This window comes from Marmota monax, unplaced genomic scaffold (assembly GCF_021218885.2).
Source record: "Marmota monax isolate L192 unplaced genomic scaffold, Marmota_monax_Labrador192_F-V1.1 WCK01_AAM20220418_F8-fsc00126, whole genome shotgun sequence".
Lineage (NCBI taxonomy): Eukaryota > Metazoa > Chordata > Mammalia > Rodentia > Sciuridae > Marmota > Marmota monax.
The window spans coordinates 3,619,600-3,894,774 of NW_026695245.1; the positions used below are offsets into that span (position 1 = coordinate 3,619,600).

Genomic DNA, 275,175 nt, shown 5'->3' on the forward strand with positions numbered 1-275,175 from the left:
CACGTATGAGACCCTGGGTTCGATCCTCAGCACCACATAAAAATAAATAAATAAAGTAAAGGTATTGTGTCCAACTATAACTAATAAAATATTTTTTAAAAAGGACTACGGATGTAGCTCAGTGGTAAAGAGCACTGGGTTCAAGCCCCAGTACCATGAGAAAAGAAGAGGAAGTGGAAGAAGGAGAAGGGGGAGGAGGAGGAGGAGGAGGAGGAGAAGGAGGAGGAGAAAAGGAGAAAAAGAAACTTTTGTAGTAGAAGCTATCAGTGTCCTGCTCATATAACTTCACCCTGTGACCTTCAAGCCTTGCCACCCCAGCTTCCAAGGGCCATGTGATCACATCTATCAAATATTTTCCGTATATTTTTTTTAAAAATTTGGTGCTATGTTTCCTAAACCTAAGAGTATGTTAACAATTCTTGGGCTGGGCTTGTGGCTCAGCGGTAGAGCACTCCCCTAGCACGGGCGGGACCCGGGTTCGATCCTCAGCACCACATACAAATAAAGGTGTCCATCTACACCTAAAAAATAAATGTTAAAAAATAATAATTCTCCTAACATTTTCTTCTAGCACTTCTGTGGTTTCATTGACCCCACTTGAATCACTAATCCATCTGGAATTAATTTTGATATAGTATGTAAAATAATGATCTATCTTTATCTAATTTTTCAAGCAGTTAGTCAATTACCCAATGTGTTGGTCCGTTTTTCATCTCTGCCACCAACATACCTGACAAGAACAACTTAGGGGAAGAAAAGTTTATTCTGGGCTCACGGTCTCAGCAGTTCAGTTCATGGTTTACTGACTCCATTGCTCCAGGCCCAAGTTGAGATAGATTACCATAGAGAATGGCTGTTGGGAGATCCTGATCTACTCATGGTAGCCAAGAAAGAAGCAGGGAGTTGGGGGACAAGGAGCTAGGGATAATAGGTCATCCTCAAAGAAACACACCCAGTGACCTCTTCCAAACATGCCCCACCTGCCCAGTTATCAACCAGTAGTCCATTCAAATCAAATGGATTAATCCACCCATGGGGTTAGAGCTTTCATAATCTAATCATTTCACCTTTAAACATCTCTGCACTACCTAACATGGGTTTTTTAGGGGACACCTTATATCCAAATCATCAGATCAAAAATGGTAGAATGTGATCATTTCAGCCTGCTTCTTCCTAGATTAAAAAAAAAAAAAAGAAAAAGCAAAAAGTGCTCTTCTTGGGCTGGAAGAGCCAGAAAAGTGTCATCTAACTCTAAACCATGGAAGCTAAAGTTGCTAAAAGTGATCCACCTCTTGTTTCCAGAAGCCATCAGACTCTATTTTTCCTCATGAAGTTGGAAAGATAAGTGGTTGCCTTTGCTTGTTGCTCTGGAAGATTTATCAGGCAGTAAAGATACAGGAAATAGGAGACTGAGTTCCAGAATTTACTTGGACACTTAGGTAGCATGACACTATCCTAGAATTTGGAAAAGCAATCCTCCTCTCTTTGCCTGTGATGGACTAAGTAGAAATATATGTTAAATTTATTTCTAAACTGTAAAGTGATGTTCAAATATAAGGTGTCATTAGTACCAATGAACATTATTATTCAGAAGATAGTCTCCTTTGGTAAGCAAGTCAAAATTCCCACCACAATCTGATGATTAATAAATCAAAGTGAATCCTCATGGATCAAAGAATTTCTTGATGCTGGTTGACGCAATGAGCTTACATGACAGTTTTCATTGTTTTGGTGAAAACAAGAATTCATTGTAACACAAATATCATATTGCCCCAATCTACCACAAGATTGTCTATGCTTTGGAGGGTGCCTAAGTTGGGTTTCCCTGGGGCAGATCCTGAGCAAGAATTTGAGTAAAGGTATTTTATCTGCGAGAAGAAGGATATGCCAATAATAGGGGAAGGGAAATGAGGGAGGGAGACAAAGGAGGGAAGGCAGACAATGAAAGAATATTCCCAAACCACTTCCCAGTGTGGGTGACTAGATTGTAATTCTTCTGGGGAACCTCCAAGAATCAGTGTAGAATTTCTGTTCCTAGATGTAATAGTTAATTTGAATTATCAACTTGATTGGAGTAAGAAAAGTTGATGATTAAGTGGCTTCTGGGTGTGTCAGTGAGGATGTGTCTAGGAATGATTGGCATGTGGGATATTGAACTGAAGTGGAGACCCTCCCCATGTGTGGGCAGCACCATCCAATGGGTTGGATGGTGGCTTGGATGGAATAAAAGTTGGAAGAACAAGGAAGCAGCAGCAGATGCAAGCTCCATTCTTGAACATGTTCTTGATTGCTGCTGTATCACCTGAGGATATCAGACTCTTGCTCCTTCACTATTCTAAAGTGGACTCTGACAGTGATTCTCCAGGGAGTTTCCAGAAGCCTTCAGTCTTAGTCTGGGGTACATTGCTGATTCCTCTTGTTCTGAGGCTTCAGCCTCTTGAACTGCGCAGCTACTGGTTCCTCCAGCTCTCCAGCCTGCAGATGGCCAATGTAGACTATCCAGCTTCTGGTTACCTAAGCCAATCTAATAAACCCCCTTTTTATAATCATACCACCTATTGGTTCAGTTCTTCCTGATTAATACACTAGGAGTGTGGGAGCTAGACGCCAACTCCCATGAGTCACTGTTGGAGAATGCACCTGGAATTTAATGCTCTCTGCAGCTCACCTGCCACACAGGTGGGCAGAGCTGACTTTGCCAGCCAAGAAAAGTCTCAAACAAATGCTTTTACTGCAGAGGTTCCTTCTTAATTGGAAATATACTTTACTTATGTACATAGCCATGCTACACAACAGCTACATAACACAGAGGGAAATTTTCTTCCTTTTCTGTTTCCTTACAAGGACAAATCAGAAAAAGTGACAAACATCAGTCCAAATCAGAATAGGAAAGATCCTTATTAGGTCTTTGGCTTTTATTCTTTTGAATAGTTGAATTTCCAAATACTTCCTAGAAATAACTAATGCTGAAGGAAGCATTTAACTTTTGACACTTCTATTCCATGAAGTAGAATGTGATATTCTCATCACATTTTCACATCTATCATCTCATTTAACTCCGAGAGATGACTTGCAAAGTAAGAGAGTTAATATCTGTTCTTCTAACTTCTAGAATATTCTAAGCCTCACAACAAAGAGCCTGCATACTTAAACCTCAGCTGAAACTGTAGGCTCAAGACAGCAGGAGTAGCTTTGGAGCAAGAGACTTCTAAGAGCCATAGTTCTTCTCTGAAGTGTGTGTGTGTGTTTGTGTGTGTGCTTTTCTCTTATTGTAGGAAAGTAGGATTAAATGGATTATGTGGAACTAAGGAATAGAAGACAAACCCTACTGGGAGTTGGACTTGTCAGGAACTGTCACAGCAGCAGCTAATCTTTGGCCCAGGAAGTGACCCAGAATGCACTTCAGCCTGCCACAGGTTCCCCTCACCAAGACATTGCCCTTCTTAGGAAAACATGGATATTAATATTATTTTCTGTTGACAGCACTGCAGTTGAATGCTAGATAAATTGGTCACTTATTTTCCAGAATATAGATTTAATTTCTGAGGACTCCGAGTCCCTGCAGGAACAGCAACTACCTCCTGAAATTTGCCTTTTGCCAAGACACCACACTGACATTTATCACTGCATACAAAGCTCCATTGTGACTGTCCAGGAATGCATGCCCCTTGAGTATGATGCAATCAGAATTACTGATAAATTACAAAAGCCTTTTGAGCAAGGGATGGATTAATCATTAGGTATGTGCTGTGCTATCAGTGTGCATTCATGAAGTCTCAAGTGCGGTGAAAAGTTCCGGTCCTTTATTCTCTGAAACTCCCAATTCTCTTTTTATTGAAGACAGTGTAGAGTGAAATGAACGCACATTCAAAATTCATGGGGAATCGAAACTTCTGGCAGTGAAAAGGTACTCTTTACATTCTGGGGTCACGGGAACCTTTATGAGCAAAGAACAGAAAAAGCATTTCCAGTAAGTGGTATTCATCATCTCAGAAGTTTGCCCTCTACTTTGGGAGAATAATTGTTCCTCATCCTGAAAATAATGAACAAGAATACTCCAATTTTGTTTCTGATTTTCATTCTCAAATATGAAGATGTGGTTCCAGAATTTCTATGCCTGTGGATTAAGTTATATTGTTGGGCAAATGGGGAAACTAGAAAAATAAGACATCTGTCACTTTCCACCATTCTCTTACCAGTATCATCCATGTTAAAAGAAAGAAAAATAGAGAGACAGAAGCACAAATAATCAAAGTAATTATAGGCAAAAAGAATAAAGCCGAGGACATCACAATACCTGACCTCAAACCATACCACAGAGCTACAGTAACAAAAAGAGTATGGTACTGATATAAAAGCCAACACACAGACCCATGGAACAGAACGGAGAACTCAGAAATAGATCCATGCCTCTATAGTACTTTTGACAAAGGAACTTTTGACAAAGAACACTCCTTTTAATAAATGGTGCTGAGAAAACTGAATGTCCAAAGGCAGAATAATGAAATTAGACTCTTATCTCTCACCATATAAAAAAAAAATGAACTCAAAATGGGTCAAAGATCTAGATGTAAAAAACCTGAAATTATAAAACTGCTAGAAGAAAACACTGAGGAAACACTCAATACATCAATATAGGGCTTTTTTTTTTTTTGAGATAAGACCCTAAAAGCAATGGCAACAAAAGCAAAAGTAGACAGATGGTATTTTATCAGACTAAGTGACTTTTGCAAACAAAACAATAAACAGAGTGAAGAGAAAACCTGCGGAACAGGAGAAAATATGTTCAAACTATTCATCAGACAAAGGATTAATATGGAGATTAAAAATGAAGAGGAGGGGTGGGGGAGGGGGGATAAATGTGGACTCCCACAACCCCTTTCAAGGGTCTATCCCAATGATCTAAGGACCTCCCACAAGGAACTTACCTCAGAAAGGTCTGTAGCACCTCCCAAGACCCTCACCTGAGCCTTTAAAATAATGGACCTTTGCGTAATAAACAATTAGACAATATCCAAACTATAGCAGGAAACAATAGTGACTGTGGGAAAGAGTTGTTGATCCATGATACCACTGTCCCTACTTAGCCTCTCACCCCTAGGTCAGCCCAATCTGTACAAGCGTATAAACCAAAAAGAAGATGACAGTGATAACATTTGGAACTTTACCAAAAAAAAAAAAAAATCTTCAAAATGGTTCTTCTCTTTAAGAGAAGAACACATTTACAAGTGGAGAAGAGCTGCCCGGGGGATTCGCATTTCCTCAACCGTAATTCATCAGGGACTCTGTGCTTTCTGGTGGCTGGCATTCTAGTCAGCAAAGGCAGATGGGTGGTGGTTCTTGTTATTATAGAATGGAGGGGAAGTCATGGGGTGAGTCAGTGGAGAACTAACTGCCCCTTTATGATGAATCTAGGAGGTTCTAACAAATAATCAGTATGATTGAATAACCCCTTACATCCAGTGAGACTAAAACCAGGAACTCAGAAGAGAGAAGTTTAGGTTCAGCAAAGACCTGTCAAAGATATGTAATATGAACAATCTTCCTGCTGACTTGGTTCCTGGGTGGTTAATTGCCTGGGGAATTTTTCATTTGAAAATCAGTGTTTTCAGAAAGCATGTGACTTAGTCATGTAATTCAGCCTCTCACTCAACAGAGAGTCTCTAAGGTCAACCACTCAACCTCCCTACAGTGGGTCTTGGCTACCTCTCCAGGAGAACATTCCAGTTTTGTACATATTCAGTTTTTAGAAAGCATACCCATAAGACCACAGTGCAATAGTTATAAAAGAATGTGACTCAATTTCACAGGTGGAGGGCACATATCTATAAGGACATCCTACAGGATTATCCTACCCAATTTTTACAATCATTGTTTTCCTCCTAATGAACAGAGATACAATGTTAAAGACACAGAAATGTTTTCATAGTCTTCTTTGTTAGGCGAAGTGGTGCTTTCCTTAACAAATATTGGTCTAGTACATCATCTAGTAATTTTCAATAAAACTAGAAGTGATTTCTCCTTCCCATGTATTTCTATTAACCTGACATACCAAGTGGCAGTTTTGGTACATATATACATCTCAGCTCTCCTACTAGATGGTTTGTGCCATCAAGGAATTGATAACCATAATCTACCTTGGTTGGTAGTGAACCAGGGAAGGAAAGGATTGGGTGACCCATGGGCTTCACTAATTAGTGAGCTCAGTTGTTCTATTTGTGACTTATTATTTTATGAAGATTTTATTTCCCCAATTGAACTGCATATTCCTGAAGGGCAGGAATTACTTCTAATACCTCACTGTAGTTCACACACTGAGCACACAGAATCTCCCAGAATGTGCTTGATAACTGAAGAAAACCATGTTGTAGGTAGAACATTGTATATGTGTTAAGGAATTAACACAGTTAGCAATGACCATCAAGCCCCTGGTTCTACATTAATAAAGCATCATAATGTGAAGAGTACACTGCATTTATTTAACCTCATAAATTATAATCCTTTAACATATGTAAAAGTTTCATATTTTTAAAGTGCTCTAAAGAGATTTATGTTTTAAACAAGTGTGTTGTTTGTGTGTGTGTGGGGGGGTGTTCTTTAAAAGACATTTAATTTGTAGTAGAAAATAATATTGCCAAAACATCATGTATATGCTTGAATAACAATTTATCTTCTTCAAGACTTTTTTTTTTTGGTATAAAATACATAGTTAGCAGTACATGCCCAAATAATGGGTCTATGTGGTTGGAATTCAAAACCAATTTTGAATCTGCTGTCAAACTTGTCTTAATGGTGTCTTGAGTCACCTTGAATGACCTTGAATGGGCAGAGAAGCACATCAGGTCCTCCCGCAGTGCTTTTGAAGGTGAGTTTCCTTGCTGGGTGGTAGCCTGAGGTTAGTGGTCAGGGCAGCCATTCAGACTGACAGACCCTTGGACTTCTGTGGCTTCAGAAACAGGAACAGGGATGTGGTTGACTTGTATATTCTTCAGACAGCCAAAAAATGATTTCCACACTGGGAGTTTCAGTGTCTGCAAATTGGCTGAAAGAGAAAAGCAAGAGGGAGTCAGTGGATAGTTCAGAGTGTCAGACAAATGCACCCTGAGTTTTGCAAAAGAATCTTATTAGAAAGAGCTAAAGGGACCCCTGGTCTCATCCCACCCAGACATTTCCCCCTCTTTAAGCTGACGTCTGACTCTGCACCTGCTGCGATACATTGGCAGCGAGGCTACTCAGGTTCTTCAGAGGAGATTCCACAGCCCCAATCAATAGATAATAACTCTGAACTCTGTTGCTTTTTATGGGTCATGAAAGGCCTATAAAATTAACAACCAGACTATGTGGAAGGCCATAAAACTATAAAGAATGAAAAGGCTCTTTCCAGGCAAAATTCCAGCCTTGAACTCGATTCCCTCCCTGCCCACCTGATCCTCCCATTCTGTCCCCAGAAAGCCTCATAATTTAGCAGTAAAACTAAATGCTCAGGGAAGAGAGACACATTTTTCAGCCCCTTTCCTAGTTCTTTGCTTATATCAGGTTTCTGGGTTAATATAACCTCATAAGAGAGGCTTATAAATTATAGGCTTGGGTCAAGGGGATGCAGCAGTAATGTCACCTGGACTGCCCTGAAATGTGCCCCCATTGTTAGTACATGCTAGAGCGCAGGGCCTCACCATCTCCACCATCCAGCCAAAGGCTGTCCTGTTAATTACCCATCTGCTGGACGTGGTATATATTGAGTTAAAAAGAAAATGTTGAGAGCTGACATGGGGTAACGTGGATGTAGAAGAAATCAGAGCCAGAGTTACCTGGGACACCTCCAATGTGGAGTGTCTCTTGGGAGTTGTCAGGCAGTAAGGTAAGCTGTCCAGCTGTGTAGCTGTTGTCTGTGTCCAGTTCTAGGTGCAAGATGTGTTGTTTGATGGTGACTGGAAAGGAAAAAAAAATGGTTGGGTCTGTCACATGAGAGCCCTTCCCACTGCTTAACACCTACATGATTGTGTCACCATGGGCTTGATTTTAAACTCATCCCCATAGGACCCCTGGGGCCACTGTGTGTAGGCATTCTGACAGGTTTGGGATAAATTCAACTAACTTCTTAACACCAGGCAGTGTTAGTTCTTAAAATGAATCTACATGGAAGACATTATCATTCCCAGATATGAGACTGTGACTCTCTATGACCTGAGTAGAAGGCCTGGTTTAGAGATCTGGGATTCAAACCCTGGTCTCCTGTCTCCAGAAGTCAGGTTTACTTCATTGATCTCAGCTATTTTTTAACGAAGACACTGATTTCTGAAAACTGACATCAAAGATAGCTCTTGATACCAAATTCCTCCCATGTTGACAATCTGAGCGAATTGCAATGTAGTTAGCTTTCTGTGTAGTCAGGAAAAGATCACCTTTCACAAAAGGCATTCTAGCCAATTCAGGTTTACATATCTCTAAACGCATATCCACAGGTTATTAATAAAATAACAGATTCTATTTGAGAGGATCGGGCTGCTCTTTACCTTTGGTTTGTCTAAGTAGTTTGCATTGACATTAAATGATTGTTAAAAAAATAATACTTCAAGGAGCTTTAATAATATAATAGTAAAAGCAGCACACTCTGCATTAGACACTAGACCAAGTACTTTACACACATTTTCCCATTTCATGTTCACAACCCAGGAGGCATGCACCATTTTTATCTCAATTTTACAGTGAGGAAACTGAATATAAAGAGCTCTTAAGTAGCTTATCTTCCTCAAGGTCATCTAGGGTAGATGGATAGGCCTGAAATTGAACTGACTTCAGAGTCCCAGTCTGAATCACAATGTTAGATTACCTTGAAAAAAAAAATTAAGACTGTTATGGAGAGCTGGGGGCAGCAGCCTTGAACTATTTGAACACAGCTGGGGTTGAGAATGGACATTTTAACCTGGTGGGTTGACCCTGGTCACGTACTATGGATGAATGGACTGAAGCTACCTTTGGGCTATTCAATTCAGAAGTAAAGAGAGTGTTTTAATACATGAACAATAGGCTTTTGGATGACATACCTGCCACTGAGTGCCACTGTCCATCACAAAGAGACTGCTTTGGTGTGACTGATGTCAAGGTCCCACCTGCTTTGCTGTCTATAGAGGCAGTGACCTGGAACACACATGCATGTTGCTATTTCCTTCCAAAAGGTAGATGAGTCAACTTTCCCCTGCCCTCTTTCCCTTCCCTTCCCTTCCCTAAGCCTGGCCATGCAGACAGCCCTACAAGTGTGTTGAATAGTGGTTCCCAATTCCTGAACCTGATGATGGGGTCTAAGGCTCCTGAAAATCCCTCTGCTGCATCCCTCCCAGGCAAGCAAGCTGCAAATCTTACCCAGTTTGACCTTGCTGGCAATGGTGATGAGCTGTTTGTTCTCTCCCAATCCAAACCCTATCCCCATCAACCCTACTCAAAGGTTACTGATGAACACTCCATCCTCCTTAACAGTTAACATGTGACAGTGAATCTGTTGAGCAGATCATGGGAAATTGGAAGGCAAAAATGCTGGTGGAGTCCTATCCTCTGCTGCAAGGGCCAGATAATAATAATAACAACCCCATGAACACATTACAGCTAGAGCGTCATAAAACAAGAGACATAAAACATAAAACAAACCAACAGTTTGCTTTTGTACGGGGCATATATATGTTTGGCATCAGGCACTCAAAATGTCTTGTGCAGAATCCCACCTTCCCAGTCAGGGGTCCTTCAAGATCTTTCAAGGGTTGAATTAAAGTGAATAAAATGAGAGGACTAGAGTAAGTGTCACTGTAAATAATTTACATTTAATCTGCCTTTAGTTAAATGCACCCATCTATTCACAGGCAGCTCTTGAGGTCAACAATGTCACTGATGGCATGAAGGTCATTGGGTCTTGATTTTGTTTTCTTGAGATTATTTCCTATCCACAAACTCCCACTGGACACCTTATCCAACCCCTCCTCTGAAAATCCAGCCTTGTCTCATCTACCCAAAGATGGGTAGTTGCTTGCTCCTCTGGGCAACTGGAGATCTATTCAGACTCCAGTTAAGATGTTCCAGGGGCTGGGGATGTGGCTCAGTGGTAAAGTACTTGCTTAGCATGTAAAAAACTTGCTTAATGGTTCAATCTGCAGCACTAAACACAAACACCACACACACACACACACACACACACACACATACACACACACACTGATCTAGGAGTTTGGTCCATTTTATTCTCTTCTGGCACTTTTCCCACAAAGCTGTGGAAGAACAGAGATGAAAGAAAATGGCATAGTAGCAATCTTTGACTTGAAGACTATGAAAGGCTTCCTGGAAGAATATTTTCAAGAGACTTCTCTGAGAAGGAAGGAGACATGCTGGGTGGTTGAGAGATAAATGCCTTTCTCTAAAGAGCCTCCCAAGCCTCCCCAAAGCTTGCAGAAGGGGAATCCAAGGGCGTCACATCCAACTGGGATTGATGAGAGGGGAGAGACAGCAAAAGCATAAACTGAGGAAGGAATCCATGAAAAACCAAAGGATAGTCAGAGTGGGACCCAGAGACCAGCTTGGTTGTGGGGAGCAGAGGGCTGGAATTGTGTAGAAAATGAAGTTGGATGCAGAACGGATTCCATGGGTAGAGGACCATGGGCACAGGTGTGCCATGGTGTAGACAGCCGGTAGGAGGACATACCCTGTTGATTCTGGGCCTACACTTCTGAATAAAAGTAGAGATGAGGGTGGAGAGAAGAAGGGAAAATGAACATTTATGGGGTACATGGAAACCCCAGGAAATAAGAATTATTGTCCACATTTTATAGATGCTGCAAGTGAGCTGAAGAGTTTAAGCAACTTCCCCAGGGCCCTACAACTAAGTGGTGTATCTGGAATTCAGCCCAACTTGTTAGAGTTTTCCCAGTTTTGAAAAGAAAGAGGAGATAATATGATGACAAATTCCTTGCTAATGGAAAATAGTAAGGCAGCCTCAAAGCCAGGTCTTTTAAATATAAGATCAAGATCTCTTAAATACAAGCTCCACCTTCTCCCGTAACTTCACCTACCATGATCTCCAGAAATGAAATCTGGTTGCCGTCTACCCTTCCCACATTATCAAACTGCCACCTACCTTTCCTGCCTCCATATAAACACTTAAGTGCTGTCCTGGCTGACTTCCGATGTGGATTAGGATTCCAGTAAGACTTCTGGGGCGGATGCTGAAAACAAGCTTAAATTCTGGCCCCAACAACACAGAATTAGCTTTAAAAAAAAACAAAACAAAACAAATAACAGTTAAAACATCATAATTAAAGAATAAAAATGGTTCTCAAGACTTAGAGACATGAACTCTACTAAACTGCTTCTTACCTAGGATGATGTGACCTCCTCCTTGGGAGAAATAAATGCCTTTCTCTAAAGAGCCTCCCAAGCAAGGAGATACCCCAAAGCTCGCGGAAGGGGAATCCAAGGGCTTTAAATCCAACTGAAAGTTCCTCAGGCATCCCACAAAGCTGTTTTGGGGGAGGCTCTGTAACCAAGCAGAAAAGAAAGAATTCATTATTACAACTCTCAGAAATGCAGGGGTGGCCAACATGAAGGGCACTTCAGTCTGAAAAAGTCAGGAGGGCCTTCCTGTGCCATTTGGCTTCCTGCCCACAGTGTTCAAGAAAAACCTGCACACCACATGTGTGGTGTGTGGTCCAAGTTTGAAGGTGTCACCAAACCAAGCAGGGTGTGTAGGAGGGAGAGGCGGTGAAGGCTTCCAACTTGGGCTGGAAGAAGAAGGAGGAGGAGGATCCACCTGACCCTGGTCCATCTAGACTGAGCCACAACAGGGGGAAATTTCCACCCCACTGTTCAACAGAGCTCCTTGACTCTTTGTAGGAATAAAACCACTTCTTTGGGTTTTATGAGCCAATGTGCTAGCTTAATGCAGGGCAGCTGATTGAAAAACGAGGCCAGAATGTTCCAAAAATAATAAAGTGCAAAACAGCTCCCTACACCGTTAGGCTCAGTGTCCTTCCGACAAATCACGAATGCTGTAGTTAAAATAAGATGCTGTGTGCATCATCAGTGGGCTGGTGGGGAACTCCTTGCCTGCCTGAAGCTGGCCTGGAACTGGGGCTCCTCACCTGGGCCCACAGATGGGCTTTTTAGGATTTGTAACCTCTGGTACCAGATGTTCTCATTTTTCTGGGAAGAAGGACCATAAGGATTAGGAAAATTCTCAAAATATTTATAAAATTCTAAAAACAAAGTTTAAGAATCATTGAACAAAATCCCTTACCTCCCTTCTACAATAAATGCTTTTAGAACCCTGGACTCTAGACATAAGAGAGGTGATATTAGAGATGCATGTGGTACCAGGGTCAACCATAAGCTGCTGATTGGCCTCCTCGTGAAGTTTTTAGTTTCTTTTTTTTTTTTTTTTAATAAAGTTGTTAGTTTCTTAAGATTTGTTATGTTGTCATGTGACAATGAAACACCTGTGTCTGAGACCAAGTGCAGACTCCCCAGGATGGGCTGTAACCTGCTACTGAATCCCTAAGGACTGAGTACAGTTCTGGTGTTCAGAAGCACCGCTCTTGGAAAGATACCGAAGAGGACTAAAACAAAGGTTTATACCCTCAGGTTGTAGGAGGGTCACAAAATAAACCTTCCCTGTAAAAATATTTTCAATGGGTGCCACATTTGTCCAAATGTTGGGAAGCCAGGTGTGATTAAGAGAAGGTGACTTTAAGAGAATCTCCTCCTCTGAGAAGTGTCTGTTCAGGTCCTTGGCCCATTTGTTGATTGGGTTGTTTGTTCTCTTATTGTCTAATTTTTTGAGTTCTTTGTATACTCTGGATATTAGGGCTCTATCTGAAGTGTGAGGAGTAAAGATTTGTTCCCAGGATGTAGGCTCTCTATTTACCTCTCTTATTGTTTCTCTTGCTGAGAAAAAACTTTTTAGTTTAAGTAAGTCCCATTTTTGTTATACAAAATTACATATAAGAGGTTGTGAGGGGAATGGGAAAAAAAACAAGGAGAGAAATGAATTTCAGTAGATGGGGTAGAGAGAGAAGATGGGAGGGGAGGGGAGGGGGGATAGTAGAGGATAGGAAAGGTAGCAGAATACAACAGTTACTAATATGGCATTATGTAAAAATGTGGATGTGTAACCGATGTGATTCTGCAATCTGTATTTGGGGTAAAAATGGGAGTTCATAACCCACTTGAATCTAATGTATGAAATATGATATGTCAAGAGCTTTGTAATGTTTTGAATAACCAATAAAAAATGAAAAAAATTAAAAAAAAAAAAAAGAGAATCTATTCAGGTCAAAAGAATGCCCAAATTTTGGCCTTGAATAACTACTCATTTCTGTGATTTCTCTGAGAGACAAATATATACAAAGGTTAGAAAACAGTAAACATTAGTATTGAGGATCCTCTTTAGCACTGAATATGTTACATATTACAGATTATATTGTATACATATATTGCATTGCAATATACATATGTTTTATATTGTGATATACATGTAAAAGTTACTGAATGTAATAAATTAAGATAATGCTTTCTTGGTTGTTGGGGTTCTGGCCTGGACCTAAGCCCTGGCCAAAATGCAAGTGGGCAGGCTGTACCCTGTGGAGACACCTTGGCTTTGGCTAGGTCAGCCTGAGCTCTGGCGTCTAAGTGATAAAGACCTAATAGGATATTAGATATTATGTCCCTTTCCAAGTTCACGTTTGAACTTGGCCCCTCCCTGTCTCACCAAAAGCAAACACACCACAAGGTGCCACAGGCTCTTGAGGAAAGGAGTAAAAGTTACATTTAGGTGGAAGGCAGTTCCTAGGCCTGAGTTATTGACCATTTTGCTTACCTCTGTAGGAGAAAAAGGAACTCGGAGAAGAGACCGATGCACCAGGCCTTCCCAGGTATCACAGGTGCAATTTGGCCTCTGGATAAGAGGGAGGAGAGAGGCATGGGGAGGGCATGCCCACAGCTGGCCCTGGACTGAGGCCCCTGAGAGCCTTAGAATCCGAGAAACCCAGAGGAGAGCCTCTCTTCCCTGCAGACACAGGGAGTCCTGACTGTCCTTAGTCAGCATTCCCAAGTTGGGTTTTTGAGATAGTCTGTTATTTCAAACACTGAACAGCATTCGAGTAAATGTTGAGTCAGTTAAATTTTTCTGGAATTTCCCTTTTTGTGTGTACAAGCAGACTCTCTACCATGAGCTACACCTCTGCCCTCTTCCTTTGGCAATGCTCCTTTTAGCCCACTGGTGAGGACAAGGGACACATTTCAGCTTTGTGCTAATATATCTTAAACAGCCCTTGATCACTTGGCAAGCTCCTTTTTCTCCCAATGAAGAGGGTATAGACCATTATATCCAGTTAGACTTTTCTAATTCTGTTTTATTTTGCATATCTGTTTTTATGGCTACCTACTCTTTATGGCAAAAGATACTGGGTTTCCATTTCTGAGAGAGAGAAAAGGACCCAATTAAAAACACATTAAAATTCAATAACAAAGTATGAGAGAGCAAACCATGAAGTAAATCCTTTGCCTAAGTTCAGCAAGGACAGTGAAGGTGGCACAAATTAGCCTGGAATACATTATCTTAATTCAAAATCTCTTTAGGTCCACGACCTTAAACCTGTTTTCCTAGAAGCTGAGACTCATGTGTATAAAGCCACACCAAAGTTCCATATTCAATTTCTTGGGGTCTGTGTCTCAACCTGCACCTTAAAAAGCAAAGCTTCAGTATGGGGAGTGGGCACCTTCCCTTTGGTTGTGAATATTAGATATAAAAAGTCATTTAAAGTATTTTGAAATTCTTAAATATCTCATGTAATCATAATGGTTCTGATACACAGTGAATTATTTTAAATTTACAGTTACCTTTGGCTTCCCTGATGGAGATGATCCCAGGTAAATCTGTTCTCTGGTGCCAACAGTGAAATTTCCAGGCAAATTCCCCTCTTGGGCCCTCAGCCCATCTACAACCAAGCGCCCCTTTCCACCATCTTGCCCAAATGCCACCTTTGGAGGAAAGAGAATAAATGAATCAAATCTTTACCTCTGACAATTGATGCTGTATTTTATTACTGGTTACAGGAAATTTAAAAAAAAAGTTTTTCTAACTTTCAGCTAGCTTTTAAAAATCAGATGTTTTCTTCCTGTTTATGATCATCACCATGGTTTTGTGAGAATATATTAGAAGTTGAATACACTGAGCTAAAAAGGTGAGCTAAATAATACTCAAAAATGAGATTTGGAAACTTAAACAAAAGATGAACAACCAAAGGCATAAAAACCAACAAATATCTTTGCAACCAAGAGAAGGAGCAGTTTGATAGATCTGAGGAGTGGAAGTCACCACACCCTTAGGCAAGGCTCCAGGGCAAGTGAAAACCACTTCTCTTCTGCTAAGAGGGGCAAGTGTTTTCAACTCTTTGCTACACGTCATGGATTCTGCATCTTATGGCTCTGGGACTTTCATTAACACCCCTCTACTCTCTGTAGACACACCTGGTACAGTGTGTGATTGGACACTGCCCCCAAGGCACTTACAATGGAGCTCCTAGTCTTCTCTGGCCCTAAACAGCTACCTCTCTGGCCATATCCACCTCCTCTCTAGCTTCTCCATCTCAGGAAATGACTTGCTGTTGACCCAACTGCTGGCCCAGATCCTCCCCTCATGCAATCCCCCAACCAGCCCTCTTGCTCTGCCTTGAGAACATATGCAGACCCCCACCTCTTTCCACACCTCCACCTCAGCCTCTCTAGGCAAAGGCAATCACATCCATCTGGCCCCCACTTCTACTCTTACCCTCCTGTAGTTTCTTCAACTAAACAGAGTTTTTTTTAAAAAAAACATAAATCTATTCATGTAATTCTGCTTCTTCATTAGCTTAAGTCTCTTCAAAAACTTCAGAGACCCTTGGAATAAAATCCAAAGTCCTTAACTTGGTTTTCAAGACTTAAATGATCAGGCCTTGCCTCCTTCTCCAACCTTACTGCTTTGTGATTTGCTCACTGAGCTAACTTCCAATTCAAGGCCTTCCTATTTGCTGTTCCCTCTGCTGTTTCCCATAATTCCATATGAAGACCACTCCCTGCTGGAGGCCTTTCCTGACTACCTGACCTGAGATATAAGATAGCCGCCCCACCCTGCCTTGTCATTTCCCGCCCTTGCTCTGGTATTTTCTCAAGACACCAGTTTCTGACATGAAGTTGAGGATATTTTTGTTTACATGCTCCAAGAGAGCAGCTCATGAAACATTTGTGGAATCACCAAGTAAGAGTCATTCACTTGACTCAGGTCAGGTCACTTGAGTTTTCTGAGAACCAGTTTCCTCATTAGGAAAAAAAATTAAAAGTTCCCTTTTGCACTTCTGCTTTATCTTTTTGACATCTGGAATGCCTTTGGGCCAAAGCTGGGATTCTAGGGTGTGGATCTTCTTAAAAAATCTTCTTCTTTGGAAGGAAGGTGGGAGATGTAGATCTGCATATTGTGCTATGGGGAAGGCAGTTCCAGGACCAGAAAGAGGTCTAGCAGCCTGGAAGTTGGCCCTGGAGGACAGCAATGGCCCAAGAAGAAGGGGTGGATGCAGGCTAGGGGAGTGATGCAGCCCAGGATGGTGTGGTGGGGACTGAAGAACAGTGGGTCAAGTGCACCCTGGCACATGGGGTGTCACACACACAAGGCACGTGCAGCAGTCTCCAGTCTGATGCAGATGCTCAGGGCCTCCAACCACACTAGCTCTCCCTATGCCCATGCTTTAGTGCCTGAGAAGAGTGCTGGGACTTGTGTCTTTGGCTACTTGCATGATGAATTGCACAACAGTGGAATGTCCCTTATCTAAAATGCTTGTTACAGATTTCAGATTTTTTTTCAGATTTTGGAATAGGCACATAACAAAATGAGATATCTTGGGAATGGGACCCAACTCTAAACACAAAATTCGTTTATGTTCCATATGTACCTTATACCTATACCCTGAAATTTGGTACAATTACTTTTAGTGTGGCTGTGTTTTGACTGTGATCCATCACAAGAGATCAGGTGTGGAGTTTTCCATTTGCCAAATCGGTGTTTTAAAAATCTAGGATTCTGACACATTCTGGATTTTGGGGCATGCTCGACCTGCAATAGTGCAGCCCCAGCTCTTACCGTGTGCCACTTCCCATCATTGTATTTCTCTTTGCTCTTGAGCCTCAGTTTTTTCCCTTCTGCTCCCAATGCAAAGATCAGGCGTCCTTTTGACAGGTAAAGAGCCATGAAGGAGTTCCTGGTGCCCGTGTAAAACACCAGCCCTTTGGCGGACGTTGTCTGCATGTCCACAGCAAACTGAGATCTATGGGAAAAGAGCAACAGACAATGAAGAAAAACAGAGGTTTTTAATATTTCTCAGCTTCTCTGGTCTGGGAAAGTGGGTGGGAAGCAAACACTGAAACTCTCTTTTGTCACATGCATAAGTGAGGCGCCATGCATGATACCCTGGGATTGATTCCCAGGGCGGCAACAATAAAAACAACAAAAAAAGTGAGACACACATTAACTGACCTGTCTCTCTGGGAACTTTCAGAAGACATTCTAATCCAACTATGGATAATTTTTTTGGTACAAGTTCTTTACCACTTTGGGGGAATAATGAGGCACTCCTACGGCAAATTTAGCTGATGGTATAAATCCTAGCATGTGGCAAGAAAGAACATGCCTGAACTTCAAAGAATATATATATTAAGAAAATTAGGGTAAAATTTACATAATATAAAATGTACAATCTTAACCACTTTAAGCATATTGTTCAGTAGTGTTAAGAATATTCATAATGATATACAGTCAATTTCCAGAATGCTTTCGTCTTCTAAAACTGAAAATGTCTACCCATTCAACAATTGTCCCCTGTTTGCCTCTCTACCTAGCCCTTGGCAAGCACCGTTCTACTTCCTGTATCAGTGTATTTGATTGTTCTAGGTCCCCCATTTAAATTCAATCACACAGTACTTCTCTTTCTGTGACTAAGGAACCTAAACTCTTTAAATCCAATGAACATGCATCCTATTTTGTGTATATTCATGGGAAGTGTAGGAGGAGCAGGGGACAGCTTGATGACAAGGATGTGATTCAAACATTAGATAAGCATTTGTTTCTGTAAGACATTTTGAACAAAAAGGCACAGAGGTACAAAGTCACCTTCTCTACCCACCCCACACTTTTCTGACCCTTATAGTTCACCTATGATGGAAATGGAATCAGGCAAATACCATGGAGTCAAAGCAGAGTTGAAAGTTAATGCTTATTTGCATGAGGGTTCCTTATTATTGCCGATCTGGCTAAGCAAGTTTTATTTTCTATGAAAACTCACAACTGTCTCTCTATCCAACAATATTTAATGAGCATGTATAAGGATTATGCTGGGCTTTAGGAATGCAGCCATGGATGTTCCATTCCTTGAGTTGTTTATAGTACATGTGTGTACTGAGAGGGGTTCATGAAAGTGCAGCATGATAAATGTGATGAAGACATCGGTATCATCACTCGTTGTTATGGTTTAGATGTGGGTGACCCCAAAAAACTCATGTGTGAGACAGTGCAAGAATGTTCAGAGGTGAAATGTATAGATTACGAGAGCTGTAACCTCATCAGTGGATTAATCCAGTGGTATGGATTAACCAGGTGGTAAACGTAGAGAGACAGGGTGTGACTGGAAAAAGTAGGTCACTGAGGGTGTGACTTTGGGGTTTATATTTTCTCCCTGGTGAGTACAGCATTTTCTGCTTCCCCACTATCATGTCCTGAACTGCCTTTCTTGGCCAAGCCCTTCCTCCATGATGCTCTGCCTCACCCTGGGCCCAGAGCTATGGAATCAGCCATCCATCAACTGAACCTCATAAGCCAAAATAAACTTTTCCTTCTCTAAGTAGTTCTTGTCAGTTATTTTGGTCACAGCGATGAAAAGCAAACTGTCACTGTGGTTAACATCTAGGTACACAGGGCAGAAACGAGGTTCGTTCTGCTCACAGCTGTTTCCCCAGAGCCTAGTAAACAGTAGGCACTTAATAAAAACTAAATTGGGTTAAATAGTAAATGGAAAATCTGGAGGTAGATCTTGAAAGTGGAAGGAAAAAGTGCACTATTAATTCTCTTTGCTTTTTAATACTGCGAGGCTGAGATGCACATTTATTCTTCAGATTATCAAGTTTCCTAGAGGGCAACATTCTTCAAAATGAAAAAGCAACCCATATTTGTTAAATTCAACCACCCAGATGGTAACACCGCTCAGTGTTTCTCCTGGTGTCTGTGTGCCAGTGTGTAGGGTTGGGGAATGAGGCTTGGCCAATTTGCCAATTTTAAGGAGGATGCTGGAACTTGCTCCAGAATGTAAAGTACTTTGCATATGTGGGCTTGGTAATCAGACTTGACATTTGTTTCCTAGCACTGTTTTTTTAAAGCAATTTTCTTTCAGAAAAGACTAACTAACACTCCAAAAAGGCAGCAGTAGATCCAAATCCCAATCTATGATATTGTAGCTATGAATCCTCATGGCTGAAGGAAGGGAGGAGAATCTAAACAACATTTGATAATAATGGGACCGGTTTTAAAGGAGAATCAAAACACTGCCTGCCAGGATGAAAATCAGAATGAGAACAGCAGAATGTTATAAATCTTGTGACTCCCTGAAAATACAATCTGACTGCTATAATATTTGAGACTAAAATAACTTAAAAATTCTATTTGCTAAAGATTCTTCACTTTGCCTTTTAAAATGTTTCCGTTTCCACTTAGGATGGGTAACTGAGTATTGGATGCAAAGGTACTGGGCTTGAATCGGAAGAAGCGGCTGGTGACTCATCCCACTAAATGTGCTAAAGGAGAAGATGCAGGGGACGGGACCTGGGGAGGGCAGAGCTGGTGGAGAGGCCACAATGGAGAGCTGGGAAAGGACATTCCGGGCAGTATGTGCAGCTACTGTTCCTTTAAGAGAGATGGTTGTCACTGAGGTCATCTTGACCAAGAGGGCAGGGCAGTGGGGCATCCCAACTGAGAAGTCAGGGATAGGTAAACTGAGGGATAAACCCTACTCCCTCTATTTTAGTCTTCCACTTGCACAGATTTGGTAAATGAAGGATCCTTAGACTTTTCCTGAAGCTACTGAAGATCTGGAGCCACCTGCATAGGCTCTCCCCTTTAGAACACCGGCACTGCAAGGCCTGTCGGGCCTTCACACCCAGCTGCCTGTGAGTCACGCCCATGAATGGGGTTCATGGTTCACTGAATGGGGTTCCCAGGGCCTGCTTCATTCCAGGCCATTACCGCTCCTTGCTGCAAGGAAAACAGCATCAGCCCCATTTAACTGATGAGAAAACTGAGGTCCAGAGATACACAGCAGTTTGCTAAAACATATGAGCCAGACATGGAAAGAAAGCTTACACTTAGAAAAGTTACACTTTATGATGGCCACAAAGATGTGGTCCCTTCGTAAGAATTGCTGTGGGGCAGCTGCTGTGGGGCTACCTGCAGTGTCCTGGTAGCCCCCAGCTGTCACACCCTAGGATCTGCAGCAGCACTGCAGGCTGTTTTCAGCCAAGGACTGAGTGAGGTCATATACTAGAGCAGGCCACGTATGCATGACACTGAGCCCTTCTCACGGGTGGTCTGTGCTTGGGGGGCCCATGGCTGACTTCTCAGAACTGCACTATTGTATGAGGTCCTTGTACTCAACCCTCCTCCCTGTACCTCTTCCTTCGCAAATGTCTTTAGGACCCTCCAGCTACAGGTTGTCCCCTCACCTGCCTACATCTGTCCCTTCCTGGTCATCTTTCACAAGCTTTCCCACAATAAAACTCTTGCCCACCTAACCCCATCTTGGCATCTTGTCTCAGAGGAGTGGAGCTGGCCAATGTGTGGCCAAGCAGGGATTGCAAGCCACAAGTTCAAGTCCAGGTCTTTTTGACTCCTGGGCAATGCTCCCTCTGTAGAATACTCTTGAAGAAATGGTTGACACTCTTTTCTTTATGTCTCCTTCAAATCACCTGAAAATGACAAACCTTTTTTTTCTACTTTGTACCGATATGATTCATATCTCTCCTCCTCCTCCTCCAAAGGATGCAACTTGTTAGCATAGAAAGTCTAGATGCATTCTCTAAAAATGATCTACCTGGCACCAAGGCTACCTAAAAGAATGATTTTCCTTTCACTACAGAATGCAAGAGAAGAAAGGTGATTTGTCATTGAAATAAATAGCAGCTTTAGAAAAAAAAAAAATATCAGCCTTATTTTTAGAACACTGTCAATTCTAAACCGGAGCTGAGCTGATTGTTTCAGGCCCTGAGCAGCACACCGTCACATTTGCAATCCAGCTGTGAGGAAGAGCACATGGCAGGCAATCACGCTGCCTGTCCTGTGCAGGCTAGCACCTCTCTTTACAAAACTGGTCGGGCCACCTTCATTAGTGACAGGTTGCATGGTGTCATACGGCTAGACTTCCCTGGGGTAGAATTGCAGTTGGGTTCTGAGTTGGCACTGGAGCAGGAAAATTCAAAAATACCTGGGTTTCAGCAACTCCTGGGGAAGCTTGAATAGCAAGTGACTGGAAGGACTGTCCCCAAACTGGAGGGCTCCTTGATTGGTCTCGGCCTTGAGAGGTAGTGGGCAAGACTTCACATCTTTCCACACCTCCATGCTCCTCGGGGAGGCCACTGGTGTGTCTTGCAACAGCTGCATGGGAGAGGAGCAAAAAATTAGGGCAGCTAGTTATCAGGTGAAAGAGGGAAGAGTCTAATCTTGCCAAGTGCCTTGTTCAGTTTTCACTCTATTCTAAGAAATGGATTCAGTGGAAAAGTCGAAGAGACAGCAAATAATCCCATGGGATGGAAGTTCCCACTGAGAAACCTTCTGTGAACCTCTGAGTGACAGGAGGAGACAGAATGGAGAGTCAGCATGCATTCTCAGCTCCTTAACCCCACCACAGCCAGATCCACCCATGGGTGTCCCAGGGAGGCTTTGTTTTGGGGGTCTTTTGCCTCCAAGAAGGAGGAAGAGCTCATTCTTTGGGGAGACAAAGTTTTAGAGAATCTAAACACCCTCCCCCCTTTTTTTTAAAGAGAGAGAGAGAGAGAGAGAGAGAGAGAGAGAGAGAGAGAAAATTTTTTAATATTTATTTTTTAGTTTTCGGTGGACACAACATCTTTATTTTATTTTGATGTGGTGCTGAGGAGTGCGCTTCTGCTTGAGCCACATCCCCAGCCCCAAACACCCCCCTTTTTAAAAAAACACTCCCCCCCCTCTTTTTTGGCTCTGTCTTTGGGGAGGATGCACATTATTCCCATCCTGTACAGTTCCGGCCACTTTGCAGAAAGCTGATGGACCTGGGAACCCCAGGTATCCAGGGCCCCTCCCCATCATGGACTATCAGAAGAACCATGGTGTCCCCTGAGACAGCAGCACAAGGCCTCCATGGAGCCATAAGCCTGCCAACCCCTTCCTCACCATTCACGTGGGCTTTTGCAGCAGGACAGGTGAAAGGACTGAGAGAAGACACAGAAGGGCAGGGGGACCACATCCCGGCCTTATTTCCATCAGAGGTGACCCATGTGTGAGTCTGTCCTGTTTCTTCAGCAGTCACACAATCATCAAGATCAGTTTTGATAAATCCCCTTTGTCCTTCAGGGAACCCAGGCTCAAAATCTTGGTCATCATGAACACCTGCCTCCTTTGCCTCTTTGGTACACTGTCTTCACATCTTACTCTGTCTCTCTGTGACACATTTTTGTCTCCACTTTTCCTTTTCATTTCTAGTGCCTCTGCCCTTAAAGTCAGCCCTGACTCTCTTGCCAGGACTATTGCAGTAGCCTGCCAATTTGACCCCTTGTCTTTAGAATTTTCCTACATCAAATCATCCCCAAACCTGCTGCCAGTTTAACAATCTTTACTTTTTAAAGTAGCTTAAAACACTTCTTTCAATGGCTTTGCATTGACTGTTGAAGAACATTCAAGGGACATACTAAGCTTGCCTGATCAGATGCTAGTGTGTGATTCCAGTTATCTCTCTCCAGTTTCCTTTCTCCACTAAATTTCCCACTGTTCACCAAGCCTTTCCAGCCTGTAGAGGCCTGAAAAGCATATTATTGGAGATTTTGACTCTACTATTTACTGACTGTGTATGCTGGGGCAAGATTTTTTTTTAAAGCATTTTTGAACTCAATTTCCTGGCCCATGAAGTTGGTGTTTTATTTTGCCCTCAGAGGGCTGTGGTGCAAGCTGAAAGAGACAACATGAAGCCTTGAGAGCATCACAGAGGATGCTTGCAAAGTGTCTGGTACAAGTGAGTGCCGCCCACATCCTGCCTCCCAACTTTGGGCTTCAGCTCATGCTGCACAAATATTCATGAATCTAAACACAACTCATACTCCACATATCTCCAGCTCCTGGGTCATCCTCCAGAAAGATCCCCCCTGATTCCCATGACAGGAAAATTCCTGTTGTACCCCTTCTATAGCATGTCACATCCCTCTCATTTAGGTTCCTCTTATCATACACAGTGATAATAACTAATGTGTATTGCATGCTACAGGGAAGGCACTTTTCTAAGGGTTTTGTATTTATTTTCTCATTTAATTGTCATGCCAATCTCATGAGATATTATCACTATTTGTCTTCATTTACACTGGGGCAAAGAGACCCACAGAGAGGTTAAACAATTCAAGGGCACACACCTAGTCAGTGGAAAGGCTCCATGCAAACTCAGGAAGTCTGACTCCAAGGTCTATGACCTAACTATTAATTTATGTTGCATTTTCTCTGCTATTGGAAGCAGAATGATCTTCTTCTATCTACCCTGGAGCTTGCCTGGAGCAGAGAGAAAATTAAATAATGTATTCACTGGTATCTCCCATGGCAATAGCCCCAGTTCCACCCAGAGACACTGATGGTCCCTCCCCATCTATCTCCACCTGAAGACACCTGTCATTCAATATAACACAAACTATTCCTCCTTCCCTCCAAATACTTGTTCTCCTGTCTCTGTGGCTCTCTCAATGGCATCTCTGTCTACCCAACAATCCAGATTGGCTGACAAGGAATTCTCCTGCCTTTCCCTGGTCTCTCAAATCCAATTATTGTCTTATTTCAATATATTATATCTTCTAACTAGCTTTGAATCCATCTCCTTCTTTCCAGTCCTACCATCACTATGCTAATTTTGTATCTCAGTAGCTATCAGCCTTACAATAAAAAAAAATGAATACATGACTTAATTTCTAAGAAGGCAATTCTAAAACTATTCTTCTCACAGCAGTAAAATGACAACCCTTTGGAATTTAAGAAATGCATTTCTTCTTAATAGCAGGAAACACTTCTTCTTATGTATTATCTGTTCTCATGTCCCCGAATTATTGTAGAGCAAGGAAATATTGGTAGATGAGCAGTATGTGGTTGACATCAAGAGAAAAGTGTGTTGAACAAGGGCAGATTGCTCTCAAGACAGCATGGGCTCCTGGGTTGGAATTGTATCTCCACATTCTGCCTGGGGGAATATGGGCCAACAATTGCTTATCTGTCTAAAACACAGCATCCTTTTCTGTAAGATGTGCCTATTAATAGTACTTACCACAAAAGGTTAAGGATTTAGTATGAAAGTGTACTTGGAGCGCTACTGTAATACCTGATAGATCAGAGGTATTTGGGGTTAACTGTGACCTTAGGCCTGGGGAGGTCACACTGCTGACCTCAGGCAGGGCGAGGAATTCCCTAAATCCTGACCTGTGTTCAATTCATGACCACATTTTCATTCCTCTACACCAAGAATGGCATTTCCTTTCAATCTTTCTCAGCACTGCACATTAGAATCACCTGAGGAGTTTATAAACTTATGATTTGCTGGCCTAGTCCAAGGGCCTCTGACCTAATTGGGTCAGATGTAGCCTGAACACTGGGGTTTTAAAGTTCCTTGGGTGTTTCTAACATGCAGTTGATAATGCATATTATTGGCTTCAGCGAGGCCTGGGTGCATGTGTATACCTTACCTCAGGAATTGCACTAGGGCAGAGGTAATATCTGAGGGCAAGAGAAGTGGTGTGGACCTTATGTTCTAAAGAAAATCATTGGACTGCTATAGTCTCAGCACAAGTGTCAAAAGAGTATGACATCAGCTACAGAAAAAAAAATTCTCAAGTTCAAGTTCTGTTAGCAGCTATGCAGTTAGTTTTAGGGGCAATCATCTATATTGGACAGGGGAGCTGCTGCCCCTTTAGATGACTATTAGTATTCCTCTCAAGCTTTTTGTTTGTTTGTTATGTTTCCGTTGAAGCCCTCCAGAGAAAACCACAAGGAACTGGTTTAAACCAGCCAAGGCCTCACAGGCCCTCTTCCAGGTAACTTAGAGTAAAGATTGTTCATTATAATCTCAATATAACGTTAAAACCTCCACCCAGGGGATGAGTGTTCCTATCAGTCATTTTTGAACATGTGACATATGAAGATGCATGACTTCCAACTGAGCATGCTCAGAAGTGCACCTGCCTCTGCATGGGATTAGAGTCTTTCCAGTACAAGCCCTTTGTTTTCTTTGTTGGTGCAGAGGCACTGCTTTAAGAATGAACCCCAGTGTGCTCTCTGTACTTGTGACAGGCTGGCTGTCCTTATCAGTTTCACACTGAGAAAAGATCACCCACCTCTGGATAAAAACACTGCTGATAACAACCCTCAGGTGTAAGTAATCAACCTCTCTGCCTTCTTCTATCTCCAGGCTTTGCACTTACCCATTGCCTTTGGTTATATTTCTATTTGTTCTCTGACTGCAAACAATGCCAAATTTTTATCAAGATACAAAATAAAGGCTAAAAAGAAAACTCGCTTTGTCATTTGGTGCAATTCAGCCATCAATGGCTACCAGTGCTGCTTCATGGAGCCGCTGCCCAACATGGACCCAGTGACTGCTCATCCCCTGGCCCACCCTCTCCCACCAGGCAGGCTGAGGAGCATGCTCTGGGGAGAAGTCAAACTCAGGGTGAGGCTTTGACACTTACCTGGTTGATATTAAAAGTCTTGGCCTTGTTAAACCTCGTGGAACCTTTGAGCAACATTAGAAAAGGTGGTTTGTTTAAACTGCAGCCTCCCAGGGACACGTCTCTCTTGGTAGATTTACTGGCCAAATCCAGGACTTCAGGACTCTCGGATAACCTGGAAGGAAGGCAGAAGTGAAAGCTGCTGTCAAACTGTCACTCATGGAGGAAGACCCACTGGTCCAGAGAGTGCCTCATAAAAATAGCATTCTCGTTGCCTAGGTCAACTTCCATCACCTGCCTGTATGTCACATCTACAGGCCAGCAGAAGGGCTCAAGAAACTTTTATTACTTGGACTGTGGCAGGGCTAGAATACTAGTTCTTTCTTGGGAATGGGTGTCATAGAGAGAAATGTGAAAATCAAATATGCAGAGAGGGAAAAGATGGGCACCGGCTGATACAAAATGAGGGCAAACACCAGCAAACCTCTGAGTTTATGGAAGGATGCATCTGACTATGTTTGAGTAGAAAAGTGTCACAGCAGATCTGCTTTATCCCATGTTTGCTGCCTGAGACTTATGTCAGCCGAAAGACTAACCCCCTTCCTGTCTTCTCCATCACTCCCACCTCCTGCTCAAGGAAGATGTTACATCAAACAGATGGAGATTGAGAACTCTGAGCCTGATCCTGGCCAAGGAGGTTGGTGCCTCATGGGTGGTGGGAAGGGAGGGAGCACCATCAAGGCAGCCTACAAGTTCCAAGTACAAGATGCATGGCCAACACCAGGAGGACTTCTCTCTGCCTTGGGGAGGATTTTGCCTTTTATCTAAATCCAATTATTAAAAATTTCAGGAAATAGTTAAATGCTAGCATGCATAGAAACACCAAGCTCTATTCTTTCTACTAAAAGTCATGTTCAATGCTGTGGTGGTTTGATTTCCTATTATTACACTGGTCCATGCAATTCCTTGGCTTGAAAACTATGGTGAACTGATTATATCTAATTACCCCCATCTTGATTAAAATGAAATAAAACTTCAGGGTGAATATTTTTTCAGGACCATAATCTGAAAGTTAATTTTAGTTAGACCTTTTCCAAGGTTATATGCCAAAGCTGCCCTTCTACAGGGAGGCTGAAGTCAGGAGCTTTTTTGTTGGTTGGTTTGTTAATGGACGTCTCTTGCCAAAGAGGGTATTTTGGGAGTCTGCGGTGTGAGAGGCTTGTACAGCATGTTGATCGATCTGACTTTGCTAACTGGATCAATGAGATACCCTTCACACAGGCAGGCTGTCCTCAGAAGTTACACACGGAGAAAAGATCACCCACCTTTGGATAAAAACATTATTGATACAACCCTCGAAATAACTCCCACCCAGGAGGAGAGATTGCTGAGAAGCTGAAAAGCCTGATAGCCTTTGGTTCCTTCTCAGAGGCTGGTCATCAACGAGAAGTCGGAGGCTAGAAGAGGAGGAAAACAAAACAAATATAAGAACAACTAGGGAAAAAAAATACCACTCTGCCATCTTGGTCAAGTTGCTGTTTTAACCTAGACTCAATCACTATTACCTAAAAGAACTAGTTAGACTTTTTAAAGAACATTAAATTTTTTTCATATATATATTTTTCACATTACCTTTTTTATTAGACATTGTACAGATAGAGAAAGTACACATAACATAAATGTTTAACTCAACAGATTTCTGAGACATGAATACACCAACATAATGGCACCCCAAAAAAGAAACAAAATAGATTTTGTGTTCCTTTTTTTTCTCTCCAGCTTCCCTCCTTCTCCAAGAATAATCAGTATCCTGAATTTTGACTTGATAAATTAACTTGGCCTATTTTTTGAACTTCATGTAAATAAAATCACAGGGGATGAACTCTTTGATGTGTGACTTCTTTTGCTCAACATTAGGTTCATTCATGTCATTATATATAGTTCTAGATCTTTCTTTTTATTGCTGCATAGTATTTAATTTTAAATGCACCACAGTTAATTTATCTATCCAACTATTGATCTATTTTGTGAATGAGGAAATTAATATGGAACAAGGAAAAAGGCCAAGACTTATTAGTCAAATCACATTTGTATTAAGAATAAATATTTTGCAAAAAGGTACCAGAAAATTTAATTAAACTAGTAAAGTAGAACTCTCAGCACTTTTAGCAGAAATATCATCCCACTCACCCTGCGCGGTCACTTATTACAGATACATAATGCAGTAAGCCATCCATATATGTCTCTGGAGATTTAAAAATTGGGCCGTTGCTGTCCCTGGTGCTCAATTCAATGTGACCATCTTCCAGAGTGACCTGAAGGCTACTTGTCTGAAATCATTATAGAAGAAAGCAATTAATTTGTATTCAAGGAATATGAATGAATAAATACTGAATTTATGACTCAAGCCATGTGCAAAACAGTTAGGATGTTTTGACCCAGATGTTTTGACACAGTCATTTTAATCTAAAGATTACTTTTTGAATATTTTGACTCCATGTTTATGAATATAAAGATCTTAAGCAAATTAATTCAACTCTGATGAATTCGTCAAAATCATTTTGTTTTGGACTTTCTACATTCACTAAGCCAATTGTATTTCTCAGTTATACAAAATAGTTACATCATTTCTACATTTTTCTATTTTTACTTTTATTTGCTGAAGTTATTTCCATCAATTTTTTTCTGAATGTTTTTTATAGCAAAGAGTTGATTTGTCAATTTTTAAAACAGCAAATATGCTAATTATTGACCATTAAGTTCAATAATATTTCTTTCTCAAGCTTGATCCATTCTACTCTGACTCTTTGGAGATATACAATGAGCCATTTTAATAGTAATAGTGAAACTTCTGTAAGCAATGGTAAGTGATACAGGAATTTCCAACAATGATTTTTCCTCCATAAACATTATAACTATGTTTTCTTTTCTTTGATTATTATGAATTTTTTTTTTACTATCTGGTCATTATTTCTAGGAAGCAAAAATTCCCATGTCAAATTCTGCAGATCAAAATTTTTGGCAAGATGATTTCTCTCTTTTGGTCAGTTATTAAATAAAAATGTGCAATTTCAGCAGCTGTCATTCCAATTTTATTCATATTATATTCTACCAAGTATAAATTTTCATGGTACTCAGCAAGATGTGATTCTTCAGTGAGCTTTCAGTCTGTTTCCCCCCTCCCTTGGGGCAGGGGGACCAGGGATTGAATCCAGAGTGCTTAACCACTGAGCCACATCCCCAGCTCTTTTCATGTTTTGTTTTGAGACAGAGTCTCATTAAGTTGCTTAGGGCTTTGCAAAGTTGCTGAGGCTGGCTTTGAACTTGTGATCCTCTTGCCTCAGTTTCCCAAACTGCTGGGATTACAGGCATGTTCTACTGCACCCTGCTGTGCTGCCTTTTTTTTTCAGTTGGCAGTACTTATTTTGAATTGGTTCAAAAAATGCTACTTTCTATGTATTTTTTAGTTAATCCATTACAGAATTGAAGGCAATGTCCCTAAGATATTTCTAAGATTCCTCTATTATCCAGGATTAATGTAATCATTCACTAACTCTATTCTTCCATCTGCTTTTGACCATTTTCTGTGTTGTGTACTAAGTGCTCCTACACATGGCAGAGGAAGCAAGTATTAGTTGTCAAAAGAGCTCGGCCAAGACCCCCTGCTTTGATGGAAGTCACCTCCACTGTCAAATGTTGGAACATGCTTTTTTTTTTGATATCTTTATTTTGTTTACTTTATTTTTATGTGGTGCTGAGGATTGAACCCAGGGCCTTGCACGTGCTAGGTGAGTGCTCTACTGCTGAGCCACAACCCCAGCGCCTGACACATGCTTTTTTAGGACTAGTTTTAAAATTGTATATATATATATACATAGAGAGAGAGAGAGAGAGAGAGAGAGAGAGCAAGTTACCAAGAGAGGAGAGGTATTCCTAATACTAGGTAGCCTCAGAGTCAGTCCACTACCTCCCATCTTCTCAACGATGCTAGATATATATTACACTGGATAATCCTAAAGACACAAATCAAGAATGACAGTTTTCTATTTAAAAATTCCACTCATTCTGCAAGTGAATTTTGTGGAGTCTGTGAGAGTTGACTCGCTGACTCCTACATCCACATGGCCACCCCTGCAAAATCCTCTTGAGCTGAAGAGGGCACCCCCTAGCTGAAGAGAATTTCTAAGGCTCTGTTGTACATGGGGAGGGAGCAAAGGACCCTCTTTTCTGCCATCTCTGGATATAAATAGGGTTCAACCAGTTGCTGCCAAGAAAAGTCCCTAAAGAGCTAGCTTTTGTGTAATAAAAAAAGTAATGAGATAAATCTGGATTTTTTTTTAAACTTAGATTTAAAATTTAGCCACATTGTTATTTATAATAGTTATAATTCATTTTAAATCACAAAATATACCTGTAAAGAATGAAAATGAAGGGGTGATGGAAAGAAGATGTACTGGGGATTGAAATGGAGAAAACTATGTTATATGCATTTATGAATATGTCAAAGCCAACCCCACTATTCTGTATAGCTTTATAATGCACTACTAAAGAAAAGTTTTAAGATAATAAAAGTGAATTCATGGATACCCACAAATTCAGTTCTGCAAATTATTAGGTATGTCCTAAGCCTGATTTCTTTTAGGACCTACCCCATGATTGAACTATACAATAGCATTTGCCATGATGAGAGATAAAATGCCTTATAATTCTACGTTCAAAACATCTCTGAAGCTGGGCACGGTGGCACACGCCTGTTATCCCAGAGGCTGAGACAGGAGATCATGAGTTCAAAGTCAGCCTCAGCAACAGTGAGGCACTAAGCAACTCAGTGAGATCCTGACTCTAAATAAAATACAAAATCGGACTGGGGATGTGGCTCAGTGGTCAAGTGCTCCTGAGTTCAATTTCTGGTACCAAAACAAAACAAAACTCTGTTGTTTTTGACACCAAACCTTGAGTCAGGTTTAAACCTTGTTCAATATTAGGGACTATTTCTTACCCGGGTCTGATGATTTAACAATACACCACTGGGTTGAAAGGTCTGAAATCCAAATGAGGCCTGGAAGTGGTCCGGCAAGGGGAAGTCCAAATTGGTAAAACTCATTTGCCCTCCTCTGGAGAATGAGGCAGATCGCACAAGCTGAAATACAAATGTATTTCATAATGGCATAAATTATTGGTGCTATCAACATTTCATGGCTGAAATACAGTACCTTGCCCTCTATCACTTTACTGGAACTGATGAAGGTGATTTATGTAACTCAGAAAGAAACTGAGTTTTCTCTTCTGCCTAATAAGTTACCAATCATCTGTAAGGATTTGCACCTATTGCTGATATTCTTACTTTGCTACAAATTTAATATGCAAGTTGGAAAAGGATCTGTATCTTGCGAATACATGGGCAGTGTAGGGGGACCAGTTCGCGGGTATTGGTGAAAGTATAGGACAGAAAAAAGTCCAAAGTTCAGGAGATGGGTCAGCTGGGATGCACTCCGCACTCTGTTGCAAGGTTCTGAACCTCCACTTACCTTCCAGTCCTCGGAGCACTTTTTGGTGACTCCCACAGTATCATTCAACCGAACGACACCACTGGTTTTCTTCAGATTTTTCATGCAGCCTCGGAAAGCAGGTGTAGAAATGTTAAACCTGATGGAGGATACAGAATAGGATCATGTCAGGCTCACCTGAGAGTCAAAGCTGAAACACTTGCTGTCCAGCATTTCTCATCCACAAACAAGTTCCATACATTTTATGGCTCTCTGTGCTCATATCCTAACATGCTCTCTCAGAATTCCTATAATGTTGCTTATTTTATGATACTGGAATCATCTACCTCCTTCATTCATTGAGTGAGTCTTCATTCTTCACTTTAAAAATACAATAATGTTGACAGAAGAATGTCCACTGTCCCCAAAATGGACAGAGACAAAATATACCCAATATCTAGACCTTTCCACCCTCCACTCCCCAGAGTCATGGCATTGCATGGTAGATGGAAAGTATATTAATAAGTTAATATATACTTATTATGTTAACTTATATAAATGTGTTAAGAAATTTGTAAATAACATATAAGAACCCACAAACGCTCTAGAAAAACTTTTGTTCTTTTTTTTTCCTGTCCACTCTTAAGTGAGCCACTGTGAACTTGGAAGAAGTAAGGGGTTACTTTTTGGTTCGATTCAATTATGGAAAATGTGATGTGGTTTAACCATTGCTAGGCTGAACCAATGGTGTCATCTGGGTTCCAGGCTGTATCCACCTCTTAACTATCCTTACCATGTGTGACAGTAGGCCAGGGGTCACTCTGAGAATTAAGACAGCTAGTGTAGGGGAAAAGCTTCAGACAGTGGTGGCACATGGCTATGGACCCTCAGGTGTTCCAAAGGCACAATAGTGCTCTCTAGAGATGAGGGCTATCCCTGCTGTTTGAGCAGGCAATTTGACTTCTCTTTGCCTCTGTTTCCATATCTGTGTAATAGGATCATGTTAATGCTTCGTAGAGTTGTCCTGAGTTTATATAAGTTAATATGTGTAACACATTCCAACAATGGTTGGTGCACAGTGAGGATTCATCTTGAGATGGTGGGGGCTAGTGACCATCCCCATATTACCATACTATCATTATTATTATGAAAGCCATTTCTACAACACCTTCCTGTGATTTGACTTCTGGGTGTGTTTGGAGCTGAATTTACATGAAGCATTAACACATGTGAACTAACTGAAGCCCAGACAAATGTTTATATTTCTAAAACAAATGGTATACTAAGAAAAGCCGAAGATTTCATTATAAGTCCCTAGGGCTGCTCACTTTTCTAAATGGAAAGGTGTCTGCATTCATTTTAATCCAATTCATTATGAACAGTGGAGCTGCATGGAACACACATAAAATTAAATTTCATTAAAAGGAAAAAGCAGAAACAAATTCTCACTGGTATGGCAGCATGAGCTTAATTATTTTGTAAAGATGACTTTTTGGCCCAGAAGAGGAGGAAATTCTTGGAGCTGGTCTCTTTATATATATCTTTATGTGTTATGAAATTCTCTCCTGAGCTATCTGAAGGCCTAAACTTTTAATTTTTGGAGCTGGTCTCTTTATACATATTTTGATGTATTATGAAATTCTCTCCTGGGCTATCTGAAGGCCTAAACTTCTGTGTTTCTCCACAGTGCAGGGTCTGAACATACTTGCTAGAGGAACGTGAATGCAGGGTACATGTTGGTGTGTTAAGTATTCCCACACTGGGGCACATGTGTATGCATACTCTGGGCCAATCTGTCCACAAAGCTTATCTAGGTCCATGGCTGCTGTAGGCAGATTTCAGAGAGTGACAAGAAAAAAATATAATCCTAAACTCAGAGTGGGGTACTTAGTAAATCTTCAACTGATCCCTGATCAGTTTTTCACTTTTCAAGTTATTTTCAATTTTATAATCACATTCTGTAATGCAGTGATATAAGTTCCCAGAAAAAAGTTCCTTTTTGGTGTCAGACCTACTGGTATTATCAGGGATGTTCTACTCTTCTCCTGGGAAGCAGATGGGAGTTACAGGCTGTGATTTCTGATTAGAATCTTAAACATTCCAAGATATGGGTTCCCATTTCCAGAAGATACATCACAGGAAGAGAGGGAGACGCAAAACACCCACAAAATCCCTGGAGCAAACCTGCCATACTGCTAGTGTGTTTTGCCCCATGACAAGTTTGGATACTCAGATGTCCACAGGGGCCTTCCATGTATGCCAGGCATCAGACACCTCCCTCCTTGGGAAGAGCTGCCTGGTTGCCTCTACACAGCTTGGCTGTGGGTTATGGGTAGAATTCCTCTGTGTCCACCTACCTCCAGAAACCCACGTCAGAGGGCAGTTTCAGGATTCACTAGACCACCAATGGCCTCACTTAGGGATGAGGCAACCCAGAAACAGCTGAATATTGCTTAGTATTTTCTTTCTTTCTTTCGTGTGTGTGTGTGTGTGTGTGTGTGTGTGTGTGTGTGTGAGTGTTTTTCTGGGGATTAAACCCAGGGCCTGGTGCATGCGAAGCAAGCACTCTACCAACTGAGCTATGTCCCCAGTCCAGTATTTTCTTTCAAAAGTGTAAAAGTCCAGAGAAATCTTTTTACTTGCCTCTATTTCCTGCATTTCCCATTTTCTTTTGATTTTCATTGGAAACTGGAATATACTAGCCAGAAAAAGGAAGTAGCCTTTTTGTTTGTTTGCAACATTCTAAGACCAATTACTAGGAGAATCCTATATGTCTGTCTACATGTATAGGCATTTAATATCTGCGTATATATTTTCTTAGTGGAGAGAGATAAAAAGGCAAAGAAAGATTGAGTGTTGACTTAACCCAAGGCCACACCACTCTTCGGTGACAAATCCTAAACTAGAACTGCTCTCGCGGTCCTGCCCTCCACCCTAGTGGTCCTGGATTGGCTGGTGCCAATGTCACTGACCAGGGACCTTCTGCTAGTAACACACAAATGCAAACCTCCTACCAATGGTTTTCTTATTGTCTTCCCTGGAGAATTCCTCCTGTCTCTGGCTCTGGGCAGCGCACCTGTCTCCATAATCTCAATGCCCACCTGTCCCTGAACATCAGTCACCCAGGCTCCAGCCTGTTTTCTCTCTGGAGTTCCAGGCCATTCTTGCCACCTGCTTCTGTGCCTTTCCACCTGGCTGTGTCTCTGGCTTCTGAGCTCAGGCTGTTTCAGACTGAATATGTCACCTGTTCTTCCTCTGGTGCCTTTATTCACCCACATGTTCAGCCAAAAACCAGGTATCAGTCTTGACCACTTTCGTCCTTTACTAGCTCTGCCTAGGCAACTGTTAATGGCTACTTCTGGGACCTGCTCCCTCTTCCTCACCTGAACTGCTATTACCCCTTCTCCTACATCAGGCCACCCTCATCTCTCACCTCTGCTAATACTCTATCTAGTCTTCCAACTTCTCTGCCTGCTTCTGTTCTTCCTCTTCCCTAATCTGATCTCTGCCTTGCGCTAGAGTGAGATACTGAAAACCTCAAAGAGATCATGCCCTTTTGCTGCTGAAGTCTTTCCAATGACTCCTACCATGATTGGCAAGATCCCCTGTGGTGTGGCCTTGAGGCCCGTGTGCACTCTCATAGCATGTGCCATACTTGACTATCATGACCATCTCACTTCCTCTCTTCTTGAGATCTCTCCAACACCTGTCACATCCCTGATGCACACTAGGCCTCAAAAACACTTGTGTAGTGAACAAATAAACAATAACTCTCAAATGTACTCTGAAGTGCTGACTACCTAAAGTAGTCTCTTATTACACTTAGTTGAATAATATCAAGGGCACTGGCAATTCATAACTAGCTGTTCATGATCACATTACTATTTAATATTACTATTCAATATTAATATCATCTCTTTGACTCAATTTCTTCATTTGCAAAATTCAGGTATTATAGACCATGATCTGCAAGGGCCACCGAGTTTAAAGACATTCACTCCCAAACTACTAAGGTTGAGCTTTCCAATCTGAAGAATCACATGTAGGGCTGGGCACAATAGTGCATGCCTGTAATTCCAGCAGGTCAGGAGGCTGAGACAGGAAGATCACAAGTTCAAAGCCAGGCTCAGCAACTTAGCAAGGCCTTAAGCTAAATTGCTCACTAAATTGTGAGGTTGTCTCAAAATGAAAAATAAAAAGGGTTGGGGATGTGGCTCAGTGGTTAAGCACCCAGGGTTCAATCCCTGGTACAAAAAAGAAGAATCACATATATAAATGATCACAATCAAACATTCTAGGAGTATTTTAGCTTGATCATGAGGCTTTACAAAACCTTCTAGGATATTTTCATCTAACACGTTAATGTCAGTGATCTAAAAGCCTTTGGTACATTACAAACAAATTAAAAGAATATAAAAATGATTTCTGAGTGCATCCTCAAACTGGTAGATTTCAGACTAAGTTTTACAGCCTGTATGGAATGCATTTAATTCATCCATGGGTTCATTCATCCAAGGATGAGTCGTGTACCTATTCCATGCTTGTAGCATGCAGGGGGCTGGAAATACAGATGGGAAAAAGACACTGTGTCTAGATTCTTCAAGAGACTTCCTAAAGGCGGCAACCTCAGCTTTCAGGGCTTGATAGTACTCATCAGGCCAGGGGACACCTACCCTCTCCTTGCTACCTTTACTGGCCAGGGCCACAGCCTCATTCTACTTGTAGGCAGCGTGTTCTTTGTAGTTTCTCGCCTCCCAGGGATGACAATAGGGACAACACAAAGTTTCCCCTATTTGAACAGCCATTTTCATTATTCAGTATCTGCAATCTGTGAACTATACTGTTAGAACTGAAAAGTTAACTGTGGCCAGAATTAAACAAAGTAGACCAGGGTTTTTTGACGGCATTCATTACCAATATAAAAGGTGATCCTTTTTTTTTTTTAAACATAACAAATCAAAACATATGATCTTACCTTTCCCTGATTGCAATTGGAATTCCTCCAAGATAATATGTGCTGAAATCAAATATTTCCCCCTCGATTTTAATGTTTTGATTATCCACATTTATCCGCATAACTTTTTGGACTCTTCCAATTTTGATCAGAATCTGAAATAAATGAGGTAAATCAGAAAGCAATGGGAAAGAAAAGAATCCTATTCACATGAATGGCCCAGAGCCATTCAATCTTTACTTTTCTTCAGATTCATTTATACACATGGTACAAAGATTGCAGTAGCAGTTTGGGGTAAAAAAAAATCTGATATGAAAATATTTTAATAGAAATATTTTTATGTAAAATTAATGGTTTATATATGTCATATATATTATCTATTCTGTGCCTAAATGTTCAAATTTTATAAAGAATGTGTCCCTCGGTTAATAAAATAAGTCATTCTGGTAATAAAAGGGTTTGTTTTTGTCTTTGTTGGCATTGAATCAATTTTAAAGGTCTATAGACATTTAAAAATTCATGTAAACAGACTCGAAGGTCATACCAGATGATCTTTTCCATTGTTGATGGTATCCCTGATTCCTTTCTCTTTGGGTGGCTCTGAATTCAGCTTGTATCTCACCATGAGGTTGCCGTCTTCTATATTTAGGGATATGAAGCGATCCTAGAGAATGGAAATGATACAGATTATCTGGTGACCTGGGTGAAGAAGGGCCAAGGCCCTGAGAATCAAGTTATTCTTGATCAAAACCTGTTCTCAGCTCCAACTGTCTCCTGAGTTAAGAGGGGTAGCAGTGCTATAAGAGCCATCACCGGATGGGTGTGATGGTTCACTGCTGTAGGTGGTGATGAGAGCATCATGCCTGGCACTCAGGATGGACACAAAACATGGTAGTGTTTATCATGATTTTGTTTCATGCCCATCCATAGCCCATCCACAACAAACATGGAAACTGAAAGGATAGAGAACATTATAGTAATTTGAAAACATGAGCACTACCTTTCAGAGAGAGAAAAATCCCCAGATATTTTCCACCACCTGTTTTCTGATTTACTCCTACGTCTTGGTCACTTTGCTGCCTCCTCCCCTCTATTCCCTATTTCAGTGTCCAGGTCCTGCGAGGCTCCCGCATGGGACTCCTTCTTTCCCTCACACCACTCCCTTTGCCTTGATGCTCATGATTGCTCCTATGGTTCCAGCTCAGCTGTGCTCATGAAACCCAGATGCTTCTCTCCAGCCTAGACATGTCCCTTTGGGGCCAGGTCTGTATGTCTGATCCCCTAGTTAGTGCTTGCATGACTAATGATACCTCAAATTCAAAATATCCTCAGAAGAATTTATGATCTGCATGCCTCCCATATGCTGTCGAGCCGAACCTGTCTTTCTTTTCTTCATCCTTTGCACATCTCCCCCGCTCTCTCTCACTCATCATCATCATCATCATCATCATCATCACCTTCGTAAGCAAGCCATACCCTTCAGAGTCATTCCTGGTCTTTCTCTCCCATCCAATCAAATCTTCTAAATTCTTTCATTAAGTCTCTCACATCATCCCCCTGGTCCCAGCCACAATTTCTTTAGCTCAACTGCATAGCAATAGCCTGCTAGTTTCCCTGTGTCCCTTCAAATCACTTTCACTCGGCAGCAAGAGCAGCCTTCTGAAAATTCCAGTGCAAGAAACTTACTTTCCTTTGTTTTCAGACACATTCCTGATGCCCCAGCAGATAACTGCAGGGCTGAGCATCTCTTCCCTTCATTCCTTAGCACTCCCTCTTGCTCTCCAAGTCACAACCACACAGGTCACCCTTCCATCCCTGGGCGCTCCTGGCTTTCTCACCCCTAGGCCTTCTTTGTGTCCCTACCTCTGCCAGATCCTGCATTGCCCTGTCCCCCAAATACCAGTTTCTACTTGTTGTTCTCGGTCTCTGTCAAAGCATCCTCTGCTCAAGAAAGTCTTTAATGCCATCAGCCTCATTTTCCCTCTATACAGCTCCTTGCAATTGGAACAGACTAAGGACCTATTAATAACATGCTTTGTGTGACACTGGACATCCCCTCTAGAGGACAGGAACCGTGTCTGTCTTGACATTACTGCCTGGCTGTCATGGAGCAAGGCATGCACTGAAGGCAGCTATTTCCTCTGTGGTCAGATAAGCAGAGGAATTTCTGACTCAGAGCTTCAGGCTTTGCTCTTACCCAGTCCCCTAACAATAAAAAGCTGTTCCTTTGAAGCCCAAGGCCAGAGTCTTCATCTGAAAAGAAAATTGGTCAAAGGACCAATTTTTCTAGATCCTAAGCCTTTATTGTTGAGAGTCAGGTTAGAGTTTATCAATCCACTAAAAAGAGTAACAGCAGCACCCAGAGAGGAAGGAACCATCCTGCTTAATAGCAGCTCTGCATCATTTCTTACACAATGACATTATGTAAGTTTTCTTCTAACATATATACTATTTCTGGTTCTTAGTCTTTAAGAAGTTCAAAATGTAGTACAGTTTGAGCATCCAAACATGAAATTCTTCAAAACCTAAAAAAAAAATATTTTTTGAGCACCAATGTGATGCCACTAAGCTGATGGTTTAATGTATACAAATTTTGTTTCATGCACAAAATTTTTAAAAGTATTGTATAAAGTTGTCTTCAGGCTATGCATATAACATACATGAATTTCTTGTTTAAACTTGGGTCCCATCCTCAAGATATTTCGTTCTGTATATGCAAATATTCTGTAGTCTGAAAAAAAAAATCCCAAATCTGAAACACTTCTGGTCCCAAGCATTTTGAGAAAGAAATATTCAACCTCAAGAAAGAAGACCTTGTTTCAGAAAACACTGAAGGCATTGGGCAACTTCTCACCTCGTAGCATCCTTCAGGCTGGTTGGGACCCATCAGAACTAGCTCAGCCTCAGAATCTCCTGAAGGGTCCAGACCAACCCCAGAGAGGAGAGCTAGGCCAGGTCTGTGTCCCTACCCTGCAGGTAGAAGGGGCTAGTAAAATCTCAAACTCCATATTCTCAGACTAGAGAGCCCATGGTTTGATCCACATTTCTTCCAAAATATTACCTGTGAGAGCAGCTACAGGAACTCCTATTCCCAGGAGCAATTCACTGAAAGACCCAGGGTGGCTACATGGGAGCCAGAGCAAACCCACCTACTTTCCCTAGACCAGCAGGTGGCACTGACGATCATTTGTTGAGTGTGCCTTTGGATTTCTCTGACATAATGAACTTAAGTATTTCATGCTTGTATAATTATACCAAAATGGATTCTTTTTTTCATGTGTAACTAAAAAGAATCAATGAAAAAGAAGGAATGGTCCTCAGGAATCTCAGCTGCTTGAATGTTCCATGTCTTGAGAAGTCAAGAATTAGGCTGGTAAAGAGACACCCCGGGGCAGCCTGGCAAGAGGCAAAGCAAGATGGAATAGCAGGAGGTCACATCAGTCATCTGGATCTCAGAGACCCCAGGAGGTCTGCACTTGTTCTATGGCACGATAAGTAGATTATTAGGCAAGCAGTATTTTTCAAAGAACAAAACCAACACCAAAGCCGGGCTCGGAGGTACATGCCTGTAGTCTCAGCTACTTAGGAAACTGAGGCAGGAGGATCCCAAGTTCAAGGCCAGCCTCAGCAACTTAGGAAGATCCTGTCTCAAAAAATAAAAAAGGTCTGGGGTTATAGCTCAGTAGTTAAGTGTTCACCTAATATGTGCAAGGCTCTGGGTTCAATCCCCAGCACTGTAAAATATAAATTTAAAAATAATTTTGAACATACTCTATATGCAAAGATATGAAAAATTGTACTCTATATGTGTAATAAGAATGGTAATGCATTCCACTGTCATGTATTTAAAAAAATAAAATCAATAAAACTAAAAACAAATAAATAAAAAATAAAAAGACCAATGTTGAAGGGAAAAAAAGAATAATAAAAAGACTAAATTGTATTAAGCAAAATAATAATAATAATAATAATAATACTGACAAAGACAATTGAATGGGAGATATTTTGTCCCCATTTTGCATTATGGTCTCAAATTTCTGATTACTCTTCCTCATCAACACTCACCATTCCACCCTGCCCCCAACCAATAGAAAGAAGCAATTGGCCAAGAGAGAGGAGGCAGGCCACCTTTGCACATTGTTTTTCAGATCTACTTGGTTGTTTATAAATAACCCAGTCATCTGCAAATTGCTACACGGAATGGATATTTTGTTAGGTTCCGAATGTTTATATATTACCTGGTTTTCTGCAAAGAACAGCAAACCTCTATCCACGGTGGTCTGAATAGTCTGTCCAAAGGTTGGGATGGGAGCGTTTGGTTGAGTTGGAACTCGAGCATAGCCTGTACCTTCAAAATAGTTTTTGTCTGATTCTTCCTTTCTCCTGTCAACAGCAATCATTAAAAGTTAGAACACTGCAGCAAGGGATCACTGTGCTAGTGTGCTACTGATATGCTGCCATCTGAAAAGTAGGACAAAGAATATGCAATCTAGGTGTCATGATTTTATTAAAGAAGAGGGAATACATTTAAAATGTTAAAAGAGCCAAAATTTTCTCCTGGACATGCTCTTATCCCCTATATCAAAAAAGGTAATATTCAAGAATCCTTTTTGGAAATGGCTGATCACAAGGAAGTGGCCTACAAGCTGAAGCTCTTAAAATGTTGAAAAGTACTCATTTGAAATATAACCTTATTCTGAGCAATAAATGCTTGACCTAGGTCTTTTGACTCTTCCAAGACTTTTTCTTGGGGGGGAGGGGGGCTACCAAGGATTGAACTCAGGGGCACTCAACAACTGAACCACATCCCTAGCCCTTTTTTGAATTTTATTTAGAGGAAGGGCCTCAGTGAGTTACTTAGCACCTCACTAATTGCTGAGGCTGGCTTTGAACTTTGGATCCTCAGGCTTTAGCATCCCTAGCTGCTGGGCTTACGGGCGTATGCCACCACCCTTGGCTGTTCTAAGTCCTTTTAATTGTAAGGATGGTTAGAAGCTCAAAGCAGCAATTCTCAAAAAACACCACTGTACCTACAAAGTCATTCACTTTGCATATCACTGTTTTTAAAATTTAAAGTAAATATGAAATTTTGTGTCTAAAACAGGTAGCATCTTGTGGTACGAGACATCAAAAATTTAAGAAATATTTAGTTTTTTAAAAAAAATTGAGAAAACTCTATCAATCTAATGTTTTATACAATTTGGAGAAGACTGACATTATGAGATTTTCAGGATGGACTAGCAGTGTTGCATGCATAATTTAAGAACTACTGACCCAAAGCAGCAAACAACATCAACAGCTTCCCTAACCACCCTTTCTTACAGGTAAATGTACTGCAGGTTACCCACCCAGTTACAGAGACACTGACTTCTAGATTTCATTTACCTTCTACAAGGCTCCACCTCAGTTGTGTTGAGATTGAAAGTTTTTTTGAAGTTGTACAAACTCAGAACATTTTCATTGAGGTCATCTAATTCAATACAACCTTTGTATGGAGGGAATCTCAGTCTACTGGGAAGCTGAAAATGAAACAAACAAAACAAAATCTTCCACTAATTGAGCAAAGGAAAGTAATAAGGCTAACAAAAAAAAAAAAAAAAGTATAAGCCTATCACTTTGAACAGTCAACAGTACGTAAGGGTTAAGAATGTGAGCCCTGGAGCTTGATGACCTGGCTTTGCCTTTGAATAGTTGTATAATCATGGACAAGTTACTAAACCTCTTTGCTTCAGTTTCCTCATCTGTCAAATGCTAATGAAAATGATGTTTACTTAAATTAATAAACTTAAGGTTTGAAGAGTATACAGAGGAAGTACTCAATTAGTGTTAGTTATTATCACTAGACGTGTTTAAGAACATGGTCAAATCCATTATAAGATAATTAATTAAAATAGAGATGAATCCTTATGTTATTTTAAATTTATGTTTTCATTCAGGGAAATAACATTTATACTTACTTTAAAACCAGGTGGGTAACCTCCAACATAAAACACAACATTTTCAGGATCCAAATTAAGGAGTGTGTTGCTACTTCCACTATCCATGTCATGGAATTGGGACGCTTTGGGTTTATTGGAGGTGGCCTCTTTGGTGTAATTAAGCCTTGCAAACTGATAAATTCTGTTTAAAATTAGATAATAGAGTTATAAGAAAAATTAAGGAATTCAAAGCCAACATACGAAAAATAGCGTTTGTCAACAGATAAATGAAGAGTTTGAGGAGTGTAGGTCAGGTTCACAAAGAGCAATATCAAATCCAATTTGTACCTCTGAAATTTCACCCGGTCCATTACAGCCTCCTGGGACTCACTCTCAGTCAAGGTCTGATCCACCTGGAGCTCTGCCTCTCGTTCTCCCAGGTTGTACACACACGTGAGCTGGCCATCCACAACTGCCATGCCAATGTAGTCCTTGGAAGCCTGGGACATAAAGGCCACCTCAGAACCCTTCAAACACTTATGTTTTCTCAACTTTCCATCCCAAGAAGATCTCCAGAGTTTTACTTCATAAATTAATGGGTTTTACGCATTGAGCCTTGGGCAGACAGAATAAATGAGGTGCATCCTCTTATAAACCAATTAATTTAATTGATAATGTCTGGGCCATCTTTGCTCATGTTATAGTGCCTTTATTTCCATAATTCCTCCATTTTCTCAATCTCCAAGTATTTCATAGCACCTGTCATACAGATAGACCAGATATGGACTCAGCCATCCATTAGATTTCAATCTGGTAAAAGAGAGAGAGGCCATTTTTGTTCTGTTAGTGCATGCCATACCCTCTTAACCTTTGTAACTGTTTCTTCTGCGATACCTCTATTTTGCCATGTCAGCTATGTACATATCTTTCCTCCTTCTTAGAACGTGAGCATGTTGAGGAAAAAGTAAATCTTTAAAAATTGTAGTGAAGTATACATAATATAAAATGTTATTAAGCCATTGTAACCATTTAAAATGTACACTGTCATTTAGTACATTCAAGAAATAAATTTTTGATTATCATAAACACAAGGTGTGGTAGATAATAAGTGCAGTCTCCCTCTGTTTTTAGGGAGGATTGGTTCTAGGACCCCCAAAGATACCCAAATCTGCAAGTTCTCAAGTCTCATATATCAAATGGCATAGTATTTGCATATAACTTATGCACATCTTCCCAAAGACATTAAATTGTCTCTACATTACTTATAATACTTTATTTAATGTAAACATTATACAAATAGTTCTTAAATTGTATCATAGAGGGAACAACAAGAAAAATATCTATACATGTTAGTCCAGATCTTTCTTTCTTTCTATCTATCTATCTATCTATCTATCTATCTATCTATCTATCTATCTATCTATCTATCTGTTTTGGGGTACCAGGGATTGAACTCAGGGGCACTCAGCCACTGAGCCACATTCCCAGCCCTATTTTGTATTTTCTTCAGAGACAGGGTTTCATCGAGTTGCTTAGCACCTTGCTTTTGCTGAGACTGGCTTTGAACTCGTAATCCTCCTGCCTCAGCCTCCCAAGCCACTGGGATTACAGGCATGCACCATCATGCCCAGCAGATGCAATTTATTCTTCTCTGGACATTTTTGATCCATGGTTGGTTGAATCCATAGACGTGGAACCCATGGAGATGAAGGTCTGACTGCATATGGTGTAAATTTGTTGAAGGCATAAAGTAATGTGCATTTTTTGATAATACAAAGCAAAAAGTCATGTCATAAGGTGACTACAAATAAAGTGCCAACATTTTGAAGCATGAAAGTGTAATTAATAGTACTGTTGATTTTAAGAATCTAACACCAACCATTCAAAATTCCTACAATGGTAAGGTTAATGAATTTGGATGATAAAAAGGTGGGGCACCTGCATTTCTTATTAGGCAAGAAAGGCTTTGTTTCACGTCCATTCTCATCCATGGATGATTCCCACCCTGCAGAATTGAGGAAGGGTCTGTGGCTGGGCCTTCTGAGGAATATAATAGAGTCATGCTTCTGTGAGAAGGAGCTAAAGTTGATTTCCATGAAGTCTTGATATTGATGCCCTGGCAGTGTGGAGAGAGGATGCCGATCCTCCTCACTCACATGTGCATGTGCTCACAGGTACACACACACATGTGTCCACATCCTGAGTCAACCAAGTAAGGCCACTGGATCCATCAGCAGCTAATAATCCATGATGGATGGACATCTCAAGTGGCTGTCCCCACAGCAGGGAGGTGTGGTGAGGGGTAGCCGTGGTGGGATTTCCCATGATACACTAATGGCAGGGATGTAGTCTCAAAAATACACACCTCCCAAAACATTCTGCTATAAAAACAAAAGAAACATACAAGCAATACTTACATCTTTATTTCCGAGGTACATCACAAACATATTCTCAGTCCCCCCATTTTCTCTTGAGTCAGGTCTTTGAAGAAACAAAGAGAGAGATGTGTATCCTTTCAAATCTTCGAGGTCATTTGGAAGTCGGACTTCAACGCCAGATTTACCATTGAATCTCATGGGGACTGCGACCTATGAGGAATGATCAGGTGTCAAATGTTCTGCTGCAAAGACAGTGGTGTTCTCACTGTCTTTGTTGTTGGCCCTATCTATCATCATCCATCAGCCCTTCCTGAACAGCTCTGATAAAAAACAGGGAGTATGGACATCTCCTGGACCCAAGTTACAAACTCAGGATGCTGTTTGAGGAGCCAGATAATAGGGTATTCATGCTCTCCCTGATATTAATATTAATAAGTAGTCATAGTGGTAGTATTCCAACTCTGGATGAATTTTATACAGAAGTTAATGTATGATTATTGTTAGTGCATGAAAGCACTTGGCATGATGTCTGCATATGGTAGAAAGATCTATAATACAGCAAAAATATTTTTAAATGCATTTTTAAGGAATGAATTCCCATGAACATATTACATGTTATTGTTGCATTTATTACAGGCATTCAGTCTTTAAAAGCGCATGAATGCATGCATTAAGTCTCTAAAATAGTGCCTTTTAGAATCTCTGTGGTGAAGGGCCTTTTTTCCCCCCTCCAATCGGACATGGACCAATACTTTTGTAAGTTGGGAATATATTTTATGTGTTAAAAAAGATGTGGGGATGGGGTGGGGTACAGAGAATATGCCTGTATTTTTATCACCACCTTAAGAAATAAAACATAAGGGATATAACTGTCCCTGTTCCAATCTCTCCCTTCTCAGAGGTCACCACTACTCTGAATTTAGTTACATACAAATTTTTATGTATTTTAAATATTTTTTACATATACATTTATCTACTCACTCTAACTAGTCTTATTTTTCATGTGTTAAATATTTTACACAAACGGTATCTGCCTGTACACATCCTTTTCAACTTGCTTTCTTTTCTGGGCACTATGTTTGTAGATTTATCTGTGCTAATAATGCATTGCTCCAGCTTCTTCACATTTACTATTGCAAACTTTCAGCTTTTCTCAAAAAAACAATTATCACGAAAAACTGCTGCAATGAACATTCTAATACATGTCTGTTAGTGCTATCCATTAGTACCACTCTGAGCCCTTTGAGGTAAATTGGGACTTGCTAAGACATAACTCTATTCTTATCAAAGTCTAAGAAACCATTTACAGTGGTTGGTGGGCAGCCTGAGTTCAGGACAATGGGTTAGTTATTTCTGTGTCCTCATACCCAAGGCAGTACCAGTGCATATCAGGTACTCAAAAGCACTGCCTTAATTTTTTAAATATTATTTTCCACTAAGGCTACTTACTATCTGCCAGGAACTGTTCTACATTAGGTCATTTGACTCTAACAGTCTCTTGAGGTTGGTATTATTATTGACCCTACTCCACAGATGAAGAAACTGAGGCACAGAGAGGTGAAGTGACTTGCTCAAGGCCTCACAGTTAAAAGTGACTGAACATAATTAAACCAAGACAATCTGGCTTCATTCACCAGTTTTTAACCACTGTGCTATAATACACTGCTAGTCTTGTTAAATAAACTAGTGAATCAACTCATAAGGACAAAAGCTACAGATACATTCTTTTTCTTTTGGTTTTTGCAAGGCATGCACAGGAATTAAAAGGGGTAGTTTCTTCAAAACTTTCTCTTTTGCTAAAGGTTCTCTGTTGGGATTATTTCACTTTCCTAAAAGAAAGAGCAGTTGCTGAGGCTGAAAATAAAAAAGTAATATTATGTCTAGAAATCAACCATGGTGCTCCAGGACAGTGGTATTCTGCATTGACCTTCTTTCCCAAATATCTCACAAAAAGCTGACTAGGATTGCATTGCAAAATACAAGGACTTGTTTTGAAATACAAAGACTTTCTTTACAATAATTCCCTCTCACACAAGGCCTTAATTTCCAAGGTTTCAGTTACTCATAGTCAAAATCTTATTTTTGTGGTCCAAAATTATTAAATGGAAAATTCCAGAAATAACTAATTCATAAGTTTCACAGTGGACACCACTCTGAGTAAAGTGGTAAAATCTTATGTTATCACACTTCATTCTGCCCAGAATGTGAATTATATTTTTTGTCCAGAGTATCCACACTCTATATTCTACCTGCCCGATACCCACTTAGTAGTTGTCTTGGTTACTGGATGGACTGTTATGCAATCTGAGTAACCCTTACGTAGAACCCTAATGCTATATCATGATGCCTACACTATTAACCTCACTTCATCTCATTGTGTAAGCATTGTATTATCTCATATCAACACAAGAAAAAAGGTGAGTACAGTATAATGTTATTTTGAGAGAAAAAAAATTTACATACCTTTTATTATGTTGTTATAATGGCTCGATTTTATAATTAGTTATTGCTATTAATCTCTTACCATGTCTAGTCTATAAATAAAACTTTATCATAGGTATCAATAAGTAGAAAAAAACAGTCTCAGGCATCCTTGGCCAGGGGGTGGGCAGTGCTCTTGAAATGTATCTTCCATGTTAAGGGAGGATTACTGTACATTGTTTGGGGACAATATAAATCATAAGAGGAATGTCAGGCAAATAATGTCAGGTGAAAATAAGAAAGGCTGATCGATCAGTTCTCCAGTGATAGAAAACTGCTATAATCCTGTCTTCCATCCTCAACAAAGATAGATTCTCCACTTTTCAAGTTACAAGAGAGTAGGTTCTGTGCAGTATTATATTGCCACATTCTGATAATTGAACCCTCACCTGAACTTGCAATAATAGTTTAACAAGTTAGGTTTGGAAGAATATCCTTCCTGCCTGCATCAACTCAGTGGGAGGAAACTGCTTCAAGTCCCTGATAGACCAGAAAATGTAGAGGATGAAGGTCCTATGCACTTCTGAAGGTAAGAGAAGGAAACCAACCTTTATATTTCAATCTACCAAATAATTAGGGCGAGAAAGACAATCAATTCTCGAATAAATTAGTGCCTTTCCTTTCTTGATGAATGTGATAACTAACATATCAAAGAATTAGCCTTCGCTATGACAAAGTGAGGACACCGCACCTTATTTGCAGCATCTCTGGCCTGCTGAATTAGTTCTCGAATTCTGTCCATATTGTCAGAGATGTTTCCCAAGGGTAACAGTTGTTGGTTGATACTTTCAATCTTGCTCAAAAGATCTGGAAGTTTCTTAGTTAATTTCTTTACTGTTGGTGAGATGAGAAAACAGAAATTTTAAATTGTGCATTGAGAAAAGGTTAAATACAGATGTTCTTAACGGACAACATTTGGTAAGTGGCAAGCTTAGGCCCCAAATGTTGAACAGGATGGATCATAGTCAGATGATCCCTTTCCAAATGCATCATAGATTTTATTCTTCAATATAGGTATCATATCCTTTTCCTTGCTCACTACAAGAAAAAAAATTTGTTTTCTAATCCTTAATATCAATCATAATTAAATACCTCATGATTTAGGAACTAATCACTCTATTAAAAAAAAGAAAATTAATAGCACTGTTAATGGATTAAAAAAGGAAAAACAGCGTGCCTGGTCTTTCTAATAGAATATCTATACTATTTGAATGTACGATGTTAAACTATTTTCAAATATTTTCATTTATGATCAGACTTTACCAGGGAAGAACTGAGATGTACCAAGACCCATAACAATGCAGAAAATGGCTAATACACCTGACCCAAGAAAGACTGGTACCTGAGTTATGTGCATCACTCAGAGCCTGGTTGAAGTCTGCACTCTGCGTGCTCCCATAAGTATCCTTAATTCTTTCCAAGTCTGTCTGAATGGGGTTAAGCCCATCCAGAACCTCACTTGTGATGTCGTCAGCCTTTCTGACCAGGCCCTTTGCACCGCTGATCATGCCATCGATGTCACCTAATGCACACACAGATAGGGAGGTGTAAGAATTTAAAACATTCAATGAAAGAAACCGAGTACAGTAGTCCAGGGAGATGATGACCTCTCTGAATCCCACGAAGGTCGTCACGGACAGTAGTGAGGTTGGTGTCTATCAGTTTTTTCTGAACAGTCACAACATTCAGGGTTTGCTGTAGGTTGTTGAGAGCTGGATTGATTTCTAGAAGAAAATAAACAGCAAGAGGCAATCATTCTATGAGCTCTGATCCTTTATTGATATTTGTGACCTCTGAGATAGCTGGCATCAGGGAGATATTGGGCAGACTTGTGCTTTGGGGTTCATTCCAAAGATGCCTGCTGCTCATGGCCTAGACTGACAGCTCTGGGGCCCTCTGGTTACAGACGCCACAAGTGCATCAGAGCCTTGTGGTGACAGACTCCTTAGAAATGCATGAAGAAAGAGAGAAGCTGAATAACTCAGGAGAGGGTTGAACTACTCCACTGGGACCAGAAGACTCTGCTTCGTGAAGGGAGTGTCTGTCTTATTTGATGCTAAGTACCAGCACAGGGCACAGTGCCTGGCGCTAGCTGCAGATTCATATTAGCACATATTTGTTGAATGAGTGAATGTATGAATGAACAAATGAATAATACAGAAAGAATGCTCTTCAGTTGGAGGACAAGAAGGGCTTTTTTTTTGAGAGAGAGCGTGCGTCATCTAAAGAACACAAAGTAGACATTGTTTGTTCCTGTTCATTTCCAACCTGACCAATTTCAAATATTGCTGTCTTTGGGTCCAACACATGCTTTAAAATCATACTGATGATATGTGACTCACATTATGATTCTGGGACTGTTTTTTTTTTAAAGCAGTGTAGTTATTAGCATTCAAACCTATTTAAAACATTGATCTTGGACTGGGAATGTAGCCCAGTGTTGAAGTGTGTGCTTAGTATGTGAAAGGTCCTGGGTTTGATCTCCAGCACTGCAAAAAACAAACCTCACTAATCCTACCTCTAAGCTCAAATGTCATAAAGAGAGCAGATGTCATGCCATGAAATTTTAATTCTTAAAAATGGCTAGGCAAATGTGTGTTTATTAGTACATAATTTTTTCTGTATTTTATTTTTCATATATTTAATTTTTAAAAAAATTCTTAATAAATAAATTTACAATTGTCTAATCCATCTTAAAGAACAAAGAAGCTAAGTGAGGACTATGGGCTCAGATTTCTACTTAGCCTTGAATGCCCACAAGAGACCAGAGAAATTCAAAGGATAGCATTGTTAGAACATAGGAGTTTGGTGAGTTTAAAACAGTTTAATTCTTTTTAAACAAAATTAAATTAAATTAAGTGAAAAAATTCCAAAGATAAAATTTACGCTTAAAAACTTCTCATGTTTCAGAGTTTGGGTACTTTTGACCTTTTGATTGCTAAGATTTTAAGAGTTCAGAAATTATGAAGCAGTGGCCAGGTATGAGACTCTGCCTCAAAATAAAGCAAAATTTAAGAAAGTAAAAAAAAAAAAAAGAAATTAAAGGGCTGCAATTATAGCTCAGCAGTAGAGCACCTCTGTATTCAACTTCCAGTACCACAAAAAAAAAAAAAAGAAAAAGAAAGAAAGAAATTTGAAAACAATTGCATCAATGACCTGGAATGAATGATCTGGATATGTGGGTTCCCAATGCCATGGTCACAAAATTGATTAAATTAAGAGTGTCCCCTCAGGGACAGGCTAAAAGAAGTCTATGACCACAAGACTTTTTTATGATTATGAGACTGCAGTCAATTTCATAGATGATGGATGGGGGATATTTAGAGTTTTGGGGTTGATACATGATATTGAAAAATAAATCACAAATTCAGTATCTTCTGTATTGACACTGAAATTCCGAAAGAACATTTGTTTCCAGGGCTGCCTCTCCTGGTCCCAAAGGTCATCTTAAACCCTTGACTATCCCTGCCACCCCCAGGCCCCCAATACCTTGCTGTAGCTCCTTCTGTGTTAACTTGGCTTTGTGCAGCAATTTATCACTGTCAGAACTCAGGGTCTTAGCTTTTCCGGGAAGATTTTCCTTTATCACTGTCTGCAAGCAAAGCATTTATCACTCTTAACCATATGCTATACCTTAGGAAATATGAAGGAAGAGTTTCACAATAGTCTTCAAGTTCTTTAATCTTTAAAAGGTAAAGTCTGAAGGGGAGAAGGGGCCTAGAAGTATACTGTTCCCTAAAAAGAGATGGTCTGGATCCTAAGTAGACATCCAGGGCTCAGGGAGGTGGACCCATCTTCAGTGACGTACTGGAAGATGGTGAGACAGTTGCCTGCTGTCACTTGTACCCCTTCTAATAATCAAAGGGAGAATTTAGTTCAGGCTTTCACATTTTGAAACCTAAATCTTTAACTTACCATGAAGGCCTGTTCTTCTGACTCTGATATTTAATATTTTTGTCCTTTTTTTCTGATATAGGAATATTATATGATACAGGTTAGATCTCACAAAACTCCACAGACATACCCAGATGTAAAACCAAATCACTGGTAGAAAACAGTGGTCAAATTGTTTACAAAAGTTTCTTTTTGGCAAATGCTAATATTTAATCACAGGATAAAAGTATACCTGGCAAGCAGAATATACTATTTGTTTACATTCACAGTCAATAATGGATGTAATTTCTATCTGGATTTACAAATAGTTTTAAACTGCCCTACAGACATCAAATTGTCAAATAAATAGAGAAATGGCCCATGAATAGAGTGAGTTTAAGTGTATTCTGTAAAAAAGTTCTGATTTGCAATAATGCTTTTCAATATCCCTCCGCACACAGAGAATGAGAATAAGAAAACGTATTGCCTCCAGATCAAATCTACATAAGCTACTGGCACAGATGCCCACCTGGAGGGCTGACTCAGATGCACTGGTGGCCTTGTTGGCAGCGTCCTCTGCTGCATTGATGGCGTTGAGGATGTTCTCGTAGGCGGTGGCAGCGTCCACAGCACGGCGTACCAGCTCATCCCCACTGGCATTTCTTTTGATCCTGCAAAAAGGTCGAGCAGGTTAGGTTCTCTAACAGGTTTGATGTTAGGGCTGCCATCCCCTCCAGTCTTCCCATTTCTTTAGGCAAGTGGACACCAGATGTGGGGGCCTCTGCAGCTCCACCCCCAGGTCATGGTTGGGAATCCACGCTTCATTGTAGATCTGGTTTTGTCCTGGGCTGTGGGTCCTGAATGGGGCCTCAGCCAGGATCCCACTCTCTGTCATATTCTGGGCCCCTCACTAGCTCATGAAGGGCCTCACTTGGCACTTAACCAGCCCCTGGGGTTTGGATCTCTCCATCCACTTACTCTTCCAGCTGCTTGGCCAGTTCTTGTAAAGACTGTGCATGCTTTTCTGCCTCCACTACCAGGGATGTCTTGCTCGCTGATCTGGAGAGTTCTCTCACTTTGTCACTTAGTTCCTGTCTTCTTGCATTTAAAGTAGAAACTAATTTTTCATATTCCTATTTTCCAAGTAAATAAAGACAGTATAAATTCAAGCAAAGGCCACATATACCATTTTATCAAACTCTGTCACAAATGATGTTTCCCATATGAAATTATATTTTCTAAGCCCATTTAGCATACCAATTAATCCTTGGTTACTTCAGATAGGAGTATTGACAATATCCCTCCATGTCTTACCATCATCTTGAGCATTTTATTTCTAGTGGGCACCCTATTTAGTAAGTTTATAGAAGTACAATGTCATCATCAAGGTAAAGTTCTATGAAACCAAAGGATTTTATGACATGGAAATAGTTGTTATAAATGACACTTTCAAAATGCCCATTAGGCTGCTAAGAAATTTTGTCAATCTTTTATCAAGTCTTAAATGCATTCTATTAATAAAGATATGCTTGATATTTAAGAAACAGCATTTCAAAGTGTTGTTGTTATTGTTTTTATCATAAAATTGACTTGCTCCTTGCAGACAAATTAAGTAAAATAGATGGACTTTGATAAGACACATCATTTGTACCCCTGGCCCAAAGGAGAAACACTGATAACTTTTTGGGATATTTGCTTCCACCTAAAAGACACACATTCAAGGAAAAAAAAATAGATCAGCCCTTCTCATAGTCCCCCAATAATATAACTTAAATGTTTCTAGATTTTTCTAGAGAATTAGCAGTCTCCTCTACCTTCTGTTTTTTGTCCATCTGCTGTAGTACAGTGTTGGTCTGAAGCAAGGAAGAGTCTGCAGTAGTCAGGAACTTTGTGAAGTCACTCTTCAGCAAATCAATTTCTTTCACTTGATTCTGGAGAGGATAAAAAGAACATCTGCTTGAGCTCCAAGACACATCATCAGAAAGCACAGATGGATTTATTGGACAACAGCATATAAACAATTCAGAGTTGGGATGTTTTCTTGAACCTGAGGTTGGTCTATGCAACTGCAAAATGATGGGACATGGGTTCTCTCCTCAGTGTCATCTTGTTGCCATAGTATCCTCCCACTATCTGCTAAGGAAACAAGCGCTAACACTGTCAAAGATTTCTACCCTGGGTCAACTTGACCAGTGAGGTGAAAATATTACTAAGTTCTAAATTTGGGGAATAGAATGAGAGATTTTTAACTCAATAAATCAAGGACTAACCAGCACACTGTCTGCCAGTCCCAGCAAAAATGCAACAGGTGCTTGAATGAGAGATGACACAGGACCTGAGCAGGCCAGGCCAGAAGGTGGCCCAAGGTCAAACAGCCATGCAGCTGGAGTCTGCTCCCTGCCAGGCGCCGTCAGGGATTCAGACAGAGGAGGGGAGGCAGTGGGAACTGAGCATGTGGCCACGCACAAGACATCACTTTGGGGGTCAGTCTGATGTAATTTGACTCTGATCCTACATTTTGGTTGTTGTTTGATGTATAAGGCTCACTATCAAAAATGCAAGGTATGAATTCTTGAGCTCTAAATTCTGTCACTGTAGCTTCTGTTTGCAGCCTGTTCTTAACTTGTATCCTATGAAGCTTGGAATAACTTAAATGCCTTTGCTGGAGATTATGATGCTTACCTATCTGACAAATCATGTCATTGGAAACAAAGTATACTTCATTAACTCTAACATGATTAATTTATCATCTTCTTGGCATCATTATTCCTCCAACACTCTTTCAGCCAGGGGAAGGGTTAAGGCAGTTTGAAAGGCTTAGCCTGCGACTGAAGTCCAGAATCTTTTCTGGTAGCTGAGGAGTGGAATTGACTGGTTTTGTATTTATTTATTTGTTTATTTATTTTTAGTTTTATTGATTTTATTGTTTTTGATACACGACAGTAGAATACATTTCAATTCTTATTACACATATAGAGTACAATTTTTCATATCTTTGCATATAGAGTATGTTCAAGCCAATTCATGCCTTTATACATGTACTTTGTTTTTTTAATTTTGCATTACAATTCTTATTACACATATATACCACAATTTTTCATATCTCTGTTTATATATAAAGTATATTGACATCCAATTCGAGTCTTCATACATGTACTTTGGGTAATGATATCCATCACATTACACTGCTCTTGCGAATCTCCTGCCCCCTCCTTTGCCCTCCCACCCCTCTTCCCTATCTAGAATTCAATGCCTAGTTCCCACTTGACCAGGCAGGATCTGAGGTGATATAAGCAGCCAGGGCCCTGGCCATGCCACTTGTTGAATACAAAGATCCTGCTCCCTTGTCTCGACCATGATGAAAGCCTGCACTTTCCCACTGTGAGCTCACCTTGAAGGTTCCCAAAGCTCGCTCATTGTCTTGGTTGAGATCAGTGGCCTGCTTCGTCTGGGCAGCTGCCTCCTGTAGCACAGCACGTAGGTCATGGAGTTTGGCTTCATAATCACTTAAAGAATTCCGTATATTCTTTACAAGTCCATCGTTCTCCAGCTTCAGGGCTTGCCGCCTTTTCTGGTCCAACACTGTAATACATCACTTTATGTTTCCCACTTGAGAGAAGAGCATACTGAAGCTAGGTTATAAAGACTGCAGAAGGAGAACTGAACTCCTGTTCATTTTGTGAGTCTCCTTGAACTTTGGAGGGAAGGGGAAAGGAAACTGACATTTATGAGGCCTCCTGCATACATTGCATGCATTGCATCTTTTAGCTTCTATGATAATACATGAAAATAATAATTATTGTTCTCATGTTATTGATAAGGAAATGGAGCCTCTAGAAGTTAGGGGGTCAACCCAAGGTTACAAAACCAGTCAGACTTAGGACTTGAACCAAAGTGGCAGAGTATAAAGTGCACACTTCTTCCACTGTTAAAACTGCCACCTTAACAGTTAAAAGCCAAGACTAAGATTGCATTTGAACAATATCCCTGCTACAAGAAAACTGCTACTGTCTGCATATTAACCACAGATGCCTCACTTTACTAAAGAATAAATATCCTTACTTGAAAAAAAATATATGTGCCAAGTTAACAGCTTAGTTTTGAGGCATTTTCTCTAGGCAAAACTGTTAGATAATATTCAGTTAATTTCAAGGCTGTCCTTTTCTATTGCTTTCGATATAACAGTAATTGCTTTTGATATAACAGCTAATATGAATTTGTGACTCAACAATTCAATATCAAAAATGATACAATGAGAAAACTGGAAAGAGGTACAGAAACATTAAAAGAATGAATATGCAGTTAAAAGGAAAAAGGAGGTCTGAATATCTAACTTCTAGAAGCACTTTTTTTTCTATACCATGGTAAGATGTATAGATTCATAGTCACTTGAAGAAAAGTCTCTTGGTCTCTGTTATGGTTTAGATATGAGGTGTTCCCCAAAAGCTCATTATGAACAACGCAAGAAAACTTAGATGTGAAAGGACTCGGTTATGAGAGCCTTAACCTAATCAGTGCATTAATCTTCCATTAGGGATTAGTAAGTGGTGATTGAAGACAGGTAGGGTGTGACTGGAGGATGTGGGTCTTTGTGGGTATGCGTTTGGGGTATATATTTTGTCCATCATGAGGGGAGTCTCCCTTTGCTTCTTGGTGACATGTCCTGACCTGCCTTCCTCTATCATCTGCCATGATGTCTTACCTCACTTGGGCCCAGAGAAACGGAGCGGGCCCTCTATGGACTGAGATCTCTGAAATAATGAGCCCCTTTCATCCTCTAAAGTTGTTCTTGTCAGGTCTTTTGGTCACAGTGTCATAAAAGCTGACTAAAACACTCTCCCAGGTTGGGGGGGTGTGCCCCTATTTCCATCATGTGATACTCTTACAGTCACACTCACTGAAATGAGACCTTCCACCTATAACCAGTAGCTCTATCTAATCTGTATTTTGCACTTTGTATTTCAAGCCAGTTAGAATGGACAGGATGCAAGAATTTGGGCAGGTCCTTACAGAGCTGGGCGGCTCTTTTTTCAGCTTCTGCCTCTCTCAGGTGCTTTGCAAAGTTTCGGTTCCGCAGTTCCCTCATCATGCGATGGGCTTCTGCCAACTCTCTGGAGAAGTCGCCCAAAGGCAAGTGGTTTCCATCTCCACTTGTCCCAGGGATCTGCTTGAGGAGAACTGGAAAATATCGAGTAGTTTATTAAACTGGGAATTCTGGGCTCCAGTAAACTACTTCTTTTTTAAAAAGGCAGAAGCTTTCATAGAGGTTTCATATTAGTTTTTTTTTCATGCCACCATAGGACTTTTTCATATTGTTGAACTCGCCAAAGGAAATTCTTTCAGTGAATAGCAAAGATTATGTAACAAAACAAACAAACAAAAATTGAGTCAAGTGATTTTTCTTACTGTGCACATTCCGGATGACATTTTTAATCTTTGTGTTCAGGTCTTCTGCACTTTGGATCGTCCGATCAACATTGTTATATAATGTTTGTGCTTTCCTGGAATTTATTCGAGCCTATATGAAAAATAAATTGGTTAGCCACAAATTAAATTGATAGGGAAAGAAAAAAAATGAAGATATCTAGGAAGGGGAAAAAAGGATTAGGGTAATTGATCTACTGCATACATTACCTTTTCTTGCAAAGTTTCGAATTCAGGATTCAAGTTACTCAGCTCTTTTTCCAGGGCATCCATTTTTGATCCATGATTTGAAATAGTAGAACGATAGTTGAGCAACTGATTCTGAAAGCAACACACCAAGCTAATCTCACTTTGGAGTTGAAATTGAGGCTACATCCTATCAACCTGGTGAATGAAGACACTCATTGAATAAGAACAGCAGCAGTTCTAAAGAAAAATAATGTGGTTCTTTGAAACAGATTCCATGAAAAAAAAAAATCCATCTTCTGATGTCAATTGTGACATGGCTCTGAAATAAAGTAGCTTTCCCAGTTATCTCTCCATCAGTCTAACAAATACCTGAGATAATCAACTTACAAAGAGTAAAGTGTTCATCTCGCCTCAAAATTTTAGAGGTTTCCAGCCCCTTTGCTTTAGGCCTATGATGACTCAGCGCATCACAGTGGAAGCACTGGGTGACACAAAACTTCTCACCTCCTGGCTACCAGGAAGTGAGAGAGGAAGAGAATGGAGCTGAGGGTCCCACTGTCCCCTTCCAGGGCAAGCCCCTAGGGTCAAGAAGACCTCTCACTAGACCATCTCTCAAAGTTTCTATTGCCTCCCAAGAACACTATTCCAGGGAACAAGTCTTCAACATAGAGGCCTTTGGGGGACATTTAAGATCCAAGCAGGAGCAAATGTAAAAACATGGAGACAACAGCCACTTTAGTTGAATGAATGACCTGACCTTATAGAAATCAGAGTAATACTGTTTATCTGATGTATTGATTTTCAGATTTATATGCATTGTTAAAAAAAAATCTATGCTTAACCTTATAGTACTAAAGGTAATGCATATGGCTACTTTATTGAAAGACTCATTAGATTCAAAGACTCCAATATAACAGAGCTGTAGGGGAATTCTTGAGCTCACGCAGTTGAATATCTTAAAATGATAAATGAGAAAATTAAAGCTTAAGGAAGTTGGGTGACTTGTCCATGGCTGTATAGCTGACCATGATTGCTTCAGGCTACAAAGGCCGGTCTCTCATCCTTGACATAGTACAAAATTGCCTCATTACTTTTAAAGGTAACATTTCTGCACAGAAAAGAGTAGTGATTATTTTCAGTTTGGGAGGGGGAAGTAATATCTTGAAAAAACTGACAAGAAAACAATGATCGTATTGCCTCCATTTGTATTTGGAGCCAGTGTTGGGTAAAAGAACACATTCTTAAGCATAATCCATCCAAACCCTCAGTCTACCCGCTTAGTAGATGAGCCCCATCAAGCTTAATCCCTTTCATCAGCAAATTGTGAAATGTGATATGAAACTTCAGGGTGGGTTATGGTGACAAGTGAGTTAATATATTCTAAAATGTAATGTACATATGAGCATTCAAAAATGTTAGTTCATACTCTTACTGAATTGTCACAGAGCTTATGTGATGTGGCAAGAAGATAGTTCTATTTTCATTTTATAGTGGGAAAAGTGACATGACTGCATAAATGTTGGTAGAATACCCGGATAAGAGGTCAGTGGGTAAAGAGTGGTCATTAGAATTTGGTCTCCATCTGGTTTCTTCTAGAACCTCTGTGTTCTAGATATGTGGTTTTAGGCAAGTTATTTAGCTTCTCTGTGTCTGTTAAATGAAACTAGTACTATTCCCCAATAGGGATATTGTAAGACTTGAGCAAAGCACCTAGCATAGAACCCGGCACATAGTTGGCATACAGAAAGTTGAAGCAGTGCAGGGCTGTATCAAGGAAATCAAAGCAATTCGTGTAGCTTCCTCTGTTTTTCTCATAACATAAAGGCTATTTTTTTCTTTCTCCACTATATTAAGCCTATAAACCATGGACTAAAATTACCCTGAAGGGATGAAAAGAGCCATTTTTCTAGAATTACTTCTTGCTATATATATTCTGCTATAGCCACTACAATCAGCCCTTACTCTAAAAGCATTTACTAAACTTTCCCCAAAGCCTATTTCAGTGTGTCTAGTCTTGGGTTTATTTCATCTACTGCATTATTTTACTTCAATGAGTATTTTTTTTTTCATTTCCATGAATTTCAATGGGATGTATTTATCTCTACCTCTCCTTGTTTCATTTCTGGTGGTTACCCACCCCCTTAAATTTCCTAATTTCTTGTTCCTTGCATTGGATTTTATTCCTCAAAGTAATTTGCTGGTTATCCTATTATTTTCATTGGTACATACTTCATTCAACTCTTGACTATTGCTTCAGTTGCACATTTTTCTGTTGTTAATAGGGTTGTTTGAAATGGTCACAGGTTCATTGGGAGTTGCCCCTCTCTCTGCATTCCCCACACCCTGTCTAGTGATCTTATAGTTATCACCATCCCCATGTTGGATCCCCCCGTCCAGGACCAGGTCTTATGTTGGAATTCAGGACTTGAGCACTATGGTGACACTGAGGATGTCATTCCAGCATAGACCCAACTTTGTGGATTTGTCTGGTCTGACCAAAATGCTGTGATTCCTATAACTTTCCTTCATTCTTATAGTCATTGCCCAACAACAAGCTCTGGGCTGTTTTATGGTGGTGTTTTCTCAGTCTTCATTCATAGACAGAGTAGGCTACAGGTTCCCTCAGAGAACCTGACTCTGACCCTGTGGAGCACTTTAGGCCCCATTATTTCTAAGGATACTCTGCCAGCCCCCTTCTTTCCAAGTGCACAAAGAACATTCACCCAGGAAGATCATATTCAGAGCTAAGAATCAAACCTCAGCATATTTAAAATAATTGGAATCATATGTAGTTTGCTCTCTGACCACAACAGAGTTAAATTAGAAATTAATAATAGAAAGTTCTCTAGAGAATTTTCCAATTTGCAAGTTAAACAACACACTCCTGGGTTACAGCTATGTCACAAGGGAAATTAGAAAATCTTTTGAATTGAACAAGAAAGAAAACACAACATTTCAAAATCTGTGAAACACAGCAAAAGCAACACTGAGGGCAAGAGTTTATAGTCTCAAATATTTGTGTTTTCAGTAAAAAAAGTTATGATATAGCTCAGTAGTAGAGCACTTGCCTAGCATGCATGAGGCACCGGATTTGATCCTCAGCACTGCATAAAAATAAACAAATAAAATAAAGGCATTCTGTCCATCTACAACTACCAAAAAAATTTTTTTAAAAAAGTTTTGAATCAGTAAAATAAGCTTTCAACTAGGAAACTAGAAAACGAATAGCAAAATACGCCAAAGCCAGCAAGAAAAAGGGAAATAATATGGATAAGAACAGAAAATAATGAAATTGAAAACAGAAAAACAGTGGAGAAAACCAATAAAATAGAAAAATCAATAAAGCTGATAAACCTCCCAAAGTAATTAAAAGAAAGAGATAAGACACAAATTATCAAATATGAGGAAAAATGAAAGGTCAGTGCTAGAGATTTTGCACCATTAAAAGGATAGTAAAAGAATATAATGAACAATTTTATGTAACTACATTTCTTCATTTAGATAAAAAAGGCACATTATTTGAAAGACTTAGATTACCAAATATCGTTTAAGAAGAAATAGATAAACTCAATAGTCTTGTATCTATTTTTAAAAATTAAAATTATGTTTTTTTTTAAACTTCCAACAAAGCAAACCTTAGACTCACATGGCTTTTCTTGAAAACTATATAAAACATTTAAAACAGAATTATGCTTATTTTACAGCCCTGTGTCTAAGACTTTTGAATGAAACACACTTGAGTTAAAAGGCTCTGTGAGAAAAAAATCACCATGAAAATTCAGTTAAGAGCGTACACTTAGAAGTGTTAGGCTTGTGTGTTCACAAGCACTTTCCACAGGTGAAAATCTTATCCTCATTGAATCAGAGGAAGACAGGAGCCCCTTGATTCTTAAACCGGAGTCAATCCCTCCCCCTTTCCTGCCCGAGGATATTCATCCAGGCCTCCTCTGTAGTCAGCTCTCCATGTCTGCAGGTTCTCACCTGCAGATTCAATCAAGTATCAAAAATATGTTTTTAAAAAACTGTGTGTGCTGAACAAGTACAGACATTTTTCCTGCCATTTTTCCTTACACAATATAGTATAGCAGCAATTTACATGGCTTTTACAGGGTATTAGGTATTATAAGTAATCTAGAGATGATTTAAAATATACAGGGAGCTGTGTGTAGGTTATAAGCAAATATTATGCCACTTTACATCAAAGATTTGAGCATCTGCAAATTTTAAGTTCCAATTCCTGTGGCTACTAGAGACCCAGATATATTCACAGAGTATGTACTCTAGGTCCCCTAGGGGATTTACCCTCAGGTCCTTGGCTTGGGTCTCCACGAGCCGAATCTGCTCCAGGGTGCTGGCACTGGCACTCAGGCCTTGTAGCTGAGACTTAGCCAGACGGAGCTCCTCACCCATGGTGGCCAGGTCATTCAGGAGCGTCATAACACAGCTGTCACAATCTGCAGGGACCATAATCAAAGGTAAAAGTGCTGGGGCTGGAGCCAAGGGAAGGCAAAGAGAATGTAAGGGCTGGACCCATAAGCACATAGGTCATCACGGTCATCACAGGCAGAAGTCACAATCCTGGCCTTCTCAGGGAGGGATATAGATCCCAAAATCAGGTGAGCCCTATACACCTGAGCATTTTAAAATAAAAATGGTGAGTCTATGCAACATGCTGATTCTTCGGAATGTGGAAAAAATAATAACATATAGTTTTCATTTATGGAGTTTCATTTATATGTAATAACGTATAGTTTTCATTTAATTTTTAAAAATAGATACGAGACTATTGAGGTTATTTATTTCTTAAGGTTATCTATTTCTACTCTTTTCCCCCATGCCATAAATATTGTGATAAGGGATTTATAAGCATTTCCCCAATAGCTATATGAAGTAGGTATAGTCATGTCCATTCTACAAGTAATGAAACCAAGGCCAGGAGAAGTAAGGTGGCTTCCTGAAGGTCATCAGTGAGTGGTTGACAAAAGCTGGATTTGACCTTCTATTGTCTTTCTCCATCTCCTCCCAGGGTCTGATTTCCCCATTTTGAAACCCTGTGTCCCAGCATGGGGCTCATATCTTAAACCCCACAACCTGGGAAGGGAAGGGCTTTCTTTTCTCACCATCACATTCTTCTGCAGGGCCACTATCTTTGGGTTCTTGGTTGATGCAGTCTGAAATCAGGAAAAGAGAAAAAGAAATCATTACCATTAAACTTACTCTTCCACCTACTTTTTAACTTGGTTTTCAGAAAAGTTAGTTCGAGAAGATTTTAGCCATCCAACCACACAACATCATTGGCTCTTCCTTTTCCCACCCTCACCCACACCATTGCTCATGGAGCAATTTCATCTTCCATCAGGGCTGAGCAAGAACTTCTTTGGTCGCCCCTTGATTATACTATAATTCCATTTCTTGTCTACAAAGGGCCACCTATATAGAGGACCATGCCTTTCTTATTGGATTAAAATTCCTAATTGTTAGTGTTAAGGCTTTCTCCAGTGGATAGCTCCCTACATGTTGACACTTCTTCTAAAATCATTCAAGCATATTGTACATTCACTGAGCATCTTTGAACATTTGCTGTGTGCTGTGGTACAGGAAATATAGAGCCATCAGGACAAACTCCCCGCTGTCCTGTGGCCTAATGGTCCTCTGGGATTGGCAAATGACAAAACAGTTTGACAGAGATAAGCACACAATGTTGTTGGGTCACACTGCCGATGACTGCACCCATGAGCTGAGCTTTGTTTGAGGTTCTTAACTACATTTGAGGAAAGCCCTGTGATCATCCTTGGACCTTCTTCACCTTTCACTTCTACTCTTTTCCCCATGCCATGAATTCATATATGAAATGCTCTCTCACTTCCCTCTGAAAAATAATCTAATTTCACTACAGCAAAAATTAAAGCTAGAAATTTTCCAAAACATGGCCCTTTTGTATTCTAAAAATATCACAGAGGCATTTGCTATCCTTACCACTTCCTGTCATCTGGTAACTGGGAGACATGCCTGCTATATATCCATACAAGTAAAAAATGTTCAGCAAGATGGAGTAAAAAATGAAGTACTGAGACCATGGCAATAAATACCCTATTCTAGACTGGCATTAATCCATTTCCTCTGCATTCCTTTGGTTATGGTTACTTGATTAGACCTAACCCACACATCCAGGGCTTAGTTCTTCAAATTACCCACAACTAAAAGATGAGAGATTTTGTATAAGTGGTATTACACTACACCAATGGTATTTCCCTAATAAATCATATTAATATTTTTAAAAGAAGGAAGTGAATAACTCTTCCTTTTTGTTCTGTGCTGCTCCTAATGAATTCATACTAACTCCCATTAACTCTTTTCCTTGGTGTGTAGAATCCACCCCAGTTACCTGTACACCTCCCAGAATATGTGTAGCTATAAGAGAAAGAGTATTTTGATGGCTTCAGATCCACACAAAGAAGCCTAATGTTTAAGACAACCCTACAGTGTCAAAGAGAAAGCTCAGCAAATTGCCAAAGAGTCCAAAGTGATTTTTATCTATAATTGCTTGGGTTTTAAAGATAATTTACTCTTAAAAACCCTAATAGAAGTAAGTTATTCAACAAACCTATAAATGATACCTAATCATTCCCAGGTATAATTGCCAGGTTATCGAAACAAGGGGACAATTTGTTAGCTGGAATTGTGTATTATACGTCCTAAAAATTTGTGCTTGGTCCTTATATTTTTATTTTATACCAATTTTACAAATGCAGATTAGCAGAGGTGTGCACTAATCTTACCTCCAGTGAGGGGGTCACAAGAATGTAACTGGCCATTGCTGTTACAATTGCATGGTTGGCAGCTACCTCCAAACTTCTGGGGATTCCCAAAATATCCTGGTGCACATCTACAGAAAATAGAGAAAGAATGAGAAACACTCCAACAACTCATCATTTATCCCACCTAATTTTATTGTATCTAACTCTCTGTTTGGGATACTGTAGCCCTACAGAAGGAATGGTGACATAGAGTTGCAAGAATAAATGAATGTTTCTCAGTATAGGGATATTTACCCCTTGAATGAGGCTGCTGAGGGATTGCTCCTTCCCTCCTTTCTTGCTCCCAGAACTACCAAATCCCCAAATATCCAGATAGCCTAATGGCAGATGAGCAAAATGTACACTGAAGCAAATGGTTTGATCAATATGGAAATCAGGGATGACTGAATTTTATGGAAGAGTTATATTCCTAAATATAACACAGAATTAAATATTGCTTAACTTAAAACTAATTTCTTCATAGTAACAATTTTAAAGTAAGACTCATAAAATTTCAAACTTCTGCAAAGGAAGACTTTCTTCTTATTTTCTAATGTATTATTTCAAGGCTGCATAATTCATACTTGCAGTGGGGTATATAAAGAGCTCAAGCCACTGAGAGCAATTATTGCTGCTGCTTCTGACCTTGAACCATTATTATTCTAGATAATTTAGTGATAAGTACAAGTTTAAAGATCATATGTCCTTCATTCTTAGAGTCTATTTTTTAAAAAAGTAAAACAAATACATGTTAATGTTTCTGGCACTGAGATGTCAATTAAAATATTTCCATTTAGCAAAATTCCACTTCCCACCCTGTCCTACCCAAATTGATATATAGTGTCTTATCGTCAATGGAATCATTAGAATCAAAGAAATATGGTAACTCTTTCCACAAAATTTAAGCTTTGCATTAAAAATTGTTAGGCAATTTCAATGTCCTTTACCAATGAATACACCTACAATTTAATGCAAAGCACATGGGTTTTGGGTGAGGAAGATCTGGCTGGACTCTGCCCCCACCACTTACTACTGTGATCTTATGTTGTTGGCATAATTCTTTGAGCTTCAGTTTCTTCATCAATTATCCCCAGGAAAACATAAACTCCATGAAAACATGGTGTATGTTTTGTTGATTTGTTTGTTTGTTTTAGGCTGTTTTGCCCATTCATAAATTCCTAGTACTTGGGGTAGTACCTGGCAGATATTAGAAGTCAAATAAATATTTATTGAACAAATGATTAGACTTATAATACCTACTTCGGTAATTGGATGTAAGAAAAAATGTAGTAAAGAAGCTAGTATAATGCACATAACAAACACAATAAAAGGTAGCTAAGATTATAAGACATGATGTAATATTCATTTTATAATTGGTACACATCTGGGATTATTTGGTGTAAGAAAGTAGAGAGGAATCAGAAAACTCACATATTCCCTAATTATCAAGAAGACAGGTAGGCTGAGGTGGCTTGTCTGAGTCTACTAAGCAGGATGGTAAAATACTAATAATAGGGCTTTATTTTTTTTTTTACATATTTTGCCTAACAAACCATGTTATGTGGGACATCTATGTTCTAAAATAATTTGTCCTACTTATATCTAAACTTTCCATGTAATAGACACAAAAGCATAAAGCACCTCATATTAAAATCATATAAATATTCAGGAAGTTTGATTCCACTTCTTCCTTATTTCTACAGAGCATTAGCAACTGATTGTGAGAAATATAGCTGGTTCTCTTTTTTATGGCTAAACATAATGGATTAAAGTAAAAGTTCCTGATTTCACTGATGACTTGGGTACAGTAAATAAAGTGCAGAGGACATGTTTATAATCCAAGGCTCTATGTAGCCAAGGGAAGAGAGGCAGATGAGCACGGGGGGGGGGGGGGCGGGGGGGCTAGAAAACCTTTTCCACAGTGGCCCCGGGCAGGCTGCTCCTCCTCCACCCACTGAGACTCCTGTCTGTGGTATATTCTCCCTCTATTGTCCTCTTGTTTGTCATTTCATACTTAATGACTAGTGCCAGTCACGATGCCAGAAAACCCAATCAATGTTTAACAATCGAAAAATGTTGACATCAACCTGGCATTTACCTGTGAAAAAGTTCTTAAAAATTTTAAGAAACAACAGCTTGCTTTCTTGAGACATTCAATGTAACAAACATAAGCCGAGAGGAGAACTGTTAATTAAAAATTTCTCTTCACATCAGCTGCCTGCCAAATAAATAGATGCCTCATCAAGAAAGTTGCTGTTTTCTGTTTCACTGTTTGTGGAGAACCATAAGGAGGATTAAATTAGAAAGCCTCTCCTAGGTGTGAGCTTATAGCTTTTAAATCATGAAGCCCAGAATACCTGCCCAGACCCCAACCCATCCATCCTTCCGGTATCCTTATAGCTGCCCTCTTCCTTCCTCACCCATCAAGGTTGGTTGGATGCCCCTTCAATTGCAACCCAACTTAGCCCAGTGACCTTGTGCTTATTTTCATGTCTGTCTACCCGTGGCCTTAGAGCCCTGGGGGGTCCACGCTCTGTTTGCTAATGTGTCTCTAGGGTTTAACATGGTGCTGAGCAGATTCTAGGAACTCCATGCATGTTGACATTGAAAGAATGAATGAATTTAAGGCCAATGTGAGAAAGGTTCCTTTGGCTGAAATGGAATATAGAAAATGAAAGACACTTAAATAGCTACAGACACTCGAATTACTACAGAATGGTATCCTGAGCTGTTACTCAGTGACTCCATGATCAGGCAGGCCCACCTTCCACATGAAGCAGAGATCTTCCTCTTCTTGGGCTTTCTTGCACTTCTCCAATTTCCTACCTCTATTTTGTTCTCCAATCATCCCTTAGGTTTACCCAAGTCCCACCCTGTTCACAAAACATTTCCAACAACCCCAGTCTACAGTGGCTATGCCCTACTATGAAATCTGGGTGAATTAATTTTCTTGCATTTTATTTTTTAATTTGGTTCAACTCTTCCCAACCTTAGCTAGAAAACTAATAAGCCAGAATGACCAAGGAATAAAATTTAGATGAAAGTTACAGGGGAACCTTACTCAACCAAATATCCAAAGGCATTTTATACTTTCAGGAACAATACATCAATGATAGGGTACGAGAACCAGAGTACAGAAATAAATCCATGTGCCTATGGAAATTTTCCACATACGCATTAGGTTTCTTGAATTCAACTGAAAGAACTCGGTAAAATAGAGTAGGAGGATTGGACAGCGTGAGCATGAGAGAAGGAAAAGTGGTGGGAAGGTCTGGTGCCTATTTCAGGCAATGAACACATTTCTGGAGAGAGCACCACAGGCAGGATGGGCACCTGCCACGCCCCCAGCTGGTCTAGTTCCTTGTGCCTGTCCTAGCATGAACATCTCACACTGAATATAGTTCTGGAGAGTAACTAAACCCTACCTATATTTGATGCAACAGGGCCCTTGGCTTGTTGAGAGACAGGATATTAGGATATTCAAGGTTATTTGAACCCTGGGAAATTTTTGCCTTAGATGTTGACCCATACAGTGCCTGATGTATAGAAGCTAATCATGAACATCAGTTAATGAATCAGTGTAGCTCTACTGCCCTTCACAATTCAATTTACACTCTTCCCTTCCTGGCCTTTATTCTCTTGTTTCATAGGCATTATTTGAACACCTAGTATGTGACCAGTACCATGTTAGGAACCAGAGATTCAAAACTGAACAAGTGACACACTGTTCTCAGAGTGTTCAAAATATAGTGTGGGGATAGGGAGTGTGTGTATGTGTGTGTGTGTGTGTGTGTGTGTGTCTAGGGATATTTGGGTTGTGGAGATATGTGTGTATGCATTAATATATAAAGTTATATCTGTATACAGGTAAGTAAGGATATGAAGATGGGGGTGGGTAGAGATGTGCACACGTGAGGGGGTAGGAATATGCAGGAATGGGGTTAGGAGTATGTAAGGTTTGGAGGGAAATATGTACGGGAGAGGAGCAAGTAGGGATGTGGAGTGGGGTAGAATATGTCGGGTCATGTCCAGAAGCAGGAGGACCCTGGGGGTTAGGAGAGGGAGGGTATGTAGAGATATTTGTGGGAGAGGTAGCTGTATGTAGAGGTACATGTGTGGGGAGTATTAGAGGTGGGGAGGGGCATGAGAGATGAGTGTGGGAATTGGGGTACACAGGCCATGCCTTGGGGCCTCATAGGGCTACTTGTGAGTCTGTGAATCTGTTGTGCCTCATTCTCAGATTTCTGAACCATGTACAAAGCAAGAAGGGAGGCGCATCAATGACTCATTACAGGAACAGTCTCGTGTTTTCCCCAAGAGAACTTGTTTCCAGCCCTTGGAAAAGGAACAGCCACACTGTTGCCCCAAGCCCAGCCCGCATCCCTGTTCTGTGCCAGCAGCACACACTGGCCAGCTGCCAGGTCCCCATCTGCAGGTGGCTGGGAAAGGAGGGGCAAGGAGAGGGACACCCACCTCTCGCACTGTGCTCCTGCGTAGCCGGGTTTGCAGGCGCACCTCACGTTGGCCCCGCTCACGACACAGCCAGTGGCAAAACTTAAGAGGAAGAAAGAGACAGGACACAGTGAAAACATGATCCCTCGGGCTTCGTGCTTAATTCTCTTTTACCACAAAGGGCAGACTGTATCAAGTGAACACTGAAACCCACTGCATGAACAAAAATTTGCTTTGCAACCAAAAAGAAGAAAGCTTTGCCCCTCTAGACTGGTGGCGCTCAGGATGAATTATGTCAGCTAATACTGGACAAACTGCAGGAGATAAGACCTGAAAGGCACCCCCTTTTTTTCTGATTGGAGAGGTGCATTCCTTCTCTTGGGACAAAGCAGAGTAACTCACTCTGGAAGAGAGGATTACAACAATGTTTTTTCCAGGAATAACAAGGAAGCAATACAACAAGTCTAGGCAGGGGGATAAAAAAAAAGAAGAAGAGTTCTATTCTTTTTTGAAAAATGTCTCCTTGCTTATTCTAGTTTATTTTATATTCAGCACATGGCCAAGGCAAAGGTGGCAGGGGGGAGGTCAGGCTCGGTGTGTGTGGCGGGGAGCTGCCCAGAGAGGAGCCCAGAGCAGTTCATCCTACTTGGTATTTTTGTGGGTTTAGTTATTGGCAATTTTCAAATTGAGCCATAAAATTTGGATTCTTCTTATTTTAGCTCTAAACTGATGTATATTTGAAAAGAAGCCCCCTGTCCCAAAAGAGATCATGTAAAATTGTGATCGTCAGCTGGGTGCAGTGTCCGTATACCTGTGATCCCAGTGGTTCGTGAGGCTGAGGCAGGAAGATCACAAGTTCAAAGCCAGCCTCAGCAATTTGGTGGGCCCTAAGCAATTTAGCGGGCCCTAAGCAATTAAGGAAGTTCCTATTTCAAAATTTAAAAAAATATAAAAAGGATTGGGGATGTGGCTCAGTGGTTATGTAGCCCCTGGGTTCAATCCTCAGTACCAAAAAATTAAAAAAAATTTTTAAATTAAAAATTGCAAAATATCTATGCTGTTCATTGAACATTACATTGATATAAATCTGAGGGGAAATTGTTCTGCTTATCACTTGCTGATAAGAGAATTCATAGTTGGGAAGCCTCTGTTGTCTTATTAGATGGACTCAGACTCCTCTACAGGGGCAGTTCAGAGTTTTTAACAGTATTGCTGTTGCCAGAAGGAGAATTCCATGAAAACATAGCTTTACTGATAAACCCAAGGAACTACATGTTACTCCAACTCCGACAGAGCAAGAAGCTGACCTTTATGGGAAAAACATGCTTTGCAACCAAAAATGAAAAGGTTTCCCCAAACAGCTGGTGCAAGCTTGCCACTTTATACTCCTGCCAGCTTCTGTTCAAGCAAGTCTGGGCAAGCGTAGTGATAGATCCCTGTACAAATAAACCTGCAGGACTGGGCAGGCTGAAAAGGTATCAAATACATAGATAGCAAAGCGGAGTGAACATTGCAAAGACAGATCTCCAGAAATGCACACTTGGCCACGTGACTTCTAGAGATGTGAAGTCTTGGCCAATTTGTCTGATATCAATCCACTTTATGGCCCCTTCTTATTTCTGAGCCTGTGGACTCTGGGTTACTTTACCAGTTTCTTGATTTTCAAACTGACTCGTGCTTTGCTTCCTTGTCTGTTATGTTCTTCTTTGCTTGGACCCCAGGGTGAACACAGGAGGAGCAAGAAGATGACCAGGTGCCAAACCCAAGCAGAACATGGATAACCATAAAAAGAAAATGGTGTCTCTACCTACATAGATTGTTGGCCTCCTGAAGCCTGAATGACACTCAGATCCTCACTCAGGGGGTCAGAACTGTCCCAAGTCTTCTATCACACTAATGATAAAACCTAGATGTTGGCTGGAGCCTGCCAGGTTCAACAGGACCTGAGCCCCAGCTGACCCTCCAGCCTCATCTCCAGCCCTCTTGGAACTGAGAAAAAACCTAATTAAACCCTCCAGCTCCACTTACTTTTAGTTAATTCCTTTCAGCTCCCTTTTAAAATCACTCATCTGGAGGTCACGCAGCTGAGCAATATATTATTAGTCTCCCACTAGCTCTGCTATAGATAACGCCTCTGATGGGTGGATCTTGATGATAATGGTTGCCTAGGTTACTTGCCAGGGACTGGAAGGCTGCTTTTGTTGAAACCGCCAACTCTTCACTGGGACCCGTGCAAGTGTCCTCTTTGAATGACTTCTCTGACGTCAAGGGACCAAAATACTCTACCCTCAGATCAGGCTAACTCTGCCATTTTCTGAACATGTGTCCTCTGAAGAACTTCGGAGATTGATTATGCACATACAGACAACTGATTACTTTGCTTTCCCTCACCTCAATCACCTTTCCTCCTGCGGTAAATCACCCTTTTTCTTTATCCCATAAATATTCCTAAATTCTTCTCTTAGGAAGATGAATTTAAGGCTTGCTCTTCTGTCTCTGCACTTGACCGCCTCATGAATAAATTATTTCTTTTGCAAAACTTGTCAGTTCAGTGATGGGCATATAGTGTGATGGGCCAACGGGCCTGATTGGATACATTCTTCTTGCACTGCATTTCTGCTCCTCCTGACTGTCTGTGAGCATAGCTTCCTGGGGGCTTCCCCTGGGGACCTCATGGCTAAGATACTACTTTGCTTACTTCACCCCATCATTCCAGTACCTGCTCAATAACTCAAGGCTTCCTTAGTGATTCCCTCCCTTGGTTTTTATTTCACTTGCTTGTTGAATGTGTTCATTTTTTAAATATAATAGCTTTATTGAGAAAAAGGTCAGGCCGAAGGGCTATCAAATGCATAGAGAACAAAGCAGAGTGAACATTTACATACCATAAAATTCGCCCATGTGAGTTGCACAATTCAGTGGCCTGGGACAGTTATAGAATTGTAGAACCATCACCATAGTCAAGCTGAGGATATTTCATCACCCCCAAAAGAAACCACAGCAGTCTCTTTCCTTTCCTCCTATCTCTCCTTCTCACCCCCAATTCCAGGCAACCACTAGACCACTTCCTGTCACTAAGGTTAATTCCAAGCTTCTACAGTACCTGTTGGTATGAGGACACGGGCAGACCCTACAGGATCCATGGACAGCATTTCCATAGTGACCCTCCTTGCAGCGTTCACAGTGATCTCCAGCCGTATTATGCTGACAGTTCTTGGGACAGATGAACAGGACAATGAAGAGCATCCTATTACATTTATTAGTTTTGAGGTCATTGTAATCTTACACAATTATAACTTAAGTCCTCTGACTCTACAGTGATATCAGTTCTGCTAACAGTGTGTTCTTTCTATCTAATCACTGTCGGTGCCACACACACACAAAGGTACATGTGACTTATATATAAGTTATTTGGAGGCATGATGTAGTGGAGAGAGACCAGCTAGATTCAAATCCTGCTCCGGTAATTTCCTTCATTTCTCTACACTTTACTGTTATTTTTTTAAAATCAATTCCCTGATGTGTCACTAAATACAATTTTAATTCGATTAAAATGTATAGTTAGAATAATGCAAATTTCCAAAGCTGTTGGGAGAATTTAAAAAAAAAGTATTTGACCCTGGGGAAATGTAGATTTTCTTCCCTTTTTCCCTTTAGATTGCTCCTGTGAAGCTAGGTATGCAGCTTAGTGTAGGGTGTTTGCCTAGTATGCATGAGGCCCTAGGTCCAATCCCAAGCACCACAAAAGGAAGAAAGAAAATTTTTAAAAAATTTGCTTCTATGAAGATTAACTTCATTTTATTTCAAATTCACTTAACATTGATACATTGAAGAGCAATAAAATTTAAATGTTTTTAACACATGGAATTTGTGAAAATAATAAAAAAAAGTTGCATAGGATTTGGAGGAAGCACTCAAGTCCCAAAGAAGCAAGAAATTATTTCTAAGCATTTTACTTACATAATGCAAATTCAATTAGCCTCATGTCAAGGTTAATGTGTAATAAGTTGATCTTCAGTACAGTGTTGTGATAGAATTTTGCAAGTGAACTATTGACATAAACCCTAACGGATTGTGTGGAATTTGTTCTGTGGAATTTTTAATCCAGTATAACCTTTGTTGGCTTTGCCCTAGTAAAAAAGATTTAAATGCACAAAAACATACAGGAAAATTCCCCTTGCCCTGGAAATTAGGCAATTCAGACTTTTTTGTATTAATTAAATGATCTGGAATGAGTATAATTTAAAATTTTTGCTATATGTCTACATGCAGAGGTAGCACTTGAGCAGGAAACTGTAATAGGTATGAGTTTTTAAATAATATCTGAAGCTCAGCTGGGAAAACCAAAGTACATACATATCATGAGAGGACTGAACTTGTTTGCAATGGGAAAGAAAGACTGCACTGTGATCCTGAATGTCATCGTTTTGTCCAGATTAAGCAAATCCACCCTTTGTGAACATTTGAGTAAATGAGAATTATACAAAACTATTAAATAGGAGGAACGAGTTCTAGTGCTTTCTACAAGCCTGAAGGATGACCCACTCAACGATCCTTTATGGTATATTTCAAAACAGCTAGGAGAGGGGATTTTGAATATTCCTAACACAAGAAAATGATAAATGTTTGAGGTGTTTGGTATGCTAATTACCTGATTTGGGCTTTCCATGTTGAATGCATGTATCAAAATATCACATTGCCCCCCATAAGAATGTACAATTATTATGTCTTTTGAAATGAACAAAACACTATGATGTTAAATAGTTTTTGTTGTTGTTTTAGATATAGAACTGTGCTATAAACACAGGAGATTAATGTTTTAGAAAATAGGATGCTATTCACATGTTCCCATGTGATCATCACCGGAAAGCTCACCCTATCTGGAATCCTTCCTTCCCCCAAATCCCACTGCAGTGTGGATTTCTTCTTTCCAACCAGACATTGGAAGCAAATCCACCCTACTCCACAGAGAAGCACTGTCCCAGTGTCAAATGAGGACATGAGTGATTGCCTTCGCCTTTTTTTTTTTTTTTTTTGCTCAGCTGTCCTGACCCACTCATGAGACATCCTCATTTTGAGCTAATTGTTTACATTTCAACTCTAGTTTTTCTTTCTTTTTAATGCACATCACAATGTTAAAGAACATGCCTGGATAGATGTAGTTTAGTCCTATGCCTACTTATCTCCAAGACAGAAAACACTGGAGAAACAAGAATTGCACTTGAGGGCATCTATCTCCTGCTCAAAACACTCTGACTGCTGATCCTCCCCAGGGGTGAGGAAAAGAGGTTCCTGGAAGGGGGTCAGAGCCATGATGCTTAATGAATTCCCATAAGAATGTTTCAAATCTCCATGCTAAGAGTTGACGTTGGATTCCCTGGAAGCTGTCTTGATCAGTCCTGCAAACTTATATGTGAATTATCCCTGATTTTAGAGATTTACTTTGAACCTTGAGAGACCAAAGTCAATTTGCAGCAGAATCGGCCTAAAAGACATTTTAATATTGAAAGGTACTTGGTCTCTGCATCACTGTGCCTTGAGAATGCAAGATGCTTTCTTGGCTTTCCATGTAAAGGCATATTTTGGAGTAGAATCAGTACTTAGTACTTGCCATTGAGCAGTTTGTTGAATGCAGACAATAGCTCCATGTGTGCATGTGTGTGTGTGTGTTCACATATGCATTTATGTGCATAGCATATGTACTACATGCACACTACACAGCAAGCCTCTTGAGAGTAGAGATTGTCTCTGATGGTTTTTAACTCTGGCACTTGGCTCAGTATCTAGCACATTATCAAATACTCAGTAAGGATTTCCTGAATGAATAGTCTTTAGGGGCCATGTGGTTATTGGAGACAAGTGAAAACAGGGTGGAAAAGATAGGAAATGGGAAACAAAAATCTTATTTGATTAAAATATGAATTATGATTCTTATAGGTTCTCCTTTCACGGGGCAAATCGACTGTAGAGAAAATTCTTTGTTCTTTGGCAGCTTTTATAATGTGGACTTGACATCTTGCAATGGTTCGGTGATAAGATAAATATTTATTTTTAATTAAGGCATTCACTTGTGTTACACACAACCTATAGTATCCAACATAAACTGTTATAAAGGAAGGCCTAGGAGCTGGAAAACAACCTTTCTCAGTGTCTTTTCTTCTTTTTGAACTTATAAGGTTACAATCCAACACAATATTCTATCAGGCAGCCCTTCACAACCCTTTCCTGTTCTGGCCTGTCCCATCTTGCAGAGGAAGCAGCTCCCTGGGACGTGCTGAGCTGGCTCAATACAGTCTAGGAACTCTGAGCAATGGAAACACACAGTAGTTGAATTAAAGGAAGTCCATGGCAGCAGAGGGGAGCCCTCCAAGAACACAGCACTACTGGGGCCCTCTGTATTCCTGGAGTGAGGATGTTCTCTCCTTCCCTTGATGGGGAAGGTCCTGGCTACTGGGTAGAACTCTGATCAAAGGGAGGAAGGAATATAGAATATAGAAGATTATAATACAGAATATAGAAGATTCAGCTTTAGGATGAAAAAGAAAAAAAAATTCCTAAGAAACTCATTTTATGTAGAAGGATTTTATAAAACATCCCGAAAGAAGTTCATTTTCAGTGGATAATCAATAGAATCTGGAGCGTTGAGAAAAGAAGTCAAATGCAGGCCCTGAGGAGGCTGAGGGGAAAGGGAAGTGAGATGGTACTTTCCTTTCCCACACACAGTGCACTTACCCACCATTCCCATAAGCCCACTTTGTCTTGGCAATGGTGGAGGGTTTCTTTGACTGATTGAGCATGAGCCATAAGCGTTCCTCAGCATTTCCTTCTCCCCTGAGTGCTTTCTTGAGTTACTGTCCACCTGACACTAGCCAGTCCTCCTCTTGCAACCTCCTCCCTCCCCAACAGAACTGGGGCTCAAGGTAATCAGCTCTGACATTATATGCTGGCAAGAGCTAAGTCCCCAGGTCCACCTTCTAATATAATTTAATAAGGCAGAGATGTAGAAACCAAGGTGTAATGGAACCATTCAGACAGCTGTTCTCTTCTGATACTGCATGTTAAGATGAAGGAAAAAGTAAAATGAAATATACATAACTCAGCCTGATGGCGCTGGAGCCTCCTGCATGGTCATAGCAACCTCTACTTAGGGTGTGGTAAGAGATGACGCTGATGTCTCAGGGCACAGTAGGAGGGAAAGAGGAGAAACAGATTGCCTGCAGATAGCATCAGACTATCAATTTACTCACAGTACATATGCCGGAGCCATCCTGGCATCGATTTGAATGTCCGTTGCAATTGCAGGGAACACACCTTCCGGTAAGGGAGCCTTTGTTATCCCGATAATATCCAGGGCTACAACCCTATTTTTCAAAAAAAGTGTTTAATCAATACAAAGAAAGAGAACAATTAATATCCAAAGCACTGACAATTCTAACTGAGAAGATTTCATTTCCCTTTTCTTTCCTTTAGTCAGTGTGTACATCTCTAATTTCAACCACTAGCTTGATCCACCTGCTTTTTTTTGTCAGGTTATGTTCTTTTTCCATGCCACAGTGGGTGTGTGAGATGCATGGCAGGGAACTCAGAGAGAGGAAAGGGGTAGAAGTGGGGTCCCTCTTCTCCTGCTTCCTGTTTGGTTTTTGGGGTACTGGGATTGACTCAGGAGCACTCAAACGCTGAGCTACATCCCCAGCCCTATTTTGTATCTTTTTTAGAGACTGGTCTCACTGATTTGCTGAGTGCCTTGCTTTTGCTGACGCTGGCTTTGAACTTGTGATCCTCCTGCCTCAGCCTCCCAAGCCACTTCCTGTTTGTTTTGAGGATGGGTGGAGGCATGGATGGGTAAAGGGGATCAGGACTGTGAATCTTCTGGGTTCTTCTGGGAACAAAAGCTAAGAGTAGCTGAGCCCTCTCAAATCATGGGTTTGGGTTGGGAAGGAGCAACAGAGAAGGAGGAAGATTGAGGTGTGGTAGAGTCTTTAATAGGGTTTGCACAATAATGGCCAAATTGTTGGAATCACCTCACTGCCTCTTATTCATCTGTGGGCAACAGGGAACCCGAGGAGAGGTGAGGTGCTTGAATTCTTATACAGGACTATTCACCAATATTTGGTCCATGGTGAACACACTAAGACCCAGCCTGAGAGAGTCTCCTTGGGTTTGTTCAATATTGCTTTAATTATTTCTATCTCCAGTATATGGTCTCCTTCCTGAGTAATAATACTAGTTGTTATTTTTCATCTAAATAAAAATAATTATAGTTTTTCATGAACTGATTCTAGTTAAGAAAGCCTCCAATAAATTAAAAAAAAAAGCCATGATCCTGGTTGCAATTGCAGGGAATACACCATCTGGTAAGTGAGCCTTTGTTATCCTGATAGTATCCAGGGCTACAACCCTGTTTTTCAAACAAAGTGTTTAATCAATATGAAGAAAGAGGACAGTTGCTATCCAGGGCACATGACAGTTCTAACTGGGAAGACTTCATTTTCCTTTTCATCCCTTCAGTCAGAAATCACTTAAATTTCTGTCTTTAAAGAGGACTACAGACATTCTTTTAATTTTAGCAGAGCTAATCACAAAGTCAGACATTGCCCCTAGTTTGTTACGCTGGTCTCCTATATGCCCTATCTTTAAAGCATCAGTGAAAAAAAAATAATATTTTAAAATAAAGGGGAGTCTTTCATCTAATTTTCTTTAAACAGCACTTATGTCCATCAAATTCTGAAGTCATGATCAACACAAATCTTGAAATGAATGTTTCATCTGTAACCATAAAAGTCTCTGCCTGGATAAATGGAGGAGAAGAAGAAGCCACCCCATGGACACTCCCCAGGGTGGAACCCCATGTTGCTGCCCAGAGCACCTTCCCACATTACCAATGACCACTGATCGATCATACACAACAACAGGTCAGAATTTCCAATATGATATTCCTTTAAACCATTAGGAACTATGTTTAGGCAAAAGAACACATTGGAAAAAGTTAGATTTCTTTGTATGCTATATGAACAGACTTGTCTAAAGGAGAATCAAAGTATGAAAGGAATGTTCTTTTGCTGAGAGCACAACGGATAAATACATCTGAACAAAATTCAGCCATCGATGGTGTGATCCTATCTACAACAAGCACCTACGGTTATCACCATACATCACATTGCCTACCTAAAAAATAATTGTATTTGGTAAAGAACAAATTATTTAAATCAACAGATAGATCTGGTTAGTTTGTATCAATGTACTTGAGTAAAAGCCTTAATTAAACATGCTTTGAGAAAGGCTAATCTCTCTTGATTAAAATTAAATCACTCATCTTAATTTGCTTTTGATTAGAAGCAGAAAAACAGTCTGCAAGAGTTACATGTCATATGACTGTTGGAGCATTACTGAAATGTCATCACATCCCCCCTCTAGAAAACAAGCAAACTCAGATTCTACATAAAATTTAATTCAAGCATTCAGATTGTATTGGGCACTTAGCTCTAAATAAAAATAAAGGGGTTGTTAACTAGTTAACCTTTACAAAGTGATCATTTTTCAAGATAGGTTTTCCAGTAAACTTTTATGTTGTAAATGATAAGATCGCGCCCCTACCCAGTTTCCAAAGGCTGTTTTAGCAGCCATAGGATCTATTTCTGTAGGTGTACATAATATCCAGGAAGTTTAAATAAAGAGCAGAGTTTATGTATGCCTCACGCCTGGCAAATCGAAGCATGCCTGTTAGATATTATGCAAACTTTGATTACTCTTCTTAGGCATGGATTTCACTTTTTGTCGCATTTTACTTTGTGGGTAAATTTTCCTGAAGGTAGAATTTGGAAAGCTATAGGTAATGGATTCTTTTTGCCCCGAGGCTTGAGTTTCTCCAGGGCACCAAGTTTCACAGTCTATTAACAGCCACAAGCATTCAAGCCCTTAACTATCTCAGGCATTTCCAGGTGGGCTGATGTTTATGGAGTTTGTGGTTAATAGCTCAGGAGAGCAATCTGTCAGGTACTGTAATAAACACTGCCTGTCAATGCAGGGGAGGCCACCAGCCCCTCCCCCAACCCACCCATTTACTTCTTAATCACCCTAACTTAAAATGTCATAAAGCTGGGAACCCCTCCCCATCCCAAATCAAAACTTAAAAGGGACATTACCTGGCTGGGTCTAAACTCCACATAACTTGTTTGCAGATGACTTTGACCTGGAGGCTGAAGAAATGCTACCCTTTGTTGCTGTGAACTGTATCCCAGACACTGCCCGAGGGCTGCCCCAAAGATCCACAGCCATCCGGTGCTCCAGGCTGGCCGCCTCACTGCGGGGGGCATCCTGGTCCCGGGAGTCCTGCTGGCTGCACTGCACACAAATCTCTACCTCTTCCTCTTATACCTGCCCTTCCTGCTCAGTGCCCAGGCCTGCCTGACTCAGGTAAGGAAGGCTGTCTGCGGCAGGGGCCCCACCTTTAAACTTCACACATGAGTCAGCCTGTGCCAGAACGCACATAACAGTCCCGCAGGGAAGCGCACCGCTCTGTAATTCCTGTGAGGTGGGGCAGGCATCACCTTCTACCCACCTCACCCCGCAGACAGCACTAGACGATTAGAACAGCCATAAATCACAGGCTGAGTCACCGCAAAGAACACACCCTGAGCAGGAGGGTGGTAATCCAGGTTCCCCTCTTTACCTAGGGCTATCTATTTTAATGGGGCTAGAAAAGAGATGGAGCAGAGGGCGATGAATGGAGGCGATCTATGGGCTAAAAGTCACAAGACAGGACAGAAAACCACAGCAGGAAGATATTTCCAAGTTTAAAAAGCAGAACTCTTATGTGCAGATCACCTTTGGGTTTTCTGCTCTCAAAGGGCCAGGAAAGAAAGTGAAGAATTTTGCCACTCACATTCTGAATATAGACTACAGAGAATGGTGAAGTTCGCCTTCTCCTGCTCATTGTACTAACATGGAGCTTTCCCTTTGGGGAAAGAGCACATTTATAGTGTAAGGTATTAAATAATCCCATTTTGGGGGGTACATTTTAGTTTCTGGAGGACAATTCGGGTTGACAGGACCTTAAAGAATGAAGACCTGCGGAGAACTAGAAAATTGGAGCAAGATTTCTTCTCAAAGAATCTGGGAAATTCTCTGGAATTTTACTCTTTCTGCAGACCAGGAGGTGGTGGGAGGGAGGAACTGAGTTAGAAAAAGGCGAAAGCACTCTGGGTCAGCTCATGGGAAGCAGAGATTCAAGTATGGGGATGCTGACCAGTGGGCTCCTTTCTGCTTCTGATCTCTTCATCCACTGGATGCCTGTGGTGTCCCATGCATATCTTTTTCATATTTATTTCCTGGAGGTAGTCTAGGTAAGACATAAGCTCTAGCCCAGCAGAAGCTTGGAGATTGGACAAAGTGTCTCAAACCATCCCGTGGTGTAGGACAGGAGCCAAAAATTAGCCAGCCACAGTTGCTGCCCCAGGGGAATGCTGTGGGTGGGAAATTTTCCTACCTGACATGAGTCACCCATATAGTCAGGGGGACAGGTACACATCTCCACTTCATGTGCTCTGCGTCCACTTCCTGTGTCGGAGGCCTCCTCCAGCCCCACCTCACCCAGGGTGAGCCTCTGTGTCTCGGTGAAGTGGAGGCCCCGGATGTGCAGCCCCTGGAGTCTAGACAGGACCGTCATCAGCTCTTCCCTGGACACTGGGGCTCTGCTGCTGGCATGTCTGAAGTTTCCCTGTAAGGGAAAATGGAGAGGCAGGGGCTTCCTTAGGCAGTCTCACTGCCAGGGAGTTCAGAGGCAGACCCCAGAACAAATGCAAAGGAAGATATCCAGGAGGCAGATGGAAAATCCAATCAACTAAGATGGGGAAGTCCCTCCTGGGACATTTACATTCAGAAACAGATGTCTTGGGTTACTCCCAGGAAGGGAGAGAAACACAAGATGTGGGGAAAGAAGCGTGGGGAACCGAGAGCACTAAAATGATATGCCATGTCCCCGTGATATGCTTTCTTTTAAAATGCACATTTGTCTGGGCAAATAAAAAGTGACTGACAAAGATATAGGAAAGGCAGTCATTAAATGACATAATGGTGACAGTACAATCTAGCACATACTCATTTTATTTTTATTGTTGTAAAAACACATCACATGAAATTTATTAGCTTATCATTTCTAAGTGCACGGTGCAGTAATGTGAGCTATAAGACAACGCCGCATGATGGACCGCTAGCACTTGCTCTTCTCGCAAAATGGAAACTCTAGACCCACTAAACGAGCCCCCTCTGCCCCTCCTCCAGCCCCTGGCAACCACCATTCCAAGAGTTAGAATACTTTTGTAACTCCATCAGTGGAATCACATAGTAGTTGTCATTTTGTGACTGGTTTATTTCACTTAGGGCACTGTCCTCAAGGCTCACCCATGTGGGTTTGTCCTCCTGTTTAAAGTGTATACTACATTTTATTTATCTCTTCATCTATTGATAGGCATCTAGGTCATTTCCATTGCTTGTGGATAATGCTGCAAGGAATGTAGGTCCCCAAATATATCTGCAAGATCCTGTTAGCAATTCTTTTAGATATACACTCAGAAGCAACATTGATAGTTCTATATAAACATTTTTAGGAACCTCCACGTTGTTTTCCACAGCAGATGCACAATTTTACATTCCTACATACAGTGCAAAAGGGTCTCAATTTCTCCATATCCTTGCCAACACTTGTTATTTATTTATTTTTACTGTTGTTATTGTTTTAATAATAATCATAGTAATGAGGGTGAGGTGGCGTCTCACTATGGTTTTGATTTGAATTTCTCTAATGATTAATGATGCTGAGCATCTTTTCACGCAAAAGCTTTCACTTTTGATCTTTATATTCTGTTGTCTCCTTTGAACTCAGTTTCTACATCTCTTAAATGAGCACAGTAATACCTAATATCTCAAAGCTGTCATGAACATTAAATTAAATATAATGTGTATAAAATGTTCCGCACAGTGCCTAGCATTCAATCAATGGTAGCTATTATTATTAACATAAATATAATACTTAAATAATTTTAATGGATGGTTTTAACAGCTTGGGGTATAATCTGTAGACAATAATATTCTCTTATTTTAGGTGTAAAATTTTTAGTAAGTTCACAGATTTGTAAAACCATCACCATAATGCAATTTTAGGATATGTTATTATCCCCCAAAGAATCCATATGCCCATTTTTAGTTATTACCCATTCTCACCCCCTCCCAAACACTAATCTCTACCCTGTCTCTATAGATCTACCCATGCTGGAGAATTTATATAAATACCAACTTAATGTCAATAGTCCACCAAAACTTTCCTTCTATTGCCTTCATTTCCTCTCTGCTCCTTTGGGTTATTATTGTCATATAAATGACATATTTATACATTATATGCCCATCAACAAACATTTATAATTATTGCTATATGCAGTTGTCTTTTAAATCGGACAGGAGAGAAAAAAATGTCAAACAAGAGTTAGAAGGTCCTTTATATTTACCTCTGTGGTTGACTTTTAACAATGATCTAGTTCTTCATGTGGATTTTTGAGTTTCTATTTAGTGTCCATTCATTTCAATCCAAAGGAATTCCTTTGGCATCTCTTATCAGCAAAGTTGGTTAGCAATACATATATACACACACATATATGAATGAATATTTATATATATATATATATATATATATACACACATATATATGAACACACACACATACTTGAATGTCTTCATTTTTCCTTCTTTTTTGAAGGACATTTTGCTGGATACATAATTCTTTATTGATGATGTGTTTCTTTCAGCACTTTGAACATGTTTGCCACTGCCTTCAGATGAGTTAGCTATTTATCTTATTGAGGACCACTTGGATGTGATGAATCACTACTCTCAAGGTTTTCTGTCTCTGTCTTTCAGCATCTTCACCGTGGTATGTCTCTGTGTGGATCTCTGGCATTAGTCCTATGCGGAGATTTATTGAGCTTTTTGGATGTATGTATTAATGATTTCAACAAACTGGGGGAAGTTTTCAACAATTAATCCTTCAAATATTTTTTCTTTCCCTTTTGCTCTCCCCTCTCTTTCTCGTATCCCCATTTTGCACGTGTTCATACACTGGACGGTATCCATCGTTGTTTAAAGTCTGTTTATTTTTCCTCATTCTTTTTCTGTTTCTCAGATTGAATAATCTTACTTGACCCTCTTTAATTTTGCTGATTTTTTCCTTCTGCATGATTACATTTGTTTCTGAGCCTTTGTCTTCGTCAACCTGGGCTGACATACAAAGTCACATATACGGGGTGACTTAAACACAAGGAATTGATTTCCTCTCAGTTCGGGAGGCTGGAAGCTGTGGATCAAGGTGCTGGCTGAGCTGCTTTGGCACCTGGTGAGGCTCTCTTCTTGACTTGCAGGTGATTATCTTCTCACTGGGTCCCATGGGGGAAAGAGTGAGCTTGCTGGTGTCTCTTCTTAGGAGGACACTAATCCTACTAGAGCGTCACCTTTTTATGTCATTTAACCTTAATTACTGCCTTACTCCAAACACAGCCACACTGGAGGTTAGGGCCTCAACCCTCAACCGAAGGCACAAGGACATGATTCAGTCCACAGCAACCCTTTCTAGTGAATTCTTCATTTTGATACTAAATTCTTCAACTCTAGAAATTCTTTCTTATAATTTCTATTTCTTACGTTATATTCTCTATTTTGGGAGATATTGTTTTCAGATTTTCTTTTACTTCTTTAGACATGGTGTCTTTTAGTTCTTTGAGCATGTTTAAATGCTGATTTAAAGTCTTTCTCCATGAGTCGAATGTCTTTGTCTTCCTCAGTAAAAGTGTTATTTATCGATTTTCCATTAACTCCCCTTTTTATGGACTATATTTTCTTGTTTCTTCACATATCCCCAATTTTTTGCTGAAAGCTGAACATTTAAAATAATATAAAGTGGCATCTCTGGAAATCATATTTGCTCCACTCCCTAGAATTTATTATTATTGTTTGTTTGTTTTATGAACTAAACCTGTAAAGTCTGTATTTCTTGTAAATAACCACTAAAGTCTCTGCTTTGTTACCCTGATGATCAGCTAATAATCCGCAGAGATTTCCTTAAATGGCTGGAGTCAAAAAGTCTCCTAATCTTTGCAAAGTGGTTCTGTGCACATATTGGAGAACCCCTTTGACTCTCAACCAGACCGATGATAATTATTGCTATATGCAGTTGTCTTTTAAATCAGACAGGAGAGAAAAAAATGACAAGAGCTTGAAGGTCCTGTTTAGCCTTCACTTCCTGCTTTCATAGTCCCTCAAGGTCAGCCAGAAGTGAGAACTGTAGGGCCTTCTTAGGTTTTTCCTCTGCATGTTCACATACCTGAATGTGTACACAGCTCTGAGCAAGTGTAGCCTCCCACATCCCCAGTTTATGTTGGAGCTTTTCAAAGCCCCTATGGACATCTCATTCCTAGGCATTTTTATTTTAAGCTTTGTGATTACTTTACTGATTGCCCCAATCACTTCAGGTAGTAATAAAGTAAGAATAAAACTGCCTCTGAATGTTTTCAATATCATTTCTAGGGGAAAAGCTCTAATCATGTCAAATAAAGACAATGTTCTACAAATGTACCTGTACAGAAATGTTGAAATATGCCTGAGTTCAAGGAACTCAAAAAAATGTCATCTTGAGGTATTGAACATATACTTAATAATATAAATGGAACAATATTTTTAAGGAATAGTTATGATCAAGTAGGTGTAATAAAATATTTTATGATCTGATGAGGCTTTATTTGACTATATTTTTATTTCTCTTGATGTAAGACATTTTCAGGGCTTTTCTACCCATCCACACCAAGAATTTGTTGGGCACTGATCAGCTCCCAAGCACTAAGGGAGACTTAGGAATGAGACTTACAGATGAGGGAGCTATGTTGGTAGCCTTTACAAGCTCACAGGGTTTATAAAACAAGATTAATTAACTGTGAAATGAGAGAGAGTGTGTGTTAAAGGGCCATAAAGGTGGTATACACAAAGCAATGTGAACATCAAATAAATTATATTTTAAAGTATATGAATTATATTTTATATAATTTTGTGTCTTGAGTATATAAACTTATATCTACACAAACAAAAATTTATGAACATAGATATACATAAACATATATAATAAATAAATAACAAAATCTATAAATTATATTTTATGTGATTTGTATTTTGAATATATATAAACTGTATCTACACAAACATAACATATGTGAAAATTCTTAAATAAAAAATTGTGATTGGCTGAAATAAATAGAACACAAACCAAAAAGGATCATTAAGAACCATTAAATAGGCGCCGGGCTCAATGGTGCACATCTGTAATTCCGGAGGCTCAAAAGCCTGAGGCAGGAGGATTTCGAGTTCAAAGCCAGCCCCAGCAAAAAGTGAGGTGCTAAGCAACTCAGTGAGACCCTGTCTCTAAATAAAATACAAAATAGGCCTGGGATGTGGCTCAGTGGTTGAGTACCCCTGAGTTCAATCCCTGATACCCTCCGCCTCACCAAAAGGGAGCCATTGAATAGGTGCTTTTCCTTTACCTCAACTATCTGCACTCTCCCATGATACAGTCGATCTGGCCGGGGGTCACTTGACTCCTCATGGATGATGGACATGTGCTGACCCTGTTGAAAGAAATACATGAAAGTACCAGTCCTTGGTTAGGATGTTTCAAGATTTACAATTTATGTAAAAACAAATATCTATGGATCTACATTATTTGAAAAGCTCAACTCTAAAATGAAGTTCAGGTAAAAGGATTAACAACATGGAAACAGAATAACAACTAATACAGTGATTTTCACATGTAGAAAATTAAGAAAATTGGCTTAACTGAAAAATGACTTAAAAAGATGGAAACAATTTTTTAAAAAATATCCTGCTTTGCAGTAAATGCATGTGGTGCTGTTTTCATCATTGCTTATAGTGCCAGATTGTAGTAGCAGGAAAGTGCTTTGGTGAGTGGGTGACTGGAGGGGGAGGGAGAAAGCAAGGGTTGGCAGAGCCCAGCTGTGAAGCTTGCCTAGGCCTGGAACCACACAGCTGGTGTGTGGAGGGAGGAATTAGCTTGTAGCCTTTGTCCTGTGGGATCCAGCCTTGCTCACTCTCAGCCTTCACCGCTGAGCCATTACACTGGCTCTTAGGGGGCTTTTAATAGAGAAGAATGGGATGATGGGCACCTCCCATCAGCAACCCTACCTCAAGTACACACAGAATAGCCAGCTACAGAATAGCCAGCTATTCTGTGGGACCTCCAAATCTGAAGGCGTTCCATTCATGAGGACTGGGGTTTCAGAAAGAAGAGAATTATCTAGAATCACAAATCATTTAAAGCCTTAATCTAAGAAACATGCCCGAAAGGCTCTTAATTATAGTGGTTTAGAACAAAGCAGGGGAGTAAATGTTTCATGAGCCTAAACCATTTTCCAACTTTAAGGGTAAAATTAAGGAGAAATTTTGGTTATTACCTCTCAGTGAGTTCCAACCGTTTGCATAATCAACTCCGGCACTAAAAATAAGTACACTGATAGCCTGAGCTGAGATGCCCTACTAAACCATGAAACTGAAATACAGCATGCTGCAATAATATTTTTATTGGGTAGCTATTTCTCCTTAGGCTATAACTTGAAAATCTTTCCTACTTTATTTTCAAGATGACCTGCAAAGGTTCCTTGGGGTTTTTGAAACATGTCAATATATTTGCTTATGACTAAAAATAAAACATAGGTTGACCATGCCCCAATGTAAATATCTACTCAGCATGGGAAGCCCTCAGCTGAGCTGTGTGAAACTGTGAAACAACCCTGTTGATAGTAACTGACATGAGAAAACCCTTCAGGAAGTTGCAGTTGCATTGAATTTAATCAGGAGCATATAAACCAGAAATGAGGCCACCTTCAGACTATGGAACCCCGATATCTGCATTTGAGGTAGCATCCTACAATGTAGAGGATGCAAAGTAGGATATGACATCACCCTGCCTCAAGGAATTTTCCAGATTGCCGGTCTCAATTGTGTACCAGGCATATAGAGTGTGGATGCTACTTCCCCAAAAGCCAAAGTAGCCCCCCACTATCTATATCAAGTTAACTTCATAGCATATCAGTAAGCACCCTCCCTACCCTTCCTGGTTTGTTTTCAATAATTCACACACACTGACAAGACAGCCAAGTTGGACTGGTCTCCCTTGAGCACCGCCTCCCGCCCTGCTCTGCCCTATACACCTGGGTTTCCCTGAGTTCTTTCTCCTGGAGAGGCATTTCTCCTCTTGTATCCATTCTTAAGGACTTGGCTCAAAAGGAATCTGTTCCATGAAGCCCTCTGCAGGCCTCTCAGCCTAGATAACTTCCACCTGGACTCAGCCTCCAGCTCCAATACAGCTTTGTTTATTCTTAAATACTTACTGCTCCGTGGATTAAATCATTTGCCTATCTATCCAATTTCCCCCTTTTTAGAGGACAGGGTTACTTATCCTTTACAGAGCCCAGCAGTGCATGTGACAAGAGCTCAAAAACCATTAATGAAACTAAATCAAAAGACAGAAGCACAAAAACATACAACATGAAACAGTTACTTGTGAGAAACAAGGTTGAAACACAGTTAAATGCTTTGGAGGTAGGGGGGACCATTTGGTCAGAGGATACAGGATCCTTTTCAGTTTGGGACACATTGGAAACAACTGTATCCAAACTTTTTATAGGCCACACATCAAGATGTCCTCAATTTAGTTCAGCACAAACTGCAACCACTGTTTCTGCTACTTGAGTTGTGTTCTGATACCTACAGTGAGCTGCACATCTGGCTTTTTTTCCAGAAGAACCATGTCACCAGGTAAGCCAAATGACTTGACTTGATAAGTGAGGAAGCCACCATATGAAGAAACCTAGAATGAAGTAACAGCATAGTGTTAAAAGAGATGATGCCAATATTAACCCACATATAAGGCCCTTGACATCAGGAAAAATACAAAACCAAGGATGACATCTAGAGAGTGGGATTAGGGATAATATTTTATACATATACATATATGTATGCATATGTATATATATGTGTGTGTGTGTGTGTGTGTATATCTATATATATATCTATATCTATCTATCTATCTATCTATCTATATATATATATATATATATATATATATATATTCAATTGTAGTTGGATACAATAGTTATTCATTTTTATGTGGTGCTGAGGATAGAACCAGCACATCACACATGCTAGGCGAGTGTTGTACCACTGAGCCACAACCCCAGCCCTGGGGATGATATTTTAACCTTCTAGTGAACACCATTTTTTATATCATTTAAACTGTATAGCATGAACATGATTGAGTTTTATAAGTGAGAAGAGACTCTTTTTTTCCTAGATGACTATGAAATCAAAATATTTATTTAATCTACAGCAATTCTAGGAAATCTAGGCCACTGGTTTCTTATTTAACCAAGAGACTTGGATAATATCTATCAGTCACAATGTGAACCTCTAAAAATAAATTTTAAAAAAGTCCCCTGAAAACAGATGGTGAATACTTCCCAAGTTATTATGAAGTATACTGGTTACAGACGACATGATCAACAACTGTGTTAGGGACATGAACTGTCTTGGTGCTGGGTAAGCAGTTATGTACATGGTGGCAATGTAACAGTGAATGGTTGTAGTTCTCTGACAATCACTTCACTTTTGTGCTGATGCTTCTGACCTTGAAGTAAACACCAATCAAGAAGGAAGGATGGGAATCAGAGGCACCGTCACTTCAGCTTAACAGAACAAAACACACAGGAAAATGCAAACAACAGAAAGCAGGGGAGAAATAGGGCTTTTTGGAGATCTCAATCCACAGGAGTTTTCCCTAAGATCTATGGTTTGACAAAGCCTCACAAAGTTGTGTTCTGAGAGTTGGGAGGTATTCCAGTGACATCTTGAATCACCTTACTGAGATTGCCTTTCTGATGGGCTAAGGTGGTTTTAAAATTATGTGCACAAATTCTTTGAGACTCCTCTCTCTAGGAAGCCAAACTTAATTCCCTTCCCCTTGAGTGTGGCCTGGACTTAGTGACTCAATTCTAAGGAGTTAATGATCAGAATAAGGCAGAAGTGGGACTATGTCCTTTCTAAGATTAGGTTATAAAGAATTGAGGCTTCAGTCTTGAGTTCTATCATATATTTTCTTTGTCTGTCTCATCAACTGCTCTAGGGAAAGCCAGCTGCCATGTAATGAAGACTCTCAAGTAACCTATAGAGGGTCTCATGTCATGAGGAACTGAGGCCTCCGGCCAACAGCCAGCAAGGAACAGAAGCTGTGCTAACAACTATGTGAATAAATTTGGAAATGAATCCTTCAGTCCCAGATGACTGCAGCCCTGGCTAACACCTGGACCACAACCTCAGAAGAGACCCTGGGCCATCACTTCCTAGGTCCTTAATCCACAGAAACCATGCAATATAATTGTTGCTTTTAAGCTGCCAAGTATTGGTGTAGTGTGTAACACGGTAAGGGATAACCAACACATAGGCTAACCACAGAGAAGTGAAGAGCAATACTGAATGAAGGAGAAGTGGGTCCCATCAGAGAAGCAACATTTCACACTCGAGACATGAAATGCTTAGTCCTTTAACTGGAAGACAGAATTAGAAACCCTAGATCAACAAAATCCTAATATTCAGTTATTCTTAATGTGAGATGATCACCTCACCTGGGGTGGGCCCTGTGAAATCCACCCCTTCTCAAAGTTTCTACCCTTGCAAAACTTGAAGCAATATCACCAGGTGATATATCCACATGGGGCCTGCATTTCTGTCCTCATAAAATAAGCAGAGTTGGCCAGGCTGTGGAATAATAATTTATGCAGCAAAGGAATAACAGCTCATTTATAAGCTCCCCAAGGATCATGTAACTAAATGCACGTGATTCTGCTTATGAAGTTGAGCTGCCACGGATTCTGCACTTCTTTAAATAAGCTTCTGAGTCACTTCTCAGCTTTTGTTTTTCTGACAAGGAGCCTTTCTTCTGCTCTAAAACAAAGAATCTTCAGCATTGGCATTTAAAGATGTACCTGTCCTATGTGCAACAGATATTATTTAAATGGTTATATCTTTCCCTGGAGGAAAAATCCTTTGACGGTAAGTAAAAAATAGAGAAAAAAATGTGCATTATGATTTCCTTTGCTTGGGAGTTTGTGCATGCAGGTCACAAGAGGCACTTTGCCCCTTACATAGGGTCTTCTTCATGATTGATTAACCTTATTTCTAAAGTTTATATATTTATCAGGTTATTTCTTAACCTGAACTTCTTCCTGATGCTTCCTTCCAGACCCCCAGTAGATGATGGTCATGCAGTGATAGAGGAGGCCCATAGAGGGCTCAGAAGAACATCAGGCCATTGTTACCTTGTCCCCCAGGTAAGATGGAGGCGCGATCCAAGATGCACTGTGCACTGTTGAGGGCAGCTCCTGGAGATCTGCCACGACACTGTTGCTACCTGGATTGAATGAAACAGGGACATCCACTCGATCTGCTGTCTCCAGGTGCCATCCCATCATATCCACAAACTGGAACACAAAAGCAGGGCATGGAAATGTGAGTCTGTGACCTCTTGGGGGATGGCTGCATTATGTGTCATAGAAGGAGCCACAGGATAGCCACCTAGCTCCAGAGGCTTCCTTTATGTGTCCCCTCTTTTTAATTTTTATTTTTTGAGACCCAGGCCTCAAGCATGCAAAGCATACACTGAGCTATACCCGCACCCAAGCATCTGACCATGAGCTTGCCCTCCCTAGGACTCTGATGATGGAGCCCTCACCCACCACTGCTCCCATCAGACCCATTGTGACTAGGAGTTCTTGGAGGGCAGTGACCATGCATATGCAGGACTTATCCTTGTATCCCAGCACACATCCTAAGTTCTTGACATTTAGCATTTGGTCAACAAATGTTTGAATCATAAATAATAAGTATATGAATAATAATTAGAACTATGGGCATATTTAATAGGCTAGTTCTATGGAGAAAAATGTGTTGCTGTCATTATTTCTTTGCCAATGGGTCATCAAAATGAAATATTCTCCTGGTCACAAAAGAAGCTGGTTCCATTTTGGGAGAAGCAAATAGAAAGAATTGACAAGGCATAGATTAGGAAAAATGCCTTCTGCTTCCCTGAGGGGTAAGGAGAGAAGACCAGGGCAGATTTACAAACTAATTTTTTTTCCAATTATAAGTCTGCACTCCTTTGTAGGAGGCAAGCAGTAAAATATATAGAATAATCTTCCTTTAAATCTTTGTTGGATATAAGACATTACTCACACAAAAGCAAGCAAGCATGAGGCTATTGGTTCATGGAAAAATGGAAAACAACAGAAGTTGTTTTATGAAGTTAATTTAGACAGTGGCCAAAGAAAAGATGTGATAAAATAGGTGAGAAGGAAAGTAAAACAGGAAGAAGAAGAAAAGAGAAAGAAAAATAAGAAGAAAAGAGAAAGGAAGGATGTGATGTTGTACTGTCATGAAATATATCTATTTGGTCTTTGTTCCTGGTTCCTGGCACGGTGCTCCTAAAAGTCATAATTTTTCAAGTGGTAGGGAGTGATTGTATCATCTTTTTGTCTGATATTTGGTATTAGTCCTCATTTCCTAACACTGGAGCTTCTAAGATCACCAGCTCTCATGAGTGACAAGAGAGTCATGCTAATGAGATAACTGATGATGGGACCACTAGATAGCTTCAAGATGGCGGCTGGTGGCCAGAAGCACCATAGTATGATTAGAGGTTGAAACTGTCAGCCCTACCCAACTGACCTCTTGGGAGGGACTGAGTTGATTAACAATGGCTAATGATTTAATCAATTAAGCCAACATAATAGAATCTTCGTAAAACCCCTAAATGACATTTTTAGAGAGTTCTTGGGTGCTGAGAGGGTATCACACCTCAACTCCATGGTAACAGAAACTCCTGTGCTTGGGACTCTTCTAGACAACTCCTTATATACCTCTTCATCTGGCTGTTCATCTGTATACCTTATCATATCCTTTACAATAAACTAGTAATAATAAGTAAAGTGCTTCCCTAAATTCTGTTAGGCATTATAGCAAGTTATCAAAATTGAGGAGGGAATTGTGGGAACCCCTGATTTGTAGCCATGTCAGTCAAAAATACCTGAGGCCTAGAATTTGCAATTGGCATTTGAAGCAGGGATAGACTTGAGGGACTAAACCTTTAACCTGTGGAGTCTGACACTACCCAGGTAGATAATGTTAGAATGAAATTTAGATTGTAAGACATCCAGTTGGTATTTGGAAAGAAAATTGGAGAACTGTTTGATGTGGGAAAAATTCCACACATTTGATGTTAGAATTGTTGTGAGTATAGAACAGGATTTTCTTTAAGGGGAAAAATAATGGCTATGGTTTGCATCTTTTTTTTATTGTGCATATTGATTATACAGAATGGTGGGTTTCATAGTAGCATATACATAAAAACATAATTTGAGTATGTATTAAAGGTTTGATCCCCAGCAGAGTGCTAGTGAATGGCAAAACCTATAAGATGTGGGGTTCAGTGGAAGGAAGTTAGGTCATTGGGGGTGTCCTTGAAGGACATATTGAGACCCCGGCCCCTTCCTCTTCCATTCTTTTGATTCCCACTACCCTGAGGTGAGCAGCTTTGCTCCACTATTCATTCCCACCATGTTGAACTGCTTCACCAATAGAATGAACCAACTATGAACTGACACTTCCAAAGGTATTCTTTGCATACCTTAGCTCTTTGCTTATGTGCACTGTGACAATGACTGGTCACTCCAAAGGTATGAAACAAAATTAAACTTTTCCCTTCTTAAGTTGATTATCTTGGGTATTTTGTTACAGTGTTAGAAAGCTAATTAATACAACAAACTCCTTCCATTTTATAAGTATTTACAATGCATCTATTATATCCTAGATCCTGCTGTAGCCTCTGAGGATGTATCAAGGAATTCACATTCTAATGGTGGAGGAAGCCAGATAACAAATTTTTCAAATGAAATGCATGATATATCAGCGACTGATAAAAGCTATGGAGAAAACAAGGGTAAGAACATAGAGAGTGACAGGGAATGGTGAGCATGTGACATTTGATCAGAGACCTGATACTTTGGGAAATGATCCTAGGAACATGATCAGTGCAGGCCAAGAAACAGAAAGTACAGCATTCTCACCAATCAATAAGCAAAACGTTCCACAACACCTCACACCAATTTATTTCTTTTTTCATTCAGAAGTATTAAATAAAAACCCAAAAACTCTAATTCTTTGCATACCTTAGCTCTTTGCTTATGTGTACTGTGACAACGACTGGTCACTCCAAAACAGAAGCAGCTGGTGCAACCCTTGGGATTGGCTGGATCCAGATAGAAGGATCCTTCTCGACACGTGTTACATTCCGTACCTTCCACATTTGCCTGTTGACAGGAAACAAGAGGAACATCATTCCTTATAAAGGTTCCCTGATTGCAATCAGCTGCTTGCACAAATTAAATACCAACACGAGATGTTAGAATGTGGATGTTAACAAAATACTCAGAGATATGTCATCACTAAGCTGTTACAGAACTTTGGTTAAGCTTCTATAATATGTGCAAATGGAAGAGAGAATTCATAAGATGCCCCTTCATATCCTGAAGGTAGAGAAATGGCACTACAAGGACCCACAGCATGGTGACACCAATTCACCCCCCTCACCACCACATGGAAACATCTGCCCATTGGGAACATTCATGGATGCAGAGAAGATGTCTTAGGAGGCAGGAGATAGGGACAGGCTTTGGGAACCTATGAACCTCTTGACATTGCAGACAGAAATTTGCAATGATTTTTCTGGAGAGCATATACCCATCATCAGATGCTCAAAAGTGTCTGTGGCCTCTCCAAAGGATGAGGGAGGTCTCCTTTCTATTTCCATGAAGTGAGACCACAAAAAGCTACACAAACTATGGAACTCTATTATGGGTCAGTCTCATTTCTCCCATTTTTATATGCTGAGTCAACATGAAGAACTTTTCCTGGCTCTGGGCATCCCTGGCATTGTGCCGATTGTCTTACCTTGCAGAGGCAAGCCCCAGTCCCCGGGTCACACACTCCTGGCTCAGTCCCATCTCTGTTGCAATTGCAGGGAACACACTCAGGAAAATGGTAGAACCCAGAAGTACACAGGTCACACTGCCGCTCGGTGATCCTGGGCTTGCACCTGTACCCAAAGTGAACGAAAATGAAATTCCTCACCATCTTTCTACGCACCATCCTAAAGGGTCCACCTGCCCTGTGCAGAGCCGTTGCTGAATGAAGTTAGTAACATAGACAAAATCACTGCCCACGGAGTGCTTATCTACAAAGCAGAGCAGAGAGGAGCAGACAAAAGGCACCATTGATTTTGCAAAGCGCATTGTGGAAATTTGGCTGGACAGGTTTTCCGTCAGAGTGGATATACCATTGTACTAAAAACAACATTGAAAAGCTGCCAATTTCTTTGGTGAGTGGTTGGTTGATCTGAAATCCCTCCAGGATGCCGATGCTCAAGCTGTTGACATACTCATGTTCTACTTTCACAACTGTCAGAAAAACATGATGGGGTGAGGAGGTGCTTTTTAAAAAATCGTTCATAGACTTCTGTAAGAGGCAAGATAAAGTTATCATAACAGTGATTCTTTCAATTTGGTGTGTCCTTCGAGTTTTCTTTTTATATATAAAAAAAGTGCTTGGTGAATTCAACAAAAACAAAACAACAAAATAGTTGGTGGCTGGGCTCTGAAGCGCTCTCTGCATCTTTGTCCTGAGAAACGGGATTCTGGCAGGTGCTTCAGCTGGGGAACCATTTTCCTTCTCAGCTTTTCTCGAGATACATGGCTAATGTTCACGTGGTGTCTCATGAGAGGGTGGTTGGAGCATGAGATCTGGGACAAGTAGCTGCTTATTTCCAATGTCCAGGGAATGACTGTAAAATTCCAATTCTCTCCCTTACGTGAGAGGTTCTCCTCCAGCTTTACCATATAAGGGAAACACCAAGTGCTGGGCACCCTCCCTTAGAATTTTCTTCCTTCTTGGCCTATCATTGTCTCTTGTGACTGGCACATTAATATTAGCTGGGCATCTGTGTTGGCAAGGAAGGAGTGTGGTATGCTCAGTAGAGAGAACTCCTCTGAGTCCAAATGGGGATGCTAGAGGAAGCTCCTACCCTCCATCCCCCACTTAGTGTTCTGAGTCTGAAAAAGGCCGACCACAAAAGCTTTTCTATTTTCTGTACTATAGGAACATTTGAATGTGACCAGGAGAAACCAAGAGGTGCTGCTGCTTGTATGGTGTTTCTGGTACCTCCAGTTCTGCCTCCTGAGGACTTAATTGGAAGGGTTTCTCCAGTGACACAGGGAGAAGGCTGTCTCGTGGGTCTCTGCTGTGATCTGCCTTGTCCCAACCTGCTAAGGAAAAGGCACACACAGTGCTGGTTTTCTTGTTGTCAGGCTGTTCATACTGAGGGGCCTCGGAGCAGTTGTTTGGCCCTGAGTGTCTTGACCATGTTGTTTTTAATCCCTGTGACCCTTAATTTTAAAGCAAAGGCCAAGTGTTGGCAAAGCACGTTGGCTGGTTAGTGGTAGAGGGAGTCTTCCCTCAACCAAGAAAGGTCCTGAGGGGACCTCCTGCTGGGTAAGCTGTCATCACTGCCATGATGAACCCAACTATTGTTTATGACCCTGTTTTCCCTTCTTTGTACCTAGACACACACAATCCCTGATGTTGGAAGGATATTACTATAAGAATAAAGCAAGGATCCGTGCCTCTTGTTTAAAAAAAGAAAAGCAGAGCAGAGCAGAGAGGAGCAGGCAAAAGGCACTTACAGAAGGCAGGCAGGTGAAGATGATCACAGGATGGTGCCCCCTGGGTCAGGCTTGGGGCTGGAGGTTCAAGGACAGACACGAGCCCCAAGCCTGGAGGGCCCCCACAGACAGCCTGTGAGTGGAAATGAGAACAATACACACACAGAGAATCCAAACAAAGTTCAGAGGAGTCGCAGAGGTTCCAACCCAGGAGCATAACAAGTCTCCCTGGGGAAGATCACTCCTGGGCTGAACCTTAATGGTCAGTGTCGCAGGGTAGCGGGGTGAGGCAGGTGCTCCAGACCAATGGGAACAGGGGAGAGGGCCTGGGGGAGACCACACAGTGTATGCAGGGAGCACAGGTGTGGTGCTGCTGGGCCAGAAGCTGGAGCAGGCAATGCTAGACCGTGAGTCTGCAGAGGTGGGCGGGAGCTCAGTCATGCCAAGGAGGGGCATAGCACAGTACTGAGGCTTCCACCCCGAAGGCAGACGGGTTCTAATCCAGATCTGACATATGATATATATTGTCTTTGCAAGTTATTGAACAACTGCTGTGAAGAAGAAATTCATGCAAAATATGAAGAGGACTAAGGAAGAAAGGGTGTGGTTGGACTTTCCTAAAGGATGGAATTGGAGAGACGGATTCCAGCAGAAGGCTGTTGGGTCAGAAGAGAAGTAAGGGGGCTGACTCAGGCAGAGGCACTGAGGATAGAGGAGGGATGGAATCCTAAGCTATTTGGGGGTGAGATTGTTGGGACTTGTAATGTTATGAATGAGAGAAAAAGAAAAAGGCAAAGGCAAAGAGAATTCCCACATTTCCAGCTTGGTATTGGAATGGATCCTGGGGCCCTGGTTGGGTGGGGGAGAAGGATCAAGGGCACAAGCTGAGCAGGGAGGAAGACGGTCAGGACAGGCATTGGGGGAAGATCGGAAGGCAGGGGACTGTAAGCACCAGAGTTCATCAGAAAGTTCTCCAGGGAGCTCCAAGTCATCTATCATCCATTGGCAGCACATGCAAATGATATACAGGGTAGACAAGAAAGGGGGAAGCAGGGGAGAAGACCATAAATAGAGCCCGAGGAGCCCACCATGTGGGGCAGCGAGAGGAAGCAGTGCTTCATATGAGTCTCCCTTAGCTCAGGAGCTCCCTGTGTTCGGCAGCTGAGCTCCACTGCCTCTGGCAATATCTGCTTATAACTAGATAAAGTATGTTGTACTCAATTAAGAATATAAACTTGGAACCAGGCAACCTAGGTTTGAATTCCAACTCTACTGCTTCCTGGATGTGGGACTTCGAATAGATTCATCTGCACACAATTCATGTTTTCTCATCTATAAAAATGGAGATATTAATGCCTACTTCACGGGACTATTGTGAGCATTACACAAGATGACATATGCAAAACCCTTAAAACAGTACCCTGCATACACACAGTTTCCCTATGATTATTCTTGTGATGACATTGGCAATGGAGACCAGATATGTGCCCTTTATCCACCTGGTGCACCTGCAAAGACTAAATCAGCTTTACCTGCAAGACCTGTTGACAGGTCAAATGTCAGGTCAGTTCTTCCAGCTCCATCATTCCTCTAATCCCCTTTCCTACCTGATCCTGCAGAAACTGTCTCGTAAGGAAGACAGTAACCTCAAAACTACACCCAGAGCAATCTAGGTATAAAGTGGGAACCACACCGAGGGCCATGAAGGAAAGTGTGTAAATGTTCTTCTCCAAGGGACCATGCAGTTCAGTGGATTGTGGGAGGGGATCAGGGGTCCTTCTGGGAAGCTGGATAAGCTATTGGCCATCTTGTCAGAGAAGTCCTCATAACACACACACACACACACACACACACACAAATACACTTTGCATTCACTACCAGAGGGTTCCTGGGTCCCAGGTTGATCAGACCTATTCTCTTATGAATCTCAGACTAAATGCAATCAGATGGTTCAACAGAAAAATTACAGATGATGTCCTGTTTCTAGAGAGACACTGCATGTTGAACACAAGAACTCTGGCAGCCTAAAGACAGAAAAAGAAGACAAATGACCCTCCCAAGTAAACAGCAACAGAACAAGGAACCATATAATAGAAGAGGGACTTTGGAGGTGACCTGACAGAAGCTAAGTGAACCCTACTTCTTTTGGTCTGGCAGTGAAGAAAAAGACACCATGCACCAAGGAATAGTATTGCCATGAAGTGTCATGAACTGGACATCTTGTCCCAAGGTTTGGTACATTTCTTTAGCAAACATGCTGGGCTTCTAGCCCAAGGGTACACTAACTAAATCCTGGTACCAATTAAACAACTCAAACACTAACTGCCTTTCGTCATATACTGGATGTGATTGAGTGTCCCTAAGTGAGTGACCTGTGCCTGGACCTTGAAGATAAGGACATACAGAGGGAAATCTGTTTTTTATGTGTTTACTCTTCTGGAAAAGAAAGGAACAGGAGTATGATATAGTGGCTATGGAAGCTGTCTGTGCAGGCGAGGCAGAAGTGACACAAAATCATTCTCTGTCTGCCTATTTATTTCAGCATGAAATAAATGATGAGCTGATGTGATAAATTGGAGAGTGGGATGTGAGGGTTTGTGACAGTCGGTCATATAGGACCCAGCTCTGAGCCTCACTCAGTATCTAAGTGGCAGCTGAGATTATAAGACAGGGGGAGGAAATGCAAAATGAGGAGCAGTGATGCGAGTAGTGGCCTTGGAACCAGTTGGTGCTGAGAGGCCAGGGACAGGAAGACTATAATATCTACGTTCCTGAATAATGCAACGTTTAGATCACTGACTTAGGAATCCTATACAAAAATAAGCAACCCAAGGAATTTCTGGTGGTGCCATGACAACAGGGAAGAAAAAGGAAACTTCCTGTTTAAAGTCTGGCTGAACACCTTTTTAAATGTCCTAATGTCAGTCTGACCTCACACATTTCTCCAGGGAGACTCTTTGCTACCCAAGGAGCTGCCTGAACTGCAAAAGCCAGAAGATTCCATTAGTTGCTGCTGCCTGAAGGTGCAGAACTGCGGCTCTGGGGATGAAGATCAACGGAGTCATCTCCAAGGCGATGGGCTCCTGGCCAAACATTATGTAACATCTGCGTATGCGTGGGTGTTTGCAGCATTTCATAGAAAACCAGGCCCAGATGTGTCGGGGTGAACTCCATCCTTCTGTTATTAAGTACTGCAGATTCCTTTTTATATTATCTAATACCCAACTCCAGTTTAAATCTACAGCCCAAAGTCCACCTTATTCATTTATTCATTCAAGGATTACAGAAGTTTTCTGTATACACATCTCTGTGTCAGGGGACATGGGAAGGAGGGGACAGAGTTGAATAAGTTAGCCCTGACTTTGGCACATTTTCACCAAGGATGGAGAACCTAGAGCCATGGAGAGTTCAGTAACTCTGTGAGATTGGATGACTAAGCATTAAACTTACTGAAGGCATAATGACGAGGTTATCTTCACAGACCTGTAGAAGGCTTCCCACCTTCTTTGAGTTTGTTATTTTAACACGAAATGCTTGAAGGACAAGTATAATTTGAGGGTAGCAGAAGAGGAAGACAGAAGCATTTTATAACTGGAGAACTGAATATATGCAAAAAGTATTTGGAGGAAGTGAGAAATGGGGAAGAAGGGAGGCTGAAGTTAGTTTAGGCAAGGCCCAGATTACCATGGAAAGGTGACCTTTAGGCTATTAGACAATGGCCAGTAGAGCCAACAGTGATGTCATCGAAGGATGCCATGCAGAGCCCTGGGACTCCACAGCATCTTGCACACGATATGGCACTGACCATACCACACTGCCATTTTTTATTAGTGCAGGTTCCCCCAGCACACCATAGACAGGTATGCCTTCCACATGAAGCACAGGGCCCAAAATGGAGTATGAGATACACTTTGGCTAATAAAACATGTTCATGTTGGACAAAATAGAATTTAATGTGAGAATAAAACCAAACATACACAATTGGAATAGCCATTATGGAAAACAGTTTAGAGGTTTGCCAAAAAATTAATGGAACTATGTGATCTAGCAATCCCAGTGCTGGATGTATAATAAAAAGAAATGAAATTAGTATGTCAAAGAGACTTTTTCTGCACCCCAATGTTCATGTCAGCACTATTCACAACAGCCTAGATATGGAATCAACCCAAGGATCCATCAGTGGGTGAATGGATAAAGAAAATGTGGTGCATATATACAAAGGGATACTGTTCAGATATTTAAAAAGATGTGATTCTGTCATATGCAACAACACAGATAGATGATAAATGATAAAGAAACGATAAAAATTTTTAGATAATTTTTAGGGTAATTACCCTGATGTGATCGTTATACAATATATGCATGAATTGAAAGATCAAATTGTGCCCATAAGTATGTACAGTTATTATATGTCAATAAAAAAATTTAAAAATAGACACTGGAAGCAAAAAAAATTTCACACATCAAGAAGATAAATTATAAATATAGGTATTTATCAACATTGTCTCAAGTTTTATAGACTGATGGTACCTTGGATTAGTGACAAAATTAAGGGGCCAGAATTAACTAGGATTAAAATACTAGTAAAATTGTATATTTAGCATATTCCTCTTATATTTAAGAGGAGCCAGAAAAGAGTAGCAGGAACAGGGGCAGCCATGGAAAGAAGGGGGATAATGTATTCCTTGCCAGATGTTGACATTTGACTAGCTGTGGGGAAAGTGGGTTATTCTAAGACAATACTCGGATTTCAGGCTTTGAGGACTAGGAAAAAGCTATTGCCATTAAGTAGAATTTCCTTTTTTTTTTTAAATCCAAAAGGTAAAATGGCTTTAAAGCCATGACAATGACACAGGTGTCAAATGTAGGGTCAGAGTTAAAGAATCTGAGAGTTCAAGTTCTTCCAACTAAACCTTCATTATACATGTGAAAAGAGAGGAACCCAAGGAGTTTAGGAGACTTGTCCAAGGCTACCTAATAAAGCCAGTAAGTGAACCCAGGCTGGACGGATTTGTCATGAAGATGGGATTTAAAAAAACAGCCATCAAGATCAGAACTGCAGTGGGGATTGGGAGCTCATGAAGGAGTGGGGGTGCCTGAAGACAGGGGGATGGATGGGATCTCAGGGGAACAAAGCACAGGGGAAGAAAGGCAGATAACCGTGTCCTTGGCCAATAATAACAACAGCTAATACTGGGTGTTCAGCCTGGGTCAGGCACTGTTCTACAAATAGAAGGGTGGCATAGGACACTTAATGCTCTAAATACCTTTAGGGTAGGTAACTCTAGTATCCCTATCTCACAGAAGAAGAACTAAAGCAGAGAGCAGAGACGTGGTTTGACGGAGATCACCCAGAAGCCGGATGCAGCCTCCTGCAACTGCACCCCACCCAACGCCTTGATCTGAGGGCACAGGGAGAAACCAGACTGGGTGAAACAGTCATAAATGGATGATTCAAGAGAAAAGAGGAGATGCCAGTGTTGTAGAAGATGAAGGACGACAGCGGGAGTGTAGTGAGAACTTTGAGCCCCATCTTTGAGCCCCACCAGGGCCCAGTACTGATCCTTCTTCCTTTTATTCTATGAGGTTCACCTGAGGACCCGCCTCTCCACGCTGTCAGGCCTAGCCAGAAGCACGTCTCCTCAAGAATTCCAGGTCTGTGGCCCTTCCTAGGATTCTACTCATCTCATAGCAATGTTTGGTAAATCTGTGAGGACTGGCTAGGGTGTATGAAAAGGCACGTGGGATACGTGGCTTAAGTGGAAGCCTGGAAGTACTGTCTCCTTGAGTCCATCTTTTCTTTCTTTTTTCCCCATGGTCCTGGGTATTGAACCTCAGGAGGCAACCACTCTACCTACTGAGCTATATCCCTAGCCCTTTAATCTATCTTAAAGTAACTTGAAAGGGGTCATCATCAGGAAGATTTGCTACAGCATCAATTCCCAACTTCTTGTATCTGTCACCAGTTGGCAAAATCTTCTGAGGATATCCTAGCCCTCTCGTGTGTACAAAGATTTGATGGCATACATCTTCCACTATTAAAAGGAGGTGCAAAATTACTTTTTATTGTTGTTATAGTTGATTAAATATATATGTATGTATATGCATTTGTGTTACTATAAAAATGGAATTTTGATCAGTCTAAGCATCTTTTTTTAAATGTATTTTTTTAGTTGTACACGGACACAATACTTTTATTTATTTGTTTATTTTTATGTGATATTGTGGATCGAACCCAGTGCCTCACTCACGCTAGCCAAGTGCTCTACCACTGAGCCACAACCCCAGCCCAAATCAAAGCATCCTTATGATCTTGTTTAACAGGGTGGGCCAAAATAAGTCATTTTGGTATTTATACAATGCAATTCTTGCAATATTGTCTTGATACAACTAGAGATTGAAGAAGAAACAGGATCAGAATTTAAATAATTTTATCAAACTTCATTTCACATGTTAGGAAACTGAGGCCCAGGAAGGCAAAGTGACTTGCCTGAAGTCCTCCTAGGACATCGGTGACAAAGGCAGGTTGAGAACTCAGTTTTATGGTTCCAGCTGAATTTATTCCCAGTTATCTCTAAAAATTACAATATCACTTTTAATAAAGACTGCATTATGGATTGCTAGAATTATTTTTGTATTTAATTTTAAAGTAGATTCATATCTCTAACAGTTTAATTTTCTTTTAGTGAATATGATAAGCTTTAAAATCTTCAAGTTGGTAAATACAATTTAAAAATTCAATTTTTGAGCTTTGTAATTTGTGAAAATCTGTGCTACTGCAAGAGCATTGGGAATATTTGGGAAATGATGTGTTTTTTCTTTTTGTTGCAAATGCCAGATATCTCTGATCATTCTTTTACGTGAGCTTTAGGTCTCTCTAAACATATTCTTCATTTACATCAGGAAATTTTCAGGAGGGCAGGCAATTTTTCCTCCACTATTTTATAAATAAATAATCTTTTAGGCAATCAAAAGCTTTTTCAGCATTAACACTGGAACTATTATGGGAAATGTATGTAATTTGCACTAGTGCAATACACTGAATTTTTTTGTTTGTTTGTTTGTTTTTTAAGATTATCTTCCCAGGACCCATTAGGACAAATCCACTTTGATCATGGTAGATATGTAATCCCATTATGTGACTTCAGTCTCTTTGGCAATGTCAAAGTAAACAATTTCACAGTTGGTTTGAGTGTGACATGAGTTAATAAGGTCCCATTTCTGTTGATGTTCCTGAGTGTGGGCAGAACAACATGAGGTAGCAATCTTCTAGTCTATTAAACTATCATTGGCTGGGGAGGGTTTATTAAAAGTTTTTCAAATATTTTTTCTATAGTAGTATGGCAAATCCACTCATCATCTCCTGCTGCCTTAACTGATTTTTTTTTAAAATTTAAAGCACTGTCCTCCTCACCCCCAATCCCAGTGCAGCAGCATTGAGAACTGGGTGAGGTTTCTGTTTGCAGCAACTGTTCCCTTTGAAAACCCTCTCCCCACTAGTTCTCCTGTTTTACTTCTTCCTGAAAACTGCTGCTCCATCCCTTTCTTGGTTCCTTTGCTTCCTGTGATTAAGCAAAGGTATCCTCCCTGGGGCCATCCCGTGGTTGTGGAGTGACTGGGTTGACGCAGGGAGGACTCACACCTGGATCATGGAATGATCCATGACTCAGGTTTCCTCTCAGCTTCCTTACAGGCCCGAGCAGCCTAAAGAAGTTGGCAGCCTGCGGCAACAGTTAAACAAGTGATGGAGATTCTTTCTTTAGGAAAAGTGAACATCGCTGCAATAGAAAGTTGAATTGTGTCCCCTCCAAAGATGCGACCAAGGTCTACTCCTGGTACCTGAGATAGTGATTTTATTTGGAAATAAGGTCTTTGAAGATGCAATCAAGATGTGGTTATTCTGAAGGAAGGTGGGTCCTAAGCCAATACAACTGAAGTTCTTATAGGGAAGCAAAAGACAGACATGTACACAGAGTAGAGCTCTATTTGAGACAGAGGCACAGAGAGAACAGCATGTGATGACAGGGAAGACTGAAGTGATGCAGCAACAAGAAAAGGAAATTCTGATTGCTAGAAATACCAGGAGCTAGGACAAAGGCCTGGAACAGATCCTCCCTCAGAGGCTCAGAAGGAACCAACTCTGCTAACATTCTTTTTTTTTTTTTTTTAAAGAGAGAGAGAGAATTTTTTTTTAATATTTATTTTTTAGTTTTCGGCAGACACAACATCTTTGTTTGTATGTGGTGCTGAGGATCGAACCGGGCTGCACGCATGCCAGGCGAGCGCACTACCGCTTGAGCCACATCGCCAGTCCCTGCTAACATTCTTGATTACAAACTTCTACTCTTCAAAACTGTGAAAGTAAATTGGTATCGTTTTAAGCCATCCAGTCTGTGTTCTGTTGTTACAGCAGCCACAGGAAACTAATACAGCCACCCCCAAGCTGTCATTGAGCACCAATAGCTACAAACCCTCCTGGTTCTCATACCCAAATCCACATGTTTGGGGTTACTGGATGGATGGTGAATCTTATGTCTTCTCCTACTTAGCCATGCTGGCATGGACCCTGGAAGCTCTGGCATTATTTTCTTTCCATACAACCCCTGACCTAATTCTTACCAGCCTCTTCAAGCAGACTGGATCCTTTTCTTCATCCTGTAGCCACTGTCCAGCACTGTAGAGATAAGGTTCGTCACCTGGGATTATGTGACACCCATCTCTACCTTCTAATGCAGAGCCTGGCCCACTGAGCATTAAGTCTCTTAGCTTCTGCATGAACAGAAGTTTGCCACCATTTCTTAGCTATTGTGTATGGGGCTGTATGGGTGTCCCCAAAGGTAGCCACCTCCCAGCTTTTCTCCTTCCCACTCCCAACCAAGCCCTGCTGAAGAGGCCTCAGCTTCTAAACGCAGACAGTCATCCAAGGAGTTCAGACTTTGTGTCTTGCATTGTTCATGATAATGCTGCCAGCTAATGCTAGAATGAGGGTTGGAACATAAACCAAAATACAAATAGAGAGGTGCTCATCACACAGAATCACAACACAAGACACTTATAACTCCATGACATATACATAGTGCTCCTCCACCTTTTATACCATGGTCCCCACAGAGCACAACCCTGTGATGACAGCATGCTGGAGTAAATGGGCAAGGCTGCTTCTGGGTGATCCAGCACCCAGGCTCTGCCTGGTTACCCCAAGCCTGCAGAGACCTATTAATCTGCCTGCTGCAACCCTATCCGGCTGGGATGCTCCATCCTGAGGTCAACATAGATCACTCCTTGGACAGGTAGGGAAATGGGAAATAATAATGACCAGTATGTGGACAGATGGTGGCTTACCTTCTGTGACAGCACTGATACAGTAGTATATAGCTCACCTGCATTGTCCACTGTCCTTATCGCAATCTGGGGCAGCAGCCCCAATGATGCCCCTCCTAGAGCAGTTGCAGCCTTCGCAGCCAGCTAGGGGGTGGAAGCTGAAGGAATGCAGCTCGCAGGCCTCACACTGGGGTCTGACAGTGCGGGGAGGGCAGAGGCACTGTCCCGTCGCCTCTTCACAAAGCCGCCTGCCACAGTTGCACTCTGGCCAGGGGATAGAGAGATGTGATATTAGGATTAGGCACTGCCTGACCTCCAGCTGGACTGCACCATCTGCCAGGATTTCCAGAAGCTTCTAAGGGATTCAGAATTGTTTTGCCTTCCATTCATTAAGAAATCGTTGACCTTAGTAGATCTGAAAGGCCCATTTCTTGGGGCCAAAACCAACATACCAAATATTCTTGGCAGATACCGTGTGTGGACCCTGAATGAGGCACAGCTGGACCAACTGGTTCCAAGCTAGATCCTCCAAGGAGCCCACCAAACTGCTGTCATGTGCTGTTCTAATATGGAACTGCTTTTTCATCAGAAAGTTCTAGAAGTAAGCAAGTAGGGGCTGCTCCCAGGCTCCCCAATGCAGCTCCATGGCCTCCCAGTGCACTACAGGCCCAGAGGCCAAGGTCAGGGCCAATGGATGCAGCTATATCATTTCTTGCTTAGTTAGGGAAAGGCTGGTCTCTGTAGGGTGCATTTGCCACCACATGACATGGGTGACCTATGCCTCAGATCACAGGTAGTTGGTTCTTAGACAAAAGCTCAAGGGTTTCTCATCCTGCAAGTAGCATCTAGTCATGGGTATGACCCTGGTTCTCCTATCTCAAGTGAGTTTCAGTTAGGCCACAAAAACTGAAGGGGCTTCTACAAGGAAGGGATTTAGCTGCCCAAGATTCTGACATATAAGTCTGTAGTCACCTGCTTGCCAAGTGCATAGGTCACATGGCATGGGGATCACCAATATTTGTCTTCTAGAACTTGCTACTCACTGTGGCCCAGGGAAATGGAAATCAGATGGGTGCCTACTGCAAGTACAGAGTCTCAGGCCCAGGTTTGCATTTCATAAACCCTCGAGGTGAGTCTCCGGCACAGTGGGATTTGAGACGCTCTTCCCTGGATGAGCATCCCCTGGGAACCAGAGAAGGCCTTGGAGGTCTGGAATCGCTCACTTACTCTTGCAGTGTGGGAATCCATAGTGGCCAGTTGCACAGCGGGTACACTGCCGCCCGATGATGTTGGGCCTGCACGGGCACTGCCCGCCCTCAGGGTTGCAGTGGTGGCTGATGGCCCCAGCAGGGTCACATTCACAAGGCAGAGCGCCATTATGGTAAAAGGCCACCAAGGACCTGGCAGAATTCTTACAGAACCTGGAGGCTGTCTGGGGACTGAGAAAACAGAAACAACTTATTGCTGACATCCTGGGACATGTGCCTGGAAATATCCCAGACTTCCCTTTCCCATCTGCTCCTCCCAACAGTATCCTTGGGGGTGGGGGTGGGGTGGGGGTGCGGTGCTCTGGGCTCTGAGACTGAGAAATGTCAGCTGCTAAAAACTACTCTTTTCTCCAACCATCCAGTCCAAGAGAGGATGCTATCGGAATGGTCAGTGGGAACTCTGGGTAGCTGGAGTCACAGGGTGAAAATATACCTATAGGATGAACACTGTGGCCTGTGAGTTATATCTCAATAAAGCCGGTATTTTTAAAAATACAATAATAAAACCGATAGATAATAAGGAGGAAGGCAATCACCATGTATTGAATGTTGCTTCTAGAAGCTTTAGCTATGTCTCATTGAACCTCACAACCACCCAACCAATTAGGCCTCAACCCCATTTCACAGATAAGATGACTGAATCTCCTAGAAGTTAAGGGACATTCCTAAGGCCGAAAGATGTGGAGCAGCCAAGCAGTCATTCAAGACCACAGCTGTTTGGCTTTTTTCGGGGGATACCAGGAATTGAACTCAGGGGCACCTGACCACAGAACCACATCCCCAGTCCTATTTTGTATTTTATTTAGAGAAAGGGGCTCACTGAGTTGCTTAGGGCCTTGCTAATTTGCTGAGGCTGGCTTTGAACTTGCAATCATCCTGCCTCAGCTTCCTGAGCCATTAGGATTACAGGCATGCACCACTGTGCTTGGCCAAAGCCTTTGCTTTTTTTTTTTTTTAATATTTATTTATTTTTTTAAGTTGTAGTTGGACACAATACCTTTGTTTTATTTATTTTAATGTGGTGCTAAGGATCGATTCCAGGGCCTTGCATGCTCTAGACAAGCACTCTACCACTAGGCCCCAGCCCCAGCCCCAGCCCCTAGCCTTCACTTTTAATATTGCTGTCTAGGAGACATGCCTCTCCAGGGCCTCTGGAGCTCATGGGTCCTTCAGGAAAGCTACAGGTGGGCACTGGGGCCCATGGAAGAGCTCATACTTGGCTGTCCTTGTTCTCAGTATTCAGGGATATAAGAGGACTGGGAAGGGAGGCTACATGTCTGTATGCTCCCCATTTGGGCAGATAGCAGGGGATCAGGGCTGACGTCTGCTTAGTGGAGGGCAATGTGAGATTATCTTTTAGGACTCTGCAGTGGTAGACAGGAAGCTGCAAAAGAGGAAGAGATACTCCTAAGCTGCCCCAGATCCCAGCTGGGAGGGTGGACCTCTGCTGAGTTCCATCTGGCCGCGCTGCCCAGATGATACATGGAGAGGTCTGTCCCAGGACTGTGGGTGCAGAGGAAAAGCATCACCCTGCTAGGTCCTGAGACTTACTTGGGTGGTGGAGGAAGATCCAGGACCAGCCTCTCCTTGGATCTCATTTGGTTCTGGGTTGTGGGCATACCCCATGCATTCCCAAGCCTGGCCACGGTGACACTTACTCAATATAAAAACTGTTTCCTCCACAATTGGTGATAAACTCAAAGGACTTGTCCACCGATTTTTTGTTAAGTATTTGATAGTCGTAATTCTCTGCAGGCACCACTAGAACGCGGACCTAAAAGAAACCCATCAACGCGTGTTTGGATTTGCAACAACGTGACACAACTATAGCTCGTCACTAAGATTATATCCCTGACTGTTAAACCCAAGTCCTAATGATGCAGGATTTATGAAAAAAAGAATCAAAAGATCAAACCCAAATCAGGGTTAATGGCTCAATCCACATTGCTACATAGGAAACACTGAGCACCAGGCAGACTTGGTATCTCTACTCAGGGGAGCACCAGCCGAGTGCCAGTTGGATCAGGGGAACTTGGGGGGAGTCCGACCTGTTAACATGGCCAGGGCTTCATGTGATCCATGCCTGGGATTCCCCTGGATCTCCAGGGATTGTTGTTTTCCAAATTTTAAAGGTAAGCAAACTGAAGTGGCAGAACCCATGTGGAGCCTATCAATGTAGAACCTTCTGGGCTTGCCCCAGAAGTTTACTTAGTACTGCAGAGTGAAAAATCATAGCCCCAGTCTTTAAAAGTATGACTCAGACTATTCTTTAACAAATGCTGTGAGAAACTGCAAGCATCTTTAATCAACAACTCACCAGCTTATAGCTTTCAGACTGCCTACTGTTCTGGTATTTACCAACTCAATACATACTTGCAAATAGTATGTGCCAAGCAATGTTCTAGGCACAGGGATATGAAATGGATACAGCAATAGCCAAACACACATTTTCTTGGTATTCCCCACAGGAACAAAAGAATGAAATTTTTAGATGAACACTCAATCTACTCCCTCTCACCTTTTTTTAAGGTCAATTTTTAAATTTCTCTGTGAATTTTAATAATGGATTCTCAAAATAAGCAATCTAAGTCTACACAGGACCAACACATCTAAATCAACAAGTTGAAAAAAATAAATAGAACAAAATGAATATAGTTAGTCTCCTCTATGCCCTGGGACAATAGCATCCTCAGAGAGAGGTCAGGAGGCCTGAGCATAGAGCGCCACACAGAGCAGAGCCTGGGAAATGAAGCACTTCCTGCTTCTCTGGAAGGATGGCAGAGAAAACGAACTACATCTGAGCCAGGCTAATAGGTCAACGAGATTTTTCCAGGCACAGAAGCAAGTAGAAAATTCTAGAAAAGGGGACAGTGTGAGAGAGCCTAGTGGCGTGAGAGTAAATGACATGTCTGGGAGCTTGTGAATGGAGAGGTTGGCCAGAGAATGAGGTGGGGGGAATGGAGGGGGAAGTATAGAAGAGGGGAATAGCGGGAGAGATGGAGGAAAGATGAGTTAGGAGGAGGTTGGGAGGGCCCTGGTCACCGGAGTGAAGCACGTGCACTGTAGGCTATCGGAGGTGAGAACTCCTGAAAAAGTGGCTGAGTCTCAGCATGATCAGATCCACTTCAGCCAGGAGAGGGCAGGAGGGACTGGAGGGAGGGGAACCCAGACAGGGAGACCATGGCAGGAAGTTCTGGCCAGTCTGAGTGAGAGAATAGATTGTCAACCTGGGACTAGAATAGAAGGGATAGGACCAAGAGACATGGCAGAGTGCCAACTTATGGCTCAGAGCAGATGCAGAAGGGGGAGTCATCACATCTGAGCATTGGGGGGACCATGGGGACCATCATTAGAGGTAATGAACAGGGTAGGAGAAGCCGGAGCTGTGCAGGTAGCAGGCCAAGTGCGACAGGCCCCTGAGATCTCTGGCAGATGATCATACATTGGGTGTGGAGTTCAGGGTAGACTGTGGGTGCATTGAGAGATGTGGGTATTATAGCTAAGTCTAGAATTAACAGGCTCTAATGATGTCATCCAAAGAGTCAAGATAGAAGGAGGCTTAGTGTTGAACCCGAGGGAACTCCAACATATAGAAATGAGAAGGACAGAGAACTATCAAGGGATTATGAGGGAAAGAGACATAAAATGGGGAGAAAGCAGCGACCGAGGTCAAAAGAAGCAAGAAGTGTAAAATGCTTTGGTGAGAGACTGGTCAGATGAGAAGAGGGCAGTGGTGGTAAATATGAGCACTTTGCTTTTGGTCATCCCCATTTTCCTTGATTTTAATTGTCACGTGTTTTTCTTTTTCTTTTGGGTCAAAGCTGTAAAATGATAATTCCATAAACATGGCTTTAACTCCTTGGAACAACCGTTGCCGTGAACCAGTCGGCCAGAGAAGCCACAGGACGAGGAAGTCAAGGGACAAGCAGAACGCACCAGTGTTAAGGACTTTCCTTCCGGAACCTTCACAGTCACAGCCACCTCAGGCTCTGAGATGTCAAACTCAACCTGGCCTCCACTGATCACCTGATCCCGGCAGCCCAGCACATGGGGACAAAAGGAGGCACGGAAGGAACCTGGGCAAGGAGAGAGGAGCTCCCGTCATGTGACCGCAGGGACAATGCCAGGCACACCGCTCATGGACCTGATCATGGTGCTCACCTGACCACGGCCGCCCTCCATCCACAAACACCTGGACGGGAAACGTTGGGTGCGCTGCTTGATAAAAATGGATGACAAAAACATACCGGCCCAGGTGTGGTACGAGTCCTCTCAGGGTCACTTGGCTCTAAAAGGGAGAAAAATGAGGGTGATAAAAACTCCCAGTGAGAACCCCTTAAGCTGAAGAGCTACAAAATGATTAGAATATTTAGAAGTTGTTATCACATGAGTATGGTTTGTCCCCACCAAAACTCAGGGGGAGATTTAATTCTTTTTTTTTTTTTTTACTTTGAGATTTAATTCTTTTACGTGGCTGTGTTGGGGGGTAGAGCCTAAGAGGAGGTACTTAGATTATAGGGACAGAGTCCCCATAAACACATAAATGCCCTCTCCCAGAAGTGAGCTCTTGCCCTCCCAGGATGGGCTGAGTAACTACAAGAATGGGTTCACATAGAGTACCTGCCCCTTTTGTCCCCTCCTCTCTTCTACAGGTGCTCACTTGTCACTGTCACACATGTACCCACCATGTGGTATCTTCTGCCATGTGATGCTGTAGGACAAGGCCCTTGCCAGATGTGGGCACCTGACCTTGAACTTCCCAGCCTCCAGAACCAAGAGCTAAAGCAACCTCTTCTCTTTATAAATTACCCAAACTCAGGTACTTTATGGTAGCCACAGAAAACGGACTAGAACAGTTTAAAAACCAGAAATGACCTAGGTATTTACCCAAGTGAAATGACAAGGTGTATTCCCAAAGAAACCTTCACTGTGAATGTTTGTAGCAGCTTTATTTGCAAATAATCAAAACTGGACACAAAACAAGCATCTCTCACCTACAGAATGGACAAACAACTGTGATATAACCATACATTTTGTTGGAGGGGGTGTAATTTGGTAAATTACATTGAAAAACTGTTTGTCAGTATTTGCCAATGTCAAAAACATAACCCAGAAGTTGCATTCTCAGCTAGTACCTATAATATGTTTGCTAAAAGGCTGCAGGAGTATGTTCAAAGCAGCACCTCTCAGAATACCTGGGTAATAAGGAGTCTGACTCCATCTTTGATGTTTGACTACTGACAGCTTTCAACTGCTTTTCCCGCATACCTGGACAAGTTGATAAGAAAACCTAAGGGCCCCTCCCTTGGCATGGGTGAAAAGTCCAAACCACACAAATTCCAGCTCTTGGGACCTGAACTGTGTTCCCCACTCCCATCAACCACAACAAAATCCAGAACCACACTCCTCCTTTTACTTAATCATATGAGTGTGAGCCCTGCTCTCTCCAGAATACTGCACTCGATGCATAATAAATCTTTTAACTCTCAAAAAACTGCAGCAACAACAACACAATAGCAATAAAAGATTATCCTCGTTTTTCAAGACAAGAGCTATAACTAAGAGAGAGTAACTAACTTGTAGGAAGTCGCTAATTTAATGATTCACTAATTTAATGAACAAACCAGGACTAGAACTAGGTCAATTTGATTTTAACCCATTTCTCTTAGCTATTATTTGGCTACCTTTCCCATCTGGAATCTTATTCAATTTTATCTCTGAGGTCCTGTTAATTTCCAAACCTGCTGCTATTTGAACAGACACGATCACCCTTTGGATGATAAGAACATACTAATATCAGAATGTTACGTGTATTCTATACTCCAGAACTTTTAAAGTTTATGTTAAAAAAAAATCCACCTGGACAATATGTTAAAATGCAGATTGCTGAGCCCCGCCCCCAGGGCTTCTGATTCAGGAAGTCTGGGGTGAGGCCAGTGAATGTGCTTTTCCAACCATCTCCCAGGTTTCATGGATGCTGCTGATCAGGGGCCACACTTTAAGAACCACGGGTCTAGACACAGCACACTAGATGTCAGTCTTACCTGTGGGGCCTGTAAGGTAATTTCAGGAATGACGTTTGCAGAAGGGGAATTCTCCTGGGGCAGGAGAGAAAATGTTCTCCCACTGGGGACATTCAAAATTAAGGCAGTGGGAGGAGTCTCATGGGCCAGAGAGACACAGGTGGCACTGAAAATACAATGTTCAAAATGTTATTTCACAGTTTGGGGGTTTGGGCTCAGTGGTAGAGCACTTGCCTAGCATGTGTAAGGCACTGGGTTCAATCCTCAGCACCACAAAAAATAAATAAATAAAATAAAAATCTTACTTCACAATTATCGAAAACCTGCAGAGCTGTCCATGGAGCAAAGAGACAAGACTTTGAGTACAGGACTGAGTAAACTATTGAAGGGTTCCCGTGTCAGGGGAACCATAGCATCCTACACATCATTTTTTTAAATTTCTATTTAATTTTTATTTTTACAGCGCTGGGGATTCCTGGGCTTCACACATGCTAGAGAGGTGCTCTACCACTGACCTACAGCCCAGCCCACTGGAAATCTTTATATAGTGATAATCAGTGAAGTCTATTGGCCTAGAATATTCCAGCTGCCTGCTTAATACAACTAGTGTAAACAGAAAGCAGACCTCTATTTTGAAGTAAGATAAGTGAAATAGAAACTTACTGAAACATCCTTTTCCTTCAAAATTAAAATGCAACCAATACAATATTATTCATCTCTTTTTATAAATGTCCACCTAACAAAAAGAGAAGCAAATACATATTTCTTTTAGGCACAGCCAGATCTGCACTGGGTTGGCCATTTTTATAGTCCTAACCACACACACAAGGAAAATGACTGTGTCTATAAATTAATTATTTTTGAGTCTACAGCAAAGCAAGCCTATGAAAACCCCAATAAGCATGAGCTAATTCTGATAACATAGCTGTGAGATAGCTCATTATTTTTGTGGTTTTGTGAATACAGAGCCTCAGACACAGAGATTAAAGGATTGAAGCAAAATGAGGGCTCAGAATAGAACACAGGGACCTGCCCTCCAGGGCCAGGCTTAACTATTTCCCCTGGTACCGCTGTGTCAGCCTCCTGGCGTTATGGAATTCTGGAAAAAAAATGAAGGCTGAGAAAAATAATTTTGCTGGCTTTTCTCTTTTTAACATCCATCACCAGACTTCTACACCTGAGCTTACGATCACTTCTGAAGGACAGGTTGAGCATCCCTAATCCAAAATTTCAAAGGTTGCAAATCCAACACTTTTTGAACACTGACCTGATGCCACAAGTGGAAAATTCCATACCTGTCATCATGAGACAGGTCACAGTCCAAACTCAGGTAAAATAAGAATGTTATAAGACATTACCCTCAGGCTATGTGTATACCCTATGCATGATATATAAATGAATTTTGTGTTTATACTTGGGTTCCATCCCTGGTGTATCTCATATATATGAAAATATTCCAATTTTTTTTTAAAAAAAGCTGGAATTTGAAACACTTCTGGTTCCAAGCATTTTGGATAAGGGATATTCAATGTGTATAGAGTTTCAGCCTTACAAGCATCACAATATCCTTTAGATATCAGTAAGAAACAAAGGAAGAAAACACATTACCTTTGATTAACCAATGGCCCGTAGCTGGCAATACAGTGGACTTGAGGCCTCACGTATTCAGCTGAGAATTCTTCAATGGGTATGAGACAAATCTGATGCTGTCGAGCAAATACAATGTGAAAAGGTAGCCACGGTTACCAGCAAAACAGTGGTATGGCCAAATCATAACATTCATTCAGAAAAATTATAGTCATTAAAGTAGTAAATACTATGCAGTCATACAATGGAAAATTCAAAATGGCGACACCATTGGTAACACATCCTTTTTTAGTGTTATACCCTACTGACTAAATTGCTGTTGGAAAAATAAATAAAACTGAAAAAAATCATATAAAAGTTACAAAAAAGAAAAACTCTTTCAGTGACCTTTGATGCCTGTTTTGGAAGTTTTGTCTTGTTTCTTTTTTTTCTCTCCTCTCTAGATGTACCATTACAAGATTGGACAAACTTGTGCTGGCTCTTGAGACTCACTAACAGGAAGCGGGCAATGTGGTGCGTGGCCAGAGAGCTGTATTGCTATTCAGAGAGCTGTTCTTGGTAGAAATAACCCTTCTTGATAAAAAAATGACCTGAATCTCGGGTATACTTGGACTTTGTTGAAGGATCTATCTGCAGAGGTATTTTTTGAGTGACACAAGAAACTCAATCATTAATGTACCAGTATATTTTTAAAAACAAAATTGTATTATCAGCTGGATTGCAAACCTATTCAGTAACAACAAACGTTTTTACTGAACATCGTTAAGACAGGGTGTCCTACAAGACCAAGATAGACTGCCTCTGTCCTCATGCACCTGCTATTCTAGTCAGCCTTGAACCTGAATGACAGCAGGCTATTTCAAAAGAGGTACACAGGACGCGGGACATGGCTCAGTGGTAGAGTGCTTGCTTAGTGAGACATTTACATCCCTAGCACAGAAAACAAAGAAAGATCAAAAAGGGCAAAACCTATGATTAAAAGATGAAGAGTCAGCCTCATGGTCATTTCTAAAGATAAAGAGGTTAGATTTGCTTGGATTGTTATGATTTTTTTTAAAAAAGAGGGTTGCAATTTATAATAATAATTTTTAAAAATCAAATTTCAGCTATTCTTAAGTTCAAAGTTTATAATACTGTCTGACATAGATATTTAAAGTGCATTTGTACAGTCTGACCTAGCATTTCCCAGGGTTTGATACATGCTTCATATCAGCAGTAACAGGAAGTTGCTTCATGCTTAAAATATCTTAAATTCCCTGAGACACCTATTGTGAATCTGGCCATCCCTGCCTACACAGACCCCAGGGTCTCTCAGTATTGAAGGTGTACCATTACAAGATTGGACAGGAAGGTTATTTCCTCGGCTCAATTTCATATTTTAACTCTTAAGCTTATATATCCAATTAACTAAATAATACTTTTTCTTAAATAGAAGTTTTTAAAAAAAACTAGCTGATAATAACTTTGACTTTTTGATAGACTTTGCCAAAAACTATAAATAAGAGGTAATAGGATAGTAAAATGGGAAAATAAATAAACAATAACCAATGGCATTCCTATACTCTGGCAATAAAAATAAAGTAGGAAATATAATGACAAAGAATATTTCATTCTTGATAACAAAGAATAAAAATTAATGAAATGGGATTTTGTGAGATGTGTTCGAATTTGATGACTAAACTTTATTGGGCGATATAAAAAATGGCTCAAATAAATAAAGAAGCAAGTCAGGCTCTAGATGGGAAGAATAAATATTAAGCTGGCAATTCTTCACAGGTTAATTTTATAATGAAACTGTAGCCAAAATTTTAATAAGCTTTAAAACATATCGATAGCAACAAAATGCTTCTAAAAGTTCAATGGGCAAAACAGAAGCATACCAGAAGGAATCGGGCCATGTGCACCTTGAGCTGAAGGTCTGCATCTGCCAATAGCTCATACACAGCAATGCGGCTCATGCTATCAATCACAATGCTCCGGCAGAGAACACTGCAAAAGGAAACAAGAGTTTTCTTAGCCTAGCCCCCCTCTCTAATTTGCAGCCCCTGGAGTCTCCCTCACTGTGCACATCCCCATAGAAATTGCTCTTCAGTTTCCCCCTTTATAACTAGATGAACAGTAGTAAATTTTTACTGCATAACAAGTTGCAGAACAATGCAATCTGCATTTGAAAGTTGAATGTCCCTTGGGCTGGGGATGTGGCTCAAGCGATAGTGCGCTCCCCTGGCATGCCTGCGGCCCGGGTTCGATCCTCAGCACCACATACAAACAAAGATGTTGTGTCTGCCGAAAACTAAAAAATAAATATTAAAAAAAAATTCTCTCTCTCTCTTTAAAGAAAAAAAAAAGAAAGTTGAATGTCCCCTCTAAAATTCATGTTGAAATTTAATTGCCATTGTGACCTTTAAGAGAGTAGGCTCTGCCCTCATGAGTATATGAACGGTGTTATCAGAGGAGTGGTTTCATTATAAAGTGGACTCTTGCAAGCGCATGTGTACTCTTGCTCTTCTACCTTCCACCATAGGATGACATAGCACAAAGGTTCTCATTGGATTCAGGCACCATGATCTTGGACTTCCCAGACTTCAGAACTGTGAGAAATAAACTTCTTTATAAATTATCCAGTCTGTGATATTCTGTTATAATAGCACTAATGGACTAAGATACAGCCCAAAATCTCTATGGAAAAAGAATCTTTCCACTATAGCCACTGCTGTACCTGTCAGAGCTAAGGGCCCTGCTTACCTTTCCCACATGGCTTGATGAATGCTTGGTTTAATCATAGGGAAAAAGAACTCCTGGGCAGTGATAGCAGATCTCTAACACATAGCCTTCTTGGAATTTTACCAATATTCTTGGGAGCATTTGAAGTTCAAGTTACCCACTCATGACCATGCCACTCGCAGTCAGTAAGTGTGGTGGACCTTCCTCAACATTGGAGAAACCCAGACTTTGCTTTTGAGACTCAATCTGTTCCTTCTCTTTCTTTCTTCCTCATTTCTATCCCTGATGCCCCTTCCCTCTATCTCATCTGGTGAGCTGCAGAGTTTGGAAATATTTAAAAGGCCACATAATTCCAATGGTTAAACCCAGACAGGAAGTCTTTTTTGAGTAATGTTTCAGATTTCATACTCTGCTGCAACTTCTCTGCTTGTAAATAAAATATAAAACTAGTAACCAATTAAGACAGAATGACTACCTCTGATTAATATTTGAAATAATTTAGGCAATGACTTTTTAGGTCAGGATTAAAATGAGATAAAACATACCAAAAAAAAAAAAAAGCAGAGTTTGTACATATATTAGAACTTAATAGTTGTGTGTGTGTGTGTGTGTGTGTGTGTGTGTGAATTAAAATATTTCTTTTGGATTCAAGCATAATACTGGGAGTTAAATATGTGAAGTGATTCATTGAAATTTAGCTTTATCCTTTATTAAATTATTATTTAATGATTTAGACAGTTATTCCTCAATAACCCATTCAGACAAGGCTCATGGAATGCTGGGAGGGTGTTCTTTCTTTGGTTTTAAACCCCTCTTATCCTGAAATGATTCAGAGTCACCAGCATCATATGAATAATTCCTCCTGTTCCTGAGCCATCTCCACTTCGGATCCTACAAAACTGGAATCAAGCCCTGTGACATGGGAGGTGGAAGGAGTGGAGAGAGCTAAACTGGAGGGTGGACTTGGATGAACAAGATGTGGAGAAGCTCTGCCCCAGTTCTATGGCCAGCGGTCCCCAGGACTCAGGTGACTTGGTGACCCACCCCTCTAGGGGTGCATACTCTGCTGGTATTGATGTCACCTAAAGATGCAACTCATATTTCCAAATAATGTCAGAACATTCTGGGGAACTCTTTTTAAGGCCCATCTCATGGTCCTGTTAAAAATCCAAATATAGAGTTAGAAGTGCAGCCCAGTGGTGGAACACCTAGCATGCATGAAAGAGGCCCTCTTCCGTCCCCAACTACAACAACAACAACAACAACAACAATAATGATAATAATAATAATAATAATACAATTACATTTTTTGGTTTCTTTTTGCAGCAGCATTTTTAATGTTGCTGAGAATAGCCATTTCACTGAATTGTGTAAAAGTTTCCCTTCTAAATTTCCAGAAGTTACTCTTTGCATAAGTTCTTCCCTTTCCACATCAGGGAAAATGTCCAACTACTTCAGGTCATCTTGGGCTTGGCAAAAAGCAACATTAAAGTAAAGATAACCAAATGTTCAGGGCCTTGAGCAAGAAGTGGGTGGGTTTTCTGCAGTTCTCCACCTGCTGTTTCAAGAAACTCCAGCTGACTTCTAGTACCATTTATTAAACAATTAATCTCATGTGGAAAGCCTCTTGTGCTGATTCTTTCATCAAAGCATGTTCTTGGAATATTATGCAAAGAAAACCATTTTTAATAAGCTCGTGTCAATTAGTGTTCTTGGACAAGAAGACCTTCACCAAGGCAAATTTTAAATGTCCTTTGTCAAATTTTTTTTCATCTGTTAATCATGAAACATTAATTATCCCCAGTTCTGAGGTGCATTGTGAACGCAGGTGTGTACTTCCTAATAGTATAGAGAATGAGTCTCTTTCCTCATGCCATGTACACATGCACTTGGTGGCCATTGAGGTGAGAACACTGAATTCATTGTACCACACTAAGAGTGACATGGACTCACGAAAAAAGGCCGTGCAGCTTCATGTGATTCTGAACCGAATTGCTAAGGAGAGCATGCGGCTTTTTAAGAAAATGAAAAATTTTCAATTCACTGCCTTCAGAGAGGACTCTCACTGGGCATGCTACAGATGATGCTGGATCATCTAACTAGTCCCTGGCTTGTTTTCAAGATTCGCTTAAGAAAGAAAACAAGGTTCCAACGCAAATGCAAATCAAAGTTCCTCAGGCACACACCATATTTATTCCCTGGGAACAAGGGGGAATTCCTAGGGTGGGGGTGGGGGCTGATTACCTGTACTTGCAGCTATATATGGTCACCTGGCCTGCCAAAAGAGGCCCCCCGGGGCTCTTCATGTTCATGTCAACCGTAAACAGCTGGTCTGCTTCTGTGACATATTCAACCATGACCACGTACTGGCCGACCTGTGGGACACGCAGCTGCAGATGCAGTTCCACCTGCCAAAGAGGCCAAACAGACCATCATCCAGTGTGGAACACACACATGAACATATTTACATACATGATGGTGAAAACAGAGAAAACACCAAGGAGACACTTCTACATGTCAGCATAGTACGGATCTGGCTCTAAGGGTGGACATGGGAAAAAAAATACTTGATGCCCCATTAAATTTGAAGTCCAGATAAGCAATGAATAATTGTTTACATGAATTTCAAATCTAAAGCAGCATTATATATTTTTATCCTCCAAATCTTGCAATTTTATTTATAGGGGTGTCTACTTCTACCCTGTAATGGTTTAGCTCCCATTTCTCACAGTCAAAGGCACTCCCAAACTTGAAGTAAAACAGATTACCAATGAAGGGTATGAGGAATGGGTATATGCCTTGAAGCTCTTTAACTAACTTATTTTACAAAGAATTTAAATTATCTCAGTGAAAATAACATAAAAGTGACACACCTCTCCCACCCCTGTTGATAGTTTGCTACATCATGACAATGACAACTGATAGCTTAGTTCTCATACTTTCAAATAATTTTCTATGCCTAGAGGTGCACACACACTTAAAAAAAAAAACTGTGGTCATGGTAGGCAATCAAGGATGTTCTTGAACTATAATAATATAACTATGGTAACATAAACCATGTGGCCTGCAAAGTCGAGAATAAATACTATCTGGCTCTTTACAGAAAAATTATGCTCCCCCAATCTCACCTATTGGTTAGGAGCATGGAGTCTGAAATCAGATTGCTCCCAGCTGTGTGATCTAGGGTTTTTTTATTTGATATCTTACGTGTCAGTACCCTCCTGTGCAAAATGAGGGTAATAATAGTACCTACCTCTTAAGATGGTTTTGAGGATTAAATGAATTAATATATGCAGAGCTCTTAGAACTATATGTCGCATGTCCTAAGCAACACATAAAAACATTGATGATTATAGCTGTGATTATTGCTTTTTGCTATGACTTGTTTCGCTATGACATGTTACTCAACAATACTTCATATTTCTTTTTCAGCATATAGAAATATACTTCATTTTTCTAACAGTTACCTACCACTCTAGTGTATAACTATAAAAATATTTGATCTCCTACGGATGAACATTTAAGTTGTCTTTAATTTTCATATACATGGATATATACACATATACACACATATACACACACATATGGGAAATATATATGTATATGTGTGTGTATATATGGAATTTATATATATATATTTGTTAATTTATATATGGAATATATATTTATTATTTTATATATAAATTAATAAGTATATATTTATATAAGTACATTATATAAATATATATATAAATTAATAAATATACATATAAATTCCATGCTGGTATTTTATAAAATTCCTAGAAAAAGAATTGCTTGTGTGAAGTATGTGGTCATATTTCATGCCTAACCCAGTATTAGAATTGTATTCCTTAGCAGCGTAACCCACCTTAGTTCATACGCTCAAGCCCAGTTGAGTTATACCACACTTAATTGAAATGGTCCTCCTTCTCCTTGCCTTCAGGAAATTCACATTGACTGCTCTTTCTGAAAAGTTCTGAACTACATAAATGCTATATTCTGTGGTGATTTTTCCACCACTTAAATAACAGAAAGATTCCCTCAGGGAACTACGTGGATTATCCACACCACTCTTGGCTCTATTACACAGTGATGTACGGCACTGCCAATGGTGCAGGTGGACAGGTCATTACTGGCTTCTCTCCCCTGGGCATCTCCAGATGAAAGCTTTTCTGTCTTCTCTCCACCATAAAACACACATGGGTCAATGACTCTTCAGGTTTTCTCCCAGAGGTTATCATTGGCTGCAAGTTTTATCATAGTAGTCTACTGTAAATTTCTAATATGCTTCCCATTCTGAGTTCTATGGATTGATTTTTGAAAGATCTGTTGGAAGAGTTTAAAATACATTTGATGGCAAAAGCAGGTTTTGCGGAACTCAGATAAAAGACATTACAATGACAAACAAAATCTTTAAGCTTACTGTTGTTATCAGTTACTTATTTTTAAAAAGGGAAATTTGAATGGAACCAGTATCAAAATGGTAAGGTGGCACAACTGCCCTCTCCTAGTTACAATGTTTTAGGATAAAGACATAGAAGGTGGGTTTATCAAATCTGTTGTTTATGCAGAAACCTAACAACTCTGATGTCAAAATGGGGATTCAAATAATGAGGTCAACAAGTATTAAATGTATATTCTAGGCCAGGTTTACTGACCAGATGGTGGACATACCATGGGAAACAAAGCAGACATGGTCTCTACCCTCACACAGACTTTAATGAAATAATTCAATAACTATACAATTATGATGTAAAATTAAAAAGCCATTTTTAATTATATTTAAGCTTATTAATTTGAGTGTATATAGTCACATGGAATTAGAAGGTATTGCAGGTCTGGAGGCATTCAGAAAAAACCGTAAACAGAAATTTTCAATAAAACTGGACAGCTCTGGACTTCGTTTTATGCATCAACCCAAAGTGATTCTGCTGAACAGCTCAGTGCTGTGGCTCTGGGCTCTATCACAGGTAAGAACACCTTCTGATGAGTCTTCAGCATCCCTTGCTGGAGGCTGGCCCTTCTCAGCTACACCACCCTGTTGTCTGGGGAACACATACACAAATAGACATGCAAGCACATACACCTATGTGAATCTGTATTTTTGTGTCTATGCATTTTCATGAATGTGTATGTCAATGGACAGCTGTGTGTGTGTGTGTGTGTGTATAGACACACAGTACAGAAAGAAGGGATGCAGTAAAATAAATTTTAGAATAGAAAAGAGGAAAGATCATTTAGTTTTTCTTTATACTTACTTATATTGTTTACTTGATACAACATACATAAATATTATTTTGTAAAATAAAAATTCTAAAAAATAAAACAAAAACTATATTTAAGAAATACACTTAATACCTTTAGCTGTTACTAACAACATGTTAGTATTATTGTTGATTTAAAAAATGTACCCATCTAAATTCTCAGGGAGAACTAAGGCCACAGATATTTTTATTCTATATATTGAATCCACCAAACGAACATTTTCTTCACAGGCACAAAACAGAGAATGTTCTAGAAAATAATAAAAATGTAGCAGAGAAGGCTGTTTTCAGTGTCTTCAATTTGAGGTGTTGTATTTTCTTATTATTGCTGATGTACTGTACTTTTAACTCGCATACTAAATCAATATATTCTTATATTTGGCTACAAGGCTCAAAGAACTCCTGGAAGAAAACTAACGCTGAGACCTGTAGTAACATGTCCCCCGAGCTATGAGTAGCTGTCTTGGGGTGCAGCAGTTCCGGATTCTGAGATTCAGGAATTCAGCTGTTCCAAATTGCTTAGCCTACGGGGTTGGATGGTGAGTGGGTGTTGTGTCCTTTTAGGGTAAGCTATGAAGCTAATGGAGAGCTTTTAGGTTGAGCCTCGTCTTTCTTTGACATCAGAGATATCACCCTGAGTCAGGCAGAATAAGATGCCTCCTCTAGGGAACCAAAAAGAAAGGATTCTATAGTTACTCATGTCCCCTGCCTTGTCTAGAAAGTGTTCAAAGAACAATCTTAACAGAGCTCAGTGTAAGGTCCCATCCAGACCCAACCAAAATCAGAGAACTCAGCAGATGCTGATTAACATCCCTGAGAAATTCTTCCAGTTTCTCTAGAACTTGAGAAGTCAACAGACACAGATAGGGATACAGTATTAGCATTGACAATAAATAAGAGGCTTCTCCCACCTCTCTCCCGCTGAGGTCCACCATGACTGGATGTCTTGCAGTGGGCTGTCTCACTGCCAAGGGTCTCGATTGGCCATCAAGCAGGAAGTGCCTGGCCTCGCAAGCCAGGGTGCAGGGGAACCTGATCACTGGCAAATGCTGGTAAAGCAAGCAACTTCAACAACAGCAAAACACATTAGTTATAACCGAGAACATGAAACCAAATATCAGTGTACATCCCTGAGGACTCTGAGTCATTCAATCCACCTCACTCATTCATGTATCATCCCTTTAACAGACTCTTAGTAAGTGTCTACTACCAGAACTGAGGACTTTTCATCTGCACCAGGAAGGGAAGAAACAAAAGTCCATTTGGATTCTATTTTTAAGCTCTTACCCTTACCCAATGCATGACCTTGAGGTTAAAATTTAGGCATGCAGCAACACTTCTACCTGCTACAGGGTGGTAGCCACTCATAAAAAAAAAAAAAAAAAAAGCTTCAGTGTGCAAAAAGTGCTTTGTGATTCTTACTTGAAGGACACAAATAAGACCGAGAAGAAACAGCACAATTAACTCATTATCCAGAACATTCAGCTGCACTTGTGATCTTGAGGACTATCATGAACCCTTGTGTTAAAGGCTCCTAATTTAGAAGATCCATTCATGCTGCAGTTGCACCTTCTGCCCCATACTAACTTTTCCTGGGGAGATCCTGTGTGGGCACATGGTTCTGTGACAGGCAGCTGCAACGCCGAAGCTTCATAGTAGTCTCTGGGGAGCAGCACCAGGTAATCCTAGCAAAGACCCAAAAGACAGTTACTCATTTTTCTGGGAGCCTTACCTTGATGATAAAATAACTGAACATACTAGCTAAATTAACAACCAGATGAAGCTCTTGGTTAACCTCTCTATACCAACTTCCTGTTCCTTACCCTGACTCACCAAGACCCATAAATAACTCTCGGGGGTTCTTTACACAGGGGTGTTTCAGTGTGAACATTGGTATTTTTCAAATTGCAGAAGAAATTTTACTGTCTCTTCTAAGTCATTTATAAATCCAAAAATTAGCAACGATTATAAGCTGCCAATTGATAAGATGCTCCCTTGAGAGGCTGGCTGCCTTCAGCAGAGAACACCCAACGCAGATCATGTCAGATGGCTTTCTGCTCCTTGCAGAAAAAAAGGTTCAGAAAAAAAGTTTCACAATTCTTGGTGACTCAAGAGAATGGACTGACCTACAGCTTGTCCTACCAAATGGGAAGAAGAGCGTGTTCTAATAAGTGTGCCAAATGAAGCCCACTCAGAATAAATTCTGCTAACCAGCTCTTCTCATATATGTGTCCTCACCATAGATCTGCAAGGGAAGGAGGAAGGGACATCTGCTCAACAGCAAAGAGAATCATATGTGGTCTGTCTGGCATTTCTCTCCTCAGGGAGAAATGGCTAGGAGGGGGAAAGTAGGAGATTGTGGCTTGGGTAACTCGGTGGTCTTACTACCTGTTATGGTTTAAATATGAGGTGTCCCCCCAAAACTCATGTGTGAGACAGTGCAAGAATTTCCAAAAGTCAAATGATAAGGTGATAAGAGATGTGATGTAATCAGTGAATTCATCCGCTGATATGGATTAAGTGGGCAGGTGGGGTGTGACTAGAGGAGGTGGGGTGTGGCACTGGGGGTGTGACTTTGCAGTTCCTATTTTGTCCCTAGTGAGCAGAGCTCGCACTCTCTACTTCCTGGTGGCCAGGTTCTGAACTGTTTCCTTCTACCACACCCTCTGCCATGGTCATGTTCTGCATCACCTCAGGCCCTGAGCTATGGAATTGGCTGATAATAGACTGAACCTAATAACTGTGAGTCAAAATAACTTTTCCTCCTCTATATTGCTCTTGTCATGTCTTTTGATCACAGTGACAAAAAACTGACTGAAACACTGAGTTTAACTTTCAAAATGGTTATCATTCTACTTGCAATATTACTGAGGTTGGAACTGTATCACCTCATTCCTTGATATCCCATAGATCCTAGAACAATAAAGGTTGATAATAGGTGCCCAATATTTTTAGGAGAAATGGAATCATTATGGGGAAAACTATTTGCTCTACTATACAGTGGCACTGACTATACACCATTAAACATATTCCATGCCTCCTAGTAACTTATAATGAATCCTCCTTTCCATTAGTCTAAGTTTGTGCCCACTATGGGCATCATTGGAATTTTCCTCATCCTCATTTCTGACATCTGTGCAGCCATCTTAAACTTTTTTTTTTTTTTAAAGCAGCACAGTTTTCTGCCAAGAAAGTACAAAAAACCAGGAACAAATGGACAGGAAAAAGCTACATGTTATCTTTATAAGGTTCCAGATTTGGAAAGGACCTATAAGGATAAATACTATCCTTATTGTCTGGAATCAGCAAGAAAGGCAGGCTTCCAGTTGAGGTCATCAATGGGGTTGTGCCAGAAGGAAAACTTCATATTTTCCACTCAAAGAGCATAATACCAAGATTTTGCCAATGATTTTGTCTTGAGAAGACCCTGCTATAAGTAGAAGCAGACTTCAAAACAGATATCAAAGAAGGGTGTCCCAGAGAACAAGTTTTATCTCTCTGCTTCTCTGGTTACTTTATTAGTGTTGGTGGACACAGCCTTTCCTTTGATGAACAGTTCTTTGTCAAAAGCAACCAGTTTGGTGAAATTCTTGCCTAGGTTTAAGGTAGGAGAGAGCAGGAACAGCATTATGGCTCCTGTGGCCTCTTCTCTTTCCAACACTGAAAATCTCACTGATATTAGGATTTTCTTGTCCTCTGTTTTTCTGACTTCATTATGCACAGTCCCCAGAAAGGCTTATTTTTTTTAGGTACCCTCTGATTTATGATGGGAAATACCAAATGAGCATTTGGAAGGCAGGGACATATGCATATGAAAGCTTTGCATTTGTTCTGTTAACTTTGAGTCACTGTGAGTTACAGTTTAGGTTATTTGGTTTTTGTGTTTTGTTTGCCCAAGAGAAGCTGGCTAGAAGGAAATAATCTTACATCATTATGTCATTTTAGGGGAAAGGTCACCTTAGGTTCCTGTATGATAAAAGGGAAATCTGTGGCAGGGGCTATAGCTCAGTTGGTAGAGTGCTTGCCTCACATGCACAAGGCCCTGGGTTCAATCTCCAGCACCACCAAAAAAAAGGGGGGGGGGGATCTGTGATTTTGATGTTTCATGGTCACTGTTGGGTCATAGTGTTGGATGAGACCATCTCAAGTGGGAGAACAACCCTCAGAGATCCTCATTCATTCAGAACTCTGTCTTACCAAGAGGACTCCTTCTGCCTTGATACAAGCAATCCATGTCCCCGGTGTCAGTGAGAACGGGTCTGCAATGCCTTTTCCAGGGATGGTGACGAAAGCTGGCTCCTTGCTCGGCAGGAAGGTGATCTCTTTGCTTTGAGCAGCACCTACCAGAAATATGAAGAACTGTTGCAGACATCTTTCTAGCAGCTAGTGTTAAGACTTTAGATAGTTCAGTTTCAAGTACTCAGTTTATATCTGAAAAAGTTTAAGATGGTTTACTGATCATGAATACTGATCAGATTTACTGCTCTTACTTTTTTTTTATTTGTATATATGCATATGTACAAAAATAGACCAGAAAGATATTGATAAGATGTTAGCAGTGGTTGCCTATGCTGGAAATGTAATTTTGTATATTTATAAAATAAGAATATTAGCTTCTGTAAGCTGTTGATGAATGTTCCTTATTTATAATATATGCTTATTATATTATAATGACAAGTTATTTTTCTTTTTTATATGAGATTTTTATTTTTATTAATGAGCATACATTCATTTTGTTATGAAAATTTGGGGCCTTCTATTTATTTTCAGGATGCAACATTTTTCCTCTGCATTAAACAAACAGAGGACCTTCTGCAGATGGCTCAGAAACAAACAAGACTTGCATGTGAGTCCAAATGAGACTTTTTCTTGAGAAGAAATGTTTGCTCCAAATCCTTGCATTCACTCTCATTCTACAGACATCTATGTGCCTGGAACTGAGTTCTGGGGACAAGGCAGTGAACACAGTCACATGGTCTTTACCCTCTAATGGTGAGGATGGGGAATTTGAGGGATAGAGATGATAAAACAAGAGAATACGGTACAGGGTGAACAGTGCTGTTTTTTGGGAAAGGAACATGTTACCCTGGGAATACATCGCTGAGCTCCTGACTCAGACTTGGGGAGAATCGCCCCAGAGGATGAGAAAGCAAACCAAAAAGTATTCTGACTATATGAGTTAACAGAGGGCAGACTGCTGATGGCATTGTCACCCAAGGGTTCTATTAGCAAGAGTTTGGAATCTGAAGACTTTGTTTACAAAGTCCAGCTGTGCACTCAGGCAATTTACTCAACCTCTCAGCTTTGTTGCCTTCTCAGTCCACAAAATTCTTATCACCCGAGGGAAGGGATGCTGGACCACTCTGTAAAACACCAGTTCTGCCTACTGGGTATTAGTTAACCAACCTCCATCCCTACAATCTTGACTGACATGACTGGGGCATGACATCATTTCTTCCCCCGCATTCCAATTCTGCTATGGATGCTGAACCCGGATGCTCACATCTTGATCCTAAATTAGATTTCATTGGGTGCCATTTTGTGTCTTTATGAGACTTCAAATGCTCCCTGGAATCTGTTTCCAAGAACAATAAAAGCCCTGGTTCTTTATAGGACACACTCCCAGGCCTTGTCCCTAGCTGTGGGTAAGGCTGTATTCTCCTCTCCTGTCCCTCTGAAGGAGAATTTGCAGATTCTTCCTGGAGTTCTGTTGGGATCTGTGCTTTACAGCCTTCATCTTAAAAATTCCTATCCTCACCCACTTCTCCTTGAACTACGTGGTTTGCTTGAAACAATGAGAGAATTAAGAGCAAGAGGCCAAGCTCCCCTAAATAACACCAAAAAGTTGATATCTGCTGTACCATGAATGAGCTATAAAATCAGCTTTGCTCAGTGAAGGTATCATGACGCATTGGATCAGCCATGGTACAAAGGTTGCTATATCATTTTTAAAGTCACAGTTAATGATAATTTAACAGAAGAAGTTAAATAATCAGGAACTTTAGAGAATGGGAAGGTAACAAAGAGCATCCAGAGAACTGTCCAACCCAACCACTTACTAGGTGTAATGTTTTCTAAGAAGGATTACCTTTGGGAAAATTGGAGAAAATAATTTTTTGATCATTTTTCTTTATTATTGAAAAGAGACTTAGAATTTTACCCACCTGACTTCACCCAAGATGGATAAATGGTTATATGGCCAGAAACAGCTTCAGTTCCAGGGTTTACGTATCTCAGAATAATGTGAAACAAGGAGAGATTTGACTTCCCCACATCCAACATCACCCTTACTTCATTCTGAAAAAGACCAAAAAGCCATGAAGCACAGAAAACAGGTTAAAAGAAATGCTAGCCAACCAATGACTTCATTCTATTTGAGTTTCACTATTGAACTTATATACAACACACACACACACACACACATTCACGCTCACTCAACAAGGACCAAGGAATTATATGGAAACAATCAAGCCTAACAATGAATTAAAATCACTTACAGTGACAGTATGCTCTCTCAGCCACTGAGATCCTCTTTTGACCTTTTTGTGATCAGGCAGACAGAGCGAAGGATTAGATGGACTAATTTAAGAAAGCCACAGTGATGAAGACAACCACCACTGGCTGGGAAAAATAAAAGGGCAGAAGAGAAGGAAAGGAAAGTGTATTATTTCATACACACCCCCATAAGAGACTACTCTAGGACCCATTTCACATCAAGAAAATATAAATGGTCACAGAAGCCAATGGTGGCTGGGGAAAGGTTAAAGACCCCAAACACATTAGTGATAAAATCTGGATGTCACTAAACTATGACTATTATGTCTTATGAAGTTTTTTTTTTTTTAATTTTTTATTGTTGGCTGTTCAAAACATTACATAGTTCTTGATATATCATATTTCACAATTTGATTCAAGTGGGTTATGAGCTCCCATTTTTACCCCATATACAGATTGCAGAATCACATCAGTTACACATCCATTGATTTACATATTGCCATACTAGTGTCTGTTGTATTCTGCTGCCTTTCCTATCCTCTACTATCCCCCCTCCCCTCCCCTCCCCTCTTCTCTCTCTACTCCCTCTACTGACATTCGTTTGTCCCCCTTATATTATTTTTCCCCTTCCCCTCACTTCCTCTCATAGAATTTACAGGGAAATGGATGGCATTAGAGCAGATTATGCTAAGTGAAGCTAGCCAATCCCTAAAAAACAAATGCCAAATGTCTTCTTTGATATAAGGAGAGTAACTAAGAACAGAGTAGGGTCGAAGAGCATGAGAAGAAGATTAACATTAAATAGGGATGAGAGGTGGGAGGGAAAGGGAGAGAGAAGGGAAAATGCATGGAAATGGAAGGAGACCCTCAGAGTTATACAAATGTCTTATGAAGTTTTATCTCAAGCCCTTATCCAAGGAGAAATGTTGGATTTTCCACCTGAAGGAGGAGCCAGTGGGTTCCCAAGCCCTAGGGCTTGCACAATACTCTGAGCATTGCAGAACTCATGCAATTTTAATTTGGAAACATAGACATGTTCAGATCCACTGTGGTCTAAGGAAAGTTCATGAAGTGTAGAAAATCTCAAATCCGGTTCTTTTGGTCTCTTTCCCAGCATCTTTGGTTCCAATGCAGGGAAAATATGTTAAGTGAGAATCTGGTGACAACAGACTGACTTAGGGTAGGATCACCAGGATACTCCAGTATCCTAGATACTGGAGCTATGGAGCTACATGTGACCCACAGTCAGGAATACCTGATGGTCCTCAGAATTTGACTGTGTGCATCTTTCAGTGTTAGTTTCAAGTTGGGAGATAAATAGTCAAAGAGGTCACTCAAGGACACTACCAATGTCCTCTGACCAAAAAGACTCAGAAAAATCTATCCTTAGAAATTCATTTATTTGGGTCAACCAAACTTTTTTTCACCTGTGAGAGGGTCTACACCTTGATTGGGCTCTTGGTCAGTCATTGACATGCTACTCTGACTTTATAGAATCCAACATTTTTTGATAATGAAATAAGATCAGAGCATTAAGGAAACTGAATTTCTGTATTTGGGGAGAATGGGAAGAAAGTGAGATGTTCTAAGGTTCTAGGTGTTATTTGGGAAAGGCAGATTGGCTGGGGGGAATTTGACCAGGCAAAAAGCAGCATTAGAATCAGGAAAACTATGAGCCTATCTCAGTTTCTCTATGGAGTATTCTAGGCCTGAATCTTCTCAGGATAAGTGTTGAGCTACCATGGTCATCAGACTTCCTCTTATTGTGAATTTCTCCACCAAGACACAGCTCAAAGGGATCAACCTCCAAGAGAAATTCTGAGGTCAAAACTACTCAATGACTCTACAGGATTTTTTGTTGTAAATATTGCATATGGGTATAAAGGTAAACAACATATAATCATCCTTACTCTAATGTAAAGAAGGATGGATAAAATAGAAAAGAATGAAGCAAAGGAGAAGTAAGGGAAAGAATAATTAAATAGCACTAACTAAAACTCATCATTTATTTTTAGTTTCGATTCCCAGGGTAATTTGTAGTTTAAAAACAATCAATAAAAAATTAGTGACACTAACTGTGTTAGAATTATTTAAACTCACTTATTTTATTTTCACACAATGGCTCTAAAGAAAATGTCCCTTGTGTGATAATACAGCTAATGTCATTTTAGAAACTTCCTTCTTCTTGTGAAAAGTGTCCAGAGATGATCACCATTTTTCTTTCATTTCTTCATTTTCTGATTGGTGACCAAATGAAAGTAGCAATGACCTATGGAATCAGCTAAAACCTCACCTTACCCCAAACCCTAAGCCTAACCTTAATTGAGACTCCAACCCAGCCTCTGGAGAAAAAGAATCCTGGAATCCACAGCACTTTCAATGGCCCCTGGAGAGTATTGCCACCCTGCCATGAAGCTGTGGCCTACTGGCTGCCTACCTGGACTGAGGTCATCTGGGCATATCCTCTCCAGCTAAACCCAGGAAATGCCAGGGGATCAAATCCAAACCGGAGGTCTCTTCCATTAGGTGCAGTGCCATCCTCAATCTCATACTTCATATGATGCAAATTTGGAAAATAGTAGTTATTTTCAGGCCTTTTAAAGGAATAAAATGTAGATACAGCAAGTTAGGTTCATTGACCATCTGAATATCCTTCACTCCAATAATTACTGCTAAATGAACTCCGCCAAGTTGACAAAGTGCATTAAATAAAGGCAAATGAGAGTGGACCCTCACTCTTTTATCTAAAATACTATTTTATTAATGAAAATATTCACATAAATATCTATGTGCCAGGCCTTGTTGCTGTGCACCATACATAGACACAGTGGTGAACAGGATATAAAATGTTTCACATGCTAGTTTACAAGTCAAAGAAGTTTCTCTATGTACACTTTTGATCATTAGAATGAATTTTCTGATTGTTTTTTCTGAAACTATATTACAAGTAATGAGAATCTTGCATGACATCATCATATGGGTGGTGCTGATTAATTAAGGGTTTCCTTTAAAGAGTCCTGTTGTGACAGACACAGAGGAGGATCAAAAATATCCCAAGGCTGGCTTGGGGCTCAGCGGTAGCACACTTGCCTTGCATGTGTGAGGCACTGGGTTCGATTCTCAGCACCACATATAAATAAATAAAGGTCTATCAACAACTAAAAAATATTTTTTAAAAAATATCAATGCTGTGTGGCACTTCATAGCCAAACTACTTGAAGTTCTTTCAAATGATAAATTTTGCCAATCCAGTCACAAGCTAATAGCAGCTAGTGGTTTTAAAGCCATAAAAACCAATTATAATTAGTCAATTAGTCAAAGGAAAAAAATAAAAAGCTCTGATCCTCTATTTTAAGTAGAATTAGAAGCACTTGCTGGGCATGGTGGTGCATGCCTGTAATCTCAGCAACTAGGAAGGCTGAGGCAGGAGGATCACAAGTTCAAGGACAATCTCAGCAATTTAGCAAAGCCCTAAGCAATTTTAGCAAGACCCTGTCTCAAAATAAAAAATAACAAAGGCTGCAGATGCAGCTCAGTGGAAGAGTAACCCCAGGCTCAATCTCCTGTTCAAAAAAAAAAAAAAGCGAGAAAGAAAGGGGGAAAAAAAAGGAATGCTTATATTTCTGAGGTGAATTTACAGAGATCCTTAAAAGTTTTCATATCCATTGACCCAATAATCTTATTTCAAGGTATCTATTCTAAAGAATGACTTTATATATACACTGTCAAAGGATTAATATTAAAATGTTTAAAACAGTGAAAACTTAGAAATGTGAATGTACAAAAAATTATGAAATAAGGATTTTATGAAATATATAACCATTAATATTTTGAGGACTATTTAATGCTAGAAGAAATATTTGTGATATTATGTGAAATTAACAGATTGATATACATATATATATAACATGAAAAAATATAGCACTAAATTTCATTCATAAACAAAATCTAGAAAACATATACTAAAAGTACTAAAAGGGATTATCTCTGGGTGGTAGAATGAAAATTTTTCTTTGCCTTTTTACTATCATAAACATTAACTGTCTACAATCAAAATTTATTATAAAAATTATTTAGAAACAAATATAATATAATGTTAATACTTTTCAAACTTACATACAAGCATAAAAATGATCAGAAAAAAATCACAAACTAACATTTGGGAGAACATAATACAAAAGGTCACAAGATTTGCCAGGCAGGAGAAAAATCGATATGCCATATACGTGGGGTTGACCACCCTTCATTTCAGTTGTCATTTACCACTATATCAAAGGACGTATTCTAAATTTCGAGGTGTGTACATATACATATGTGCATATGTGTATATGTACAAATGCAAAATGTGAAAAATATATGCTAAAATGCAAAAGGTTGATTTTTTTCCCTGTGGGTGGGTAATTCAATTTTTATTTGGTTTCATTATATTATCCTGAAAATTAGCCAATCACCTACATAGATGGAAGAAGAAAAAAACATTTGCTAGAGTAGGGAAAAACTCATTTTGTAAACATAAGGGTAAAAAGGAGCAAAACAGAACACATTTAAATTACAAAACTTCACAAATCGCTTCTGGTCCTTCACATGCCCCACTGGCTTCAGGAAAACAAATTTACAGATGTATTCTTTCTCCTGGACCTTCTACAAGGCCCAGGGGAGAGAGCCAACTAGGAAGACTGAAAAAGCACAGCGTGGTGACCCTGACCTTTAGAATCCAAGGGTTGAAAACAATGAGATACAAATACTAGATACAAATCACTGTAACTACATACAAGATTTTTAAAATTAATCTGTCCATGGTGCAATTAGTGAAGAAGGTGTCTGGTTTTCTGTGCAATTCCCAAAGTTTCCAGCACATGATTAAAAGTCAGAATGTTTACACTTAAATTTTCCCTCCCTCCACTGAGAAATGATTACAAATGGATCATGTTATATATATATATATATATATATATATATATATATATATATATATATATATAAAAAACATTTTATATTTGTGTGTGTGTGCATGCATGTGTGTGTGTGTGTATCATCTATAAACAGCAGATGGGGTGACAATAAGCTGCTACTTGTAGGCCCCCACTGGGTCTCAATCTCCATGTTGCTTTGCTGCTCTTAGTTCATTTTAATTTACTTCTGCATGAGATGAAGCCCTCTTCCCCACTCTGGAATTTTTCTTACCCTCTGGTTGTGACATACCTGATCTCGCCACTCACTCCCTAATGACTCTGAGGGAGCAGCAGAAACTAAATGCCAGTGGTCCAGGAACCCGGGCATGTGCCATCTGCCCCTTATTCCCTCTCTCTCTCAAGAACTGGAGCTGGCTCTCTGCTTGGCTCCTCCATGCTATGACTTGTCCATAGGGGTTCACCCAGGTGAACGTACCCCATGCTTCCAGCTTCCTCATGCCCCCCTGTCCTTCTGCACCTGTCCACTTCGAATCTGGAAACTCTGTCATGCAGGTGCTCCCTGGCTTACAAAATGGAACAGGTTTTATGGGCATCATTGTCTCCTATTTTACTTAACTCATAGACAAATATCCAGATTTTGAATTATATTGTACAGCTTCTTCATCTGCTGTTGATTTCTAGGACTCCTTCGCTCTTCGCTGGAGTGGCAGTACAGATGGAGAGGTCTTAGCTTCCCATCACATGAACACAGGAGGAAACCTCTGGAAGACTCACCTCTGGCACGCCTTCCCTACCACATGCTCTCGGCATTGGCATGCTCCAGAGTGCCCACTGCACACAGATGTGAGTGCCCCGCCAATGTCACACTGACACCCTGGAAGTCAGGAAACAGCTGTGGTTACCCACCATACCATCCCCATACTGAACACTTCCCTCCCTCTACAAGAAAGGAACACTAAAAATCTCAGGGTTACAGCACCACCTCTCTTCCAATCACACCTTGTATCTGGCAGGGGTTTGAAATAGGCAGGAGTCTTCCTAGTGGCAATGGCCTGTCCCTCCAAAAGTCCCGCTTCTAAGTTGGAGATGCATGACCCCAGGCCAGTTGGAACACAGATGCCCAATGTGAAGCTAGCGATAGACCAAGAGCTGAACTAGATTTGGAAACAGTACTGTTGTAAATAAGGTATAAACTAAGAAGGGGCCACGTGTTGCTGTGATTTCGTTATTTAATACAACCCTATCTCCAAAAGTCTGGCTTTTCTGATAATACAAAGTACAGTTTTAAAGTCACTAAGTCTTGATGTTTTTTATAACATTAACAGATATCTTCCCATTCCAGGTATATTTCTTTTAATAGTGTACGATAGAAGAGAAGTGGAAACAGCCCCATTTGCAATTTATGACTAGTATCAACCAAATATTTGGCCCAATGCCCCAGAGTATTTAAGCACATCCCAGAAAATCAGCCTGAAGACAGCGAACACAGGAGAAAGGTTATTCTGACAATCTGTGTCCTTCGACGCTTTGCTCTGCTCAGGACACCCTGGATGTAGGTACTACCTTGACATCCAAAGTAATTTCTCTTTTCCAAAGCGAAATATCCGTCTTCACAAGTATCACAGGCATCGCCGCTCACAAGGACCTTGCAGTGACAGTCACCGTCTCCCTGTAGAACAATGAGCCAGATGATAAAATTTGATACCGTTAACAGAATTCATCTTCAAGATTGAAAACTGGCTAGTTGTATAATAGGCACGCCTGGAGAAGTACTAACACGCTCCCCAGGAACTCCTCAATCAATTGCTCCACATCCCATTGGTCTATGAAAACTGGCCCGCATTACCTGCCCACATTACCTGCCCACACTCTCCAACTCCACTCACTGTTCCTGCCTCATGGCACTGGCACTCTGTGGAGATAAGAAAGTGTCCTGAAACCAAGGGTCACTCAAAAGACAGCTCCCTGGCTCTGGGCACATTTCACTTCTGCAATACAACACTTTCAGGTAGACTTTCCTGCACCCTTCAGCATCGATACCAATTGCACTGTGAGGCCTAAAATTGGATGGCTTTCTGAGGCTAGCAGAACAGACCAACAAACATGATCCATCTAGGAAGATGGTTAGTTTATGGCTATTCCAAGACAAAACTGCAACATCATGGAATTTGAATGTCAAGGTCATTGTTGATGTACTTGCATGAAAATGTACTCTATTTAAAGACACTTCAGCTGGTGCAGTGGTGCACACCTGTAATTCCCAGTTACTGTGGAGGCTGGAGCAGGAGGATCATAAATTCAAAGCCAGCCAGGGTAACATAGGGAGACCCCATCTCAAAAAAAGATATACAGCCCGGTGTGGTGGCACACGCCCGTAACCCCAGTAGCTTGGGACGCTGAGACAGGATCGCAAGTTCAAAGCCAGCCTCAGCAATTTAGTGAAGCCCTAAGCAACTTAGTGAGACCCTGTGACCCTGTCTCAGAATAAAAAATGTGTTAAAGGGCTGGGGATGTAGCTCAGCGATGAAGTGCCCCAGGTTCACTCCCCAGCACCAAAAAAAAAAAAAAAAAAAAAACAGAGAGAAAGATTCAGGGCTGAGGACGTAGCTTGTGGTAATGCACTTGCCTAACAGATGTGAGGCCCTAGGTTAGATCCCTAACACTATAAAAAATAAAAAGAGAGAAATTTGCCTAATTTAGTACATTTAACCTGCTATGTTCAACTTGTTATCCTGGTTTCAATACATGTATAAAATTATAATAAAATTAAGCCAGAAAGAGTGAATCATAGAAACAAAGAGGTAAAAAAATATTTATCAAGAAATTGCTGTTACAGACAATAAAACACATATGGAAACAGGATGAAAATCCCTCGCTGAGATTTTTGAAAATGACAGAAATTCTGCCAAAAGTGTCAGGGGAAGACATCAAACACTGCACAGTAGGGGTGCATAGGTGAATAATAAATCTATAAATCAGAACAAGGCACCGAATAACACACACACAAAATTACACAGGATTTTGGACAAATCAAATTGCTTCAATAAATGGCTTTTTGTGAGTTTATTTATTGAAACAGAGAAAATTAAGAGGAAGTTACAAAATAGGAAGTGATGGTGTATAAATACTTTACCTGAACATCCACTGGGATTTTCTCTGGCCAGATTCCAATATAATGGTTTGCAGATACTACAAGTAGGACTTTCCACATGAAGCTTGCATTGGCAATACCCCTTAAAATGCAAATCAAACTAACATTTGACATCTTGGAATTAAGACCTGTTTTTAAAACAGTGTTCTGGGTAAAGGCTTGTCACAGAAATACAATATGGCCATGAAAAGTAAATTGAGTGTTTCCAGGGGGAACAACAGCACTGGACTAATTTCAACAGTCTAATTGCTTTTTGTAAAGTTCATTTACTTGTTACACATATAATCCACATTTGCTATTAAAAAGAAATAGGGAAAGTACAGAGAGAAAAAAAATAAATGTCTTTCTTATAATATTCCCAGTGTCTGTTGATGCTGTTACCGTGTGGAATACAAGTTTACATGGAAACAAATCTGAATACGCATGATGCTTGGAATCAGTAAAGAATGGTATTTTACTAAGAACGTTTTTATAATATGTAAGATTCACTGCCTGGGGCTGGAGTTGTGGCTCAGTGGCAGAGCACTTGCCTCACACGTGTGAGGCACTGAGTTCAATCCTCAGCACCACATAAATAAATAAACAAAGTAAAGATATTGTGTCCAAGTATAATTATATATAACTATTATAACTATAACTATAACCATATATATATATATATATATATATATATATATATATATATATATATATATATATATATATAAAGATTCACTACCTGGCTTTAATACTGTCAAGCCTCATAATAAGAACGGCAAAGCATCTGTCCCTCTGTCCATCTAGTGCCTGAAATCACATCTCTAGGCCATGAGACCAAGAAGAGAGGTCATTTCTAAAGACCCTAGAAAACTTCAGAACACCACACTATGTGCTTAGAATAATAAAAAAAGAAATGGGGATTGCTTTGTGTACAGCCCATTTTATTTAATTTGTCCTTGGCTACTGAAGGAGCCTTGGCAGGACTCCATAGTGGCAACACCATCGGAGTATCTTACAGTAAAGGTTAAGCCCGAAGACTCCAGAATAAAAAATTTAATTAAACCATATTTGTTATTGGAGGAAAAAAAAACACAAAATCATAGGCATTTTGAAAGAAAAAAAAAAAACACAGACCTCTTTAAGCAACGTGTGCCTTATTTCAATTTACTTTTAATTTCAGGAAGCTCCCACACGGTTAGTCTTGAGTAAGATTCAGAACAATAAGAGCTGCCAACTTTATACACATCCCCTACTTACCAAGCTGGAGTCGATGGTACCAGCTGGGTCACAAGCACCACTGGAACCTGTATATGATTTAGAGATGTTTTAAAAGTCTGACAGTTAATGGTTTCCATGTTTCAAGTTTTAAAAGTTCTGCTTCTTTTTAAAAATGGCACACCTGTATGTATGTTTTGATAAGTGCAAGGCAAAGGGAGTCTTCCTGAATAATCCTTCATGATCCTTAATCCCAAAGTGCCCTCTTTGTCACGGAACAACTCTATTCCTTGTCCACTAACAAAATTTCATTGCTACTTGATGAAACAAATTGAGGGGAATAAAATTTTAAGCACGTTTACAATCGTCCAGAAGAGGGCAATATTATACCAAGAGATGGTCACTTGTTACAGGATTTATTTATAAGTCTGTCCTTGAGTTAACCAAGCGTTAATTCTTCAATTATCAAGCCCCCTTGTTTCCCACCTGCATTAAAGTTCTTTTAAAAATTTGTTCTACTTAGTTATTTATGACAGTAGAATGTATTTTGACACATCATACATAAATGAAGTAAAACTTCTCACTCTTCTGGTTGTACATGAGGAGGAATTACACGGGTCATGTAGTCACATGTACATGTAGGGTAATAATGTCCGATTCATTCTACGATCCTTCCTACCCCCACGCCCCCTCCCCTAAAGTTCTTTATAAAATCAGTTAGTGTTCCTGCCCCCATCATCAGAGCATTAGGGGCCTGATAAAATCTTTCTTCAATCAAGCGCTTGGCATGTCTCGGAGAGCTGTAAACAGGTTGGGTTCAGCCTATTCCGAGCCTGGTTTTTAAATCATTTAAACAAATCCATGATGAAAACATGTTTCCTTATAAATTGTCCCTTAGCTTTCTGTTTTCGTTTCCTCTTTGCCTCTGCCTCAGCTTCTCCTTGATCTCTCCCTCCTTCTCTCTCTCTCCTTCTCTCTCTGTTCTGCTCTTCTCTGTTTCTCTAACAGCATGACTTTCTCCTCTTGCTGTTCACCCTGGCCCCTCCTGGCCTTGAGTGCCTCGCTAGGACCGGGGCTGCTGCCTAGTACCGGGATGGCTGGGGCTGCTCCGCTTCTCTGCTGCAATTTCTCCCACTCCTGATGTCCACGCAGGCACATCCTACTCTAGGATTCCCTTACCTTCCAGGGACCCTCGGGCCTTCCCAGGCGAGAGCAGCCCCTCTGGCTGGTACCTGAAATTTCCACTGTCAGGAAAACCTGGTCTTGAGGATTCTGGTGAGGAAGGTTCTGGGCAATGAAGTCTGTGCTACAGCCTGCACCAGTAGGCTCTAGGCACCACGGCTCCAAGTGGTTATGAAGAGCACAAAGGGATCCGAGGAAACCACGTTCTTCTGGTGGGAAATCTGGGTCTCCTGGGTCAGCCTCACAAGTCTCTCTCTCTCTCTCTCTTTTTCCCAGTACTAAGGATTTAACCCAAGGGTGCTTTGCTGCTGAGCTACATTCCTAGCCCATTTTTGTTTGTTTTGTTTTAAATTTTGAAACAGGGTCTCACAAAGCTGCTGAGGGCTTCACTTAGTTGCTGAGGCTGGCCTTGAACTTGCCATCCTCCTGCCTCAGCCTCCTGAGTCATTGGGATTATTGGCGTGTGCCAGTATACCTGGCACAAGTCCCTCTTTTAACAGAGCAAGAGACCTTTGAAATCACCAGGAGCTCCTGGCCCACACTGGAGGCTCCCTGCACCAGGGAGCTTGGGAAGGACACAGGCAACTCATTTCTGCCCCCCTGCCACATATCACTCCCAACTCACTTTCATTCTCAGGTTTCCATCTGCTCCTTGGCTCACTCTTTCCTGACTGCATGGGCTTCAGTGCACCCCAGGTCCCTCCCCTCGTGCCAGTGCTGAAGTGTGATGACAGTCCCTCAGGGGATCAGAGGCAGGAAAGGAGCAAGGGCAGAAGCACAGCCCAGGCCTCACCCAGCCCTCAGCAAGGGGCCTGGTGGAAAGACCCCAGTGCCTCCCATCAGTGCTGAGAGCCAGTAAGGACAGCAGGCCTTACTCTGCCTGGGCACAGGGGCCAAGATCGCTAGGTTAAGCTCAAAGAAGTTGCTTTTGCCACACTGTTATACACAGAGAACTGACATGTAATTTAAAAACCCAGATATATATTACATGAGAATTAATTTTTTTTTAGTTAGAAACAAACAATCCTTTGTGAATAATGATGCTTATGTGAATATGTGAGATATGTGTTTTCAATGGACTTGAACTGGGGCAGATAGAGTCAAATGTGTCGGGGTGACCCTGGATGGTTGCAGCTTCTCTGGGAGGGTGGCTTCACACACAGAGAGGAACCGACTCTCCAGCATTCTGCTGGCTTCTCTACCTTGGCAGTAGGGGAAGTCATAGGCTCCTGAGAGACATCTGTCACACCGCTGTCCCGTTATCCCTGGCAAGCATTCACACTGTCCAGTCACCGGGTGGCAAGGCGTTGGGTAGGATCCAAGGGCTGAGCACTGGCAGGCTGGGGGAAAAGAAATCAGTCAGACTCAGAGCCTGGGCTGTGGAAGGGGCTGTCTCTCCTCTGACCTTCTCCTCTGAACTTTTTTAGTCAGAGGATTTCACAGCATCCCGGATCAGACCCCTGGAGTGGGGCCACAAAGACCCAAATGCAAGTTCCAGCTCCATCTCTTATTAGACCTAGAACCTGGAACTATCTGCTCAACTGATATAAACCTCAGTTTCCCTTCCCATAAATACGACTGACACTAGCATCTACTTGATAAGATTGTTGTAAGTATTAATGAATACTAGAAAGAGCTGGGATACCTACTATTACAGTAGCCACTCAGGAAACACTAGATTCTATTGTTATAACTTTGTATTCAGCCAGATTGGCTGGTGACTGGTGAGGGTTTGGGGGATGCTTCTCACACACAGCAATGGTGTTCATAAGAGAAGAATGACAGGGACAGCTGATGGAAGATGTGACTCATTGAAGGATCCACTCCAACTCTATACTCTACTGGGAATTGAGTGCAAACCACTCCAACCCAGATCAGCCTGTAACTGAACCCCTGTTTTCCTTTGTCCTCCTCTCTTCATATCTATTTTCTCAAGGTCTAGTGGAGTTAAATAATCAAGGAAAAATGTTACCCAGCAGGAGTTGGAATGGATGGAAAAGGCATTCCAGTATCCTTTGCCCAGCCTCAATCTGTTACCATCATCTTTGGCAAAGGGGGTGAATACACACTTGTAGGTGGAGAGAAGAGATTCTGGCCACTCTCCTCTTGGCTCCTTTCCCACTGAACCCTGCAGGGCTGGAGTTGTTGAGTGTTACTCCCATTAGAACTGTGAGCACCCTGCTCCTGGATTGGTATGCACAGAGGATACAACCCAGCTAACTTCTTCAGCCAGAGGGTCTCACATCTTAAGAATAAAAGGAACTGGAAAGATCATCACATTGTATTTCACCACAACATGGTGAATATCAGAAGTTAAGTGGCACTCTCAGAGTCACCAAAGTATTCTGTAGCAAAGGGCTTCTACCTCTGGGGTGAGACACATCTGGATCCAAATACCAGCTGTGCCACTTGTTATGCTTTAGATGTGGTGTCCCCAAAAAACTCACATGTGAGACAATGCAAGAAGATGTGGAGGATAAATGATTATTTGTAGGTGGAGAGAAGAGATGTTATATTCATTATGATTGGGTTATAGCTTTAACCTAATCAATGAATTAATCCCTGATGGGATTAACTGGATGGTGGCTAGAGGCAGGTGGGGTGTGGCTAGAGGAAGTGGTTCATTGGGGGCATGGCTATGGGGTATATATTTTGTATCTGGAGGGTGGAGTCTCTTTCTCTGTCTGCTTTCTGATCACCATGTGAGCTGCTTCCCTCTGCCACACTCTCCTGCCATGATGTCCTGCCTCACTTCGAGCCCCAAGGAATGGAGCCAGCCTTGTATGGACTGAGACCTCTGAAACCATGAGCCCTCAAATAAGCTTTTCTTCCTTTAAAGTTATTCTGGTCAGATCTTATAGTCACAACAGCAAAAAAGGTGACTTAAGCACCACTTAATAGCTGTACAGTCATTAGCAAGTTATTTAGTCTTTTAAAGCCTCAGTTTCCTCTCCTGTAAACTGATATAGAACCTACCTGATGAGGTCATTAAAGAATCATCAGAAATGAGGCACAAGAAGCCCTGAGCATGATGTTTGGCAAAGAAGAAGTACCCAGTGTTTGTTCTTACTGATGTTGCTCTAAATAACAAACTCCCCCAGTGCGTGGGGGGATGTTCCTTACACTATTCCACATTGAATTAATGGCAGTCAATGAATAAGTATTCCTGACATCCAAATGTATGAACAGAACATGCAGTTTAAAAACAACAACAACCACCTTTTTGCCAGTTCTCAAGAATTCCATACTAATTGAGACTTTGGGAAAGAAAAGAACTATACAGTAAAGTCTCACTTCTGATGTTTTATTTATAGGTACCCTTGGGATGTGAAAAGTCCCACATGACTAAGCCTTGGAGCACTGCGCCCTTTGTGGGGACAAGACCATGCTGTTTTCATTGTTTGACAGGACTGTATGTGGTGATTTACCCTGAAAGTGCTTTTTAGTAATAATAATAATAATGAAAAACAGAGTTTGCCCTTATTTTCATTGGAATCATAAAATAAAATCTCACTAATGGAGGGGAACGGAGCTAGTTTTATCCTCTACAAATTACCTGAGAACTCTACAGGCTGTATGATTTGTTCAGAGCTACATGATTAGTGGCAGATTCAGGGAATTCACCACCATCCCACCCTATTTCATACCCATCAAGCCAGCAGGTATTGATTGGCAACCTACTACATTTGATGACATCATGGCAGGTGCTATGGTGGAGGTAAATACAAATATTTCCCTGATCTCAAAGAGCTGGAGAATTACTGACATAGTATGAAGTGCCCGACCCCACGAGAAACTAAATGTGAGAAACATGCCGAATGCTACTCTAGCAGATGTTGAAAGACAGCAGGACAAGGACTGTTATTTCCTGCTGCCATCCCTGTAAGTGTCCTCTCATAACACTGTGGCCCCACCAAGCCTGTCTGCAGATATTAAGCCCCTACCTAGTGGCAGGTTTCTGAGCAAATGCTCTTGGACTCTGTGCTGGTTAAATTCTATGAGTCACCTTGACTAGGTAGGCTGTGGTTGGTACCTAGATGTTTGATCAAACACTAGTCTAGAGGTGCCACGAAGATATTTTTTAAATGAATTAATTAACATTTAAATCAGTAGGTTCTTGAGTAAAGCAAACTATATTCCATAATGCAGGTGGGCCTTATACAATCAATTGAAGGCCTTAAGAAAAAAAAGATTGATGAACCTCAAAAAGCAATTCTGCCTTACATACAGCCTTCAGACTTGAGTTGCAAAATGAACTCTTCCCTGCGCGCCTCCCCTGCAGATTTTGAACTTATGAAGCCCCACAGTTGTGTGAGCCAAGTCTTGAAATCGATCAACTCTCCACCCCACACACATACCCCAATTGGTTCTGTCTCTTTAGAAAACAGATTTTTGGCATTAAGAAGAATGTTTCTAGAGGAACAGAATCTTAAGAATGAGTTCTCTGAGTTGGTTTGGGGGTTTCTAGAATTAGTTTTCTAATATGATTAGATTTAGAGGCACTGATGGCTTTCTTTTGGGCAGTGGCAAGAGGACTGGAAGTCCGTGACTTGATGTGGCAATAGAGATACATACAAATATCATTATCACATACTCCTAATCAAAGCTTATAGGAGGCAAGTTTATAGGAGGCAAGTTTCTGAGTGACTATGTATTTGCTTACTTGGAACATTTTTGTCAAACTAATGAGTATAATGAAGTTGGCTAGTTGTTCCTAATTTTACTGCACAAAGTTCAGAAAGAAAAGGGAAGGAGTTCTAGAATTGGAATGTTTGGATAGGGCAGAGTATAAATGACTTGAAATTTTCTGTGTCTTTCCCAGAAGAAGCCCTTACTTATCTCTTCTAGCCTCAGGGCTGAGACTGCTGAAAACCAAACCCAGAGTTTTCACCTTGTGAGTGGCTGAATCACAAGGCCAATCAAATTGCCAATGTTGCAGAAATGTGCCATTAAAAATGGCACAATTGAAAAGGAATGGGATTCTGAAAAATTGGTTTGGAGACATATGGGAAGATCATGATGAAGAGAGGACCCCAAACCCCCAAATTCTATGAGTGTTGTTTGCCAGTAGAAGCAGTCACTCCATTAGTGTCTGAGTGCATCTGCTTTCCCTATAAAAAGTAATCTGTACACGTGGGAAAAATAAGAATTCATACCCCATTTGAATCAAATGTATGATATATGATATGTCAAGATCATTGTAATGTTTTGAGCAACCAATTAAAAAAATTATTAAGGAATATGGCAAACTATGAAATTTGTGTTGAATTTTATTAAGTGCCTTTTCACTATCCATCGTTGTTATTTCTCTGGGCTTATTGTTTTGATTTATGATGTTAATAAAAGTCCCAATAATAAATCATTGCTGCATTGTTAAAAAAAAAAAGTATAGTTTTCTTGAGATCATTGACTTGCAAGACACTGAGGGCTTTCCTCTTGACCTGCCCTGCCACCTCTCTTTCCTTCTAGACTGATAACAAGATTCAATCCCAGCAAGTGCTGCATGGGAGGTACAAAGTGTGACCCATAATGAGGCGTGCTATACTCCAAAACGATTTGTGATTTTTCAAGTTTAAACAGACATATGGCCGGGCATGGTGGCACACGCTAATAATCCAGAGGCTCTGGACGCTGAGGCAGGAGGATCACAAATTCAAAGCCAGCTTTAGCAACGGCAAAGCGCTAAGCAACTCACTGAGATCCTGTCTCTACATAAAAATACAAACTAGGGCTGGGGGTGCGGCTCAGTGGTTGAGTGCCCCTGAGTTCAATCCCTGGTACACCCCTTGCCCACCAAAAACCAGACATATGAGGAATATGTGTGAAATAGGTACTAAGGGTGTAGGAGCTGTTACTATTGAATTGGAAAACTTAAATACAATGGGGACCCTGGAGTAGCAGGGCCAAATGGTAGCACCTAACCACCAAAAGCAAGATGGGCATAACTAGTGGACAACACAGTCAAAACAGCAAATCAGTATCGCCTGACCCACAGTGTTGGAGGGTGCTGGCTAGTTAATCATGGTGTTCCTAGACGTGAAATTGATAGGAAGTCATTTAGAGTCTTAATCTGTGTAAATGGAATAGTTCTAGGTCAAGTAGAAGTCTAACTTGTAACATAAAAACAGAGAGTCATGCCTCCTCAATCAGTTCCTAGATTTGACCCAGTTTCCAGATTCAGACTCCTTGAATAAAGGAGAGGCTGAGGCCCTTTGAGGAAGGACTTTTCTACATTATCAAAAATTTAATTTGTTAACCTATCTCCCAGTCTTCCTCAATGGGACTATGACCTTTTGCCAGGGTGAGTGTGCATTGAGGAAAAGGAAATATTCATAACTTTCAGGGACACTGGCTATGAACTGACACTAATTCTATGAGACCCCCAAATATAATTGTAGCCTTCTACTTAGGGACTACAGAGGTTGAGTGATCAACAGAGTTTTAGATCAGGTCTTCCTCATAGTGGGTTCAGGCTCCCTGCACCTGTCCTGTGGTTATTTCCCCCATTTTGGAATTCACAACTAGCATAAACATACTCACTAGCAAAATCTTTCCATTGGTTCGCTGACCTGTGGAGTGGGGGTTATTATGATGGAAAGGACCAGGTGGAAGCCCTTGGATCTGTCCCTGTAAGGTTCTCTAGAAGCGGTTTATGTTCTGAATCAGCACCCAATATATTGTGCTACCTTTTCCACATCCAGAATCTATGGGTCAGGAATCAAAAGGTGGAAACAGGAGTGGCACCAGTCACCATTACCCCTAGTATCCCAGTAGCAAAAGTTTTATCTCTCATCCTTGCTATTTTTTATGCTCTGCTGGTCTAGAGGTCTTGCTTCCAAAGGGAGGAATGTTTCCCCTGGAGAGAGGTGGTGCAATGATTTCATTGAAGTAAAAGTTAAAACTGCCCCCTGGCCACTCTGGGTTCCTCATGTCTCTGAATCTACAAAGATGGGAGTAATTATGTTCCTCTGATAATCAAGGGAAAATGGAACTGCTCTTCCACAATGGGGGTAAGGAAGAACATGTCTGTAAAACAAGGAAGAGATCCTTCCTGGTATGTAGTACCACCATGCCCTGTGATTGAGATCAATGAAAAAGTCCAAAGTCTTCCCATTGAGGCGAGACTGCTGATGGCCTAGACCCTTTAACAGTGAAGATTTGGGTTGCTCCATAATGACCACCAGAGGTGCTAGCTGAGGACAAAGAAAATAAATAATGTATACTGAAAGAAGATACCAGCTATGACCAGGGGACCCATCACAAACATGGGGACTTAAGTGTAATAAGTATTTCTTCTTTGTAGTGTTATATCTGTTTGTATCCATATGTATATGAAACAAGTATCTTGGGTTTTTTTTCCTCTCTCATCCTCTGTTATATAATGTTAGATGCATAGACTTTGTGCTATAGTATTTAAGTTACAGGACAGCAAGAAGTGTGAACATCACCCAAGGACTTCACATCCTCTTCTGGGGAAGGGGTTACTGTGTTTTCAGTTGTATGCTGGATAGTTCTATCACATTAGGCAGAATTATGACCTTGTTATGATCTTTTTTAAAATTTTTAGTTGTAGATGGACACAATAACTTTAATTTATTTATTTACTTGGTGCTGAGGATCAAACCCAGTGCCCCACACATGAGAGGCAAGTGCACTACCACTAAGCCACAACCCAGCCCCTTGTTATAATCTTTACTCAGAGATTAAATATGGTTTAAGGAGATGTGTATGGGTGCCAAGATGGTTGGGGGTGGTGGTGAATTGTGTTGGTTAATTTTACATGTCCACTTGGCTAGGCTATGGTGCCCAATTGGTTGGTCAAGCAGCTATTGAGGTGCTGTTGTGAAGGTCCATCTCAAATGAGATGGACATTTAAACCAAGAAACTGAGTAAGCAGATTACCCCTTCATCATGTGGGAGGGCCCCATCCAATCAGCTGAAATCCTTAAGAGAAAAGAAGCTGATATCCCTCTAAGAAGAAGGAGGAGGAATTCTGTTTCCAGACTGTGTTCCAACTATAGGTCTCCAGCCTGCAAGCCTGCAGATTTCAGACCTGCCAGCCCCTACCCTGGCATGAACCAATTCCTTAAAATCTCTCTCTATATATATATATACACACATACACTCATACCCTATTGATTTTGTTTCTCTGGAGAACCCTGGATACTTCTTTCTGCTATCTCTGCCCTAAGGAAAGTTAATGTACAGGAAGGCAGGAAGGGTAGCTGCCTTGTGTGCAATAGCTACAGCTCTGCAGCATGATGGGACAGCACAGATGCTGGACCTTAGGGCCACTGGGATTTTCTAGGGAGCCTCAGGAGAGGCAGTTATACTCTGGAAACGAAAACAAAGACTTGACCCTAAAAGCACGTACCTTATTTTAAAATGGTGGATTACTCAACTTGGCATCTGGCTTCCCATTTCAGTCCAGCCGTCATTGAAGGCTTCCAAACCTCAAACCCAAACCCCAATATTGGCAGTGCTTTCCTCAGTCTTGGAAATACTATAAGACTATAAGACTTTTTAAATATTTTAATTCTATTCTTTATCTTGGTCCAGGTCTTTTGGAGTTCCTGGGGTAGTTTACTTCTTCCCCATCGACTCCTCATTGTTTGTGCCCTCAGACATTTTCTCTCCCAAGGAGTATAAATAATAATAATAATAATAATAATAATAATAATAATAATGCAGGGTGAATTTCCCTTATCTGAAATACTTGGGTCCAGAAGTATTTTGGATTTCAGATGTTGGAATATTTGCACATACATAATGCCATATATTAGAAACAGGACCCAAGTCTAAACATAAAAGTCATTTCTGTTTCATATACACCTGATATGCAAAGCCTCATGGTAATTTTATACAATACTTTTAGTACACCTGTGTTTTGACTGTGACGTGTCACATGAGGCCAGGTGTGACGTTTTCTACTTGTGGCATCATGCTGGCACTCACGAAAATTTCTAATTTGGAGCATTTTGAATTTCAGATTTTTGAATTAGGGATATTCTACCTATATATAACAACAAAAGTTCAAAGGGACAGAACTCTTGTCTGCTATGCTCCCCAATGTCTCCCAGCACCAAGCACAGTCCTGGTCCATACTGCATGCCAGGAGACATTTGTTCAAGGAGAGCATGAGCAACCACTAAGATCCTTCTACAGGCTCTGACCTGAATCTGTTCTTGATATGTGTTATCGCATTGAATCTCGCCATGTTGCTGTGAAATGGGTATTATGTGAGTAATGTCATCCTGTTCACCTTGAGTAATAAACTCAAAGAGTGAGACAACACTACCTAGAAAACATGTAAATTAAAAGTTGCACAGAGCTCCTTATTGTTCAAGGGATGATTTTATTGCCTAAGATTTTTGGAGTTTTTCCTTCTGCTAAGAAAGCAGGTTAGCACCTTATTAGTCAAAGCCACAAAACCAGAAATTAGTCCCACAATAAATATTACAATCCCTCTTCTTTGGATATGAGAACTGGAGAAATTAAATCTAGAGCAAATCCTAAGCCTTTCCAACCAACCATCTCAATATTCTCTTAGATAAAAACAGAATTTGAAAGGGAAGGGCCAGTTCAAGACAAAATTGTACAAAATTTGGCTTCAGACTACTCCCCCAACCAACCACAAGGTATTTTCCCTCCGGAGATGGTGGGAGGCTCTCCCAGGAGTATCTCAGGCCAGAAACCTCCCCCAGCACCCTTTGCCATCGGCTAGGTACCTTTGTCCTTGTCCCTTGGCTGGTTTGCCTGACTTGTGAGACTATGCCAACCAGGGGGAAGGAGGCTGGACTTCTCACTGGCAACATATAAGAGTTTTCTAAGGGAAGAATATGCCATTGTATTTAGAAAAGTCTGGAGTCAATTAATTTAAGGCAAACCATAAATCCAGGTCTGTAGTTGGCAAGAACAGCTTAGAAGCGTTTTAAAATCCCTTTAAAGAAGGTTTTGAAAAAATTTAAAGCAATAAAGCTGAAACCCATAAGAACAATTTTGGACTAGAATATACTGAGCTATCTGATGTAGCATTCTGAACCACATTGACTTTATTCTGAAATTCACTGATTGAGCTATCCACTCTCTCTTTTGGAAAAAAAAATCACAAAAGCTAGCAGAAAAAAAGAAAAACAAGCACAAGAGAAGGAAGACTGTTAGAGTCTGTAAACAAGTCAAAATAACACCTGGCATTTTGCCAGGGGAATGTTAGAGTTCGTAAACAAGTCTGGATGGTGCCTGGCAAAATGCCAGAGGGATTGGTTTGAGAAGTAACAAAAGCGAGCCATTAAGTGTGGAGATTCCTGATTGGTTGACTGCTGTATCTAGTTTATGCTAATTAGATAAGCTGTGTGGAATGTATAAATACTGCTCCTGTCCTAGCACAGGCAGAATTTGGGTTACCCCAAATTCTTATCAGAATGGTTCAAACCTGAAGCTACAAACTGTAGGGTACACCTGGACACCAACCTAGGAATAAGGCAATGGTACATCATTTCCTATTGGGCTCAGAAAATGGCTCTTTAGCACTGGCAGTCTTCTCTGAAGCAGGGCATGCATTAGTATGTGTTCATCCTCCACAGTGGAAGGACACCAGGCCAACTGCTTCCCCTGCTCTAGCTTGAATGACAAAACCAAAACAATGCTTTCCTCCTCCCTCATCTACTCCTTCTAAATGGAAGTGAGGAACTGTAAAACAAAATGGGGAAGAAGGTAATTGAGCATAGCACATGAGTTACTTGTCCTCTTTCCCTCCCCTGGAGCCATAATTTTTGGAACCACAAACAGGATCCATCAGAGGCTGACCACAGACATTCATGACAGGGACAGACAGTGCTTCCTGGTGGTCCTCCAGCCTTCTTCTCAAGTGGGCTAGCCTTACCACTTTGAACCTTCCAGTGAGGTCAGAAGGCCCTGGGAGACCTTTGGAAGTTGTTTCAGTCAGCTTTTTCACTGCTATGACTAAAAGACCCAACCAGCACCATTGTAGAGGGGGAAAAGTTTATTCAGGGGCTCACAGTTTCGGAGGTCTCAGTCCATAGATAGCTGGCTCCATTCCTTGGGGTTCGAGATGAGGCTAAACGTCATGGTGGAAGAATGTGGTGGAGGGAAGCAGCTCACATGATGATCAGAGAGCAGAGAGAGAGATTATACTCACCAGATACAAATATGTACCCCCAAAGCCATGTTCCCAGTGCCTACCTCCTCTAGCTACACCCCACCTGCCTCCAGTTACCACTAAGTTAATCCCATCATGGATTAATTTGCTGATTTGTTTAAAGCCCTCATAACCCAATCATTTCCCCCTTTGAACCCTCTTGCATTGTCTCACATGTGAGTTTTGGGGGGCACCTCACATCCAAACCATAACAAAAGCAGAGGTCCAAATGAACTCTACCGAAAGATAAATTCCTATTTTTAACAAATCATTGAAAAGCTTTCCATGTAAGGTGTCAGCTTCTTAAAAAGCAAAATGCTACAATTAAATCTCAGAGGGTTTCCTAATCTCTCATAGGATCTGTAAGGACTAAGTCTTTGTAGAGAGCTGAGAACTGGACACAGTTTTGCCAGCCTACCTAGCTGTGGCATCCTGATTTTGCCATAGGGAATATGTTCTCCCACTTGCCCCCATTCCTACCTCCATGGATGTAAGAAGACTTGGCCAATCAGAGCACTAAATTTCAAGGCCATGTGACTCATCTTTGTGGGGATGCCTTTTTACTTTACAGAGGCAATAGGAGTTAAGTATCTTACTGCTTGGTTCTTATTTTTGTCTGGGTGTGGATCCCTTTGTATTTATCCTGTTTGCAATTCATTGAGCTTCTGAGGTATAGAAATTGTTTTTCATTAAATAGGAGGAGTTTCCAGCCATTATTTCTTTGGCTATTTTTCTATCTTCTCTCTGTTTCCATTCCTTATGGTACTCCCATTGTAGGTATGTTAGTGCACTTAGTGGTGTCCTGTAATTCTATTAATTATCTTCACTTTTTTTTTCCTGTTTTTCAGATCATCTAACCTCTATCAACCTATCTTTCTTTCTTTTATTTTTGGTACTGGCGATTGGACCCAGGGCACTTTAACCACTGAGCCACAGCCCAAGCCTTTTTATATTTTATTTAGATACAGGGTTTTGCTGGGTTACTTAGAGCCTTGCTAAATTGCTAAGGCTGACTTTGAACTTGCGATCCTCCTGCCTCAGCCTACCGCACCACTGGGATTATAGGCATGTGGCACCACGCCTGGCTACCAATCTATCATTAAGGTTGTAAGTTCTTTCTTCCACCAGCTCAAATATACTGTCCCTTTAGTGAATTTTTCATTTCAGTTATTATACTTTTCAACTCCAGAATTTCCATTTGGTTCTTTTAAATAACTTTTACTCTTTATTGATATTTTCTCTTTGTTGATACATTGTCCTCATGCCTTCCTCTAATTCATTAAGAATCATTCCCTTTAGTTCTTTACACAGATTTGTACTAGCTGCTTTGACGTCTGTCCATTAAGTCCATCATCTGACCTAATCCAAGAGCAGTTTCTATTGCCTGCTTTCTTCCTCTATCTATGGGCCATACTTCCCTGTTTCTTTGAACATACATTTTCTAAAAAATTGTAGCAAATCCAGATACTGATTTACTATCTCCACCAGGATTATTGCTATTATCATTTGCTGCTTGACTGTTTATTTGTTAAGTGACATGGATGATCTAATTCTGCCATGTCCTATTTCTCCTGCAAAGTTCAGCCATTAATGTTCCTAGTCAGATTGTTTTGCTCTTGTTTTTATTTTCTGGACTGTCTACTGATTGAAGCCATTTACTGATTGAAGATTGTGCTTAAACTCCCTTGGTCAGTTTAACACACAGTTTGACTGTGTGTTATAGCTTGGCATTCAGAGAGGTTGCTTCCTGCCCCATATTCCCCTCTTGATCACTGCTGGGATAGCATTGTTTGGGGCATGCATATAGTCTTATAGATGGCCAGGGATGGCTGAATTATTTTTAAGCCTAACTCCTTAGGAGTTGCCACTGTGACAAAGTAGCTCTTTGGCTCAGTATTTGTTCAGAGGATGGGCTTAAGCCCCCGATGCCAGGGAACTCTAACCTGGGTTGATGGGTTTGTGTGTAGTTTGGGAATGTTTTTGAATCTGCCCCTGTCTTTCTCTGATTGCGTGGTAGCTTAGCACGTGCATAGAGCCTTCCCAACCTCCAAAATCACCTGAAATCAAGAAGGTTCTTTTTGGTTGTAGCTCTCTCTGATTATCTTTATTACCCTTCTGGCTGCTCTGCTGTTTCACTTGCATAAAAGCTACAACCTCCTCTTAATTGCTATACACCAAGATCTTCATTATTTTCTATAACACCCTTGGGTATGAAGTTCTCAGCCGTGTTTAAAATAATCAGTTCCCTCAGTCAAATCTGCAGAGCTCTTTGTCCTTCTGACCTATCTTTGTTTCTGGGTAGAATCACTGTCCCTCGGAGTTGGAGGTGAGAGGAATGACATCTCTCTTCTACAAGTGGGCACCGGAAGAGGTGGCAGCTCCTGGTGGTGTAACTGATTTCTCAGCTTGACCTTCCCAGCATGGAACCTTCACTCTCTGAGCCAGCTGGGATGGGAGTGATTGGCACCTCAGTATTCTCAGCCTCCAGAGCCTACAAGGGGATGGAGGTTGGTAGGGAAGAAAGAGACCTGGCTCTCTCTGCTGAGCCTACCTGGAATACAACTTCTGCACAGGGATAAGCAACATCAGCAGCCCAGGCCTCCCAGAATGAAACCACAGCCCCAAATGAAGACTGGGGAAAGATGGTCCCCATCTTCTTGGCCACATATGCCCTGGAGCTTCTCCAGAATGGAGTTGGGGTGGGGCAGGTGAGTAATGGAGTGGGCCATGGCTCAAATGGCACAGGTTATTGCTGTTCTAATATTCAGTTTTCAGTATTTTTCTTCATTTGCCATATGCTCTTAGGACGACTTATGGAGACTTAAAATGATTTCTAAAAAACACCTTTACCAGTTAATTTTTTGTTTTGCTGAAGAAAGTACCCACTGAGTTTCATTCTGGAAATCCCACCTCGCTTCTGCTTTATCTTGAATCTACCCTAGTATTTTCTACCTGCCTTATAATTAATTAGTTTTGGTGGTGAAGAAACATGGAAAAAAGCATTCTTAAAATGTTGTATTATCGTTTCCCTTTGTATCCATACACATGACAATACAGTCTAACTGCCTTGCCCGTGTGAATGACTTAGTTGGAATATTTGTAATTCTTTCTACCAGATGAGTCTGGAACAGTGGCTAGCACAGAGGAGGAAAAATAAAAACTCCTGAGGAAATATTCACAGAACATTTTGCTTTTGCTAAAAAGATGGCAGCTAAATAAGAATAATATGAATGCAGCAGATTATGTACAAAGTTAACATGAGATATTCTTATCTGCTCCTTGTCCCCAAAGAGTTTACATTTAAGATATAATTGGAAAGAAAAAATAGAAAGCATCTTACCTGTGAAAGACTCATTGTTAATATTTGATAGAGGAAAAAGAAATGAGCTGCCTCCTCCACCCCTCCCCCTCCCCTCTGCTTTCATCAAATAAAGCTGGTATTCACTACTCATAATCTTGCCTGCTCCAAACATAAGTCCCTTTAAGGTTGGCCTGCAGTGGACATCTGAAAGGGAAGGCTTCCCCACTTCCTTCTTGTTAGGTCTTCATTTTGTCCATGGGACTCTCAGTGCTTGCAATGCAAGCCGTCCCCAACTTCATTACTTGGGATATCTTTCCACAGAAATAATATGGACTAGGACAATTACTAATTCAGAACCTAGAGCCAGTTTGGTACAGCGTCCCCCTGTAGCATAATTCAAACAATTCTAACGTGAGCATGACCCAGGCTGATGTTTCCACAGGAGATGCCCTGGGAATTTTAGTTTCCAACACTGCAGTTCTGTGCAGTGTCAAGACAGAGAGAGAAAAGATACCCTCTTCCTTCCCTTACCATCTCCCCACCTTCCGGGTGACCCAACATCTGGGTAAGGATGGCTGAGATCTCCTGTGGCTCCAGAGAAATGAGGGCAAAGGAGAGAGGCCCATGAAATGGGCATCCCAGGGGACCAGGATAGGAAGGAAGGGTCTAGAGTATGGCATTCAGACAGAAGCAAGAGAGAGATGAACTGGGATCTGGGATCAGTACTGTGAAAAGGATGTAGTGGGGCAATGGGAGCAGCAGCTGGTAAAAGAATAATAACAACATATGCATGAGGACTTCCTAGATTCTGAGAGCTTTGCATGTCAGTACATATGTGACCCTCACAACATTGTTATGAGGTGGGCACTAGTATTAGGAACTGAGGAACAGAGGTGTCAGATAACTTGCCCAAGTTGATGGCTAGTGTGACCCTTGCTCATCACAACTTGGTCCTGCTGCTTAGGGGAGGGCTTTTCCTGCTCTGTCCCCCATTCATCCACAGTGTGGCTGATCTAGCCAATGAGAGAGCCTGTTACCTATTCTACCCTTCTCCTGTGTTCAGAGGCTGGAAAGCTAAAAGCAGCACTCCACAGATTTTTCCTGGGGTTGGGCTCTGAATGCTAATTGAATTTTGAAAATTAGAAATATTTGCATAAGGACTGGGTAGAGCTCAGTGAAAGAGTGTTTGCGTAGTATACATGCTTGCCACACTGCAAAAAAAAATGTTTTAATAAATTAAAAAATGGGAAGTAAGAAGGAGGCCGCCTTCCTGCTGCTTGTGAACATGTCTGTTGCTATACCCTGTCTCTGATTTCCTGAGTACCAAGAAATTGCTGGTAGGACTGCAAAGTGATGTAATCACTTTGGAAAATAGTATGGAGATTCCTTAGAAAATAGTATGGAGATTCCTTGGAATGCAACCACTTCTTGACCCAGTTATCCCACTCCACAGTTTATACCCAAAGGACTTAAAATCAGCATACTACAGTGATGCAGCTACATATTGATGTTCATAACAGCTCAACTCATAAGAGCTAAACTGTGGAACCAACCTAGGTGCGCTTCAAGAAAATGTAGTATATATCCAGAATGGAATATTACTCAGCCTTAAAGATAAATGACATTATGGCATTTGCCAGTAAATGTATGGAACTGGAGATTCTTATGCTAAGTGAAATAAGACAATCCCAAAAAACCAAAGGCCAAATGTTCTCTCTGATACACGGATGGTAACACACAATAAAGGGGAAAGGAAGGAAGAATAGAAATCCACTGGATTAGACAAAGGGGAATGAAGGGAAGGGAGGGAGAATGGGATTGGGAAAGACAGTAGAATGAATCGGACATCACTTTCCTATGTTCATATATGAATACAGTGTAACTCCACATCATGTACAACCACAAAAATGGAAAGTTATATTCCGTGTATGTAGAATGTGTCAAAATATTCTCTACTGTCGTGTATATCTAAAAAGAACAAATAAAAAGATCTGGGGTGGGGGGCTGGGGTTGTGGCTCAGTGGTAGAGCGCTTGCCTAGCACATGTGAGGCCCTGGGTTTGATCCTCAGCACCACAAAAGCAATAAATAAATAAAATAAAGGTATTGTATCCATCTACAACTCAAAAAATATTTGAGAGAGAGAGAGAGAGAGAGAGAGAGAGATGGCTGTGGAGGCAGCAGCAGCCCTTCCCAAAGCAGGGCCTGATCATAAACATAACTAACTCCATGTTGTCTGGCTCCCTCTGACTTGTTCTTTTCTGAGTTATTCTTTCCTTTGGCTTATCTTAAATTCCAGGATCATGAACCCAATAGATAAACATCTAGTGACAAAAACCAAAACTTCCCCCTGAGCCCAGGCACCTTCCTTATTTCCAATAAGATACCGCATGACCAGTTCCAGGATAATGATCAACCAGATCATGACCTCACCAAGATGGCCACCTCTGCACACCCCCTCCGCTCTTCCCTATTACCCACAAAGCTATTGCTGACACACCAAAGTCAGCCCCGAGATCTGCCTTCCCAGTGCTACCCTGAGAATAAAGGCTCCTTCCCGCTTCATGGCCTCTTTCTCTGTTTGATTTTCTATTCAGGGTGAGCAGCAGGGCTGGCCCTGTTGGTATCCACCTCCCCTCTGGGGTCAAGGCCTTTGCCCAGGATTCTGGTAGCTTCCTAACCTTTGTATGGTGCCTCAACAGTCCTGACCATTTCCCTGAGATCTCCCAAGGAGTCCAGCCTACAGCTGACTACTCCAGTCTCAGTGACTCAGTTTAGTGACCTCTTACCTACAGGAAGTCCCTTTCAGTTCATAATACCTGGAGTATATCAGAGGGAACATTCGGCCTTTGGTTTTTTGGAATTGGCTTATTTCACTTAGCATGATGGTCTCAAGTTCCGTCCATTTACTGGCAAATGCCACAATGTCATTCTCCTGCCCTGATGTTAGAGTCTGTAAACAAGTCAAAATAACACCTGGCATTTTGCCAGGGGAATGTTAGAGTTCGTAAACAAGTCTGTATGGTGCCTGGCAAAATGCCAGAGGGAGTGGTTTGTGAAGTAACGCCATCGAGCCATTAAGTGTGGAGATTCCTTATTGGTTGACTGATGTATCTAGTTTATGCTAATTAAGATAAGCTGTGCAAAATGTATAAATACCTCTGTTGTCCTACAATAAACAGCTCCTACTCCTGCTGTATCAATCTACACAAGTTGCTCGTCACCCCCCGGGTTTGCTGCAGCCGGACTGCGGCACCCTGAGCCCTGACTGATGCTCTTCTCTTCTTTCTCTATCCTTCCCTTCAACACTGGCCATCAGGGGAAGCAAGTGGCAGATGGAGAGGAGGAGGCAGGAGAGAAATGGGCAAATTCATCCTTTCCTTGGTTCATCCACACATTTGCTGCACACCTGTTATGCTCTAATGGCCAGGCCAGACACCTCCTCCTTCCACCCCGCCCCCAGTGACTCTTACTAGGGAGGATCCACAAGGGTACAAAATGCGTGGGGAAGGGGTTTACGGTCTGCCATGCCTGCAGTCTGCGTATTCTAGGCCTTCTCCCTGGAATGCCCCATTTCCTTCTCCCACCTACCTGACAGGTTCCCAGACCCTGTTCAGACACCACTTCCTCCCCAGAACCAGAACCTGAATCCATAGCACTTAGCCACAGAGCGAGGAGCAAGAGTAGCATTGGAAAGACAAGAGCGGGGAGGTGACAAGGTCCCAGCAGGACAGGCCCAGGGAACATTCCTAGGTCAGCCAGGGGCTCAGTTATTAAAGTGCAGGTCACGCAACTCTGCCAGAAAGAAACTCCGACTTTTCTCAGGAGGGAATCTCGTTTGGAGGACTGAGGAATACACTGGGTCCTGCCCACTCACCTTGGCAAATAGGGAACGAGTAGGAACCAGAGCGGCAGGTGTCACACCGGGGGCCCTCAACCCCTGGATGGCACAGACACCTTCCGAGGTCATCGCATATTTCAGGGAGAACACCTTCCAAGTTACAGTCACACCCTGCAAAGGACAAGAGATGTTCAGAGGGGGCCACCCACCTCCCTTCCTTGGCTAATTTCTCCCTTCCTCCAGACTTCTGTTGTGGAAACACAGGTTATGAATAATCTATGGCTTATAAACATTCTTAATCCAGAAGACAACATCTTAAAGGGAAATAAATACTCAGAAAAAGTCAGAGATACCAATTTAATAGATTCTCATATAATGGCAATCTGGGATTAAACATGCATATACCTTCCACCTTCCAATTCCTATTCTGTGTCAGATGTGGCTTCGGAGGCTTCCCACGGACGGTCTCACTTAGTGCTCCAGACACAAGGCCCTTGTAGCAGCCACACTTCTTCAGTGTCCCATTCAAGCACTTTCCTGCCTCAGGACCTTTGCTCAGGCTATTCCCTCTGCCTGGCATGCCCCTTCCCTTCCTCTTGACACAATGGCTCTTTGTCACCTCTCAAGTGTCAGTTCGTATGTCAACTCCTCAGAAGGTCTCCCTGAGCTGTCTGTATATATAATCAGCCTCCCCCCCCCCATTTTTTTTTTTATGTTCGCCTTTTATAACACTTTGGCTTTGGAAATCACTGATTGACTTGTGGCTTTCTTTGGCCGAAAGAATGAGGCAAAAGTTCTATCCTGTGATTTCTGATCGTAGGTCACCACATACCTTGGAGTTTCCATTCTCACCTTCTGGGCATCCTGACACTGCCATGGGAGAGACCCAGCCTGGTGCCATGGACCCTAGTCCCGTTGCATAGTATGTCTCAATAAATAAATATTTCTCAAAAACAGGCCTGTTCCCAGGCATGACTATCACACATGTAATCCCACTTGGAGAGGCTGGGACCGGAGGATTATAAGGCCAGCCTCAGCAACTTAAATCTCCAGTACCAAAAAAAAAGAAAAAGAAAGAAAGAAAAGAAAAGGGCTTTCCTTTCAGTACCTGGGATTTAACCCAGGGACGCTCTACCACTGAGCAGCATCCCCAGCCCTTTTTATTTTTTGAGACTTGAGTCTTATCAAGTTGTTTAGAGCCTCGATAAATTGCCAAGACTGGCCTTGAACTTGGCAATCCTCCTCCCCAGCCTCTTGAGCTGCTGAGATTACAGGCATGCACCACCATGCCCAGCCCTTTTAATTTTTTATTCTGAGACAGGGTCTTGCTAAATTACCCAAATGACCTCCAATTTGCAATCCTCCTGACTCAGCCTCCAGAGTCCCTGGAATTACAGGCGTGTGCCACTGTGCCTGTCACAAATGGATAATTTTAAAAGCAACTTTCAGGATACATCCTAGATTGTTATATGTATTTAAGCCAATCTCATATTGACAACAGTCAGATTCCTATCAATGACATTAGCATTTAAATGTGCAACATGCACTCCTGAGTAGCATCAGGAGAGGCTCAAATATTTGTGTTCAGCCTGTTTATCAAGGGAGGGAGTTTGACGTGTTTTCGAAAGATTTTCTATAAAGGTTAAAATAATAGATAAGGTAAAAAGTTAGCTAAATCCCTCCTCTTTTCCTTTGCCCTAAACTTTTAACCTTTCAGATAAAAGATTAATAACAAAACAAAGAGGAAGAGAGGGTCATTGTCTTATAGAAATGACCAGGACACATTCATAACAAGAGAAGCCTTGGACCCAGGCTGGCATGAGCTGTCCCTCACAGCAACCATGCAAGGTCACAACACCTATCCCTGTCAGCTGAGAATGCCACAAGGAATGGGGACATTTTACCATGAATCAGTCTGGTGTTAAACCAAGCTTAGGGATTCTGTGAGAAATCTGGACTTGACCTTGGCGCTGAGGTTCCAAGAATCTTGATTTATAACCGAATCACAAAGAACTTCACATATCTCATCACTAAGTCTCAGGGATCCCATCTCAGGACAGTCCCTTGAATTTTCCTCTCCTGCCAGAGTTCAGGACCTCAACCTTGTTTGCCTGGGTTATTTTGAGATCCTCCTAAGGAGGCCGACTGCCTCCTATCTCAGCCTTTTAATTCATTCTTCGTGGTGTGTCAAGAGTGACCTTTCAAACCCATGAAACTTTCCAAATCACTTCCCAGTTTTAAGACCCTCTAAGGCGACCCAATGCCTCAAGACCCAATCCAAAGTTCTTCACATGTGTGACACAGTAGCTCCTTTCAAATCTTCCAGGCAGCCCATGTAGCCTCTTCATGCACATTAGAAAAAGAATGTCTTCCTGTCACCACAATGAAACCATCATTATAAATATGCAAATCTGCAACATTTTCAGAAGTGATGGCATCCCTTAGACACGGCACAGCTGTGCCTCGCAAGCCCGCATATCTGAGCCTGGCAGCTCACCCAGGTCGTTTCCTAATCCCATAGATGTCCTTCCCCTTGAACTTGTCCCAGCTTCCCACAATTCAGCCTGCCACCCCCTCTCCTATCCCTGTGCCTTCTCTTCCCTGCCTCTCTGCCTCTCTGCCTGGCTAATGGCTTTTTGTGCTCCAAGAAACAGCTCAGAATTCTTCTCCTGCTCTGGAGAAGCTTGCTCCCTTCTCTCCCTCCATTCCTTCCACCATATGGCTGCCCAGCTACCTCTCCTGCATGCCCACAGCTTCCTGTTCTTCCCAGTACTGCTCTTAGCTCCTGCTCTTCTGTCTACCTGTCTATGTCTCCCCCTGGGAGCTACCGAGGAGCAGGGACTGCATAGCAGGGAGCCGCCTGGTTGGGCCTAGTACAGAGCAGGCCTTTATCAAAGTGTAATAAATGAAGACTACACTAAATAGTTAATTCTGCAATTCTCCTCCGTAAAATTCCATTTTAGTGGAAAAGCTTCCAAACTGAGCTCTCAAGATTAGTTTATCCATCTCTTAAGCCTTATCTGGCAGGTCTCCAAGCCAAGAGTGACATCCCCTCTCTGTTGGGCAGAGAGATGCCCAGCCTGGGGAAGGCATAGCCAGGAGAACAGGCCCCAGAGATCATCGCCCCAAGCTCTTTGGGGTTTCCCTTGTTTAGCACACCCCTTAACCCCAACCACTCTGACCTCAGAACTTTGGTGATGGCAACAGCTCATCCTTACAAAGTGAATGGGGGAATCCAAACCTTTTTAAGATCTTTATGAAGAAACTTCATTCAATAATCAAACTGGGCAGCCGTGTCTTTAGGCCGAACACACTGTTCATATGATCAGCCCCGTTTGCCTCAATTTCCTTGACAAAGGAGCACCCGGTCATTCTATCACCACCACTGGCTGTGCTTACCACTGCTCTTTGGACTGGGAAGAGAAGAGTGTACACAAACCCATAGGTTAGGGTCCCTCTAGAGAGTATGCTTTGGGCACCCATTCTTTTTGTTAATTCCAAAAGGAACCCTTGAAGATACTATAGGTTGACTTCCTAAGAATAACTCTGAGATGGAAATAACTGATCATTTGTTCTGGAAAATTCTAATAATATACAAAGTCATGAAATATAGTGAGCTATCTGAACACATTCCTATCTGCAAAACTGACCTCCTCATTTGTTTCAGCTACTCATGGCTGGGATTAGATCCACCATGTTTTAGGAAGCTGCTGTGACTAAAGGATCTTACCAGACTAACTGTAAAGGAGGAAAGGTTTATTTAGGTTCACGGTTTAAGAGGTCTCAATCAATAAACAGCCAGCTCCGCTCCCCAGGGGCTCTAGGAGAGGCTGAACATCATGGCGGAAGAGTGTGGCAGAGGGAAGCAGCTCACATATAATGATCAGGAAGCAGAGAGAGAAAAACTCCACTCTCCAGATACAAAATATATACCCCATAGTCATGTCCCCACAATGAACCACTTCCTCCAGCCACACCCCACCTGCCTCCAGTTACACTCACTTAATCCCATCAGGGATTAATTCACTGATTAGGCTAAGGCTATAACCCAATCATTTCTCCTCCAAACCTTGCATTGTCTCACACGTGAGCTTTTGGAGAATGCCTTACATCCAAACCATAACACACCATCTGAGGATACCAGAATCTGAAGATGTGCTAGTCCCTTATACACAATGACAAGTATCTGTAGTGTTTAAAATAACCTATCACATCCTTCCGTGTATTTCAAATCCTCTCTAGATTATTTTAAATATCTAATGCAATGTAAATGCTGTATAAATATTTGCTATACTGTACCACTTAAGGAATAATGATAAGAAAACAATTTGTACATTGTTTGGTACAGACACTTTAAAAATATTTTCAATCTGCAGTTGGTTAATCTGCAGACACAGAATCCATGGATGTGGAGGACGAAGTTACTACAACAGTAGTCTCAATCTTGATTGCTCATTAGAATTTCCTGATAAAATACCACTGCCTGGGTATGGAATTCCACACCCAGAGATTCTGATGTAATCCTGGGATCTGTATATTTTGGCCCAAGGGCCAAATCTGTCCTTGTTTTAGTAAATAAAGTTTTATTGGCACACAGCCAAGCTCATTCATTTGTATGTTGCCTGTGGTTGAGCAGCTGGGGACCTCGAGACAGAATCTATAAGGCCCACAAAGCCAAAAATCTTTACTATCTGACCTTTCATGCTGAAGCTTGCTGACCACTAAAATGGGAATTTCTGCTAACTAGAGCAGCAGTTATTAAAAAGAAGCAGGCATCCGAATCATCTGGAAACTGTGCTCAAAATACAAGCCTGGGCTTCACTCCTGGAAATTTAGATTAAGATCTCAGGTGACAGACAGGAATTTATATTTTGAAAAGCAAAGCATTCTAAAACAGATCCTGCTTAAAAGCCATGATGTTCCAGGACATAAAATCTTCAATGGGCCTTAAAGAATTAAAATTCTCAGGAGTGGAGGGGGTGCCCAGTATTACCCAGTGCTATGCATCTCCTGGCAGTTTACAAATTTGTGCCTCTGATATTCATTGCCAGAAGTTAGGTCCACAAATGCATGTTTTCTTAATGAATTAATAGAAGACGATGCTGAAGTGGGTATGAGTGTTCAAATTCCCACAGGACCTGATTGCACTAACTGAAGCTTCTCTTCCTCCAGGCTGTATTCCAAGGCTCCCCTATTATTTTTAAATAAACATCCAAATCTCCCTTCAAGTTCACTGAAATTTCTTTTCCTGAAGTCACTGCCAGTCTACTTGGGAAAAGGAAGAAACTGAATAACAGTGGGAGTACTGTAAATAGACAATAAAAAGGACACCTACAACATTCTTGTGGAAGAAAACCAGGGGTGTGTGTTGTAATCAAGGCTCAAACACTAAATTCCATTCTAGTCAATTTACAAACACTGAAGGAAACGTGTGCTGATTCCCACCGTGGGCAGGATACCCAAGTCTGTCTGTACTGCCAGGAATTACAAACCAAGTCAAGCATAGCTGCTGTCCGGAAGTGCTCAGCAGGTGTCTCCTGATGGCATATGGACAGCGTAAGGCAGCACCCCGTCAATAACACATAGCCCCACGGTATGATCAGAGCAGTCGGTTATGGGTAGGGTAAGAACTAAGGAATAAGAGGAGGAAAGTAAAGGGAACTCAATATTTTTTTCCTACTGGGAATTGAACCCACAGGTGCTCTACCACTGAGCTACATTCCCAGTCTCTTTTTATCTTATTTTATTTTTAAATTTAGAGATGAGGTCTTGCCAAATTGTTAAGGATTTAAGTTGCTGAAAATTTCTTTAAGTTGCTGAGGCTGACCTCAAACTTGCAATCCTCCTTCCTCAGCCTCTCGAGTTACTAAAATTATGAACATCCACCACTACATTTGGCCCAGACTCACATTATAACAGAGCTCCTGTGAATCCTCACTTGAGTGCCACCCAACAACCCTATGACATTTCCCAAGCCCATTTATGTCCCCTCACTCCAGGATGACTCTCACACCTTCTCCCTCCTCCACCCCAAGTCCTCAGTCTCATCCTTACTCCTCGCCCTTGACCTTATTTCTGAGAGAGGAACAACACAGGAGAGTTTCTACAGACACACCTGTCTGTCCCTCCCTTAGTCCATGCAATCCGCCTTCTCTTTTTTCAGTTTTTCCATCTCAATAAAGGGAAACTTCTTCCTTTTACTTTTTAATTATGTTTTATTAGGACACTATAATTATATGTAATAGTGGGGTTCATTGTGACATGTTGAAACATGCACATTACATAATTTGTTCTATTCCATTTCCCAGTGTTTTCCCCTTTACTCTTTGCCTCCTTCTACCTGGTCCCTTTCCTAATTTTACTGATTTCCCTTCAATTTGTGTTTTTATTGGTGTGTTATAATTATACATAAAGTGGAATTCATTGTGATAGAGTCATACATGCTTCATTTCATTCCCAAGTACCTCCCCTTACCTTCCTCTCCTCCCTCTCCATCAATCCCCTTCCTCTTCTCTGCAGTTCCTCCTTCTATTTTCATGACACCCTCCCCTTCTTTTAATTCCCTCCCCCCCACACACTTCTAGTTTTTTCATATGAGAGAAAAAATTGAACTTTTACATCCTGAGTCTGGCTTATTTCACTTAACATGATATTCTCCAGTTTCATCCATTTACTGGGAAATGACATAATTTCGTTCCTATGCCTGAGTAGAACTTCATTGTGTGTATACACCACATTTTCTTATTCATTCATCTGTTAACAGGCACCTAGTCTGGTTCCCTAACTTGGCTAACGTGAATTGCACTGCTGTAAACACTGGAATGCATGTATCACTATAGTGTGTTGATTTTAGTTCTTTGGGGTAAATACCAAGAAGTGGGATCGCTGGGTCCAGATGGTGGTTCCATTTTTAGTCTTTCGAGGAATCTCCACACTGCTTTCCATAGTGGTTATACTATGGAAATATATATATATATATATATATATATATATATATATATATATGGCACTGTGGTACATGCCTATAATCCCAATGACTCAGAAAGTTGAGGTAGGAGGATCACAAGTTTAAGGCCAGCCTCAGCAACTTAGTAAGGCCATAGGCAACTCAGTGAGACCCTGTTTCAAAAAAAAAAAACAAACAAACAAAAACAAAAAACACAGCATCCTTGCAGGGCACAATGACACATGCCTATAATCCCAGTGACTTGGGAGGCTGAGGCAGGAATATCATGAGTTCAAAGTCAGCCTTAGCATGGCCCTAAGCAACTCAGCAAGATCCTGTCTCTAATAAAATACAAAAAATGGATGGGGATGTGGCTCAGTGGCGAAGTGCCGCTGGGTTCAATTGCCAGTACTAAAAACAAGAAAAAACAGCACCCTTGATTCCAATCCCGTGTGTGTGTGTGTGTGTGTGTGTGTATTCACTCCAGGAGAACTGGAATTTTTTTTCCTTTTTACTGTTAAATCCCCAGCAGCCAAATTGATGCTTTGCACAATGTTGGGCATCTCAAAATACTTGCAGAACAAGTAATCAGGTAGATATAGCACCACAATTTCTGGGTCCTCATCTCTCTACTGTACATTCCTGCTACTCTCAGACTAGGGGCTTTTTCCTAGCTGTAGAGGCTCCCCAGCCTTCCTGCAGGCCTTCTCTAAGTGCCCAAGGCAGGCCCCTACTGGCTGCAGACTGCTTCACAGGGATTGACCTGAGGAGGTAGCACTTTGTCTCCTGGAGTTGTTTAGAGGGATGCCACTCCAGGTGCCACCACTACCCTTGCTGGCTAATGCACCTTTACAATGGCTCCCTCCACTCCCTGACCTACACCCTTCCTAGTATTTCCTGGGATCATCTCCCAAAATAAACGACTTACACTCAATTCCCTTGTCAGGATCTGCTTTTGGAGAACCCAAACAAGTATAGACAACTGGCTGCCACAGCAGCATTTTGAGCAAGCTAGTAATATCTAATTCAAGCCCTGTTCAGTTTCCTCAATCAGGCAGTGCCACAGCCAAAGACAGGATGCAGTAGGGAGTGGTAGGTAGGGAGCAGGTCAATTAGGACAAGTCCCTGACCTGAACTTGGGCTTGGTGGAGTGCAGAGGAAGATGGAAAAGACAATAAAGCATACCATTTTTATTGATGTTAAATCAAAGGAGAGGTTACTTGCCTTCTATATTTCCAGCTTCTGGATCTTCTAGACTTGGAGTAGAAACAGGAGAAGCAGGGATTCCTATAAAAATACATAAAGAATGATTAAGGGGATAGTAAAGTAAAACATTAAATTGTGCTAAGTAGGAAGAAGCCCTGTCTCACTTACTGAAAGTAACACATAGAAATGAATTTGAAGAAAGGCGATACTGCTCTAGTTTACATGTGCCTGGTGACTGAAACTTCCCTAATCAGACATTCTGATTTGTAGATTAAAGAACAGAGATAGATGTTTTGTGCTCATAATAGCTCAGTCTCAGACTAAACAGGGACAAGTGTGGCTTTTCTTTTCTTTTTTTTCAGTGGTTATTTTAATGTAACATTGAGACTAGCTTTTTTTTTAATGTTTTCTTTCAAATTTCTCCCCCTGGAATTTTGTTTAGACTATAAAAGTGAATCAGATTTCTCCTTCTCCCTTTTTTCTTTCCATTAAAGACCAGGGAAATTTCTGCCCTGCTTCTATTCAATAATCAGATTGTAAATTGATGAGCTCCTGATGTGGGACCATCGTATTTAGACTTAAGACTTTGCTTCTTTTAAATATATTTTATCATCCAAACTAGGATAACCTCCACAGTGAAAGTGGGTGCTATTTTAATAAGTGTCCTGGGACAGCAGGTGTTAACTGAAACCTAGAGTCACTTCCTTTATGTGTCCTGCCCCATGCTTCAGTAAACTTTTCCTGTGTCAGATCCACAGGGGTCACAGGGATGGAGTTACAACCAATGGTGTGGGGGTGGGGGCTCTTCTTGAGATAGTGTTTCTTTGTTCAAACTGAAAAATGCAGATTTTATACTGTTGCAAACAAACAGAACGGATACTCTGTCACAGTTTGCATAGCCCATTTCATACTCCTCTTCTTCATGGTCTACAGAATTTCTGATGTCTTTTCTCATAAAGAAGCTGCAGGGTGGAGGTAGGTGTCCTAATAAATGGCCTGTCCTATAGCAGTAAAGAGGAACTACAACTCCCTGGATCCCAAAATATGACACATACTATATGCAAACATACATCTGGAAGCTCAGGACATATCTTCTAGATTTAACAAGAAAAGTCATATACAGGGATTACTACTAAGTTGAAGTTCCCAATATTTGACCTACTGAAATGGCTGTGTCTGTTGGTATATTGTAATATCTTAGAGTTAAATAGGACTAGAATTATAAAGCTTATGTTCCAAACCTTGGGGAACACTTTCACATAAATACAATCTACCTGGCTCCATTTCTGTCCCTCTCCCCGCCCCATCCCACCTACCCACAGGTGTTACTGCACAAAGGCCAGCAATGGGCCAGAAAGGCTGGCCTCTCCTGTACTCACTCAAGCAAAATGGGAAGTTATAGTAACCAGCGGCACACTTCTCACAGTAGTCTCCATGGAAATTTGGTTTGCAATGACAGTGGCCTGAGCCCTGCTCACAGTCATCTGCATGCTCAGGGTTACAGCTGCAAGCTAAGAGAAATAACAGTTTCCAGAGGATCAGTCCTTCACTGCACTTCATATCGCAAGCATGTCTCGATAGCTCCCAGCAATGTTTCACATGTGGTCTAGAGTTACCCTTGAAAGGGCACAATCTATTTCCTACTTCAGACCTCTTTGGTGGTTATCATTGACTGAACCTCATGGTCCATCTGAGAACAGCTGTCATGAGCACCTAGACTGAGAAGATCTCAAGAATTCAGTTATTCCACTGAGCATTGCCCAGGTCACTGAGCAAGGGGCAAAGCCTGCACACACCACAATCAGGGGGACTTGCTGGGTGGGCTGTTCTGTGGGTTCTGGCAGGTCTGTTGGGCACAGTAAGCCAACCATGAATATCCACAAAGTGGCCATCAGTACCCAGTTGTGATGTGCACACAAGTGTAGGTGCCTAGACATGGATAGATAGTGTGTGGCCACAAGATGATGCCCATAATAATCTCTAGTGTTAGATGGAGTGATATGGCATGCTGAAGGCAGAGTTTGCTAACAAAGATGATTAGTAGGCTTGCATTTCAAAGGGAGAATAAGAAGTTTGATACAATCCACTGCTTGGGGCTTCCCTTTATCCAGCAGGTTGTTACACTGGACCCAGAAAAAAAATACTGTCATAGCTCATCTGAGTCCATGTCCTGATGTCCTTTTCCTGATTTATTTATGACAGATGTGTCCTGTAAGTCCTTTATAGTAAGCTTCTAATACCACTTCAATGGTGACTTTGAAAAAATCTAGGATAGTGGTTTTTAAGAGTGAGGTTCCTAATGCAATTACATTCACAATGTCCTGTTTTCCTTTGTGATGCCTGTTCTTTGTGGTCATAAGACAAAAGATGGACATGCTTTTCAGGACACAGGGAAGAAGGAAGGAAAGCATAAATACTTTTGTTTTACAACTAAGAATGTGTGGGCTCTCTCTCATCCAACGAGAAGGTCCATGGCACAGTGTAGAGGAGAGTGTGGCTGCAGAGTTGCTAATTAAGACCTCCGGAGACCAAGCAGGAAGCAGGTCTGATTTTATTGCGCAGTTACCACGTATATATACTCAGGCAGTAGCTAAGCAGATTACAGGCAGCCACCAATGCAATTTCTGCTAACCGTCCTTGCAGCGACCAATTGAGGAGTGGGCCATGGAGCAAGTGCAGGCACTGTAACACATGGCCTCATGACCAGGGCTGTGCCTATGGGGTAAGTGGCCTACTGCTCTTGAGCCTAGCACGAGGGGAGTGGCCTGCCACTCAGATACCCTTAACGTATGCCATGTATGCAGTACTCCATGTACTTGTCCCCACATAAGAAAGCCCTAGAGAGAAACAAAGACTTTTCTTTGGACTTTAATGTCCTCAAATGCTCATGATATACTGAATTTATTTGGTAGTGTGGGTAGGCACAGAGACCAACTTCAGGACTGGAATTGGGTTCTCCACTGTGACAACTAGACAATGTAAAAGAACAGTGTCAAATAGGCTATAGGTTGTGCCTACAGGGCAAAGTCCATAATCTGACCTAAAACCAATAATTCCACAAGGAAAAACTAGCATCATTCTTCTGTATAATAAAAGTGTCGTGGCATAGTTGTGCCAGACAGAAATGAACCACATGCTGGATCTATCAGTCAGTGGCTGGGTCACCCAGACCAAAATATTCAACTACCCAGATCGCTTGGTTTCCTCATATCTAAAAATGAGAATAATGACACAATGTCCTAAGTTTGTTATAATAATTAAATAAGACCTCAGCACAGTATTTAGGTGGTGCCTTGTGTACAGCAAGTGCCACATGAGTCGCAGAAATTTTAAATACTATGACTATTTATTAAATTCTTATGACATCACTGCTATGTTGTTTTGATGTTAATTTCTGACAAAAGTTGAAATTCCTGGAGATCATAGAAATATGTCAAAAATGGAGGGACTGCTGGGTGCAGTGGTGCATCCCTGTAATCCCAGCAGCTTGGGAGGCTGAGTCAGGAGAATCGCAAGTTCAAGACCAGTCTCAGCAACTTAGCTAGGCCCTAAACAACTTAGCAAGATCCTATCTCAAAATAAAAGATATAAGGGGCTGGGGATTTTGCTCAGTGGTTAAGCAATTCTGGGTTCAATCCTTGGTACAAAAAAAGAAAATAAAATGGAGACACTAACATTTATTGCAGGCCTAGGGTGACAGGCTAGATGTTAAATATTTTCCTAAGTACTTTTAATACCATTTTACTTAATCTTACAAAATATACTATCAGTTCCAGGGCTTGAAGTGATTATGTAACTGCCGGAAAGGAGTAGAAGCAATAAAATGAAGAGAGAGGGAAGGAAGATTGTCAACCCATCAGAACCGAGTCTGACCACTTCCTTGCAGCAGTCTACACAGGCCAAGATACACAGAGTTGAAATAAAACTTACGGATGCAGCCATGGGGGGCATCGACTGGAACCCCATAAGGGCGGTAATAACCCTTGGCACACTTTTCACAGTTCACCCCAGCCGTGTTGTGCTAGAAAGAAACCAAAGAAACTTAGAAGAAAAGATACTAGAAAAGCCCAGTACTCTTGATTTTGTGCTATTTATCAAGAGAAATAATTCTGTCATATTCAATTGAAATTTCAAAGTCACTAAAAACATAAGCATTGATCTTGATCTTGGGTCTCTGAGATTTGCCAAAGCACTTTGATTTAATCTTGGCTCTAAAAGTAATAATAATAATAATAATAATAATAATAATAATAATAATAATAATAGTTTTTTTCCCCAGTGGAAAAGGAAATGAGGAAAGTTCCATGAACCGGACAAACAAACCTTTCCCCTCTAAAAAAATCATTTGCTTTAATGAAGCACTCAACATTTGAGTGAGAAAAAAACCTCAAGGACTAGCCCCATGGCTTCATTCAGAAGAACTGATGAATGGATAATAAACCACCTTTAGGTTTAACCGAAAGAATAAAAGTGTGTTCATTTATACCTTTTCCCATTTTTGGAAAAAATAGCATATACATACAGACCTCTGTTTCTAGTCATTCTAATTTTATCCGTGCTTTAGTCATGAAACTATTTCCCAGGCCTTTCTATGATGTGGAAAATGTAGGCATGGGTCTCATGCACAGATCTTATTTTGAAGTATAATACCAGGCGGCTTTTTCTAGCTTGTGGTTCATCCTTATAATTGCCACAAAATCAAATTACCCAACATGCATCATCAGTTTCCAAGAACTATACACCATGGGTCTAGCTCAATTTTGCTTCTAATTTGGAAATGATTAAGAAGACGGTGTTCTTTCATTAATGAAAGGAATGGCAATAGAAAATTAACAGGAACAAATATAACAAACTTTGACACACACAAACGTCTGCATAGAAACACAGCGGGAAGAACAAAGACCCATTCTCTATTCTCTCCCCTGTTTCAGAGGATTTTATTAACTACAGACTTTTATTTATTACTACTCCTTGTCCTGTGGGCTAAAATCTGAATTCACTTTAATGCTGAGGTCAAAACCCATGCTGGCCACTTCTCTGGCTTAACATTTAAAAGCACAAACATCATGGGCAAATAAGAAGCAGCTGCAGCCCACCCTCTCTTCCCATCAAATGCCAATTAACCCTCCGTTCTGTTGCTTCCTGTTGTGACTTATCGTAGAGAACATTGGTTAAGCTTGGCTGCCAAATTTTTTCCAATTGGAGTAGAAAATGAGAAAGTGTTGTCTGAGGTGGGCAGTCCAAGCTTTCCCCTCTACCACAGAGCATCTGCCGTGGAGAAGTTACATTTTTAAGACACAAAGAATAATAATAAAAGATTAAGAGAGAAAGAAATATGCCTAGAGTTTGCAGATGGAAGAATGTCTAGAGTTTGCTTAAAATCTTGGGTGGTTGTCTAGGACCTTCAAGGCCCAAGGATCAGATACACCAATGTATACGTGAACACCATGGTCCTAGTTAGACCAAGGTAAGCTCAAGAACCAAGGACAGGGGTAACTTCATAATTTCCAAATTGGAGGTTCTGGGGGGGGGGCCTTGCTGGAAAGAGTGGATGCTTGAAATGTAATTTGCATGACAACGTAAGGTGAGAAAAATCTCAACTCTCCAAGATGAAGAGTGGAGTAGGTGAAGATGGAATCTCTGGAGGCAGGAAGCCCATCCCCCACCTACCTCCTCCTTTGGCCCACCCATCTCATCTCACTCTTTACTTTCTGAGTTTAACTTATTTCTCCTAACATCACACTCCCCAGTTCATCCACTTCACAAGTGACATAGTTTCATTCTGCTTTATGAATGAATAAAACTCCATTGTGTGTGTCTGTGTATTTGTGTGTATTTTTCTCTACGATAAGACACAACAGGAAGACACACACACACACAATTTTCTTTATTCATTCATCTGTTTACAGACCCCTTGGCTAGTTCCGTAACTTGGCTCCTGTGAATTGTGCCACTGTAAACATGACCAAACTTGGTCACCTCGGAGTTCACCAAGTCAGTTGGCCCAGCTGCACCCCTCTCCTTCTCCATACCCAGTCAAGGCTCCCAAGTCTCTCTGTATGTGCATAATACAAAGTTAAATTTGCCCCCAAATGAGAACCAACTGCCCCAAGAACATTTTTATAATGTTTATCTTTCCTTTCCATTAAAACTGCCATTTCATCTTAGATAAATATCTACATGAATTTGTTTCCAGATTTTCTATTAGGTTTTATTGGAATAGTTATTCCCGCATTGAGTCATACTTAATACAGATTCATGATATTTTGAACATCTCAGAAGACTAATTTCCCCATAATTGTTTATCTTTTCTAAACTATTCTAATATATTCTTTGATCAATAAGAACTTTAGAATCAGTCTATCAACCTTCATAAAAGTTCGGTTGGAATTCTTACTGTGATAACACTGAGTTTATAGATTGGTTTCACAGAAATGGTATATATATAGTATTAAGTGTCTGGAAACACATCATGCCTCTCCATCAAGGTCGTCTTTTATGAACTTCAGTAATGTTTGATCGGTTTGACTATTGCTCCACAATCAATTTTTTCTGTCATCTTTAGGATTCCCTCTAAGTTATTCTAGCATTCCCAGCTATGTATCCCTGCAAGTATGTGTTTTTGCTTTCTAACTTTTTGGAATCTCATGAAATTCCTGATCTGTTGATGACACTCTTTTCTAATGTTCATGCTTTTATGGATTCTAAAAGGAGGGTGTATTTTTTTAGAATCTTTTCCAACATGTTGTAGGGCTCCTTGCAGGAGGGAACATAGCCAGCTGTGCTCCGTGTGCTCTATGGAGCCCAACTCTTGGTTTCATGTGGAGTTTGTGTGTGAAGGAGACAAACAGTTTGTAAATAGTGAGACCAAGGGTTAGGATTGTAGCTCAGTAGTAGCGTGCTCACCTAGCACATGCAAGGCCCTGGATTCAATCCTCAGCACCACATAAGAATAAATAAATAAAATAAAGGTATATAAAAAAGAAAAAAATAGTGAGATCAAATACATCAAGGACACAAACAACTGGGGAGTAAGCTTAAGACTTAGATAAAAAGTGGTGTCTACCAAAGAGGTTAAGCTTTGTTTCAGTTAATGAAGATAAAATATCTTCCAGCATCATTTCAAACAACATTAGTATTCTTCAATCTCTGTTAAATACATCAAAGTTTCACTAAAGAGAAAGAAATCAAGAAGTCAATTTTAAAATGTGCTTCCGGTCTTCTTTCATTCTCTTTTCCCTCAACATTTTATTATGGAAAAATGTCCAGTTTTACAGGGGACACTTAAACACCTCCCCTCGGAAGTGTGCCATTACTATTGTACTGTACTTGCCTTATCACTTAATTCTCCATCTACCTACTCCTCTCTTCATCCACTAATCCATCGTATTTTATGCATTTCAGAGTAAGTTACAAATACCAGTCACTTTCCCAGTATAATTACCTTGCTTATACTTTCTGGCTTTTGGTGTGAAACATATACAATAAGCACAAAGATCTTCATGTTCATTCATCAAATTAGAAGGCACACAAATGTGAAACTCTGTTCCTTATCTAGGCATAGAACAATCATCCCAGAAAGTTCCCCATGTCCCTTCTCAGTCAACCTCCATCACCCTCTCCTCAAATACAAATCTCACTTTTCCACTCTTGATTAATTTGTGTTTAAAATTTTCATTTGAAGGATACTCACACTATATGTACTCTTTTTAGTAAGTTGACCTTCACTCAGTGTTTCTAAGATTCTTACCTGTGGCTGCATGCATCAGAAGTTTGTTCTTCTCTATGAATCCTTAGTGTCCCATTGCACAAATATGCTAGAATATGTTCATCCATTCTACTGTTGATGAACAGGTAGGCTATTTCCAGTGGGGGCAGGAGGCGGGTAGTTGCATGAAGCAGTTATCAACTATGTGTAAACAAACATTTTTATTTCTTATAGATAAATGCTTAGGAGCAGAATTTGTCAGGGGAGAGGTGTGTGTTCAGTCTTGTAAAACAATCGGTAGAACCTTCCCCCAAAGACTTGTACCATTTTTCATTCACATCAGCACTGCATAAAAGGCACATTCCACCAAAAATTGGTGTTATTAGCCTTGTTAAGAATTGCCATCCTAGCCGGGCACAGTAGTGCACACCTGTAATCCCAGCAGCTCTGGAGACCAAGGCAGGAGGATTGAGAGTTCAAAGCCAGCCTCAATAACAGTGAGGCACTGACCTTGTCTCTAATAAAATACAAAACAGGCTGGGGATGTGGCTCAGTGGTTGAGTGCCCCTGAGTTCAATCCCCGGTAAGCCCCTCCCCCAAAAAAATTGCCATCAAGGTGCATATGCAGAAGTATGCTATTGTAATTTTGATTTGCATCTCTCTGAAGACTAATGATTTTCAGCCCTTTAATTGGCTATGCATATGCCTACTTGAGTGAAAAGGTTGTTTAAATCTTTTACATATTTTGGAGGTTATTTGTTTTTTTTATAACTAAGGTGTAGGAGTTCTTTATATATAAACCATTTGTCAGATTATGTTTTGTGAGTATTTTCTCCCTCCCTGTGGCTTGCCTATTCATTTTCTTAATAGTGTCTTTTGTGAGCAAAAGTTTTAATTTTAATGAAATCCAAGTTGTTCATTTTTCATGTTTCCTGCTTTCTGTGACCTTAGAAAACTCTGTTCATCCTCTGAATCACAAAGATATTCTCTTGTATTTTCCTTTGAAGTTTTTAAGATTTTGCTTTTCTTTAAATCCATGGTCCATACTAAATTGAAATACAGAACCCCAATCAATATTGGGTAAACATACTTTTAGGTAAACATGCATTTTCTGTGCATGTTTATCCAAAGATGTGTAAAAGTAAGGTCTTTTGTGGCCAAAAGTGGAGAAAGAATCTTAGGAAATACTTCTGACTGCATATCAGTTTCTTGACATCTTTTGGGGATCAGAACTTACCAAATGCTGGTTCGCAACCATGACACACCCACTTTGATTTAGAGAGTGCCTTTACCTGGCAGTCGATGCAGACCCCGCCACCTGCATAGATGCCTTGGGTATTCAAGCTTGCTTGCTGCTGCTCAACTTCTGGGTCATAGTAACAGTCGATGGCATGGCCGTGACAGTTGCAGGCTGAAAAACAGCCCCACTAGGTCAGTATTCCATCATTACTATACGACGACTAAGAAATTCCCACAAAGTATCAGTGCTCATTGGAGTATAATAAAGTCTATCCTGGAACACTAGGGAAACAGTGGAGAATTTTGGGGATTTTTACACACAGACCAGTAATAGACTATTATGAAATTTATAGCTGCTTCCATTTGATATTAAATGAGAGGTTTCTCTTTTAAAAATTAAGATATGTACTTGTAACAAATTAAGATGCATCGAAATATCAAAATGCCAATTAAGCTTCATACACAGAGATTAGTACTGTTACTGATTTTTTTTTTTTTGTACCAGGCATTGAACCCAGGACACTGAACCACTGAGCCATATCCCAGGCCTTTTTTATTTTTTATTTTGAGACAGGGTCTTGCTAACTTGGATCTTGCTATGGTTTGGGTCTGGAATGTCTCCCAAAGTCTTATATGTCAAATTTGGGATTCCTGGGAAGTAAATTAGATCACTAAATTGCTAAGGCTGGCTTTGAACTTGTGATCCTCCCGCCTCAGTCTCTGAGCCACTGGGATTACAGATGTGTACCACTGCCCCCGGCTCTTGGTGATTTTTCTCCTCCTCCTCCTCTTCCTTCTTCTTCTTTTAAATAATTCCAAAATATCTACAAGAAGTATATATAAAACTTCTATAATTAGAAAATGTAGTTAGAATTCCATTTAGGATTTTCATCATTGCCAAGATTTAGAATATATCTTCATTAAATTCCACTCAGATCAAATTTTCTAATTATTTGAATGTTTTTATCAAGTTCCCAGACACACATATTAGGGAAGAAGATAGAATTAGAAATTACACAAGTTCCCCTGTTTATATAGGCTGAACACTTTCTTATTTTCATTTTCTCAGTGGTGCCAGATCAATCTTGGCATTTATGAAAGTATAATAATTCATATTAATGATTATTATTATTGTAATTTGTCTCCTCATATTTCTACCTTAATTCAGAGTAGGATAGTTTTCCCTTAAGTCTGTGAGTTTTTCATTATAGAGTGACCTATTATCTATAGTTGCATTTTCCACAGTCTGGATTACTTGCAGTCAAACTTGGTTTGAAAACATTAAATGAAAAATTCCAGAAATAAACAATTCATAAGTTTTAAATAGCATGCCATTCTAAGTAATAGAATGAAATATCATGCTGTCTGGCTCCATCCTGCCTGGGACATGAATTATTCCCTTGTACAGAGGATCCACACTGTATATGCTACCAGCCCATTAGTCACATAGAAGCTGTCTTGGTTATCAGATCCACTGTCTTGGCATCACAGTGCTTGTGTTCCAGTAACTTATTTTACTTAATAATAGCCCCAAAGCACAATAGTAGTGATGCTAGTGATTTGAATTCAGTAAGTTATAACTTTTATTTTATTACTAGTTATTATTATTGATATCTTACTGGGCCTAATTTATAAATTAAACTTTATCAGAGGCATATATATATATATGAAAAAAAAACATGGTACATATAGGGTTCAATGCTATCCCTGGTTTCAGGGGATCTTGGAATTTATCCCAAGGATAAGAGATGACTATTAAGCAGTAACAGACCTGAGTCCCTAAAATGGACATGATCCCAGCCTCTTCAGGAACTCAGGGGGAAAAAAGAACACAGCATCAGTTTTCTGGTAGGACAGGAAGACCATGTACAGGACATCGCTTCCCTGTCCCACCCCAACACCCACCTTCACACTCATTGTTCTGCTCCCACATTGCCGGCTGCCAGCGCCTCTGATTGTAGCCCACACAGCAGTGACTGCAGGTCTCCCCACAGGTGTGGTGCTGGCATTCACACTGGAACCTGGGCATGGGGGCAAAGCATATCTCAGTTATTGCAAAGTTTTGATTAAGGTCAGTTGTTCCTGTGTGCAAAACATGAACAGAGCTGTGGGGTCATCCATGGGCCATTCTCTAAGTAATTAGGAGAACAAAGCATTCTTTATACATTATTTCAAGTCCCCCCATAACCTGCTTGTTATCTACATTTTATAGATAATAAAACTGAGATTCAGAGGTATTAAGATGCTTGCCAAAGGTCAAGCATCGATACATGGAGAATCAGATTTCAAACCAAAATTGACTCTGAAGCCTCAACTCTTTCTTCTCTATCACATCATGGCACAATAAATGGACAAATGAGCAAGCAAGTGCCGAGATTCCTGGGATGCATTATCACATCTTCACCAATATCCCAAGGAGTCCTGTGAGAAGTCCACTCGAGTCTCTTACTCTCAACCTGTGATCATGCACAGAGATTTACTGACCAGGAAGCACCTACTAAAAAGACCTTGAAGGCCTTTGCTCTCACCGGCTGTCCCCTCTTCATCTCAAGACCACGAGCTGAGATCACTCAGAAGAGATGAAGCTAGAAAAATCTGAAAAATCTAACATCTGTCTTAAATTTCAATCCAAACTAAGGTCATAGCCTTGGTTTGCATCAGAACTCCAAGCTTTGAGCTCCCGTTCATCTGTACTTGAAAGAAGATTCAAAACAGTTGCCTAAGAAGGTTCTTGACTAGGTCTGTGGGGACTCCCCTACAGGACTTGGGCAGGTGGGATGGTGTGTCTTCAGCCATACTCCTAAGAGCAGAAGTGTCATCCCTCTTTCTGCCCAACAGCCTGAAAGCCACAGATGTAGATTTAACTGGTGGCATATAACAGCTGGAGTCCAAATGGGATCTTGTCAGAGAGGAAATTTCACCTCATTGCCAATGAAACACTTGACATATGCTGGGTTGAAAAATATTTAGTAAAGTTGCTTGAAGAACATATGGTCCAGCTATACTCATAGGGAAATTGAAATTAAGCACAGCAAATATAAAAAGCAAAGAAAGAAAGGCTTGTGAACCTGTCTGCATTATATGGCACCCCCTAACTACTCTCTCAGCCCAGGCAGAAGGTTATTTGGAAAAATTGTCCTTTCATCTGCTATAAAATTGTTATTAAAGATGTTGTTGATTAAACTGTGGAATCAATCTGGATGCCCTTCAGTAGATGAATGGATAAAGAAACTGTGGTATATATACACAATGGAATATTACTCAGCATTAAAAGAGAATAAAATTATGGCATTTACAGGTATATGGATGAGTTGGAGAATATCATGCTAAACAAAGTAAGCCAATCCCCAAACCAAAGGCCAAATGTTCTCTCTGATAAGTGGATGCAGATTCATAATGGGAATGTGGCATGGGGAGAATGGAGGAAAAGCAAGCGGGGAGGCAGGGGAGCATGAAGATAGACAAGATGGTGGAATGAAATGGACATCATTACCCTAGGTACATGTATGACTGCACATATGGTGCAATGCTACCTCGTGTACAACCAGAGAAATGAAAAGTTGTGTTCCATCTGTGTACAGTGAATCAAAATGCATTCTGCTGTCATAAATAACTAATTAGAACAAAAAAAGAATACAAAAACAATAAGTGTTGGCAAGGATGTGGGGAAAAGGTACACTCATACATTGCTTGTAGAAATGAAAATTGGTGCAACCATCATGGAAAGAGGTATGGAGATTCCTCAGAAAACTTGGAATGGAACCACCATTTGACCCAGCTATCCCATTCCTTGGTTTATACCCAAAGGACTTAAAATCAGCATATTACAGTGATGCAGCCACATCAATGTTTATAGCAGCTCAATTCACAATGGCTAAACTATGGAACCAACCCAGGTGCCCTTCAACAGATGAATGGATAAAAAAATATGTGATATATATATATATATATATATATATGATGGAATATTACTCAGCCTTAAAGAAGAATCAAATTATGGCATTTGCTGGTAAATAGATGGAGCTGGAGAATGTTCTCTCTGATATGTGGATGCTAATTTGCAATGGAGGTGGAGCTAAGGAAGAATAGAGTTACTTTAGGTTGAGGGGGATGAAGGAAGGGGAGAGGGTATGGGGATAGGAAGAATAGTAAAATGAATTAGACATTATTACCCTATGTACATATATAACTATATAACCAGAGTATTCTACATCATGGTATAACCAGAAGAATGAGAAATTATACTCCATTTTATATATATGATGTATCAAAGTACATTCTACTATCATGTATAACTAATCAAAACAAATAAAAAAATCTTTTAAAAAAAGATATTGACTAGAGAGTCTGTTTCATGATGATCTCTCTACTCAACCCCCAGAGGAAAATTATCTAGTTCTAATATCTACAATCATGCTTCTCTTAAGTGAAGGATTGCTTTTTATATTGTGATCATAGTGAAATAGGAACGTGAGCAGGTTTCCCTTGTTTAGTTGACTGCTAGGATGCTCAGAATTGAATGTGTAATCCTTCTTCCTGTCCCTGCATAACGTCAGCATAGTCTACATCCTTGGCTAAAGCCACCTTCTGCCTGGTTAGCAACTAACTTTACCCATTATGCAGCCTTGGCTCCCTCCACTAAGTCATTGAGTCTCTTTATACACACCATAAGATATGTTCCTATTCATGGGTGTGGTTTCCATCAGCATTGGTTCAAGGTCAATCTTTGGGCAGAAGTGAATCAGGAGGCAAAGAAAGAAAAGGCAGAGTGGACAGATGGTGAACTGAGCTTTCCCCAAGGCACAGGGAGGTACTTGAGCCATTAACCACTGGGTCAGAAGCCTCTAGGTCTGGCCGGGTCAATGTGGTTTGGCAGCTCTTCTAAACAGGAAGCTCAGCCCCTCCCTGGTGGCTTCTAGTTCTTTCTCACATGGCACCATTTTGTCCCAGAGATACTAAATGAACCTTTCTCTCCCCAACTCAAAACTTATCTGCTCTGGCTCCTAGTGTCCTGGGGCCCTCCTATCCAGGAGGTTACATGGTGCAGATAGATTAGTCATTAACAAACAGGTCCTTGCTAATTAATTGTTGGTTGTTGAGTGGATGGGCCCTTTCAGATGGCACCCCTTGATCCCTGAAGGAGGGACGGCAACATTAGGGTCTGCAGCTGGTCAGGAAGAAGGGCTCCACCCAGCACACCACACAAGCTGGTAGTGGACAACTCTGCCCGAACACCAAGCGAGGCCTAAAGATACATAAGCCTGGATCTGGCTAAAAGTAAAATCCATCTCTCACAGGGACTTGTACACACAGAAAATTATTACTATACCCAGCAACCAGCTTAATGGCCAGTCTTTACAGATATTCCTCTTGGGGTGGTAATACAAATAGGTAAAATTGCTGACCATTTAACATTTCAGATCTATGCATGTTATGGTTTAGATAAGAGGTAACACCAAAAAGCTCATGTGTGAATTTTTATCCTACAAAGATAGTAAGAGGGGAAATGGTTGGGTTATGACCGTCTTAACCTAATCAGTGAGTTAATCCACTGATGAGGATTAACTGGGTGATAACTGTAGACAAATAGAGTGTGGCTAGGTCCCTGGGATATGCCTTTGGGAGTATATATTTTGTCCCTGGTGAGCAGAGTCTCTCTCTGCTTCCTGATTGTCATGGCCTGAGCTGCCTCCCTCTTCTACACCTTTCTACCATGATGTCCTGCCTCATCTCAGGCACAGAGCAATGGAGTCAGTCATCTATGGACCGAGACCTCTGAAAATCTGAATGCCCAATAAACTTTACCTGCTCTAAAACTGTTCATGTCAAGTCATTTGGTCACAGCAGCAAAAAAGCTGACAAAAAAATAATGCATCCTATTGTATGCAAAATATACCTCAGTTTTTTAAAAGCAAAAATAGGGCACATGTATATTGGCAGCAGACTTAGTCCCAATAGCCAAAAGATAGAAGCAATCTAGGTGTCCAGTTATGGGTGAATGGATAAACAAAATGTGGTCTATACATATAAATAGATATTATTTCGGCCTTAAAAGGAAAGGAAATTTTGACACATGCTCAAGATGGATGAACTTAAAAACATGTGAAGCGAACTAAACCAGTTACAAAAAGACAAATGCTAGATGATACCACTTCTTTGAGGTACCCAGCATAGTCAAATCCATAAGACCAAAAATAGAGCTGGCAGAAGGGTAGACGGGTAGTTCTGAAAATGGACACCAAGTTTCAGTTTTGCAAGACGAAAAGAGTTGTAGAGATTGGTTGAACAACACTGTGAATGTACTCAACACTACTGAATGGAACACCTAAAGATGGTTTAGAATGGTAAATTTTGCAATGCATAATTTAAAAAAGAAAGAATTTGAAAATGTGTAACCCCAAGGTGACAATGAAGTCTTACTTCTCTTGTCAACTTTATCATTTATTAATGGCTTGCCCAACTGCACCAGGTAGGTCATGAAAGGAAGCTTAAATCCTGTGGTTTGCATTCAGGATCACCTCTGTTCAGGATGGTTCACAGTGAACCTTCCCTTGTAAGGCTGGAGAAACGATTGCATATTAAAAACAGACTGTTGACTAGAATCCAACTACACTCTCAAATTACATAAGTAGCATAAAAGAGCAACAACAACAAAAATTGTCTTCAGAGGAAAAAAAGTAGTTTGGAAAAGACAGGAAATGAAAGTGGTAATTGTTTCTGAAGAGGAAGAAGAGAAAGTCCTAAGATAAATTCCATGAAAATAACAATAGAGCTCCTCAGGCTGTATCTAGAACCCTCATTCTAGAGGACTTCAATTATTACTGGATTTCTGTGACCACTGTGGTCAAACAGTGGCCATAAAATTTAAGATATTTGAACAATGTCTTTCAAATAAATACTCAAATTCATTATTGCTCCAGGTTACTCTTGGTATCAGCCCTCATTAATTACTTTTGGTATGAGTCCTTTTGGTACCTTCCCTCACTCCCCGCAAAAGAAGACATTTATTTCAACTCAATGTTTTCTAATATAATTTGAACTAGAAAGGAGGATTATTTAAACATATTTAGAAGGGAGATGATTTAGAACCAAATTTTCATCATTAAGCTCCTTGGCATAGGCAGAATTTGAATGGGTCTGAAATCCATTGGACTAAATCATCACCTGCTTAATGTCAGTCATACAAGATTTTCTGAATGGAGAGTATGTTCACAGTAAGCCGGGCCCAGTGTGTGCTCTTGCTTTCTCTGCCTATTCCATCTTGAGATGGAAAGTGTCCAACATGGCAGAAACCAAAAACCAAATGAATGTAAAAAATCTAATTGTAGTGGGGTAGGGGGCAGAAAACTAATGGCTTCTTGGGTTTGGGGATTTAGTGGCTGCATCCCATATTATCCAGAGAGCACTGAGATCGATTAGTGACATCTGCTATGGGCCCAGTGGTGGTCTGTGGAAGGAAGTAGAGGGCTATTGAACCTGAAACATTCTTATTGTGGGCAGGAATCTAGAAATATTTAATGGGATGCAAACATCCACTGGAACAATTAGACTCATTCATGGCAGAAACAGTCCACCCAGTGTACTTACCGTTTTTCAGGATTATTTGCATTGCACACTTCAGCGTGGCCATTGCAAACACACCGCCCACCGATGCTGATATCCTTTATGCTGTAATAATACTGTACAGAAAATGGAATAGGTCAGTTTCACTATACAGAAACATGGAGTTTTCTTACCAAACTTATCCCATATCTGTGTTGGTTCAACTTCTCTTTTTCTTAAACATTTTTTAGTTGCTGATGGAGCTTTATTTTATTTATTTATTTATTTATTTATTGCTTATTCTTTTTTTTATTATTAGTTGTTCAAAACATTACAAAGCTCTTGACATATCATATTTCATACATTTGATTCAAGCAGATTATGAACTCCCATTTTTACCCCGTATACATATTGCAGATTCACATCGGTTACACATCTACTTTTTTTACATATGTGGTGCTGAGAATCGAACCCAGTGCCTCACACATGCCAGGCAAGTGCTCTACCACTACTCTTGCACACTTCTCCTAGCCTACCTCGGCACACAAAAAAGAAGCCACGTTGGTATATAACTTGTCTTACCAAATGAATGCATTTCTCATTCTTAACTTTAAAACTTCTTCTGAATGTGTCCATTTAAAAACAAATCAAGTGCTTTAAATGCATGGAAGAAAATTGTCTTTGAAAAGAATCATACCTTATAGACTACTGGAAAAGATTAAGTGGTTCCAAGTTTATTTGTTTGTTGATAAATCTGGATTTTTGTATAATGAACACATTTCTCTCCCCAAAACAAATTTTATATCCAAAACTGTTGCACCTATTATGTGAAAACTACCATCCAGGCTTCAGGAGGGAAGACAGTATTTACAAAGATGGATCAGACACAGCCCCGAGGCTGCTGGGGGCCAGCAGTTGTTGGCAGCTGCTGGAGTCTTGGTAGTTCAGGGTCAAATTGGTCAAAGTGAGGGATTCAAGCTCCACAAAGGCCAGGCAGAGCCAGCTTCAGCTGAGCATCGGTCCCTAAACTAGGCCAAGCAAATATGCCACCTCATTGCCAAGGTACCTCTCCAGGATGTTGGAGGCCTTGCCACCAGCAACAATAGTTGGTCCCTGCTGCCAGCTCCTTCCTCCCCAGACTTGGCAGGAGACAGCACAGGACTGGGGAGGAATGTGTGGCACGTGGAACAATCTTTCTCATTGAACCTTGCATCCAGTGAGAAAATAACCTGTCAGTGAGGAAGTCTTTGAATTCACAAGGACAAGAGGATCTTTGTATCTTTGTTGTTGTTAAGTGTAGTAGTCTTAAGGATACCTAGTAATTTGATATAGGGGTTCTCTTCTGGTTCCCTAATTAAAAACTGTTCAGGTGTCAAAGTTTACTCGTAACCTCTGACTTACATGTGAAGGCATTAACAGCCCCCTGTGGTTAACATTGGATAAAGTCAGGGTTACCAGGGCTTTCCATGACAAGCTAACCCCAGAGGCTATGCTGACCACCACAGAAGTTTCTCTCTCCACATGTGTTAAGGGCAGCAGCAGCAAGAGAGGAAGCACTCAGTCCACAGCACACAGAACTGTGTGATAGGACAGTTGGCATGGTGTGTCTCCATTACAGAAGCATCTTACACTGGGTGATGGGTGTGTCAAGATTCTATACTTGGCATGCTCCATAAAAAATTACTTAATGGGAAAACCCTGTGTTTGCCTAATTGAAAAGTAATATATACACAGGTAAGAGTGCAAATCTTGCAACCTTGTAAAAGACAATTTATGGAGGGGAAAAACTGGTGAGCTGGAGCCAGAAATCCCAGCTCTCCTTTGTAAATATTCATCCTTGGATGAATACAGTCCTCATCTGCATAGTCCCCATCTGCACAGTGGGTTCAGAGAGCAAAGAGAGCAGAAAATGCAAAAGGTGGACCAGGCCACCTATACCCAATATGTCTGGCCTTTCTGGAAAATTCTCAAAATGGGAGCAAAACTTTTTTTTTTCTTCTCTTCATTTTCCAGTCATTGATTCTACCAACATAAAAAGTCAAACTTTAGAAGATGTGCGGGGAATCTCACATTCACCTTTCCAGGTGACTTTTGCCCTGGAGCTGAATATTATGGGCTGCAATCATTGGATCTCTCGCTCTCTGGCTTCCTGTTGGATTTGGCCAATAGGAGGCACCTGTGGGAGACCAGAGACTGGGAGAAGAGTGATTCTGCTGGCTCCTGTACCATTCTGACACCTGAAGACAAGAGATGTTCAGGGTGGACATCCAACATGGCCGAGTACCAGTACTCACAGATATCTATGTTCTTCTCTACTCCACTTAGATTATATTACTCAGCCTCCTCACACCTAGATGGAGCTATATGACCAGATCTTGCCAGTGGAAAGGACTCTAGTTAGGAGATGAGCTAGGTGAATCTTCTCTATGCCCTTTCTTCCCTTATCAGCTGCCCTGAGGCAAGGGATCCAGGGGAGGACCCTGAGGTCCTACAGGATAGCTCTACCTCTAGATAGGAAGAGCTGGTGCCCTGAACAACTGCGTAGGGCCAATGCCACCATATTGGTCTATAATATGAGCAAAAAACAAACCAGTGCTTTGGCACACCTCTGGGATTTGGGGAGTATTGATTATAATAGTAGTTAGCCCACCCAGACAAACACCAGACTGACTATAATCTTTGACCTTTCATCTTCTTTGAATATAACTATTTTTCTTCAAACAGCCAAACTCCTAATGATATCTAGGATTTCAGGCAAGAACGTCTCCCATGCCCACATGATAACTGGCTCTAAAGGTTACTTAAAAGTGTTTAAGGCAATTAATTTCATAAACAAACAAAAAGTAACAAAACAAAAGCATCCAAGTAGCCACCTACAAGACATTACCTACCCTTCGAGTGACAGTTGGATCCCGTTGTGCTTTGGAGATGAGATGTCCAAGCAGGGTGTTGGTTCGAAGAAAGCGCAAGCGGATGTTTGTTGCCTTAGTGAACTCCCGGAGGGTGTGGGAGAAAGTAAAATTTTTTGCACCTGGACGACCATTTATCAAGGAAACCACCACCTAAAATAACCACACAGATGAAGGAGAGGAAAGTCCTTTCATCAACGTATAACAGCACGTGACTAAAAACAACACACTCCAAAGCATTTGGTTGTTTGGCCCCATGAGATGTGTGTAGGTAGTCTTGGATCTTGTTTATGTCTAAGAGCATCTTTGCTAATTGCATCTTCCCTCCCTCTTCCTCCTTCCAACTTCTGGCACTATGTCCTTGACACTTGGGCTCTCCAGAGATGTTATCACTGCATTTTCAAACCCTTTGTTCTATCAGCATAGTTGTAGGACTGTCACACTTTGAAATATTAAAGATTTAATGTTAAGTCTACAATTATAAGGTAATAACTTTGTCAACCTCTAGCAAAGAGGATAAAGGTTGAAGTAATCTAAATGTCTAAATGAGGTTAGAAAAACTGACCAAAAAAAAAAAATCTGTATAAAGCCTAGTTTTTGTTTTAAATCTTGAGCTGGTGCAATCTATGTCTCAACCATTCAAAACATAAACTTCTCACCAAGTGGAAGACATTGGATATAGCTGCTCAAGTAAGAGCTCTCTACTTAACAAAGAGGAAGAATGACACTCTTAGTGGAAGTTAATTTGTAACTCAGTTCATTTTCATTGTGGCCTCACCATAACCATGGATGTCTCTGATTTTCCCCACCAGTTTGTCTGCCTCCCCTAACAACAGCCAGGCCGATTTCACAAAAGAACCAAATGAAACTCTAAAGGGACAGCATTTCTTTCTCCCCAATAGATGATGTCCACCCTGCCAAAAGGGGTCAGGGCTTAGCACTGCCCCTTACCCTTCATCTCCTCACTCATAGTGGGGATAATGTGTGAAGAGGTGGGAGTGGTCATTACTCCAGTTACCAGTGACCCATTTTCTACATATATTACCAGAAAGAAAAGCTCAAGACCTGTGGGCCTTGATTCTCAAATCCTGACTTCCCAGGAGAATTCAAGACCCCAAACAGAATTTCCAACCCAACTCATTCTGGGAGTCCTTCATGTGATTCCTTTATCACCAAGTCTGAAGTACTTACTGGTTTCCATTTTAATCTATATTAGATCTACTTGAAAGTACAATTTTCATGATTATGAAATATTTGACATCCTCATGTTCATTTCTAAGTCCCACCTCTCAGAGCTTCCTACATCTACTTACCTCACCATTTTCCAAAGGTACAATGCGGGAAAATTCAGTAATACAGAGTACGTCATCATCCCGGGTGATAGCTTTATTTGCCTGCTGCCCAAATTGTTCCAAACAGTCTCGTTTAGAATCTAAGAAGAAAATATTTTAATATTATAAAATTAAATATTATCATTTTTTGGTAAATTGCTTAAGAAGTTTTTTTTTTCCTTAAGAACATACATGAAAAGAGAAAGAATTAGAGAAGTCTTAGACTTTTAGGTGAAAGCTTAGAATGAAGTTTTTAATTCATGAAAGAAACTACGAATCCATTTCAGGCCCCTCAACTCTTAGGAGCAATGTTTGGAGATGTGGTGTTAACTCCCCATGCTTCATGCTTCATAAGGCAAGTTTATCCTCTAAGGAGGCTGCATGGAAACCCCATGCTCTTGAAGGGAAAATTCCTGCCCACCTCAATTTGTCATAGGGTCCAGAGACACTGACATTCTTGAAGAGATGGTAAATAATACACTATGCAAGATCCCTAAAGATGGAACTTAGTTGCTAGTTCTATATAAAGAGGAAAGAGCTGCTTTGGCTCAGTAATAAGTACCCCCTGAAGTAGTGACAAGAACTGTTATCATAAAAGGAGTTTTATGTATCATAAAAGTCAGCTCTGTGTGTGGGATCCTTGGAATTCATACACACACATGCTTGAGAAATGCGGATATTCTGAGGATAAGTTAAGTGGTTAAAATTGACCATTCACTACCCAGCTACACTGCAAGACTAATTTTTCTAAGTAAATCCATAGTCCTGATTGGTTACAAATAATTAAAGCCACTCATTACTTACGAGCAAAATACTGCCATGGTGAGTAGGTGTTTCCAAAGTCTACAGACCTTTCCAAGACCCAAAGATCAGGGCGAGGAGAATTTGCAAATTTGATTAAAATATAGGCCACGTGGAAGAGCTGACAAAGCAAAAGAGATATCATTATTAAAGTCTCCTCATCTGTCCACAGCTTCAACCATTTTTCTACAGGATGCTGATTCCTAAGGTAACACATCCAGCCACAACCCCAGTCCCAAGATACAGATCTTTTTTTTTCTAACTGCCTATTGGACATCTCTACCGGGGCATAACTTCTCAAGCTTATCATGTTCAAAACCAAAATCATCATCTTTCTCCATCAAATATACACATGGAGCACCATCTTTGTCACACTTTAACCATTATACCTTTGAACTTGAGCCAACCAACACAGCATCTTCAAGTCTACCAAGTCTATACCTCAAGTCTACATATCAGAGAAGTCTGCTGGCAAGCAATGGCAAGAAGTCCAGGGCCAAGAGCCAATAGTATAATCTAGAGCCTCTCCTAGGAGTTTTATAACCCCTAGGTCCAGGTGTTGGAGAGATCTGAGGCCACAGCTGTTGAGTGGGGTGGTAGCCTCTTCTCCCCTGCCCCATCTCCACTGGTCTCCTCTTTTCCTGATTGCTTTTCTCCTTATTAATTTCTCCTTGTAAAAACTCTCATCACTCAGTATGTTTTTATTTACCACCACCATTGCAGTGTAACTTGCAGTGAATTCTTACCCAGGGCTCTGGCTCAACAGCAAATCCCCTCTGAGACTTGCATATTCAAAATGTTGCTGTGAGAGACAAACCCACATAGATACAGTCACCTTTCAACAAAGTGCCCAAAACATACCTTAGAGAAAAGATAGCCTTTTCTCTAAGGTATGTTTTGGATATCTGGGAAAATTGGATATCCATAAGTAGAAGAATGAAACTAGATTCTTATATCTCACCCTTCACAAAACTCTACTTAAAGTGGATCAAAGATTAGGAATTAGACTAACTTAGCAACTGCTAGAAGAAACGTCGGGTCAATACTCTAACAAATTGGCACAGGCACCAACTTCCTTAATAGGACCCTTGAAGCTCAAGAAATAAAAGCGATAATCAATAAGTAAGGTAGCATCAAATTTAAAAGCTTCTGAACAATAGAAGAGAGCCTACAGAATGTGAAAAAAATTGTTACCAGCTACTCCTCCTACAGGGAATAAATAACCAGCATACATAAAGAACTCAAAAAGATTAACACCCCAAAATAAAAAATCCCAATCAATCAATGGGCCAAAGAATTAAACAGACATTTCTCAAAAGAAGAAATATATGAAAAAATATTTAACATCCCTAGCAATCAGTGAAATACAAATCAAAACTACATTGAGACTTCATCTCACTCCAGTTAGAATGGCAGTCATCAAGAGTACAAATAATAAATGCTGGGCAGGATGTGGAGGGAAAGGTACACTCATACATTGTATGTGGGCCTGCAAATTTGTACAACCATTCTGGAAAGCAGTATGTTGATTCCTCTAAAGACTAGGAATGAAACCACCATAGGACCCAATTATCTCACTCCTTGGTATCCAAAAATACATACTATAGGAATGCAGACACATCAATGTTTATAGCAGCACAATTCTTCAGAGCCAAGTTACTTCAGAGCCAGGTACCCATCGACAGATGAATGGATAAAGAAAATGTTTTATAAACATATAATGGAGTTTTACTCAACTATAAAGAATTAAATTATCTGGGTGCAGTGGCCCACGCCTGTAATCCCAGTGGCTCAGGAGGCTGAGACAGGAGGATCGCAAGTTCAAAGCCAGCCTTAGCAAAAGTGAGGCACTAAGTAACTCAGTGAGACCCTATCTCTAAAAAAAAAAAAATACAAAAATTAGGGTTGGGGATGTGGCTCAGAGGTCGAGTGCCTCTGAGTTTAATCCCTGGTACCAAAAAAAAAAAAAAAAATTAAATCATGGCATATTTCTGGTAAATGAATGGAAATGAAGAACATCATGCTAAGTGAAATAAAACAGAAGCAAAATCAAGGGTCAAATGTTTTCTCTCGTAAGTGGAAGTAGAGCAAAATAAAGAAAAATGGGGGACACCATGAAAATAAAAGAAAAATCAATGGAGCAGAGAAGGAGATTGGTGGGGAGGGAGGAGGGACAGGAAAAGGGAGGAACTGTGGAATGAAATTGACCAAACTATCCCATGTACATATATGAACATATCACAGTGAACTTCAACTTATGTATAGCTATAAAACACCAGTTTAAAAATAAATAAATAAAAGGCAGACAGTAGAGAGAGGAAGGGCAGCAGAGGGAGGGAGGGAGGAAGGAGAAAAGGAAGTACTGGAGACCAAAATGGAGTAAATTATATTCAATGCAGTATGATTGTGTCAAAATGAACCCCACTATGACATGTAACTATGATGCACTACTAAAAACATTTTTTAAAAAAATGTTGCCGTGAGGCAGAGTGAATGATCTCTGAAGAGTGCTCTCTCCCTGGTTCAGGCATGTTAAACCAACAGACAGGAACCCATCTATTCTTCCTGCTTATATGGCTTCTAAACAGCTCCTTCTGTTAAGAGCCTTTCTTACTATCAGGTACTTATAGTTTTTACTCTTTAGCCACTGAGACTACTTCAAAGCGCACACGAATGATGCTTGAGATTTACCGATATAAAGGAGGGCTCTTCATGAAACTAGAAAGCACCAGGCTGTGGAGTTGCTCTAGAGAGAAAGGCAAAGTTGTACGTTTTCAAAGCAATAATGTTTGGGGGTCAAAGATAAGGGGGCATATATCTGAGTTGCACACCTCTTTCTGTGTGCTTTTCTAACAAACCAAAGACAGCTTGAATTTTGTGGATGGTTATTTAGGTAGAAATTCAAAGTTGTTTTTAAAATGATGTTTTAATAAGGAGATTCATAATCATAAAAGATAGACTGTGACTTTGACTTCAAAAAACTTTCAGGTGAGTAGGTAAGAAAAGACAGTACCATCTGATCTTTATTTCTCTACCCGGTCTATGTTCTAAATCCTCTGAAATTACAGCTTGTGACCACTCATCATTTATTCTTTCCAGGGTCTTCTGGGATTGCATAAATGGTATAAATAAATGGATGAAAAAAATTAAGGCTGTGTAGCTGCAACTGACTTCAAGAGGCAGATACCAGCTGCCAAACACAGAGATGGAGATGAACCCCCCCCCCACAACTTTCTGCCCCTGGTGCCTGAGCTAAATTGTAAGAATCAACTCCTGGGGGGAGGTAATCCCTGCCCTGCCACCTACTGGCTGTGTGAGGACAAGCACATCACTTAACCACTTGCAGATTTGATTTAGTTGCCCATAAATAATAATATAAGATAATCACAAAACATACTTAAATGAATAAGGAACAATACTAGGCCAGGCATAGTGGTACATGCCTGTAGTTCCAGCTACCCAGGAGGCTGAAGCAGGAGGATCACCTGAGCCTAGGAGTTCAAGATCAACTGGGGCAACATAGTAAGACCCCATCTGAAAAACAAAAAAGGAAAATCTATTTCATGTAAATTTTATATTCTCCTTCTTACAGAGCACCTGTCATCCCTATGACACGTATTTGTTTTCATCCACTAAACTGCGACATCTTTTGGCCTTAATCATTTCTGTATTCTCAGGGTAGGTGCTGAATGCATGCTAAATTGAAATGAAATCAACAATGGGATAAGTGAAAGCACAAAAGCCTACGCGAATGAATTTAAAGTTATATCCAAAATAAGTTTCTTATCTCACTACACATTACATACATGCCCCCTCCCCAAAAAATCTTAGTTTATAATGAAAGTGAAATCAATCTGTCAATAGCTTTCTAATTTAATAAGCATATTGATCAATAAAGTAGCATTTTCTACTTAGGCCAACTTTTTATTTTAAGTGGTTTATAAATCTATAGGAAAGGGCAAAGAACATTTTGCCATGTTTGTTCCCTACACATGTGTGCAAACACATGCACACACACACATTTTTTTTTGAAAGTAAGTTACAGACATCACGACATTTCACCCTTAAGCATCTCCCAAATATATGGACATTTCTCCCACACAAACAATTTCATGCCTAAGAAATATTACTATTGAAACAGAGCCCTTTAAAATTAAAGGCAACTTCCTATTAACTGCTCTTCAACACCCCAAACTTCCTTATGGTGCAAATGGAAACTGAGAAACTACCCCCAGCCCTTCCAGGTAAGAAGAAACCTGAAACTGACAACATTTTCTGGCTAGCACAGCTAGCTAAATCCACACATGTGTATCTCCTGCCTTTTGTTTCTATAAATTATAACCACTTCTATAGAACGGGCAGAGAAACAATCTAGCTGCTTCTCTCCAACTGGACGAAACTGCATCAAATTCATTTTTCCTTTTTACATAGTTTGCTTGTTTCTTATGCAGGTGGGCAGTTGAGTCCAGTCCCCCAGGACCCAGGCAGTTTCCCTGGCTTGGCTGCTGGTAACTCTATGGGACAAAAATCTTATTTAACACACTGTTGCTATTCAAGTTTTCCTGATTCTCCTAAGACCCACTGTATCCTTATTCCAATCCAGGATCCAATCAGTGATTCTGTGGGGCATGTAGCTGTCAGGTCTCTTTTATCTCCTCAGCATTGCCTCCCCATTATTGTCTTTCCCAATAATGACATTTTGAAGAGTCCAGAAGATTCCCTAGTTTGTTCTGCAGTCTGACTGTTCTCAGAATCACAGAACGTTCCACAGTCCCAATTTGATCACTTTCTCCTGATGTGAATTGGGTGAAGAAGCATCCCTGGCCAGATCACAGCCTGGGCCATGCTTCCCTCTCACTGTGTCCCATCCTTCTTGCTGTGTCACAGGCTGAGAAATAAGTACACTGTGACTGTGGGGAGACATTTTGAAACATTTATTAACTAAATTATAAACATTACCACTTTCCAAGCACAAAACACAAATAACAAATTACAAAAAAAAAACCACTCAATTAAATTTATTTCATGGTTGGTGACCATTTGAAAAACTTGTAAAAAAAAAAACCAGAATTTTTTCTTCCTTTTTAAAGAAGGAAAGACGCAGATAGAGTTAAACTAAATTCCATTTTAGTAACCTGGTTAGAAAGATTTTTACAAACTAAGGTTCAATCTTCATAATACAACCAAAGCCAGTGGTGAAAATACAACTCAGCTGGCATTAACAGGATGCTTTAATCCTGGTCCAAAGGAACCTCTGCCAATGGCTCCGCAGAAGCACCTCCATCTGAGTCTGTCATCGTGCTGGGCTGAAAAGCCTAGTCCCTGGCACCATCAAAGAGATATTCGTGGTTTAGGTCTAAGGAGGACCCTCAGCAACCCTTACTGGCTCGCAGAAGCACGTGCTTCCTTGGAAGAGGAAACCTGGACATTCCAGAAGCTCTTTCAGGCTCAAGAGGTCCTGAGGTCTCCTCTCACCCTAACATCTCCTTCTGAGCAGAAGGCCACTGCATGGCTGACGAGTTCTAACCATCCCAGGCTTCCTGGGTCTTATGTCAACAACCTTCTCTCGTCAGTCCTCTTCCCACTGTGGGGGGGATTTCTACCCTTCATCCCACCACCCAGAATTTAAATAACTGACTCAGGCTCTTTCTAAGTGGTCAAGGTTCAAGTCAGCAGATTAGGGTGGAAACTGGAACCAAGTGAGAGAAAAGTCTCTTACTTCCTGTTTAAAATAACCCAAGATGAACTAAGTTATAGTTAGATAAGAGAAATACATTCTGGCATGCTCTTGCACACTAGGGGTAACAATTATGTACTGCATATTTCAAAGAGCTGGAGGAGAGGATTTTGAATGTTTTCACCACAAAAAAAAAAACAGAAAAAGGAAAAAGGAAAAGATACATATATTTATCCTAATTTGAACATTACACAGTGTATTAATGTATCAAAACGTCACATGGAGTTGGTCACAGTGGCACATACCTGCAACTCTCATGCCTGTAATTCTAGCGGTTCGAAGGCTGAGGCAGGAGGATTGGGAGTTCAAAGCCAGCCTCAGCATCTTAGCAAGGCCCTAAGCAACTCAGCAAGCCCTGTCTCTAAATAAAATATAAAAAGGGCTGGGGATGTGGCTCAGTGGTTAGGTAGCCCTGGGTTCAATCCCCAGTCCCCCGCCAAAAAAAAATTCACATGGTACCCCATAAAAGCGTACAATTTTATGTGTCAATTGGAATAATTTATTTTTAAAATTAAAAAATTTGCAAAAGCCTGAGAAGTAAATTCTAAACCACAGCTTAGTCTAAAGATTTGGACCATCATAGTAACTTGGAAAATAATATTAATAAAAGATTTTAAGGGGGAAAAAAGCAGGAGAAGACAGGAAAAAGGTGAAATATCTACATCTAGACATCTAGATTTTATACTGATAAATATTTAATTGGGGGGTTGGTTAATGACATAAAGCATAATCATATTCCCTAAATAGACTGAAGGTGTTGAACTTGAAACCAAACTGTTACTCAAGAACATTTTATCCAGAACCAATAATTTACAAGTAGACGTGGTGATGATTAGAAAGCAGTTGAATTCCCCTAGAGCCCCAAAACTCATAACTCTATTTTAGAATTAACTTTTGTATTTTATCCTAATTTCTATTGCTACTTGCAACTGTCAGGGAACTTTTGCATCTGAAACCTGTTAAGAAAACCTTACTTTTTCTCATTTATGCTTTTTTGCTGATTTACAAAAATAATTAGGTATGACATTTGATTTCCTCTTTGAACTGATGAATAGTTTAAGAATGTTCTTACAAATATATGAAAGAAGGGAAATTATATGGTCATTTTCTTTCAAAGCAAAAATATTTAGCTCTACTTTAATAGCTAGATCAAATTATCTAAATTCTCCTTGAATCTATATTTATATTCTCCTTGAATTTATATTTATATTTTGGAGCCTAACAACTCCTAAAAATATATTGATTTTTATAAGTGGCTTCAATGAAATGTTTCTCAGTGATGATGATGTGTTCCAAATCAGATTCCAAATGACATTAATTGTTATTCTTCTTAAAAAGTCCACACTCCCTATAATATTCCAGACCCCTCCTCTTTGCCAATATGCTTCTATCTAAAGAATATTAGCATTTCTGGTTTTTATTTGTTAAGAGTCCTTCCCTATTTGACTTGCCATATTTGTTCCTTTCCCCCTCTGTTACATCTTTCTTAAGGTTCAGCATCTCTGGCTAAAATGATCCTTTCAGGCGCATTTCCCATGTCCTTACAAATGACAAGTTGCTCCAGGACTTTTAAATTATTTACTTTATTGGATATTGTAATAAATTGTAATTATATATATTTATGGGATGCAATGTCAAGCCACTATATATGTATACAACATTGAATTATTGAATTAATTAATTAACAGCCATCACCTCAAATACTTATTCCTCTTGACTGAAACACTGCACTCTGACCAATATCTCCCCATTCCCCATTATACAATGATGAAGTGGTCAATTAATCAAAAAGGATAAAATAACTGCAAATATCTATGCACCTACCTGACACCAGAGCACCTAAACATATGAAGGAAATACTAAAGAATCTGAAGTCAGGGCTGGGGTTGTGGCTCAGTGGTTGGGCACTTGCCTCGCATATGTGAGGCATTGGGTTCGATCCTCAGCACCACATATAAATAAATAAATAATATTTTTTTTAAAAAAAGAATCTGAAGTGAAAGATCAGTGCTTCAGATCTTTTTGAATACAGTTGTGCATATCCAAAGGGCACAATGATGGGCATTTAAATTGGCTCAGCATCTTTGGTTTTATTGGTTCAGCACATTCAATTTATTAGTCAGCATATTCACTTAGAGGATGAGTTGTCAAATGAAATATCATTTCAAATCAGCAGAGCTACAGATTAAATCTTTTTCTTAGACTGTACCCTCTAACCAAAAGCTGCCTTTATTTTCTGAACACTAAATATCCTCGTGTGTGAGTTCTCGAGGGGTGTTTCAAAAAGTGAAGAAAAGGGCTGGGGATGTGGCTCAAGCGGTAGCGCGCTTGCCTGGCATGCGCAGGGCGCTGGTTCAATCCTCAGCACCACATAAAAATAAAATAAAGATGTTGTGTCCGCTGAAAACTAAAAAATAAATATTAAAAAATTCTCTCTTTTAAAACAAAATGTGAAAAAAACACTTTATTGATTGTCACTATGACAAGCCCGAATGAGGGTAAGAGATCATACATCTTCAGCAGCATCTGTCTGCATCCTGAGAAAGATTTCAGCCAAGTTCCAGAAGAAGGGAGCTACTCTCTGGGTGCATGAGTCCAACAAAAGGGACTTTCAGCAGCTGTCCAGATGATGCCTGGAGAGGGGGCCCTGTTGCAGGTGTTTGCCTGTCCTTTGTGTGACTTTTAAAGTCCTTACCACCATACGATTCTTGCTGGGAAGAGAACGCAATTCCTACTTTAGAAGCTGCAGGTGCCAGCTTCTCCTGCTTCCTTGGCAGGAAAGGCAACCTGAGCACATGACCCAGGCTCAATGACTTGGATGTTTTCTTCCAAGACTTTGCATCTACAGCAAGTTGCACAAAAAAAAGCAAAGACACTGGAGGATTCTTACTAGAATCAGCAGAGATGGCAACACTGTCGGCTTCTGGGAACAGCGGCTGATCCCTACAGGGGCATGCTGAACCCAGTGTCCAGGCCAAGGGCTGTCTATGTGGTCAGGACAAGTTGCAGCAAGCAGCACTAAGTGTCCCTGTGGATGGGCTCTGGGCCTTCTAATGTGACTCTGCAGCCTCCTTTGCTTCTGAGGCTGGTTCTCTGTGCTCCCCAAATCCCCACCCACCATCTCACTCCTTCCACTTTCAAAGGCTACTTTTCCTTTTTCACTGGTAAAATCAAAACTACTTTCCCAAATTCATGACTACATTGGTATCTGCACATCCTCTTCTTCCCTCTGGACCAGTAGAGGGAGGGACCTTCAGTCCTGCCTTCTGTTGGATCCATCTCACCAGCTTTTAAATGTCTCTGCCTTCCCAAAGAGGCATCCTGGCCTTCCATCTACGCCCTCTTCTAGCTCCACCCTCCCCTCCCATCGCAGTTACACACCCTTGGGTTGCTGTGTGCTGGCACAGTCCCTTCTCTCCCCTGACTCACCCCTCGTCTCCTCCAATTCACTTAGAGTTCAGTTCCCTCATCCTTCACACTATTTGAATCTTACCAGTTCCTCTCTAGCCCAAACTTCTCACATAACCTTCAGGGCCATATTTCTGGCCATTTCTACTGGACAGCTCTCTTGGCGGTGTCTCAATTCCTCTTCAAGTCAAAATGACCCTAAGTGAAGCCTGATCCCAGCCCCCTGGAGCCTGCTAACTCCCATTTCACCTTCAAGTCTAGGCTTCTCCTATTCCTCTCGTTAGCGGTCTGAGTCCCATGCTTCATGAAGCACCGTGCTTCTCCTATCAAACTCTCCTTGCAAGAGAAATAAGTACTCATGTCTTGAGTGCACATGGTCCTGTGACTCCAGGATGTGTGCTGGCTCATCTGCCCACTCATAAACTCAGCAGGGGTGCCTTGGCTACACGTAGCTGTAGGCCAGGCCAGGGCCCACACTTTGGATGAGGGCAATGCTGGTAAGTGGCCAAACCCCTAAGGATGGCACTTCCCATCTGAACTCTGAACATTAGAATTCCCCCCAGGCTTCAAATGTTTCCACCCAATTGTTCTGGATCCTGCAAAGACCCCCCACAGACATGCTTCATGATTGAACAAACATGTGGGACAGGGTGATCCTGCCAGAAAGGAGGAGGCTCAGGGTGTGAAGGGTCACAGCTGGATGGGGCTGCAGGAAGGTGGCCAGGCAGAGGAGTGAAGCCTGCATAGACTCCACACCTGATAGACATCAGGAGCACTGTGTCTGTGCCCAGCTCAGCATCATTAGGAGGCAGGTGACCTTAGCTGAGTTCAGTTGAACTCCCCTGAGCCTCAGTTGCCTGAAATTCAGCTCTGGGATTTCAGTTAGGCACGAGGGAATGAGGCCTGCCCTAAAAGAAACATGAAGAACAGGAGCCAGGGAAGCAGGAAGGGTGGCCAGACAGACCTGCCATAGAAAATATATGTTAAACAGGGAAACTGGAGCCAGCAGCCCAGGGAGGATCACCTCCAGGCACACCAGTGGACATGGGACCAGCATAGTCCTACCCTGCCCCCTGATGGAGAAGGGGACTGAGGGGAGAAACATTCTCCATACAGCAAGAACCATCCCACTAAAAGCAATCCAGCCTCATTCCTCTCTAGGGATGAGGTTTGGTCTTAAGGAAGTTGTTGTCACTGAATGGCTAGGGATTCTGAAAAGGACATTCTGGTGTTAGTGGGGGTTGAATCACAAATTTCTATCACCCTCCACCTCCACACAAGGGCCTGCCCTTGGACCCATCTTTCCCCAGTCCCAGACAGAAGAAGATTCCCCTCTAAAAGTCAGCATTGGTTTATACCATCCTATCCTGCAAATGTGGAATATTGGAGCTATTATAGCTACACTAGGAACTACACATGCTTTTGATGTATCTCTTAGGAGATAATAAGATAGAATAAGATAAGGAAAGAATTTTTATTCCTAACATCTTTTTCTTGGAAAAATGCAATGTAAGTTGTAAATATCTGATGTAACTTTTGGTACACACCATTTATACCTGTATATGATTTCCTCCAAGGCAATGTTGTATTTACTAGGATAACACTGAAATGTGAAATTATTTCTAATACTTCCAATGTAAAAGAGCATCTCACTAAGGACCACATAAATACCGACACTTAAGGGGTCAAAGCAAGGAAATAGTTGAGTATACAGAAATATGGACGGAGCTTCTATAACATAAAGTGCAGAACACATACATATCTAACTAAATCCCCTGACAGCAGATTTATATAAATGAAAAAAATGCATAAAACAACACTTCATATTTTATCAGCTGTGATTGTAATGGCTGAGTGTAGAATCTGGAGCCAGAATGTCTGGCTTCAGTTTAAAAGTGTGTGATCTGTTAAGAGATTAAGCTGTGAGAACTGCTTTATTTCTTTGGGCCTTAGTACCCCTGTCTATATAAAGAAGTGATAATAGTACTTAATATTTCAGTTCTTGAAAGGGTCCAATGAAATGCATCCCTCTTCCCTATCTGGTTATTAACCAATTAAGAAATGAGACAAAGGAACAGGATAGATAAGAGTAAGATGTCCCCTTTATTTCTAGTGAGGCTAATCAGAAGACACAGGTTGTGGCTACTGATGGTGGACACCCCTTAGATATCCAGTGTATCTGTAACAGGGTGAAGCACAGAAGAGAACTTTGGCTGGGTTTGCTCTTCAGGACAGAGCTGTGACACTCAGTTCTGAATTCCATGCTCACCATCCAAAAGAACAGGAGACGCCACCAAGGTATCACCCCTCCACTTGGGAGGAAATATCAGTGAACGTGCATCACATAGGGTCCGTGTGAGGAGCAAGAGTGGATTCCTGTAGAATACTTGGCACAGAGCCAGGCACCCAGGGCGTGCTCTTCCATGGAGGTGAGATCTCCCAGGAACAAGTGTGTTTAAGGAGAAACAGCAAGGACATTAGAGCAAGTGTTCATAATGGGGAAGGGAACCGGAGCAGGAGTCTCAGATGAAGGAGAAATGCAAACATAAAGCAAGAAGGAGCTCAGTGGGGAATGCTATGTGCTAAGAAGTAAGGTTAGCTGTTCATCTCTTTGAATAGGCACCCAAATCTCAAATATTCTCTAACAACCACTTCCTAAGGAGATAAAATTATACAAAACCAAGTGGAAATTCTTTAGTTATTACAAAATATAAATTGTCACATGTTCTGGACAAGTAACTTGGCAAAAATCCCAGGGAACCATTCAGAATCTCCATTAGCATCTTTAGGGTTCCAGACAGCCACAGGAGCTGCCTCTTGTGCAGGGAGGAGAGAAGATGGCATGATTAGAGCAAGTCTTATGAATGCAAATGCACACAAGAAACTCCACCCTGGGAGGAATCAGTTCCTTCTTGTGATTTTGACATTCAGTAATTGAGATTTTTCTTTTCTTTTCTTTTTTTTTTAACTCATTCCTACTGGCTAAGTGAAGTAGGCATATTTGCTACTTGACTTGTAAAGAGAGAGCATAGCTTCCATTCAAATTGCAATCCAGGTGCTGGCACCCAGGGACTAAATCAACCTCAAAGTTGGGGAAACTTCCTGAGGTTTAAAATACTCATTTGTTCAATTTGATTCTGCCCCTGTGGTAGCCCAGATTCCAGGGTCCTGCCTCCTCTCTCTGACCTTGTACTCCCTCCCTGGCTTGGAATGGTAAGATCTTTTCATAAGCCAAGCGAAGAACTGGTCACTTCTTGAAACTTCTGGTACAGGGGTACAAAGTCTGAGGATGGCCACATGGGGCTACCTCATCTCTGTCTTTTGGTTGGAACTACTATCTCATTTTCTGTTCAGCAAATTCCAAAAGGAAATATTTACTTTTGTATCCTTTATTCCAGAGAATCAATAAGAGAAGTTCTGTGTGTCTGCCTTCGGTTCTGCAACTAAGCCCTTGAGGGGAGTTAGAGAGTCACACTTGGTTAGAACCAGCTGTGTCTACCATGGCAGGCTACCAATGCCAAGATCTCAATGGCTTAAAACAGTGATTGTGTATCTCACCAATGTGTACGTATCTCACATGTATATCAAGACTGGTAATTTCTCTATGTCTCCTCACTTAAGGACACAAATGGATGGAGCCATTACTGTCTGGAGCATCACTGAGGCCGAGGGAAGGGACTGTGATGTACTGGGTACCAAAGCGGGCCCCATGGCATCAAAGACTTGGTGATGATCAGAACACCCTGAGCCTGGAAGCAGAACTGAACATCCTGCTGAGCTGGAGGCACAGACACACTGTGCTTAGAGGACCCACTGCAGAGCAGTTTGGCCCCACAGTCCCTGCCAAATTGGAAATCATTGGCAGAAGCTCGGGTTTCAGAGGTGTTGAGGTTTTCCTTTTTCCTTCCACACTCCCCATGCTGACAGGCATTGAAGCTTGGAGAAAATGATGCTGCTCTGCTCTCAAACTTAAATGTAGAGTAGAGCACCCGCAGAGTACTAAGATGTTAAAATACAGATTGCCAAGCTCTCGTTTCGGAAATCAACTTTCAGAACTCAGGTCTTCAGGAAGCACCAATGATTGGTACTCATGACCAAGGAGTCTAGATCATGCCAGAATAATAGGAATGACCCACCACTCTGGTTTGCCTGGGTCTGTCCAAGGGTTAGCACCAAAAAAATCCTGCATCCCAGATAAACCTCATAATCTCAGATAAACCTGAGATGACTAATCTATGAACAGAGCCTAGTATTCATCCAATGAACTCCTATTTAACTTGAAAGATAAATAAAAAGTCTCTTGTGAATCTTCCCAAGATATCCCAAGCATAGTTAACACTTACATGGTGGTTACATTCACCAGGGTGTACCCAAATTTATATTCATGCTTATAACTCCTCAAGAAGAATGTGAAATTCCAGAAGCCAAATTCTGCTTACTAAGCTAGAAAGCCAGGGGTCCTCTGCTTTGCTCCCTGGGCTGCAGGCTAATCTCAAAACCTGGAGCTCTATTTGCTTGGATTTCTGAGCTTCAGGAAGTACAAGGTCAAGAGCTAGGATACCTGCACAGGTGGCTGCAGTGGCAAGTGAAAGGAGACGTGGTGGCACCTGAAAAAAAGGCTGAATTATTTAAATGAAAGTGGGAAGGAGACGAAAGAGGAAGAGGAAAACTAGCATTTGTTGAGAACTGTAAGTTCCAGGTATTAATGCTTGCATATTTTCTAGCCTTCCCAGCAATTCTAGTTGTATCAGTGCTATTATAATCTCTATCTATCCATGTAGACACTCAAGTTTGGAGAAGATGCATGCATAACAGGTCTATAGTTCCACAGTGTGTAAGTAACAAAGCAAGGACTCAAACCCACATCTGACTCCAAAGCCTGTGCTTGTTTGCAGTTAGCTCTCCTGCTATCTCAGACACTACAAGGTCAGACAAGGCCAATGTGGAAGAGTTCGATGCTGAAAACCTGCTCACCCAGCAGGCCCTTAATTCAAGGAGACTTTGCTCCTGGGTGGTTCTTCAAGTGCTGAGAGTTGCTACACAGTCTGATTTTCCAGCCAATTAACTTATTGATCCAATAGGAGGAATAAAAAGTTATTTGAATTGAGATTTTACCACAGTCTTTAGGAACTGTGTGTCTCTCAGATACGATGTTCATTACCACTCTCAAGGCCAGTTGGGAGGCTCTGTTCACTTCTCTTTCTAGACCACATCTTGCAGGAGGTTCTCACTTCTTCTCCACTGCCCAGCCTCAGCCTACATCTCCTGATGAGCCTTTCTTCTAGCTCCTGGCCACTCAGCGTGGTCCATGGACCAGCAACCTCCGCATTACAGGGGAGCATCTTAGAAATGCAGAATATATGGGCACACTGCAACCTCCTATTGTTCTAACAGATGATTGAGAAGCATATTAAAAAAACCACTTGTCCAGCCCATAATACACATCCTTTTTTCCATTAGAGGCCACATTTCCAGCACTGTTCTTTCTCCTATGGAATCTTGGTCTCCAGTTAATTGTAAGAAAATATATTTGCTCTTCTGAAGAATTAACCTTTTAATTACTTTATCCTTAGCTAAAAGTATTTCTAGGAAGCCTACTCTACATCTTGAAATTATGCCATGCCAACAACTGCCAAACCCTGCTGGGCATGGTGGCACATGCCTGTAATCCCAGCAACTCAGGAAGCTAAGGCAGGTGAATTGCAAGTTCAAGCCAGTCTCAGCAACTTAGCAAGGATCTAAGCAAATTAGAGAGATCCTGTCTCAAAATAAAAACTAATAAAATTTTTTAAAATAAAATAAAAAATAAAAAGAGCTGGGATGTATCTCAGTGGTGAAACACCCTTAGGTTCAATCCACAGTATGTATAAATAAATAAATAATTAAAATTAAAATTAAAAGCTAGTCCTATTTTTCCAGTGAGTGGAGTATATGTGTTCCCCATTCCACAACTACAAACCAGTTTGTGGAGAAATAAAGTATCTTTAGGAAGCCAACATACAATCTATTTCTCCCAAGTCTATCTGGTAGAAGATAATACCTTGAGCAAGAAATTTTACATGTATTGAAATGTCCCACTGTACCCCATTAAATATATAGTTACTATGTGTCAAATAAAAATAAAAATATATTTTTAAAAAGAAATTTTAGTGTAGGACATGCTTTACCAAGCCCATTATTTGTCCTCCAACTTTTTTTTTTTTATTGTGTTGCTGGGGACTCAAACCCAGGGCCTCATACATAGTAGGCAAACAATTCTTAACAAAAGGAAGATTAATACCTAGAAAGAGGCACAATGTGGGTGGGAAGGGGTCTTTTAAAAGAATGCCTCAAGATAATATGAGTCATAGTACAAATGCTTGGGATGAATCTTTTTATATTTAGACACAAACCTGCTCAGCTATGAACACACATAATTATCCAATGTCACTGGAAACGTTAAGGAGCTAAAGCAAATGTCTAGTAAAATGAAATAGTACAATAGCTAATGAGGTCTTATAATTAAAGGATGTATTTGCTCTGGGAAAAAAAAATCAAATCAGTTTAAGAAGGAAATGGCTGAGCTAAAGCAGGTCCATTATAGATTATAAAAGAATCTTCGTCCGTTATAGATTGTAAAAGGAAAATTAAACCCTGGTATACTCTTGGAACACCCTTTTCTGCTCAGTCATTCTGTTCAATGTTGAATGGCTCTGTGACAATCACTTAAATAAGCACAGTGAAAAACTAGTAGTCACAGCCAGCAGATAGGGCTTGATAGTATTTTCCATAGAATTGCACCATACTTCTTGAAATGACTTACAAATCTTTAATACTATAAAATAAATATTTCTATTTGAATACACAAAATTTTCAGGCTTAGGATAATCGTAAAGTATGTCTTGACAGCTTATTCTAAGCCAAAACAGAATATATGACTAAAATGAAACCAGCAATTGTATTTATGATTTTTATCCATATACTGCTTGTATTTTTCTACATCCCATTATATCTAAGGGAAAGAAAAGGGTGGGGAAAGATTTAGGGAAATGTATAAGGATATGAAGAAAACAGAAATACAAAATTATCAAAAACTCAAAACAAAACAAAAAAAGCAGTAAAAGAAAAATTTCAGGTAGAGATGAAATACGCACACCATGCACACATGTTCACACATTCCCACGCTGGATGCACTTTTTAAAAACTGTTTATTCATTGCCTCAATAATTTCCTTTCATTCTTTCAGAGATGACCACTGGGGAGTTTTTGGCAAATTCCAACCAGTAGAAAAACATCCTTTGCACATGAGAGTTCTGGATATCACACAGCGTCCCAGTGAGAGACAGAGAACCTACTAGAATGAAGAGACCTGAGGAATGTTTAATAAAGCAATTGTTTGCAAAGGAGTGGGCAGATGTTGAGAGCCACAGCCAGAAGGGGACCGAGCAAACTTCCAGCTGCCAGCAAACTTCCAGCTGCCAGCTGATGATTGGCTCACAGAGGCCCAAGCAACTTCTAGCTGCCAACTGATTGGCTCCTCTGCGGTGATGCTCATTGGGCTGTTTCCCCGCCCTTTCGGACCATGGAGCTGCTCATTTTGGCTCCGCCCATGCGACCCAGCGAATCGGCCTCAAGAGCAGGAGGAGTGGGGGAGGTGGAGAGGCTTGTGGGAAGCCGGTGGTGGCAGTTGGGCTCTGAAGGTTTTTCCTGAGGAGCTGTGTGGGGTGGTGTGTGTGTTCTAAAAATAAAGTTCATTTCTTTTGACAAGTGGCTCCTGAATTGTGCCCAGCCAGACTGCGGCAGGCAGGGGAAGGGAAGCCTTCTCGTGATGTCAGAGTACCTCAGAATCAGAACTGAGGACCTTTCCACCCCAGGCAGGAAAGGCAGGAAGATACAGATGCTAGAACCAGGATAGAGCTGGAGCCAGGACCTTCAGTAGAAGGTGGCTGCATCCACGTCCACCAGAGGGAGCTAGGGGAACAGATGCCCCAATCTAGCTCTCCATCCTCAGCACCTGCACTAACCTCCCTGGGGCCCAACCCTGCCAGAGATGGTAGGGGACTACTAGTGCTTCAAAGAAGGTCAGCCTCCTTGGGCACTGAGCGGAGATGGGCAAAGAGTGACTGAAAGAGGGGAGACTATCTAGGTCACAAGGGGTCTTGGTCTTAAAAGTTTAAATAATTAACAAACATATCTTGAACTGCTCAACCAAATCTGAGCCAGAGGACAGACTTGAAGTGACAGAAAGAACAGATTGACTTTTCAGGATGGGACACATGGGCATCAATGGCTTTGAAGAAAAGTTACAGTATAGCCTCTGGAGCAACTACTACTCAAAGTGTGGTCCACGGACCAGTGCCAATCCAGGAACTGTTGGTTATTCATCCACAATGACAAAAGTTCAGAAAGTGAGAATAAACATTTAGAAAACTTTATGATATTTAAAAGTGTGAGTTTATGCCTGTCAAATCTAATTTTTATAAGGCCTGTATTTGAAGCTTTATTTTTTTCATTTTTCTAAGATTCATTTTTATTGTGTTTTACAAAGGTATCAGTCTGTATTAATTACAATTTTTTAAATGGTCTTTTGTGACAGATGGTTTGAAAAGTATTGGCCTACAACAGCACTTCTCAAATCTCAATGTGTATATGGACTTAAGATTGCAGATTCTGATCCAGTAGGTCCAGGTTGGGACCCAAAATTCTATATTTCTAACAAGCTCTCAGTGGATGACAATGCAGCTGACTGAAATTCCACTTTGAACAGAGAAGGTCAGAGCCACCCAGGCTGAAGATGAGCATGGGTTCAGAGATGGATATATGAAGGTCACCTTGGGTTGGGTGGTGGTTTGTATAACCTTTGGGGATTGAGAAGCAGCAACACACAGACTAGAAGAAATGGGTCAAGTAAGGGGGAAAAATACATTGTTCGGGGATGACTGGGTTGCTTGCTTGAAGAGTAATAAAACAAGTTTAATTATAGGGCTTGTGTCATCACCATAGCAACTTACTAACAAGTGCAAGCCAGGAGGCCCAGGAAGGACTTACCTGTTCTAAATTTGGCCCTCCATTCTCATAGGTTTTGCATCTGCAGTTTCAACCAACCATGGATCAAAAATACTTGAAAAAAATAAAAGTGTACTGAACATGTACTGATGTTCTTGTCTTTATTCCTAAACAATGCAGTATAGCAACTATTTACATAGTACTTTCATTGTATTAGGTTTCATAAGTCATCTAGGGAGGATTTAAAATATAGGGAAAGATGTGCTTAGGTTACACACAAATATCAAGCCATTTCATATGAGGGACTTGAGCCTCCATGGATTCAGGTATCCACACCAATCTCCGGCTGACCCTGAGGGACAGCTGTACCAGGCACCTCCAGGCCCAGCCCTGCCCAGAGCCTCAGCTGAGAAACAGCCAGTTCCAGCAGTTTGGGTACACACCCTCCCCTGAAACACAGGAATTTACAAAATAGCTGCCCTCAGCAATCTCCTTGGATGGCTTCCTCTACCTCAAGAAGACTGAGCTCTGTTTCCAGTGCACCTTACCTCAGCTTGGCTGGCTTGGGCACTGCCTTCTGGCTCTCATCCTGACTGTCCCAGCTGCCCGGCCCACCTCAGACCCTTTGCTAGAGACACCAGTCAGAATCCCAGCTGCCTTTGCCCCTGGGTCTGGTGATTTAGACTGACCCTAAAGGAAAAGCCAGAACATAGCATTTCCAGGTTTGGGTTTCTTGGCCCCACTTGCCCTCTCTATCCATGTCTCTGAGGGATCCCAACACGTGTGGCCATAGCAGGTGGCAACAGGGATGGTGGGAGCCTGTGGAGCTAGCGGGGATTGTGAGATGCAGGGGAAAGAACTGAGTGTTCCATTCCAGTTGTTCTGCAGTGTTAAGGAACAATGAAGTAAACACACAATCTCATCGCTCAGAGTGCTTAAAACACACGGAACAGTGTATGTCACACCTGGCGTGCTGAATCTGGAATTCCTCAACCATGGAACGTTTGCATTACCGGTTTGAGAGTAGAGAGGAATGCAAACAGCTCAGGAGCTTGCTCTTGAGTTTGACACAGAAACAGAAAGCACCTTATCTGCAGGCTGCACTGCCCAACGGAACCCTGTGAGTTAGAGTGGCTGAGGTTGCCTGGAGAGGGGACGGAAACCTGGCCCCTCTGCTGTGGGGAGGTGCGATGCCACACTGCCTGTGCTGCTAGGTCTCTGTGCATGGATGGTGGGTGCAGCTGTAGTGTCCAGGCAGGGAGCCTGTGCCCACAGGAGCTCTGTCTTGCACCCTATAGCTCAACACCACTGCTCTACCTGGACACAGCATAGCACCCCTCCCCAAAGCTGGCAGTGACCCCAAGAGAGAAATGGTGGGTTATACTTAGAAAAGGTGGTGTAATGAGAAAATAGAAAGTGAAAACACAAAAGAGAAGAGAATCACAGAAGAAGAGGCATCAGAAAGAAAAGAGTGAAGGTAGATAGTTAAAGGCTAGAAAGGCTCTGGATCAGCAGGTATATGAGGGAACAACAGTTCTGTGTGGGATGAGGCTGGTGCCCTGGAAGAGAGCAGGCAGAGGAGACAACCAGGGCCCAGCAACTCCCCAGAGACATCATATTTAACTCAAGCTTTCGTTAGAACCATCGTGAAGAATTCACAGAATTCAGTTTTTCTTTATATATGCTTGCCATTAATAGTAATAGGAAAACTGCCATGATTTAAAGCCAAAATATGCTTGAAATCATGAAAGTTTCACAAGGGAAGAAATATAAAATAGCTTTCAAGATTTGCTAAGGAATAAAAATATGCACTTTAAAAAAACTCAATTTCCATTTACTGGTTATATTTCTGATTCTGTTGGCACTTAAGATCTCATGCATGCCAACTCCGTCCTGAGACCTCATAGTCAGAAGCGCATATTGCGGGAGATGGAGAATAGCAGGAAAGCTCCAAGGAGGCTTGTACCTCAATCCAGGAATCATTGTTCCTGTGTCCACTTGAACTCTTCCCTTTTCTCAGAAGGGACATAGTTCTATTGTTTTCCTAACTGTACAATAATGCCTGCTTATTGCAGAAAATACAGATGCAATAGGTAATGCAGAGGGAGTTCTCACAGTGTGTGAGGTGCTATTCTAAGAGCTTTCCTGTGTTATTTTGTTAATTTCTCTAAATGACCCCTAGAAGGATGGAACTAGATTCATCCCCATATTTCAGATGAAGAAACTGACCCTGAGAGATTAGCTAGAGGGTCCAATATCACCCAGCTAGAGAGTCATGGAGCTGGTTTTACACTAGGTAATAATCCAAAGCCAACCATCTGAATGAAATTTATAGAAGAAAGTAAAAATTGCTAGTAATTCCGCCATCCAGAGAGAAGTATTCTTTTTCCTGGCACTTTGCTTACATGCACAGTATTTCTTTTAACTACAACATAGGATTATAACATACTATATATGCTTATACTTACATGTAGCTTTGTTTTTTTTTTTTTCACAAACTTGCATGGACATACGTTGTGTCTATAGCATCATTTGAAAGGCCACCTATTAATCCATGGTCTGAACCAATCCCCTTTCATTGGATATGAGATTGTTTCCCATTTTGAGCCATTATGAAGAGATTTCTGATGTACATCCTGCATCGAACACTTGAGCACTTCATAGTTCTTTAAGAGAAATTTCTAGAAATCATAGTTCTGTGTCAAAAATAGATAGCAATCTTTTAGAATGCAAGTATTTGGGAAGATGTAACATCAGTACTGAGTCCCCAGAACTGTGGTGTGAATGTATTTATACACACTTCACTCACTTTAAAGATATAAAGGAGCTTAAACTCAGCGGAAGCCTAGGAAGGCAGAGGAGGGGGTCGATGACCATTCTTTGGAGGAATGCTTATAATATTCCTTTTTTGTCTACTCTTTATGGTGCTCAAAGAACATTCACATATGCCCACAGGAGCCTCTAGCTGTAGGCCGTGAGTCTTCCCCAACTACCAAGCCCACCACTGGATCCCTGGGTACCCTGACCATGACCACTTCTGCTCTGTACCTCAGTCCCCTTCCCACTCTGACCATCCCCATATGCCTAAAGGTTGGTGCAGCAGCCCAGGCCCTTCCTGAGAAGATGGTAACCTTTCCTTTTCAACTCCCCACCCAGTGTAATTCCTGACCCTCCCCAGCATGCCATCTCCCTCCAGTCTTCTCAACTCATGGAAATAGGATCAGCCTTTTCTAAATGGCACCAAGAACTTTGTTTTTGTTTATTTTTCTCTCATCACCATGGGCCATAATCCCATTTGCATGTTGGCCGTCTTGCTATGTGAGAGACCTATCAGATGTGGGCTGATTCAGCAGACCGTGAGCTGCAGCTGCTGATGCCTCCCTCCGGACCACAGGCTGCACTTTTCCATGGGATGCCAAACCCTGACTGTCACTTTTCATGACAAGAAACATCCCTCTGTCAACTTTACAATGGCCTAGAGTCCTAATTGAGTGTAACCCAGAGTTACCTGGTAAGAGTCACCAAGTGGGTCATGGTGACCTCCACTGATCCCTTCATCATACTGACTTCTCTGTTTAGAGAGTGGGAGAAAATTCCAGAAGGAAAATGTTTCACTTCCTAGTATTGCTCCTTCCTAATCCAGCTTTTATCCTTACTCCGTTGCTTGGATGCATGCTGTCCGCCGGCAGCCGGCTGAGTGTTTTGGAAGGAAACATATTTAACTCGTCTTCTGTTATGGCTGTTATATTTGTGGTGTTAGCTCTAGGAACACCAACAAATGTAAATGTTAGGGATCTTTAAAATAAAGCAGAGTTGTTTGTGATCCCAGCAAGACATAACATCAAATGGATAATATGGAAAGAACAGTTGGGATTCATCTTTCTATTCAGTTCAATGTGTTTGAGGAAATACTACAATTCTGGAAGTTTTCATCTCCCTGGATTTAAAAAGAAGATTGTACACACAGCCCCTGTCCTTAAGGAAACTATGATGTATGTGGCCTTTACACCCCAGCATAGCAGGTGCCTCGAAGGAAACAGAAACAGCTTGGAGGGTAGCAGGAAGCTGGGGGGGCTGTGAACAGTACCAGAATAACACCCAGAGGCCAAAAAAAAAAACCACCAGCACCAGATTCTTGCAGTCAGGTCTCTACCTCAAGAAGAGGTTTAAAACAGCTGGATTCTGGAGAAGCTCATGCCATGCTAAGAAACTTGGACTTTATTCCAGATTAGAGCAGTGAAGCATCAATGGAAAGGAGCCAGATTCCAAGAATTAGGGAGTAAGATAGAATGATCAACTCAATAAGTAAGAGTCTGAGGGGGGAGCTCAGTGGTAGTATGCTTGCCTAGCATGTGAGGGGCCGTAGCCTCAATCCCCAGCACACAAAAATAATGACAATAAAAATGATAAGTGGGAAGAAGGAAATAGAAGGATGTGGAAAAAAGTGAGAGAGATGCTAATTGACTCTCAGAAGGACACAGCCTGAGTTTGTAATATTGGCTGATTTCTGTGATATGAGTGCCTTTCAAGTAACCAAATTGATGTCACTTAACACAGGGCCTAGAAGAGATGCAGAGTCAGCTCTCAGAACTGGCAGGAGCACTGCAGCACACACAGCAGAGACTCCTCTTCTAGGCAACAGCTACACTACATTTCCCAGCTGCCTCTGGACCCATTAGCCAACAGAATACAAACTCCTAGAATACGAATATGCCAATTCCAGACTTTCCCATAATCCTCCATGTTCTTTGCTCATGCCTGCTGGGAGATGACCCCAGGACAACCTTGGAAACCATATGTTGAAGACGGTAGAGCCACAATATGGAAAGAGCATATGTCTTTGAGTCATTATTTGAAAGGGAGCTTCCAGGGCAAGATCAGCTATGTTTGGACTGTCTCGAGAATACAAAATAATAGCTGCCATTCTGACTGGAATGAGATAAAATCTTACAGTAGTTTTGATTTACATTTCTCTAATTGCTAGAGATGAATATTTTTTCATATATTTGTTGACTGATTGTATATCATCTTCTGAGAAGCGTCTGTTCAGGTCCTCGGCCCACTTGTTGATTGGGTTATTTGGAGGTTATTTTTGTTTATTTGTTTGTGGGTTTTGTTTTTGTTGTTGTTGTTGTTTTGGTGCTTAGCTTTTTGAGTTCTTTATATACTATAGAGATCAGTGCTCTATCTGATGTGTGAGGGGTAAAGATTTTCTCCCAAGATGTAGGCTCTCTGTTCACCTCACAGATTGTTTCTTTTGCTGAGAAGAAATTTTTTAGTTTGAGTACCTCCCATTTATTGATTCTTGATTTTAATTCTTGCGCCAAAGAGTCTTATTAAGGAAGTTGGGGCCTGATCCCACATGATGGAGATTAGGGCTGGTGGAACTGCAAATTGGTGCAGCCAATATGGAAAGAAGTATGGAGATTTCTTGGAAAATTGGGAATGGAACCACCATTTTACCCAGCTATTCCTCTCCTCTGTCTATACCTTAAAGGACTTAAAAACAGCATACTGCAGGGATACAGCCAACATCAATGTTTAGAGCAGCACAATTCACAATAGCTAAACTGTGGAACCAACCTAGATGCCCTTCAATAGGTGAATGGATAAGGGAAATGTGGCGTATATAACAATGGAATATTACTCAGCAATAAAAGAGAATAAAATCTTGGCATTTGCAGGTAAATGGATGGAGTTAGAGAAGATAATGCTAAGTGAAATTAGCCAATCCAAAAAAAACCAAATGCCAAATATTTTCTCTTATATAAGGAGGCTGATTCATAGTAGGGTAGGGAGGGGGAGCGTGGGAGGAATAGAGGAACTCTAGATAGGGCAGAGGGGTGGGAGGGGAAGGGAGGGGCATGGGTTAGAAATGATGGTCGAATGTGATGGACATTATTATCCAAAGTACATGTATAAAGACACGAATTGGTGTGAAATACTTTATATACAACCAGAGATATGAAAAATTGTGCTCTACATGTGTAATAAGAATTGTAATGCATTCCACTGTCATATATAAATTAAAAATTAATTTAAAAAGACTTATCCTAAGGGATATGAATAATAAATATTTTGTTTCCAGTAGGGAAAAATAAGATTATGAAATAAAATTATGTTGTACTTAGGCACTGTGATAATCAAAGTTCTCCAGAGAAACAAAAACATAACTAATAGAATGTGTGTGTATATATGAGAGAAAGATTGGTTTAAGGGATTGGCCCATGCAATTATGGAAGCTGCCAAGACCAAAGCTTGCAGGGGTCAGCAGGTTGGAGAACGCAGAAGAGGCAATGTTATACTTCAAGTCTGAAGATCATCTCTTGCAGAATTCTTTCCTTCTTAAGGAAAGGTCAGTGCTTTTTGTATTCACACCTTCAACTCTTTAGATGAGATCCACCCATATTAGTCAAGGCAATCTGTTTTACTCAAAAAATCTACCAATTTAAATGTTATTCTTGGGGAGGGGAAGCTCACACAAACATCAGGAATGTTTTATTAAATATCTGGGCACCATGGCCCTCAGCCAAGATGACAGAAAATTAACCATCACAGACACCAAGAGTCCCAGTTTATCTGTTTCAATCTTAGTGGTAAAACACATCAGTTGGAAAAAGAAAATACTGAAAAGGAGCCAGTAGGAACAGAGAACATATTGTTCACTTTTTAGGTCAGACATTATTTTCTATAATAGTGTTTAATGGTCTTGGAATCTACTTACTCATATCTATTATCAATGCTATTTGGGGTAGCAATTGAGAGAAATAAATTTAACATCTCAGAAGTTCCAATTTGTTCCTCTGGATCTAATCAGCTTTAAGTATAAAGAGAAAATGCCATATTAACAGATTCTTCCTAATGCATAAATTACTTCAAGGATGCTTCAAGTTAACATGTTCAGATTACTACAGGATCATAAAAGATAAAACAGCACCACCCCCTCCGTCACACAATGTCCCAGGAGATTTTACTGGCACCCGATTTTCTACCAATTAACAATTTTTTTTTGCTTCCATGGGTAGAGTCTCATGATTATGCTCATTAATAGCATACTTATTAGTAAAAAATTTGTCTTCAATATCCTCTAATCTTGTTATAGCTACAAAATACTTAGAAGGTGTTGCAAAAGACACAAGTATAATTAGCCCAGTTCCATCAAGAGATTTGGTCTCATGGCAATATGCTTTCATTGCCACTATACCCTGGGACAACTGCAGATAATTCAGTTACCCTTGGTTCATTGTACATTAGCTCAGTAAATAGTTATTGAGCATCTACCATATGCTAAGCACTGTGCAAGATGTTGGGAGCCAAAGAAGTAGTGAGAACAGAAGACATGGTCCCTGGCCTCCTGAAGCTTGTAGTCTAGGCAATTCCAGAGGAATCCAGAAAGATTGGGTCATGACAAGCCAAAAGTCATCCACCTTCTGGATTGGACCCTATCTACCCAAGGTCTCAGCTGAGTCAGATTCTTAGTGACCTCATCTACCAAACAATTTAATCTCCAAAGTCCTCAAGTCCAAGAAGAATCAGAAACTAGCCCAGACCTCCCTCCATCTCTGAGCCAGAACAACTGATGAGGTCCACAAAGAATGTTTTTGATTCATCCACCAGAGTCTCATAAATGTTGAAAAAGACCAAAAAGAAAAGAAAATCTTAGATGGCATCTACACATATTAAATTCACCCTCAGATGGTTGGATCCTGTGGTTTACATCTGGCCCCTGGGTGGCTCAAGGTAAATTCATGAAAAAAAAAATAAAAGGTAGAATAATAGAATTTTTTCCTGTGGCCGATGTTTTTTTAAAATTATAATGTTATTTCTTTCATCACTCTTTTTTTTAATATTTATTTTTTAGTTATCGGCGGATACAACATCTTTGTTTTGTATGTGGTGCTGAGGATCGAACCCGGGCCGCACGCATGCCAGGCAAGTGCGCTACCGCTTGAGCCACATCCCCAGCCCCTCATCACTCTTTTTTTAATTTTTTAGTTGTAGATGGACACAATGTCTTTATTTGTTTATTTTTCTTTTTTAATGTGGTGCTGAGGATCAAACCCAGGGCCTCATGCATATGAGATAAGTGCTCTACCACTGAGCCACAGTGCCATCCCTCTTTTATTACTGTTAATCTTAGAGATTTATAAATACTTTTTGAATTTTCTATCCATTGCATTCTAAATAACTTTGTCATAATGTTGGCTTGTACACACAAGCCCCTTTCTTCGGACTTACTTTGGGTCCTCTCTAAAGCCACAGGACAAAGATTTGTGTGCAGGTTGTTTATTTAGGAGTTGACCTCGAGAAGCATAAATTGGGAGTGAGGGACATAAAAGACAGGGAAAGGCCAATGAGTGATGTATTAATCAGACAATTACTACCAGGACTACCAAAGCTTCATTTCACTAGTGACACTCTGAATTACAAATTATGTAGAATGCCCTTCAGAAAGGAAAATGGGGGTATTTTCCACCAATTCCCATTCCTGGTGGGATGAAATTTGTTTCTGGGGCATAAAATGCAGATCTTTTCCAAGGTGTTCTATATATACCTTTAAAAAGCTCCCAGGCCCCAGAAAGAGCCTTGAGGCGGGAAGTAGGGAATCAGGCAGGCCTTCAAGATGGGTGAGTACCTGGGGTGAGATGGGAGAGGAACAATCCATCACTGCCACTCAGAGGAAGATCAGGGGGCTGTGGGCATCGAGGCCTCTGCTCTACAAGGCCTAAAAGACTGTCTCAGCTGCTACTTCCTGCAGTCACCACCTGCCCCGGGCAGACAGGCCTCCTTCCCCAGCAGCCATGCAGGACAGGTCCTCTCTCTTCATACCACTAACCTATGAAGCAAACACCAGTCCTTTCGAGGTTTTTGGACAGGGTGTTGGTTTTGTCTTTGTATGTTTTTACTACTAACAGCTTACAAGTCATATTCTTAAAGACATTACAAGTTGCATGAAAGCCTTGGAATTCTCCCGGTGATCTTCTCGTTCACTGGACAACAAGCCGGGCCTGCTCTGCCATGGCTCCTGTCTTGCTCCTGTGCTAGTTCCCCTCTTCATTCCTACCGGAGGGACAGCTCTTCTCAACCTCCCAGCCCTCTTGACTTCAGGGTACCATGAGGAGCCCCCACACCTACCTCTACCAGGAGGTAGACCTCAGACCTCACCTGGGAGAGGGAGCAGGAAAGTGCATATAGGGGAGCCACAGGGTGTCACTTGGATTCTGAAGGAAGTCCAGGATGTGTATCTAATTCTGTCACTCCACCTTCTATCTCACTGGGGCATGTGCTACCAGGAGTCCAGGAAGAAACAAATGTCCCTGTATTCCAGACTCTGCTTTTAACAACTAGACATCTACATTTCACTCTACATGTAAACAATAAGCTCATTCTATTTGGCCAAATAATATGAAAGCTTCCTTTTAGACTTTGTTTTCTCTCTCTCTCTCTCTCTCTCTCTCTCTCTTTTTCCTTTTTGTACCAGGGATTGATCCCAAGGTCGCTTCACCACTGAGTCACATCCTCAGCCCTTTTCTATATTTTATCTAGAGACAGAGTCTTGCTAAGTTGCTGAGGCTGGCTTTGAACTCACAATCCTCCTGACTCAGCCTCCTGAGCCACTGGGATGACAGGTGTGCATCACCATGCCCAGCAAGACATTGTGTTCTTATTGTACATCCTGAAACTAATGAACAATGTGCCACCATATGAAAGTGAACAACCCCAGAAAACACAATGGCTTTACTGAGTCACAGAACTATTCCACACATGCCACCTTGTGAAGGCAAAACTGCCCTTTAGGATTGAGTTCTGAAGATGATGTTTTAGAAAACTAACAATGAAAACTACCAAGTTCAAAAGAAAACAAATAAAACTGACCTTTAGCAACAACATAAGCTGATAAATGGACTACGCATGTCAAAGTCCAATTTAATTCTCAATAGGTGAAGAAAAGTGACTTAGTCATCAGAAGTTAATGATCTATATTTTACTTCCCAACCATGCATCAAAATGCACACTTCCTAGGTCTAGGTCTTAATGTTCTTCTGAAATCATGAAATCTAGCCTCACAATAACATTCTCATGGTAAATTCCAGCACAAGGCAGAAAACAGACCTTACCAATTGGGGCATAAAATATGAATCTTACAAGACAAAACATGTTTGTTGAAATACATGTTGCTTCAACATAAAGAACGAAAAGATGTCCTTCAGTCTGACTTAATTGGCATTGCTTTTCCTGTTCCTAAACTTTTTTAGAGAATTTTCCATTGTATTATATATAGTATTTTCTGGAGGCACAAAAGTTTAGTCTGTTCTTTTTAAAAATAAGTGTTCGTTGAAGTTCACTTTATTTTATTAAATAAAAATTACCAGCTGGGCATGGTGGTACATGCCTGTAATTGTAGCAGCTCAGGAGGCTGAGGCAGGAGGATCACTAGTTCAAGCCAGCCTCAGCAATGGCGAGTCCCTAAACAACTCAGGGAGACCCTGTCTCCAAATAAAATACAAAAAAGGGCTGGAGATGTGGCTCAGTGGTTGAGTGCCCCCGACTTCAATTGCCAGTACCAAAAAAAAAATGTACCACTGCCTCAAAGATGTTTAAAAATATTTTGTATATTTTTATTGACTGCCCCCTACTGGAATATAAGTGCCATGAGGGAAGGAATTTCCATCTCTTGTTTCCTGATAAAATCAAATGCCTATAACATTGCCTGGGACATAAAAGAACTTAAATAATTGTTGAAAGGATAGGATGAAACAAATGGGAGGTGCTCCCAGGTCTGAAAGAGGAAATAAGAAGGTGCAAGAAGTTTTCCACTGATATACAATGGAATTACCACAAACTTAATGGCTAAACAACACATATGTATTATCTCGCTGTTTGTCAGGTTAAGATTCATGCATGACTGGATTCTTCACTCAAGGTTTTACTCAAGGTCAAGGCTGCAATAAGGTGCCTGGAATGACTTGCTTCTAAGTTTCCACATGATATTGGAAGAATTCAGTTCCTTGTGGTTAGAGGACTGAGGTCCCTATTTCCTTACTGGTGGTTGGCTAGGGGCCACCATAAGGTCCTTACCACATAGTGTCTCTGTGGTAAGTTCACAACATGACATCTTGGCCCTTCAAGACTAGCAGAAGACTTTTAGACCATGGGTCAAATCTCTTCCTGCAGGAAGGGCCCAGTCCCTTCTTAGAATTCCCCTAATCAGAAAGATCCACCCAAGAAAATCCCCTTTTTGATCAACTGACTTGGGTTTTAAATGAATCCACAAAATCTCTTCATCTTGGCCACAAAATGCCTCTAATCACAAGAGTAGAATCCACAATCAAAGCAGAAGGGATTGATTATCCTGGTTGAATGCACCAGGGGCAGCCATCCTGAAGACCTTCTTAGCTTATTAGAGGAAGACAGGCCTGAAGCCTGGTTCCCTTATGGGCCAGCTGGCCAAAGTCCTAAACTATGGTAGTCAGTGTTCACGTCGCCAGGATTTCCAGGAAAGAAAACGTTATAAAAATATCTCTGCCACACCCATGTTCATAGCAGCATTACTTACAATAGTCAAAAATTGGAAGCAATCCAAGTGTCCATCAATGGATGAATGGATAAACAAAATGTGATCTATACATAGAATAGAATGCTATTTGGCCTTAGAAACGGGGGAAATTCTGACACAGGCTTCTACATGGATGAAACTTGAAAGATTAGGAAAAGTGGAATAAGCCAGTCACAAAAAATATTGTACAACTTTATTTATAAGCAAATATTAAAGTCAAAGGTTTAATAATGATTAGTGAATTAAAACTGAAGTTCATTTCTTATGATAATTATTGTTATGTCAGAAATCACCACAGAAACAGTGATCAAACTAATATTTCTGTTCCAATCGAAAGCGAAACTCACCTGACCCAGATCCAGGGTGAGGTTGACTTTGTTGTACTGTGTGCCTGAGGACAGAGGAGGGCTTTGCCACCAACGTTCGGATCCATCAATTGCATTGGTGGCTGGATGTGCTCTTCTAGAATCTTCAGAATTACAATAGTCACAAAACTGACCCTGAAAAACAAAACACTCCTTTTTAAACTTTCAAGCAATTTTTTTCTTACCAATTTAGCAAAAGTTAACTAAACAAAGATTATTCCATACAGCTTATTGATGTCAGCTGTTGGAATTTATCATAATATGTTCTTGGTGAAATCTTCCTCTTTTATTTAATCTTAAATCATGTCACCTGGCCATCATCTAGGATATAAATTATATTTATCTTGCAACCTTTACAGTTATGTTTTTCTTGCCCCCCACAGTAATTTAAGAAGAACCTGCTGTATCTGGAATGCAAAGATGTTTCCACTTCAACAAATTCATTTCACTCTTTAAATCCTACTCTTTGCAATTCTGTATGAGGCACTGAGTTACCAAGTGGATCACTGTGCATGGTCCCAGTGGAGGTATTAAGTATATAAATAACCATTAGGGAAGTGGGGATGGCAAGTGTCTCTGCAGAGTACAGAGTGTTGGGGTCAAGGGCTACAGATATCCCAGGGTGGAAGAGATAGTGCTTAAGCTGTCTGGGAAGATAGGAAGGGTTTTGGAAAGTGACAGTGAGCATCAAAGAGTGAAAGTGTTCCATGTGGAGGAAACAGCCTGAGCAAAGGCATAGAGGTCAGCTGGTCCAAGGCTTGACAGTTCAATGGGGAGAGGTGGATGGCTGTGAAGAACAGAGTTGAGAAGTCAGCAATTCATTCAATGGGTAAATTGGAACCTATTTTTCTTTGAGCAATGTCTGTTTGGTATTATAAACTCTAACTCCTAACGAAATTACTCTTTCTTTCTTCCTTTCTTTCTTTCTTTTTTGTTTTTTGTAGACAGATTATATTGATTCTGGCTTTTTTTCTTTTGTTATTGTTTGTTTTTGCAGGAATTTTATTACCAATTACCATCTAAAAAACTGAACCTAACAACAAATCATACTGTTACGTATTAATTACAATGCACCAATAAGGAAAAAAAGCTGAACTAAGGCCTCTCTTCCAGGTTGAATATACTTTAACTGGGTCAAAGGACCATGCTTAGCCAAGGTAGGATTCCACATACTGAACTACTCTGCTCCCACGTAGATAAAGACAGAGAAACAAACTTAAACTCACAGCCTGCTCTAGAATGTGCTGCATAATAGCAACAAAGAACCAGAAAATTAAAGGAAAAAACACCATTTCCTATTGTCTCAGAGAATATCAATTACCTCAGAAGAAATTTATCAAACATAAAATAAATTCAATTAAGAGAATTTTCAAAATCTACATAAATGGAAAGATTTTCTTCAAAAGGAACATAATAAAAATGTTTCCCAAGTTGATCTATAGAGTCAATATTATTCTGATGAAACCCTCAATAAGAATTTTCTTGAAACACAGTAAGATAATTATAAAATGTATATATAACTGTGAAGAACCCAGAAAAGTTCAGATATTGCTGAAAAGAGAGTCCAGAGAGAGAGTAAGACATTTTCCCTTCAAGGTATCAGGGCTTATTATGAAGCTATTGTAATTAAGGAAGGAAAGATAAGAAAATAGAACTTTGGGATAGAACAGAGCACCAGAAAACAGTCCATTGCACTTAAGAAATCTTAGCATATTAAAAAATGAGCAAAAACAAGAATTGTTGGGAGAAGGAAGGATATTCTCTATCCCACAGATATTCCTTCTAGATCTAATAAATTGGATTTCTACCCAAGTCACAAACATAAAGCAACTTCAGAACTCAAATGCACTAAAAACTCAAATGTCAAAAATAAAACATTAAATTCTCTTAGTGGAAATCATGAATATCCTTGAGAACTTAGAGCAACGGATGTTTTCTTCAGACACAAAAGAATACATAGATAAAATTGACTATATTAAAAATAAGAATTTTGGTTCATTGAAGGTACTTTAGAGACGTGAAAAGTTACAAGTAGAAGAGATTCACACTATACACGTGGTCAATAATCCCCCATGGTGGTTCCAATCAATGTCTTAGCAATTCCTTTTCTCTCTGTATATGGTGGCTACTTCAACTACAAAAAGATAAAAGGCTATTTTCCCTGGAGGGTACTCTCTCCTCTTGAGTCCAGATTGACTTTGTTATTTACTTTCTTTTAGCAGAAGTGTTATTCTGGGACATCCATGCATAGGCCTTATGAGGACTGGTAGGTTCTGCTTCTTTCGTCTCAGGAGCTAGCCTCTGGGTGAGACAACCAACTACCCCTGAGTCACTAAGCAGTAACAAAAACCAGTCGTACCCCACTAGAGAGGACAAATGGAAGAGCACAGAGACACCTGGCACATCTTGGACCTTTCAGTCCACCCCAGCCACTGGCTGAACATAACGAATGAGTTACCCCACCTGATACTACATGCAGCAGAAGAACCATCCAGCTGAGCCCAGTCAATCCACAGACTTGTGGAGAGGAAAACCTTTATTGTTTTAGTCTCTAAGTTTTGGGGTGGTTTTTAATACTTCGAAGAACCAAAATTTGAACAGGGAACATGAAATCAACAAAGAATTCTCATCAGAAGTATACACCAAACTCTTTAAAATAGAGAACCATAAACAGTTCAATCAGAAAATGATCCAAAAGAAGAATAGACATTTCACAGAAGAGGCAATAAATATTTGGAGATATGTTTACCATGAGCATCATTAGGGCTCCAGGCAGACCGCAGTGCAATACTATTTTATACCCATTCATTAGGCCTAGATTTAAAGTTTGGTGATTATGCATATTAGAAAATTCATAGTAGGAAAGTAATTGGTATAAAACTTTGAAAAATGTTTTGGTATTACTCCTAACATCAAAAATTCACAATTTCCTAAATGCAGAAATTCAACCCCAAACAAATTCTTGCACATATTCGTCAGCATCAGCAATAACTTAAGTGAAAAAGAGCATGGTATACTTTTTATAAAGCTAAAAGCAACCAAAATGAAAAGCACTTACATTTAAAGAAATACTTACAGATATGATTTTTAAAACTATATAAAAAAGAAAGCAAAGGAATGATTAAAGATTCGTGATTGTAAGAAGCAGAGAGAATGGGGGGGGAATTTTATATTCTTAGGCATAGGTTAACATCAAGGCTCTGGTTTTGGTTTTGGTTTTGGTAGTGGTTCATGGATGCTTATTGTACTATTTAAAAGACACACCATATATATGAGCAGGCAATGCAAAAACCAACATTAGGAGCATGTCATAACCTGAGAGCTATGACATTCTTAATCCAATTCTGCATCTGAGACCCAATGGTTTTTTAAATAGCCAAAAATAAATAAAAGCAGGACAAAACTGACAGAAGTTGAAGAGGAGAAGGGAACAGAGAGAGAACAATTATTCATCCTACCATGCAACAAATCTGCTCTGATCATCTAATCTGTACCAGAAACTATTCAACACCAAAAGATAAACAGGACAAGGACACTGAATCATGCTGAGGATATTGTTAGTCCAGTTATATAGGAAGTAGAAATGTAATGGGATACAGAGTTACGAAAAATTGTGCTGTAAATGGATAATTATGAATGTAATTCACTCCACTATTGTCATCTATGTAATAAATAAAAAATAAAATGTAATGGGAGAGGGTAGAAAGGGGATAAGACTGTTCAAATAAACAACTAAACAGAGTTGAGCTCCAAAAGTGGTAGTCCCAGGGGTAAGTCATGTTTGTCCCTCAGGGAGTGACCTCCACTTTTTTAGAAGGATGGAAAAATATAGTCTCTTCTAGTTCATAACATTTTTAATGATTCTCCTTAACTTAAAGCCCTCTCTCTCATGCAATACTTTGCAACTGAATCCACAGTGCAAACACTGTATTGGTCTAAGAAAGTAGGCATTGATTATAACAGTCCCTTAACGTAACTTCTGTTTTATTGCTTTAACATTGATTCATTTATCCAACTTATCCAAATTACCCACAATCTGGAGTGCATTGTACTGGATACTGGAGTAAAAACAAACACTAATAGTTGGATTGGCTGAGAGATGATTTGAGCCCCCACATTCCAAAAAAGGTGTTTTGATTTACATAAACATGAGGGTATGGCATGCAGGAGAGGTGTACCATATTTAACTTAATTTTCACAACCCTGTCTGGTTTATATCAAAGCACACAAAACTTAACGATGAACAAACCAAGTCTCAAACAGGTGAAGTGTCTCAAGCCACACAGCTAGGACATGCTAGAACCAGGACCGGCCTTTGAATCTGGTGACATTACCTATAGCTCAAGACACTCCATCCTGGACACATTAGTCTGTAAGCTCCATCAAGGAGAGCTGCCTTAGATTTGGATGGAGTGTGAGGCAGCCCTGAAATAACCATCATGTGATATTCCAAATACCTGACCCACTCCCAGATGTGTAAAAAGAGACCCAGTTGAGGAAAGAACTTACCATCAAAACCAAAAATAGAGCCTTGATGACAATCGTTTAGATGTCCCCATAGCAGCCACAGAAATCCTGGCAAGATGAGTAATAAACCAAACTCATCCACCCACAGTCCCATTATGAACCACCACAGTCATGCTGCCGTGGACCTCACTGCTAGCCATCACTCACTAATGTTCTGGAAGCTACAGAGTCTCACATGCCCAAACCTAAGCCAGCTGGAGCCCTGAACTGAAGAACATTCTGTGGTGTGCCAATGTCAGAGATTGCTCCTTTGCAAAGATCTTATTCAGAGCATCCTCCTTTCTGAGAGGTACCAAAGCACACAGGCTTGGTTACAGTGATTAAGACAAACATCTTGTAAATTTCCAGAATGTCTGAGTACAGTGAGGTGAGTGCCAACTGCACAGAACACAGAAAGCATCCAGCGCTGTACCTTCCACTCAGGCTTTATGACACCAGGGGGTGGAGCATGCATATCTACCTGGGCCAAGTTCCTGGAGTTAGGGATTTGAGAGAGAGAAATCAAAGAATTTAGAGTTGGTTCCAGGTATGAAAAATATTTTTAAAAGAGGATAAGGAAATGTCTGAAAAATCGTGATGCATGTAGTTCAAAACTTATGTTCATCCAGGGAAAATTCTAAGCAGAGGTGGGAGGTCTTTCTAACCTGTTTCAAAGATATGTTGGAGGAGAATAGACAGAGGTTCAAATCCTGGCTTTACCAATTACAGCTGTGGCTTGTTAGTGGAAGTATTTAGTCTCCTTTGAGGCTCTGGTTTCTCTTTATTAAAATGGGCTAATCCTGCTGATCTTGTGCTGTCCGTGTGAGGATTAAATGAGATGCCATCCATGAAGCTCCACACCAGGGACAAGACAACACTGCCACTAAAACCAATTCAGTGTTGTTGAAAAGGCTGACTCCTGGGCCCTGCCCTGACCTTACCGAATCAGCATCTCTGGTGGGAACCTAGGAATCAGAATTTTTAAAACCACCCCCAGTGATTCCTCTGTGCACTACAGTCTGAGAACCACAGGGGCGATGATGACTGGCATCCACAGGGTGCACCTAGAGAAGAACAGGGCAGCAGTCACAGAGTGGCTTCCTGGGTGACAGTGATGACAAAAGGGAAACACCCACACATCACACACGGCACCTTGAACTTCACAGGTACTCACTCTTCATCACCATGACAAGTCCACCATGTAGGGACAATCATGAGACTCTTAGAGTTAAGGAGACAGGCCCAAAGAGGTGGAGCAATTTGTCCAAATGGTGGAACCAAGAGAGGAATGCAGAGAGGGATGACTTCAAGAGGAAGTGCTGGGGATGGGCAGAAGAGAGAAGGGGAAGAAGGGGGATAGCTGTTGTTATCGTTTAGACATGAGGTATCCCCCAAAAGCTCATGTGTGAGACAATGCAAGAATTTTCAGAGGTGAAATGCTTTGATTATAAGGAGTAACATGATCAGTGGATTAATCCACTGATATGGATTAATTAGGCGGTAACTGTAGGCAAGTAGGGTGTGGCTGGAGAAAGTAGGTCATTAGGGGTAGCCTTTGGGCATATATTGTGCCTGATGAGCAGAGTGCTCTCTCTCTCTCTCTCCTCTCTCTCTCTCTCTCTCTCCTCTCTCTCTCTCTCCTCCCTGGTTGTCGTGTGTTAGGCTGCTGCCATGATGATCTGCTTCATCTTGGGCCCAGAGCTATGGAGTTGGCCACCTGTGGACTTGAACCTCGGAAATTGTGAGCCTCAAATAAACTCCCCCTCCCCATGTTGTTCTTGTCAGGTCTTTTGGTCACTGGGATGAAAAAGCTGACTAAGACAGCTGTCTAGTGGTACAAGTGCAGTATCTGAATCTGCAGGCACCCTGAAGATTGGAGGTGACCAGAGAACACTGGGCACTAGCTACATGTGAGTTGGACATGAATTTACTAAAGGAAGATGCATTTAAGGTTCTCCATCCATAGATAGTGGAGAGCTGTGTTTTCTCTATATTTTTTAGATCTTTTTTAAAATTTATTTCTTATGTGGTGCTGAGGATCGAGCTCAGAGCCTTGTACGTGCTAGGTATGTGCTCTACTGCTGAGCCACAACCCCAGCCCGTTTTCTCTAGATTGATACACTATTCCACTATATTTATCCTCACTCTTCTAGAAATTATTTCATACATTATCGAAGCTCATTGTCCCTCCTCTCACCTTATGAATTTGCTTAACTGTCTGTTATTCCTAATCCACAATCTTTTCTGCATCTATACCATATACCTGCCCTCCCTGCTATTGCAATGGAGAAGTCATCTGCACTATTAAGTCCCCATACTTACACACACACACACACACACACACACTCAATCCTATCCCTCCTACCTGCTAAAGGACTAGGCATCTGCAATCATAAGCCTTTTTTCTCCTCTCCTCTCCTCTCCCCTCCCACTCCCTTCTTGCCTCCCTCCCCACTCCCCTCTCTCCCCACTGCATCTCAGTCCTTCCCTTCTACCAGATCGCTTCATCAGGATTGAAACAAAGGTGCTCGAAACTATATCCCACTTTCTATCCCTGCACCTCACGCTCCACTCCCCCCACACTGACTCTCTTGCTGTTTCTCTATCTCTCCAAGGTCACTCCTGCCTGCCCCGGAGCCTTTGCACCTTCTGTTCCCTATCCCAGGAAAACACTGCACCCAGACATCCCTCTCTTTTCAGAGAGATCTTCCCTAAAACTTTCAGATGAAGTGCTGCCCTCTATTAGCTGAAGAATCTATGTTTTTACAATTATCGTCTTGTTTTAGACAGCTTTTGTTGTTGTTGCTGCTGTGACTAAAAGACCTGACAAGAACAATGTTACAGGAGGAAAAGTTTATTTGGTGCTCACTGTTTCAGAGGTCTCGGTCTACAGATAGTCATCTCCATTGCTCTGAGCCCCAGGTGAGCAGAACATCATGGCAGAAGAGAAAAAAAGCATCTCAGAACATGGTCAGCAGAAAGCAGAGAGAACTATGCTTATCAGGGACAGAATATATACCCCAAAGGCACATATCCAGTGACAAGCTTCATCTAGCCACACCCTATGTGCCACCCACTTAATCCATTCAAGTGGATTAATGTACTAATTAGGTTAAGTTCTCATAACCCAATCATTTCACCCTTAAACTTTCTTGCATTGTCTCATACCTGAACTTTTGGGGTACATCTCATATCGAAACCATAACCCATCTTTATTGGATTATAACTGCCCTAAGATCAAGGACCTCACCAGCCTGTTCACTGAGATAATCACAAAATAGGATCTGAAAAAACTTAATATTTCTTGCTTTAATTAATAAATAAAAGTAGCATGAACTATTTAGTTACAAGTTAGTGATTTGGTGATAATTTCTAGCCTTGTGGTGGACAGGCTACTGCAGGCTGATACCTATGTCACTTAACTCAGCAATTAGAAAGCACCATCTAATCTAATATAGGCTCACTTTCTCTACCCTATTGAAAATCTGCTTGTTTATTCCTTGGGGTCTCCTCAGACTCCAGCCTCAGCATCTCACTTCTGATCACAGGCCAGATCTGGCCAGGAGGTACCACTCATGCTCAACACTGCTCTCCCATGGTCAACTCTGGCTGTTCCCTAGAGAGTCTCACTAGCTTCCAAGACCTCTCAGGTACTGACCCCCTTTGCTTAACAAGGCCAAATCAGAGAGGAAAGAAAAAAATGACTGTCACTCTCCTGGTCACACTGTTTCTTCATTAAGGTTCCCTTCCATTCAAAAAGAGGTTCCTAAGACACACTCATACACTGCTGGTGGGACTCCAAATTAGTATAACCACTCTGGAAAGCAGAATGGAGATCCCTCCAAAAACCAGGAATAGACTCACCAGATGATCCATCTACCTCACTTTTTGATATTTATCCAAAAGAATAAAGTCAACCACTTCATTGTTTATAGTAGCACAATTCACAGTAGCCAAATTATGGAATCAGCTCAGATGCCCATCAATAAATAGTTGAATGGATTGAGAAAAATGGTACATATACACAATGAAGTTTTACTCCACCATAAAGAAAAAATAAATAATTTTATTTTGCAAAAAAAAAAATGTATGACTTGGAGAACATCATGCTAAGTAAAATAAGTCAAACTCAGAAAATCGAGGGTCAAATGTTTTCTCTAATATGTGGAAGCTAGAGTCAAATAAGGGAAAGAAGGCAGTGTGGGGAAGTAAATATATAGGGAATATATAGGGAAGATCTGTGGAGAAGAAGGAGCTCTAGAGGGAGGGAGAAAGGACAGGAAAGGGGAGGAAACACAGGATGAATTTAACAAAATCACGTTATATGCATATATGAAAATACCACAGGGAATTTCACCTTTATGTATATTTAGAAAACACCAATCAAAAATAAATAAATGAGCAAAAGGAAGATTAATAGAATAGGGAAAGAGAATGGATGGAAAGAAAGCAAGGGAGGGGGGGCAGGAGAGGGAGCAGGTTTGAAATCAGATTCCATGCATGTATGATTTTGTCACACTGAACCCAGCTGCTGTATATAACTATAATGCTCTGATTTTTAAAAATCTCCAAAAAAAAAAGAGGTTTCTAGGCTTGCCCACTTAATGCCCCAAACCCTAGTACTTTCTCTTTTAAAAGTTTATCCCAAAGCCTAGCTGATTAATAAAAATGGGTCTACCCTGATATCTTATTCATTCTGCCATCAACTACTGACTTACTAAAAGCTAGATATTGTCCACAAAGAGAGTCTGTCCCCAACCCAATTCATTCCTCAAATCAGATTTTCCCAAGTTCCCTGAGTTATGATTTTAATCTCCCTATGAAATCCTTACACTCTTTCCTCCTTTCTTTTCCCATTGCCCCACTTCCCTCAACTCTTCCATTCATCCTTTTTCAGTTTTACCCGTCACCTCAATTCTTTCAAGGCAATGGAATATTACTCAGCAATAAGAGAGAATAAAATCATGGCATTTGCAGGTAAATGGATGGAGTTAGAAAAGATAATGCAAAGTAAAGTTAGCCAATCCCAAAAACACAAATGCTGAATGTTTTCTCTGATATAAGGAGGCTGATTCATAGTGGGGTATGGAGGGGGGCGCATGGGAGGAATAGACGAACTCTAGATAGAGCAGAGGGGTGGGAGGGAAAGAGAGGGGTATGGGGTTAGAAATGATGGTGGAATATGATGGACATTATTATCCAAAGTACACATATAAAGACACAAATTGGTGTGAATATACTTTGTATACAACCAGAAATATGAAAAGTTGTGCTGTATTTGTGTAATAAGAATTGTAATGCATTCTGCTATCATACATAAATAAAAATAATAATAATAAAAAGAATACAAATACACACAAAAATAAAGTGCAATCTTTACAAAACCTGGAAAGACCACTAAAGTCTCACTAAGGGACAACATTCAACATACTTAACAACCAGGACTGCATGGTTTTTTGAGTTCCTAGAACACACCAAGTACCTTCCCACCCTAGGGTCCTCAGTCCTGTTGGTTCCTCGGCCTAGAACTCACTTTCTCAACCTCTTCACACCCTCTCACCTTCAGGCTTCTGCACCAGCAACACCTCCTATTAACTTTTATCACAGAATCCTACATTTATATTCTACAAATATTGAAATCATGCAATATTTAATCTCTCCCAAGCACAGTAACAACCTTAAAATCATTTTATTCGTTACTCATTGGTTGCCCTCTCCCATGCAATGCTAGCTCAGAGAGGACAGGGATTTTTTTTTCTGTCTTCTGAATTGTTTTCTCAGTCCACTGTCCCCAGTCTTATGTCTGGTATATGGTAGATGTCAATCAATATTTGCTAAACACAGAAGCAAGTGAGCATTATACACAAGTAACTGAAAATAACTCAAATCTCCAAATAGCACAGTTCTTTATCATCAGTAAGAATCTAAGGATCACCTCAAAAGACTTTTTACCAGCCCCACCCAGCTTCCAGGTTACTAACGTGGTCAATTAGAGCATTTGAGCTAAATTAAAAGTACCAACCAAGACTATTCACTCACTGTGACATTGCAGGAAAGAAGGAAAAGAGGAGAGGAGTGTTGGGTCCCCCATGTTCCATTTCCATACTCCTCACCCTACCGTGGAGTATCATCACCAGGCAAAGGTCAGATGACAGAGGGAGTTGCTTTACTGGCAGTGAGATACCTTCCAAAGAGGCTTTTCTGGCCCTTTTTATGGACCCAGAGGAGAAGGAGTAAGAATAGAAATTTAGTGAAATTTCTTCCTTCTCATCAAATCACGATGCAAACTACTTTGTGTGATCTAAACTATTTTTAGAATATTCCCCACCATTTCGATGCACACATAAATGCTCAGTCACATTTAGTGTCTTCAAAGCCTATTCCAGGGTGTAAGGAATTGGACCTTTCAATTCACAATCCTATCCTTCCCTTCCCCTGATGCAGCCCCCAGGGCCCTCACTAGTAATAATGAACTTATCCAACTGGTCTATATGCAAAATGTGGGTTCACTGCTCCCAGATATACAATATCCCCCACTCCAGCCACCCTCCCTGCAGTTAGCCAGGCACAGGGCCGAACAGCCTTTCCCCTTCCACATACAATATTGGCTTGGCACTTCCTTTCTTTCTCCTCTTTTTCTATTTTTTTTTTCCTTTTATTGTATATATTTGAGGTATAAAACATGATTTTGACCTCATAGTAAAATGATTACTAGTCAAGCAAATTAACAGCTCTTCACAGCATTACCTTTGCATGTGCCCAGGTGTGGCAAAGACATCTGAAATCTCTCTTTGCACATTTCTAGTACACAGTATACAATGTTATTAACTGTAATCCTCATGTTGTACATTAGATCTCTGAACTTATTCATCTGATATAACTACAACTTTGTACCCTTGGTTGACATCCCCATTTGCCCCACTTCTTCATCCCCTGACACTGAACTGATATCCACTCTTTTCTTTTTGACACAGGTCTAGCTGGCCTCAAGCTCTTGATTATCCTACCTCAGTCTCCCAAGTAGCTGGGACCACAGGCACATGTCACCACTCCCAGGTTATTCTGTTTCTGTGGTTTTGACATTTTTAGATTTTACATATATATTCTACAAATATGAAATCATGCAATATTTGTCTTTCTGCATCTGGCTTATTTTATTTAGCATGACATCCTCCAGGCTCAGTCATGTTGTGACAAATGTTAGGATTTCCTTCTTTTTTTTTAAGGCAGAATAATATTGAAGTGTGTGTGTGTGTGTGTGTGTGTGTGTGTGTGTGTGTGTGACAGTTTCCTTACCTTCATTTGTCAATGGATACTTATATTATTTCCATATCTTGGCTATTGTTAATAGTGCTGCAATGAACAGAAGAGCTGACTGTGACGGTTTTTTTGTTAATTTTTCTAACATTAAGATGCTAGATGAGGGCAGAGGGAATGTAGTACATCCAGTGCTGTTGGTCTCCAGGAGCCTTTAAAGGATGACCCTAGCCTAATATCACCTAAATTAACCTTGCAGAACATCATACATCCAGTGGAACCAGAAGGTATTCAGACCACACTCCTCAGATCACACCTAAACAGAGTCCTTACTCTGTGTCAGTCTGATGTGCTGACTCCTAATGTGGGTGATCCCTAAGTATTTGTTCAGCCAAGAGCTCTCCTCCTGTTTATACACCACATTTTGAGTTAACAGATTGCAAAATCTCAAAAAAAAAAAAAAAAAAACAGAGACCCTGGGACCACCCACTGAGCCTCACCTGTTGTCCTCCATCCTCTCTTCTCCCATACATGGATAACACTCACACACCAGTCAATAATACTGCTGGCTAAGTGATTTGAAGCTAAAGAGTTACTATATTAATTATACAGCACTGCCATACAAAGTAGCACAAACTAGAAAAACAGAAAGTTATTGTCTCACAGTTCTAGAGACAAGAAGTCTGGAATCAACATGCCAAGGAGAGCCATTCTCCTTCTGAAACCTGTTTGGGGAAGGCTCTTCCTTGCCTCTGTCAGCTTCTGGTTGTTCTCCTAGGCACTGGACTTACATCCTGCGTTAGACAACTCTGCTTTGAAATTGAACACATGAGGGCCACTCCTATTTTCCAAAAGACAGCATGTTGAAAGTCAGGTACTTTTTTGAGGGGGGGTGGGGTTGTCAAACACTTCCATTAGGTTGTTTGTTGCTTTGGGAGAAAAATTCTATCCTGTATGTGTTGCCTTTTGAACTTTTCTTCATGAAGTCTCCATGAAGACAGGCTGCCACAGGGAAACAAATGGGAGCAGGAAGAAGTTGGCCCCACACTCAGGGAGCTGATGATCTAAGATGGAAACAGATGTGAAAACGAACAGTTTTAAGGTGATGACTGGAATTAGCAAGGTGACTGAAAGTTTAGCTTGAACTTGAAGGTAGAGTAGCTCACTCAGCTCTGGCAGGTGGTCTAGTGGGTAAGGCAAAATCTCTGCAGTCAGAGAAGCTGGTTTGAATCCCAATTTCACCACACACTAGCTGTGTGGTCTTAAGCACATCAATTAACTTTTCTGTGCTTCAATTTCTTCATCCATAAAATGAGCACACTAAAGTGGCTCATTCGTAAATTCATAAATTGCTTTGACGATTAAGAATTCAATGTGCATAAAGTGGCTTAGGACAATGCCAAGCATGTGTTACATGAAGTTCTTGTCTTAAGCTGGGGAGCAAGACCCTGATTATCAGGCTGCTTCCCCTACTCACCATTCTGCACGCCCCTCATTTGGTACCTTCCTTTACAGTATGTGTGGTATGAGCCACAGCTTGAAAGAAATGGATAAATGGATTTCTTCCCTACCTCTCACAGTTATGGTGCATCAATAATCTCTTAAAATCCATATTTCTCTCTAGTCAGTATTTATCTATTAATTCAACATGTTGTTTATGACCTTGTAGGATGAGGAAACCACTGAGGGAATACAACGTTTGTGACATTGAGAAAATGGGACACATGGAATTCAGTGAACTGACTTTCCCCAGGGCAGTTTCCACTCTGTTACCATGAGGGATCTAATCAGTGTCCTGTGGCTCTTTCTTGCAAAGCAAAAAAGGCTCTCTGCCTCTGTGCAGATGCAGGCCTCCCCCGTCCCCCCTGGCTGGATTTCAACCCCCACCCTCCTCCTAAGTCAGGATGCCCTGTACACAACACAACTTTAGCCAGCTCCATTGATTTTAACCACACAGGTACCATTTAATAAATCGTTTCCTCTCTGGACAAAAGGATGCAGAATGTTGAGCACAAGTGAACTGAGGTTTCATAAATGCCTCAATCATAACTAGAAACAAATTTATGACTTGAGAGAATACTACTGCCACCTAAATTAACATTAAAAATTAAAACCTCCCCCCAAAATGTTACTTTAGTCAATAAAAATATATCCCTACATAAGCAAATAATATCTGAACCACTAATATGAACCAAAGTAATTTACAATGCTATAATCTGAAAGGTTATCAAAGTCTTTGTAACTTATTTGGCCTGCCAAATGTATTCAGTATATATTGTAATGTATTCAAAAGAATTTTACTCAAAATTTTTATTTGACTATTGTAACAACTCATCTTTGTAGTTTACAATTTTAGAAATCTTACCCAAGAAGAATTAACATTTATAAGCATTAAATAAATGTATGAGATAGATATTAATATTAATTCTGTTTTATATATGGGAAACTAAGATTATACAATCAAAAGGAATGAAAAAATGTAAAGAGAGCCTAAGAGATTTGTGGAATGTCATCAAGCAGACCAACATACACATTAGGGGAATCTCAAGAGGAGAGGACAAAGAAAAAGAGAAGAAAAAAATATTTTAAAAAACATCTGAAAACCTGTCAAACAGATGATATAAATCTATCAAGGAAACTCTACAAACACCAAGTAGGATAAACTCAAAGAGATTTATACCAGGACATATTATAATCAAATTGTCAAAAGAAGTAAATACTGAAATTGGCAAAAGAGAAGCAATTCATCACATAATGGGAATCCTCAATTAGATTAATGACCTTTTTCTCATCAGAGACCATGGAGATCAGAAAGCAGTAACAGGACATATTTAAAGCACTGAAGGAAAAAATAAAACTATAAATCAAGAATTTACCCCCACCCCCTGAAGTAACTTAGCAAGGTACTGTCTCTAAATAAAATATTAGAAGGTCTAGGAATGTGGCTCAGTGGTTAAACGCCCATGGGCTCAATCCCTGATACAAAAACAACAACAACAACAAAAACCTCTATTCCCAGTAAAAACTATTCTTCAGATATAAAGTAGAAACCAAGACATTCCCAAGTAAACAAAAACTTGGGAAATTCATTGCTAGTAGCAGTAGACCTGCCTTACAAGAAATGCTAAATGGAGCCTTTTTAGCTGAAGGACACTAGGCAGTACCTCAAAGCCATACAAGAAATAAAGAGCGGGAGTACAGGTAAGTGCATAAGTAAATATAAAAGCCAGTATTATTGTATTATCTGTTTTCTCTTTTTCCCCTATATAACTTAAAAGATAAATATACAAGATGATAAGGATAAATTTCTGTCAACAAAGAAGAACATAGAAAGGCATAATGTGCAATAACACCATAAAGAATAGGCACAGGGCTGTATAGGAACAAAATATTGGATGCTATTGAAGTTAAGTTGGTATCAATTCAAACTGAATTATTATAAATTTAGGGTGCCAATTTTAATCTTCAGAGTAATCATTAAGAAATACCTTTAAAATATTAAAAAAAGGAAATGAAGTTAGAATTAAAACAGTACCATAGAAAAGTCAAAACACAAAAGAGGATAATAATAGAAAAATTGAGTAAACAAAAATAATAAATAAAACATACAGAAAACAATAGCAAAATGATAGAAATCCTTTATTAGTGATGACTTTTTAAATCACCAATTTAAAGGTAGAAATTGGCAGAAGATTTTTTAAATGATCCAAATATTAAGAGACTTGTTTTAGATACTAAGACACAAAAAGGTTGAAGAATAGACAAAGATACTCTCAAAGACAACAGTAATTCAGAGCATAAAGTAAAATATTAAAAAAAAACCTCACTGCTTTAATGCATTTGCCTTTTTTCTAATTTTTTTATTTTTATTTTTAGTGTATTGTAGCTACACATGATAGTAGGGTTTATTGTAGCATATTCACAAATGCATATAACATAGTTTGCTCCATTGCAATCCCCAGTACTGTCCCCTTCCCCCTGCCCTCTCTCCCCCATCCCTTTCCTCTACTCTTGGTTATTTGTGTATTTATTTTAATTGGTACATTGTAGTTATAAAAATTTCTTTCAATTCAAGCATTGAACATTTGTAGTTTCCAACTGTTCATTAACAACTCTAAAGAACTATATACTCCAGTAATCTGTGATTTGCTGAGTTACAAATTTAAACTGCAGGCAATCTGCTGTGTGGAATCCTATTTCTTAGCTGATGTGTAAACTGGGCTCTCCAAGAAAAAATACTTGAGTTTGTTTCCTCCAAGAAACATAAAGGGTCAACAAATATATGAAAAAAATGTTCAAAATCCCTAGCAATTAGGGAAATACAAATCAAAACTACGATGAAATTTTATCTCACTCCAGTCAGAATGGCAGCCATCAAGAATAAAACTGATAATAAATGCTGGAGAGGATATTGGGGGAAAGGAATAATTTTATACTATTTGTGGGATTATAAATCAGTACAACCCTTATGGAAATCAGTATGAAGCTTCCTCAAAAGACTAGAAGTAGAACCACCATATGACCCACTACACCCTTCCTGGTATTTATCCTAAAGAATTACAGTCAATATACTATAGTGATAGATGTGTATTTGAAGCAGCACAATTCACAACAGCCAAATTATGGCACCAACCTGGGTGTTCATCAAGGGATGAATGGATAAGGAAAATGTGGTATACATACACAATGGAGTTTTATTCAGCCATGAAGAAATTATGGGTAAGGCACCATAATAGTGGTGCAAAAAAAAAAAAAAAAGATGGAACATGAGACCATTATGTTAAGTGAAATAAGCCAAACTCAGAATGTCAAGGGTTGTTTGTTTTCTCTTACATGTGGACTCTAGAGAGGAAAAAGGAAAAGACAGGTGGGGGTGAGGGGTGGGGGTGGGGTAAACACTTGAAAAGCAAAGGGAGATCAATAGAATAGAGGAAAGGGACCAAGTAGTGGGAGGAGGAAAGAGAGAAGGGAAATGCAGGGGAGTGCAATTGGCCCCGTTATATTATAGTGTCACGTACTAATATGTAACAACAAATCCTACCATTATGTACAACCACAGCACATCAATTTAAAAATATGGATAAAAAAGCTTGTCTTCTTCATATGTTTTGTATATAAGCTTTCAATGCTAAACTTAGGCTAATTTCCACAAATGTGAAACATATATTAGGAAAATCATTTTTAAAAAGAATTCTTTGCCCTTAAATTTCTGACTGTAGTGATTGATTTGAAATCTTTAAGTAGTTAAGATTAATAATTGTTACAAATATGTCTGTGGACATAGTACAAGCCTTAGATTGCCCAGCCCTTGCTCAACATTTTCACACAGTGAAAGGAAAAAGCCCTTGTTGGAGTTAACAAATGATTTTCTTTCACAATAGCCCTATAAACAGAGCCTTAGTGAAGTTGGCTTTCCTGTTTATGGCCATTAGTCCAAGTTACACAAACACAACCGAAACTGCTCTGTGGCTGACAGCAAGCACACTCGCTCACTGCCATAACTCAGGTGTGTGCATATCTCTGTCAATATCATCCAGGCCAAATACACAGCCCCATATGCAAATCACAGTGTCATAAACAAATGTATAAAGGATGGGTCAAAGTGTCAATGTACAAAATAAAGATCATGTGCTTGGTAAATGTGTGCATTTCATCCCCTACAAGTATAGTGTTTATGCAGAGCTACCTAACTCTAGGTGACATTGTTGACGAGGCCTTCCATTTCAATTTATCATCACCTCTGTCAGATGTCTCACGTATTAGATCCCATAGTTAAGTTACCATTCAAAACTAAAGCCCAAAGTGTACCATATTTCATTTGTAATTGCTTTTCAACAGAATAACATTCATTTGTATATTTTTCACGTTTACTTTTTCCATGAACTTCTTTGACTTACGTTCATTTCCATCATCCCTTCATTCAACATTTTCCGAACACCTGCACTGTTTCAGGCTCATTATAAACACTGGCCGTGCAGTTATGAAGAACACAGAATCCCTAAATCACAGAGCTCTCTGACTCAAAAAACTTAGTGTCTGAGCAGAAATAAATACATAAAACCATTTTAAATAAATCTTGCCTCCAGAGAAACTTCAGTGAATGTTTTGCACACAACAAACAAAATGTAGACTTTTAAAACATCCTACCTGTTGATACAAGCTACCATTCAAGTATCAGCATTGGTGTTATATGTCTTACCAGAGAGAGAGAGAAAGAGATCACTACCACAAAACCAGATTTGGTTCTAAAACATGACCTTCTTCTTTTTTTTTTTTTTTTTTTTACATTTTGTGCAAAATCCTTTTGACCTGGCTATCCCCCAAAATTTATTTTTAGAAAGTTCATAGAAACAGAACTATTTTGGCTAACTCTTCTGTTTCCCATCTTGAGCTGCACATAAGGAGATTGAGGTCAAGCATCACTTAGACACAACCATTAATCATAATCCCTTTTCTCCACCTGTCTCCCTCCTCCTCTCAATTTTCCAAAAGGCAAATCTGTACTAGCTTTTGCCTACTCTGGGCTAGAGTGAGTGTCTAGTAATCCCACCTCTGGAACTCAACTTTCCTATCTTGTCCCCAACATGCTTCTCTTGTGTCAGCCTTACCAAGGCCTCAACTTGTGAAAGCAGAAAGTATAATTCAGCAGGGCCTTTGTTCAACCCTTATTTGCAGAGGGAGAATAAGGTATAATGCCAGACAGCATTTTCTTTCTTCAGGCTACATCCTGCCCTAGAGACATTGTCTGCTGGTTGACCTCAGAAAGCTACCTCCTGCTATATCTAGGAGCTTGAGCCCATATTTAATGACCTACTCTAGAAACCCAAGTAGAACAGCAAATGTGATTTTCATTAGCCTCCAGAACAGTAAAGCTAACCTATGAACAATCAGTGGGAAGAATTAAGGGGGCCCTCCCTGGATAAATCTGGGGAAGTGGAGATAGATGAAGATCTCTATGATGCCTTTCTTCTCTTCACCTCTACTCTGCCCATAATTAGGACAATTTATATAATTTATATATATATATATATATATATATATATATAGAGAGAGAGAGAGAGAGAGAGAGAGAGGTGAAGAGAAGGAAGGCATCAATATATATATATATATATATTGTAGACCTTTGTTTATTTATTTTTATGTGGTGCTGAGTATCGAACCCAGTGCCTCACACATGCTAGGTGAGCACTCTACCACTGAGCCACAACCCCAGCCCACAATTTTTTCCAAAGTTGCCTGTTCCAGGCAATCTAGCACACAGTTGTAAGAAGTAAATACTAAAGCTGGTTCTCATCCTTATTTTACTTGGAAATGGAAAAAAAAAAAAAAAACCTTTTTAACTAGTTTTTTCTAATATGAAACATACAGAATGATTTAGAGGCCCCCACCTGATTCCCAAGTCAGCTAGTCATAAGTTATCAACAGTCCTGAATATCTGAGGGAAAAGGCAGGCCACCAGGCTATCATCTGACCATGACATATCACAGCTTACATGTGCATGGTTAAGTGGACATATGAATTCTGTTCCCCCAAATAGCAGAAAAGTTAGAAACCTATCTTGAAATGGGGAGTAACTGTGGGCTTACCAGTTATCTCATGGCAGAATACTTAAAAGACCTTTTTAACCTTAAGGCAGAGTTATGTGTTTTTTTTTTTTTCCACAAAACTTCAGAATTTGCTGACTTTTGCTGGAATAACAAGTGGCTGCCATCAGTTTACTGCCTGATAGATATTTAAAGAATACTGAAGGCCCTCACTCTGTTCCTTCAAAGTAAAAGTGTTGTTTTAACAAAATGCACAAAAGTAGACACTACTTAAGGAAATGTATGCCTTGGAAAAGGCATTTTGAAAAACAGATGTTTAGAAATGTTTTAATTTTTTGTTACTGAAAAGATAGAACTGCATAACTCTAAAAATACTCGTATTTTTGAAAACAAGGAAACAAACTTCCCTAATATGTTTTAATATTTTCCAAAAAAAAAAAACTTGCAGTGAGTTTTGAACTTATTGTTTAAAACATTAAAACGCAGCACTTTCGCTAGTAGAAAGTACCAATACAACCTGGAAAGAAAATAATTACTAGCCAAATTTCAACTTTTAAAAAAACTTTAGAATAATTGAAGGATAGGGAAAACTATAAGTACAGTGATTTAGGGATCTGGAACAGCAGGAGATCTATGCAGTCACAAAGGGTCTGCACTTATAGGGTCTCTTGTTAGTTTAATGTTCTGCTGTCACCATCTTGAATTTTAAAATAATTTTTAAACAAGGGCTTCACGTATCCATTTTACACAGGACTCCATAAAATAGGTAGCTGGCTCTGGAATACAGTAGTTCAATGCATTTCTTCATTTAAATCTACATATTTTTAAGTGTATTTTTTTCAGTTATGCAACCACTAAAATCAAGTATTAATATAAAATCAACTGACTTGTTGAATCATAAGTGCTAAACTAAACTTGTCAAAAATAATTATATACTTAATTTCATTTGTATATCTATAGTTATCCACATCCCAAAATAATTAGAGAAGGCAAAATTATTCAAGGACTGGTAGAGAAAAACCTAAGGTATTTTCATTATTGTTATTTTACCTACAGTTTCTCTTTTGCATATTTTATAATATATACACTCTATTAAAATGGTAAAAGGGATTTTCTTCAATCATTTTTAATTTCTCTTACTACATATTTTATAATGTGCACAGCATATTAATAGCAAATACATGCATATAATTTATAAATAAATCAATATATATAGAACACTGCATGTTCAACTACTTGTCATTTATGAACATGCACCATCAAAAGAATCTCTAACACACTAGACATGCAATGATAATCCTGCTATTTCCCAGCCCAAGTTCCAAAATGACTCCCTCTTATGGCAACTCCCCGTCCTCAGCAGTCCTACCCAGGACAGGTAGGCGATTTCTGCTTAGCACAGAGGATTTGGAGCCAGGACTGGATTCAAGTGCTGCTGCCCTTGCCCAGGAAGCGAGCACTTTTCTTAGCCTCCTCTCCTGAGCCGCCTCCCAGCAGGTTGGGAGGCTCCTGCGTCAGAGCCTGGCACACCACAAGATGCTCACTAAGCACCAGCTGCACTATCTTTTCAACCAGGTGTTCCCGGCGGAAGTGTGATCTCTGAAGATCTCCTTTGTCCCAATGACTGAATGGTGGCACTTGGGGGGGGGGGGTGGAGCGGGAATGAATCTTTTCAGTGACATCAGAGTGATACTAAGGATTTAACCTGAAAGTTCTCTCTTGAACTACACAACAGAAGGCAACTTCCACCAACGCCTGGTAATAAATTAGGGAAGATGAAGAGCCTGGCAAGAGGCGCGCCCTTGAAGCCTGGAGCTCTCACCGTCTGGCCAAGTGCCACCTGGGTGATGGACAGTCGCTGCATCCCGACAGCGCAGCTTCGGACTTTCTCCTCTACAAGCTGGAACCTGACCACAGCCTTCACTCATCCGCGCGCTTCGCCCATCCCGGCCTCGGGCGGCATGCTGCCAGGGCAATGCTCCCACAGGCTCGCTCCTGCGGCACCATGCCACCTTCCGGGGTCCCTGGCACGTGCGGGGCTGGGGCACACTTCCCGGTCGCATGGGGTCACTAACACGTGTGGGGAAAGTACCCATCCCTTGGTCTGGTGCCTTGCCCCGCGGGGAGGGAGTTGGCGCCCCACACCCCACCCCCGCTCTCTGCGGGACCATACCTGGATGGTGTGGCCTCTGCCCGGGGCGTTGGGGCCCCCAACCAACTTGCAGTAGAGCTCTGGCCGGGGCTGCACTCCGCCGGGTCCCCGTTCCCCGCAGGTAGCAGTGGCCCAAATCTTTGCCGCCTCGGCCAGGTTGAAGTAGGGCGGGTGCAAGCTGAGCTCCTCGGCGGGGTCCCGAGCTGTCGCACTCCGGGCTGGCAGCACCCGCAGCACCAGCACAAGCACAAGCAGCGACCGTGGCGACCGCAGGACTGGCAGCGATGTACAGTCTGGAGCCCGCGCAGCCGCCGCCATCCCGGGGCGCGGGATCTTCCTGCCTGGGCCACCCGCCAAGGGACTCGGTGGCACAGCCGTGCGGGCGGCCGCCACTCTCCGTGCGTATCTCGTGGAGCCTGCAGCGCGAGGAGTCAGAACAGCCCCGGGTGTGGGCGGCGCCGGAGCCGCGCCCCTAGTTCCACGCGCGGAGCTCGGGCGTGGGGGTGGCTTTTCGGCTCTGGAAACTGCACCAGCCCGGGCGGGCACCGGCCTGATCAGGAACTGACAGCGCCCAGCCTGGGGCCAGCAGGCGTAGTCTTTGAGGACGCCAGGCGCGCGGCAAACTTCGCCGGCGGGGAACGGGAGAGGCGTTCCCGGGCTAGTACCCAGGCAGCCCGAGCCGGGGCCCCTGAACGGCCCGACCTTCCCAGCGCCAGGGCAGAAATCAGATCGCTCTCCAGATACTCAGGATCTCTGGCCAAAGCCAGTAAATCTGGCTCCTGACCTAAGAGATTTGCAGGAAGTCGCCACCACCTGCAGAACTTTCATCAAAGACGTTGTCCCCAGACAAGTATTGATCTTCAACAGTGTGCACGTCCAATTCCTGTCACTACAGCCACATACTAGCGGGGATTAAAGAAACTCACCGAATTAGGAGTGGTGGAATGTACACATTTAAAAGATACGAGTTGTGGTTAGCGAGCCAGAAAGGTACCTTAAAGGAAATCCTTTAGATGCCCCATCAGCTCAATTTTTGAGATGTTAAGTGTAAGTTACTGGAGCTGTCACGCTGGACTGAGGACAAAGGGTACTTGCCCAGAGCTGAGGATTGGTCCAGTATGCAGTCCACCTTGCTGAAACTAAGTCCACATAGGTCATCTAAGCAATTAGAGGAGGTGTCATTGCTGTGGGCCAGGACGGACGATCAGGGGACTTGTCCAGAGGAAATAAGACTGGAGCTTTGAAAACAAAGAAGGAAAAAAGAGGGAACCTGTGAAAGGGCTGCTCTGCAAGGCTACAGAACCAGGGATAAAGCAGTACACTTGTTGGGGTGGGGGCTGGGGTTGTGGCTCAAAGGAAGAGCACTTGCCTACAATGCGTGAGGCACTGGGTTCATCCTCAGCACCACATAAAGTAAAATAAAGACATTGTGTCCAACTATTAAAAAAAAAAAAAGGTACACTTGCAAGCTTTTATGGTCTGAGTGTTCCTGTATCCCCCAAAATCCTAATCCCTAACATGATAGTTTTAGGAGGTGAGGACTTTGGGAGGTGATTAGGCCATGAAGGTGGTTCTGGTGAACCGGTGAACCTTACAAAAGAGACTGGAGTTGATGCTGGTTGGCAGCTTCCAGCATCTGAGGACACAGAGAAGATACTGCTATGAACTAGAAAGTGGAACTGTCACCAGACAGGATATCTGCTGGCACCTTGATCTTAAACTGATCAGCCTCCAGAACTATGGGAAGTAAATTTCTGTTGTTTATGGACTATGGAGTATAGGAAATTTTGTTACTGCTGCCCACAGGAACTAATATAAAGGACAAAGACATGACTGGTATATTTATTAAATCCTGTGATATGTTATAGGACAAAATATGTCCATTTAATCTTCCATGTGTTCTCCAAAAAATATGGGGAGAATTGTGAGCATAACATGGAAAGGAAAAGCCATAAAGACCAATAAATTACCTCCATAAAAACTGAAATAAATGTGCATCAAAAAGCTAACTAAATAAAAATGAAAAAACAAAAGAGGGAGAAAATGCATACCATAAATGACATAGGATTAAAGGCTTTAGTACATACACAAAACAAGTACGGAGAAGCTGACCATTTAAGTCTAAAGAGACCTAAATGCAATTCACAGAAAAAGAAACTTTAAAAAACCTAATAAACATATTTGTTTTAAAAAGTTTGAACTTTCTGGAAATTGAAATGCAAGCAAAGCACCAATTAAACTCATATTTTATTTATCAAACTGGTAAAGATTTTTAAAAACTGATGGTTGAAAAGAATCCATGGATTCAAATGTCACACACTGGTAAAAGTAAAACCTATCAGCTTTTAGAAGGACAATGTTTGCTGTGCTTAGCAAATGACTCCAATAGGCATATATTTTCCCTAACATTTCCACTTGTAGAGATTTATATCCAGGAAATAATTGGGGCTATTATCAAAGATTCAATGGCAAGTATTTGTCAGAGTTGTTTATACTTTTTTTTTAAGTTTAAGGGTAAATGTTTTAAAATAAGGAATTTAGGTAAATGTTTAATAATAAGGAATTTAGGTAAATGTTTAATAATAAGGAATTGGTAAATGATGGTACATCCACATGGTGAAACATTACAAAACCATAAAATAATCTTATAAAAGCATATATATCAATATAAACACACATACATACATATATAATCTTTTTTGCACATATGTAGATATATAATCTTTTTTGCATAGTATTGGGGATCAAAACCAGAGCCTCACATATGCTAGGCAAATGCTCTTACCACTGAGATACACACCTAACCCCCATAGAAGTATATTTTTTGACATAGAAAAATGTTCAAAATATTTTAACAGAATATATATACAAAAATATACGTACAAAAATCAAATGTATTTCTAGACACTAACAATGAACACTCCAAAAAATAAAATTAAGAAAACAATTACATATATAAAAAATAAAAAAGAATAAAAGTGTTAAAAATAAATTTAACCAAAAAAATGGTAATATTTGTAAAATAAAAACTACAAACATCTTTGAGAGATACTTTAAAAGACCAAAATACAGATGTCCCTTGACTTACAATGGAGTTACATCCTGATAAACTCATCATAAGTTGAAAATATCTTAAGTCAAAAATGCATTCATTTTCAATATCAGAGCAAACACGAAACACCAAGAAGCCGAATTCCAGCTCCCGGAACTGAGCCCGCGGGGACTGCTTCTTGGAGCTTACACTTATAGGAGCTTACACCGAGCACAGAGCGGCCGAGTTCCGGCTCCCGGAACCGTCCCGGAACCGCCCTGGCTCAGGGCTGCGGAGCCCGCGGAGGCTGCTTCTTGGACCCTGCTACTATCAGAGCAAACACCAAACACTAAGCGGCCGAATTCCGGCTCCCGGAACTGAGCCCGCGGGGGCTGCTTCTTGGAGCCTACACTTATAGGAGCTTACACCGAGCACGGAGCGGCCGAGTTCCGGCTCCCGGAACTTCCCTGGACCGGGGCTAGGAGCCCGCGGAAACTGTGTCTCGGTCCGGGTCCTGCTGAGGGCAGGTCAGGACTCACCCATTGCTTGGGTTGCCTGGCAAGGGGAACGAAATGCTGCCATTCGCATAGGATACCAACATGGCAGAGATCTGATGTCAGCAGAAAGCGGTGGAGGAGAGATCTTCATCAATACCAGCGGTGACATAAGCAGTTGGTCTCCTGGTAAGGGGGGTGAGGCTCAGTCACCCGAGTCTCCTCAATTTGTCCTCGAGCCAGAGGGAAGGAGCCGGGCCGCCGCCAGCCCCCGGAGCAGGCCCAGCGGCTCGCCAGTGTGGTGACCGCGTGACCCCAATTGGAGAGGGGGCGGAGCGGAGCCGCCACCCACACCCGCCAGGTGGGCAGACCCACGACCCAGTAGTACATGGGCGTGGTAGGAGGGGCAGGGCAGAGCCGCCCTTCGCGCTTGCAAGGTAAACAGACCTGTGACAGCCTGGCGGGTCAGGCCCAGTGGCCTGCCAGTGTGGTACACACGTCACCCCAACTCGAGTAGGGGCAGAGCAGATCCTTCTCCCACGCCCGGATCAGGCCCTGCCGGTGTGGTGGTCACGTGACCCCAATTGGAGTGGGGGTGGAGCGGAACCGCCACCCGTGCCCGCAGGGGGAGCAGACCAGTGATCAACCTGCAGATCAGGCCCAGGGGTCCGCAGGCGTGGTAGGAGGGGCAGGGCAGATCCGCCGCCCGCGCCTTCAAGGTAGGCAGACCTACAACAGACCGGCGGATCAGGCCCAGGAGCCTGCCGGCGGGGTACAAACACCACCCTAATTGGAGTAGTGACAGAGCAGAGTCGCCTACCTTGCCAGGAACAGACCCAGCATCCTGCAGGCGGGGTAGTCACGACACCCCAATTGGAGTAGGGGCAAAGCAGAGCCTCCACTCGTGCCCGAAAGGTGGGCAGATCTGCGACCGACCAGCAGGACAGGCCCAGTGGCCTGCTGGTACGACAGACACGTCACCCCAATTGGAGTAGGGGCAGAACAGAGCCGCCACCAGCTCCCAGAACAGGCCCAGTGACCTGCCGGCGTGGTAGCCACGACACCCCAATTGGAATAAGGAGAGAGCAGAGCCGCCGCCCGCACCTGCAGGAAAGATACGCAAGCAGTATGAAAAGACAAGGAAAGAAAGGACCACAAGCAATGCAGGTCAACGCAACTTTAGTAGAGGTAACAGCTGCAGCAGATGGAATGTCAGATAAAGAATTCAGGATATACATGCTTCAGATGATCTGGAGTATCAAGGAAGACATTAAACAGCAAAATCAGACAATGAAAGATCACTTCGACAACGAATTACGCAAACAAATCCAGGAAGCAAAGGATCAACTATACAGGGAGATAGAGGTTATAAAAAACAAGCAATCAGAAATCCTAGAAATGCAGGAAGCAATAAACCAACTTAAAAACTCAATGGAGAATACTACCAACAGAGTAGAACACTTAGAAGATAGAACATCAGACAATGAAGACAAAGTATTTCAACTGGAAAAGAACATAGACAGCTCAGCAAGACTGTTAAGAAACCATGAGCAGAACATCCAAGAAATATGGGATAACATTAAGAGACCAAACTTAAGAGTCATTGGGATACAGGAAGGTACAGAGCTCCAAACCAAAGGAATGAGCTGTCTATTCCATGAAATAATACAAGAAAACTTCCCAGACTTGAAGAATGAGACAGAATCCCAAATCCTAGAAGCCTACAGGACGCCGAATGTGCAAAATCATAAGAGATCCACACCTAGACACATTATAATGAAGATGCCCAACATACAGAACAAGGAGAGAATTTTAAAAGCTACAAGAGAAAGGAAGCAGATTACATTTAGGGGCAAGCCAATCAGGATAACAGCTGATCTTTCAACACAGACTCTGAAAGCTAGAAGATCCTGGAATAACATATTTCAAACACTGAAAGATAATGGGTTCCAACCAAGAATTGTGTATCCAGCGAAATTAAGCTTCAGGATGGAGAATGAAATTAAAACCTTCCACGATAAACAAAAGTTTAAAGAATTCGCAGCTAGAAAACCATCTCTTCAAAACATCCTAGCCAAAGTATTACAGGAAGAGGAAACGGAAAATAACAATGAAAACCAACAGTGGGAGGTAGGACAGTAAAGGGGGGGGGAAACAATCAAAGAGGAAAACAAACAATGTTTAGTAACAGAAATAAACAAATATGGATGGAAGAACAACCCATATCTCAATAATAACCCTAAATGTTAATGGCTTAAACTCACCAATTAAGAGACACAGGCTAGTAGAATGGATCACAAAACAAGACCCAACAATATGCTGCCTACAGGAGACGCATTTGATAGGAAAAGACATACATAGGCTGAAGGTGAAAGGTTGGGAAAAATCATATCACTCATATGGACTTCGGAAACAAGCAGGCGTGTCCATACTCATATCAAATAAAATAGATTTCAAGCCAAAGTTAATCAAAAGAGATAAAGAGGGACACTACATACTGCTTAAGGGAACCATACACCAACAAGACATAACAATCATAAATATTTATGCCCCAAACAATGGTGCAGCTATGTTCGTCAAACAAACTCTTCTCAAGTTCAAGAGTCTAATAGACCACCACACCATAATCATGGGAGACTTCAACACACCTCTCTCGCCACTGGACAGATCTTCCAAACAAAAGTTGAATAAGGAAACTATAGAACTCAATAACACTATTAATAACCTAGACCTAATTGACATATATAGAGTATACCACCCAACATCAAGCAGTTACACTTTTTTCTCAGCAGCACATGGATCCTTCTCAAAAATAGATCATATATTATGTCACAGGGCAACTCTTAGACAATATAAAGGAGTAGAGATAATACCATGCATCTTATCTGATCATAATGGAATGAAACTGAAAATCAACGATAAAAGAAGGAAGGAAAAAGCATACATCACTTGGAGAATGAACAATAGGTTACTGAATGATCAATGGGTTATAGAAGACATCAAGGAGGAAATTAAAAAATTCTTAGAGATAAATGAAAACACAGACACAACATATCGGAATCTATGGGACACATTGAAAGCAGTTCTAAGAGGAAAATTCATTGCTTGGAGTTCATTCCTTAAAAAAAGAAAAAACCAACAAATAAATGATCTCATACTTCATCTCAAAATCCTTGAAAAAGAAGAGCAAAACAACAGCAAAAGAAGTAGAAGGCAAGAAATAATTAAAATCAGAGCTGAAATTAATGAAATCGAAACAAAAGAAACAATTGAAAAAATTGACAAAACTAAAAGTTGGTTCTTTGAAAAAATAAACAAAATCGACAGACCCTTAGCGATGCTAGTGAAGAGAAGAAGAGAGAGAACTCAAATTACTAGCATACGGGATGAAAAAGGCAATATCACAACAGACACTTCAGAAATACAGAAGATAATCAAAAACTATTTTGAATCCTTATACTCCAATAAATTAGAAGATAGTGAAGGCATAGATAAATTTCTTAAGTCATATGATCTGCCCAGATTGAGTCAGGAGGATATAGAAAACCTAAACAGACCAATATCAATTGAGGAGATAGAAGAAACCATCAAAAGACTACCAACTAAGAAAAGCCCAGGTCCCGATGGGTATACAGCAGAATTTTACAAAACCTTTAAAGAAGAACTAATACCAATACTTTTCAAGCTACTTCAGGAAATAGAAAAGGAGGGAGAACTTCCAAATTCATTCTATGAGGCCAACATCACCCTGATACCTAAACCAGACAAAGACACTTCAAAGAAAGAAAACTACAGACCAATATCTCTAATGAACCTAGATGCAAAAATCCTCAATAAAATTCTGGCGAATCGGATACAAAAACATATCAAAAAAATTGTACACCATGATCAAGTAGGATTCATCCCTGGGATGCAAGGCTGGTTCAATATACGGAAATCAATAAATGTTATTCACCACATCAATAGACTTAAAAATAAGAACCATATGATCATCTCGATAGATGCGGAAAAAGCATTTGACAAAGTACAGCATCCCTTTATGTTCAAAACTCTAGAAAAACTAGGGATAACAGGAACATACCTCAATATTGTAAAAGCAATCTATGCTAAGCCTCAGGCTAGCATTATTCTGAATGGAGAAAAACTGAAGGCATTCCCTCTAAAATCTGGAACAAGACAGGGATGCCCTCTCTCTCCACTTCTCTTCAACATAGTTCTCGAAACACTGGCCAGAGCAATTAGACAGACGAAAGAAATTAAAGGCATAAAAATAGGAAAAGAAGAAATTAAATTATCACTATTTGCAGATGATATGATTCTATATCTAGCAGACCCAAAAGGCTCTACAAAGAAACTATTAGAGCTAATAAATGAATTCAGCAAAGTGGCAGGATTTAAAATCAACACGCATAAATCAAAGGCATTCCTGTATATCAGCGACAAATCCTCTGAAATGGAAATGAGGACAACCACTCCATTCAAAATATCTTCAAAAAAAATAAAATACTTGGGAATCAACCTAACAAAAGAGGTGAAAGACTTATACAATGAAAACTACAGAACCCTAAAGAGAGAAATAGAAGAAGATCTTAGAAGATGGAAAAATATACCCTGTTCATGGATAGGCAGAACTAACATCATCAAAATGGCGATATTACCAAAAGTTCTCTATAGGTTTAATGCAATGCCAATCAAAATCCCAATGGCATTTCTTGTAGAAATAGAGAAAGCAATCATGAAATTCATATGGAAAAATAAAAGACCCAGAATAGCAAAAACAATGCTAAGCAAGAAGTGTGAATCAGGCGGTATAGCGATACCAGACTTCAAACGATACTACAGAGCAATAGTAACAAAAACAGCATGGTACTGGTACCAAAACAGGCGGGTGGACCAATGGTACAGAATAGAGGACACAGAAACCAATCCACAAAACTACAACTATCTTATATTTGATAAAGGGGCTAAAAGCATGCAATGGAGGAAGGATAGCATCTTCAACAAATGGTGCTGGGAAAACTGGAAATCCATATGCAACAAAATGAAACTGAATCCCTTTCTCTCGCCATGCACAAAAGTGAATTCAAAATGGATCAAGGAACTTGATATCAAATCAGAGACGCGCCGTCTGATAGAAGAAAAAGTTGGCTACGATCTACAGTCGGTGGGGTCGGGCTCCAAATTCCTCAATAGGACACCCATAGCACAAAAGTTAATAACTAGAATCAACAAATGGGACTTACTCAAACTAAGAAGTTTTTTCTCAGCAAAAGAAACAATAAGAGAGGTAAATAGGGAGCCTACATCCTGGGAACAAATCTTTACTCCTCACACTTCAGATAGAGCCCTAATATCCAGAGTATACAAAGAACTCAAAAAATTAGACAATAAGAGAACAAACAACCCAATCAACAAATGGGCCAAGGACCTGAACAGACACTTCACAGAGGAGGACATACAGTCAATCAACAAGTACATGAAAAAATGCTCAACATCTCTAGCTGTCAGAGAAATGCAAATCAAAACCACCCTAAGATACCATCTCACTCCAGTAAGATTGGCAGCCATTAGGAAGTCAAACAACAACAAGTGCTGGCGAGGATGTGGGGAAAAGGGTACACTTGTACATTGCTGGTGGGACTGCAGATTGGTGCAGCCAATTTGGAAAGCAGTATGGAGATTTCTTGGAAAGCTGGGAATGGAGCCACCATTTGACCCAGCTATTCCCCTTCTTGGTCTATTCCCTAAAGACCTAAAAAGAGCATGCTACAGGGACACTGCTACATCGATGTTCATAGCAGCACAGTTCACAATAGCAAGACTGTGGAACCAACCTAGATGCCCTTCAATAGACGAATGGATAAAAAAAATGTGGCATTTATACACAATGGAGTATTACTCTGCATTAAAAAATGACAAAATCATAGAATTTACAGGGAAATGGATGGCATTAGAGCAGATTATGCTAAGTGAAGCTAGCCAATCCCTAAGAAACAAATGCCAAATGTCTTCTTTGATATAAGGAAAGTAACTAAGAACAGAGTAGGGACGAAGAACAGGAGAAGAAGATTAACATTTAACAGGGATGAGAGGTGGGAGGGAAAGGGAGAGAGAAGGTAAATTGCACGGTAATGGAAGGAGACCCTCAGGGTTATACAGTGGAGGGGGTAGAGAGAGAGGAGGGGAGGGGAGGGGAGAGGTGGGGAGGGGGGAGGGTGGATGATGGGAAAGGCAGCGGAGCACAACAGACACTAGTATGGCAATTTGTAAATCAATGGATGTGTAACTGATGTGAATCTGCAATCTGTGTATGGGGTGAAGGTGGGAGTTCATAACCCACTAGAATCAAAGTGTGGAATATGATATGTCAAGAAATTTGTAATGTTTTGAACAACCCACAATAAAAAATTAAAAAAAAAAAAAAAAAAAAAAAAAAAAAAATGCATTCATTTAATATACCTAACTTTCCTACTTCCATAGTTTAGCAACACAGCAAACTATAGAGTATAGGTAATTTACCCTTGTGATCATGTGGTTGATTGGAAGTCGTGATTTACAACTCCTGCCCTGACCAGAATCTAAAGAGAATATGGTACTGCATATTGCAGGCTCAGGAAAAAAATTTTTAATTCAAGATTTGAAGTACAATTTCTGCTGAATTTTGCTATATACTATTGATAAGTTGAAAAATTATAACTAATGTAAATTGGGGAACCATCCATAAATGCTCATGGATTGGAAAACAATATTGTTAAAATGGCAATATCCCCCAAAGCAATCTACAAATTCAGCATAATATCTATCAAAATCTCAACGTTGCTTTTCTTTTTCCAGGAATCAGCAAGCAGATCCTGAAATTCATGTGGAAATGCAAGGGACTTGGAATGGTCAAAACAATCTTGAAAAAAAAAAGTCAAAGGACTTATACTTCCTGGTTTCAAAACTTAATACAAAGTGACAATAATCAAGACAGTGTGGTGCTGACTCAAGGATAAACATATAGATCAAAGAAGTAGAATTGAGATTCCAGAAATAAACCCTTATCTTTATGATCACTTGGTTTTCAACAGGGTACAAAGACCATTCAATGAGAACAGAATCTTTTTAATAAGTGGTGCTGGCACAACTGGATACTCACATGCAAAAGAATTTGCCCTTACCTCACATCATACGCAAAAGTTAACTCAAATAACTCAAATCCCTAAATGTAAGGGCTAAACCTGTAAAACTCTTTGAGGAAAACATGACTCTGGGTTGGCAGTGATTGCTTAGATATATCAAAAGTGCAAAAAAGAAAAGAAAAAAAATAAACCTCGTCAATTTTTAAAAGTCTGTGTTTCGAAGGACAGCCTCACAAAAGTGAAAGATAACCTAAAGAACAGGACAAAGTATGCACAAATCATGTATTAAGAAAAGACTCATATCTAGAATAAAAAACTTTTGTAACTCAACCATTAAAAAATGATGGATAAAATATCTAAACAGGCATTTCTTCAAAAAAAGATATTTAAAAAGGTCCATAAGTATTGCTTTCCATTGTTAGTCATCAGGGAAATGCAAATCAAAACCACAAGGAAATACCATTTCTACCATCTAGTATGGCTATTTAAAAAGATAAAAGCAAGTATTTGGTGAGAACATGGAAAAATTGGAACTCTCATACATTGTTGGCGGGAATATAAAATGGTGCATACACTTGGGAAAACATATTGGCAGTTCCTAAGAAAGTCAGATATAACATTACCATGTAACCCAGATATTCCAATCCTAAGTGCATATTCCAGAGAACTAAGAACATATATCTACATGAAAACTTGCTCATAGATGTTCATAGCAAATTACTCATAACAGCCAAATAGTAAAAATAACCAATGTTCACCAAGTGATGAAAGAATAAACAAAATGTGGTATATCCATACAATGGGATATATGTCACCCATAAAAAAGGAATAGAGATCTGATACATGTTACAATATAGATGAGTCTTGAAATTTTATTAGTTGGGAAAAACTAGACACAAATGGCCACATATTATACAAGGAGTGACTGCTAATGAATCTTGGGTTTCTTGTTGGAGTGATGGAAATGTTCTGAAATTAGTGGTGATGGTTGTATAACTCTGTGAATTTACTAAAAACCACTAACTCATGTACTTTATTAATTTATGGTATATAAGTTATATGTTTGTTTGTTTGTTTGTTGGTACCAGAGATTGAACCCAGGGAGCTTAACCACTGAGCTGCATCCCCAGCCCCAATTTAATATTTTATTTAGAGATAGGGTCTCACCAAGTTGCTGAGGCTGGCTTTGTACTCACAATCCTCCTGCCTTAGCTCCTAAGAGGCTGGGATTACAGGAGTGTGTTTCTATGCCTGGCTTTTAGTTATATGTTAATAAAGCTATTACAAAAATTTTTGCAGAACCAAAATATATATTGGTGTATATGAATGTGTGTGTGCGTGCGTGCGTGTGTGTATGTGTGTGTGTGTGTGTCTAAAAGCAGAACCAAAGGTATTTGAAAGCTACTCAACAGGTTGTTCAAGAGAGGATAGCTGCATGGGGAAAGGGGATTGGGAGGATTTTTGCTCCTTTTTTTTTTTACTTGTCTATATTTGAAAACTTTTCTAATAATTAAGCTATATTATTTTTGTCCCAACAAGAACTTTTAAAATTCTAGTAAATCAACTGAATGAATGCCCAGCACTGCCTTTAAAGGTCCTACCCTGTTGTAGATGAAAGACAATTAACAAAAAGTAAGAATGAGGGCTGGGATTGTGGTTCAGTGGCAGAGCGCTTGCCTAGCATGTGTGAGGTGCTGGGTTCAATCCTTAGAACCACATAAAGATAAACAAATAAAATAAAGGCATTCTGTCCATCTATAACTACAAAAAAAATTTAAGCAAGAAAGATAGATTCTATGTATTTTTTAAAGTCCTCTAGACACAGGATTATTTGAAGGAAAACATTCAACAAATGGCTAAGATTCCAAAATTATTTTATTAACAGGCAAATGTGAAAGCAAAGGCTAAATTAAAGATGCTGTTCTTTATTTGGGCCAGTAATTCTTTCCCACAACAAGGTCGTTGTGCAGAGATGTTCTGATAGTATCAGAAACCACAGCAGCAGAGCTGACCATCTATGGATTTAAATCAAGACTTTGTCCTCACAGCATCACCTTTTACTCTAAAGGCAATATCTAATAGCATGGCATAGAAATTGATCGTATTGTACCATGACACTCTTTCTTTTTATGTTTTTTTTTAACATCCTCTAGTCAGAGGATATGTAATATCATTAACCTCATTTTGTCCTTACTGTTTAAAAATAACTTTGTGTTGTCCAAGTAGGAATGTATTTGCCCACTGAGACTAGCTTCAAAGATAATCAAATAAAAGCTACATATCTAAAGTGAATATTTGTTAGTGAAATTATCTCTCAGAAGATTATGTATGTAAAACAAACACCCAGGAGGCACCTATCTTCCACAGGCCTGGGTACCAGAAATATAAATATGAATGATGCAAATGAGATTTGGATTGGGGGTTCAGGGTTGGGTGCAGAAAGGTTATTTTGAAATTTAAATGAAGGTATGTATGAGCAGGTACTTTTAAACATCAAAGCAATAAATGTAAGGCACACTTGTGTTCTTAAGATGGGGCTGTTAGGTACTAACATAGAAAGACAATGCTTACAGGAATTAAGTAACTTACTCGTATGTTAAGAAAAATGGTGGACCCAGGACTTTCATTCTTTCTTTTCCCCCCTTGGAAATGGAGTCTTCCTATGTTACCCAAGTGGTCCTCAAACTCCTGGGCTCAAAGGATCCTCCTACCCCAGTCTTCCAAGTAGCTGGGACCATAGGTGCACACCCCCACCCACTCCCTGATGGACCCAGGATCCCTGATTCCCAGTTTGTGTTCCAAGAAGAACAGAAGGATTCTGAGAGAACAGAAGGAAAGTGATGGCTGAGTGAAGCCCATCTGTGACGAGAAGACCACAGTTGATTCTGAGCACAGAGGAGCTATTGGTTTACTTGGTCTAGGAGGGGTGGGTGGAACAGACATGCATAGTTGGGTATAAACAAACCCACACCAACACCAGTGAGTTTGGGGTTGGCTGGCCTCCCAGTACTTGAGAAGTGATTCATGCTTAGTTATGTCCTTCAGATCTCAAGATAGAAATGCAACTGGCCATGCTATTGTTGAAAAGAATTTCCCTAGAGTCAAGAACCTAGATATGCAAGGGTGACAAACTCAGTGTCTTGCAAGGGCATAATAGGACTCAATAATGTCCCTTTAATACAGTGATTTGCCTAACAGTACGCTCATAGCTGATGCTCCTCTAAGTCAAAGCATAAGTTTCTCTTTTTTGCACCCCCCTCCCCAATACTTCCCACGTCCTCTAGGAATATGAACTGGGATCAGAAACCCTGGGTCCTGTTTATTATTACTAAGCTTCTTTAAATTCTATTGTTAAACTGCAGCTACTTGCCATTACCCTTGGTTTCACTTAATAAGCAGGTTTCAAGTTTTCCTCATTCATCATCACTTCACAGAGAAAGCCATGACCTCATTCTAGGCCAAGAGCAAGTGTGGATCACAAATAGCAATGAAAAGAACACACACAAAACAGGAAAACGAAAGACATTTCTACTTATAATACCACACACCTGTGGCCTCCAGAGGGAACTAGACAATGAGTAAATTCTGCTGTCTCATTGGTTGGATTCATGGCAACCCCCATAGGTAAGGAAAGCATCTTTTGGAACCCCACCATTGTATATGACCTTCTGCTTTGAAAGAATTTCACAAACTGTATTTCTTTTTTCTTTTCTTTTTCTTTCTTTCTTTTTTGCACTAGGAATTGAACTCAGGGCCTCATAAATTCAAGGCACATACTCTACCATTGAGCTACATCCCCAGCCTCAACAGTATTTTTTAACAAATATTTCTCTATGTTATTAAAGATCTACATAATTGAAAATGTAGGGTTTGGGGCAGAGATGGGAGGGTTACCAGGGATTGAACTCGACCACTGAGCCACATCCCCAACCCTGTTTTGTATTTTATTTAGAAACAGGATCTCAGTGAGTTGCTTAGCACCTTGCTTTTACTGAGGCTGGCTTTGAACTCTCAAACCTCCTGCCTCAGCCTCTGGAGCCACAGGTATTACAGGTGTGTGCCACCCCGCCTGGCCCAAATGTAGGCTTTTGATTGGCATGAAATAATTAGCACGACCATGCTGAGCTAAAATTATTCCAGCTCAGACTGAAGAAAGTGTACCCCAATATTAGGTCATTTGCCATACTCTAAGGCAGCTTTTCTATTAATCATCTTGGAAACAGAATTTCCTCTAGAATCCTGGGCATCAGGAAACACAAATCTAAAATCATTCAGTTTTGTTGACAGATAAGGAAGACCAGGTTAAGGGACTTACTTAAATCCTTATTACCATGAAATGGTCTCCAGAATCCACCATGTGCCTGCCTATGATTATGTATGCCTCCTCCCTCTTCCTCCCCTCTCCTAGCCTTAGGTCTAAGGGTTCCTTGTGAAAGAGTGAGAGACTCAGTCGACGCGTGGCCTTTGTCTGATTCATCTTCTGAGCTCAGAATCCTCAATGTTAACCAAACCAGGAATTCTCGACCTGATTGTAGCCAGTGTTTTGGCTCACTGCACGCAGATTTCAGCTCTGGTTGGAACCTTGACAATGGGACCTCCTGTTAGAGCACTCCCTGGTAGGTGGTTCTGCCAGAGACCCTATGAACAATTCACATTCCAATTGCATGAACTTCTTTCCAGCTCTTGCTTCACACACTCGGGTTTGGCCTTTGTGTGAAACCTGCAGTTGGGCAGAGTAGGTAATTTTATACAATTGTTATTAAGGGGCATTCTTTCTTCCTGCCCTAGGTGTGTGTTACTAAAAGCAGTATTCTAGGATAAAAGAAAGCCTACACCTATGTAATAGCACCTTTTCTTTCCTACCAGCCCAGAGCTACCCTGCTAGGTAAGTGGGTGGAAGCCATTATTCTCATTTTATGGATGAGTAAAAATAAGTTGGTAAGTAATAAAACTGTCTTGCTCTGGCTTAGTGGGGATTTAGGGAATGGAGTCTTTATTTTCTTGATAGAAAGTCGGGAATTACTCTGGCGGAGATTTTAAGTAAAACTTAGAAAGCAGCCTGTGAGAGGTGGTATTGTATCATTTTCACTTTTTCTGTTTTCTTGGTGGCCTTAAGTTTAAGGATTTGAATTCCATTAGGTAGCAGGATGAATGGAGTAAGAACACATCACCGTCCCGTGTTCATCACTCTGTACTTTGTTTCTAATTCTGAAACACATCACATCAGAGGCATGCATTTTAGTAAGAATCTGCCAAGCAGGCCCAATAAAGGGTCTTTCTTTAGATTGGACTGGAGCATCCTCCAAACGCCCATGTGTGAAAGGCTTAGTTCCCTGTCCAGGGTGTTATTGGGAGGACATGGAACCTCTAGGAGGTGAGGTCTAGCAGAAGGAAGTTCGGTCCTTGGAGGTGTGCCCTTGAAGGGGATGTGAAGGTCCCAACCCCTTGGTGTCTCTCTCTTTGCTTCCAGTCTGCCATGAGGTGAACATGCCTTCCCCTTCCATGTTTTCCCCCCATGATTTATTTCACTGTCAAACACCCAAAGCAACAGGACCAAGAGACCATGGACTAAAACCTCTAAAACCTTTCCTTTTTTAAAGTTGATTATCTCAGGTACTTTGTCACAGTAACAAAAAACTGACAGAAGCCATTTAAGAACAAGTGCTACAGACTCTGAGGACAGGGGCTGACACAAGGGGTTTTTATTCTCCATATCATGTAAAATTGCTGAGAGCCACAGCGGAGTCGGAATGGCCCCTGGCATTTTGCCAATAGTATTGGTTGAGAGGCGAGCCATTTAGATGATGCTGGATTGATTCAATTGTATATTAGACCTTTACGGTCTGCCTGGGTGCCCGCTACTTTGGAGTTCTCGCGAGGATTGCCTGAGGAGTTCGCATTGGTTGGGGAAGTGCGGGAGGAGGGATTTCCGGTTGGTGTGTGGGGTGTCCTGGGAGAAGGCCGCGTTGGTGGCGTTCGGGAGAGTTCGGAAATAAAGTTTGTTCCTGCTTGAGTGGCTCCTGATTTGTGCCCAGCCAGACTGCGGCATAAAATCACCAAAAAGTGTCGCGACCCCTTGCCCGCAAGGAAGACGCCACTCAGGAATCTTCTTTCAGCAGTTTATTCAGGCCCTTGATATTTCTTCTTCTCTCTCTCTGATGCCCCTCCCAGCCTTAATAAAGCATCCCAAGCCCCAATGCAAAGCTGCCGCGTGGAGCTTTCTCACAGGGTGGTGAAAAATCATGTGCCAACTTTCCCAGATAAGAAGTTGTTTGTCACAGACCACAGCGGAGCCAGCGTCATCTTGTAATGGCGACCATAGTCTGCAGAAACGGCAGAAGCGGCTCACCACAAAAAAGTACCTTACACAGAGTAGCAGGTTGGTCATTATTTGTCAAAATTTAGGTTGAATTAATTTCACTTGGGTCCTAGAGCATAGGGCTAAGAGACAACTTTGCAAGCCATATATAATCATCAAGGATATCTCCCATCACCTAATGCTCTAAACAATCTCTTAATGTTGAGAAGTTCACAGAATAAATGAGGGTGCTTGTATCAACACTTCTTAAGAAGGCAGTGTAGATCCAGCTTGCTCGTCCCTGTGCTTTTTAGTCTAGATTTGTAAAGTACTTATATCTTTGTGGAACTTACCACTTATTCCTTCATCTCATCCAGTGTTTTTCTCTAAAAGTCAATTCCAAAGGGCATTCTGGGAGTGGATGGTTAGCTAGCCAGGACATGGTTGCAGTAGATATGCAAAATAACTGTAAAATAGTACACCATGACACATGGCCCTAAGAGATAAGGGAAGATGGGAGTGGGACACAGACCATGGTATGCCTGCCAAGGACTGGTGCAGTGTGCAGTTCCATAGTGTGGAGTTATTCCCGAGAAGTGTCTGCCTCCCCTGAGACTGAACTCCTCAGCTCTACTTGCATCTAACTGGGTCCATATTTTTTTATTTTTTGAGCCAATGGAAAGTGATCGGAAGCAATTCATTAAAAACCTCTTCTGTTACTTCATACTTCATCTCTTCCTACCCAGAAGCAAAGAATTCTGAGGCCCTGGGAGATGGCAGACCCACAAGATGAAAGAGTCTAGATCTCTGAGTCACCACATGGATGTTTGCTCCTCACCTGACCTGTGCCTGTATTGGACTGTTACGTAATGAAAAATAGACTTACATTGAATTAATGTACCCATATTTGGGAAATCATCTGTTAAAGTAGTTAGTATATCTAGCTAATACATCTAATTGAATGACTTTTGTTATACTATTTTTGCACATATGGAAATAGAAAGAAGACCCTCATAATGAAGTATTCAGTTAGCAATAAAAAAGCGAATCAAAGCCCTAAAATCAAATTGTTGCATGGGTCATAATTTTTTGAAAATCTTCAGTTCCTTCATCTCAAAACCTAAGTAGCCTTAACATCTTTATTTTTAAATTATGTTGGAATATTACACTGTGTTTCCCTGAGTTTGCTAAACTGATAACATTAAATACTTGTTTGGTTGAGTTTTTGCTTGCTATTTGCACTCTTTTAAGCTTAACATTCTTTGAAGTATTTTCCTATTGACCTTGAAGGATAAATTCCTTTTAGCTACTGCTATTCATGTGGAACAAATAAATTAATATTTGTCTATTGCCTTGAAACTATCCTTTATAAAAGAAATCTCCTAAAATAGTTTATCAGTCAGATAAACTAATTAGATGTTGTATTGTTATTTAAAACCCATAGTCTACACATCTCTAATTCTCTTTTCTCACCTCTTCAACAAAAATGCACAGAAAAAGTAGATCTTCACTTAGAATATAACTCATGTTAAAATTATATGCAATGGAATTCTCCTGACTATGCCCTGTCCCGGGCCAATCCATTTCTATCAGCAATACCACCAATTTTTCAGGTATCCCAGAGGTAAGTTTTTTGTGAAAGTATTTAGCATAGCACCTAACTCATAAGTGCTTAATAGTCATCAATTAACTTTTCCCTTTCACTTATCAGAATAGAAACATGGATTTCTCAGACTCTTTCCATTATGCCTTATGTTTAAATGACATTGATTATCATTGGCCTGAATTCACTTTCATCCAGGTCAAAATTATTGCCATAGCTTCTCTGCTGCTCTCTCCGTGACCATTCTGTCTCCCTTAAAATCCATCTTGCATATTAATAGAAGAGCAGCAGTAGGTGCCAAATCAAGGTGCTGCCTTGACATTAGACCAGAGACCCTGTACCTGCTAGAAGAAAATGTAGGCCCAACTCTCTGTCTTGTTGGCTTAGGAACCAGATTCCTCAACAAGACTCCTAAAGCACAAGAAGTAAAATCAAGAATTAATAAATTAGATGATATCAAACTAAAAAGCTTCTTCACTGCAAAGGAAACAATCAAGAACGTGAAGAGAGAGTCTACAGAATTGGGGAAAATCTTTGCCACCTACATCTCAAATAGAGCACTAATCTCTAGGATATATAAAGAAATCAAAAAACTTAACACACCCACACATACACACACACACACACACACACACACAAAGAATCCCATCAATAAATGCTCAGAGGAACTGAACAGATATTTCACAGAAGAAGAAATACAATCAGTCAACAAATATATGAAAAACGTTTAGCATCTCTGGCAATTAGAGAAATGCATATTAAAACTACACTGAGATTTCATCTCACTCCAGTTAGAATGGCAATTATAAAGAATACAAGTAACAATAAATGTTGATGAGGATGTGGGGGAAAAGGTACACTCATACATTGCTGGTGGGACTGCAAATAGGTGCAACAACTCTAGAAAGCAGTATGGAGATTCCTCAGAACATTTGGAATGGAACCATCATTTGACCCAGTCATCCCACTCCTTGGCATTTACCCAAAGGACTTAAAATCAGCATACTGTAGTTATATAGCCACATCAGTGTTTATAGCAACTCAATTCACAGTAGCTAAGCTATGGAGCCAAACTTGATACCCTTCAGCAGATGAATAGATAAAGAAAATATGATATATTTTGGACTACTACTCAGCCTTAAAGAAGAATGAAATTATGGCATTTGCAGGTAAATGGATGGAGCTGGAGAATATCATGCTAAGAAAAATAAGCCATTCCCAAAAATCCAAAGGACAAATGTTCTCTCTGATATTTGGATGCTAACACACAATAAGGAGTGGGAAGTGAAGAATAGAAGTTCAATGGATCCAACAAAGGGAAATGAAGGGAAGGAAGGGGGTGGGAATAGGAAAGACAATAGAATGAATCAGACATCACTTTCCTTTGTTCATATAGGAACATACAACCAGTGTAACTCCACATTATGTACAACCACAAGAATAGGAAGTTATATTCCATTTACATGTAATATGTTAAAATACCTTCTATGTCATATATAACTAAAAACAAAAAAAAAATAGAAATTTTTTAAAAAGTGGTTTCCATGACTGCTTTCTGCCCACCTTGTTGATCCAAGCTGTACTGCTCAGCTTTCAAGCCTCCAGATTGGAATCCTCCCTCCTAAGTACACTTATTTGGCCCTACTCTTGATTACCCATCTTCTTCTTACGATCAGGCCTTTTTTCTCATGTCAAAAAAGACACCAAATTCTGTCCATTTTATTTCTTTTTTTAATATTTATTTTTTAGCTGTAGTTGGACACAATACCTTTACTTCACTTATTTATTTTTAGGTGGTGCTAAGGAGCAAACCCAGGATCTCGCAGATGCGAGGCGAGCACTCTACTGCTGAGCTGCAACGCCTGCCCCCAGTTTATTTCTTAAGTAATCCTCAAGTCAGGCACAACTTCATCCTCATGGTAAATTAGTTCAAGACCACATTGTTTCACACCTGAACTGTTACAAGGTCTGCTCCCTCCTTCTTGCCTTCATCCAATTCACACTCCCCACTGCCTCCACTGAGATTTTTCTAGAGCCAGCTTACCCAATATGTCAGCCAAGAGGCACATCTGGATATCTACACTTAAGTTTAAAGTTGAATTTATCTGATCACATTTCAAGTACTCCTGTGGTTATGGCTTCTCATACTCAATAGAAAAAAAAAGATAGAACATTTTCGTCCTTATTGAAAGTGCTATCCGTGCTGTCCAGTAGAACGAACAAACAACATGCTCATGTCTCTACTCGGCTTGACACCATTATGTTTCTTATCACATAGGAGATAAAGTTTGAAATCCTTGGTGGGCTCAGTTGACCTTGGCTTTCTTTTCTGCCCCTGCACTTGCCCACCTTGTACCCTCTTCTCCAGGCTTTTCTAAATGTCCCCCATTCCACAATGTGTCTCCATGAATTAATAAATTCCTACCTTCTGCTGGGAGTGCCCTTCTCCACTTACCCAGCTGTATCACTCCAATGTATTCTTCAAAATCTAGTTCATGAGTTGCCATGTTTGACAGGTTTGATGGTTAATTTTTGGTGTTAGTTTGACTAGAGTCAGAGGTACTCAGATCGTCAGTAAAACTTCATTTGTGGGCGTGTCTGTGAGAGTGTTTTCAAAAAAGAATTTCATTTCAATCAGTAGCTGAAAAAAAGAAGATCCACCCTCACCGATGGGGGCAGTCCTCCTCTGCCACATCCAGGTCCAGGACAGAACAAAGATGACTTGAGCTAGGACATCCATCTTTACCAACCTGCAGACAGCAGAGTTCCTAGTCTTCCAGAATCCAGACTCTGGGATTTATTGATACCAGCACCTCCCCATCACCACACTCCTGCCCCATTCTGGGGCCTCCACCTTGAACTGAGAGTCACACAATTAGATCCTCTGGTTCTCAGACCTTCAGACTTGGACTGAATTACACACCTGCCTTCCTGATTCTCCAGCTTACAGATTGCATATTGAGGGACTTCTTGGCCTCCATAATTGCATGAGCTGATTATTGTAATAAACCCTTGTCTGTAACTTTCTAATGGTGTATCTGTTTGTCTGTCTACCCTGTGTATCCTACTGGTTTTGTTTCTTTGGAAAACCTTAAGGCAGGAGACTTTCTCTGGCCCCATTGTGGACACTCCACTCACCCTAAGTGGCCATTCCTATCACTGCGCTGGCACAGCCTATATTCATGCCTCTATTGCAGTGCTGATATCTGCCACTCACTAGGCTATGAGCAGGCAACACGTTTAACTCATTTTGTATCCCCGAAATCTAGCACAATGTCTGGCACACAAGTAGGTACCTAATAAATATTCATGGAATAAAAGCCGTACCAGAGCCTGGAGTAGAAACAGTCTTCTTCCTTCCCTGGACTGCAGTACCCTGTATCCAGGAGGATCTGTGGCTCCGCAAGCCATTCCATTTCCAACCATTCCTCACAAATGTGCAGCTCTCAGCCTCTCCCCATGTAGTTGAACAAAGCCCTGTGACCAGATCATCAGTTATGACAGACAAAGAAACCAGCTGACAAATTGACTTTCAAGAGCCCTGCCTTCTCAAAGGACAAGGTCTCAGGTTTGAGAAAATCTAATTACTTTCTTGAAGCTGTTGATTTCTCTTGATCTCTGCATTCATGGGGCCAGTGTCTTTCATCTCCAAGAGAAGGGCCAGTAGAGCCAGATGATAGCTGTGGTCAATTCCATATGCTCAGATTTAGATTCTCAATGGGTTCTAAGACCACCTCTCCATGTGTTGAAGGCTGAATCTGAATAAGCCATGATTAAAAGACTGAAATTCTTTACTAATTTACATCCTGTATTGATAAAATATAGCAGTTAGTTATATTCTATCTTAAATTATTTTCAACATCATTTTTACTATTGATATTCTCCAACCCCATAGCAAGCACTCTGAATCCAAGTAAAATGTATCTTGCACACCACTTTGCCTAGTGATAATGACTAACTAGGCACTCAATAAATACTTCTAAGTTTATTATTATGCTTGGCCCATCTAATCTGGTGAGTTTATATATGTCCACAAACCCCTAAAAGCATCTCCAAATACTATTCTATAAAACTCTAGAACATCAGCTGATTTTCTAGTTAGCCTAATTCTGCCTTATTCATAAAAAATTATAAAATTTACATTTTATAACCTTTATACTTTTTCCATTAGCATGATAGACTGTTACATTGTTGCACCCCAATGAATTGCACCTCTCAGAATTCATGCCCTTGTGTTATTGCTTCTTACACTGAGTCTGGGCTGGGTCATGTGACTTGCTTCAGCAAATGGGACATCAGCAGGCATGATCATCTGCTCAGCAAGCAGAGCTTAGTAAGCTGTTTCTCTTTTGAACACAGATTCTAAGGTGTAAGAAAGTCCAACCATGTGAGATGCACAAAATATGTGAAGTAAAGACTTCCCGAATGTCACGGTTCCATTGAATGCCTTAGAGGGCAGTACCTAAGAGAGACCTCAGAAAAGACCAGCAGAAGAACTGCCCAGCTGATCTCAGCCCAGATTGCTGAATTCAGATAAAACAAATGATGTTTTTTAAGCCACTGGGTTTGGTGTAACAGTAGACAACCAAAACTCCCAAAATCATGTTTCAGCTTCCTAACCATCCTTGTGAATTAATAAATGCCCCCTAATATTTGTGGGTCCCATGTTTAAGTACCTTGAGTTATAAAGCATTAGAAGTGGAACATAGGATACTTTTCCTGATTAGGGGGGGAAAGATTTTGCTTCTAGACATTCCAAGGATATTGAGACTTTAGAATTTGACTTTTGCATTTAGAACTTTTTTCTAGGTGGTGCCTTTAAAAAGATAATTAAGTTAATCTCTCATTATTATTATTTTTTCTTTGTCTTTTCTGGCTTTTGCTCTGGGGTAAGTATCTAGGGAAAAGTAAAATCTGATCTTTTGAGTCTCATGCCCTGTTTTTTGCTCTTGCCAAAATGTTCCATTAACTTCATTCCAAGTTTTTAAAAAAATATGTTCTTGTGAATTAGCTTTCTGCCAAGTCATCAAGAACAGTGCCAAGAAGGACAATTCTTCAAAAATGGATATCCTGTCTGTACCTAAGTGAATTCTACAAGCCAAATATTATATTTGTGGCTATCTTATAAGAATCACGGTTTTCCTCTAAAAAGTGGGTTTTGACCCTTTGTGATCCTTTCTTTCAAGTATAACCTTGGCCACATCCCCTCCCCCCAGCTATGGCTTACAGTTTATATCTTCTCTTTTCACTCTTCCGGGGCCTTTTTTAGGTTGGTCTTTGAAGGAAGAATGTCTCCCTGACTTCTAAATTGCAACAAGTATGGTTTACCTCGAGTTCAGTTCTTTAAATCATTTATCAGGAACTGGAAAGGTCTACTAATAAGATAAGCCAAAAGTTTAAGTAGAAAGAAAAAGCAACAAAAGGTAGTTTTTCAGTTGTTAAGATGGGTCTAGAGTGGTCCTGCCTTGTTTAAATAAGGGCTGCTGGAACTATGGTCTGTTCAACTGTGCCAGTCCACAACCATAGCTGCAATAAGAAAAGAATGAAAATTCAGTGTTTATAAACGTTTTTTAGCAATTCCATATTGGCATGACATCCAACTATGTGATCGTTTTTCTCATAACCTAGTTATATTGTATATTACCAAATACATGTCCATGATGGATCGGAATTTATTGTATTGGTCTTTCTTCCCAGATACTTAAAGAAACACTCATCTAAACAGTCTCACTAGATGATCTTACATTCTCAGGGATAATGTAACAAGAGACTCAGGATTGGTACTCCAAGCCAGGTATGGTGGCACACATCTGTAATCCCAGAAACTTGGGAGGCTGAGATAGGAGGATTGCGAGTTCAAAGCCAGCCTCAGCAAAAGTGAGGTGATAAGCAACTCAGTGAGACCCTGTCTCTAAATAAAATACAAAATAGGGGTGGGGATTTGGTTCAGTGGCGGAGTGACCCGAGTTCAATCCCGGGTACCCTCCCCCCACCCCACCCCCCAAAAAAAGAATTGGCACTCTACAAACATTTATTGGTTATTGATTATTCCTTGATGAATAGTAGTACCTAAGTCAAATTTTGGCCATTTACACATCTCTATATGCAAAAAATATTTTTAAATTGTGGAGTTTTGTAATTTTTTAAAGGACATGAAATAACCTGCCTAATTCTCTTGGCTCATGATGAGTAATTGTACCCAAGTTTAAACAACTCAAAAGAAATGACACATATGCTAAAGTTAAACTTGGTTTCACTTGCTCCATTTAGCTGATTTAGCTGCCTCCGCACAGAGACATGATAGTTGTTTTAATAATATGAACTCAATATAGAGACTAAATCTATGATTCATTCATTATGAAGAATAAATGCATTGTTGGGTTTTTACAGGTGAAAACAATCCCTACATCCTATCCTGGAGGACCTTTATTAACTCGGCTTTTGAACTAAGGAGGCCTGAATGGACAGCAAATATCACCTCCTTAATTCTTAGGTTTCTTCCTCCCCTTGGCACATCAGCCTCGGGCAGTCTTGCTGCTGGTTTTGCTCTGACATGTGCACCAGCCCCATTCATCGGGTTATTGCCTCATTCCTGCGTGATTTTTCAGCAGGCCACTTTGTCTCCATATGCTTCAGATCTCTCATCCGAAGTAAAGATGAGGACAAGGGTAGTGTGCAGGTTAAATGACGTAAGGTATGTGAAAGTATCTGCTGGGGGACAGGACCTACCACCAATTGGCAGTCACTGTCATTTACCCTTCACCCTGCTCCTGCTTGTTGACCAAGCTTCTACCATGCAGTAAAGCAGCTGAACCCACAGTCTGTAGAATTACAAGTGTGAGTTCAAGTCCCAGTTTGCCCATCTGGCTATGTGACCCTGTGACTCGGGTAAGTTGTTGAAGCTCTTCAAGTTTCAGTTTCTTGAACCTAAATATCCACTAATGGATGAACAAATAAAGAATATGTGAGATATATAGATAGGTATGTATATTTATACATCATATATACATACAAATATATATATATAATATTTATGAATAAATACTATACACAGAATGGAATATTATTCAGCCATTAAAAAAAGAGAGATCCTGCCATTTGCAACAACATTGGATGAACCTGGAAAAGATTGTGCCACCATGATCAAGTAGGATTCATCCCTGGGATGCAAGGTTGGTTCAATATACGGAAATCAATAAATATTATTCACCACATCAATAGACTTAAAGATAAGAACCATATGATCGTCTCGATAGATGCAGAAAAAGCATTCGACAAAGTACAGCATCCTTTTATGTTCAAAACACTAGAAAAACTGGGGATAACAGGAACTTACCTCAACATTGTAAAAGCTATATATGCTAAGCCTCAGGCTAGCATCATTCTAAATGGAGAAAAACTGAAGGCATTCCCGCTAAAATCTGGAACAAGACAGGGATGCCCTCTCTCACCACTTCTATTTAATTTAGTCCTTGAAATACTAGCCAGAGCAATTAGACAGACAAAAGAAATTAAAGGCATAAAAATAGGAAAAGAAGAACTTAAAATATCACTATTTGCGGATGATATGATCCTATACTTAGAAGACCCAAAAGGGTCTACAAAGAAACTACTAGAACTAATAAATGAATTTAGCAAAGTGGCAGGATATAAAATCAACACGCATAAATCAAAGGCATTCCTGTATATCAGTAACAAAACTTCTGAAATGGAAATGAGGAAAACCACCCCATTCACAATATCCTCAAAAAAAATAAAATACTTGGGAATCAACCTAACAAAAGAGGTGAAAGATTTATACAATGAAAACTACAGAACCCTAAAGAGAGAGATAGAAGAAGATCTTAGAAGATGGAAAAATGTACCCTGTTCATGGATAGGCAGAACCAACATCATCAAAATGGCAATATTACCCAAAGTTCTCTACAGGTTCAACGCAATGCCAATCAAAATCCCAACGGCATTTCTGGTAGAAATAGATAAAGCTATCATGAAATTCATATGGAAAAACAAAAGACCCAGAATAGCAAAAGCAATTCTAAGCAGGAAGTGTGAATCGGGAGGTATAGCGATACCAGATATCAAACTGTACTACAGAGCAATAGTAACAAAAACAGCATGGTACTGGTACCAAAACAGGCAGGTGGATCAATGGTACAGAATAGAGGACACAGAGACCAATCCACAAAATTACAACTTTCTTATATTTAATAAAGGCGCTAAAAGCATGCAATGGAGAAAGGATAGCATCTTCAACAAATGGTGCTGGGAAAACTGGAAATCCATATGCAACAAAATGAAGCTGAAACCCTTTCTCTCGCCATGCACAAAAGTAAATTCAAAATGGATCAAGGACCTAGATATCAAATCAGAGACTCTGCACCTGATAGAAGAAAAAGTTGGCTCCGATCTACACATTGTGGGGTCAGGCTCCAAATTCCTTAATAGGATGTCCATAGCACAAAAGTTAATAACTAGAATCAACAAATGGGACTTACTCAAACTAAAAAGTTTTTTCTCAGCAAGAGAAACAATAAGAGAGGTAAATAGGGAACCTACATCCTGGGAACAAATCTTTACTCCTCACACTTCAGATAGAGCCCTAATATCCAGAATATACAAAGAACTCAAAAAATTAAACAACAAGATAACAAACAACCCTATCAACAAATGGGCGAAGGACCTGAACAGACACTTCTCAGAGGAGGACATACAATCTATCAATAAGTACATGAAAAAATGCTCACCATCTCTAGCAGTCAGAGAAATGCAAATCAAAACCACCCTAAGATACCATCTCACTCCAGTAAGATTGGCAGCCATTATGAAGTCAAGCAACAATAAGTGCTGGCGAGGATGTGGGGAAAAGGGTACACTTGTACATTGCTGGTGGAACTTCAAACTGGTGCGACCAATATGGAAAGCAGTATGGAGATTCCTAGGAAAGCTGGGAATGGAACCACCATTTGACCCAGCTATCGCCCTTCTCGGTCTATTCCCTGAGGACCTTAAAAGAGCATACTATAGGGATACTGCCACATCAATGATCATGGCAGCACAATTCACAATAGCTAGACTTTGGAATCAACCCGGATGCCCTTCAATAGATGAATGGATTAAAAAACTGTGGCATCTATACACAATGGAGTATTACGCAGCACTAAAAAATGACAAAATCATGGATTTTGCAGGGAAATGGATGGCATTAGAGCAGATTATGCTAAGTGAAGCTAGCCAATCCTTAAAAAACAAATGCCAAATGTCTTCTTTGATATAAAGAGAGCAACTAAGATCAGAACAGGGAAGAAGAGCATGAGGAAAAGATTAACATTAAACAGAGACGAGTGGGGGGAGAGAAAGGGAGAGAGAAGGGAAACTATGGAAATGGAAGGAGACCCTCATTGTTACACAAAATTACATATAAGAGTTTGTGAGGGGAAAGGGGAAAAAAAAACAAGGGAGAGAATTAAACAACAGCAGATGGGATAGAGAGGGAAGATGAGAGGGAAGGGGAGGGGGGATAGTAGGGGATAGGAAAGGTAGCAGAATGCAACAGTCATTAATTTGGTATTATGTAAAAATGTGGATGTGTAACCGATGTGATTCTGCAACTTGTATTTGGGGTAAAAAATGGGAGTTCATAACCCACTTGAATCAAATGTATGGAAGATGATATGTCATGAGCTTTGTAATGTTTTGAACAACCAATTAAAAAAAAATAAAGTAGAAGAAAACCCAAAAAAAAAAAAAAAAGATTGTGCCAAATGAAATAAGCCAGACACAGAAAGACAAATACTGCATGATTTCACTTATAAGTTGTTAGAAATGTTAGAGTCTGTAAACAAGTCAAAATAACACCTGGCATTTTGCCAGGGGAATGTTAGAGTTCGTAAACAAGTCTGGATGGTGCCTGACAAAATGCCAGAGGGAGTGGTTTGAGAAGTAACAAAAGCGAGCCATTAAGTGTGGAGATTCCTTATTGGTTGACTGCTGTATCTAGTTTATGCTAATTAGATAGGCTGTGTGGAATGTATAAATACTGCTCCTGTCCTGCAATAAACGGCTCCCACTCCTGCTGTATCAATCTACACAAGTCGTTTGTCACCCCCGGTTATTTTGCTGCAGCTGGACTCCGGCAATAAGTAGAATCTTTTAAAAGTCAAATACAGCTGGGCACGTGGCACATGCCTGTAATTCCAGCAGCTCTGGAGGCTGAGGCAGGAGGATCACAACTTAGCAAGACCCTGAGCAACTTAGCAACTTACTTGCCTCAAAATAAAAAATAAAAAGGGCTGGCATGGGCTGGGGTTGTGGCTCAAGTGGTAGCACGCTCGCCTGGCATGCACGAGGCACTGGGTTCCATCCTCAGCACCACATAAAAATAAAATAAAGATATTGTGTCCACCTAAAAAAACTAAAAAATAAATATATATTTTTTTAAAAAAGGGGCTGGGGATGTGGCTCAGTGGTTAAGCACCTCTGGGTTCAATCCCCAGTACCAACAAAACAATACAAAAAAGTCAAATATATATAAACAAAGAGTAGACTGCTGGTTGCTAGGGGATTGGGGAGGGTGGGTATGGGATATGGAGAGATGTTGGTCAAAAGGTATAAACTTTTAATTATGAGATGAACAAGTTCTGGGGATCTAGACTATTGAATGAAATGATAATGATGAAGAACCAACTGCATTGCCAATACTTAGTTTACATCCAACTAAACCATCTGTTATTCTACTTAGGTGCAGTTCTTGACACAGGCCTTGAACCATTGTAACTGAATTTCCATCCAGCAGCCTACCCAAGATCTCAGTGTCTCAGAACCTGCAAGTTTTCTTTGCTCTTGTCAGTCTTTGGTGACTGCATTTCTGCTTCCAGATGCTGGTGGATGCTGCTGTCTGATGCCCTTGTTTTTACCTTGCCAGGACCCTGGGATGTCGGAGGGCCTTCAAGGAGCCCTTTGGAAGCTCTCTCTGGTCAGCAAGTCTGCCTTGACTAGCCCCTACCGTCTTCCCATGCCACTGTGGGACACTGCACCAACCTGCAGTTTCTACATTTCTGCTCATAGCTCCACAGATCTCTGCCCTCTGAGAGGGCCTGACTAGTCCCAGGATTGAACCCCAGTGGTCTGTCCTCTAGTCCACCTGCTGAGCTCATTTACAGGCAGGACTTGCCTATGGACCTCTCAAGGCATTAGTCCCATCCTGATTGACTCACTGTGGTCATATCATAATGCTGGCCCCAGACTGAAGGCAGATGTTAACAAGAACTCTTTTGTCTGGAGCTATGTTGGATCCTGGTTTCTCTGTGAGCTAGCTTCTGCTGACATTGCTCCCCCCAGTGAAACTGATTAGATCTCTCCTCTACATCCTCCCACTATTTGGTTATGATTCATTCTTCAGCCTCAGCCCACTTTCTGGGGGACCTGAGAATCCTATGCCCACGTAGAAGACATTAAAGCCAGTCATGTCCCATGAAGGGCTGTGGTCTGAGGTTAATTTGGCGTGTACCCTTCCGGAAGAAGTGAGTAGGGAGAGAGCATTCTATAGGAGCAAGATTTCTGCTGTTCAACTTGAAAATTCCAGACTCCTCCCTGCCCAATATTTGTTAATTTAAAGCACACATATACACACACAAAGATGGAGTTGTGGCCCCTTAGCAATAAACTTCAGGACCCTCAGGCACCTTCTAGCTGGGGCAGTGGAGACTAGTGATAGGGAGTCTTTTGCAGGGGGGAGGGAAGAAGGCTCTGCCCTCCTTCAAGCTGTTGTAACTGCTCTTCCAGGCAGTGGGCCTCATGTGAAAATAGAGTAATGTTCCCCATTGTTGTCTGCCCATTGGCCTCACTTGCAAGCTAGAGTCTGGCTACCTGCCTTAGAATCTGGAAGAAAAGAAGAGCCACACAAATCGAGACTCCAGATCTCATTGGAGAAGAGAACACCAGAAGCTTTGATTCCATATCTGAGAGGCTTGTGGATCCCTCCAAAATCTGCAGGCATTCATTCATTCTGTCATTCATTCATTCAGAAATACTCAGTGAGTACTACTCTGTGCTAGATGCTGGGGCTTGGCTTTAGGGTTGCAAAGACAATGAGGCACACAGTTTCTGACCCCATGTGACTCACAGTTTGATGTTCAGATCCAATGAAGTTCCTATAACCCTAACCTGCCCTCTTACCTCTAAGCTGTGAAAAGGCCATAAAGAATCCTCACTGAAAAAAAAAAAATGAGGATCCTGCCGAGCTTGAGATTTATACTATTTTTAAAGATACACTTCAATACATCATGATTCATTTGCCAGATAAAGCCCAAAATATATTCTGTACTTCAACCATAGGTGCAGGGAATCTGCTTTTGTCACAAATAAAATTAAATTTAAATTCCACCCTTGCTTCCATGGAAAACTGTGAGAGAATTTCTATAACATGAGAGTCTTCTGTTTTCTTTTCCCTAAGGACTGAACTCAGCATTTTTGACTTGTCTTAAATGGCTTTTGTTCAGTTAAAGATTCAATGAAACAAGTGTCAACTTTGCAAAGGCTATAGAACAGAGTCTGTGGGTTTCTGTGTGCCACAAATGTTGCCCCAACTTGGGAAAATCTGAGGCCTGAGATTTCAACTGCACAGCAGTCAGTGCTTCCAGTACATTAAATGATAATGCTCTTTTGTGGGTACTTAGAGCCTTCAGCATTCTGCTGAAGGAAGCTTTGCATAGGGAAGTGCCTCTACTGGGCCCATTCATAAGAGATGCTTTGATTCTCAAGGGCCAAGTTAGTGATAGGGTACTTTTCAACTATTAACCCAGACTGTCTTTAAACAAATGCTGGAAGCCAAGGAAGCTGAGAGAGTTACACAATAATGCTAAACATCCAAATGAAAATCAAACACTTTAGGCAAAAATCTAGACGTCTGGCCCAGGGACTGAAGACTCTTGGAGCTGGCATTTCTACACCAGAAATCCTGCCATGTATAGCTCACAGCTCATTGCTGTGTGTTTTAAGTGGCAGTGCATTTGTTTGAGCAGTGCCAAAGGCCATTGATCTCTCCAAAAGGGAGCACCACCATCCCATCACTAAAGTGAAAAAAAAATTTAACATTTTGTTAAATCAAAACTAGTAAAATAATAATAAAAGCAAAATCACTAGACATATCAAAAGGCAAAGAGTGAAAGAGACCCAACTTCTTCTTCCATGGGGAAAAGGAGAAAGAGCAGTGGGATTTTTCATTTGAAATCAAGCCAGAACCAGCATTCCCTAGACCTGGGTATCCTGTCTGATGCAACATTCTGATGCCCACCTAACAGAAGGGTGACCACTTCAACAAGCAAGCAGAGGCTTTATGTAGCTGTTGCCAATTAATCAAGGAGCCATAGAAAATGTTTAACAAAGGACATTCTTTTCCAAAGGTATGATAGAGAAGAATAGATTGTCAAAGGATGAATCTTTTGAAAAATGGATTTAGTTATCAGAGGAAAAAATAGCTGAATCAACAGCAGTAGTGTAAATACACCAAGATTACCAGTTAAAAGACCTTACGAAGTAGATGCAAGATATCAATAGCTACTGTGCCATTCTTTAATATCAAACTCTTAATTTTAATAATTATTTTCAGCAGAGTAAGCATGGCATTAATTTAACATTATTGCCCATTTATGGATGCACTGATTCATTGAATTAAGATTTTTGGCACAATAATGATAGTAATAATAAAAATCACCATTTCAGGTACAATGCTATGTACTTTATATGCATTAAATTAATCATAACAATCCAATGCAGAATATTATAAGAGTATCTCCATTTTGGGCAGAAGGAAACCAAAATTTAAAGAGATTGTATATTAGTGAAAATCACAAAATTACTGATATTTGCCCAATTCCAACCTGGACAAATTGCAATTTTATATGATTTTGACCTGAAAATTCATCACCTTCACATAGCCCAATCTAAAAGCTTTCCAAAGATCAGGAAGTAAGTTCCAAATATACGCTCTTAACAACTCAGCAATTCCGTGTGTTGTGTGCCAGAAACCATGGCAAATTCTGGGAATCTGAACTCAGATGGATTAATTTGGATAGATGTTAGCCATCTATACATCATGCTTTTAAAATATGCTTTGTAATATTTTATAATTCTTTTTGCTTTATTCTCTCTTCTCATTTCTGTATCAAATAAGATAAACTGGGAGGTCCTATTACAATTGCTGTTCAATTAAGAGTAATGATGCACCAATATGCTTCAAAACTCTGTTTTTTCAGTGGGTTGGCTTGGCTTCTGGTTTTTGTGGTGGCAGAGGCGGGGGCAGGGAGGGGAGGTTGGTTATTGTTCTTGCTGCTGCAGCTGCTGTTGTTCTAGTTTTCCTCGGTTCTCTCTGAAACACAGCCAGCTCCAGCTCAGGACAAACATCATGGTTTTAGACGCGCATCTCATCCAGGGTTGGGAAGGCCAGGCGTTTGTGACTTAGAATAAATAGCTCTGCTCTTCTTTTCCTTGAGTTGAATGTAAAACAGCTGACTCTGAGAAGTTTCATGGTGTGGGCCTATTTGAGTGCTCCAGAGAAGCATAAACAATAATTTGTGTATAGAGAGAGGCTTATTTTAAGGAATTGGCTCACACAATTGTAGAAGGAGGCAATTCCAAAATCTGCAGGGTAAGCAGCGGCTGGAGACCCAGGGAAGTCAGTGTCTCAGTTCAAGTTGAAAGGTTGTCTGCCGGCAGAAGTCTCTCTTCTTCTGGGGATGTCAATATTTTTTTCTATTAAGACCTTCCTGTGATTGAATGAGGCCCATCCACATTATAGAGGGTAAACAGCTTTATTCAAAGTCTACTTAATTAAATGTTAATCTCATCTAAGATAGACCTTTACAGAAATATGTAGAATAATATTTGGCCAAATAACGGTCTACCATGACCCAGCCAAATTGACACATAAAATTAACACCACAGTCCGAAGATTTGGTGTTCTCTATAGCTTCTGAGTTATGCTCACTTTCAGCGCAGGGGCCCAGTGACAGCACTGTGCCCAAGTCTTATGGCTCACCGTACAGAACAATTAGCTTTCCTGATTCTGTGACACCTTGGCCCTCTCAACAGGCATATATCTCTGTTATTAAGGAAGTTAAAATGTCCAAAATTATTTTGAATATCTCATTAGAGTCTTGAGGTAGGCTCTGAAGTATAAAAATTGTTTATTTAAGCATTCAAATTCTAATAGTCATTTCTTTTTCTTTTTAAAATATTTTTTATATGTTCTAATTAGTTAGCATGATAGTAGGATGCATTTTGACACATCATATACAAATGGAGTATAACTTCTCATTTGTCTGGTTGGACATGATATAGAGTTACACAGGTCATGTAATCATATATGCACACAGGGTTCTAATAGTCATTTCTATGAAAGAAAACTTAAAACATGTGGATCTAGTACACAGCCAGGCCTATACTTGAAACAGTTGTTTAGTTACTGGAAAGAAGTTGCTGTAGGATAGGTTCCCTGGCAAACAGACTCTGATGTATAGTTTAGTAGGCAGTTCATTTATTCGAGCTTGTTTTTGTACTTCGTATTGTATAGAGGATGAGGAGGCAGGATTGGGCATTGGAAGACGTTGCAGAAGATGAAATCCCAGTGGATATCTGGAATTAGAACGACCCTTCAGAATGGGTTGGGTATGGAGGGGCAAGAAGGCTGGGTCTTTATACTTCCATGTCAATCAGTCGTTAGATGTGGGCCTTCAGAAGACAGCATGACCTTGACTCTTAGGAGTCTAGGCAATCCTAGAAGAGGCTAACAGCTGACAATTACCTGCCAACAGTATGTATGTGGTTGAGTGACAGTTCCTTCAAAAGACAATACGGCCAAATTCAGCCCCTTACACATTTAGGACCACTTCATACAAGTGTTAGGAGCAGCTCCTCCAGGATTCTAAGGGGCCCTTCTTCCTGGGGGCACTAAGAAGTACTTGCTGCTGCCACTGGTCTCAGGGCTGCAACAGATCCTCATGATCTTGCTCCTCCACTATCTGTTCCAAATTCTTCTTACCAGCTTATAGTTCTGCCCATCCTGAAGGCTTAATTGGTAGAATGACTCAGATTGCCATCCCTGAGGGGTCTGACCCTGGTTACCATGTGCTTCTCAGGATGGAGCTTCTTCCTTTGTCCAATTACCATCAATCATAGATAAGAGATTACTAAAAGGAGTCCTAACAGCGGATCCAAATAGCTCCACACATATACCCTACTGACTCCAGTGTGCAACAGCAACATACCTTCTCCTGGTGATCAAGGTCACATGAGGATTCGCCTTCTGTATTAGACCACTTTTATTTATTTATTTATCTATCTATCTCACAGTTTTAAATACTGAAAATTCAAACAACATGGCACAGGACCTTTCAAGGGTCCCACCCCATCTTGGCTGTGTCACTTCATGGTGGACGCAATGGCAGGAGCACGTGTGTATATTTGTCTCTTCTGGTCTCTTGCTTTCTTCTTCTAAAGCCACCAGGATTCAATCATGGTACCCACCACCCTATGACCTCATCTAATGCTAATCACCTTTCAGAGACCACACTTCTAGACATAGTTGAATTAACTTTCCACTCTCTTAATACCTCCCAATGGAGATTACAGCATGAGTTTTGGGAAGACAAACCATATTCAAACCATAGTGACTTTTTACATGAACACACATTCCCCAAGTGGCCAGGCAGCAACCATGGGTTATAGTTCAATAGCACTATTGCTATATCCCCTAGGGGATGTGTTCTTCCTTTGGGAACCAGGACTTCTGAACTGGCAGAGCCTTTAGTTTCAGGGATAGGAAACACAAAAGAATCACTGAGAGTAATAGTAAGTAGAATTACCCCGGCTTCCTCACTAGTCTGCAGAACTATGTATTCTTCCTATGTTGACATAATGCCCTAGAAACATCTTTGATTTAAACTATATATTGGATCCTGGAAGATGATTCTCCATGCTTATAAAATCTCTCTCCAAGTTGATGTTATAGCTATGCCTTCCACCAGCTACTCCAACTCTTTAGTGGTTGTCAGCTTTTGGTAATGAGATAGGACCTGTAGATGCTCTGGCCATGAGCCCACTGTGCTGGAAAGTGGGTCTCTTGTTCTGACATAATGTCTGGATTCTGTGCTAGTAGAACAAATATTCCCTAAGGCCCTGAATAGTGGCACTGGCTGAGTTCCCACAGGAGGGAATGACAATACATGGAATATGTATCTATTCCTGTCAAAATAACTTGTTGGATTCTACTCTCTAGGAAAGTGTCTAAAGTAATTAGCTTGCCACCAAGTGACCAGGTGACTGGAGACTCAATATGGGTCCCTGACTTTGGCAGTTTAAACATTTAGTGGCCACAGTAGCTAGATCAGACTTGGACAGTGAAATCCATGCTGTTGGATCAGTCCATGACCTTCATCCCTGCTACCATGACTGGATCACTCATGTGCCCAGGATTGGGGAAGCCAATCGCAGAGGCTGGTTGATATCAACTAGGTAAGTCATTTTGTCTGGTGGTTTAATGCCTCCCTTATAGTAAGTGGTCTTCATTGAGTATTAATATGCACTACAAAGATCTTTATGCTTTGAAACCCACTCCTATAAGTCCACCCACAGGAATCTATGCTGAAATTCTTCTCCCTAGTCTCCAGCTTCTTTTTCCTGGGATATGACCACAAGTCAAGCCATTCTCATATATTCTCAGTCACATATAGTCTAACCTTGGGCCATTTCCCTTTCCCTACAAAGTAGATGATCATGTTGTTTACCTGAAGTTCTCTTTGTCAAGCTGTCCCTGAGTAGAATTATAGTGTGGCCACCATGCATTTTCAGCTTTCACCCATATGAGTATCCTCATTTTGACAGGTGGACCCTAATCCATGCTTGAGATTTTCCTTCTTCATTATGTGGCCCTCAGGGATTCCTTGTACAGCAACAGTAGAGGTGATTTGTGCATGCTTGTGCCCTCTGATCCTGCTCAGACTAGATTCCACAAGTCCAAGTTCCATGTAGGATGGATTGCTACTGGGCCCACCCAACCTATGACAGAACCTAGCTCAGATGCAAAGTTCTGATCAAATGATCATTTGATGTCCTTTAGTCAAGCATTTCATCTTCACCAGGGCTCATTAACATCTGCCTTGGGTTTGTCCTTGGCTCTACTTCTTGGCTAGGTATGGGGGTCTCCCGCTTTAGCTAATATCAGGCTACTCAAATTTTATAAGAGAGGATCAATCCCATTCCCAGTTCTATGGTTTGTATAAATTACATGAATTAATTCCTCACCTAAACCAATAGTATTCTGTTACCAGCTGAAGAATGAACCTCAAACTCATCCACTTGATGTTTTAATGGGAACTCTGTCAATCCATTTGGGCAGATATAACAAAGTATTATAAACCAGGTGAGTTATAAACAATAGAAATTTATTTCTTATCATTTTGGAGGCTGGGACATCTGCAATCAAGACATCAACAGATTCAGCTTCTGGTAAAGACTCATTCTCTGGTTCATAAGTGGCATCTTCTCACTATGTTCTCATATGGTGGAAAGGGCAATCAAGCTCCTTTGGGGCTCTTTTCTAAGGGCACTGATCTCATTCATGAGGACTCTACCCTCTGACCTAATTACCTCCTAAAAGATCCCACCTTTCAAATGATTGCACTGGGATTACATTTCAAATTTTGAAGGAACATAAATATTCAGACCATAGCAGGAAACACCTAAGAATCTATGCATCCATTCTTCTGGAAGCCAGACCAGCAGTGCTATACCTATACTATCTTGAGTTTCCTGAATTCCTTTGATGTTGGCCTAAGTAAAGAAATGTTCCCAAAACAGTTCTGTGAAATTTACTGATGTGTTTGCAATAAAGAGATAATTGAGAGGCTGTGCATTGCTCCAAGTTTCAGTTCTTTGTGTGATAGTTGAACTTTTCTCATGGACTGGAGAATTTTGATCTCATGAACCATAAAAATGGTCAAGTCCCTTCTTTGTCTTAGCAGCTGCCGCAAAGCCTGGAGTCTTGTTTCTGTTTCTTCTGCCTCCATGTTGGTTCTCCTCACTCCCAGTTTTGTGTTATCTTTCCTAATATCAACTTCTCTTTGTCCCCTTTTCTTTATTTCTTATTTTATTCTTTCCCTGTTTTTTTTCTATTTTAAAAAGAGGCTTTAAGTATTATTTGTCAAGGAGTAT

At 40.8% G+C, this 275,175-nt stretch overlaps 1 protein-coding gene across 3 annotated transcripts; it reads right to left on the reverse strand.

Moving 5' to 3' along the window:
- Positions 1–6,458: 6,458 nt before the first annotated feature.
- On the reverse strand, positions 6,459–238,105 carry Lama3 (laminin subunit alpha 3). 3 transcript variants are annotated; one of them, XM_046433639.2, is made up of 75 exons: positions 237,441–238,077; positions 215,943–216,095; positions 185,912–186,029; positions 185,090–185,208; positions 183,759–183,929; positions 180,913–181,004; positions 175,231–175,346; positions 173,379–173,497; positions 168,309–168,399; positions 165,758–165,889; positions 164,397–164,459; positions 156,263–156,397; positions 139,130–139,267; positions 136,788–136,834; positions 135,534–135,633; positions 134,260–134,312; positions 133,964–134,069; positions 133,175–133,274; positions 129,925–130,081; positions 127,157–127,289; positions 125,190–125,332; positions 122,580–122,677; positions 121,904–122,057; positions 117,973–118,136; positions 114,885–114,993; positions 113,026–113,123; positions 111,439–111,583; positions 109,556–109,682; positions 109,331–109,470; positions 107,053–107,168; positions 105,354–105,565; positions 104,186–104,390; positions 93,040–93,184; positions 92,259–92,399; positions 89,355–89,516; positions 86,753–86,851; positions 84,510–84,593; positions 79,424–79,654; positions 75,186–75,299; positions 71,042–71,151; positions 67,960–68,040; positions 63,469–63,575; positions 61,810–61,860; positions 60,992–61,143; positions 56,711–56,821; positions 56,483–56,594; positions 56,087–56,254; positions 54,468–54,658; positions 52,891–53,007; positions 52,055–52,209; positions 51,606–51,747; positions 50,693–50,795; positions 48,811–48,927; positions 48,546–48,725; positions 47,895–48,037; positions 44,762–44,932; positions 42,693–42,844; positions 42,384–42,546; positions 41,812–41,945; positions 40,665–40,809; positions 36,971–37,090; positions 36,448–36,581; positions 31,515–31,632; positions 30,986–31,126; positions 28,177–28,316; positions 27,312–27,443; positions 26,008–26,161; positions 21,531–21,700; positions 17,150–17,333; positions 14,875–15,015; positions 11,356–11,515; positions 11,117–11,247; positions 9,045–9,138; positions 7,809–7,928; positions 6,459–7,042 (listed from the first exon to the last, which is right to left on the reverse strand). In XM_046433639.2, the coding sequence occupies exons 1-75, from the start codon at positions 237,735–237,737 to the stop codon at positions 6,897–6,899; spliced, it is 10,017 nt and encodes a 3,338-aa protein (XP_046289595.1). In that variant the 5' UTR covers positions 237,738–238,077; the 3' UTR covers positions 6,459–6,896. The 3 variants fall into 3 exon arrangements, with proteins under 3 accessions (XP_046289595.1, XP_046289606.1, XP_046289615.1); XM_046433650.2 differs by lacking the exon at positions 165,758–165,889 and having other exon boundaries at positions 237,441–238,105; XM_046433659.2 differs by lacking the exons at positions 79,424–79,654; positions 84,510–84,593; positions 86,753–86,851; ... (33 more) ...; positions 215,943–216,095; positions 237,441–238,077 and adding an exon at positions 78,081–78,337.
- Positions 238,106–275,175: the final 37,070 nt, after the last annotated feature.

What these genes read in the sequence shown, in the direction of transcription:
- Lama3 (XM_046433639.2), bottom strand. Translation starts at nt 237,737, where the DNA reads ATGGCGGCGGCTGCGCGGGCTCCAGACTGTACATCGCTGCCAGTCCTG. An exon ending in GCAAATAATCCTGAAAAACG is followed by an intron (nt 175,347 to 180,912) that starts GTAAGTACACTG and finishes CCCCATGCCCAG; the next exon opens with GTTCCAGTGTGAATGCCAGC. An exon ending in AGGCAGAAGGAGTCCTCTTG is followed by an intron (nt 122,678 to 125,189) that starts GTAAGACAGAGT and finishes GGTCTTTGCTAG; the next exon opens with GATTACCTGGTGCTGCTCCC.